This window comes from Enoplosus armatus, chromosome 11 (genome assembly GCF_043641665.1).
Source record: "Enoplosus armatus isolate fEnoArm2 chromosome 11, fEnoArm2.hap1, whole genome shotgun sequence".
Taxonomy (NCBI): Eukaryota; Metazoa; Chordata; class Actinopteri; order Centrarchiformes; family Enoplosidae; genus Enoplosus; species Enoplosus armatus.
Genome location: NC_092190.1, coordinates 12,025,615 through 12,313,972, shown reverse-complemented (window position 1 = coordinate 12,313,972; position 288,358 = coordinate 12,025,615). Strand labels below are relative to the sequence as shown.

At 40.5% G+C, this 288,358-nt stretch overlaps 16 protein-coding genes across 19 annotated transcripts in view; 6 read left to right on the top strand and 10 right to left on the bottom strand.

The window, feature by feature from the left end:
- Positions 1-2,597, top strand: part of hnrnpa3 (heterogeneous nuclear ribonucleoprotein A3) — a 3,833-nt gene extending 1,236 nt beyond the window's left edge. The window contains exons 4-11 of the mRNA XM_070914106.1: positions 34-244; positions 336-425; positions 541-612; positions 1,088-1,135; positions 1,231-1,368; positions 1,467-1,583; positions 1,710-1,780; positions 1,882-2,597. Of these exons, the coding sequence (XP_070770207.1) occupies positions 34-244; positions 336-425; positions 541-612; positions 1,088-1,135; positions 1,231-1,368; positions 1,467-1,583; positions 1,710-1,765 (732 nt within the window). The 3' untranslated portion in view covers positions 1,766-1,780; positions 1,882-2,597. The remainder of the gene's footprint in view (positions 1-33; positions 245-335; positions 426-540; positions 613-1,087; positions 1,136-1,230; positions 1,369-1,466; positions 1,584-1,709; positions 1,781-1,881) is intronic.
- A 3,145-nt stretch (positions 2,598-5,742) lies between these two features.
- On the bottom strand, positions 5,743-12,386 carry nfe2l2a (nfe2 like bZIP transcription factor 2a). Its single transcript, XM_070914154.1, has 5 exons — positions 12,241-12,386; positions 9,010-9,276; positions 8,668-8,760; positions 8,395-8,562; positions 5,743-7,374 (listed from the first exon to the last, which is right to left on the bottom strand). Exons 1-5 carry the CDS (start codon positions 12,277-12,279, stop codon positions 6,136-6,138), a joined length of 1,806 nt encoding a protein of 601 aa, XP_070770255.1. The 5' UTR covers positions 12,280-12,386; the 3' UTR covers positions 5,743-6,135.
- A 5,807-nt stretch (positions 12,387-18,193) lies between these two features.
- Positions 18,194-46,039, top strand: agps (alkylglycerone phosphate synthase). Its single transcript, XM_070914954.1, has 20 exons — positions 18,194-18,396; positions 22,121-22,210; positions 23,434-23,524; positions 23,622-23,742; positions 23,902-23,976; positions 25,020-25,091; positions 25,900-25,979; positions 27,505-27,585; positions 28,820-28,945; positions 29,268-29,376; positions 32,890-33,017; positions 33,842-33,893; positions 35,443-35,519; positions 35,605-35,717; positions 38,160-38,229; positions 39,193-39,254; positions 40,121-40,210; positions 41,786-41,885; positions 42,043-42,100; positions 45,896-46,039. The coding sequence occupies exons 1-20, from the start codon at positions 18,209-18,211 to the stop codon at positions 46,015-46,017; spliced, it is 1,905 nt and encodes a 634-aa protein (XP_070771055.1). The 5' UTR covers positions 18,194-18,208; the 3' UTR covers positions 46,018-46,039.
- Positions 46,040-51,163: 5,124 nt separating this feature from the next.
- Positions 51,164-85,262, bottom strand: pde11a (phosphodiesterase 11a). The gene is made up of 20 exons (XM_070914168.1): positions 84,474-85,262; positions 83,576-83,734; positions 75,155-75,244; positions 74,387-74,527; positions 74,151-74,215; positions 72,366-72,498; positions 70,476-70,551; positions 67,545-67,612; positions 67,364-67,456; positions 66,269-66,319; positions 64,548-64,694; positions 64,286-64,393; positions 62,875-62,984; positions 60,921-61,011; positions 57,303-57,403; positions 57,015-57,092; positions 56,866-56,929; positions 56,364-56,438; positions 55,312-55,395; positions 51,164-51,394 (listed from the first exon to the last, which is right to left on the bottom strand). The coding sequence occupies exons 1-20, from the start codon at positions 85,260-85,262 to the stop codon at positions 51,164-51,166; spliced, it is 2,754 nt and encodes a 917-aa protein (XP_070770269.1).
- Positions 85,263-86,925: 1,663 nt separating this feature from the next.
- On the bottom strand, positions 86,926-89,336 carry LOC139292039 (cytochrome c-like). Its single transcript, XM_070914169.1, has 4 exons — positions 89,317-89,336; positions 88,324-88,507; positions 87,581-87,757; positions 86,926-87,489 (listed from the first exon to the last, which is right to left on the bottom strand). The coding sequence occupies exons 3-4, from the start codon at positions 87,750-87,752 to the stop codon at positions 87,344-87,346; spliced, it is 318 nt and encodes a 105-aa protein (XP_070770270.1). The 5' UTR covers positions 87,753-87,757; positions 88,324-88,507; positions 89,317-89,336; the 3' UTR covers positions 86,926-87,343.
- A 10,149-nt stretch (positions 89,337-99,485) lies between these two features.
- On the top strand, positions 99,486-124,418 carry osbpl6 (oxysterol binding protein-like 6). 3 transcript variants are annotated; one of them, XM_070914035.1, is made up of 22 exons: positions 99,486-99,587; positions 107,752-107,874; positions 108,293-108,346; positions 108,862-108,975; positions 109,060-109,230; positions 111,255-111,396; positions 111,575-111,678; positions 112,159-112,251; positions 113,256-113,424; positions 113,738-113,868; positions 116,043-116,150; positions 116,565-116,696; positions 117,552-117,639; positions 118,866-119,119; positions 119,597-119,734; positions 120,806-120,869; positions 121,070-121,148; positions 121,907-122,051; positions 122,194-122,338; positions 122,509-122,635; positions 122,838-122,960; positions 123,559-124,418. In XM_070914035.1, the coding sequence occupies exons 1-22, from the start codon at positions 99,486-99,488 to the stop codon at positions 123,668-123,670; spliced, it is 2,718 nt and encodes a 905-aa protein (XP_070770136.1). In that variant the 3' UTR covers positions 123,671-124,418. The 3 variants fall into 3 exon arrangements, with proteins under 3 accessions (XP_070770136.1, XP_070770137.1, XP_070770138.1); XM_070914036.1 differs by lacking the exon at positions 112,159-112,251; XM_070914037.1 differs by lacking the exon at positions 116,043-116,150.
- A 3,072-nt stretch (positions 124,419-127,490) lies between these two features.
- On the bottom strand, positions 127,491-135,358 carry prkra (protein kinase, interferon-inducible double stranded RNA dependent activator). The gene is made up of 8 exons (XM_070914810.1): positions 135,180-135,358; positions 133,166-133,341; positions 131,726-131,807; positions 131,567-131,645; positions 131,301-131,427; positions 131,081-131,204; positions 130,826-130,974; positions 127,491-128,580 (listed from the first exon to the last, which is right to left on the bottom strand). The coding sequence occupies exons 1-8, from the start codon at positions 135,230-135,232 to the stop codon at positions 128,423-128,425; spliced, it is 948 nt and encodes a 315-aa protein (XP_070770911.1). The 5' UTR covers positions 135,233-135,358; the 3' UTR covers positions 127,491-128,422.
- Positions 135,359-136,311: 953 nt separating this feature from the next.
- Positions 136,312-142,743, bottom strand: casp10 (caspase 10, apoptosis-related cysteine peptidase). Its single transcript, XM_070914175.1, has 11 exons — positions 142,592-142,743; positions 141,779-142,074; positions 140,834-140,939; positions 140,553-140,688; positions 139,781-139,854; positions 139,564-139,612; positions 138,762-138,860; positions 138,519-138,616; positions 138,245-138,365; positions 137,628-138,126; positions 136,312-137,040 (listed from the first exon to the last, which is right to left on the bottom strand). The coding sequence occupies exons 2-11, from the start codon at positions 142,057-142,059 to the stop codon at positions 136,878-136,880; spliced, it is 1,626 nt and encodes a 541-aa protein (XP_070770276.1). The 5' UTR covers positions 142,060-142,074; positions 142,592-142,743; the 3' UTR covers positions 136,312-136,877.
- Positions 142,744-144,386: 1,643 nt separating this feature from the next.
- On the bottom strand, positions 144,387-147,926 carry LOC139292650 (protein FAM237A-like). The gene is made up of 3 exons (XM_070915012.1): positions 147,873-147,926; positions 144,937-145,303; positions 144,387-144,409 (listed from the first exon to the last, which is right to left on the bottom strand). Exons 1-3 carry the CDS (start codon positions 147,924-147,926, stop codon positions 144,387-144,389), a joined length of 444 nt encoding a protein of 147 aa, XP_070771113.1.
- A 4,159-nt stretch (positions 147,927-152,085) lies between these two features.
- adam23b (ADAM metallopeptidase domain 23b) lies at positions 152,086-173,059 on the bottom strand. Its single transcript, XM_070914094.1, has 26 exons — positions 172,984-173,059; positions 172,081-172,298; positions 171,597-171,673; positions 167,672-167,735; positions 166,660-166,742; positions 166,470-166,533; positions 164,910-164,982; positions 164,314-164,381; positions 164,066-164,131; positions 163,811-163,879; positions 162,532-162,698; positions 162,062-162,146; positions 161,887-161,974; positions 160,420-160,471; positions 159,200-159,299; positions 159,036-159,107; positions 158,860-158,946; positions 158,688-158,768; positions 158,519-158,569; positions 158,366-158,429; positions 158,142-158,247; positions 157,155-157,274; positions 156,797-156,965; positions 155,654-155,765; positions 154,180-154,270; positions 152,086-152,131 (listed from the first exon to the last, which is right to left on the bottom strand). Exons 1-26 carry the CDS (start codon positions 173,057-173,059, stop codon positions 152,086-152,088), a joined length of 2,349 nt encoding a protein of 782 aa, XP_070770195.1.
- Positions 173,060-176,428: 3,369 nt separating this feature from the next.
- Positions 176,429-179,269, top strand: cmklr2 (chemerin chemokine-like receptor 2). The gene is made up of 3 exons (XM_070915215.1): positions 176,429-176,568; positions 177,703-177,796; positions 177,912-179,269. Exon 3 carries the CDS (start codon positions 177,946-177,948, stop codon positions 179,023-179,025), a length of 1,080 nt encoding a protein of 359 aa, XP_070771316.1. The 5' UTR covers positions 176,429-176,568; positions 177,703-177,796; positions 177,912-177,945; the 3' UTR covers positions 179,026-179,269.
- A 1,475-nt stretch (positions 179,270-180,744) lies between these two features.
- On the top strand, positions 180,745-188,135 carry LOC139292063 (NADH-ubiquinone oxidoreductase 75 kDa subunit, mitochondrial-like). Its single transcript, XM_070914206.1, has 19 exons — positions 180,745-180,795; positions 181,488-181,567; positions 181,963-182,057; positions 182,137-182,244; positions 182,386-182,462; positions 182,686-182,767; positions 182,867-182,997; positions 183,087-183,272; positions 183,364-183,498; positions 183,591-183,705; positions 183,824-183,969; positions 184,064-184,192; positions 184,309-184,438; positions 184,532-184,692; positions 184,792-184,946; positions 185,441-185,616; positions 185,703-185,837; positions 185,981-186,053; positions 187,597-188,135. The coding sequence occupies exons 2-19, from the start codon at positions 181,489-181,491 to the stop codon at positions 187,686-187,688; spliced, it is 2,205 nt and encodes a 734-aa protein (XP_070770307.1). The 5' UTR covers positions 180,745-180,795; position 181,488; the 3' UTR covers positions 187,689-188,135.
- A 572-nt stretch (positions 188,136-188,707) lies between these two features.
- Positions 188,708-195,963, top strand: ino80da (INO80 complex subunit Da). The gene is made up of 11 exons (XM_070915073.1): positions 188,708-188,846; positions 190,540-190,786; positions 190,883-191,694; positions 191,852-191,945; positions 192,031-192,255; positions 192,404-192,537; positions 192,715-192,848; positions 193,427-193,653; positions 193,816-193,973; positions 194,154-194,878; positions 194,921-195,963. The coding sequence occupies exons 2-11, from the start codon at positions 190,569-190,571 to the stop codon at positions 195,185-195,187; spliced, it is 2,994 nt and encodes a 997-aa protein (XP_070771174.1). The 5' UTR covers positions 188,708-188,846; positions 190,540-190,568; the 3' UTR covers positions 195,188-195,963.
- A 6,261-nt stretch (positions 195,964-202,224) lies between these two features.
- stk24a (serine/threonine kinase 24a (STE20 homolog, yeast)) lies at positions 202,225-214,342 on the bottom strand. The gene is made up of 11 exons (XM_070914225.1): positions 214,155-214,342; positions 209,686-209,916; positions 207,520-207,576; positions 207,268-207,376; positions 206,578-206,735; positions 204,741-204,926; positions 204,476-204,621; positions 204,245-204,377; positions 204,063-204,131; positions 203,708-203,844; positions 202,225-203,040 (listed from the first exon to the last, which is right to left on the bottom strand). Exons 1-11 carry the CDS (start codon positions 214,194-214,196, stop codon positions 203,007-203,009), a joined length of 1,302 nt encoding a protein of 433 aa, XP_070770326.1. The 5' UTR covers positions 214,197-214,342; the 3' UTR covers positions 202,225-203,006.
- Positions 214,343-216,414: 2,072 nt separating this feature from the next.
- Positions 216,415-223,381, bottom strand: slc15a1a (solute carrier family 15 member 1a). The gene is made up of 21 exons (XM_070914270.1): positions 223,360-223,381; positions 223,063-223,204; positions 222,633-222,752; positions 222,409-222,508; positions 221,280-221,370; positions 221,057-221,140; positions 220,867-220,949; positions 220,684-220,770; positions 220,499-220,588; positions 220,369-220,413; positions 220,247-220,279; positions 220,066-220,154; positions 219,486-219,567; positions 219,186-219,305; positions 218,892-219,035; positions 218,752-218,798; positions 218,366-218,473; positions 218,143-218,254; positions 217,083-217,220; positions 216,802-216,909; positions 216,415-216,654 (listed from the first exon to the last, which is right to left on the bottom strand). The coding sequence occupies exons 1-21, from the start codon at positions 223,364-223,366 to the stop codon at positions 216,415-216,417; spliced, it is 2,070 nt and encodes a 689-aa protein (XP_070770371.1). The 5' UTR covers positions 223,367-223,381.
- A 1,205-nt stretch (positions 223,382-224,586) lies between these two features.
- On the bottom strand, positions 224,587-269,112 carry LOC139292106 (dedicator of cytokinesis protein 9). Of its 2 annotated transcripts, XM_070914269.1 has the most exons (55): positions 268,999-269,112; positions 265,820-265,936; positions 259,949-260,038; positions 257,897-257,979; positions 256,647-256,716; positions 254,418-254,513; positions 254,147-254,281; positions 251,025-251,199; positions 249,811-249,863; positions 248,949-249,023; positions 248,715-248,855; positions 247,498-247,710; positions 247,228-247,350; positions 246,718-246,800; positions 246,088-246,210; positions 245,789-245,868; positions 245,474-245,661; positions 245,269-245,334; positions 245,073-245,165; positions 244,854-244,977; positions 244,658-244,776; positions 244,384-244,470; positions 244,164-244,253; positions 242,926-243,041; positions 242,371-242,440; positions 242,159-242,284; positions 241,985-242,056; positions 240,963-241,109; positions 240,757-240,840; positions 240,516-240,627; positions 239,269-239,447; positions 239,051-239,167; positions 238,146-238,257; positions 237,917-238,050; positions 236,195-236,309; positions 236,008-236,074; positions 235,873-235,920; positions 234,721-234,857; positions 233,912-233,918; positions 233,753-233,861; positions 233,408-233,545; positions 233,119-233,301; positions 232,474-232,587; positions 232,137-232,352; positions 231,943-232,000; positions 231,657-231,763; positions 230,999-231,121; positions 230,765-230,878; positions 230,486-230,491; positions 229,232-229,378; positions 228,906-229,116; positions 227,904-228,094; positions 227,682-227,782; positions 227,468-227,606; positions 224,587-225,740 (listed from the first exon to the last, which is right to left on the bottom strand). In XM_070914269.1, the coding sequence occupies exons 1-55, from the start codon at positions 269,110-269,112 to the stop codon at positions 225,615-225,617; spliced, it is 6,264 nt and encodes a 2,087-aa protein (XP_070770370.1). In that variant the 3' UTR covers positions 224,587-225,614. The 2 variants fall into 2 exon arrangements, with proteins under 2 accessions (XP_070770370.1, XP_070770369.1); XM_070914268.1 differs by lacking the exon at positions 233,912-233,918 and having other exon boundaries at positions 233,753-233,868.
- Positions 269,113-288,358: the final 19,246 nt, after the last annotated feature.

Below are 288,358 nucleotides of genomic sequence, written 5' to 3'. Positions count from 1 at the left end.
TGGTCTGTGCTCATCAATACACTCTTGTTTCAGGACTCCAATAAACCAGGTGCCCACCTGACAGTGAAGAAGATCTTTGTTGGCGGCATCAAGGAGGACACTGAAGAGTACCACATTCGGGAGCATTTTGAGAAGTATGGAAAGATTGAATGCATTGACATCATGGAAGAACGCTCCACTGGGAAGAAGAGAGGATTCTGCTTTGTGTCCTTCGATGACCATGACACTGTAGACAAAATTGTTGGTATGTGGTTGTTTAGACTTCAGAGTTAACAAGGCTGTTAGTAAACATCAAGCAATGGTATGAAAGTGTATTGTTTATTTCCCCGTCACAGCCCAGAAATTCCACACAATCAACTTCCATAATTGTGAGGTCAGGAAAGCGCTCTCAAAACAGGAAATGAGTGCTATATCCACTAACAGGGGTAAGCACACCATCAAATGCAGAATTAAGTTATACTTGCTGACCATTGTTGTATATACTGTATGCACAGTTTTGTGCTATACACATCTCTAAAATGACACCTTTCCTCATATCAGGCAGGAGTGGAGGATCTGGAAACTTCATGGGGAGAGGTAGTAATTATGGAGGTGGTGGCAACTTTGGCCGAGGTGAGTAGTATTAACATACCAGATGAAAGTGCCTCTGTCCTTATCCACACTACTGCAGGTACATTTGATAGTAGTGCTCACGTGTCAAAAGAGTTTTACAGATCAAAGTTTCGCATCCCCACTGAAACGCCCAAAAAATGGTTAAATGGTTGTACCTCTTCTTCCTGAATTTTTTTTTTTTTTTTTTTAAATAACAACAACTAAATGGTGCATGGCCATAATCTTTTGGTAAAACCGGTTACTCAGCTTGGTCTTGGCAACAGACAGATTTATATCTCAGTGACAGAACATGTAGGTGATAGGCCTTACTGACATGCAAAATATGTGGCTACACAAAGTTTTCTTAGTGTGGACAACAGGCCAATCAGAGAGAACTTATTTTTCAGATGAACCTACATTAGTGTGGACAGGCTGCAAGAATAAACACATTTTCCACAGTTTTGATGCATAAGACATTTTACCCTTATTTTTTTAGGTGGTTACGGTGGAGGAAGAGGAGGCTATGGCGATGATTTTGACAATGGTGAACAAACATTTTTCTATTAAGAAGTGTGTAATGTAATTCCATTCCATAAGACAGGTTACGTTTTAAGCTTGCTTTGTTTTTCACTATTATAGGGCCTGGAGGAAATTATGGTGGAGGACCAGGTTACGGAGGAGGCCGGGGGGGCTATGGAGGTGGTGGTCCAGGGTATGGCAACCAGGGTGGTGGATTTGGTGGTAGCTGCGATGGAGGTTACGGGGGTAATGATGGAGGTAAGACTGTTGAAGTGCTAGGTGTAATCCATTGAAAACGTGCACTTCTAGACACTTGAAGTCAAGACTTGCCTTAAACTTGACACTCACATCTTCAGGATATGGAGGGGGTGGAAATTACAACGACTTTGGAAATTATGGTGGACAGCAGTCCAGCTATGGGCCCATGAAGGGAAACAACTTTGGTGGCAGAAACTCAGGTGGACCCTATGGCGGTGAGTTTACCCTCCAACTCCACATGTCGCGACCAGACTTCAAAATGACCCATCCAGTGATATAACATCATCATTTCTCCTGAGGAGTATCTAACATATTTGGCGATGACCAATCCTTAACTGCAGGTGGCTACAGCTCTGGCGGCGGCGGCGGAGGTGGCTACGGCTCACGGCGATATTAATTATTTCATGCTTTGGTAAGTTGCCTTCAGTTTCACACCACCCTCGTAGCACAGTACAGAGTGAGCCCATGAAAGTGCAGAATAACTATTTGTTCTATCCTGTATCCATTCAACAGGCTTCAGTTCTTAGCAGGAGAGGCGAGGAGATGAGCAAAGGAATTGTCAGGAAAGCTGCAGGTTACTTTGAGGCAGTCATCTGAAAGCATTAGAGGAACACACAAGTCAGACATTACTGCAGCTAAATCGGAGAAGTTTATGGAAGAAGGACTGTATACACAAGACATGAGTGCAGATGATACCCTTCCCTAATTGTGATAGATGTTTCCCGAAGCAACTTTTCCTTTTATGCGTCTGAAGTGTGTGTATTGTGCCTATGGTATCAGGGGTAAAGAGTAAATTGTTTTTTATCTAAAGTCAGTTATTAATATCTTTATTTTTCCTTTTTTTATATGAGTTAGTTTTCTGCTGGTTATTTAAACCTTTGTCTTTTAACCTGGTTTCTGTCAAATAGCATAGTTATCAGGCCATCAGATGAGCTAGAATTACTCACATTTTTCTTTCTGAAGTTATGATTGCTCAAGTGTCAAGTGTATTTTTGATTTTGTATGTGAAGCACAGTATGTAAATCCTTCGTAGTACCAGTGTCAACAAATTATAAGCCGTCTGGATTAGAATTAAGGGAATCCCTCTCTCCTCTTGTTCCCAGAAAACCAAATTCTAGATTGTTTGAATATTTTGATTAGTAGAAAAAGACCGAATAAAATTGTGTAGTAAAGTAACATGAAGTTCAGTGCGTCATTGGTACAGAAAAAGATTAAAGGAGTTATTAATATATCTGTTGCCTGCTTATTGTGACTGAAGTTTAGCCTGTCCAGAACTTTTAGAGTGTTAAAAATAGTGTATATATATATATATATATATATATATATATATATATATGTATATATATATATATACTGTGTTTACTTGTACCAGAGTCAATGACAAGGGAGTTTTGGGTAGTCCTAGGGCAAGGGCCCATACACCACCTATGCCAGTGTTGAGCGAGTAGGATTATAACAGCCACAAGCACCTGCAGTTGGGCCCTCAGCATCGCTAGTGTGGAAGATTGCAGATGACTGTCAGACAGGACGTCTTCAGCCCCAGCACAGTGGACCAGTCAGCATTTTGAGAGAGAAGGGAGAAGGCAGCATCGAGCACAACGCCCATGGAGGAAGCTTGCAGTGTCGTTCCTGGTAGTGAGCATCTATCTCTCTTTCAAGGCTAGCTAAACCCTCCTGCAGCTGGTGCTAGCGAAGAAAGACTAGTTCCTGGACACATTGGAGATCCTGTTGAGTCAGAGATACTGCAGTTTTTACCCGCAAATGCTAGATTTCAGACATTTAACAAGAAAAGGGAGTGAGTATTTCACAAAAGCTGACTTAAGAAGATGGAGCAGGTAAGAGTAACTGCTTTGCTTGATTTGCAGATGTGGAAAGGGGAATTCTCTTCTTGCTGAAAATCTATAAAGACCTGATAACATGGAAGGTTCTGGATGGGTAAGACTTTTTCAAAATATTATCCAAGGCTGCTCATATTGTAATCTAACAGTGCACATGGTTATTATACAAGGTGCAAGGGTTGTTTTAAGGTAAACCGAGCAGGATGACATCCAGTATTTCTCCACTTTGACCCAAAACAGCTTGTGACCTTCACACTGCTTGGTATACCTTGAAGGCACGATATGTTGTTTCCATGTTTTATTACCTTTTACTATCAGTCAGATAGTTCTGATAAAGCTGATAGTGATGAAACACTCTTAGGAAACAATAAATTATCATGCTATCATGCTTAGTTACACCAGTACAATCTAGTGCAATTCAATACAACAGTTCTGCTGTAAATTCTGCCTTCACGAAGTTTATAATCATTTTTTGTTTACATTTAAGTTTGATTATATGTTTATCACCGAGGTCACAGGTAAAGGTGGTGTTGTACTGGACTAAAATATATTGAGAGGTGTTTCCATGTCCTCCCCCATTTACAAACATGAGGGGGGCAGAATATTAGAAACACCTCAATATAATGCAGTTCAGTACAACATCACCCCTGAGAATGACCTTAATGCTAAAACTTAATTTCTTTAAACAATCAATTAGGCATCATAAAAGTAGACTTTACAGCAGAACAGTTGTTCATTAGATTATACATGTGTACCCAATAAAGTTGCCACTGAGTGTGTATGAATAAAGAAATGTATACAAATCAGAAGGACCTTGTCGGTCCTCCTCACCAATCTGTGTAAATAAGCAGAGCAATCTAAACATAATAGAAAAGATTTTTAGCTCTTAAGTAACTTTATCATTACCGCAAAGGCTGATTTATAGCGGTATAATGCAAACGGTATTTAATTTATAAAAAGGGATTGCAATCAGCACTTTGAGGCCAGTTTTAAAGCAAGGAGGTCAATTCTGCATAAATCACAAAACATTTTAAAAGATATATTTTACATGACAGGCTGTCAAATGAACATATGGAAAACATGGACGAACTGTATAAACAGGAGCGGTGATCACAAGTTGAAACTAACCTACAGGTATAAAGAATACAACGTACAGACTATTCACAAATACTAGTAATTGGCATGTTGCCCCAGAGGTGTAAGCATAGAGGACTTCAAAAACATGTTCATGAAGTGCTGACAATTTGTTTACCCCCCGAAGTTCAAAAAAGTTTGTCATGGGAAATTCTTTAAGGTTTCCCTAAAAAATGTGAACTCCAGACCTTCTGCTTGTAATTACTGTTCTTGAGGATGTAGCAATTGTAGTTATTTAACATGAGCAAGTTTAAAACATGCATTTCAATTACAAATCTTGATTATAAATACATTTACATTTTTAATATCTATGCATATCAAACATATATATTTAAATTAGGTGGGGATGTCCCTGTCAAACATGTCTCACGCACTATCGATGGTAGAACTATTACCTGCGACATACTTAGGTTTTATACATTTTAATTGCGTTTGAAAGAATTCATTCATGCACTTTTAGGATTCCACGCAGGTCAGGTCAGCTCAGTCTGAAAATGGAAAAACAATACCTGCTTACATGTTTCTCAGTGTTTCTCAATCAATTGAAGGATCGTGTTTCTACACAGGAATTACACAGAATAAAGCTGTGCTTGGGGGAGGGGGGGGGGGCACGCCAGCGTCAATGAACTATGGCTCTACAGTAAGATGTGTAAAATGTGAATTGTGAGTTGTGCTCTTAAATAAAAACATTTTTCATGACTTGAGTGTTTTATTTCTGAAAAGCACTTTATTCTGAGCCATAAGAGTTTATTGTGCAATACAACTGTTCTCAATGTCAAGGTTTCACTGTTTGATTTACTTGATTCACAGACGTCCTTGAGTCTGTTACCCTGTTCACCAGGTTAGTTTTCCACACACCCTCTGAAGTTTGCCATGAGAGCAGAAAATGGGCTTGGTGATCAAAGGTGGTGTTTGAGGGTGAAAGTGCACGTAGAGCAGATACTGATTGTGCAGGGCTTTACCTTTGAATATGCTTGCACCGGTGGACCATTGTGAAGTTGTCATGCATGGTTCACACTGAGCACACTCCTCTGTGGCTCAACAATTGTACTCTTTGTTGTGTAACATAATGAATGCAGTGGGTGTGATTTCTTTTGCGACAGGAGTTTCGCAGTATTAAAAGATTTAGGTTACTGTACAAACAAGCTTGCTCTAATAAAAGGCCGGCAGATTGTGAAAGTGGTTTAAGCCAGTCACTTTTGTTTTAGTACAATATTTCTTTTTTGCTGCTTTGTACGCGCTTTGGTAGCACCTTCAAGTCAAGAACTGACTTGAACATGTGGTAAGTTATGTAATCTATCCATAGAATATATACATCTGGCATCAATCTGTTGTTGGGGCCCCAACACGCCACACAATGTTCTGTTTTCAGAAAATAGGAGGCCGTATAGCTATATGAACAGTTTATTGAAAAGCACAGAAGTCAAGATTTTTACAAAAAGAACCTGGGCAGCAAATATAAAGGGACAGTTATATAAAATATAAGTAACAATGATTGAAGCAATCATTAGAATACAGAAATGATATGTACAATATATATATATATACACATACAGTAACAGTTTTATTAATCTCAAAAGCAAGTAATGTATATATTTACAAATAATATTGGCTAAAGAATCTGTGGGTATCGGGAGTAGAAAAGAAGTAAAATATCAAAAATATTACAACATTCAAGAGAAGTGAGCAAAAACTATACAATAGTTCTGCCGAGCTACAAGGCTTTAAAGCTGAGCAACTACAAAGTTATTGCATAGTAGTACTATGATAATGCAGTACCATACTACAAAGGAGATCAGCGTTTGTCTTCGCTCTTGATGAAAGTCTTTTTAATGCGAGGGACGAGGAAGATGCTGCCATCAGTCGACTGCTGAAGGGAGTAGTCGGATGGGGAGTAAGAATTCCCCTCCTCATCTCTCAACATGCTGAAGACCTCCAGGTACAAGCTGTTGAGTTGCTGCTTCATTTCCTTCATGTTTGTGATGTTCTGGCTCTTCTCACTCAGCAGACGCTCCTTCTCGTCCCTCAGCGAGTCCAGTTCGCCCTCCAGACCAACTATGTTCTCCATCTTGCGTTTGCGGCAGTTCTGGGCAGCTACCTTGTTCTTGCCGCGGCGGCGTATGTCTCGGACCAGGGCCAGCTGGGCCTCATTCAGTTGGTGCTTTGACATCATCTCGTTGAAATCATCGACAGGCAGATTGATAATCATGGCTACAGTGAAAGGGATTTTGAGGGCCTTGGCCCTCTGCTCGTCTCTGGAGAGACGCACTTCAGAGCGCTTCTTCCGCTTGTCTTTGGTGAAGGGAGCGCTGTTGTGGGCAATCTCCTCTGCAGGATCCGTCTTGTGTTTTTTGGGTTTCTTTTCCTGCTGCTGCGGCTGCCCTATTAGAACTGAAACTGCTGCTGACTGAAAATCATCAGGTTGGAAATTGATCGAGAACATCTCTGAGTAGTCAGATTCTGCACTTCCAGGGTTCTGGTCCATCTCCTCCATGTCTGAATCGCTGTAAAGGAAGGATCCATCTCCATATACAGACTTCCCAGGTGAACTAGCATTTGGACTTGTGTTTGAAGAGATTCCTGAATCTGAGTCTGGCAATTCTGCTGTCAGATTTTGTTTGCCTCTGTCAAATGCATCTCCAGGTGAGAGGCTATAAAGGTCCACTGGTGTGAAGGGAGGCTTATTTGGGATATCAGACATTGTGTTACTCTCATTTACTTCAAGGCCACCGCTCTCTTCCAGAATGGCGTTGGGATAGAATATATCACAGTAACTTTCTGCACTGAAGTTAGTATTTAACTGAGGAGCTTTCACTTTCATCTGGCTGAGATTGTCTGGTGGGGCCATACTGGGAACAGAGCCATCAAACGTATTCATGAACTCTGCAGGACAAACATTTACGTTGTTTGTTTCCCCATCTGTTAGGTTGGTCATGGGGTAAAAAGTGTAGTTTGGATTCTGTACTTCTGGGCTGTTTGGAAGAGGATATGTTGTGGTCTCCAGTGTGTCCTCCATTTGCATGCTCAGACATTGCTAGAAAAGAAAGAGAAAAATTATTAAATAAATGCAATAAACATATTGCAGTACCAGTTCCAAACTCTGCTTTGTTTTGTGTGAAATGAAAAGGTTTCAAAAGTTTAAATCCAATATGAGAGTGAATAAAAAATGGCAACATTTATTGTATGTGTATTGGATGCATGTGCTGTTGTTCCAACAATCTCTATAAAATGACGTCCACTTGACACACTTTCAAAGTGATATTATCCTCTTTACAAGACCTAAACATTGAAATCTGGGATAAATAAGATGAAATTGGTTTGCCTTATTCCATTTCAAACATAAAAAAGAAACGTGCTTAATCTGTTATCTGCCCTAAACAACAAGGTAACCTTCTGTCATTTCCAAGACTAACTAAATATCCAGTTGTAGCGCAGAAATCACCAACACCAATCTCCCAGCTTGCTGTTGCTGAGAAGTTAGCAGACAAAAGTTATCTTCAAACAGCAGCTTACAAGAACCAAATTATCTGTCTTATCAGCAGCTTCCCAGAGCAACTAATGCAGTGCTGCTTGATGGTAAGCTATATGGTTAGGGTTGTCCAGTCCACTCTGACACACAGTGACAGGTCAACAAATGGCACACTGCTCCACCCTTCAGCTAATGCAAATATGAGCTGCCTTGAAACAAAACTGATAAGGCAGTGACTGAAAATAGTGCACAAATATTCACATTGTTGCCAGTAAGTAAATGCTTTACAACTGCAACACCCTCTTTGAACAAGATATCTTGTTCTGCTATAAGAAGCTCATATAAACTGCATCACATCTTGAACACCCACCTCCCCAATTCTTTAAAAAGTCTCGACAATGAAACCTAATCCCAGTGGAATGAGCCGGGTGCACCTGTCTCACATATGAGATCCCATTCTCATAGAGCAAACAAAACAGTGTTTGTCCTCTAATGCCGCGCTCCTGCCGTTGATGCATTCTTTGGGTATTTGTTCCACAACGCAAAACTACGCGCCATTGAGGCAGTAGAATCCATGTATTATACCTGCAGCTCAGGGAGGGACAAAAGCTCCATCCAGGCCTGCTCCAAATCTGGGGACATCCTCTGTGGTGGTAGTGGACCTGGGGAGAGGGTGGCCGACAGCAGAGCTGGCAGCTCCGGGGACATCATGGGTGCTGAAACAGCAGCTGTGTCCAGGCAAACTGAGGTGCTCTGTCAGACAAACACAAGAATATGAGCGTTTTTATACAGCTAAAAGTAATGTCAAAGGCTGCAAGCTATGTTGACACATGTGTGGTAATAATTGAATGTTCTTACCTCAGTTTCCTCTACAGGAAATGTCTCTGCCAGTAGCTGCAAACATTCATCAAATGACATGGCATCACCAGTCTCTTCTGTGAAGCTGACATTCTGCAAGACAGGTTAAAATACACACGATTAAATTTACCACCTAGCAAAAACAGCACATGGTTTCCAGAGCTTAGGTCTCTGTAGAGAAGTTTCTAGAGCAAAATACACAGATGCAAAACTACAGACCCACCTGTGTTTCTGTAATTACACAGGATGAGGTGGTTACCTAGCTACGACATAGCTGCAGCCTATCAAATGAGTGGGAGTGGTCTACCTCTGACATGAGTAATGATGGCCATGTGCATGTACCTGTGTAACCTCCAGAGGTGTGACAGCCGACTGCAGTGGGGCGCTGGTCGGGGGGCGGGGTATGTACTCTCCTGTTTCCTCATCGAGCTGTAGCTGTGCCAGCAGGGCCTTCTCCTGCTCCCGGACCAGATGCTGCCTCTTCTCTTCTTCCAGCTCCCGCTGCCTCTGCAGCTCATGTTCTTTCTGACGGTGGTTGTAGTCAAACACCTCACGCCTGGCGCCGAGATCAATGTCCTGCTTCCACAGTATGTCAATCAGGTTCATGTCCTGGAAAGAGAGGCGCAGATCAGTTTAGAGAGTTGCGAGCCGTAGCCATGCTTTCCTGCAGTGAGAGTGCGAGCAGCATTGGAGCCAGGATGAGTGTCCCTGCTGTGAAGCGTGGCTGCTGCACCCGCCACACCCTGTCCCTCAGTGTCTGCTCACTGACAACAACACTGGCACTAATGTCAAGGGGGAGAAGCCGCATGAATAATGGATGTACTTCTCTCTTTCCCCTGTTGCAACCACACACCAGCAGAAGACAAGTATCCTCACTTGATCATCTTTCCAAGGGAAGTGATCATTACCCATCCAATTACATTGAGGTGTGAATTCATTTGTCACGTTCAGACTCACAAATAGGGCACACTCAAGTTTTTGCATACGTGACTTCATGTTACAGTTTAGTTCTCGAAATGAAGTAAAACCCAAATATTTGATCATATTTCATAGCATTTATAAAATCAGGAAGTTAAAGGTACAGTATGTCTGTAGTTGGTTTAAAAAAATATGGTACTACGGTGCTTAGATGTGAGTTTTTTTTCAAATGACATAACAGTAATATTCCTAAAAGGTTGGTATAACATAACATACTTATACTCCCATATTTAGTATTTACACATTACGTTGAGTGCTGCCGACACAGCATACTAACAACTGTGAGGATATTTTAATACTGTTTCCTGTAGATTTCCACTCACGGGCTGAATGTTATTTGCCTTTTCAAACAAGAATGTCTAAAGATAAACTGTGCTGCTCCCCTCCTCTGGTCTTTTACCAGAACTCTTTTAGAGAAGGAAACCATGTCGCAAGGCCCAGGGATGTTGCATAAACCCAAGATACTGGGTTCACAAGAAAATGTCTGGGCATGTGACTTGTTTGTTCCCCTGATTTGCGTGTAAACACAACTTATGGGTTAGGCTTCAAAATGCTTGCAGTCAGTCATATGGCCAGAACAGACATAGACAGGAGGAAGCCAAGAGGGAGCTGAAGGGAAATAAAGCACAAAGCAGAAGAATTCACAATAAAGAAGATGTGAAACTGAGAAAATATTGTGTAATGACGTTGTCTACTTTGTTTTATTTGACTTAAGGAAATGGGGTGTGTGATAGACCTTCATAAAGTAATAATAATAATAATAATAATAATAATAATAACAATAATAATAATAATAGCAAACACGCACCTGTACATATTTTAAGACATTGTTGACAGTCTTTCTGACTACAACTCTGGCACTGCAAAATAACAACCCACTAACCCTCTTTGCCTCAGTGTTGCATCAGAAGCATGACCGCAGAAGGATTACACATTACTAAGGCTGCCTACTATAAGTCATACTCTCCGACTGAGAGGTGAGCGCACAACCGGGAATTATGGCTTCTGCAGGAACGAGGAAGTGCCCTAAAATATCCAAGTGGGATGCCTGAACACACATTTTGAGGTCATCCATGTTTTCCAAACTAAAAAACCCACACCATTGTCTGTTGGTCACACCTTATAAACTCATCAGACAAGTCATACGAGTCCCTTAAAAAATAATCCCATGTCTAACACAGTTCTGTCGCCTGAGCAGCAGGGAAAGTTCAGTCAGCCCTTTTACTGTCACTGATTAATTGTGCTGTTATATAATGTCACAGAACCAACAAATCATAGCACATATTCAGTTTTAATGCCAAATTGATTGTGTAAATGCGTTGGTGGTAAGATCAAGTTATCAGTGTAGTATCAGTAACATGGCTGTCACAAGACCTGGGACTGGCACCAGAACAAGGAAACTGGCTCATAAAAAGACCCAGACCTGTCTGCCACACAATACACAGCTTCACAGCTATCCAAGCCAAACAATGTGCCTTCAGTTTAAAACAGAGACAAAATATGCAGCACAGACACACGTCTCCCAATTACCAGAAAACACTTGCTAAACACCAACAGACATATTTTGACAACAAGCCAAAGTAATAGCTAATGGTTCCTCTGGCTACCAAACTGGGGGATAGAGGAGTGACATAAAGTGTGTGTGCTTTATAAGTATGGGTTGTTCATTTACCTCTCTTCAGCCAAACACAAGGGCCTCAAAGGGGACCTGACTCCAGTGGTTTATTACACTTTCTTTCATCACATTTCAGTGGACATCCACCCTTGACCAAGGATGATGAAACACACATGTTCCAAAACAGCCCTTTAGACCCTCATCAGTCAACTGTGTACTTCCACTGACCCTGACTCATGGCATGTTTATCCAAACACTAAAGATGTACAGCCATATCACATGAATGATACTCCAAGTTCACCATATAATTCAATGTGTAGGAACATAACTGGGAAAACAAGTCTAGAGTTTATGAGGTTCTTTAACATGTCAGAACACACTGAAAACAGCAAAGACAGGGGCAACAGTATAGCCTTTAAAGAAGTCATCCACAATGAGCGTGTCTCTTATCAGATATGGTATCACATGCTTGGAGGGGGCGGGGGAGGGAGGAGGGAGACGGTTACGGGAAAAAAGCCCGTGAGAGTCTTGGTTGTCTGTTTACCAAACTTGTCAGGATGAAGGGAATAATGTCATTTTAGTCAAAGTAACAGCTCGAACACTAAGATATCGGCCGGGGATTTTAATACGATTCGTTTTATTTTATTTCCTGTCGAGGTAAAACGTCACAAGTGAATGACTTGCAGAACTGAAAGCGGTACAGAGGGCAGCCTTAATATCTCAGCCAGGCTCACGGTGTATTATGTGTCGTCTATTCCACATTGGAGCTGTCATTCCCACATTATAATCTCTTAACTGCGCCATGACCAGCTTGTCACCATATATTGATTACTTATTTTTGTATAACAGACATTAAAAAGTTCACCTGAACTTTAAACACGCCCCTGTCTGCCTATCATATCGTATAAAAAGGCAGTTAACAGTCAATGTCAGCCGGTTTGTCTCATCTTGTGATCACTTTTTAGAAATACTCTATTTACCTGTTGACTGGAATGCATCACCTCCGTTTCCATCATCATGGAGATCTGTCTCGCCGTAAAGAAACGCCTTCTGATTGATCAATTGTGTGTGTTATTCCTCAAAATTGGCAGATTAAAAATGGCGAGCGGTCCGAAGGCGGTAGAGTCCGTCGTAGCAGCTGAGCTGTGGGAAACATTGCTTCCTTTAAATCTAATGAACATTACGGAAATGCTGGCCCTGCCTACCGAGCTGCGGCGCCGGGATCGTCCCCCTCACGTCGGCCTATGAGGCGTGTGCGTGCATGCGTGTGAGCAGCGAGGAAACATCCGGTCAATATTACACAACGTAATCGTGTGCGTTTGAAAGTTGTAATAATCTATTAAAATGACCGTACACGCTGTTGTAAATAAATAATAATAATACATTGATCATTGAACAAACAAACATTGGTTGTCACTCTGTCTGAAAACCATTTAAGAGACTAAAAGATAAGACCCCAATCTTGCAGAGCATACATTTTAAATGTATGGCTTCTTATAAGCCAGTTGATGCCATATTATAAAACCAAAAGAAACACGTTACTGTTTCTATTTCAACTCCGTCATCAGAAGAGTTTTGATTGGTGCATAGCGCCCCCTGCTGGTTACCGTGCCCGGTGTGGAGCTGGAGGCCCTGGGGCCCTAATGTCCCGTGGACAGAGGTGGAGGGAGTATTCAGGTCTTTTACTTACTACTAAGTACTACTACCCCTCAGTAAAACACTAATACAAGTAATGGTCCTACATTGAAAATGTTACTTAAGTATGTTAAAAAGTGTGGAAGTATGTTAAAAAAGTATGTCAATATGTAAAGTATAATCAGAAAATATACTTAAAGTATTAAAAATGAAAGTACTCAATCCAGAAAAATAGCCCCTGTGACGATTATGCTAATATATATAATATTATTACTCATACATTAATGTAAAAGCAGGATTTTACATTTGATTTGTAGTTGGTTGAGGTGGAGCTATTTTATATAGGGCTACAACAATAATAATTAATCTTCTGATTATTTTTTTCCATTAATCAATTGATTGTTTGGTTTGTAAAAATTCAGAAAATATTGATAAATGCCCATCACACGACCCCAGAGCAACCATGAAATGTTTTTGCATGAAAAATGACTCAAAATAGTTGTCAATTAATTTTTCTGTCAATCAACTAATTGATTAATTGACTAATCATTTCAGCTGTACTTGAATATACTGTCGGGTAGTTTAATTTACAACAAGACATCTTATTATATAAGCTATTTGTTTGCAAAAATCATAATTTGTAAAGTAATTAGTAACTAAAACTGTCAAATAATTGTAATGAAGTAAAAAGTACAATATGAGATGTAGTGGAGTAGAAGTAGAAAGTAGTATGAAAAGAGAAGACTCAAGTAAAGTACAAGAAGCTCAAATTTGTACTTAAGTTGTACTTAGTTATAGTCCACCACTGCCCCTGGAAACACTGAAGACCTCCACTGACAACTGAGAGATCATCACAAAGCTGTGAGGAGACAAATGGGCTTCGATCAGTGGAGGAAGAAGCATTTAGATCATTTATTTAAGAAAACTAGTAGCACTCAATTACAAAGTAAAGTAAAAGTACAAAAGTATTAGGAACAAAATGTAGTTAAGGTATCTTTGGTGAAAGTAATCATTATGCATAGTGGTCCCTGTCAGTGCGGATTATTATATTTTTTGATCATTATTATTGATGCATTGACATGTAAGCATGTACTTTTATGTTGTAGCTGGTCAAGGCGGAGCTCATTTTAACTGCTTCTTATTACTTTTTTGGTAGTTTAATCTATAAAGATGCATGATGTTTTATTTTCTGATCATATGTTTTAGATGTGAAACCTAGATCTGAGAAGTAACTAATAACTTTAGCTGTTAAATAAATGTTCCCTTTTGAAGTGCAGTCGAGTAGAAGTATAAAGCAGCATACAATGGAAATACTCAAGTAAAGAACTACATACCAGTACAGTATGTGAGTAAATGTAATGACCTACCACCACTGGCTTTGATACAAGCTTATGTTAATTGGCTTATATTGACATAGTGACGATAATGAACTGTTATAACGCTATATATTAAAGAACAGCCTACAAGAGACTTAACCAAATAAACAACATAAACATACATGCTACAGCATACATAATAAAGAGTAGCGTAACATAAAGTGATTATAAACTTACTACCGAGTAGGGTGTACAACAGTGGTGGAAAGTAACTTTTTACATTTACATTTTGCTCAAGTACTTTACTTAAGTGTAGTGTTGAGGTACTTGTACTATCCTTGTACATTTCCATTTGATGCTACTTATACTTCTACTACATTTCATATGGAAATATTCTCCTTTTTCCCCACTAGCCTACATTTATGTGACAGCTGTAGTTACTATACTTCAGATTAAGATTTTACATACAAATCACGTGATAAGTCTATAAAGTACGTTGCAATTTTATAGATTAAACTAAACTGTGGTATTACTATTTTAGTAGTGTCTGAATACTTCTTCTACCACTGCTACAGATTAAACAACCCAACAATAAATGACTCCACTACTATAACAATATAGACTGAAAGAAGGCATTCTCCACAATGAGTACTTTTACTTTTGATGATTTAAGTATATTGGTCATACTTTTGTACTTTCACTAAAGTAACATTTGGACTGCAGCGTATTTTTGCATTGTTGTATTTACTTCTCTCATTACTGGTGCACAGACGTGCAAGTATTTTGTACCCTCAAAAAAAAAAAAATACTGACTGTCTTCCAATCGAAGGCTACTACTCTTTAAGAAAGTTGTTAAGGCTTTTAAACTCATCAAAGTTAATTATATTTGAACCATTCTGACACCTCAGCGTAAGTCAGAAGTCGGATCGAGATCTAATTAAGTGACTTTTGAAATGCGTCAGGGTAATAATAAGACAGACTTAGTCCTGGCTGTAGCACCTATCTGTGAAGAACCTCACACTAGAGTGCAGCTCACTGTGCCACTGCGTGAAATTACACTAAAAAAGCCTGTTTTTTTTTTCTCCCCCTCGTGCGCGCTCATGAACACGCGTTCACGTTTGGCAGCTCCACGTCGACATTCTTCCAGCTGCATATAGTGAACTGCACAGGACTGGGGGAAGAAAAGGTAAAAGCGGCGGCAGCCACCTTTCGATCAGAGCGCTGCAAGTCCGCAGACGGACACCAACCGCAGTGAAAACAGGCGTTTGCACTACGAATCCAGCCATGGCCTGCAATGTCCTGAGATCGCTTTCTGCTTTTGCATTTTATGATCTAGACTGCTTGCCCCTCGTGTTGGATTGCAGCTGGTCCCTTTACCTACATCAGGTACAGTATGACTTGCATAACTTACTTTAGAATATTACTTCTTTTGTAAATCGTTGTCAAGATAATGATTGAGCCGTGACACTATTTGTTTTGTTATTATTTTGCACTTCTAAAGTTGCTGTCACTTCATTGCTGTTGAAGAGGCAAGTGCCCTAACTACCTTCAAACTGACAGAACTTAATACCCCTGGAGCTCAGCTGGCCTTCTGCTATCATATCTACCTACATTGTGTAGTGAATAGCTCATTATTAAGGACGTGTTCAATTCAGAAAGTTGTTAAAGCTCAACAGGTAGAATCAATGACACACCAGCACAGGAGAGAACTAATCCTAATGAAGTTAAAGATATCACCAAAACTGGAAACTTCATACAGCTAACATAGAGACTGGTCAATGTTAACTTTGCAAACAGATGGTCAAGCTTTAAGAGGTGAGAAAGTACATTTTAGGGTCATTTTTGGTGTGGTGTGTTACAGGATAAACTATTTCACATGCCCAAATGATATTTATCCATTTAACAATTTCTGTAGAGAGCTGACAATGTGTAAAAAGACTCCATCTGGCCTGTTTTACCTGTGTGACTCTAGGGAGGTCCCACCACACAGCAAGCCTTTCTGTAGGCCCAGTCCTTGAAGCACTCAAGTCTTAGCTACTTCTTGATTTCTAGTCTTTTCTCTCTTGTAGTTAGTTGTTTTGCATTGAAGTCTGTACGGTGGAAAATGAGATAATCAATGTGGATGTCCTGTTTTCCTTGCTTTTTGTGCTTTACAACAGGTTAAAGGAGCACCCAGCCATGAGGAGGATAAGGCTCTGCACAAGGACAAACCTATGAGGTGGCACTGTGGCTTTCCAAATAAAGTTCTGTGATACACTTAGACTCTTAATTGCTCGCAGTCAGTGCATTACAGAACTTTGTTTTGGGAGTTAATACTTGTGGGAAATAAATCCTCAAACATCTGGATTTTTACGTTTACAGCATGATGCAATATTCCTGTTGACAAAAGACTGTTTTCTCAAATAAAATCTCTCTCTGTTTTAAGTGTTTTTCACAGACTCTGTCTTTTTTTGAGAATTTAACCAACATTCATTTGTATTATAAAGTAGCAATACTGTTGCTACATTTACATTCTGCAACTTTGTGTTAAATCATTATTTAAAGAGCACTGTTGTGTGCCATATGGAAACAGTAGTCACGCTGGTCAGATGACTGAGTGGAGGTGAGGCAGAGAGGTAAACAGTGAAGTCACATTTTTTCAGGTTACTCTCAATCTTTTAAAACCATGACACAAACCTTACACATGAGGAAGTTTGACACTATGATGATGCTGCTTTAATAAGTGCAAATAGTTATTTAAATGTTGCAGACAATGCAATTAAAAACTATAGCTTTATCATCTCATGTTTAAGTTGCCAGTTTTACTCGAATAAACAATATATAGGAGTAAACAACTAGCAAAAATAAAAATCTGATATCTAACTCACAAGTTTGATTAATTGTGTTTTTCGACTTTTGGTTCACTTCCTTGCATTATTCTGAGCCAAGATGGTGTTGATTTCCATTGCCCAATTTTGCCCATGCATTACTTTTTATTATTTATTATCGTTTTTTGCACGACTTCCTGTCCTCGTGAATATTTCAAGTAGCCTAGTAATAGTAGAAGAACTGAACTCATTTTGTTATCTCGCAACAGCTATGCAAATTGCCTGTAAATTCCACTCTCAACAGTCAATGGAGCATAACGCAACCAGTCGTATATTGCAGGGCATGCTGGGAAATACGTAAAATGGTGCATTCAGGTGCTACTCGTTAGCTCCTATTTCAGACACATGTCAGTTGTGTAACTAATTCTCTGGTTTTAAAAGTTAAACAAAGAAAGAGAATAAAATCTTACAATAATAACACTTTTATTATGAAGCCTACAATGATTACAGTAAGCAAATTCCTCATATTTGCCCTGACCTAAAACCATGCACACCAAACAAATACCTAAACTTAAGTATATTTGACCTAGGGTTGCAACTTTGTTTTATTTATGGATACATCTAACGATAATTTTCTTGGGTCCTAAGGTGCTATATTCCTGTTGCTTGTTTTGTTCGACCTACAGTCCATAAATCCAAACATATACAGTTTACCATGTTGTAAGACAAAGAAAAGTAGCAAATTCTCACATTTAAGAAGCTAAAACCAGCATGTTTGGCATTTCTAATGGTAAAATTACTTAAATGATTATCCGATTACTAATGCAATAGTTGCAGATAAATTTTCTGTTGATCTCCTAATCGATTAATTGCCTCATTGTTACACCTCTAATCTGAACCAATGCCAAATAACCATTGACCATACCACAAAGTAACCGTCTATAAGATTTATCATATTGTATTATCTTACAATTATGTTTCAGTGTCTTATTATGGTCTCTCTCAAACTCCCAAACGTGGCAAGAGGCATTTTTCCCAGTTGCTTGGCATTCAACGATATTCGGGTCATTCATGTCGACTGACTATGATATTTCCGATGGACGGTGAACGCAGCGCACTTTCCCTGTGCTGACCTCTGACAGCCGCTCGCTCATGGATCCGCTCCCTCCCTTCACAAACACGGAAGCAGCATGGCGTCCAACAGCATCGGCGGCGGCAGCTCCGACAGGCAACGGATTGCACAGCAAAGATTGAGTGTAATTGCCGGGCATTTACAGAGACCGGTGGAGGGTGACTCGAACATCCTAGCAGCGGAGTGCAAAGCCCAGGAGAGCAAGACAGACGTCTCCAGTGAGGGGAAGACGGTGCCGAGGAGGAGGTACAAGGCTGTGATGGAGCGGTGGACAAGGGTCCATCCTCTTTGGCTTTAGCTAGTTTTTAAGTCATACATCAGTGGACTAACATCTCAGTAAGAACCAATAGGGTGACATTCACTGATATACTGGCTTCCCTCTCTGTTCTATGCACCAATAACGTAGGGAAACATGGCTAAAGCTGTTTTAATTAGCCTGCTAGCTAACGTTACTTGGCATTTCCTACGGAGTGGGTGCGGTTAACGCTAGGTTTATTCTCAGGAGTTTAGTGTTTGTGTCGTCGACTTTCTCAAAGTTGGTCAGCTGCAGATTCTTCTGTAACTTTATAATAGATTTTATTTTGTCACATGACAATTTTACTGGTGTCAATGAGGTTGTAGAAGCTTAAGAGAAGTGTTCACGTTATGGCTAATGTTCTGGCATTTTCTGACGCCTCACATAACAAGGTTGAATCGAATGGGCGACATTTTTAAGTACCGGTTGTCGAACAGCCGTTACTGTACCTGATACTGTAACCGTTATGTACTATTTGATTCGTCAGCTTTGTCAGTAACTGTACATGAGTTGTGTGGTTTATTTCAGCTGATACAGGCACTTCTTATTTGATTACCATGTCAACATGTAGGTAGGGGACTCCGTGAGATCTGGTCCTAGATGTTTATGGTTTTTCTTAGCTGGATTTTTATATATGGGACAAAATTTAGTAATGTAATTTGTAACAACAGACGGAGGCGACAGTGGAACTTCTCTGTTGATCTGATTGGCTAGAGCAAGTGGTGGCCTGACTTTCAACCTATTGGCAGCTCGGTTCCTTTTGAGGAAACACCACCACACTGTGCTGACATCTAGTGTCAGTCTGAGATAAAAACTATCAGTATTTGGCCTTGTGAAACTCATCATGTCCTGTTCTGGTCAATATGACACAGTGGTGATATGATAAAATGTTATGTCTTGCTGCTGCTTGTTATGCTGAGCTTGAGTCTGGGTTTTTAGTGTCTACAGTGTATGAAGTTTGATAGTTACAGAAAAGTACAACGGACATCAGTATAGGGCATTAAAAAGGAAAAAATTATCTAACAGGAACAGGGGAAATCCAACAGTGTGGTAAAGTCCCTGCCTTTTGTATAATTTTGATTAACCACATACCATGCTATAATAATAAGATAACAAATAGTCACTGCTTGTTTGGAGAAGTACTGAGAGACTTCCTCAATTTTGCAGACGTTCTCACCACTACCTTTCTTGTATGATTAGTTAAGTGGTTTCATGCAAACATCCTGATTTGCAGGTTTTGTTGGATTCCAGTATTAACAACATTTGAATTAAAAGCATGCGTCAGCCACTGCAACCCTAGCTAAACCTAGCTAAAACTAATGCAGTCTAATACAACAGCCCTGCCATGAATCCTGTTGAAACTGTTTTATAGAGGTGTTGATTCATTTTGGTAATGTTTAAGGTGCTGTTGAATCATATTGCATTATACTGAGAGATATTTCTAATATTTGCCCTGTGTGGTCGTACATATGCCCATTTAATTAAATGTGTACCTCCACTTATCCCATAACCTCATATTAGCTCATAGTCTAAGACTGACTGACATTATCCACAACTTGTTTTTTCTGTCCAAAGAAGCATCATTATAATGTAGAAACATCATTCCACATGCAAAATAGTGTCAAATGCACAATGTCATGCAATTTTATCTTACAATATACAAAATAATCCAGTTACTAATCCAGTGTATTGACATTGATAGAATTAGCAATTTTAGTTGAGGATTTCAAGCTGCTCCAACATCATTCACACATAGATTTCTTTCATCGCAAATTATCTTTCCTTTTTCTTATATCCAATATAGTGTAGGTCTAGTTAAGTCATGTCAATTTTATATAGCCCAAAATTACAAATCACAAATTTGCCTCAAAGAGCTTCACTATCTGCACAGCATATGACATCCTCTGTCCTTAGACCCTCCATTTGGATAAGGAAAAACCTTTAAGGGGAGAGAAATGGAGGAGGGATCCCTCTTCCAGGACAGACAGTGTCAAGATGCACGCAGGCAGGAAAAAGCTCAGTTTATCAAAAAAGATCACTAAAACCTACTGTTACCTATGGCTTTAAAAAGTGATGGCCTGAATCGTCTGTAAAAGCACTGTGTACTCACTGACCCTGCCACACACTTGCCACACTTATTGATACATTTTTATTCAGTATGTTCAGCAGCTATGACAGCATATCAATGGTGGCATGAGGATTCATTAGAGTATGACTCAGTGTGTCACTCTCATTTCTACTCTCACTCATGATTTATAGGAAACTCAATTTTGGCAGGTATTAATCTTAATTATGGCTTTTTCTCCACTGTGTTAGCATCCCATCCCAAGTGACACATGAGTTATGGTTGCTCTGTGAGTGGTGAGCTGTGTTTCTGCAAAGTGTAAGTACACACGAGCTCTGCACAGTATTGGAGCACAGACAATGAAGCATCATCTTTGGTTGTGATTATAATGGAGTATACCTCAACAGTAATGGCATAGTAGCATTTCTGTTCTGCTATGCACACTTGGTCTCTTTATTACTCTCTGGATTACTGTCTCTGTGGATTGCAATCATTACAACTCTCTGATTTACTGGACATAATTGGACATGACGTGCAATATCATGGGCATAATTATTGAACATTTTGAATTCACCACATACTTGAGATTTGGTATTGTACATACATAACCATATGCCACTTCTCGTACATATATACATGCAACTTGCCAAGAAGCAACCTTACTGTTAACCTAGTTTATATTTTTGGCATTGTGTATTTTTGGATATCTGTTTATTGATATTTTTATACTTGCACTCTGTATTGGCACTCTTTCCTACTTTGTACTTCAACTGCTGCACAACAATTTCCCTTGGAATACATAAAGTTATATTTTATTTGAGCTTATGATTTCTTTGAAAAATTCCACATCTTTAGTTCTATGGCAGTACTCCAATATGGTTGTATGTATGGTGATTCTACAACAAAGAACACAAAGTATGGCTGGTGCTTGTGTGCTATATAAGTGGAGACATGTGCTAAATAATTAGCTGAAGCTTGTTAGTTCAGCACACATGTTTGGACCTAATCGTAAAAACAAAGCAGCATTGAAACTAGCCATGGATACCAGGTGCCATGAATGTAAAATATTTGTTGGATGGGAAATGGCTGACAGCACAGGGAGAGTCTGCTAGCTTTCTCTGTTGGTGGATATGTTATATGAATGTGTCGCTTCTGCCTCTGCGTTGCAATGTCAATAAGCTGTGGGTTTGCGAGCCTGTGTGCAGAGCGTTGTGTAGTCACTCAGGGAGTATTGTGGGTGTGCCTGTGTGGACCTTCCCATATTGTAAATTTGCCAACTGATAGCCAGCCCCATCCTGAATTAATGCAAAAGGCTCTGAATGACTGAATAAAGAAGACTTTGACATTTTCTCTCAGTGAAATCCTATATGTCTGGGTTCAGTGTCATATTATCAGCAATGACTTTCCCTATTCCTCTTTGTCTTGGTGAAATTGCCCAAGCTAGTGCCAGTCCAGAGGGACTGTGGTGGCAAATTAAGAATATACCCCCCAGGAATCACCTTCACACTTGTTTTATTTAACTTGCTCTGATGATATTTAATGTCATGTCTTAACTTCAGTGTAAGGTGTATGAGTTGATTCAACCTCTGCCAATATTTGTTTTTCCACAGGCAGGAGATTATGAAATGGAACGGCTGGGGATACAGCGATTCAAGATTCCTCTTCAATAAGAAAGGTCAAGCAGAATTTACAGGCAAAAGGTACTGTATAATATCACATCACCGCGCTTATATTGCTCCATATATTGTTTATGCTTATCTGTTGATGATTTCGAGAAATCAGTCAGTACTAGGTCTCATTCACAGCCTCTAATTTAGTTTTGGCACAGCCATTGTGTCTAGCTTCAGCATTCATACGTTTGGGTGACTTGAGGCTGGAGTTATGCATTGATCATTTTCACGGCCCACACTGTAGACCCAGCTTTTGCTATCAGTTGTCTCCCCCTTCCTACACTCACAGCAATGTAGTGCTACTGCCACCTAGTGGTTGGCATTTGAACTGTGCATTGTCATTTGAGAAGGTCACTGTTTGTGATTTTCAGCTTTCCCAAACTCTGTTGCTCGTTAACAGAGACCAATCTTTCCAATCTGTTAAAAAATGTAACATATTATGTTAGTAATTACTGATGTGTGTCTGGGGAGTTGTGGGTAAACACAGTTATTCACTGACTGTTGGAGAAAAAAGATTTAGTTTTAATGTGTGAGCGTGTCCAGAAACAAAGCCAGTTGTCCTCAATCTCACTGAATATGGCCTCATTTTACAACAGGGAGAATGTCTCTTTCTGTGCCTTTATCCCTGTCTCCCAATTACAAGAGCAGAGGTATAGATGAGCCTTGTTATGGTAATCATGACATATGACTTTGGAAGAGACAGCCCTGCATGTCCGATTGAGAACTGGCGCAGTGTGCATGAGGATGTATTTTGAGTAATGAGTCGAGCAGAACAGGATGTTGCGCAGCAAATGGTTTCCTCCTGTGCAAGCAGTTGCCACAAATCGCTCTGTGCCCTCTTGACCGTAAAGCTACCTGGGCCGGCGTACAGTAACCGTGGCTGGGGCACAGTTGAATTGAAATTTTCATTATAGAGTGTGCTTCATGGTCTCTTGGACAAAGGGACACCACAGTCCCCTGATGGGCTGGCCCAGGCTGTGCCAGTAGCTCAATTATGCAAGGGATGGCGAGGGCGATCACATGGACAGCACTGTCACTGCTGCTCTGCTTGCCGAATAACCTCATTGGACTCAAACCTTACGCTCTATTCTTATTAGACACAGGCCTGGTTTTCTGAATGAATAAGCCCAGTCAAGCATTCAGATGTTTTAAATTGAGAGCTTTTACTGCCACCACTGGAAATCACTAATACTTACTCTTTTTTTTTTTTAAATTGGTTGTTCACACTATCTGTCTTCTTTTACACAATCCAGGTATAGACTAAGTGGTATGATCATCCCAGGTCTGAAAGATTGGTTTGAAAACACATTTGGAGCCAGCCTGCAGCATAAAACTCCAGCAACAGTGAGTTTAATTCATATTTATTGGTTGCATCTTCAATGAATGGGAAAGAAGAGAACAGTCACAGTTACCAAAACCACAATGGCTTGTTTTGTTCCAGCCCATTCTGTCTAGCAGTGCTGTACAGGCTCCCACTCTTAATGAGGCCTTCGTGGAGGAACTGAAATCCACAGGTATTCCCTTCTCTCATGACGCAGAGGACCGGGTTTTTCGCGCCCATGGTAAGGCACTTTCAGTGTTTGTAAACCACAATCGGCATATAATCTGTCTGTCTGATTGTTTAGCATGATTTTTAATTTAGCAACAGTGTTTTTATTCGTGATGGTCATATTAAAATGTTCCGTGGGCTTGTGTCATCTCATTGCTGTGTTTTCTTCCAGGCCATTGCTTACACGAGATCTTCGCCCTGCGAGAAGGGAAAGTTGGTCGTGTTCCAGATATGGTGGTATGGCCAAGTGAGTTCAGAAGCTGTGTCATCTCTGTGTTTTTATCGGCCTGTTTTTCTCCTCCCACGTAGCCTCACTGATCCCCCTACTGGTTTAGGTGATTTAAAGGGTTAATCTCTGCAGAGGCAGGGATATTAATATGTATGAGTGGAGGCTTAATAGGAAGCGTCAGGGGGAGGACGGTTGACACCCAATACTCCACGGTCTGGCCCTGCACAGTACACCCATGAATTATGATTCCGAGATTGGTTTTCTGTTGTTATGGCTGGCACTATTTTATCATGCAAATGAGTGTTGACTGATGGTTGAAACTTGATTAGCAGCCTCCCAAATGGGCAGCAAATCACCAGGCAACTGTAGGCATCGTTTCATCCACACCAGCACCAAATTTTAATTTTACCGACCCTGCAAATACACTCTCATTTGCTTCGTATCTAATAGATATTTTGACCTGTAATTTGCCTTCCTCAAAAGTCCCTCCATGTCAAGCTGTGTTTTTTAAGTGGAGGTTTAGTTTGTTGAACAGTAATCCGTAGGTAGAAGCTGTGTGTCTAATTGGATGGCAAAATATACTAGAATGCAGGCTTCTCTCACTGCCTCTAAAAGCACTTGAGGCCAGTCAAGCACATCCATGTAGGTGGGTATTGCTACTCTTCCCACTCGCTCACCACTCCAGTGTGAATGGATGTGAGCTCCATGATTGGCTAAAGCACATTTATATTGATCCAGCACATCCCACCCCAGAGAGCGCAGCTTCATGAAGTCTGACTCCGCCCGAGGAAAGCCCCGGGCAAATCACAACTATCAGACAAATCAAAATGCACCCTGCCTCTCTGCCGCTCCCCAAGCTCTAATGGCTCAGGCCATATACATTTATTTATTGTCTCCTGTATATACATAGTGTTATCTGACATATTTCATGTCCTTTACAATGCGTCTACTCTGGTTATTATGTGACCACTTAATTTATGAATGCAATAGAGGAGAGTAAATGAAAACATTTTCTTTATGATGGCCACTAATTTCTAAAATGATATTCTGTGTCTTTACAGATTGCCACAATGATGTAGTGAAAATTGTGGAACTTGCGTGCAAACATAATGTTTGTTTGATGCCATATGGAGGTGAGTCATGAAATCAGTGGCTCCAATCAGCTTAATTAGCTGTCACATACTGTATATACAGGCCACTAGATATGTATTTACATTCAATGTACTTTATATTTATTCCCATGTTTTGGGATGTATTCCAATTCATTTATTTATTAATGAAGCCACATAATCTATGAATGAACCTGGTACATAAAATACTGCTGACAGTGCAGTGGACGTGATGCAGAATTTTATTTCTTTAGTTCTAGAGAATGATGCAATCAATAAAAGTCAGTGACACATTTATGCAATTAAATCCTTCAACCTCCAGTCATTTTAGAGAAGTGTTTGCACTGAAACAAACATTTCTGTAAAATGTTACTTGTGTTAATACGATACCCAAGTTTGCTACTTTTACCAATTATTTTTTGATACCTTTCTTTGTGAAATATAAACATGTTTTATTTTTTTTTATCAAAACCAAACAAGCCAAACTTATCAAACACAGCAGTGTTTAACATAAGAAGCCACAAAAATTGTGCTGAAATGAAATGTAGGTAAAAAAGGTTACAGGAACTAGGAACTATCTGATGAAAGAACATGTAAACAAGACCTGACAAAGTATTCAATGCTAACTTTCACTACTAGATAGCTTTCACTACTCAATGCTACAGACACATTTCAGACTGAACTCAATAATTATTGAGGTTTGATACCTTGCCCTCGATTCCTGAGTGTGTGTATTTGTGTTTTAAAACGAGGAAAGTGTCCAGTATAGTCACAGGGTCCATTTGAAGGCTTCTCTACTGTAACTCCTGTTGTAACCGTTTTTCTCTCTCAGGAGGGACCAGTGTCTCCAGTGCCCTAGAGTGCCCCCCAGAGGAAACTCGCTCCATTGTATCCCTGGATACCTCACAGATGGTACGTAAACACATGTTTCTTTACAGTGTCAGAAGAGAAAAACTGAAACCAAATCAAATGCAGTACAGTCGAATAAATACTATCATTGTGAAACTTAAAATGTCAAGTTTCTGAGACTGGAATGCTGGCTTACATTAAAGAGTGTTTCTAAATGTTTGCATGTATGTAAATGGTAATTGACACAACATGAAATATGCCATTAACATAATGTGTAAAACCATCACAATCTGCAGCCTCTAAAATGACCGTAGAGGTAATTCAGCACACTTTGACACCATCTTAACTTCAATTGAATTATATGTTTTTCAAAGCTAGTAAATTGCATTGGTTTCTGTTACATTACATTGTTTTGGTGTAACTATTTATCTGGTTATTGAGGTAGGAATGATGGTCTGAAGGGCAAGACTATTGTACATTATTGGCAACATCCTTTTTTGATAGGCATAGCACAGGGAACTTATACTGGCGGCGGTGATCACTCAGCACTCTTAACATGTTCCACCAATTCAAAAGACATGCTATTGCTAATATTATGGGACAATAGCGTTTATCAACACCACACTGAAAAATTGAGCAATTTTTTCTCTTTTATATTAATGTAAATTGAATACATTTGGATTTTAGACTATTAGTTGGGTAAAACAAATAATTTAAAGACATCGGATCAGCTTCCTGAAAAACTGTGATGCACATTTTTCACTAATGAAAATAAGCATTAATTGTAGCCATAGTTAGAATTAGCATATGTGTTCTTTTAGATGTTGTTTTTAAGATGATAAATGTGACGCATCTCACCATGGACATGTTGATGTTTCATATGGATATGATATGAAATAGTGAATATTGTCGCCAGGACAGTACAGCCCTTTGATCCAGGCTCACGTAGAGGTGATATATAAGCTGTCTGGATGCTGCGAGCCCACCAGTCATTGAGTTTGGTGCCACGGACACCAGTGACCAGTGTTCTGTGTCAGGGGTCAGAGGTGAGGTGGCTCCAATGGAAGCACATGAAAGGAGCAGTGTGGTTGGAACATAAAGTTTATTACCTCAGGAGAATAATTGATGGCAGGTGTGAAATGACCTCCTGAAGGTAGGGGTAGGCCATGTGCCCAGCGGCCCAAATAAGAGGCATATATTTGGAATTAGATGTTAAATTGAGTTTAACCTTGAGGAAATTGTCTCCATCCTGAAGCCCCTCTGCACACATTTATCCTCAGACATGTGACCGTCAGGCTAGAAGGACATGCTGGTAAAAAAAAACAACTTCCAGTATTGTAAACTTTCAAGGGACTGTCTCTATGGACTGCTGCTGAAAGCAGATATTTCAAGTCAACATAACAGATGTAGGCAGGTTTAGAGTTCAGATGACAGACATGGTGATACACAACATTCTTATTAAGATGTTGTGTTTTCATTTGAGACAAACAAAAACAGCATTAGAGAGTATTTATACCGTATGGCATAAAACATTTATACAGAATGTTTTATGACCTCCTCTGTCATGTTGCTTGTTTTTCATTCACAGAACCGCATTCTGTGGATTGACGAGAAAAACTTAACTGCCCACGTGGAAGCTGGCATCGTCGGTCAGGATTTGGAGAGATTGGTAAGTACTGCTCATCCATCCATATTCATCCACTGAAAGAGCTTTACATGACTGTAAAATGTTGTGCCAACAGACGAGCTGTGTGACCGGTCACATGCAGGCTGCCATGCTCAGTCACCTTGGTGCTCTTTGATCAGTCGATCTAACAGTGTTTAGAAAGGAGTTTGAGACGGGAGCAGAGTGCTGAAGGGGACAGATTAGAGAGTGAGGCGGCGGTCATGAGCAGATGGCACCATCAACCTAATTCAGAAAAATGGAGAAGGAGTGGGCATTTGATGTAGAGGAATGCGTGAGCTGCATCTAAAGCAGACTCCACCTCTGCATTTAGACTGGGCCATTTTGATGGAGCAGATGGGTCTGCATTATAAACTGCCTTCCAGGGGAGTGCTGTGATAAAACAAGGCCTGACTTAACCCTCGTCTTGTGCTTTTGGTGGTGGTGGTGGTTGTTGTTGTTGTACTTTAAGGTCCTTATTACTATTACTATTGAATTTTCTGCCTAAAGATGCAATCTCTTAGGGATGGGCTGCCATGAGGAGAATGTGTGGGTTCCTGATGACTTATACATTCTCCTCAAAGCCGTAGGGATGATGCATCTGATAAAGGTTGCTTGGTTGCTCAAAGTTTTTTTTTGGTCACACTCCAAAACAACCCCAAAGTACATTGTCACATTGTTACGGCGACGTGGCAAGTAACTAAGAAGTCACTCAAATATTTTGTGGATTGGGTGGGGCTATGGAAGCTGACTGCAATCTTCTGAGAATGTCTGAGACATGGCCTGTATACCTCCCAGATTACATAAACATGTAGGAGTGCAGTTTCTGTAATTGTAATTTTACCAGTGTTCATAAAAGACAGAAACATGTTACATGGCAGAATACAGCTATTATTTTATACATAACATCAGTGATCCAGTCAAGCAGTGGAATTTGGCACCACCCAAATAATGCACTGATCTCTCTTTTAGTCTTTTCAAGCTCTTTCCACTTGGTTTATTTTAGGCCGTTGTAAAAAATCTATGATGCCATAAAGCCTGAGTTTTAGCATTGCAGCAAAACGAGAGCAGTGAAATTCAGCAGCAGAGCTGCAATTATTTTTTTCCCCCTTTGCTTGCTCATTCTTTTTGCTTGTTATTAAAACATTCTTGTGGGTTTACAACCTCAATGTTTTCCAAACATTTTTAGCTTGCTTCTAATTGCAGCAACAAATGCATATTTTCTTTCATTTTTTCACAGCTCAATCAGAGTGGCTACTGTACAGGGCATGAGCCTGACTCCATGGAGTTCAGCTCCCTGGGGGGCTGGGTAGCAACCAGAGCGTCAGGCATGAAGAAGAACATCTACGGCAACATTGAGGACCTGGTGAGTCACACGCTCTCCCCTTTACCTTCCTGCTCATGTTTGCTCCAAACAGAAACAGATGACAGTCAGGACACAGCAGTTACTCACACAGTAATTAGAAAGGAAATTATTAGCAAAAGGTTTGTGGACTTTACCTTCACCTCTAACAATGCAATGGTCACAGTGTCAGTTTTGAAATGTGCTCACACATGTGGCACACATGGCGATATCCAAATCATAATTTTTTGCCACATTTGTAACTCTGTGAAAGAAAAGTATATTACTGTTTGCACATTTTGTTTCTAAAAAGTGTTTATTGTGTTGCTGTTTTCTGACTGAATAGGTCGTCCATGTAAAGATGGTGACCCCACAAGGGGTGATTGAAAAGGGCTGTCAGGGCCCACGCATGTCCACGGGGCCGGACATTCACCACCTCATCATGGGCTCAGAAGGTTTGCTACCTTTTTCATGTGACTTCAGTACACCAGAGCATGTGGGCACATGTGTGAGTTTGTGTGTTAATGTGGGTTTGTGTGCATGTCTGCAAGTCTGCAAGTCTTTGTGATAAAACCTTAACATCAGGACGGTTCTCATGCTCTGGGCTTCTTACACATTAACCAGCTTTGGTGGAAAAGTGATCTGGAGGGTGTTAGTTAGAAACCAGCAAGTGTCCTCCCCACCCCATCTGCGGTGCCCTGTCCTTGTGAATGCCCACAGAGAATACTGCCATATGCCAGGTTCCCCCTACATAATGAGGGGGTTCAGAGACTCTTGGCATCGCTATGTTAAACAGCTGTGGATGGAAACTTTATATTCGCCCTACAAAGCTCAGCAATCTGCTCCCTGACTGGACTCGGATCACTGCAGAAATCTCTATTTGTACTCTTAGAAATTATTTCATTATGAAGACTACCAGCAGTATGTAAGATCAAAATCAAATGTGTTAAAAAAAAAAAGAGAGAGATGTATATATATATATAATGAATGTGATTTACAATTAAACATGTTTCAGCATTATGAAAGCATTATTTCTAGTTGATATAATGGTTAACAGTTTTCAGTCTGAGCGATTAATGCGCGTCAGTCATGCACAACTGCTTTTTAAGATTTAGAATTTTGGTATTCATTTCTAATTACCAGTAATACATTTGCATAAATACACATTTTTAAAAGCTGCATCTTGGCTGTGCAGGTTAACTTTGACTTATACAGTATAAACCTCTGTGATTAGTCAATCTAAACCTGTATAAACTGTTCACAATCAGTGTGTGAACAGTGTGAAGTGTGAACAACAACTTTGATAACAGCAATTTGATTCAACCTAAAAATCTGAAAATAATTGTTTGAGAAATGAAACTTGATTGGATCAGTCTAATATCAGAACACTCAAGAGTATAATCTTAAAGGACAGCATTTTTGGCATGTACAAAATAAGAAAACATACATTGCACTGTGGGTGTGTATCTCTAGTCCATGACAGCTGATTGAATGGTTTAAAAGGCCCAATTTATTTTTGGTAAATAGCTACATTTATATAGCGCTTTTATACAAATGCTTTACATGGTTTTTGCTGCTACCGTGCAGGGTGTTAACTTAACTTTATAAATTAATGCTAAGATTAATAGTTATGTAGTGTAAAACATCTGAAGGTGAGCTTGCTGCTGGGGTTTGGGGCAGTAACAGAGATGGGACAGGACCACACGTCTCTGGGAGTACATGTACTTCTGGGAGGCCGAACACTGGAACTAAGAGGTCATACCACAGCACAGTCTCATTAAAATTATCTAGCTCCTCACCCTAGAAGCTGCATCCTGCAGTCTGACAGCAGGCCACAACAACAACAACAACAACAAAGCACCGCACTAAAACCCTCAAATATGCTCTGTATGTTAAGTGGAGCGCATCCATTTTATCAGAAATTACTGTGAAACCTCGAGTTTCTCATTCACTGCACAACAACCGGGTTGCTCTATCTCTCTGACCTTGAAGTAGCCTGAATGCAAAGTACTTTCTTTTCTCTTGCTTCAACCAGTGTAAAGAATAATTGGAATAATCAATGATAATCCGTTTATCTTTTGAACTCCTCTCAACTGTGGAGGATGTGATGTAGGTGTGTGAAATCAGCCAGTGCCAAGTTAATGTACAGAGTCAATTGATGCTAAAGTCCCGAAATCTTTGATGCAGTGGGACCTCGCAAATTGTCCCTCTTCCCAAATACTAATCCTGTAAGATGAGTTTAGTTTAATAGAGACGGTTGCAGTAAAAATGGTTTAAACTGCACTCCAGCATTTCATTTCATTCGTCCCCAAGAGAGTGTTTTTCTGACCTTGCTGTTCTTATTACCTCCCTTTACTCCTCACTCACTCACCCTCCTTTACTCCATTCCACTCTAGCTCCTCCTTAGCTCTCTCTCTCTCTCTCTCTCTCTCTCTCTCTCTCTCTCTCTCTCTCTCTCTCTCTCTCTCTCTCTCTCTCTCTCTGACTCCTCCTCCTCGCTTGCTCTGTGGCTCCTCCTGTACTGTCAGGAGGGAGGGGCCTTTCTTGTCTGAGGCCTAATGGAGTCACATGTTTTCCACTGGGCCACTAGGGAGCAGAGTGTGGCATGTAGTGTCACGTTAGAGGGCTCATTAACAGCCATAACAGGCTGAGGAAGCCTCCTAATGGAACAGGCTATGTTCAGGAGAGGCACATCTCTAAATGGACATCGTCTATAGTAACACAGAACATTCAGGCTCGGGGGGGGGGGGGGGGTGGTAATAGGTTTGGTTCACACCGATGATTTGTTGTCTATTTGATTGATTAATTGTTGAATCAGTTAAATGTCAGAAAATAGTCATAAATGTCCATCATAAGATACAAGAAGCCATTGTGACTAATCTTGTTTTGTTCGACCAATGGTCCAAAACCAAAATATATTTAATTTGCAACGATGTAAAGCAAAAGACAAACAAGTCCTCATATCTGAGGTGCTGGAACCAGCTAATCTTTGGTAGTCTGCTTGATAAATGATTTAAACAATTAAAGATTATCAAAATGGTAATTGGCAATTATTTTTCTGTCAATCGACAAATAATTTCAGCACTACATGAAATGTCTGTAGTGCAGTGTTAACTCATTATACAGTGTAATCTCAGATCACAGTCTCCAGCCCTCATTATGCGTTATGCAGCCAGTTAACTTCCAATAACTGTTGACAGTGTCAGAAACAATAAAATATTCCACAAAGGTAGTGTTTATTACAGGACTGTTGCATTGGATTGCATCAGATTTTACAGGGGTTTCTGTTTTTCTGGTCACTCCTTGAAGAAGAGAAGAGAGGGAGATCTTATTTAGTAAGTGAATGTTTAAGTGAACAATCTTGTATCTTAGACTTTTCCCTCGAAAGTCAGGAAGATGTCCAAATATTGTCAAAGCCTATGAAACTGTGGGTGCTGGAAGATGATTTTCAACACAGTCTCTCTTTTTTGGGGGTTACCTGTGAGTACCTGCAGTTTACTCTGAACTCAGATATTTGGATGACAGCAGTTCTTTTTTTAAGTATTATTCCCAGACATATTTGCTGTGCAACGTAGACTAGACTCTGGTTTTTAAACATGCAATGTGACTCCTTCAGCAGCAGCAGCTAATGGTTGACAGTTTTCAGGGTCATAAGGGCAGCCAGAAGTTTCAGTATACCTGTATATGTGTTGCTGCTGTTGGCCTCGCTGCCTTTGATAGAGCCCTGCTTTATTTCCTCATGCTCTTAAGTTGATAAATCTTAGGTGTCCCCCAGTGTGTGGTAGAAAACCAGATCTACTAGGTGAAATGTGAGACAAAGGTCACCCAAAGGACCCTTGGGACGTGTACCAGAACCCTGTAAAACAGTCTTAAGTTCCGCTCTAAGGGGGGGTTAGGTCATATAAATTGTGGGAACTGATTTACTTATTTTTGTTCTGCTCAAAATCTCTCGCTGTGATATTCCACAGGAACCCTGGGTGTGGTTACTGAGGTAACGATGAAGATTCGTCCCATGCCGGAGTATCAGAAATACGGCTCAGTGGTATTCCCTAATTTTGAGCAGGGAGTTGCCTGTCTTCGAGAGGTTGCCAAACAGGTAACATGTCAATCTATCCTTAAACATGTTGCGCTTTGTCACTGCTTCCTCTGCCAGCCTCAACATGAAGCTGAGTCTAAAAACTTTTTGAATATAATGCAATAAGCACTTTCAGGTCTTCACTTATTTAAAGCTGATGCGCAGACAAAAAGCAGCAAAAAACGTATACTCTGCGTTATAACCTTACTAGTCCAAGCTAAGCTGTCCCCCGTAACAAAAACGAGTAAAACCTTTAATCAGACCTTTATGTTGAGATTCTTTACTGCTGACACAGCAGAAAGTGCTGAGTTTGTATTCACACCATCCTAAATGTGCAAAAGCAACTGTTGTGTGCTACTCTCATTTTGGCTTCTACTTTAACTTTGTGCTTTGTGTTTTTACCACTGTCACCTAAAGGCTCTGACACACAAAGCCCACAGTCTTTTGTCAGCTGCTGTTGAGCTTCTGTGGCCAACTATTGCCCATCATTTTTGTGGCATGTCCGTCATCATTGGTTCTACTCGTCCTTTATCAGTACTCTGTGGTTAATTCCTAATATTGAAACAGTAAATGTATGCATTTAGTGGAGTTTTCACCTTCCGCTATTGCTGTTCTTTGGCTACAACCAAGCTACAGGAAATGACTTGAAGTCTATAGACTGGACATTTTGGACATAAAACAAATGACCAAAAGCCTTAAAGCCAAAGCTCAACCAGTTGCAGTGAATGTTGACAATAATAAATATTGGTGGAATTTGGTCTGATCTCATTTAGAAGCTTTATTTTGGCCATTTTGTATGAATTGTGATTCAAACAAACTAATATAGACCAACCTTTATTTTTCAGAGGTGTGCCCCGGCATCTATACGACTCATGGATAATGAACAGTTTCAGTTTGGTAAGTTTAGTTTGATCATTCACGATATAGGCTAGCCTAGATTTACAGCATTACACATCACTGCTGTCATTATCTCTTGTATGTGAACATCCCTCTTATTTAAGCTTTCTGAGTGCTTAGTGGTGAACCTTCAGTGTACAAGTAGGACTTTATTTGACCAGTTTTTTATTTTCAGGGAATGTTTTTTCCTGTAAGGCCCCAGTGTAACCGTTGGCTTTGTTCACAGAGCTACATGAGGCACATGGCAGGCTTTTAACCAGCAGCATGATAATAATCATATTTGTTTTGAGTTGAAATTTGTTTCGCACACAATTTTTTTGTCAATATGTGGGTTGGTGTTTCATTGATGCACTGTATACCTCTGAGAGAAGAACAATGAATGGCAATGGTACTGCATGTGATGATTTTACCTTCTACAGCACTGAATTGTTAAATTGATTATCATTTCTGCAGCAGAATAGCTGCACACAGACCGACAAAGAATTGAAGCAAGATGAAAAATTACCCTGGCCAAAATTAAGTAGTTGTTACATTGAAATTTTATGATGTTGTTTCTTAAGGTCTAGTGGAATGCATCTGGCATTGCCAGAGATCTCTGTAAAGTTCCCCAGTCTCCAGGGATCTCATTATCTCCCCTATATTCCCACTTTTCACAGAGTAGGCACTTCTTAGCATTAAGTAGGGAAGATGAAGCGACCAGGTTTTTCAGTAATAACTAAAACTCATGGCTCTATGATACCTTCTTGGGCTTATTAGTGGCTTGTCCTCACTTTTAATCATGTTGGCTGTTGAGTAAGGAGAGTTGATGTATTCACAGGTCTTTTTCAGATTGGGACTACAAGTACAATTTAGCACTGCCTGTCTTGATACACAAGATGAAAAATGAGAACGTTGTAGTAAGTAGCAGCATGGGTTGAAAAAAAAACCCAACCAAACCACAGAGGGGAGAGTTTAAAGTGAAATTATGCACAATGTAGGTGTAATTTTCTCTCTCTGGATGTTGAGTATTTAATTAACGGGTATGATGGCTGCAAGAGACCTAAAGACCTGCAATCAAATTTTGGAATGGAAACAATTAGGACACTAAGTGATGAAGAGACTTGAGCATGGGGGGAAATAAATGAACTGTTAAGTCTCGGCGACATCACCCGTGACTTCCCCGCTGTGATTGATAACCATCCCATTGGCCCCAGCCTCTCATTTTCGCTTGTCCACAGGCGCTTTTGTGCGTCCGATCAGGAATAAATCAAAAAGTGTGGGTGAGGAAGACGGATATCGCTGTGTCAACCCCACTTCCCTTCGGAAACCCTCTGATTTATAGTTGCTGTCGCTTGCAGCCACTGGCCAGTTGTAAAGTTATTCAAATGTTACCATTTATTTTTCCTCCTTTTGTTTGAAACCCCAAATAAATCTGACTCGCTTTCCCTCTCAGAGCACTGTAGGATGCAAGCAGAAGCAGGGCTATGACTAATGTGTGAAAAAAATTATTTTTTTCAGGCCCACTTTTTTGTGAGTAGATGGAGCTGACTCTTATCTGATATTTTCACAGGTCATGCCCTGAAGCCTCAAGTATCTTCAATTTTCACATCCTTTGTGGACGGGTTGAAGACATTTTACATCACCAAGGTAAAAAATAATTAGAAGCAAACATCACGAGTTGCTTGCCCCAAGTGTTTTTCATGGAAGATAAATCCGCCTCTTTAATCACCAGTTCAAAGGGTTCGACCCCAACCGCTTGTGTGTGGCCACCCTACTGTTTGAGGGAGGCCGTGAGAAGGTTCTGCAGCATGAGAAGCAAGTTTATGACATTGCTGCTAAATTTGGGTAAGTAGTCGTTTTCTGTCCTTCTCCCTGTCTTAGAGCAATGCACGTCACAAAGATCATTTGCAGATCTCAGCCACATAAAGCACAGAAATGACAAAGCACCTTTGGTGTGACTTTGAACATGATGGGGAACTGCCTGAGGCCCCGATGTCACTTTATTTAACCAGCCATTATGTAGTAGCAGTGAAAAGGATGGAGAAGCACAGTTACACACTTCAGACATGGCCTTCTACTCAGTAGTTGGTCTCGATGTGGATTGATGGATCACATGTGGACGTCCTCCTGTCAGGCCAGCTTTTATGTTAAAGTAGGTGTGGTGTGTGCGGTGATAGTGGGGCACAGCTCCCCTCAGGACAGCACAGGGCGAGAGGACACAGCCTCGGAGTGCTTCGCTGTTGTGATTGATCATGAAACGGATCAATGAGGACTTTGGTGGAAACAGTTACCTGTCATCCTGAGAGGGATGCTCTCTCTATCCTGAGCCTCTTTTAAACCCCTAACAATAGTTTCATAGACAAGTTCATCCCAACATAAATGAAGCTTTGTGCTGTCCAGTGATCAAGAATTATTGTTTGTTGGTGATTCTGAGGTGACTGTGAACTCAAATGTCTCAACACATTGTTCCAGTAGTGTGTTCATTGTTTAAAACTTAAAACTGTGCATGTTTATGCATGTGAATGCTGTCCATTCTTTATTTTAAGTGAAATTGTTTATTTTGAGTTTTTTTTTTTTTTTTTTTTCAAAAAAGCAAGAAGAATCTGAAACTGTGATTTTAAAGATACCAATTGCAACAGTTCTGCTTTTTGTTTTTTTTCCAACTCACTTTAAGGGACACATGTACTAAATTAGCCGCTAGTTAGCATTTTCCTGTATTCTTTTCTTTATATCCTATTATTAGGGTTGGGTATCAATTTTATCAATTACGGTTCTTATCGACTCTTGATTCCGATTCTAACATTTTTCAGCTGCTTCAAAGAAGCCTAAAGTCAATGGATATTGCTGTGAATAATCAGACATCAATAATGTATTTTGCATACCTAAACAGAGGAGACTCAAACACATCAAAGGGATGTAACCCCTTTACCACAAATCATCCACTTTCTCTTTACTCATCTTAACCTTCATTGCTAAAGTGAAAGGAGTTTCTGTACTAAAAGGGGTCTCCGGGGAAGAACCTGAGGTGGAGGGGTGCTCTTTGACTCGTATTTATGAAAAATATATATTAGAACAATTTGTAGACATCATTTGTTTACCTTCTATATAAAAGGCAAATTGACGTACTGCAAGTCACGTGAGGTTAGGTCCGCGTTGCAGTTCCTGACAGATAAATACAACTTTTATGGTCTGTAAAAGCTCACTGTCGCTCACTCGGGAGCGCAACTGAAATATTATATAGTTAGGAACTGATAAGCAGCATCGAAATGCACACATCTTATCGAATCCACGGTTCTTGGAAATTTGGAATTTTGGTTCTTGATACCCAACCCTACCTATTACCAGAACATTTTCCGATTTTCTGTTTTTATCACAACAGGATTTTACTTCACTGTAAATTATATGGTCAACACAACAGCTTTTGGGTACACAGAGACAGAAAAGTCTGGGTGGCTGATCGATGACTGTTGGTTCAAACCAAATTTGTTCATTTTTACTAGAAAGTCAGTAAAAAGAAAAATTAGTGAGCCTTGCAAAATTATTAAATATATATATATATATATATATATAAAACTGTGCACACAAATATAAGTGAAGTTTTTTTTAGGGGAAACTTGCCAACAAAAAGACTTCCTAAAATACAACAATATTGATGCAAAAGTGTATGTAATTTAGTACCAGCTAGTCAGAAACCAACAGCTCATTACAGCACAAGTTTAAATAGGGGACAAACCAAGGATCTTCAATGCAGCTCTCTGGGCGATCTCAGTGATTTCTTCCTGGGTGAAGCTCATTGATTATATATTACTGTTAGTGTTACTGTTTGGCCCAGTGCCCAGATTTGCAGGTAGCTGGAGCACTGCCCTGGTAATAGCCAGCAATTAAATCATAAGAAACGTGTCAGTTACATGCAGCATCCTCTGCTTTATGGCGTTATTTCAAATAAATCGTGATCACCCATCAGATCAAGTGCCAGTGATGGATGGGTGCGGTTCCGTGAGGAATATTTTCTTGTGGTTTTGGGGAAACGGGAAGCAGGGTGAAAATCAATATAGTGATTTTCTAATGAGCTTGGCCTGATTAGTTTGGGCGGTAGATGAAAATTTGATTACCCACTGCAGGTGATGGATGTGTGGCTGACCTGTGGCGATGCACAGAGCATAGCTTCATTGATCTGTACATTGTTGGATTGACAGACTCCCGGGCAGCTGTTGTGAGGGGAGCAGTCTGACCAACAAAGCTAAAAGAAAAGAGCTGTTAAATATTAACCCTGTTATCTGCTTCCAGGGGCCTGGCAGCTGGAGAGGACAATGGGCAGAGGGGCTACATGTTGACCTTCGTCATCGCTTACCTCCGGGTGGGTCACTCCTCTGGCTATTTTTCTGCCTGAGCTGATGGGCAGGTGGGGCGGGGCAGGGAGGATTCAGTCTGACAGCAGATAGGATAGTGAGCAGCACAGAAAGGCTGCAGAATGTGACCTCGGGAGGTCTCTGATTTGATCTGGTCACAGTTGTTGTCAGGGTGTCTAACACTTGGGTATCTGCAGCATGAGGAGAGCACAGTGGTTGCAGTCAAAATGACAATGGAGAGTTGTCTAAGGTCAGTTCTGCCAGAGGCCTTTTATTATCGTCACACAGAAACATATAAACAAGTAACAAGTTTATATGCACTTAAATAAAATGGTTACTCCAGGCTTTCTGCAGTAATATGCTTTCGTTAGAGGAAGCCAATTTCTTGGACATACAGCTAATCGGGTTTTACATTTACTCATTTGTGCGACAAAGACTTCAAACATGAAAAATGGAAAACTTTCTACACAAATTATGCCTTGAAAGTTAGACAGACCCGGCCTCTCTCATAAAATGTAACCATCTAAGCAACCAGATTTACTCATCTGAGATATGACAATTTGCTGTGAGCTTAAATGTTATGAAGAAAACAGAAACTTTGGAGTTTTAAAATTGCTTCATATCCCACATTGCACACATATTTCACATGTTTGCACTGCGGGGGAAAACTGGACTCTCACTACGAAGCCTGTCCACCCATTGCATTGTCAATCCAAATGCGCCAACAAAACAAAACAAAAAATGCAGAAAACTAAGGAAAATCAGTAAGCCATGGTTCCAAAATGAGGTTGGGGGTAGTGGGGAAATCTGATTTCTGACCAGTACAGTACAGTAACCAGGTTGCTACTGTACATGTAAACCTGTTGTCACCCGTGTAACCTGATTTCCTCCTGGTTTCTTGTGTGCATGTAAATATAATGAATGACCATTAACCTATCAGCCTACTAATGCTAATATTGTCTTCTGAGCAGGACTTGGGGATGGACTACTATGTGATCGGGGAGTCCTTTGAAACCTCTGTGCCTTGGGACAGGTAAATACACTGATATGAGCTGTAGGCTCTTCACCGGTTAATTTAAATAGCTGTTAACATTTTTCTTTACTCCCCTCCCACACAGTCGGCCCTGAGAGAGTCCTCTTTCTTCTTTCTGCTCCGGTTTCCCCTCCTTTCTTTTATTTCTCTTTGTCTCTGTCTTTGACATTCACCTTCATGCCTGCCTTCTCCCCCCCATTAACCGGCTCTGCGTTGGCGGAAGCGTTGCCTCCTCAGCCTACAAACACGCCATTACTGACACACACACACACACACACACACACACACACACCAGGAGAGACCTACCTGTGTGTGTTCTGTGTGAGGCTGTGTGAGTGCATTGTGAGCCACATATTCATCTCACATCCACATGTGGTGTGTTCTGCATTTTCTACATGGTTTCATCATCGTTTTCTCTCACACACACGACAACCAGGAGCACACACAGCACCGTGTTGTGTAACATGCCTGACGGGAGAGACCAAGAGATCAGGCACTGAGGCGAGCATATGTGCCTGGCTCATTACCCATCCTCCTCCCCATCCTCCACACACAGCTGCACATGCTTAGGACTGGCGGCCATTTCCACACCAGTGGGAACCTCTCCCACAATGGTCGTCATCTTAGTCAGTCTCTCCTCCTCCTCGTCCTCCTCCTCTTCTTTTCTGGCCTTGTGTCTTTTTCTGAATTTTAATAATTTTGCATTGCTAATTAATTCAGTTTATTGTAAGGTCCCTATACATATGAGTATTATGATGAAAAATAACAAATATCACAGTTTAGATTATTTTGTTGTGAAATTCCAAAGTCATTTTTGCAATTCTGTTTTTTTTTTTTTTTAATTCTACCATTGATTTGATTTCCAGGGTGTTGGACATTTGCCGGAATGTAAAGGCACGCATCAATCGAGAGTGTAAAGACAAAGGAGTGCAGTTTTCACCGTTATCCACTTGCAGGTAATCTCAGTTTTAATGCAAATTGAGGCTGATGGAAGAGAACTCTCCCACAATCCCCCGATTAGGGCTAGATGTCATTTAAAAATCTTTAGAGACAAGTGCAGATACAGTGCACTGAGTTTCGGTACCAATACCAAAACAGTGAATGCAGCATCCTCTGCTTTATGGTGTTATTTCAAATGTGATCACCCACCAGATCAAGTGCCAGTGATGGATGGGTGCAGTTCTGTGAGGAATTTTTTCTTGTGGTTTTGGGGAAAGGGGAAACATAAAAAAAAATTCTACAAACATTTTTTCTTTCAACAAAAGAAGCCAAAGTTCTCAAATAACAAAGGATAAGGGTCACATTGTATTTAACAAATCCCATGAACAGACCAAAACCAACAACATCTTTCCTACTTCCCCACCGCGTCTGTGTCCCAATAGTTAATACATAAATCTCTAAAAACAAGTCACTAATTTGTACTTTCATTATTGAAAGAGGCTACGTAACTTCATAAACCAGCTGGGCGCTGTCGATTTTTGGAAACTTTACTCAAACAGGAGCAAATAGTGCATTTGTTGGAGACTACTTTCAGCAGCGGATTAATACACATTTGGTGCTCCAGTGCAGGAGGGTGTATGTAAGACTGACTCAAAATAAACTACAGTGACCAGTTCATCGTAATCAACTGATCAAAAAATGAAGAACCTGACCAGGCATCGACACACATTTTGTTCAGTATCAAAAAAGTATTGAGGTCACATACCCAGTCCTTCCCCCTGACCCCTGGTGAGTTAGCAAGAGCCACACAGGCAGACAGACGGACAATCTGACAAACAGACGGCGGGCTGGTGGAGGAGCACCAGGCTTCTGCTCGCCGATTGCGGACAGATTAGGCCTCAGCCTGATTATGCTGCAGCCATTCATTTCCCCGGCTGCAGTCTGTCACATGATTGATTTGTCCATTTAACCTCTAGAACAGTCAGTGTGCCAGGTGATGGGCCATGTCAAATGAACAAGGGCTCTGCACCCTGCTCCTCCACAGGGACACGAGGCCAGAGAGAGAGAGCATGCAAACTGGAGGAGCATTTATTCTAAACAAAACACTTTTTATGTTCATGATGGGTGAATTAAAGCAGCATTTTATCCTCATGAACAGTAAGGATATTCAGTTCTTTGTAAAACAACAAACTGATCGAATTTTCGCTTCCGCATCAAAGTGTCAGTTGAGTCATCCTGTTACTTGCAGTACAAATGTGGCTTCGACGATCCAGTAAAAGCATTTGGTGGCCATTTAAAGTCTGATAATGTTATGTTATTAAAGGTGACAGAGCTTCCACGCTGCCATCGCTTTCTGGAAACCGCGAATGGAATTGAGGTCAGGGGTTCACTGGGGGAAAGCCAAACCTCCCACTTTACTTTGTCGTCAAATTATGAAAGAAAAAAATTTACATTTATTGTATGAAAATGGAGTGCCTCGACAAAACACGGCTCTTTGTGTTCATGTAAATGAGATTTTCAGAGCTGGAGGGGAAACATTAAGGAGTCTTTTCTGTTTGTTTAAACATGATTCTTACCTGCTTTTCTTACAGGGTGACTCAGACGTACGACGCTGGTGCCTGTGTCTACTTTTACTTTGCCTTCAACTACAGGGGACTCAGTGATCCAGTACACGTGTATGAACAAGTGGAGGTACGATCAGGACATGATGGCGTGGTCCAGTCCTTTCATAGATCATAATTACATCTGATGTGATGATACGTTGAATCTCCAGCACCTCAGAGAGTGAATGTCCATATAAAGTATTATATAATATGACTGACTGTGGTTTTATGTTTGCATTCCCCAGCATGCAGCCAGAGAAGAGATCCTTGCCAATGGAGGGAGCTTGTCACATCACCATGGAGGTACTACAACCTGAAAAATTCATACAAAAACACTGGGTCTGTTTTTGGTTTTGCAAACATGCACTAAACAGGTGCACATAATTCATGATGTTTGCACCGTCTCCTAAATTATAATTTATGAGAAGTGAGCAGTGGGCATGGTGAGCCCTCCCAGTGTGCTCTTCCATGCTAGCGAGCAGGCGGCCAGTCGTGCCATAAATGTGCATTTGGTCTGAGATCTTTCATTGCTTCCTTCACATGTCCAAAATATTTTCCTGCGGCTCAGATGGATGGCTCTGACTCTGCTGTTTGTTCATTTCAGCAGTGACCAAATGAAACGTGAGCAGAAGAGGGCGGTGAAACAACTCTCTGGGCCCCATCAGGGCTAACCGAAATGGCTGCCTTATCTATATTGCCATCCGCCTCGCTGTTTTCATACATCACTTCAGGCTATTCATCACACCTGTCAAAAACAGTATGCAGTGAATCAGCTGCGATATTAAATCACAATTTTTCCTGAAGGCGGGGACGGGTTCAAAATTAAAAGATTGCTAATAAAAAGGAGGCGGTGGGCTGGGGTAAATGATGCCGCCGTTATCGCCGGCTGTATACTGACCTCCAAACGGTGGCCCAGCCACCCTGAGCAGCACGGGGAGGTGACAGGGGGGAGAGGAGGGGATATTGATGCAGCTCCCGCGTGCGAGGCCCACTCTGTAATTGTGATTAATAACAGTGGGGCTCGCTATCTGGGCGCAGACAGGCCGGTTTGTCTGCCCACAATCAGCGTTTGACAAATGGAGCTAGTTTCACTGGGTTTTGTGTATCAAACAAAACAGATGTAGTCAAGGATGGTGAGGTGGGAGGGCACCGCAGGAAATATACATTTTTGTGGCCCTGTATTTACAGCAGGTCAGTGTTGTGCTGCGTGGGCGTAGGTAAAGGAATCTGGGCGTGTAGAGCGCTGTACCTGTTTGTCTGCCGGACATAATACTCAGCTAACAGCACCATGTGTTGACTGCTATCCCCAAAAACGCTGACATTTTTAGCTTCAGGTGGAGATTTATCACACTTACTTAAAGGCAAAAAGCTCAGTTACATGTTTGATTCTTTGCTGGTTCTGAAAGCTAAAACATCGGGAGAAATGTCCTCTTTAACTAGGTCACCAGTGTCGCAGCGGTGAAGAGTTGTTGAACATCCATCACCAGGAGAATCATCCATCTATCAGCCCTGCACCGCGGCCTCTCAGCCAATACTCCGACTCGGCCATATCGCAGGAGCGCAGGGCCGCTACCTTACCCCGTCTTTCATGTCCTGACCCCCATTTGTCAGAGAGGTCTGGGGGGGATTGGGAGCAGCGTGTCGAGGGGTTGAGGCTCAGTCCTGGCCTCTACAGTCTCCTCTGTATGAGGGCCACCCCGGGGTGCCCAGCATCTTCACCTCACCTTGTGGCTCTGCAAAGCTCCAATCTCACTAACTCTGCCAACCGGATAGAAAATGGATAGAAAAATGACCTGATTTAGTGAAGTTCCCCTCTCACCTTTCGCCCTGTGCTTTTTCACACAAGAAAAATATGACACAAAAAATCTGTCATTTCTGAAATAACTACCTGCACTTCTTTGCATGTCTCAGCTGCACAGACTGAGCCTGGTGAGATTGATTGCAATAGCGAGCAAAAAAGAGAGAATATGACAAGATAGATGTGTAAATTATCACAGTGATGGAGGCAATGATGCAGTCCCAGCACCTTCTGTTTTCTCTCCTTTTCCTGAGAGGAGGGAGGGATGGAGGTGGAGCAAGGAGGAAGGACTGAAGAGGAGGAGGTTGTGGAGAGCAGGGTACTTTCTTAGTTATTGGGTAGCAGCTGATTGGTCCCTCTGTCACCATCTGGAGGTGCGTGTGGTATCAGAGTCCCTGGTGACCCTGTTGTCTGCCCTGTTTTGTCAGGAGACGGGCCTCACTAGCCTCACTGCCGATCCCCATCTGGGTTTTCCTGGCTGGACTCTGATAACAGGGCGCACAAGCCCCCTCTCTCAACATGGCCTATTAACACTGGAGCTCCCTCGCTAGTGATGCAAAGAGAGGCATGTAGAGAGGGAAGGCGTGTGAACACTCCCATCATACACCTTTCCTATTTTCAGGCTTCCATATCTTATCTCAAGTGATTACACTGCTGGTTTCAAGTGTTTACTCAGCGAGCAGCACCTGTTCGAAGCTGCTCTGTTCTCAGATTTATCTTCTTGAGTTTTGGAATATAGATATCATTTCTTTTAAGTTGATGTGACCGCCAAAAGTTTCTTTCAGTCATTGCATTTTCTTTAGTTTCTTTCTTAATATAGCCAACATGAAGTTCTTTGATTAAGGCCCTTTGCACAAACATTGAGCCCAAACTAAAACCCAAATATATTCAACGTACAATGATACAAAACTGAGAAAAGCAGCAAATCCTCACATTTGAGAAACTGGCATTTTTGTTTTAAATTGACAATTGATTTATTATTATTTTCTCTTGATTAATTGTCAAATCAATTTGACTCTTAGGGGGACCTGAGAAAAAATTTGCCATCTGTATCTCTGTTGTAATTTTATTAAACACCACTTTATTTAGGAATATGTACCATGTGAGCGCAGGGCCCCTGGACATAACAGGGCCACAAAATAAGCTAATACTGCAGAGTCGATGTCAGTTGATATTATACCTCAGTGGTTCAAATACCTTAACAAATGTGCAATTAATTAAATTACTAAAAACTAAATGACATGCGGTGAGTCTGGATCTTTTGGGGCCCCTGGGCAGTTGCCCGCTTAGCTCGGTCAGGATTTTTGTTGGATGTCACTCTCCTTGCCTAATATCAAATAAAAGCAAAATGCCAAAAGCATCTTTTTTTTTTAAAGAAATTATGCATTTAAATCCTCAGCATCTATAGAAAATGTGAAACCTCAATGTTGATCCTCATGGTTCAGATCGTGGCTGCGTTCACATTTGGTTGAAACAATTCTGCAGCTTTATTGGCTTGTAGAAGCCAATATTATTTGAAGTTCTTCAACAAGAGTTTGGCTCTCCAGTGAGGTTTTCCCCGTCCTCCGCCGTCACCAGACCTCTCGCTGGCTCTAGACTCTCCGCTAAGAACCTGTCGGGTACAGACGCTGTGGAGTATGTCGGACTGGACAGCTGGTGAAGCAATGGGCACCCTCGCTAGGCTTCGTGCCACAGCCGCTCTCGCTCCTCAGGTTGGGGGGTTTGGAGGAGGAGGAGGAGGAGGAGGGAGGGTGAAGAGCAGCTGAAAGCCAAAGTCCCGCTGACAGTGGCCCATTGTGTGGTGCTCCACGGTTGGCTTTGGCACCCTGTTGGTGATCAGGCCAATGTCAGAGGGCACAGAGCAGCATTCAGGACAAGCAAGCACAACAGCCTCGCGGGTCAGCTGGAGGAGCGCGCTCGTGTGCACAATGAGACAGAAACACACACAGAGAAAACGCTCCAGTGACTCTGGAGGGAGATGGAGGGGAGTGGTGGCTCAAAGAGTGAGGGAGCCGGGGACGGCCCGCTACAGCCGCCAGCCGGCCCCTCCTCTGGGAACACACAGAGCCTAATGAGTTTGATAGTCTGCTGAGCTCCATAAATCATGCCATGCAAAACATTTCTCCTCTCTGAATAAAAGCATTTATCACCCTCTGTTTATTCACTCACTCTCACAAGATTGATTGGCTCCCAGCAGCCTGCTGAGCAATCAGCCGTGCCGATTCCTCTATTTCTCCCCCTCGGTCCTCTTCCTTCAGTTTATTTATTTATTTATTTATTTTCTCTCCCCTGTCATTCAGTGGGGAAACTTCGGAAGGAGTGGATGAGAGAGACCGTCTCCAATGTCGGCATGGGGATGCTCAAGTCCGTCAAGAACTACGTGGACCCCAATAACATCTTCGGCAACAGGAACCTCCTCTAACTTCCCGCTCCTGCCCATCTTTATCTCACCACCTTTTTTTCTAAAAGCATCTTGTGCATTTTGGATTAATAGATACTAAATGTGAATTTAAAATGGACAGAGAATCTTGTCTTTTTCATCTAAAATGTCATTCGGTGCCATTTATTGATTCACCCAAACCTTTTCTTTTTACATTATGTTGCACTTAATATGCTGTTAACAATCATCGTTACACATGGTGAAGCTCATTTCTTTTTGGAGCCGCAGCCGACCTGACGTGATGCAACAAAACTTTGATTCTGTCATATTTGCTTATGTTTAACCATTTCCTAAATATCCTTGCCAACATGGTTAATTCATCAGTTTGTTTTTACTTTTCGTGTGTGTGTGTGTGTGTGTGTGTGTGTGTGTGTGTGTGTGTGTGTGTGTGTGTGTGTGTGTGTGTGTGTGTGTGTGTGTGTGTGTGTGTGTGTGTGTGTGTGTGTGTGTGTGTGTGTGTGTGTGTGTGTGTGTGGCACTTCTTTAGTGGTAAGTTCAACATGAATGCGCTTTCTAAAGCTCTGTGCCTTTCTAAAGCTTTTGTCTGCCGTCCCCTTCTCCTACTACTACACTGCTGGTGTACAGTGAGTCCCTTTGTGAAGCAAAATTAACTTGGACATGATGTTTTATGTGTCTCTAGTTCATCTTCCTCACCCTCATGCCTTTTGTTGTACTGACCTATTGCCATAAGAGACTTTTTCTGGACTGTGTGTGTGTGTATGTGTGTGCCTCTTGTTCGACTAAAGCCTCCCTCTGCCCCACCAAATTTTAACAATCCCCCTCCCTCCCTAGAAGTACAGTATGATTACAAAGAGAGATATTCCTTGTGTGTTTAGTTTTTTTTGTACTGAAAGCGTTAACCTTGCATGGTTTGTTACTGAGAAAGTGAAGTGGGGGAAAAAAAAGCCATTGTGTGTTTTTTCCGATCATGCCTCCTGCTTCAATGTGACCGCAAATTTTAAGGCCTCTGAATCCCGGTGCTCATGTCGTACCAAAGACTCAACGCATCAGATCACGCAAGCACACTGTAAACACACGTTTGACTACCTTCATGCACTGCTAAACTGTATCTTTATTTTTAATCTGCATATGCAACGATAACCCTTCTGAGAGCTGTAGATGTTTGTGACGGTTACATGTGCTTTCTATTAAACAGTAACGTCATGTTTCTTATGTTCGACACTATTGAATTATTTCTGCTACAAATTGGTGTCGCCCAAAAATTCTGAACTGAAATAGTTCCCCTCATTAGTGTATCTGTACCGTGTAAAGGTTTTTGGAACGGACACTGTAATGTACTACAATTTGATACCAGACTTGAACCATTTGTCACTGTTAACCATCGATTCTGAAGCAAAGTAGAGCTTTAAGAGAGCTGCTTGCTGAGGAGTCTTGTCTTTTTTTTCTTTTTTTTTTTTCTCCTGATCCGTGCGTCACATTTTCCTGGACCACCATGTCCTTTTTTAAAAAAAAATCATAATATTTCCCCAAACAAAAAGGACTCATTAGGGACCCGTCATGTAACATTTTACCTGTGTCAAAAATGTGCGAGAGCTTTTGAATGTTATGGATGTTTTTTGTTTTTTTTTGTTATTTTCCACTTCTCTTAACAACGTAGTAACATCCAAGTACATTTTGTCAATGCTGTTTGTGCAATAAATTGAACTAAAACATCCCAGTTGTTGATTTTTCTTTGAGCAAACACTGATCAGAGAGCAGAAATCATACATCATTTCCTGTTTGTTTATGTTGTCAGTGTTCGGAGGGTCACCAGGAGCAGGTTTTTGTTCTTCCTCTTCCTGCGCCACACTGAGCTCAAGGTAATCCAGCACAGAGGGGTTTAACAGAGTCTGCCTTTTGCTTCCTGACAGGAAAGACTTTTTTTTTTTCTACACACGGGCTCATTTGGGAGTCATCTTCACCCACACAGCCACCCACACACTGCCTGCTGACGTCACCGCCACCTATCAACAGCAATAGAGCTCAGCCTTGGACAATGAAATACACTGCAGCTATATCACACTCCTCACACTGTAGCTTAATACAGAGGATCGTGTGAATGAATACATCAGATATAAATAAGACACTAAGGATTTAGACTTCAACATTATTTCTGATTAATCACTAGTTGTGTAATGTTGATTACAGATTAATATACTTGCAGCTAATTCCTGTTTCTTGTAAATATTTTAATATCTGTCTAACCTGACAGCATCATGCCATTTCAATTCATGACTTCTATCTCAATGAAATGTGCATATATTTCATTGAGATATATTTAATGTGTAGAGATACATTTGTCCACATGAGGTCAGCACTGCACTGAGAGAAAGACTGAACTGTGAGGCAGAACCAGTAGTGGACGAAGTATTCATGTCCTTTACTGAAATACAAGTAGCAATACTGGAATATAGAAATACTCCATTACAAGTCCTGCATTCAAAGTGCCACTTAGGTAAAAGTATGTATGTATTATTAGGAAAATGTACTCGTGAAGTAGTACAAATGCAAGAAGTACTCGAAATGCAGAACAATGGCATCTTAGAGTGCTTAGATTATTACTGATGCATTTAAGTGAAAGTTGCATTTCACTGTTGTAGTCGGTCGAGGTAGAGCTAATTTTAACAACTTTATATAATGTTGGGAGGTTAAATCTATAACAATTCATATTTTATAAGATCATCATATGTTTTGTTTGTAAAACCAATCTGTAACTAAAGCTGTCAAATAAATGTAGTGGAGAACAATATTTTCCTCTGACGTGTAGTGAGGTAGAAGTGTAAACTAGCAAGAAATGGAAATACTCAAGTAAGGTACAAGTATCTCAAATTTGTATTTGAGTAAATGTACTTACATAAACCAGAAGAAGGTATAGCAGCATCTTTTTATTTAAACTCTGAACAGAAACATTGCACATTTGCCTTTTCATGCCTTGGGTTTCTTTCAGTTTAGCCCGCTGTAAATAAATCCAGAGTCCAAACTGGGAGAGGAAAGAAGAAAATACAAGAAGCACGTTACATTGCAAAAAAGACGAGTAGAAGATGGCCACATCTGGAGACCTAATAGAAAAATAGAACAGCGATATTCATAATTCACGTAACATGATGCAATAGAATTTAAATCATGCATTTCCGATGAGATAATGTGTTTACTGATGAAGTTCAAAATACGAGGTATTTGTTGGCTCACATGTTTGCTACATCCTTAGCAAGTGGTTGAATTTAATACTGCATAAAACATGCAATTCAAAATGTTTCCAGTCGATTTCAATTCAGCTCTTCATCTAAAATACAGTAGAGCACACAGATCCATGCCACACAATGTGCACAGTCACGTTTTAAACTCCAATTAACAAAGCTACAACACAAGTCATAAGGCATACCCCCACCCCCCCAAAAATAATACTAATACTAATAATAATAATATCAAAATAATAGTTTGTGACTACATGGGCACTTCAGTACTACAAGTTTCAGTGTCTCAGTCTTCTTTTGGAGATTATAAAAGCTGTTTAAGTAGCATTTGTGAGCTTTGAGAAAAGGCCCAAATTTAGGTGAAAGCAAAAGTTGGACAATTTAGGAAATACTTAGTTAGATGAGAGGATACCACTCTACTCTTAGCTTAGCTTAGCATAAGATTGGAAACAGGGAGAAACAGCTAGCCTAAGTTTGTCCAAACTTGACAAAATCCACCTACCAGCACCTCTAAAGTTCACAAATGCACATGTTATGTCCCATTTGGTTAATCCGTACAAAAACTGAAGAGTAAAAACGCCAATTTGCTATTTTACAGGTGGTTATGCATCTGACTATTTCAGCTGGCAACCAGCTGAGACTGCAGAAAGTTACTGGTCCTGGCCAAGAAATAGTCCGACACATAACCCTTTGTAAACAGTACACTTCTGTTTTTGTTCAGACACAAACTAAATATAAAGTTTTAATTAATGAGCCTTGGAGGCGCTGGTTTTTTATTACCTTTGGACAAACTCCGGCTAGCTGTTTCCCCCTGTTGCCAGTCTATGTGTAAGCTAAGCTAACCGTCGGCTGGCTGTAGCTTCACATTTAAGAACGAACTATTTAACTAACTAATCTAACTCCCCGCCAGAAAGCAAGTAAGTGTATTTCTTAAAAAGTCAAACTATTCCTTAAAATGTAGTTTAGTGAGGAGTTTATATGCGTTATGTTTCAGCTGTCAGTTTTAAGTCAGTAGATGAAAGGACCTTTTCTGCAGAAATTAATGTGATATCAGAACAACTTCATCAAGGCACATTGTGTGTGTTTGAGTGTGTGTGACAAGTGAGACCCTGCATTTATAAAACTGGGCAAAATAGATTTCTGTATGTAAATAATGTTAATGCTTTGTGGTTAACATGGGGTCAAGACAGAACTGCAGTCATTGGTTTTACAAATTATGGCAAAAAAAATGTAAGGGTTGAACATGGATTTCCATACTATCTAAGAATCTCAGTGAGGAGGCCATGCATTTTTCATTAGGATCTTAAAACAAGGCACAGGAAGGGAGGGAGCAGAGCACTCAATTTGCATTGCAAGCGCCATCACAGGTCCTGCTGTTCCTGCACCCCTTTATCCTCCAGAAACTCTACAGCCACATTACAATCCAGAGCTTACAGGTTTTTAAACAGCACTTATAAATAAACCCAATAGCCTATGTACAGATTTACAAAAAATATCTATGTTACCCCGGAGAAAATGTGAGCAACGAGGAGGTACCGAGAGCAAAACCAACCACAGCAAACATTCCTCTCCAATATTCTCCATGCCTTGTTGTGCCGAAAATCTGTGCAATGCCCAGAATAGTTAGTGTTGGCTCACTGGTTGACATGTTGACACAGTGGTTTAAGTTTCCTTTCTGACATGGTGTCATCAGCTGATTTGTAGCTGCTCTGACAAGCTTGCCAAGCACAGCTCTGTCAGCCTTCAGCACAGGGAGACTGAAGGGAGCAGAAAAACTTCTATGATAGCGCCGCACTCAAGTCTAAAGCTCATCTCTGGTAGCAAAAGCGAAGAGGAGCAGAGCCCAAGAACCTCTGCATGCACTGCACTGCCTCTGTTGCAGGCCGCATTTAAGAGGAGATAAGCCTAAGAGGTCAAGGAGGTGGCGTCAGAAGCTAACTAACAGGTTTGGACGGTGTGCCGCCAGCGTCGCCGCTACAGCAGGGCTGGCTGCCCGTTTTGGCCACAGTGCAGCCACTTTCTGTGCTGTCGCCACCACAGGGGCTCGCGGGTGGAGAAACACTCTGGCCACGTTGTCTCTTCCTGTTCAGTTCCTCCCATTTGGCCCTGTTAGCTTCGATCATGTCAAGCATCGGCTGAAGTTTGGGATTCAACTTGACCAGAGTCTAGAGAGAGAGAGAAGGGGGAGGGGGTGGAAAAATACGCAAGACATATAAAAACAAAAAACCATCAGCATGAAAAGCAGAGGCTCCAGTTTGTGCCCCTTTTTGTATTCCCATTACACTCGAGTCACAGAGCTCAGCATTTATTTTTCTTAAAAGTAAATATCTGGTGACGTTATACAAGACTAAGAGTCTAAAGCCATGCTAGCAGCTCTGTGAGGCCGTACTTTGAGCTAAATGCTAACAGCAGCATGCTAACATACTCATAGTGACAAGGCTTACATGCTGAGGCTAAGCAGGTATACTGTTTACCATGTCCACCATCTTAGTTTAGCAGTTAGCATGATAACATTTGCTAATTAGCACTAAAAACTATGAAAAGTTAAAGGATCACGAAAGTCAGAACGATTCTTCCTCTGAACACGACAGTTGTCTGTACAAAAAGTCATGGCCAGACATCTAATAGTTGTTGGGACATTTCAGTCTGGATCAAAGTGTCAGACCATGCAGCTAGCGTGGCTAAAAAACCCAGAAGGTTGTTTAAAAACACTTAGTGCTGCTCTGAAGATATATTCCATCTGCTACAATATTTTAAGCTGTTTCTCACATTTTTAAATCTAACCAAAGATGGTAGCCAGAAATGACATATCTCCTTGCGCAATGTATACTACGCGAGCAAAAATGGATGTTTTTTCCCCCCAACATTTTATACTTTCATACAAAATACTGTGTTAATATTTTGCCTGTGTTTTACATACGTCATGTCTAGCTACCTGGATTAGAAAGGGGGTTAAAAATCTTTATTGTGCAGCACACATCAGATTTTTTCATCCAGACGGACGAGTCATTGAGAGTTTTGTTAAAACGATCAACGGGTATTTATTCGTATGAAAATCGGACGCTTTGCTCTGTGACTAGAATGTAATGACAATACATGAGAGGCACCGACTGGGGCTAGAAAGGCAGCACATTCATCAAATGCAATATATGGGCAAAACAAATGAAGCAACAGAGAGAACACCCTGCTACAATAACAGCAACATGCAGTAGCTTGATAGTTTAAGGCAGAGAAATGGCTGCTCTTTGAAGATTAGGAGCACATGTATGACTGAGATAAGTTGCCTTTGTCATTTTTCTGTGTTGAACAGTAAGTGGCAGTGTGCTGTCGTCCGCCATTTTAATAAATTACCTGAGAGGGGGGGGGGTTGTTCCCTCTGTTCTCCTAACACTGAGTCTATTGGATTTCCGGGGAAGTCTGTAATTAGTTATTGTTTCCATAACCCCGTTTCATATGGAAATATAACTTGTGGGCACGGGTCCCACATACAAAACAATGAAAACGTTAATTTATTCACACATATATAGGAGTCGAATGGGTGGCCATTGTAAAAATGGATGAAATAAATAGGTTGGTGAGTAAGTACACCTACACTTGTGTATTGTGTGTATGAAAGGGAAATCAAATCTGTTGTTACACTCGGGGAAAACACAACTAATCATAGCTGCCAATTAACTGAACTTTAAATGCAGGCGGGCGATTGGAGATGCATTTATATTCAGAGGGTGTATTCACTAATTCATATGAACAATTAAAACACTTGTGTGGGTGGTCGACTAGAAAATAAAAGCCTCTATAATGTGGCCAAGTTCAGACATCAAGACTGTTTTCTTTGTTTAGAAAAAAAACGTCTGCCCACTTTTGTACATTAGGGATTCATAATTTGTCCTGAAAGGTGTTTTTAAAAGCTGCGTGCGACTCAATAATTCATAATATTGTAATTGCTGGAATATGTGCGCTGCTAATTATGAAGCTGCTCACCTGCAATGCCGAGGCTACATTAGAGCATGATATGGATTTTCATTTCCGTGATTTGAGATAAAGTCGATGTGTGTTTATGGAGCTGGACTGCCTCAGTTAGGCTCGTATTTGGTTTTATATATGTGTGTGTGTGTGTGTGTGTACTGTATGGTGACGTGAGCCAAACATTCACTGGTTCCAGCTTCTCAAACGGGAGGATTTACTGCATTTTTTCTTCTTCTGTGATTATAAATTTATAATTTGGGGTTTTTGGACTGTAGATCGGACAAAACAAGCTATTTAAAGGCATCAGCTTTGGCTTTAGGAAATTAGCATTTTTCACAGTTCTGTTGTTTTGTTAACTGCCCAATAAGATCAAATGACACAACAGTGATGTCTGTGTTTGTTAACCTCTATGTTTTATGTGACCAGAAAGCTCCTATAAAAGAGGTTTTTGAATCTCAGTGAGGCCCTTTTCTGGTTATATAAAGTTCTATTTATATTTTATGGACCAAACGATCAATCGAGAAAATGATCTGCTGATTAACTGACAATGAAAACAATTTGTTGCAGAGCGTAATGAGCTAAATAAGAGTGTGCTGTAATGAAGATGTTTAATCTTTGAAACCATCATCACACTGTGACGGCATGTGGCCCACATACAGCTGTAATTTTCAAAAACTACAAAAAGCGAGTGCATTGATTGTCTTAATCTTTATGGATCTGTGGTTTAAAAGAAGAGAATTTTCTAAAGGAGAATAATTTCCCTCTTTCTGCGCAGTATATATCCACTGTGGGACTTTGTCATCATTATTCCACTGAGGTAGGAAGAAGAAGAAGAGAGAGGCTGTCGTGTGGTGGGGTGGAAAGATGGAAGGTTATATAATGGGGGATTAATATTCCACAAAGTAGCGAGCCACCACCAGGAGAAGGAGATCAGCGAGATCAAGAACGAGATCTCTTCCGCCCACGGACAAAAAACCCTGCCGCCTCTGAACTTCCTCTGTTCTCCCCCTTGCAAATTTAATTGGCAGCAGCATGATCGCGAGCTCCATATCTGCATTCTCCAAACATCAGCCTTTACATGAGGCAGTGTGGAGACAAAAACCCCCCACGCAGACAACACACGCCACTTTGATGCTTTTTATCTACACTACACAGACAGTAACAATGGCTGCAACCAGAGCCCGGCAAAGATTAGTCCGCTCTAACTTTTGACACTGATGCTGGGATAACTCAATAGATGTGAAGTTGATCCATTGTTTGTTTTCTTCCCATGATGACTAAGAGTAATGTGTTTAATATGACAGTAAAAAAAGGAAGGAGGTCTTGCTCTGTGGTTTAAAATCACCCAGAGCTGTAAGAATGAATGAACTATTTTACCCTTGACTTCCTTTCACAACTCTCATCCGTCTGATTTGTTTGCTTTCGTGAGTTTACCCTCCACACGCCTCATCTCTTAACAGACCTGATCTCTTCAGTAAGGCAGCCTGCGTCTTTCTCCCACACAGCCTCTGCAGCCGGCAGTGGGAGGGGCAGGTGAGTCTCTCTTGACGTCATTCAGAAACACACGCACATTACTATACTGGCGAGGACACAGTATAGATTTCCATTAATTCCCTGAAAGATAACCACTAGCTCTAATTCCGACCGTAACGTTTGCTCAGCCGGGATCCTACAATAAAATCAGCCTCTCTATCTGCGTGTTAGCCAAAATGTCAGGAGTCAGCCCTTGCTTATTTCATTACTGTGCAGTAAAGCCCAAAGCACACTGTCTTACTGAGGGGGATCTAACTCGACTAACATCACAGCTCTATTCACACACTCCACTGCCTCTGAGCTTTCTTGTAGTCAGAAAGTGCACACTCATTCTGCTATTCTCAAAAGAACAGGATGCAACCTTGAAGCTGTTTCAGAGCTTTCAATGAGAAAAAAAGAAGGAAAAAAGCATTTCTTTTATCAGTGAGAAATCTGTGGCTGCAAAGAAAGTTGAATAGTTGTTGGTGACAGTTTCATTGCTGGCGTCAGTGAGGGGGACAATAGCTGAGGAAGGACAGCGACTACTGATGTCAGAGGCGGATGTGTGACAAGAGCGACACAATGAAGGCCAGAGATGCGTTACCTCGTACAGCGGCGCACAAATTCCATCAATCCACTCCAGCTGAAGCCCCGGCAACTCATCCTTCCTGTTTCGATCAAAGATGGCCTGAAACACAGAAGTTAGGAGTTCATTCACACCTGCGTTTGTGCGCGAGAAACAAAGAAGAAATGTGATTCTGCTTACTATAAGGCTACTATAAGTCAGGCCCACGGTCCCTAAAGTGCTGCTTTGGTTAAAGATAATTCTCCCTCCACTCTCAGAGTTTATTTAACGTTTATTATTTCACAAGTATATTTTCCTGCTCTACCTCATTCTTCTGCAGCCTGAACTTAAGAGGCTCCAGCGAGGCTCTGCTTCAGAGATAGTTACTGGGCTACGACTTAGAAGTTAATATTTAATTTCCAACACCCACACACAGAGCGGTAAAGGTTTGACACAAGCGGCAGACCCGAGGCTACTGCATTAGTTATTTCAGAGGGGAGGCAATGTGGCCTGGCTCGATTAGTCAACAGCCATTAATTGCACACAGAAAGCTGTTGGTTTTTCCCCGTTAAGAACTCGCAACACAGTTCAGCCTTCAAAGCTCCTCAATCAAACACACAGCACTCCTCTGTTGTGGTGCTGAGGCTTTGAGGACTGTATGAATACATTATGAGTTAAGACAACATCTTCATTAGGACTGAAGTCTTTCCCTGCCATTGTTATTGTTTTTTAGGAAAATAAAGACAATTTATGATCTCGGCTATCAGCAAGTCGAGCTCCAATACACCAGGATGCCTTGTGTGTTTCCAGCTGAATGAATAGAAAGGTCAGTGTTTGCTTTAAATCCTGTGTAGGAGGATTTCTTTTTAAGAATGATTGTTACACGGTCCACAGTTTGCTCTTGGCACAGCAGCGAGGCAGCGGAGCGGTCGAGCTGACAATTCACTTTTTCCCACACCACAAGAGTCGAGCTCTCGTGTTTCCTACACAGCCAGTATGTTTTAGAACTGCGGAGAAAAAATGTATCTTCAGCATCATCAGCTCGGGGAGGTCACGGAGGTGAAACAGAAGAGATGCTGCGATGTACTCACGGAGGGCGTGAGCTTCAGCTCCGATCTCTCTCTGTCGCCCTGCTCGAAGAACTCGCTGGTCACCAACTCTGCCACCTGGAATGAGAGAAAAGATGGATTTATACATGTTTATGTACAAGATGTTTATGTACATGTTTTTATTTCGTGTCTGTTTCCCATGACAATAAACCCCCTTTGAATTGAACTGAATGTTTTCGCAATTAATCATTTAATTGTTTGGTCTATAAAATGTAAGAAAATTAGGACAAAATGCCTGTCACAATTGTCTAAATCCGAAGGTGATGATATCAAATTGCTTGATTTGACCAACACCCCAAAACCTGAATATATTCCCTTTAAAACAAGGAAAAGCAGCAAATTCCTACAATTCACGCTGGAGCTAGGAATGTTTGGCATTTTACCTTGAAAAATGACTTAAACTATCAAATATTTTCAGCTGTAGATGAATGCTTTAGAAATATATAAATTTCATCTATGAGACAGTTCACCCTGTATTTCTCACCTTGCGTGATATTTCCCAAGGTTTTGTGACGGCACCGAGATCACACGCTGTCATCATCATGGATCTGAGAGGAATCAGGCAAATTTATTTCATGTAGTATTTATGATGTTAAAGACTTAATCAATGCAGTTTCGGGGACTCCATGTTACCTGCACATGTCTCTGTGAGCCTTCACGTTCCAGTTGTACTCTCCTTTGCTGACCAGCTCAAAGAAAGTGTTTCTGTTCCTAAAAGGAAACAAAGCATCTGTTTATGCAGGTGTAAACGACGTACAATCCACAAGGGGGCGGTATTACCTAACAGAAGTACTACAGTCAACAGCTGTACAGAGACGGACTCAGTTTGCTTCATTGTAAATGAGTTAGTACACTGGAGTCAGCCAGGCTCTGTAGAGATTCAACAGCTTAATAAGCAGCGTGATGTTCAGCAGGACATACTCAAAGTAAAGTGTGAGGTCTGTGGCCAGGATGGACTGTTTCAGCAGCTGCATGAGGTCACTGTACTCTGTGGACGACAGGTTGGAGAAGATGTTGTGACCCTGTGGAGACACATACAGGGAAAACATGATATAGAGTTTCTAAACGTGCGTCACTTTTCTAAAAGCACACAAAGAGCTGAAACTGTTGACTGTTGGATTTGTCATATATGTTGACAAATAAAAACACAGATGAAAAGATGTTGTGTGGAATCTGTTAAGAAATTCATTGTTTAATCGTATTATTAATATGATAATGATTATTATTATTATTTGATTTGATTTTTACTTCAAAATATCAGTATAAGCCTCAAATAATGCAGTCTCACGGGACACACTCACTGTTAGTTTTACATAGAAAATTGGGACTAACAGATAAATGACTCCTCTCTTGTTAAGGTATTCCATACTCTTATCTTTGGACACAAAAATAACCATGTATCATGAAAATAACCAGTAGATGTATCATAGAGATAAAGACACCTATCGTCTTTGTTGAATGTTGTTAAAGGGTTTGTATATATACAGTGTAAAAACAGTGTAGCCTGATTCGAGATCTCTGAATTGCCGCTCACATCTCCATTTTTTTCAGTGATTCAAATACTCAAAAAGAAGACAAATCTAAATAGTAATGAATGAACAAAATGGAAATTAAATCAGATGAGCAGGTAATGTAAATTAGGGATCCATTACGAAAGGAAAATCAAAAATAAGTTGTAAATTCTGCTTGCCTTTTATCTTTATGTTGTAATAAACAATTTTTGGGCCAAATACATCCATATAGGACTGTGTAATAGCAAGTTTACCAACTTGAGTCCCCCCACTATCACTTGGGGGAAGTCATCGTATGTCTGAGTGGAGGTATTACTTGAGTGGGACCAAAGGCAACTCTGCCCTTGGCTCGATAAGATGAGCAGCTTTAATTTTAGTTTATAGGCCCTTTTCATGGCAGACATTTTCACTTGTCATAGCAGGAAAAACACAGATGTCACTCATAACATTAACGATGGCTCCGTTGTATTCAAGTGTCCCAGTGAGCCATGACAGTGTGACAGTGAGCCAGCAAGCACAATAGCAGGACTGTGTCTGTAATCACTCCCTATTTACTACACGTTATAGAACACGATATTTACCGTCCGCCATTTTATTTGACTGTCCGAATTCTGAATTTTATGCGCTACATGGAACACACACAATGGAACAAAAAAAAAAGTTCATGGCAAGTACACTATCTGTTAACAATCCCACAATGCAATGCCAAAATGAAGATGATAAGTGATTATAAGTGTATGAAATCTCGGTTTACTGCTCACTGTAGAGTAAACTACAGAGTATCTGTAATATAGGGTGCAGTGAATGAGTGAAGAAGGTAGTTATGAAGGCCTGTTTGCACAACTTAATGGTAAAAAACACACAATAATAAAACTGAATGGATCTGTACAGGGGAGGAGAGAAGCCAGCACCTCTCACTTGAGGCTCTCTATCATTAAAACAGGCCTCTCCCCATAATGTATTATACATTCATTCACCACTTAGGCACCCTCCTCTAGAGGATGGTTTGTACAGATGAAGAGGTCTGTCTGTGGAGAAAATAGAAGACGTTGGACCAGAGTGAGGGGATGATAATGACCTGCAGAAATTAGCCGAGATCCTCAAAACTGGATGGCCACTGTTTTCCTTTTAAACGCTGAGAATCCAGGTGTAAACATGGTCTCAGTGTGCCCCGTGATTCCCTTCATGAGCTCACATGCTCCCATGAAATATTGAAGTACGTAACGACAGAGACACAAAGCGCTTCTCTCATTCTGCCACAATTGGAGCGGATGAAGGAGGGAGGCGAATAAAACAGGAAGTGAGAATGACGAGTGGGAAATTGAGAGATACAAAGGGAGTGAGTGACGTTTAAAAGTTTACATTTTAAATGAATGGTGCGTGTGGGCTGGCGCGTTGAATCGTGAGCTTTCTCTTCTACTTGAATTAGCCACACTATTCATTTATATGCTAATAGGACAGCGGCAGTTCAACCCCAGTATCTACAGAAACCATTATGATATTCCAAGCAAACATTTGTCAGCTTACTGTGTTGTCAGCACCATGATAATGAAGCCACTGGAACATACCCTACTAAGCCTCGTCTCAGCTGCTCCCTCAAAACGTCTTTAATTACAACTTCATCCAAACCCAGTCACCTGGTAAAATGTCTCTCTCAACCAATTACCACCAAATCTATCGCCTCTGTAATTACATTGATTTGAGGGCAGCATGAGCTATTTGTTTACTCGCTCACATACAGTAGACACTGAGGCACCACATGGTTGCCTTCAGACGCAGTGGGTACGCCCTTCATTTTTTTTTTAAGGGAAAGTGGGCTTTAGTATTTTTTTTATTAATTAAGATGGCTAGAGAGTAAAGAGAGAGATATATAGTAGGTAAGACACAGGAGTGTAAAGTTTGATTTCTGGACACCAGTGACACTCATGACTTCACAGGTGAGTAACTGTACCCGTTTTACCCAGTCAAGTGTATCGTCATGGTACAAGCGTAGTTACATTACTTCAAAGGAATGTTTTAACATTTTGAAAAATATGCGTATTTGCTTTCTTGCTGAGAGTTAGATGAAGCGGATGAAACAAACAAGATAGAGCTCATTAATTAGCAAGCTTTAGAGGTGTTGGCAGGCGAAATATATTATAATTCCCTTTTTTTTTTGATTCTGGCTGCAGCTTCATATTTAGGGTACAGACATGAAAGTGGTATCAATATTCTCATCAAACTCTCGGCAAGAAAGCGAACAAATGTGTTTCCCAAAATGTGGAACAATTCGTTTAAGTAAAAACAACTGCATCCCATATAGGTGACCTAATTCAAGACTCCTGGTATTGCTCACTGTCATGGCTGACTGGGACACGGAACGGAGCCATCATCTCACATGTGCTTCTCCTGCTATGACAAGTCAAGATGTTTGCCATGAAAAAAAAGTCTATGGTACCATGTAGCTTGTTCACAGACTGCTAGTCCTCTGAGGATCATATAGCAGGACAGGTTGTCGAGCCTCCGCAACAGCTAGTGCTATGAAAAGTTACGTTAATATGTAATCTACACTCAGTTGCCAGATTATTAGGTACATCTAGCTGAAAGGAATGCAGTCTAATACAACAGTTTTTGGAGGCTGCAGTTTGTGGTGCTGTTCCATTATACTTTCTATTATTTTGTCCACCCCTTTTATATCAATGAGGGTAGCCTAAATAACAGAGACACCTTCTCTGTATAATGCTGTTGTTGTATTAGACTGCATTAGTTTTGAATCTGTACTGATAAATTGCACTCTCGTCTTTTTGGTCATTGCAGTCATTATAAAAAAAAGGACGCCTTGTTGTAAAAACAATCTAAGTACAAGACACCGCAGAGTAAACAACTTAAAACTTAAAAATCTGGCTTTATAGAGATAAGAACTGAGCTGTAGATGGTGTTTGAAATGGCCTCACATGTAATTGAATGTGTTGAATACTACATGCAGCGTTAGACATTAGCAGAAGATTCATGGTAACTGCATTGCAGCAGATATTGGAACATAGTGCACCTCGCTCTGCAGGATCATAACAGCATGGTTGAAGTGGTGGTGCTCCAGTGTAGCAGAGGTCCCATAAAGCAGAGCAAGGGCTGAGCCCGTCCTGACACACACACATAAAAAAAACACACGCAAACACATATAGGGATCAAGAAGAGGGATAACATAATCAGCATTCACATACTGAGAAACAAAGTCTGCTGTTGAGTCTGTTGTAATTCCCTCACCAATTCACTGTCGCCAACTTATGGCTCAATAATAAAAGAAGCTGGAGAGCCATAACCTAAAGTGCAGCTGAAATTCTGTTCAACATTCAATATGATCATCATTTGATGTGGAGAAAAAATACTCATGAGAACTGAGCCTGGAGTACTGAAGGTGAAGCATCTGCGTTTTATAGTTTATAGTTTTTAGAAGATTTCATCACTGTTTTCAATTTTTTTTGTTAAACTTACATTTAGTTAATTCTAAGTTTGTCTGTCATTTCCACAGTAAAAATATATGTATGTGGTAGTTTTAGTGTGCTGATTTGTCTGGGTTTTTACAAATGTTCAGTTTTAGTTCAGTTTTTATCTAGTGTCCGTTCTACTTTTAGTGTTACAGCGTGGATGGAACAATGACTATGAGGTTAAAGTGCTGGCTTTTAGCTGTAGACCCACTACAGACCCTCTCTTTGAGGGTGTTCACATCACATGTTGGTTGAGCATTATAGGACTGTTGCCCTCTTCAGACATACATACAGTTTTTGGACAATGTTCCTAAGTATACAGGTGGACCGAAGGCAAACAAACCGAAACAATCAAGAGGTGAAGCAGTGAAGCAGTTCAGGTTGAACAGAACAATAGCAGGAAAAATAATACCAAGTGCCTGCTCATGTCTGTGGGTTGTAGACTTCAAACAGCCAGTGATCACAAGGATTTTACACCACTTAATAAATATGATGACTTCATTCAAGCTTATGTTATTTAATATATTTTCATGTCCTATTTCAAATTGGGGGACTATGTACAAAAAAAATATATAATTCCTTTACTACGGACATAAACACCCTAAAATAAAAGCATAGAGTTCGTATTTTAACTTCATAGTCATGGAAATTCTTATTTTTTATCTAAATAACTGTTTAAGGCTCAAACTGGTAAATAAGTAGGTATGACAGAATTCCAGAAAAAGTATTTCACATGTGTTTGCAGCAAATGTTGCTGTTTAAAACGTATTTGTTTCTCTAATACACCTTCAGCTACAGAAATATTACACCCTCTGATGAAGACAAAACACACTGATATGGCCCATAAGCTAAAGGCTCTCCAATTTTGATGTCTTCCTTCAAATCTGCCTTATTGGCTACAAGAGCTTCATTGCCTCCTTTGTCGTCTGTCACCCTAAACTAATTTAGCACTAGCCGAGTCAACAGTCATTTAAATTTAGACCATTTAGCTCAAAATAACGAACAACTATAAACAAAATATTTTTTGACAGTAGATGTGATGAGACTGGCAACACTGGCATTCAATAACTTAAAATAGCTTAAAAGTCATTCAAGCCAGCAGATGAAACAAGATTGTTTTTGTTTAGCATTTATTTCTTCTAGTGAAGATTTTTTAAAAAATTATAAATTATTATTATTATCTACGAGTATGGCTTTCTTAGACATAGTTTCCATCTTGGTTTCAGATTCACTTCACTATAATAATCTTTGTCAAGACAGAGAACACGAAGTTTAAGCAATTTAATATCAGCTTTACCTACTGATCTAAATGTGGTCAGAGTCAGCAGTGTTTACAGTCTCTTCATTGAGCAGACCCTTATATAAGCCTTATACAAGTTGCCACTTGACTCTTGCTGATCAGGGCTGGACTACTGCAGACTGCTGCAGGTGGGAAAACGCACTATAAACAGTGTGTAGGAGGGAGTGTGTTTATGTGTGTGTACGGCAGAGACAGAGACATAAAGCGGGAACACTTACTTGGCTTGAAAAGCATTGTTGGTGCCCCTGTGGTCCAAGTCATGGCACACACAACCTACAATAAGAGCGAATATCTCCACCTCTGTCAGAGTCTCCTGGAAGCCCGCCGTCTGATTGGCACAGGAGAGAGGAGGCCAATGGTAAAACAAACACACACACCAGCGCTGCATCTCTTATTCTCTTATTCTATGAAACTGTGAGTACATTGAATAAAAATGAAAAACACCATAACAGCAGCATCATCCTAAAAAAAACAGTATCTCCCTAGATAGCCAGTGGGACTGCAGTAACACAGTCACACGGGGAGCTTTATGGCTTGGATGAATGAGTTCTGGAGGCCATGTGCTGAGTGAGTCACTATAGGTCAATGTGGGGATAGCGGCAAAGATAGCACGGCCCTCAGCCCACTCATTAAAACACATGGCAGGAGAGTGGAGGGGCCCAGAACAGCTTACACTCTACTATTTCATTTCCCTCCGCCCATAATCAATTCAGATGGGACACCATGCATTAATGCTGTGCTTGATTAAATGGACTACACGGTGGTGTTTGTATAAGAGTCTATGTGTGTGTGTGTGTGTGTGTTGCCCCAAGGACCTGGTAAAGTAAAGGCCTGCTGGAACCTCATGAAGTAATTCTCTAGGGGTCTCTATTCAAACAAACATCTTTGGTTTGGTTCTGCACAGAATTGGCTGTTTGTATAGTCAGTAGTACTGTGAAGTCAAACAGAAATGTGTCATGTATGATCTACCTTTAATAATAAAAAATCATATTTATGCAGGTGTAAAACGCTGTCATTATAATCTGACACTTCTCACTTTTACTCTGATACCTTCATGCCAGCGTTTGCTGCTGCAGCCCCCTCCACCACCCCAACCTCCAGCGGTAAAAAGTACCAATACAACAACGTCAAAGTACTCTATTATAAATAAAAGTCCTACATTCACAATCTTACTTTAATTATCAGCAAAAAGTGGTTTAAGTTTAAAATGCAAAAGTTCTGATTCTACAAAAAAAATGGCCCCTAAGACTGATCTGAGGGGTCCTGAGATGGTCAATGTGGTAGGAAAAAGGTATTTGTAAAATACTAAATGGTTTTACCTGATTTTGAGACATTTAGGTGGAACTACTAACAACCTCTAAATTGTACTTGACTAAATCTACTATCTAAAATCTACTTAGCTAAGCTTAGGCTTTTGGTATTGATTTAATTAAAATCTAATGTTGATGTATGTGTTCAGTTAAGGGGGAAGAATCCTCATTGCCGTTCAGATCATTTAAGAGCTTCCTCAACAGCAGAGCTTTTCCTGCCAAATCTAACGTGTATGAACATTTGCTATAAATGGTGAATTCCTTAAGACAAGTGTCTCTGACTGAAATTGATCTACAGTTATAGTAGCATGATCTTTACCGTTAGCATGGCAAACATGCACTGGCAGACGTTGAAGGCATGTCTCCAGTTGTGATAGAGAACCATTCTGTAGTTTTTCCTGACAGTCAGCAGCCATCTGCACAGTGTCTGGAGGGGACGACAGACAGAGAGAGAGAGATGAGCACATGGGTCAGCAGTTGTCATGAGGATACATTAGGATTTGGCTACCGGAGGGAACAGCGTTCTGGTCAAATTCAGTCAAGTATTTAAGGAAATGGATAAATAAAGTCAGTGGCCTCACCTCATAGTCTATCTTAAATTTCTGCACCATTCCCAACTCCATAAACATCCTCAGAGCGGCCGTTATCATGGCGTCAACGTCCAGAGAGAAATCATCAAAGGAGAGCTTATCAATGCCCAGCTCGCAGACCAGGGGAATGTTAGCAGCCTGAGGAAACATTAAGGAGGACGGAGAATATGAGAATGAGTTCACAGAGAGCAGAAGAGGATGGAGAGGTCAGAGGATGCTGTGCCGTTTTCAGATGATACATGGAAATATGGAGACATGCTAATTAAGACTCTGAGGACTCGTTTGGAGAGGGTTAAGATTAATGAGGGTGCTTTCCCGAAGGATTTTGCTGTTGTTTACTTTCAGAGCTCATTGACAAATGTAGTTGTGCAGTAGTAATCATCAACTGCTGTTTTTTCAATTATTATTATTCAAACAAAAACAAAAACGCAAAGCACATATGTGATTCCAATTCATATTCATACTGAAGCGTCCATGTCTTCTATCGTCAGTGTGGTCTAATGAGCACAATGAGCAGATATGGCTTATCTGCCTCTAGTCAGCATTTATAATATAACTATTTTATGCTTTCTAACCTGCATCTCTTAACAATAAGTCAACGCTCTCTTGTAAATCTGTGTTTTAGTTCCAGTGCGGCAATGTTTCTCTTTTCTCTCTTCCTCTCTAACAGCCACCAGAGCACCATGTTCCCCTCACAAATGTTTGCCTGTCAGGTCAGCAGGTATTCTCCTCTCTCTTATTTCACAGCCCCGGGTTACGAAATGTCAGCCAGGTTTGTTTGTCGCTGCCATTTGCACTCCGGTGGAATCCCAGTCAAGTGAGCTCCATAAGGCTCCATATGTAGAGCAGTTATGAAAGAAAGTGGGGGAAAGGCAGGAAGCAGAGCGCGGCACTGGAGGATGAGGAGGGGTGGGGGGGGGTGATCACACAAGCACACTGGAAAGCGGGGTTCCGACTTTGCAGTAATGGCCACAGGGGAAAATCCTACACATGAAAGTGCAGGAAAATAGGTCATATCTATATTTCAGAAATGTCATGCCAATTAAAAATATATATATTTAATATATTTTCATTTTTTCATCTTAATAAATAATGCATTGAGAATGATTGCCTATTGATTGGAGTAATCCATTTCAAATACCACAATTAGTTATTTTCATTGGGGAATTCTCGGCCCATATCTATGCTTGGGTACTATCGCAGTCCTTTGAAAGAACTGGAAAATGAAGTCGAGAAGACAGGCTGCCAATAATTCCTCTCTGCTGCCATGGATTTATTTTCTTTCCCATTAAATTGAGAATAAATAGAGATTGTTGTTTAATTAGAAAAAGATATCTTAATCAAAAGGCCCATGAGCAAAACAAATGCATTATGAGCTAAATTTCCAAGATTTTACCTTCCCATAAACAACATTAGGCATCAGAGAAATCTAAGTCTGTTTCACTGACATTGCCTTTCATCATACTTTTGTTAAATTGAGGGGTTTAGCAGAACGATAATGGGCCTTTAATATTGTTAATATGTCTTACTGGAACTCAATATAAAGCCTAGACATTAAGGAACGCATCTACAGAAGTAGGAAAACAATTAAATTATATTATGGCAATTAGCAGGACCACCAGAGCAAACCTGATGAACACACACACACACACACACACAGAAATGGGCCCGCTGATACAAATGTAATGATGACAATGGTGAATATCTGTTACCTTGAATTTGTCAACTTCAGTCTTGGAGCAAGTGGCATGGTAAGAAAGAACCTGCAAAATAATGACACAGTGTCACTCAGTGTATTTCTCAAATCATTAAAATAACCAGTAGGGCTCTAAGAGAGGCACAACTGTGGCTACGGCTTGAAAATACTTCACACTGGTGTTACAGCATTTCAGTGGATCTTCCAGGTGAGGAAGTTAACACTCACCTCTAGAACAATCTACAAGAGAAGCAATGTCAGCCCTGATTCCATCGCCAGGCTCCCTTCATTTCCTGAGAGAAATACCTCGCACAGACCTGCAGTTGCTTATTTGATCATAAACGCTCATGTTTATTCAGTGCCGCCAAAAGCAATGCATCTACATATTAGTTAATTCTGTGCCTCTCCTTTAAATGCTCTCTCTCTCTCTCTCTGTTCTCTGCTTCTGCTAGCTTGAAACAGAGCGGTGCTAACTACTATAATGCACCTGAAAGCTCCCTATTGTAATCTAAGGACATACTGTAAAGGCTGACTAGTGCCAAATGGCTACATACTGCAGGGCAGATGAGGGATTGCTTTTCTCTGCCTCTCATTAATTTTCAATAAAAGCTTTGTGAGAAGGTTATCTACACAGAGAGATCAGCACTTTTTTCATGTGTACATTCTTGTGGAAATATGAGACTAAAACATGAGCCAAGCACAAAGACCCCTGAGAGAATAAGTAATAAGAGGTTTTATATTAGCCATGCAGCAGCCTTTGTTTACACTGACTTATGGGTAAATGTTTCAGCACAGAGCATATGTTGACTGGATAAGGAAAATAAAGATACAATTATGGCTAATGGAATAGAAGAACAGATAGGATGCACAGGGAAAAATCATCTGAGGGAGGGCATGAAGCTAACATAAACACAATGGGCATACTGGCATGACTAAAGGAGCAGTGAAGAATTAACTTAAGTCAACACTCTGAAGCAGCATTACAGTTTGCATAGTAATGTTTCTTCAAATCTAAGCGGATAAAAAAGACTTATTGTTCAAAACATGGAAGAAATCACATATTTTCGATGTGATATGAGGCAGGAATTCGAATGGGATGTTGTGTTCTTACATCCAAAGCCACAGACTGCTTGGCCCAGGACTTCTTCACCTGGTCGTACATGATGGTGTTGTTGATGCCCAGTCCACAAAAGATCACAAACGCCTAAGAACAGAATAAAAAAGCAGACATACTCAACTGCAGCAGGCACAGGCTACTGTGTGTTGAAAAGATATAGAAGCAAGTGTGATACCTCAAAGAGACGCTGGTCTGCGTCATCGAATGGTTGCCCATCGAGCCTGTTCAGCACTTGGGCGACACCTGTTACACAAAGTCAGTTTACCCACACAATGAGATGTTTTAAGCTTGATATTGGCAAGGCTCCAGTGCTTATAACCTGCCTCCAATTAAAAGAGGATCAAACCCACACCATGTTATTGACTAACATGCATTATTAATGGAAATTAAGCAGAGACACAACATCCTATCACATAAACAGCAATATATTCAGATATTCTACAACAAACTATATTAAAAACGCCAGCAGACTTGATGAAAACTGTTGTGTGAACCATAAAACACATTGCTATGTTTATTATAAAGACTTGTGGTTATACAAAATGAAAATAAATGTAGCACTGGTGAAATTGTCATTCAATTAATGTTATCTTTGACAGGGTATCCAGATATTGTCCACAATGCTGCAGTGGGATTGAAGCCTTTCTATTTGACAGCGGTATTCCCTCCTTAGATGGCTTCTCTCATCATCTAATTAAAAACAAAGGAAGGCTTTGTTGATAAAGCATAAACATTTAATTGACAGAGACTGACTTTTATTGACACTGAGAAATTATGCTAAAAAGCAATTATACAATGCATTACCATTTTTATTTATCTCTAGGAGGTCAAACAAACCTGCCAAAGTGACATTTTAATTTCAATGTATAGCTGGAGATCAATAGAGGTGAAAGAGGATTAATACTGTAGCTAAGAACAATTTTCATTATGGTGTCATTGTATTTAAAATGCAGAGCTGATGTCCTCTCAGATCTATTATTGCTCCCTCTGTAATGAGCTTGTAATTTGCAATGAGTTGCAGCATAGGTGGCCCCAAGCATAAGCGAACCAAATGACTTCTTATTGCCCTGTGGCCACCACATAATCTTTAACTACAACACATTCCTAATGTCACAAGTGTTATTTTTCAAAATCACAAAAATCACAATATGACAATAATAATTTACTGCTCCATTTTAAGTTTTTACATAGATGTAACCGATGTGTCTGTACAAGGTACAGTTTATTCACTAGGGGGGCGTCAACTTCTGCTGAGGGCCTCACAAAGACCAACCAGCTCAGTACTACATTAACTCACTATATCAAACAAGTACGCTAAACTCAAAGACGTCGTCATACGGTAGCTGTTAATCATAATATTTGTCCTGTCTTTAAGGGACACTCATAAAGTCAAAACTACACAGGAATGTCTTAAAACACCAGTGCTAATATCCTGGTACACCCTGGACAGGTTGCTATAGTCATTAACCAGCCGCAAAACGCAAAAATGAAATATGTTTAATAAAATCATAATACTGGCTCCTCAGGCAGCAGGTGAGAAATCTGAATCTTGACCCTACACGCTACTAGATAAACTATGACAAATGTCCATGGCAACCTGCCCTAGTTTGAGTGGCCAGTGCAGGCTGAACATGAGCATGAAAATCAGCCGTCACAACCAAACTGTGGTATAATCGTGCTTCAGTTGTGTGTTCCTGGCCTGAGGCAGTTCAGTTAAACTATTCATTTATTCATTTGGAAGTTACCCACTAGTGATGTAATGGATTTTTGGACTAGTCTGGCTCTCTCTCCGAATCTCCACCAACATCTCCAATTTTTTGCAGTTCAAATAGAATCAAAAACAAAATGGCAATTAAGGCTAGCAAAAATAACTTGTATTACCAGCTACCTTTAGTAAAGTAACTTTCATGGCATGTTGCTAAAGGAAGTGCTAATATGATTTTACTCTCATTTGATATGTAACATTAAACCTCATTACTGTTAAAGTCACAACAGTATTTCTTGTGGTTATTTTGAAGGAGCTGGTTGTAACCTTGGCAAATGACACTAGGACATAATAACTTAATGTATCCTTGACATGAGAATTTCATCTCCTGCTGCTTTGTTTGTTTAATGGTTTTTCACTCCACATCCTCAGGTGCCACCCACACACCATTTCTTTCTCCCCTCACTCTTTCTGTTCTTCTTCCTCTCCCCTTCCTGACAAATGCACTTACACCTACGCAAAGAAAAAACAAACACAAGTACACACGGATACACATGGGTCTTAACCAACCATCAGGGGCGGATATACTGATCACTTTGCACTCAAATAAAACTAATGACTTCCTGCGTCAGATCTCAGTGGACCAAGTGGAGCTGCTATCATCGCTCCTCCCTGAACCAGATGAGAGATCAATGATTTATCAGAGTGTCAGTGTGGTGTTGGCCTGGGGGCTGATTCACAAACACAAAGCACAAAGCCAGAAGAAGGGAACTCCACCTCCAAGTGTGGAGCGATGGTGCAGCATGGATCTAAACACATACATGCAGCCTCAGCTGAACACATGCTTCCACTCCCCTCTCCCCTATTATCTAGTATGCAGCAAAAATGAAAAAAAAAAAGAAAAGAAATTTCAAACCAACATTATGTGTGTGCTACATGATGTTATTGCTGAATATATATCTACATCATAGATACACTATGTGGCCAGAAGTATGTGGACACCTCTGTCTTTTAGTTTGGGGCAGTTTTTCGTGGTTTGAGCTAGTACCATTAGTTCCAATGAAGGTGAGTCTTAATGCTACTTCATACAACGATCTTTTAGATCATCGTGTGCGTCGAATTCTGTGGCAACAGTTTGGGAAAGGCACCTTCTGTTTGTTCACAAAGAGAGGTCCATAAAGAAAGTGTTTTCTGAGATTGGTGTGGAAGAACTTGACTGACCTCGACATCCAACACCTTTGGCACAAACTGCTCTTGTGGCTGAATGGGATCAAATCCCTGTAGCAAGGTTCCCAAAAATTGTGGGAAGCCATCCCATGTTTTATATTTGATACATAAAAATCTTCAAGTACATATGTCAAATAAGTTTAAGAGAAAAGGAAGCTCCATTTGTTAACTTACCAATGATTTGGTGGTTGCTGTTCCATATGGGAACACAAAGCACGGAGCGGATGTGGAAGTCCGAGAACTGGTCTGCCTAAATAGAGGGGGAGTGTAAATACCGTATAAAATGACAATTACCATCCATCTGCATAAAACATTTCCTTGCACTGTACATTAAGTATAAATATGACTGGGTATTGAAATTCAAAACTTTATCAAGCAAAAGTTTTTCGTATTACAAAACAGGCAATTTGAAGACGTCCCCTTGGGCTTCAGGAAATTGTCATTGACTTTTTGTGGACCAAACCCAATTCATTGATTCATCAAGAAATAGGCAAATGAATCAATTACGATTTGTATTACTACAGTATTAAGTACTGATGCATTTGAGACATATTTAGAAAAATATGTTTATATTCATAAGGTATTGAAAGAAGAAGTATTAGCACTAGTATTGAAAGATTTAAACGATACCCAGCTCTCTAGTATTAAATTACACTTTCACCAGTATTAACTATGCATACATGCCTCACTTCTGAAGGAAAAGCAAGACTACATGGAGATATAGGAACTGCGTACAGTAAGAATCCATAAGGCCCTTTGAAAGCAAGAAGCAGCAAGTTGCCTCCTCTATTCATTTCAGTGAGAGTCTGTTGGTAGCTTTTCCGCCGAGTACATTTTCCATTTTTCTGTCACTGCTGCTTAAGGTTGACCATGTCAACTTTTGCTGCTTGTAGCTGGATGCAGAGCGGACTGCTGTGCTAGCCACTGTGGGATTCTGTTTCTATGCAGCATCAGCTCCGGCTGCTGCGGTTGTCTGTTCCTGGTTTGAAAGGAACTTTACCCTACAGAGATCAATTAACAGCTGACAAAATGGAAAAATGGGCAGTACGTAATTTCTAAAGAATTAATGTTGGTTATAAAAAAAAAGAAAGAACAAAAGCAACTGGACTTTATGTTTGGTCTTGAAGACATTTCCAAGTGGCTTCATCAGTTCTACTGACTGGTAGCCATTTTAATCTGTGTGCACTTTTCACACCTGGGGCCAAATTTCTAAAACTGTGTGGATTCACAACTCAAACTGTGTGTCCGCACAAAGACAGAAATATGCGTTCTTTTCGTCAGATTTATAAAGCAGTGTGTACACCTGATTTTGTTTTATAAATCTCAATCATTGTGGAACTGGACGCACAAGCACGAGCGTCATTTACACTCCCACAGTTTGCCATAAATGCAGATGCATAAACGCCCTTAAACATATGTTTACATATCAATACGCATGGCTGTGGCTGCCAGTGGTGGGATATAACTAAGTACATTTACATTTTTTGCGTGAAGTACACAAATACACACCATACATTCATCTTTTATAAATACCAGTTTATGTGGGGGAAATGGCCTATGCATGTTTTTGTGCATATGTATTGTTCATACATCTGGCCCCTGGATGAGTCCACAAGGTCATGTGTGAGTCATTAAAGTCACATGACAATCACGTGAGAGATCAGAGTCCAGTTCAAAGGTGTGAATTGTTATGAAACCATCTTGAACGGAAAGTCAAGACAGCAACTTGAACATGAACAGCTCAGGGATAAATGTTACGGTTTGACATCGATGGCCTCTTACATTTCTTTTTCAAACCATCTGTCGACTCATCAAAATGCGGACTTGCAATGCCATCCTGACATCGCTCCCCGGGCGGTTTCACAGCCATTAATGAATCCCATGTGACCTCGTTGGCTCGCATGTGACATCAATGTATGAACGCTTCTAGAAATACTATGACCTGAATGATAATCGCCACAGGCATATTTCATTCTGCTCCTTCTGTAATGCTGTGTGAGATCGTTTCACTTGGATAAAATCCCAATGATGTCAAATTTGAAAGGAATGTTATTGTGTGTTTACCTCAGCATCAAAGCGAGGATCCTGATAGGCATCGCTAATGTTCACGGGTAGTCCTGTGGATGCTACCAGCTCTGCAATACTGTTGTTGATGAGCCAGTCTGAGTAAGACGATTTCTCCATACTGTCTTTGAAACTAGGGTCAGAAAATGAGAGGGGAAAATGTCAAAAGGAGCAGAACGGAAGAAACACTACTGGGCCAAAACTGTCCACTTGCCTTTTTCTCAGGAGAGGTTTGATTCTAAAAAGAAATTCTCAAACACACTCATTTAGCTGATAAATTTGTTATCATGAAAATAAAAGAAAAATACCTTTTTTTATTGTATTCAAGTAAAAAAGGTTTTATTCTCTTTCACACCTGAACTGCAAGCTTGCAAAAGGCCACTCTTGTTTTTCCTTGTGGACGCTCTTTTAAGTTGACTTGTATTTAATGAACTTCTTATACGGTAGATATCAGTAAGCTTCTCTTGCAGCTTATGAAGTAATGAAAAGTTAATTGTGTGATTGTCTTCCTCATTGCCAAACGCCCCCACACTCTGCCATAGAAACACGTGCATCCCTGCACAGACTTCCCATTCACATTAATTGCAGTGGGCTCTTGCTGACTTTTTACCTTCAAACGCAACAAGGTAAATGTTCAGTGTGGCTCATTTTGTCTTTCAAGATTAGAATAAAAATGGAGAGACACTGATGTCAGATCTTTTGGATCCCTTTGATCTAGTGACACAGCTGTGTGTGGATGTGAAACCCACAGTGCGGCAGGGAATAAACCTCAAGGGTGTGATGGCAAGATGCCTTACCTCCTTTTTCTTTCTTGCTCTCTTCATTCTCTCTGTCTCTTCCCTGTCTCATGTCTGTCATTTAGCTGCCACAGACGCACTAGCAGCACTGTACACTCGCTCAACATTATCCTCCCCATGGGGGCGGCTGGGGATTGTAAGGCACATTAGAAATCCTACAGGGCTCTTGCCTTTTGACACCAAATGTATTCACTTAATTACACACATAAATCTTGCACAGCAGCCCTTGTTATTCAGATGTGAACCTTTAGGAAGACTAGTGTCATCACAGAGATACTGTATTTTTGTCATTTCAACTTGGTTTGAAATGTGCAGTTTTATTACTTGTAATCACAAACTGGCTGTTTATTGAATATGTGACACCAGAAACACAGATCAATAGGGAGTTTGTTTGAGTAAGAACGATTCAATTGGCCAGTCAAACAGTCTGACATTTCTTTGATTACTACTAATTTCATACTATTGGTATTTCTTGTGTTATGATATATTTTTTAAATTACTGCTGCAGTTATCACTACTGCCTTCAAGTGACCATATCAGTTATGGCAAGTGCAGGAGTTGGGGGATAATGTGTCTTCCTTTCAACGTTGGCTTTCATCCATAAACATCCCACACAATATTAAGCCTCTCTTTCTCCATTCAGCCATGCCTAGCAGTGGAGAGAAGCAGCAAAACCCAATTAAGTAGGGCTCCTACAGTATGCCTTCTATTCAGAATCGGCATATTACTCCCACAGCACTACAGAACATTCAATTTTTATACTTCCCTTATTTTCTGTCCTTGATGGAAGCTTTACAGATTCAAACAAGGCTCTGCAGAATTTACAGGTGCCATGGTGCCAAAGACAAACCAAGGTGGAGATATGACTATTTAGTGAAAAGGTTACACGTATGAAAAGTGGGGAAATGGAAGGCAAAGCTATGTTTTTCATCAGATCAGATGTTACTGAGGAGCAGAGTAGATTTTAACACTGCAACACCATACATACCTGCTTTCAGTGTCTGCACTACACTTAGGGGACAGTAGCTCAAACGACTTGGTGAACTTCACCACCTGAAAGATTTGAAATGAAAGAAATCACTAAAGCTCTTGGAAAAATTGCACGGAGGTACACAGTATTCACTGATCAAAATCGAGGCAGACAGGAAGAACAGACATGCACATGCACAAATGTACAGACAGATAGACACATACACAGCAGGACAGCAGAAAAAGAAACAGTACCGGTGACTCAATGTCCTCCAGCAACTGAACAGAGCAGCGCTCGCACTTTAGCAATGTCTGGGCACGGTGCATGATCTTCCTGACAATCTTCTCCAGGTCAGTCTGCTCTTCAAACAGGTCATTGACTACCTCCAAGAGTGCCTGAACACCAGCGACAGAAAAAGATACCACTGGCATTATTCCCAACAATCTGAACCACACGCTGCTGTAAAAGCCACTAAATAAGAAATCTGTCAACAGGTAATAGTGAAGACCATTTAAATGAAGATGTTTTGCCTCGCTCAGCTGTTAGAGCACAATTATTATTATTATCCTTAAACCATAAACCAACAGGATGTTATAACATGATTAGTTTCCCCAATAAAAGTAAATTAGGCCCTTTATCTAAGGCAGTGCCAATCCAATCTAATCCAGAAGCACATAAAAATCATATGGTGTAAAGGGAGCTCCCCTCATTTCTCTCCTCTATTCACTGAGCTGTGTTCTCATTATGTTCTCTTCCATCACAGATCAATGTGTGACATAAATTAGTGCATCTCTTAACATTCCCTAGGAAATTTAGATCTGGATGCAGCCCCATCCCCCACTACAGATCCAGAGAAAATGTCCATGCAGGGCTGCATGCTGCTCTGTGATCCCCACTGCAGTGGCAGCAAGTGGGCTGCTGCTGATCAATACTCAGCCTCAATGTCAGCATCAGGGGGGAGGAAGTAATGCTGATCCTAGGGATGGGGGGGTTATTATACTGGTTGAACTTGTAGCCCTTACCCGGCTCCTGTCATATTCCTTCCTTGAGGCCGCGAAGAGCTGGGCATTGGAGATCGCAATACCACAGAAAGGCAGGTACATCTGCAGCACCTGTGGACATAATGAACACTCACTTAGATGATGGTCTAAATAAGATGGTTCACGTTATTCCACTCATCTACAGATGGCGGTAAAACACAAAGAAGCAAAGAAATTAATGAGCCAAGAAAAGGCAGTGAAGAAGAAGACTGCTGGCTGGTAAACATGACTGTAAACAATGTAGGATTTTCTTTTAAAAATGTCCAACACATTTGTTAGAGCTCAAGTATACACACAATGTGTTTTGGTGAAGTTGGTTGGCTTTTGTTTTTGTTCGAAAACTCTGCAGGGCATCTTTAATGTTGCCAATTTTAGAACCGGCTGTAAAATTAAAGCCATTTGGAAAATAAAGCAAACAAAAAGTTAGTGAGTAATATTTTCATCCAAGAAAAACTTAGCTTTTGAATTGGAACAAATAAGAAATTGCCTTCCATTGGCAACATTACTTGCTAGGACAAATAAATCAATTCAACTGACATTTTACCATTTGACTGAATAGTCTGACTTACTGTGCCTTGGGCTGATAACATAAACTCCTTATTTCATTCATATTTTCTTCACATAAATAATGTAATCACTTGATGTGGCTTAATGACTGTAGTTAATATGTATCCTGAAATTGAATCAACGTCTTACTAGTTTGGAATCGAACTACATTTCTTTCTTCCTCACCGCTGTTGATTCATAATAAACATCAATATGCGAGCACACTCTACAACTGCAACTGCACGCTATTAAGACAGCTGTGATGTGAATACACGGGCTGAGTTCTATACGATTACCATTACCCCACAATGCAGCCTTATCTGAGAGACACTCACCCCCCCGTAACATGGAATCAATAGAATTTAGGTTGTGTGCTTCCTTACTCCGCCTCTTTGTTTAGCTATCTATCTTTAGCATCTGGCTGCTGTGTAAACAATACAATCAGTACAACAAACCCACTAATATTTACCAGCCTTCAGCGCAACCTGAGGGTAGGGACACTACAACAATACATGAATGGGAAGTTACTCAGCTGTGGCTGCTGATACAGGGATGCCTCTTTCACCTTTTAGAAAACATAATGCATCAGTTACTCATCAGCCTCAAATGAACATGTAAAAAACAGAATCCTATAGCATTGTGTTGATAACTGGGAAGCTTGTACCTACACAAAAATTTTTTTTTTAGGTTCGGTCCACAACCTTGAGTTAGGGACTTGAACATACAGGAAATAAATAAATTAATATTGGCTATTTATATTTGTTTGATATGCTTTCGTAGAATATATATAACAAGTGTTTAAAATATTTTCATATTTCAGTATAATACATTTGGAGCTTCTTCCGCTGCTCTTACAATTGATTCATAACTTCACATGACAACTTGACAACTCTAATTGCTGGGGTCATGATAATTGTAGACCTAAAAACGGCATCAGAGACTGGAAAAGGTTGAGAAATCCTTCTCTAATTGCTATAATTTATCTTTACAATCAAACAGGTCTCCTGGGTTAGATATGCATCTTTAATTTCTCAGTCCATATTTCAATGGTAGTACAACTATCTGAATTTAAAGAGCATGTTGACTATAGCAAGAATGGATTGTTTATACTCGAGAGAGACTCCAGAGACAAAGGAGCAAAAGAATGAGGGAACATATACATACAATTGTGGAGTGTGAAAGCATACATATTTGTACATATAAACCAGATTTTGTAAAGAGAACTTGAAGCATATAAGCTTTGTCACTCTTCTGTTGAACGTATGTGTGTTTGACTGGTTTGATGTGTATTTTGGAGGACCACAAGAATGGAAACATGCAATTTGGCTTTAGAGTGTTTTTATCCTCAATGGCTGCAACTACTGATGTACAGAGTTATAGTTTTGTGCTTTTAGTAGAGCATCATCAAATAAAATCAATCAGTGAACACCATGAAAAACAGAATTCTTCTGCTCTGGCATGTTGTGCTGAAGTGCATATTATGATACTGTTATGCAAAGTACAAATTAAATCACTAAATTAAAAACATTTCTAATCGTAATGTGATATGAAATATGACTCTGTCATGCTAATGAGTAGATTAACTTTACGCACTTCATTCAGTCATTATACATTGTCAAGCGCCTTGTGCAATTGTTTTCAGACACGGAAAACAGATGATGCTGAGCAACAAGCTCATACATAATGCTATTTCAGCTGTCCTATGGAATTCTCTAATAATGAGCTTCCAGAAAGGCAGTGGCCATCAATAGCCCCAGCAGGAGCAGATTCATTAGTGAGCAGGACTTTGAGGATCTGGCTATGGATCTGCCTGTGGAACCGGCAAACCCAAGAAAAGCACTGCTCTCTCTAATTACATTCTGTCAGGCAGGCCATTATACAAGGTTGCATCACAAACAAGACGTTTTCGCCTAAAGACCCGTGGCCTGACCAGTAAAGAGTGGTTTAATAACAAAACTAACTGGCCAAGGCCTCAGGGACAGTCAGTTCCTCCAACCTCAATGACTTCCTTTTCCACAACTGGAATTTCATATGAGGCAAGCCAAGGGAAATTACATAGCTAACACTTTCTTTCTCCACTAACCACATGAATAACAACTACTAGTTGATTTAAAAAGCTGTGTTCTTCTGCATGTGTGGTATGGCGAAGCCAGCGCTGTTTTGCCAAGAATTGTTCTCAGGAATAAAAATTAAGCTCTCCATTTTCTCTGATCTCATGTGGGACTCCCTAGCTTGTGTCAGCAAAGCGCATAGCAGTTTTGCAAATACACTTAGCAATGATTGCTTCTTTTGAAGGTGACATCAAATATTTATGCAACAGGAATGTACACCTCAACAAATGTTACAAAGCAAGTCACTGTTGTATATCATTATTATCTACTTAAATAGTAAAATGACTACCATGAAATAAAAGACACTTACAACATAAATAAGGTGAAAATGAAGGATCGTTTCCTCCCTTTCTGCCACCATAAGATTTACAAATCAAAGTTTCATATAACCAAATTTTGCATTTAATATATACTGAATTGACTGGCTGTAATTTATGGGCACTAATACAACACAGCTAATAAAACACACCAGGAGTGCTGCTCAATAGCTATTATCCGTAAATAATTAAATTGTTCTACACATCACAGGTACATGGAAAAAAGCCAGGAGCAAAGGGAGGTCTCAGCAACTAAGCATCAGTGTCATCATAAGACAGATAAAGTCTTTGTAAACATTTATTGCTTCTCATACAGATATTCTTGAGGCCATTATAAATACTTGAAATTTAATTCCACTGTATTTATGAAACCTTTCAAGCTATAGTGACTCTTTTGAGGTTTTCTTGTACTTTATAAACAAGTTCACACAAAAACTAAAAAGAAATATGTTGTTTCTTTCAAAAGATGAACTGTAATTGGTGATATGGGACAAGAGCATAAAAACAAAGACCGACGTTTTGCATGTCATGTCAATAATTTACAACAAAGTCTTCAGTATAATCTAAACGGCTACAGATGTGACAACTGCAGTTACTTAACTTGAAATAACAGCACAATGTCACAAAGCAGCACAGAGCAGCATTCAGAGCTAAGACAATAGTTTAAATTCAGTCCTTTCAATTATAGACTAAACATGTAATGTGAAAGACTATACAAAATTTGTTCATATGAATTACTTAAGTGACAGATAACTAATTAAGAATATAACACAATTTAGGGTGAAGATTTTCTTTATCTTGTGTGACTAGACTTTGCCTTCCCAAACAGTAAGGTTCATTTAGCCATTGAATTTACACACAAGAGCATCAGCAGTACCCTATTAACATCAAAGTACTGCCACCATGTTTGGCAGCCACACAAGCTTGTTTACACATGCTAATTTCACGTCTAAGAAAATTAGTGTAATCAATTAGCATCAATAATTAAGAATTACGTAATTAATGAATTTACTAATCAACAGTGGAGTGGAGCGTCATCGTGCTTATTGTGATAGTTATGGGTTTATTTGCATGTTAAAGACATGGAAATGTAATTAATGAGGGTAATTTTGCATCTCACTCAGAAATGTGAGAAGCTAAATCTGGTCTGTGTCTGATATAACCAAGACTTTAATTTATATTGCGTTTCCTTTCAGCTGATTTCATAATTTTTCTGAAGGGTGGAACTCGCTAAAAACAAACAGGGTGTAGGGTACGCACATCCAAAAAAACTTCTACAGGTGCTGGATCAAAAAGCAAACTGAAGGCCCTTGTTAAAAGCAATGTGTGCATTAAACTGTGATTGTGGGAGGTAGAGATGGTATATTTTTTGCACGGCCATATATACAGTACCTAATTAATTAGCATTTTGTATATACAATGTAAAGGTCTGTGCTTCCTTCTCTTTCATTATACATTTACACTGTGATTCACATTTCATCTGACACACACACTTCCTTAATTCAAATTACCCCTCATCTATGCCATCCTACATGCTATCAAGGCAATCAATAATCATTATCTGCCAGATATCTGGCTGTGTTTTCGTTCTGCATTGGCTCATGTTTGCTTGTTTTGAGAGTTGTACACTCAAATATCACAATTTGTGGGAGTAATAGGAGTGAATCTCCTACTTTGGCATCCCCCAAGGTACAGTTTTAGGTCCTATTCTTTTTCTACTTTGAAGCAAAATGTCCTCTTTCTCTTATTTGCAAATTAATTAATAATATGCATTGCAACAAAAAAACCCAAGTAAAATTGTGCAATTAAATGCATACTGGTTACGCAAAATCAAAAAATCCCAATCATCATAGAAGCACCCCACTAAAAAAACAGTATAACAGACAAGGACTCAATGTTGAAGTTTAAGACTCAATACCCACTTAGTCAGCATAGAGTTCAAGCAAATCAGCCCATCATCCCCACTATCTATTCCCCTTTGAGCGGTGAAGGAACTAGGTCTGCCTTTATTGTGTGGGGTCCACACAGTATGTCATCCACGTGTTTTCTTTACCAACATATTATAAAATGCCTCATATTACAAAAGCCGTTGTTCTTTTTTAAAATTTTCTCTTGATTTATGTGGATTTTCGTGACAATTTGCTGTTATATAAAAAACTTTGTAGAAGAACCAGTATGGTATGATGCACTGTAGACATTTGATTTGATCTGATATCCTGCAGGAAAACATGTGGCTCCAAGCAGAAATTGTGTTCTCTCTTAGTTGTAGATTTACATTGGGAATTTGTGTGAAAGTGGTTATTACAGTATTGCTTCGAGCCAATTTGACAGGGAGTTTGGCAGCCAGAGGGAGCACAGTGCTGAGGGGAGAATGCTATTTGACAATCGACTCACACAGGTGTTAAACTATATTGGCAAAAGGAACCTATATGGAGGAACTTGTCTTATTTCATTATGAGGAAATTCATGAAAATGTCTACCTGAATAATACATTTCATCTAAAATGTATTGAAATATATTAAAAGACATGCAAAGTGAAAGAAAAGCGAAATCAAGATAATAACACAAGATGTAAAGACAGCAGGATGAGGTCAGCTTATACAGTTAAATTAAGTCAATAGCCATATTCCTCTACGGAAGACAATGAGAAGATGCAATTAGACATGGGTAGAACCATTATCCAAGCTCCCCAAAGGACTCCTGCAGGGTAGCAATACAACACAATTAAGGCAGTGAGGGACTTAAAACCAGCCATATAATGTGTTTAAATACCCTATAAGGTAAAAAGCACACTGAAGTCTCTAGTGACATGTGCTATTACAGTATTATTTAATGCTTTGAAAAGTGTGATATGTTTTATTATCACAAGGTCTTCCATAAAAGCAGAGCTACAGCTGTGCTGTGCAGGGAGCTTACTGTGTTCTCTGATGCTAGCATTGCATTTCATTACTAATTCAGCTGTAGCCTTCCCAAGCATTAGTGTGATGTTAATGCAATGTGAAACGCACTAAAAACAAGGGAAAGAAAAAAAACATTCCTAATCTGCATCTATTATGAAGAGTCTAGAGATGTAATTTTGACAGTAGAGCTCCAATGGAGAAAAACATACTACAAATAAAAAAATACATCATTTGTTACAGTGAAACCTAACTCTAACATAATAGCAATAGCTTTGTGCTTTCATGTTTCATCTTTTCTCCCTTTTAGGGGCTCACAGCTGCAATAAGAGAGCAAGTCAGTGTGTCGGCTTGTCACCGCCTCTCTGCTACGTCTAGTCAAGTGCGTCGATGGACAAAACACATGCTCTCTGATGATAAGTCGAATAAAAAAATCATTCAGAAACAGAAGACTATCTGGATCAGTGAGAGACGTAACACCACCACCTACTGCTTTGATATATTATATTCATATTTATATTAATTCCCTACCATCTCTGTCTTTGTGTTTGTTGCAACTGCCAACTTGACTGATCTATTTACAGACTGAGCCGATTCACAACGGGGTAAAATACTACATAGTAGTCATCAAGAGCAAGCTTCAGTCCTCTTGGATCATATGTCTGATCAAAAACAGAATATCAGTGGACAAATCATAGCAACTTCTCTCCATTTTTGTCCTGTACACACAGGTGAACACATTCACACCTAATACCAGTCTGAACTGTTGGCCATTGAGCAACTCCACTGGAACAGTTGGGGTACCCCAAACTCTGCCACAAGTCCTATTTTGCTAACTCTTTGGCAACCATTCAAATTCGCATTGATGGTGAAATCTAAATTAAAGACTGACACTCTGTCCCACTAAGCACACAAGTAAAGCGCTAACCAACCAGATTCTGAACAACTTATATAAAGTTGTTATTCTTGGTGGCATTACAACAGGGACAGGGCCCTTTGGAAGACACTGCCTTAAGAAAGTTTGAGGATACTAAGAGCTGACCTGGCAAGAAAATGAGCACCGAGACTCAGACTCAGGGCAGATATGTTACACGTCAGACTGAGCTGGGTGAATTCTTTAAATAAATATTAGTTACATTCAGTTTGGACAAAGGAACAAACAGAAAGAGTAAAGATTAGCCGCTATTTATCAGACAACAGATATGCAGTTGCTCGTGAAATTTTCTATTTGAAAAGAAAGCATGCAAGAGGAAAAGACAGATGTAAAAGCGTAGCACAAGCTACATTAAAACTCTGAAGACAATATGTGATGTGGAAAGCAGCCCAGGTAAGAGTGCTTATCCATTCTGACGACGGCATTGCTTTTTCACCAAAAAATATAAAATGAAACAACAACCAAAGGCCAATGCACCTGACAAAACTCAAAAAATCTCTGATTTGTTCAGCAATTCAAGCACAGAAGTAAAAGCAAAATGGCTACTGAGTCTGAATACCAGGCCACAAAAAGGTTCCCTCAAATGAAGAATCACCCAACAATGACTGGAGTGGTCCATAGCAATATGACAAACATCAATCTTGGATCACTACAGCCCTGCTATGCTTGTGTACCGCTAACACCCCATAACAGTATTTATCCTCAAAAAACAGAGTAACATCCCTGAAATGAATCACAAATCCACACATGAATCATGAAGCCTGAGCATTTTCCTTCAGGCCTAGTCTTTCCTCTGCATTATACTTCACTGTGCTGCAATAATAACAAGAGAGTCTAAAGCCACGCTAGCCCTGTAAAGCTTAACGTGCTAACGTCAGCATGCTTACAATGACAATGTTAACATGCTGATGTTAGCAGATAATGTTTACCATGTTCGCAATCTTAGTTTAGAGTGTTCACAAGCAAACACTTGCAAATTAGGCTGATGGGAATGCCATTTGTTTTGCAGGTATTTGTTCATAAACCAAAACATTGGATAACTTGAGATTTTGACCTGATGATGGCACCAAAGGAAAAGGTTATCACCAAAGATATTACACGTCATCCAGGGGGGGAAACTAATGTCCAAATGTCATTGCAATTCATCCAACAGTTTCTGGAAACATTTTACTCTCACTGGATTATTGAAAACAGACATTCCACATGAACTCAAAAATGTCCACCTGGTGGTGGCACTAGAGGAAAAGTCACAGGATCATCAGTCATTACGATTCATCCTTTAGACCGCATATCTTCAAAATGTCTTTGCTCTGTGGACCAAAGGGCCGGAACAATGTGACTCATGACTAATGTGACTGTCCCTTTACCCATAAGCAGCAATTCTATTTAAACACAAACGAGAGCATCCTGAACTAAGACTGCCCTAAATATCATTTTTATGTTTTGTGCTTGATTCCGACATACCAATCACACAAAGAAAAACAAACATAATTGATCTATTCTGCACATGCGAAGCAGGCAGCGGGATCCATATTGTATTATGGTAGCATGTGATCATCACCCAGCGTTTATACTCACAACTATAATAATGAAATTACCTTTTCATCATCTTCAGTGAAGAGTTCCCCACTTGAAGACTTGTTGATGGCCTGAGCAACTCCAATGATCTCTCCATCACTGTTGCAAATGGGCATGCACAAGAGAGACTTGGTTTTGTACCCTGTCAGCTTGTCAATTTCATCACTGAACCGACGATCCTGCAATCCACAGGGACAGTATGAAGACACAATGTAAGCACTTATTGCAAGAAATCAGTTTTCCTTTTTTACTTTCAGATGACAGTGCAGTAAAATGTACAACTCATCAGGACGCTCAGGCGTCTTACAAACAAAATAAGTCTACAATAAAGCAATATGATGGACAACAGCAGAATTTCAGGAATGTTCTGTAAATTTAAATCTGGACAAATGTCTGACTTGAAGAAGGGGCACTCAGATGACCGCTGTGTTTGGATATTAAAGCAATGTAACTCCTTATTTCTACTGTAAATGTTTGAACAACCAAGAAGAAAAAGTCTGCTTAGACTTTTCTTCTCCACACTGAAAAGGGGCCACTGGCATCATTAAGCCATTTGGAGTCCTTGCTGCTTTAACGTAGTTTAGCATTGCCTTACTTTCTTAACATCAATGTAAACACAGTGGAATTGCAAAAAAACAACAGCGAGAGAATGATACTTCTCCTTTATTGTCTTAATTTTAAAACTCAGTGATGTTTTGTGTGAATCTGTGGTTTGACACAAGCTTTGGTCCAGCTGACTGTTGGTGTTGGCGCCCATGCTCGCAGCTCTGTTACACAGTTTGATTGATGATCAATTAACTGTGTCAGATAAAATGACAGGCTGAAAGAAAACGATCGGGCTCCCTGTCTGAGCCTCTCTCCCTTTCTGTGACTCATGCAAATGCACACACGCATGCACGCACAAAGAGGAGCGGGCACCTGATAAGCGTCAGGAATGTTCACTGTCTCTCCGTGTTCAGCCACATATCCAATGATTCCTTTCCCCCACGGCACTTGAACTTCATCTGAATTCATTGAGGGTAAAACTGTGGTACCTGCGTGCACATCAAAGAATTTGGACACTAGTGTCTTCTTGTTGCCCGTCCCCTCCACTAAAAACAAGGAGCACCGGTCTGCATCGACCATAATACAAACAAACACAAGGATTTTGTAGCTCAGACTCGTTAGATCCAAGTCGTTAGATATGTCTTTTACAAGCTCCAGGAAGAACTCTCTTTCGTTGTGTTCTTTGAGGTAATATTTAAAATCCACGGCTGTGGACGGGTACTGGGGGATGTTGACTCTGGACTCCAGCAGTGCGCTCAGTATGTGCGCAGTGGTCGGGGGCAGAGAGCTCGCCTTCCTCAGCAGAGCTCTCCTCCTCATGCTCGTCAGGGGCTCCTGAGCCCTGGAATTAACGTGTTCGTCGTATGTCCTGTTGACATTGATGGCCTTTGATCTGGCAAAAGTTTTGCGCAGCTCCTTCTGCGAGGCTCTCCTTTGCAGACCATCACATTTGCTCGCCCAGCTGTCCTTGCACGCGTTGCTCTTCTCCTCTCTCGGCTCGGCGGGAGCTGCAGCCGCCGGACTTTTGCTCGCCTGGTGATTCTTGAGCCATTTCTCCACCATGCTATAATTCCCCTTTCGGTTCAGGTAGTCCTCGAATAACTCGGGATGCGAGTCCAGAAAACTTTCCACGTCAGAGAACACCATATTTGGCACTGCCATGTCTGTTCTTCAGATGGTCCTCAGTGAACCAAATCCATGAAGTCGCGCAGAGAAATATCATCTATGAGGCTTTACTGAGGGCTCAAGTTGAGAATCATTTGAAAACCATAACTTCCAAGATGGGTTAGGCTGGAGACACCCCTGGAGCACTGGCTACATATCCAGTTTCCACTCTGTGGGGAGAAGGATGGAGACCCCCTTTGCGCACCTGCATATTCCTCCCCAGCATCTCCACACCGTTCAATTAACGTAAGAACACTGAAGCAGATCTACGCAAAGCAGTGTGGAAGCAAATTGAGGCTCGCGTAGACCATCACACGTACAGGGAATCTCTGAGAGCCACCACCGAGCATCACCGTCGTATGGGTCTTCTTGTGTGCAAATGACACTGGCTGTGGTTGGCTCGGTCCCGCTGACGCTCGCTTCGTCACACAGACGGGGAGCTCAGGGTTGCTTCAGCAGTCAGCCCTCTGGCCATTTGAACCGTTTGCCCTCCTTAGAGAGGCGCTCTAAGTATGACGATGATGATGATGATGAGGATAATGATAATTAGGGTAAATTCATCTATCATCTTCTCAGCGTGCATAATATTATACATATTGTAAACTCCACAGCATATTAAGATTCAGGACTACATTACTATGGTGGATGTTTGCCTATTAATGATCATTACTTTCCGCAATAATTCAGTGTTATTCTAGATTTATAAGGCTTCTTAAGAGCAAAAAGACCCCCATGTGGGTGGATTATAAATTAATGAAATTGTGCTTCAGTAGCGTTACACCTAATGTATTCCTATGCATTCACTGACATGGCTTTGGTGACGGTACTGCTGTGCTGACAAGAGTAATCAGAGTGAATGACTGTTGCCTTTAGAAAAATGCAACTCGACAACACATCTATTTCACAAACCCCCAAACTTGGACAAATGTGGAATCTGCATAGGTTGGTCTATGACATTGAATTATGTAACAGCGACTTTTATTGGCAGGAAGATGTCAGAAAATCAAATTCCTTTATAGCCGACAATATTATTAGTGAATCTGTGTGCAGATGTGACATTTGAACGCTAGAGGGAGTTATACTCCACAGCTTGGACTGGGAATGTAGATATACAGCCCAACTCTGATGGATCAGTCTTAGGTGTTGCCTCCACCAATCCAAAGCCATATTGTGAACCTGCAAGTGCACACAGTAACTGTCAGCCAGTCGGCATCTGTACCCCATCATGGAGTCTGCTCCAACTTTAACTGAGACCAAACAACCATGAAGTATAACCAACAGTCATGCAGCACTTGTGACTCACATATCAGCTTTCAAATTCAAATAGACTATACTCTATGTATACATATGTATGTCAGATGACACGCATAAAACCAGCTCTAGGTCACACATGCAGTCTTCCAATGGTGAGGCACTGGTTGTATGAGTGACCCATTATAAAATGCAGAAGACAGACCAAGTAATATTTATCTGCTTCCTCTTGGTGGGGAAAATTTAAGACTTATCACTCTAATTTGGTTCACAAATATACAACTGTTAAAAAAATATAGTATTATAACCTGACATGGTCATCCACACCCTGTATTTAGTCACAATTTTATAAGGAACCTAATGGCCACATATATTCACTTCAAGGAACATGGAGTCAAATTGCAAAAAATGTTTAGTGTCAGTTTTATTCAACTTGCAAATTCAAAATTGACATGCTAAAAGACTGTTGAGGTATCATCAAATTGGAAGCAGAACAGGCGTACTCCTTCTTGGAACGAACAATTTTGAAGACAACTTGCAATCAATTAGCAAACATAACACACGACTTTCAGTTCCTACATTCCGAATACACAGTATATGATTTAATAATTTATGTTAGAAAAGTAACCTGTTAAAACCAGGGGATATCATATACTCCATCATAAAGGAGGATCATATCAGAAACAGAGGTACAGCTTTGACAAACAAATCATGCCAACACATTCAGATTGCTTGCCATTCTGCCTAATTTTGAATGTGGAGTCCTGGCTTCTTGAGCAGCTTGTAAGGACACAAAAATTGGCAAAGCTGCCCAGATGAAGAGTTCCTTATGAAGTCGCAGACTTAAGATATGCAATAAGGTCAGCTCGTTCATTCTTCTTTTTGATGCCAGCAAAGATCATCTTTGTTCCTGGAATGTATTTCTTGGGGTTCTCCAAATAAATCATCAGAGTATCGTCATCCCAGGTAATACCTGGAATTAAAGTGAGAAGAAACAGTGGTTAAGCCATACAGCATGACTCTTTGGACTGTCCAAACACTGTTAACACACATGCAGTGTTTACCTTTGCTTTTGTTGGCATCAGTATAGGAGTAGCCCTCTGCCTGGCCTGTTTTACGTCCGAACAGACCCCAAAGGTTGGGTCCAACCTTGTGCTTTCCACCATTCTCCACAGTGTGGCACTGGGCACACTTCTGGACAAATGCCTTCTTTCCTTTGGCAATGTCTGCAGGCATGGTTTCTGTTAAGAAAAACAATACACAAATGAGACAATTGGACTTAACTGCTTTACATTATGTGGCTGCTTTTGATTAATAAAATAATAAACGATGTCTTCATTCAGCCACAAGGGGGAGTTCACTCAAAGTTGCGCAACTGGAGAGGCCCCGGCATTGTTACAAAACCGACTTAGGTAACTTTTCTTAAATAACATAGTTTTCATGATAAAACACAAGCAGTACCTATACACGTTTATCTCCGTGATGTGATGAATTCCAACAAATAACTGGTCATAGACGGCGTGCTAGACGAGCATATTGTCAATATTAGATACCAACTTTAGGCAAAACATGTGTGTGATATTTAAAAAGTATCGAATGAAAGTTAGATGGGGACATTTTTACAGGTAACATGTGACTCAGTTTATCAGATAAAAAAATAACTATTCTCCGGAAACAGGGGAACACCGGCAGTAGACCACGTTGCACAAGCAAGGAACCGGCAAACACAGAGTTCAGCCGCATGGAAAAATACAACACAGAGAAACACTAACAGGAAAGCTTGGTATTGTGATGATAAATCTCTTACCTTTCCTCGATATGTGTTCAACTGATTTATCAAGACTTAGTTCCTCGGATTTTGTCCTCCGACTGGCTCAGTCACTGGAGATTCACAAATGTGCTTCTTTTCAGTGAAGTTACTCCCTTGAAACGTCATCGGTCAGCTGACCTGTTTCATCATCCTCGTTACGACGGACAGTTGTTCAGTGAGTCTGTTATCAAATTGCGCAAAGTGAAACATTCACATTTCACCGACCACCTCCAGGACATGCTATACTCTGGATAGAAACCTGAGCATAGCATATCCTGTTTTTTTCTTGTTATCAGACACATACAATTATCTTAAAAAATATCCTTTTATTCAAATTACAGTGGCTGGGATTAGCAATCTGCATTTCCATGGCCAAGCATAACAGCAAACAGCTGTGTTACAGCTGTAATAGGCTGCAGAAAAGATAATGTCAATGTGGATTGTTTTTGGATTTCCCACACATTTTCCCATTAGGATTCATACAATTCCTTAATTCTTGTACAACAACAAGCCTTAAAATGAACATGTTCAATCATCACATGGTCTATTCTGGCAGTGACAAGTTGTGAGACAGAGGAAACGCTTAAATTGGAGCATGTCGGAGCCCAGGTTGGGTAAGCCACCCATGAAATCTGATATCCAGCCATTTTTGAGACGGACAACGACAGATGAGAAGAGTTTATGACTACCCTTGCCCATATACTGCCGCTCAAGTTACTTTTGCACATAAAATGCCTTCCATAAACCTCACTGAGTGTGAAAAGCCCAGGAGTGCACCAGTTTCCAAGATACCACAATACTGGCGCACCACACACTAATGAGCACCAAACCATCACATACACACAAGTCACGTATTATAGGTCACTTTGCCCATTCAAGCATTAAATGAAACTGAATCTCTTAATACCGCTCTGCCTGCTTCTCTACATTCATTTGACGGTTAAGTATGCGTTTGATGCTTTCACTGACACTGAGGTCACCTTGACTCACCTCTTACATAACCAGGAGGCATGGGCTTGCTGCGCTTCTCTCTGTGGTTGACAGATAATCTATTCTCATTAAACTCAAATATTTACCTTAATGATTCATTCACCATCCCTCTGTTGTATTCACATTTGTCCAAATAACTGCTCTAACTTAACTTAATTGGTACCGTAGTTCAATGAATGCATATAACCAAACGTCTGTAGCCTTTGTGATGTAACGTTAAAGGTTACCGAATATAGCTAGCTAGCTATAGCTTGCTCACAGTAGCTAGCTTACTTGAATTTTTAATCCACAAGCAAGCTTTTTTGAAACCCATTTCCTCCCGCAGGAATGCCCTTAGTTGTTTTCCATCACTTAACTAACTTCCTCTTTACTTTCTTTGTATTGTTTTAGGTAACTTTGACACCAACTGTACACACTTACCGACTTATCGCGGGAGCTGGATGAAGGGAAGTCTCACCCCGTGACGTGTATTACCAGCTAGCATCTTTTCCACTAGCTTTTGTAGCGACACCTTACTGATGAGTTTTCTCATTGAGTTTTTTGTCATCGGTCAATTTGAAAAGCCTACCGGTGTTCCCGGTGATAAGCTAAATGTGACTGCTGCCGTACTGGATAGTACAATTCTTATGTTTCTGTTGTTTTTACTAGCTATATACCAGAACAATTGTTTTGTTAGCATGCAAAAACTATCTAAAGCTCCCACGAGAGGTTTCTTATCCATATCCTGAGTTAATTGACCTGTTACTGTTCTGAATAGTAAACAATGAGCGCCTTATTTCTTTAACTAAGATGCAATAACTAGCTAAACCTCCCATGGGAGGTTTGGTATCCATATCCTAAACTTAATGTGTCTGCTACTGTAATGGATAGTACAATCTGAGCGCCTTATTATTGTAACTAAGATGCAACAACTAGCTAAAGCACCCATGAGACTCATGGAAATATGTTGCCAGAGGAATGCCAATCAAACTCACAGCATCAACACTGCCCTGTAGGCTCATCATTGGCGTTACAAAGTTTTCATACCTTACTTGCAGAACTCTGGCGCAGGCTGCAGACAGAAAGCAGCATGGGTATCACACTAAAGTCATTTTACTAATTGATGCGGTGTTGGTTAGTTTAATCTATAATAATGCATCATATTTTATAAACTAAGAATGTTTTAGATGTAAAATCTTAAACTACAAGGTTAAGGGTTAAGGTTCTTAAACTACTTACAAGGGGAATCCTGCACTCTTACTAAAAGTACAAAAGTATTAGCACCAACATATACTTAAAGTACCAAAAGAAAAAGCATTCATTATGCAGAATGGCCCATTTCTGAATCATATATGTTATGTTCATTTAAATTTTCAATTTTGGACTACTGGACAAAACAACAAGCATTGTAAAGGTGTCACTTTGGGCTCTGGGTAATTGCGACGGCATTTCTCACTCTTTTCCGAATTTTTACAAACCAAACAATCAATCGATTAATGGAGAAAATAATCAGCAGATTTATCTATAATGAAGTTATGTATATATAATACCTTACCTAAATACATTTTCCTGATTATACTTACATTCATAACATTTTCAGTGCGGGACTTTTACAACTTGCAACAGAGTGTTTTTACAGCGGTCTGAATACTTACTCCATCACTGGTACTTAGTTGCAGGCCACCACTGCATAATACCTGGAGGTGTTAGTGAGATGTAGGGCTGTTTCCGGGCGCTCATGTAATTGGCTGCTCCGACTCCGAGGCTCGGGTGAATCCAGTGCCGTGTTTTGTGATGCGCCCACTGCCCGCCAGTGTCTGATCCATTCCAGCGATTTCTTCCCGCTCAAAGCCAATCTTGCTGCAGGGAGGAGCGAGCGGAGTGCAGTTGAGCTGAGCCGAGCATCACAACCCCGCATTCAAGGAAACGGGCAAACACAGCACTTTTTTTTCCTTTTGACTTTCCATAATGTTCTAGCCTCCGTACAGCACACGTCTTTATTGAGAGGAAATATATTTATTCGATGTGAACCCTCATGGAAGCCGTTCGTCTTTGAGAAGCTGGGAATCTCTGCCCAGTGAAGGGAGACCCCCCCAATTGTTTCCTGCGCAAAGAGCTGTAAAGACATGGTCATTACAGCGCATCTGTGGTAAGACTAAACGCTTTTCTCTCTCTCTTTCAATGCCAGTCTTTTGTGTACAGAGGAAACTACCGTGTCATAACAATGTTATGTTGAAATAAGGTGCACAGACCCTGTTTTGGTGCTCTGTTCGGCCGCTCAGACTGACAGACCCCCAGCATCTCATCCTTTTGTATTTGCATCCTGAGTGAATCACCGAGGACCAGTCAGACATTACCACCTAGCCACCGCTGACTTAGCTAGCTGCTGCTAGGCTGACACAGGGATGAGATGACCCTCCGACCGTGCATGCGAGCATGCATGTCCCAACATCACATCGGCATGATGATGATCGAGGACCTCTAAAACATGGACGCTGTAGCGGAGTAATAAAACAACCAGGTAGTCAACTCTGTAACTGACTTTGACGATGTAAACGTAATGCGTCACTGACATTTTCACCTTCTTTTAACTGAGCTTCACGGCTTCTCCTACCTTCCCAATAGACAGCTGTCTCTTCATATTATGAGATCATTATTGGTGGACACGATCTCCACTCATAATCGTTGGTATTCCTCTCATTATGTCGTCAGTGTTGAGATGCCAACTAATTGAAAGTTAGCCAACTTCTGTCACTTAAGAGGATTGCTCCTCAATATCACTGTGCCTCCTATTTTTCGACTGAAGGTCAGCCAGTGACTTTGCAGTTGTTTAAAATACTCCCGAATCACATAAATGAAAGAGTAGCAGAGGGGACTGGAAGGCTCGATGCTTTTGTAGTTTGTCACTGGCATGCTCTCTTGAATAGATGCTGCTTTGATCAGCAGTGATGATTGATTTCCTGATATATTTCTTGGCCCGGCCTGAAGAATCCTCCTGCTGAAGGTGTCCCCATTTAGATGAAATCTTTGCATAGCTTATGTGCCTTATACTTTGAGAGATGGAGAGGGGATAAAGCAGAGGCCGACCCCCACTTTGATGCTCAAAATGTTGGATTCAGATTGCCTTTTTGGCCACATGTCATTAATATTGACAGTATGGAGTAAAGCCGATAATTACTCTTTTAATTAGCTGAAACATTCAAGCAGAGAGTGCATTACAAATTGAAGCAGTTGCCAGGCTAATAGATGGTTTTAAGGCCTATGACTCATGCATAATTTTAATTATTGGTTCTTGATAATCACCAGCATGTCACTTGTTCATTCTCTGTTATTAGCCCCATTAGTTTATGGTTCTTTTATTTTATTTTCTGGGAGTATAGAGCTTGGTACAAGTGTCAACATGTTACATAACTTTTAGTTCAAATATCAAAATTATGCTTTCTGTTATACCTTAATATAAACAGGTTTTCTTCAAAAAGTAAGCCAAACATCTAAAATGCATCAGTGTTGTCTTGACACTAAAACTGTAGGACTTTATATAAAAAAGATTCAGTATGAAGTCAACAAACTATGGTTTACACCAGGCAACAACTGACAGGATCTGAACAGGAATTCACTGCTAACTTCCAACTCTTGACAGTTCCCAATATGGGCACAAGTCAGTCAGTACTTAAAAAGTATTGCAGCGTGATACCCGGCTCTACCTAGATGATGTAATGTGTGCAGCGCAGGATAAACTGGCTCTGTCCAGTTAGTGTTGTTTAAAAAAAAAAAAAAGACAGGCCTACTTTAAAGAGACGTGCTGCTCACTGCTTCCAGATGTCACAGAAGATCTACATCCATTTATCCTGCTGCACACCCAGGTAAATGGTCAAAACACTGCTGTGCTGATCGATATGCATTATTAGCCAGTTGTAAATTCAGACTATAGTTGTCCTTGAAGACCCTGTAATATAATCTTGGGACATGAGTCTGCTTTTGTTGGCGCATTTAAATTATGCAACAGAGAGGGGAGATCAGCAAACTTGGTGTTGGTCGATAATGTGATGTTGTGGGTGGCTCGGATGTGGTGACAACACAAACATGAATGTCTTTCCAACCCTATTAAGGCACAGTTACCATCATGCTTCATCGTATTACATGTTTGTGATGAGTGATGCCATTAACATTTGTGTGGCTGCAATGTGCACTAACAGCAGCAAACACTCTTCTTATTTGTTTGGCTCTGGGTCTTACAATGCTGCTTGGCATATTGGGTGTCTAAATCTCAAATTTATTTTCTTCATCCCTCTCAGATCTCACGGAGCAGGGCACACAGATAGTTGGATTACTGCGGCCCTCTAAACCTCTCTCTAGACAGCTCTGCATTGCTCTTCCTGGCTTGACCTACGTCAGGACAGATGATAGTCACTGCTTTATCCGTGATACTCGTATTGATCCCTGAAGGAGAAATTGGACTTAAGGTCACACCACATATTCTGCTACAAAAAGCCCCCAAGCCTGTTAGAATTTAGCATCTTGGTCAAAGACATTTCAGCAGAGCAGTTTGTTGTTATTGCAGGTGACTGAACCCAAAGCTTGTGGTTGTCACAATGCCACCCTGCTCAAACTACGTAAACGTCCTCACAACTTTATATTCCAAAAGTGACAGGGAATCATGAAAGTTGAATAATTCACTAATATTACTCATATGATCACATGCACTGCAACTGTGTTTGTAACTGTATTTTTTGGACAATAAAAAGTGCTAAACCCAAATTAAAAGAACTACATTTCTCAAAAAATGGACCCCAACATCCTGTGAGTCCCTAGGTTTTGTGTGCAAACAACAAAAATATTATGAACTACTAAAGCTTTAACTCACATTACAATGTATTAATATACAACCAGGATTTTTGGTGTTTATCTAACATTCCTGATTACAGTAGTATGTAATAATGCTACAAAGCTTTCCATTTGCTCAGTTGATGCTCTGAAACAGAGGGAGACATGGACATTTATAACTATTTACTCAACTGCAGAATCAAGGACCAAATTAATGGGAGCTTATTTTGTTGATTAATCACTTTATCTGTGAAGTGACAGAAAATAGTGATAATGCCCATTATAATTGCCCACAGCTCAAGGTGATGTATTTAAATTGCTTGTTTTATCCGACCATCAGTCCAAAACACAAACACTTTCAGTTTACTATCATATATGACCAAGAAAAGCTTAAAGTCCTCACATATTAGAAACTGGAACCAGCAAAGGTTAGGCATTTTTACTTGAAAAAGGGGATAGGGTTAGGGGTTAGTGACTAATCGTCGCAGCTCTAATCCACTGACTACAACCACATGATCTTCAGTGATATGAGCAAATGACTGTAATTTATATATGCCAGTAATTTAGCTCTAGAAAACTGTAAATTTCTAGTCAAAGTAATAATGATGTCCCTAAACTGGGCATAGGTTGCAAATGTGCTGCTACTGTAGACAACAGGAAACAGAGCCTTGTCTCCTGTTAATGCCCAATCAGAGTTGTTTACTTGGTTTAATAAAGTGTCTAGTTTAATGAACTTTCTGTGAACACGTGGCCTTGAATCTTTGAATTTAGCCAGAAATTCATTTTAAAGTCTGTAATCAGTTGATGGCACTGGTCAGAGGCAAACTTTTTCTTCTCCCCAGAACATCGGTCTGACAGTTTTCATCATTACTTTTGATTAAGGAAAAAACCTTTTCCCAAATACTGATGCTTTTCTGGAGCATGAAATGAGATAGACAGAACTTATTTTATGTGTGTGATTGAGCTGAGAGTGCATTTTGGGGTGAACGCAGGAGATGGGAAAGGGAAGTGAAAGTGTTTTCTTGCTCATCTAGACATTTCATGGACATGGTGCCATACAACTGTGTATGGAAATAAAGCAGAGGATAAGCTAATTTCCATAAATAATTCTTTGTAGTGTGTAGTGCATCAGCACAAACAAAAAGACTGCATGTTGCAGAAATGAAGTTTTGTGAATTAATCTGCAGTATTTTGTGTAGCTCTTTTTCCACACCCCTTCTCCCTCTATTTGATATATATGTAGCATGAAATTATATTATTTTGTACATCTTTATTACATCACCACACACCAAAACATATGTAGTTGTGTATTGTGTAATGATGTGCCATAACATTATTGTCTAGATTAAACAGACAAAAATGTACCATGCAGGCTATCTGCATTTGAGATGCATGTACTGTATGTGGTACATATATTTATTACAATGTTTTTTTTACCACACTTCCCCATGCTTTCTCAGTAGGTGTTGCAACACTAACCCAGGGTTGAACCCAGAGATAGAGAGGTGATGAAGATATTCAATAATTACGAGAGCTGCTGATCTACTGAATTATTAGCAGATTTAATTTATAGATTTAATCTCATTTTTATTCAGTTGATGTAGGAGGTGTGATCAGTTGAATCTGGTCGAAACAGTGTGGATCTTCATGTCATATATATTGTTTCTGTGCTCTGATGAGTAAACTAAAGTAGACGGCGATGGCATGGTGAGACAAGACAGCTAAGCCTCATAGTAACGGTGAATGTCGTTAAAGTTTGGTGACATTTTTACACCAACTTGAGGCATTAAAAGAATGTCGACAGAAGGGTTGTTTCTCCAGACCTTTACATACTAGTGTCTTTGTTGCTTTATGCAAGTGAAGGCTCCTCTTTGCCCTGTAGGATCTTGAAACATCCCAACCACATTCAATTATCCAACTCTCAGACTTTTGAATCTGACTCTCAGAAAAGAAGTTTGTGCATAAAGTGCGTCAATAGAAAATATCACATTCATTATGTGAATGACGCTGGGTAATATTGGAAAATATATGTTTCATACATATCATTGTGTATCATGTTTTGAATATATATATTCTCTGGACTGGAATTTGAGTGTTTAGATTTCCAGTATATACTTTATTCCTCCTGTATAAAGATTTTTTACATACAAACTGACTCAGAACAGTTCCCCACGGAGTCCTTTTCTGTCTTCATTGTCCCGCTTTGGGAAATTTTGCTTGCAATATAGCAAAAGATCAAAACAGACTCACCCATCAGAGGTTTTTAAAGATAACTATACATTTAACCTTAAAGTGTGTGATCCTAAAAGTAGCTCAGACCTTGCTGCACAAATCATCATTTATCAATCACAGGTGTGTGAGGTCAGTAGTGTTTGTTTTGACATTGTTCTTGAGGCCCTCACCACGTGTTTGAGACGTGTTGGTGTAGCATCCACATGACAGGGCCTGCCCTGTCCTCCCGCTAAAAGGACCATAATCGTGGTGACTGGATTTAGAAGATTAAGCTCATGACTAATCAGGTCCTGATCGGACGTTCCCCAACATGGTAAGTGGCTTCGTAGCAACACTACTGTCCACCTAAACAGGAGTCAAACAGACACCTACGTGTTGCTGCAGGGGTCCTCAAATGTACGAATCTGGCACTGCTTTGAAAGTTTACTATGGATGCCTATGCTTGGCACTACTGGTTTACACTACAAAACGTATGGGCAAACAAAAAGAGATCAATTGAGTCAGTAAATTAGAGCTGCAATGATTAGTTGATTGATGGAAAATCTATTGGCAAGTAATTTTTCAAGAAAAAATATTGTTTTGGACTGTTGGTCGGGCCCTTGATGAAGTCAGTGATGGGCTTTAAAGTTTTTTATACCAAATGATTCATCAAGAAATTAAGCAGCAGATTAAATGATAACTAAAATCAATGTTAGTTGCTGCCCTATACTAAATAATGGAAGTGTTTTGAATCCGTTTTAATATATGTACAGTGTAACAACATGTCATTTGTGTTGCCAGTGGTGAAGTTAAATATTATGCGAAATTGAACAGTCTTGGTTACCAGTTTTAACTTGTACTTACAGCAGCTTTATATCTGTTTTTGGCATTTTTCCATCCTTTTCATTTGCTGATAGCTGGCTGCGCATGCCTTTTAATTTACAGTAAATGTCACTGAAAGGCCTCTATCTTACAAACTAGACTGAACTGTGTCTTAAAACAGTAAAGTTTACACTAAAAAGTACTCCTCCCTTCTGCTTCCTTATTAGGTCAAGGAGAGTGGATCTATTAAATGGGCTAAGTGGAATACACTATCTAAATGGACTTAGCGCCTTGTCTTACAGTAGCTTAGATCCCAGGTGGCTTAAGACAGGGCAGGGATGATGACGTTGTTAAAGGACCTGAATTATAGATTATAGTGTGTGAGTGTACTGCACTGTTGCATGTGAGAGTGCGTACTGTACTGCTGAAGTGTGCAGAGCTGCTCAGTGGACTCGGGGAGTTTCCCTGACACATGGGAGAGCCTAACACATACATCCTGTAGTTAAAACCACAGGGTGCTTCAGAGTGGTATACAATGCATGTGAACTCAAACAGCCTCTGGCACAACATATTCATCACTGCCTGTTGATAATCCTGCACTGTCCACCACACAGTTTTCTCTGTCAGTCTTTTAGATTTTGTCTTTGGCTTCATCTAGTCGTCTAGTATAATAATAAAATGTCAAAAGATGTACAATCTACAGTAGATGTGGACAATTTAGCAATATAACATTGTGTCATGACATGAGACTTGATATTGTCTGTAAATGTGGTTACTAAAACTAGGGCTGCAACTAACAATTATTTTATTTATTGATGAATTGATTTGTCAATATAAAATGTCCATCGAAATTCCCTGAAGCCTAAGTTAATGTCATCAAATTGCAATTTGTTTCCAGACAAACAATCCAAATCCCAAAGATACTCAGTTTACTATATCCAAAAAAAAGAAAAAGGAGTAAATCCTAATAATTAAGAAGCTGGAACCAGCGTATGCTCAGCAGTTTTGCCTTAAAAAAGGATTTGTGTCGATCAACTAATCAATTTGTAAATAAACCAGAATATTGTATCATGGAGTAACTACACACAGGCTTGTAAAGACTTTTTTAATATTTTATAATATTGTGATATTTGTCCTTGTTTATCGGTTTGTTTTCTACTATCTTGCAATCTTTTTTATCAGCGCTGAGACCTCCTGAGAGCTCAGACAATTACACAGCACCACTGCAGGCAGTATTATGGGTCTTGGCATTGAGCAACACGGTGCCATGACTAATGATGGAAACGGGCACTCCCCGCTGCTATCTGAACATAAGGTTAACCAGACATTTTGAATCTAGTGCATTTAATCAAGTAGTGCCAATACTGGCTGAGGTTTCATAGTTTAAACCGGTGGATGTTGTTATTCTGGGAGCTTTGGCTCGTGTGTATAAGCTGGTATGAGCTGGTTATTACTGGTTTGTGAGCATACAGTAGAGCAGTAAATGCCCTTTTATATTGATTTGGTATCCTTGTCTAATTGCCATCATTATCATAGTGGTCTAATTACCACTATGATGTTTAAGGATTTATGTTACAAACACAGCCCTGTGAGATGATCTCAATCTTCTGCAGTGATGTTTACGGGGTCATCCACCACAGTTTTACAAAGATGTAGGGGTTGTAACCAAGGATTATTATTTTCATCATGAACAATGCTTGTGAATGCCAGTTCACTTTAAGACAAAGAAAAGTAGCCAATTCTCCCATTTGAGAAGCTGGAACCGACAAATTTGGGGTATTTTTGCTTGAAAAATCGCTTGTCGATAATCTAAATGGCTGCCGGTTATTGTGCTGTCGATCAACTAATCGTTTGTTTGAGCTCCTCAAATGGGAGGATTTCCTGCACCAATCTCATAACAAACATAATCTACATGTAATGTCAAGAATCTTAAAAAACATGCTTCAAAAAAAAGCTCACAGCGGCTCGACTAAGCATCTGTGAGTTAGATTAGCATATTGAAATTGATGGAGGAGACTTCTGAAAGCCTAGGAGAGGCCCAGACGCACATTTCTTTAAGGACTAAACTAGACCAAGCGTTGTTTGATGTGTGTGACTTTGTGTCTGGTACAAACAACAGCACTGGGATAGAATGAGGAAGGCAAAGTAGATAGATGCCTGTAACTTCCTGAATTTTTTTCTTTTTCAGATGAACAGCAAGCAGTGAGTGTGAGAGCGTGTCAGAGGATGTTCCTGATCTGTGGGGCCCAGTGCTGAGGGAGGTCCACGCAGCCAACCAGGTGCCCACCATGTCTCACCACCAACACTACCATCGAGGCCCCCACGGCCGCACCATGAGCTCTGAGGAGAGGAGCTCCACGCCAGTCAACAAGACCTCCACACCGGTTCACAAGAGCGCCTCCTCCTCTTCTTCTTCCCAGCGCGACAGCCGGCAGGTAATTGCCAGGCCACAGGAGGAATCCACGTAGAAATATAGTTTGTAGGGATAGCAGCACTTGAGCCGAGGTGATATAGAGAGGAGTGAGTATTATTTTGGGTTGCTGCAGTCTTCTGTCAGTGCCATCCTCTTGTGAGACAGTTTATGCAACAGAAAAACTGGCAGATAGAAGGAAACGGGGCCTGCCAGGAAATATTAAATCATGAAATATGAAATCAGCAGTTTTAGCGTGTGAAACAAAAGCAGTCAAAACCCTTATGTGATGACCTAGTCAGTTTTTATAAAATCAGCTGCCATCATCCAGCGTCACCGTTTGAAATAAAACAAATGGAGCCCCAAATGTTCTCTGCAAACCCTGCTTATGTTCTGTGTGTGCAGTTAGTGTATTCCTTGTAGGGCTGTCCTTGAATTAAGACTTGATTTGTTGACTAAAGCTGAGCAGACACTGAACGTATTACCTCTACGCTCACACTGTACAGATCAATCGACCGGTCACAACGTGAGTGCTCGCACTGAACTTAAACATGGTTTTGTCCATTGACAATTCCAATAAAATTTATCCAAACAAGATGACCTCATCCTCAAAAATGTTGCTAAAAGCAGAAAGCCAGCATTACATCATGGATTCTACTGTTAAAGACAAATATTGACAGATGGCTGAGAAGATTCAGACTGTATCTTTTGCCAGTTCTGTAGTGAAGTTCAGTTTGTATTTCTATCACAGCACAGTTTCAGTCAAGATCACGGTAGCCACACCAGTAGTGATCCAAAATGTCATGCCAGAAATCCATCCAGTCATCCAACAGCCAGATTATTGATCATTTGGGCAATTAATCAGGCGTCCTGACTCCTCTCAAGTTGAACGACCAACGATCTGGCAGAAATTCAGCCCGATTCAAATTTGGGTGAGCTAATTCTGGGTTAAAATCTAGTTTAATCAGTTTAATAGGATTCCTGCAACTAATTGATAAATGAAATTTATCAAATTGTTTTTCTATTTTCCCTCACACAGAACAACCACCTCTGATCGTGACTGATGATTAATAGTTTACTCCCTGTGAAAAGTCCATTATAAAAAAGGCTAATCGACTATCAGCCCTACAAGACCTTATCAACTGATTAGATGACTAATCAGCCGAGACAGAGCAGCCCTAATTCCCTGGTTAGTAAGTAAAAACCTTGCAGAGGCATGGTAAACAATGAGATACACTCTTATTTCACAGTTTAACTTAAACTTAACCCCGGCAGTAAGCCACCTGAAGCCCCCAGCCTTCTTTACCTCACCGTGCTGCTGTGTCACAGTGGCCACGCAGAAACAGGACACCGAAACTGGAATCTCTGACATCACAGCTTTTCCGTCGGCACTGGCTGATGAATATTTCATGAGGGACAGGCGGAGGCTTGGTGCTCCACTGAACATGTGGCGCGCTCTGGTATGCTGTGTGGGAGCCCAGCTTGTGTCTGCGGGAGAGAGACGGCTCTGTGAGCAGAAAAGGGAGTTGGTTTGAGAAATGGGGCCTGTTTGAAAGCGCACAGTCGATGTCCTGCTGCGTGATGAGGCAGACAGTTAACCCTTACAACTCCTCTGTTCATTGTTTCTGTCTTTAATGTCGCCTACTTGCTTTTGATAACAAGGGTGAAAGGGTGCAGCATTTCATTTCCCATAATCTGAAAGCCAGCTTAGTCTGAGAGCAAGGTTATCTGTTGCCACTCTTATTCATCTTTTTTTAATGTGTTTTTAATGAAGTCAGGTACCAGCCAACGAGGCTGCCACTAAGATAGCAACAGCTGAAGTCTTTGTCCAGAAGAACCCCTTAATTTTGTACACCTGCTCGATCAAGACCTCCATATAGTCAGCAGCGTATTGAAGGAATCAGCAGCACAAGAATTTAATCAGGAATTAGTTCTTTATTGTTGCAGCTGTTTTGTGTTATGACTTAGCAGTGTTTGCTAAATGATGTAGTGATGTACCTGTGGGCAATCCAGACACCTCAATTACAGAAGCAGGTGTGTCATCCAAGATCCTCTTCTGTTCGATTCAGCTGTCTCAGGGTTTTAGCCCGCAGTCGTTATAGAAAAGGAACAAATAAAGAAAGGACTAATGTCTCCTGCATGGTTATAAGTGCATTTTAAGAGACACTGACTTTAAAGTCACAGTAAAACTGAAGTGAAAATGTCTTTAGCCTCGATAATGTGACATATTTCAGAGTGAAACTGTGGCGGAGTTTAGTTTTGATTCTTCCGATTTGATTCGATCGCTCAAAAGTTGGCATAGCTGAATGAATACGGCGTGATATGGAGCTGTAGAGGACTGTTGCCCTCCACCCACACCACCCTCACCTTTGTTGTTAGATCAGGACAAGGGAGAAATGAATAAATTACACCTCAAGCACATCCTTTGGAAACGCAAACAAAGTTTCTGCTGACTGATATCCAAAAATACACCTCTGACACATGATCTCATGGTACTACTACCCACAAGCTAACAGTCAAGTGCAGTTTTATTATAATGGCAGGGTTAGCTAGTCGCCCCAAATTGTATTTGATTGGAAAATGTATGTATACGGTCAAGTTCAAGATGAGTCATCTAAAAACGGAACTACTGTTCCCAAGGTCAAGAATGGACTTTTCTGAATTATTATTATTAAATCGATTCTTTGTGACTGTGAAAAGATCACTGACTGATCTGCGAGGACATTTCCAGCATAGATAAATGTCTCTGAACTTTACTGACAGTTATACCTCCACTTTCATTGTGTGTTAACCTTAATAATAGAGTTCTCCTGCACCGCTTAGTGTATTTTTCTGCAGGGTGTTTTCAGTGATATTATGTCGGTGGTGGAAGGCTGTAGAGAATATGCAGTACAGTACATCTTCCCCTGGGACATCCTGAGGAAGCAGAGTAGACGCTGAGGAAAGACCTTAGCTAGCTTGGCTGGGCTTCAGTTTTTTGAGGAAAAATGAGAGTGGGGCATTTTGTTGGGGGGAAAGCCTTAATGAGATCCAGCCCCCATTTTCAAATCAATACATGTCACTTTCCCCTCTGCTGACGACTACTATTCACTTTGGAGACCCTCGTGAGAGCAATTAGAGGCACCACCTGCAGTAAGCATAGACTCACACACATACACACACACACACACACACACACACACACACACACACACACACTTACAGTTTGATTCAGGATGTCGCTGCAACTATCATTTTTTTTCTCTTGCTGCTTGTCACTTCCTGGTTAGATAAGATGTTTTCAGCCTTGAGATAGTGGGAGGAATAGGTGAAATCTCACGCTGTGTACGTGGCAAATATTTAAGAAAGGTCCTTTTTGATTTATGAGAGTGGAGAAATCAATCATACGATTATCAGTTGCTGTAAGATCAGATAGTTACTTGTTTTCGTGGTAATGAGCAGAACATAGTGATGTTACTGTAGATAAAAAATATGATGGAGTACTTGCACCGACAGCTGTATAAATCAGTATCTTGTCTTTTCCTGTATAGACGTCTTGATGAAAAATGTAATTTAAGTAATTAAATGTATTTATTCTAAGGCCAGGTTATCAAAGTGTGACATGTCTGATAATATCATTTTCTATGATCTTGATAGAGAAGTGGAAAATGTGTAAAAAAAAACACAGAGAGGTGGTTTTAATCTAAGATAGGTTTGGTACAGTCTCTGCAAGTGTCCAATCTTTCCATGAATATGTCTGATTTTAACTAAAGCCATTATCTTCTCCATGAAATAAACCACCTTAACCCCATTTCTATATTGCTTAATATGAAGAGATTGTGATTATTTATCATTTATTGTGGTTCATAAAAAAGTCCTGGATTCAGAGTAAGATTGAAACCCAAGTGATCACTATTTATTGGTCCAAAATCTGGACTGAAAAGAAGACGAGGTCGGGCCCGTCTCTCCTCACAATTTATAGGTGTTGGAACCACCTGCTAAAAAAGTCTGGCTATATTAACGTTTTCTTTTTAATCACTTTTTGAAAATACATCTTTTTTATTGTACTTTGAGTGTGTTTTAGAGAAACTACATAAAAATACAGATTAGAAATATTATTGCTGGTCTGTAAACAGTTAAGTCAGCAGGTCACACGTGAACTGTAGGTCTGTAACTGACTGTGCTTATACGCAGTCTCTCAGGGTGTTAACTTCTCATCCATGTGGCAGCCCACCCTCCTACTCTAAGCTCTACTGCAGAGCCAGCCGGACACTGCAGTGAAATCCATCCTCACAACTATTCCTCTGTGGTTATTAGTTGCTGGAATATCATTGTTCTGTGGTTATTGTGGGAGACGAGGTGGGAACATGCTACAGTTATTCTATCGAGGAGTAGAGTTTCATACTACAGTATATTCTTACGCAACAGGAGACCAAACACTGTAAGTTGCTATTTTAATTATTTAGTATGTATAGAGATCACACAGCTACATCGTGATAAGGCTAGTTCAAGTATTAAAAGGTTATTTAGAGGTTTTTCAGATTGCCATAGACATCTACCACCTCCACATTTCCACTACCTTCACCTCCTGTCCCTCACCCCACCAACCCACCATCCCCCCTTTATTTATATATAACCTTTATTTCATCAGGTAATCTCATTGAGATCAAGTTCTCTTTTGCAACAGAGACCTGAGTACAACAGAGAGAAAGAAAAACAAACATAGCCAGACATAACAGAAGCCCATACAGCACCGTTAGAGAGGACCAGCCTAGTACACAGTGATGAGTACGACATTCATCTCCTGTAATGAAGTCTAAAGCAGAATGATGTTTGACCGTACAATCATGTTCACATGCTTCATTCTGCTAAAAGAAACCAATTTTACCCTCATATAGCCACTTGAGTCAGTCTACTAATATCACACTCACACTAAGTTTGGCAGACAGTTTAGTCGTTTATATAGAACAAAAAAAAATGATGTGATGAAACTGATAATAGTTACTTTCGGATGCCGTTTAAAGAGCCACTGAAAAAATAATTAAGGGCTCTTGAAAGGTTGTATTCTTTTCGTTGGTGTTGTGGTTAGTTGTTGCTGAAACTTGAGCCGCTCAGGTTTCAGCCTCATATGAATAAAAACTGTCGACTGGTGAGTCTCTGCCAGCTGCAGATGCAGAGAATGACCATGGTTGCAATAGTTGTATTTTAATTGCATCTCAAGATCACGAGTTAATTGTCTCATTATCTCAAGATAAGAAAGTTGTTTTCTTGTAACTAGGGCTGTAGCTAACATGCAGCTAAAATTATTTTCACCGTCAGTTAGTTAGTAGTTACTGATTATTTTCTTGATTAATTGATGCATCTTTTGGTCTATAAAATGTCAGAAAATAGTGAAAAATGCCTAATGAATTTCTCCAGATTCCAAGTTGTCTTGGCAACTATTCAAACGTCTTGTTTTGTCTGACCAACTGTCCAAAACATGAAGATATTCAATTTAATAACACAATAATGTAAAACAGAGAAAAGCAAAAAATCCTCACATTTGAGAAGCTTGAACCAACAAATGTCCGACTGTTTTGCTTAAAAAAAGATACTTTCAATGGGGATAATTGATGAATCATTGCAGCTCTAATCATATTGAGATACTGATCTTGAAGATATTCCAGATCATGAGATAATTAACTTGTTATCACAGGAAAAAAACAACCTTTTTCTTGTGAAATCAAGAAAACAACCTGTTGCAACATAAGAACATGAGCTGTTATCCTGAGCTAACGAGATAATTAACCCGTTATCTTGAAATGAACGATTGCAGTTACAGCCGTTCTTGGCTTCCGTAGCTGACGTCTCTAAACTCAGCACCACAGTCCTCTCGCCTTTTGTTTCTTTTGGGTAATCAATGATTATATAAGCCCTAGATTTAGAACTGCCATGAAAGATCAAAGGGATTCGTCTGTTTTGTTATTTTTATCCCTCTTTTCATTACATCATTGTGTTTTATTGCACTAGTCTGTGAATGCACTATGGGTAAAGTAGGAAATGAACTGAAATTGGCTGTGTTGTGTCTATACCGTGCAGCACCGTAGAAAAGTTAGTGCTAGAGTATCTCAGCAGTACAGGCTGTTAGTCTAAACGTAGATCAGTGTCTGTGGGAGAAGAAGATGTGTAAGAGAAACTTGTCATCAGAAGTGTACTGATATTTATAGCGCTGATTTAGCCTAAGGTGTCCCCAAGGAGTGTTTGTCCTTTCTCCTGCTCAGGAAGACCTTAAGTGTAATAGTTTGATTCATTGCAGCATTAAAAGCTCTACTGTGCTACAGTGCTGACTGTCACTGCAGGTGGTGGAAGACTTGACCTATGAAGCTGACACAGGTAGACTGTCACGTTGACTTGAGGTGATGATTGGGGTTATACAAGTCATTTTATTGTCTAGCGTCATGCGTCTTTTTCAAGGGAGACATGGAAAAGGGTTATCCGTTATCAAACGAACAAGCTCATGGAACAAAGCTTTTTAAATCTTGACATAGAAAAAGCAGACAGCCTCCAGAGTGAGTAAACCTGCCGCACAGATCCTTCATTAAAGGCGTAAACTCACCAAGAGGGACTGGCTCATTCAGCTTTAAATTATTCTGCAGTGAGATCAATGAATGTGAGCTGAGTGCAGGAAATCACTTTGGCTTAATTCAGTCCTGTTTTTAGGGTCAAATAACAAACACAAATTATCTGACTCTAGCAGTAATTTCCATATAAACCGATTGTTGGCATAGACTTGGGTATTTACGTGGAGCCAGAGGTTGTGTGGACGGTTCCCCATGAGGAATTTGTTGATTTATATCGTTGATGGTTCCGATCTTAAAACGATCCCCAGGAAAGTGCAATGAATTGCAATATTTGCAGCACGAGTCATTCTTTATTTAGTGTAGTATTGATTTATCAATTTAGAGCCAGTTGAAAGTTTTATAATGCTGTGGATAACGCACAGGAAGTTTGATGTCTGATGGTTTCTCGCAGGCTGCTGCTTGTTATTGCCTGTCAGAGAGTGTTATGTTCTTTATACAGATCATCATCTCACAAGCAGCATTATACAGTTGAGTTGTTCAACCGATAATGACCTAATCGCTTTGAGCATAATGAGTGGACCGCTACCTTTTACAATATGATTTTTGTTTTGAATGGTGCTGTACATTTTGCTAATGAAGTTGAGTTCCTCCACTTCGCCAGTTGCACGAGGCCACAGAAAGGAGGGGCGACGGAGAAACATGACCTCATTACCAGACAGATCTGTTCGCCTGGTCATTAGATTAAACAAGCTGTTGTCTCCTTTTGTTAAGTGTCCTGCAATCCAAGGTCGGGTGTTGTAACGCACACCCAGCGAGCTGTCTTGAAGGTCGCAACATCACACCGTGCAGTCAGTTAGCTACTGATTCAAGTATGAAATAGAAAATCCGACCTCATTTTAACAAATGAATACTATAAAAAAAAACATTTTTGAGAATTGGTACCATGGAAAACAAATTGCAAATTAATACAAAACAAAATCAATTTTTAGTAAATGAATACCAAAGAAAACAAAAATTTGGTTAACCAAGAACCCTAAAAACCAGATAGTCGACTAACTGATCATGGTGTGGCAGCCCTGCTAACATAGAAGTAGATGAGGTATGGTAGGGAAAGTAAGCATGTGAGTTGAAAAGTTTCAAACTTGCACACAAAATTCAAAATAAGCTCTGACGACGCTGAGTGGCTCATGTCAGACCAGTACAGTACAATGGTGATGATCCTTACCTGTTCCTAGACACTTTGCTATGATCCCATGATTCCTAGTGCCCCCCTCCCAAGTGGGAGGACGGTGTGATGTCTTACCTGTCCCTGCCTAACCCCGCCGCCCCCCTACTCCAGAGGCGTCACTTTGATTTACAGACCCACAAGCAGCAGGAAGAGCACAGTCAGGAGAAAGCTAATGGGGTGGAAATGCTGAGGGAGCAGGAGGAATTTGAATCTGGGCAGTATTTCTGTAAATGTGTAGCACGGGGGAAAAGAATAAAGATGTGGAAGTGTTAGTAAGTGTATTCCTGTTGTTTTCTTCTGTGGATATGACAGAAGCATCTTTTCTTTTTATTACAGCAAGTGTGTCTCCTGTTTTTCTTCTTATTCCAGAGGATGTGAGTGCATTTGTTCTGACACTGCTCTGTATTCTTATTCCTCTCCAGGAGGCAGACAGCTGGGAAATCATTGAGGGGCTGAAAATCGGCCAGAGCAACGTCCAGAGGCCTGATAAACACGAGGGTTTTATGTTGAAGAAGCGGAAATGGCCCCTGAAAGGCTGGCACAAGGTAAGAGCCACAGGCGAAGCGAGACACAAAAGCTTTTGTTGCTGGAAAAACTCTTTCAAACACAGCCGCTCCAAGAATGCTAAACAGTTTGCTGTCTAGTAAAGTGCTTTTCCCCTTTTCATGCACCTTACTTTACCCTCTCTGGGCCTCTTCCGCAAGCATACATATTTCCTTTCAAGTCTGTACCTTCAGCTTAACAGCCGTTTTCTCTCCGGTGGAAACCCGTCCCTGTCGTTAGCATGTTTGAACACCACAGAACACACAGAGCCAAAGTCCTACAGCTAATTATGAGAGAATAAACAGGAGATTGCAATTGTATTGAATCCACAATATAAACAGTCCAATGTGATCTATATTCAATGCCTTCCCTTCCTGTTGTTTAATCAACACACTATGTTTGTGCTTATTCTCTCCGCAGCGTTTTTTTGTTCTGGACAATGGTATCCTGAAGTACTCCAAGTCCCCCATTGATGTAAGTAACCCTGACTACAACCCACAGGCAGAAACAGGGCAGCCTGGCCTGACATCAGCTTGGCTTGGCAATGAGTCAGCAGAAACATCTGCAACACGGATCGCCATGTCCGATGTGTTTCAGCACGACATGTCACTGTGCGGGAAAAAGCTAGAATTTTAAAATGGAAATGCAACACGCGACTGTGAAGAAAGCAAAGAATCAGGAACACTGTGGATCACCTGTACTCACTTTGTTAACAATGTGTGCTCATCAAGTTCATACGAGCCAGTTTGTTTGTAGGGCTGCAACTAACAAGTCTTTTACATGGATTAAATGTGCTGATTATTTTTATTTGAATAGTTGATTGGATGGTTAAGGTTCATACCTCAATTCCACCTAAGGGTTAGGGTTAGGAGCGTCTGTCGTAAATATAATTACGAATAAAAATGATGTGTACACAACATTTACAAGTGATTTGACCAAATGTAAACTTGCTTTGTGCTTTGAGTAAACTGAAAAAATGTGTCCATCAGATCCAAAAAGGCAAACTTCATGGCAGCATCGACGTTGGCCTCTCAGTCATGTCCATCAAGAAGAGGGCCCGTCGCATCGACCTGGACACTGAGGAGCACATCTATCACCTGAAGGTAACACTGACGGGAACAGTCAATATTGTCATTTCAACGTTGATCAGCAGGAGGTTTAAAGCTGTTTGTCCTCTTCCTCGTTAGGTCAAATCTCAAGACATCTTTGACGCCTGGGTGTCCAAGTTGCGTCATCATCGGCTTTACAGACAGAACGAGATTGTGCGATCTCCTCGGGAGCCCACCATGCGAACGTTTCCTCCCCCAGCTGCCGTTGAGTCCCCCCAACCTGCCTCGAGTGTTGTACGTGAAGCCAAGGTGAGACCCCCCCCACCCCCCCCCTGCCGCCGTTAGCTCTACAAATTGTGCTCATAAGTAGGGACGTAACTAATGACTATTTTCATTATCAATTAATTCAAATTAATTAAGTTGGGTGAAAAAATGACGACGTCCTCAACTGTCTTGTTTTGTCCAACCAGCTGTCCAAAGCCCAGATATTCAATTTACAAAGATATAAAACAGAGAAAAGCAACAAATCCTCACATTTGAGAAGCAGAAACCAGACGCTATTTGACATTTTTGCTTGAAAAAATATCAGAATTATTGCTGATTAATTCTCTTTACAGAAATTGGCTGGAAGCGCCTGAACATTTTTCATACTTGTATTGAGCTTAAAAGTAGACACTCTGTGCTCAGAGCAGAATGCAATTACTTACTCAGGAAGGGTTTGTCAACGGGGAATGAGGGATCACCTGGTTCTGTTTTTATTGGAATCCGGGATAGTGGACCAAAATATCATCCAGAAGAGAGGAAGTAAAAGTCATAGTAACAACAGGAAGACGTCATTAAGATCGTGTCTGCCTCTGTGCTGTTGTGACCACGCACACCTGATTACTTTATACTTTGTGGTGTTTTCCTTTCAGTTACTCCAATTTAACAGTTGTGCTTCCATACAAGCAATGTAGATGTTAATCTATGTTCATTTAGTGTGAAACTTGGAAGTTCCACGTTGTTGTTGTAACCGTGGCCCTGATGTGTCCCCTGCATTATGTGGCTAATTGCTGGACTAATGGTTGTGAATGAGTAGACAGATATCTGCCCAATGCAGTAACGCCGATTGGATCGCTAATTGTATAAAGATCATTAGGATAACAAAAAGGGTTGTTTGTCCCGACTGTTTTCAGTTTAGTGTGAACCCGCTTGTTGTCTGAACTGAGTGTGAATGTGAGGATGCAGCCAGAGCAGGTTCTCCTGGGACTGTGGCTCTGTGGCTCTGTGCCTTATGTGCGCCATTAGAGGTGATCAGTAGGATCTGGATTCAGAGCAGCTGGCTGCAGCATGATGAGCTCTCCCAGAAGAACAGCTTAAATGAGGGACTCCAGTCCTAGAGTCAGAATCAACTGCTACATCAAAAGACTTGGCTTTGGAAGGAGGACCGTCAAGGTCTCCTGCAGATACTTAAGAAAGCTTCGGCTTTTTGACATTTATTTTAAAGTTGTCAAAGAGCATATTATTTTCCAGCTAAGCACATTCATAGAGTTACACATTACCTGAGAGCCTCAGAGATCAGAGAGGCTCCTGAACAGATTCACTGCAGCTGTTGCAGGTGGGTCAAGTGACTTGGTCGTGGGCACAGACGATCCATACAGTATCAGTAATATTTGCTACTTCCAGCTGTTTCTCAAATGTGACGATCCATTCTTTTTCCCTGTTTTTTATTATTGCAACTTGAATATATTTGGGTTTTGGAACTTTAAATCAAGGAATTTAAAGACATCTTCTGGCATCTTTTAGACCAGAGGTTTTCAAACTTTTCCCTCCCCACCCCCCTTTTTTTGATAAAAGGAGCTAACATGAGCTTACTTGAAATAACAATATCTAGAACATGACCTTCATGTTTTGCACATGTTAGTTTTTATAAAAAGCTAACACATAAAGCTCACCTGCTACACTGACAGTGACCAAAGCACAAAGTTGACCTCATAATATTTCTTACTTGACGTATTTGCACAATTAGCTTCACCTGCTTTTCTTTTCTTCATCATCAATCATCTTGTAATTTAAACATGCCATATTGCAGTCTGAAAAAAACCTGACCTAACCTTGCTAGCATCATACATATATCTTGTTTGGTTATTGTTTCCACATGAATCAGATTCATGTTACTTTATATGTGCTCCCCTTTTTTCCTGTGGTTCCTTTTTGTCTGCCACCACAGAACACTCCTTCTTCCACGATGTCAGTGCCACTTGAATAACTTAAGTATGATCAGTTGAATCACTCCTAAGTTTCAGACGAAACAACCAAACCTCTGTGTCTGTTCCCGTATCACACAACAGCAGGCCAAGCCGAGTAGCTTGCCTTGGCAGCCGGTGGCCCCCAGTAGCAGCAGCAACAGCAGCCTGCCTGCCTCCTATAGTAACGGCCAGAGCAAGGTGGTTGCTTGGCTGCAGGAATCAGAGGAGATGGACAAGTGCGCAGAGGGTAAGTGCAATTTACTTCCATATGCTGGGAACAAATCTGATTTGACAAAGAAGTAGATTAAATCATGACTCGGGCCTTTTACGATAAGATGAACCCTGAGAGGAAGATTGATGACCATTTCATGACACATAACGCTGAATGTGTTTTGTGCGCACGTGGGTGTGAATTTTATTTTCAGAGCTCGCACGGTGCCAGTCCAACCTGACTGAGCTGAGCCGGTTATTGCAGAGTCTGGAGATTCTGCAGAGGACTCAGTCAGCGCCCAACTTCACAGATATGCAGGTAAATGAAGATGCACACACACAGACGTGCATGGACATACAGAAACACACACACACATGCACAGGCACCGAGAGCAGGGGAAACAATTTAGTTAGTTTTTCATTTTCATTTAGAGGTGTGTGTGGAGGTGTTCAGGAGCCTGTAAATCTCAGGTAATGATGGAGGTGTGTCTATGAAAGGTGAAGTCTTTTATAACCTCGGCAGTCATCTTCATCGTCTAAACCCTCAGGCTCACAGAACACCTGCCAGCTTCTCTAACTCATCAGTATCTATTCAATTTAAACATTTTTGGATTATATCTTGGCTGAAATAATTTTTTTTTCACACCGCACATTCCATTTGCCTCAATATTTGTTTGCAACTCATTTGAATGTTGTGGTGTTTTTTTTGCCATTTCACTGCGATCAATGTGTTGGCTTTTGTGATGTGTTTGTCCTATTAACCACACTTTGCATATTTTGATCCACGTGTGCCACAAAGACCAGTTGTGTAGAATTGTCAAAGAAAGAAAAGCGCTTGAACAGAAGATGGAGAACAAAAAGTGTCGGCAAAGATGCAAAATTCCAACTTCAGGTATCTGTCTTTTGATTTTTGAAAGACTCTTTTTCTTTGTCTCATTCAGATATACAGTCTACCTTAATGCTATAGTTCAGGTCACAATGAAAAACAATTCATTCAGTTAATTAGGACAAAAAGTTTTTTACCATGTGTTTTTCATTGATTTATGAAACAATAGATACATATATTAAAAGGAAATATTTATAATGGATTTTAATTTGAATAGACTTATTTTCCATATAATATACAGTAACGTTTTGATGTACGAATGATTCGCAGTGTTTGTTCCTTGATGTAACTGAGAAGTTGCAGGTTTGATTCCTGTACGGAAAGTGTACTCCGACCGCTCGCTTTACTGTTTTTTAAAGGGGAGATTGTGACAGCACACATACACAGCAGAGACAAAGTTGTTTTTTCTTTTTCTGTCTTCTTGATCTGTTTTTGTTCTTTAATCTACGCTGCAGCTGGCACTTAGTAGTGTGGTGTGTCATGACCTGAGTAATGATTTTTCCATCTTTGCTCATTTTCCCTCATTTTGCACACTGTATACTAATCTGTGCTTACTGAAAAGACTGAATGTGCTTTCATTTGCTGTTTGCTTTTGTTTTAACCAACCCTTTTTAGACATTTTTCTCGCATGAATAGATGAATTATCACTGAATCTAAAGGCTCCTCTGTAGTCCACCTTAGAGATTTCTAGATGTAGCAAGTCAAAGACTGGCTGGTCTTATGTAATTCAACATCTCCAGGACCAAACAGCACGTCCAGGCGACTTTGATACTAGTACTAGTTGTTGATATCTTATGACCTTGATGACTAACAATCTTGAGGATGCAGTTGTTTTGTATTTTCTTTCAAAATAATTTCAAGGAAAGTAATACGTTACTGCTATACTGAGTTAACTCTGCCTGACTGGAGGTTCTTGCTCTTCACGGTTAGCTCTGGCTGTCAGATACACGTTATTATTGTGCCTCTCAGCTGATCGACAGTGGTCCTTTGTGGTCGTCATCTCTCTCCAGGTCCCTCTTTCTGCCAGCATGTCCCCCATCCGCCTCCATTCATCCAACCCCAACCTGTGTGCCGAGCTGGTGGACTTTCAGCCCCCTGTCTCCCGGCTGACAGACAGCGTAGAGTGTGCCAGTGACTACATTAAACTTCAGGAGGAATTCTGCACCATCGCCCAGAAAGGTAGGCAGGCGGCATGCATGGTTGCAGCACCAGAGGTTATTAGGCGAGACATGTCCATGTCTTTTTCATTTCATATGTAAATCTTAGAGGATAATTCTGGTTTGTTCAAACCTGGATCTTATTTTCATACGGCAGTGTTGCCAATTATTTCTATTGGATATGATATCATTGCACTTATAAAACTAACTGCTGAGATCTTGGAACAAGACGACATTGCTAAAAATAAGGGAGATGGTCCAAGAAACACAGGTTTTGAATATAGGTGAGCAATAAAATAATGAAACTGTCCTGATGTCCTTTTGTCTCGGTGCAGTCCACACTCTGCTGAAGTCGGCCTTTAACACAGTGGCCATAGAGAAAGAAAAGATCAAACAGATCCTGTCTGACCAGGAGCAGTCAGACCAGTCCGCCCAGATCAACTCTCTCAGGAAGTCTCTGTCACAGGTAATGAGCCGTCTTCAACCAATACCCATGATGCCTCTTTCTTTCTACTGTTAGTTAGGGTTAGTTAATCTGTTAGACATATTTGGCTACTTCACATTCGTAATGCTGCTAAGTATGATGCTGTTTTAACATATAATTACAGGGAGTGATGAGGACATTACCGGGGAAATTACTGCAGTAATTTGAGCGACGCGCCTTTGGTGTCTTTCAACTCAAACCTATTTTGTAGTTGTCATGTTGTAAAATATGCTCATGATGACGGGCTGTGAGATGAAACACACAAGCTGCAGTTTGTTCCAAGCAGTCACAGTAAAAAAGATGATGTGCGGAGATGAGAGCATAGGCAAGTGAGTGGTGAAACTCCAGTCATCTTTTCCCATATTAATTGGAGAGAGAGAGAGAAATGAGCTGTGCAGTTCATTAACTCCACTCCTCAGGGCTGTCTCTCTACCCCAGTCATTTAAATGGACTGTTCCTCTGCTAACAGTTGACATCATTTCGGCGAAATGCTTCTGCTACTTTATCTCCGCTTTGTTACTAATTGGATGCTTGTGTGACAATGTTGTCGTAGGCTGGAGGTCAGGTTTTTATGGCAAAGCACTGTGGGAAGTTGATAGTTAGGAGTCATGGTTGTTATCGCTGCAGCTGCTGATGTCAACTTTTTTCATCTCTGCAGGGAATTGCTGACTGTTTTGTAAAACAAATTCTCTTAATTTTGTGCTTTTGATATTTTATATTGTTTTTCACCTTTACTTAAAGTGGCTATAATCAATATTTTTATATTGAAAATGGATCACATGACTACTTGCATGTGAAAGGGGTCGTTCATAGTGATGAACCTGCAGTTCCCATCAGCTCTGCAGAGCGTTTTAGTGTCTTTCAGCTTGTTGTTTTGGTTTTGGTTGGGGTTTTTTTTTGTCAGCAGCAGGCAGCTGTTTTAAGAAAACAAAAGGCTCAGATGAACCCACTGTATGCTACCTGCCCAGCGCCAAACAACAGATGAAGTTACTGTAACAGCTAGCTGATGAACATTGAAGCTTTTTAGCAACTTAAGAGCCAGATATTTCCTTCAGGAGTTGGTTGAGACCAAAAACAGAGCTTACAGGAGCCTGAATATTGGACTTCGTCAGGTGGCCAGAAACACGACTAATGCTAAATAAATGTTGCTCCCCATCTGCTGGGTGTGTAAATAGGCAACTGTTTGCTAACAAGTTTACTAACATATTTCAGCTTGTTTCTGCTATCCCCCAAAGTGACCAAAAAATCAGTTAATGCTAAAGAATAGCTTCAGATGTTTTCAAGTCTATCTTATTACAGTACACAAATGATGCCTGTATGCATGTTGACAGAGTTATTGTTTGTTGTAATCATTCCTCCAAGCTGGCCCTGAGGAGATACCCTCTAAAAGTTGGCGACAAAATCCCCGGTCTGAAGTTTGAGTGAGTCAAAGGAGTGGTATCTTCATCCTGGCACTCGGCACACCAAGAAAACACTGTCCATGGGATCACAAAGAGGGAATTTCATATTAGAATGACCATAACCTTGGAAGATTCTCACTTGATGCATTCTGCTCATTTTGTTAACTCAGACTTCTGATACTTCCACTCACAGAATGAGGACTGTAGCTTTTGACCCCCGTCTTTTACAGTGTCATTTCTTTAGTGAGGGATCTCTTCACTGCCAGTATGGAGAGGAGGAATGACAGCAACTAACAATGTGAGAGTATTAAGATAAGCCCTGAAAAAGACCCAAACCAATCCACTTTTTGTTTACAATATTATTTAAAGACTTTCAAAGTGTCAGTCCAGTGCATCAAATACTTCCCTCCACTCCTGCCCAACAAAAAGAAAAACAACAAAAAAAATCAACGAGCAAATTAATAACATATTTGTCACAATCAAACATAAAAAAAGTACTTCCACAGTCCTTATTGGGATTTAGATATCTATGTCCAGACAACATGCAGTACAAATGGCCCCCAAATCTTGTTTTTCCGCAGAGCCAGTTCTATCATAGTGAATGCTCTCCAGGTGCAGTGAAGGAGCCAATTCGTCAAATTCGTGAAAAGTAGCACAAACCTGCCTTTCAAATTAAGCAATCAACAGTTGAACCTACTATGTTTAGATATGAACATATAATTTCATGTGGAAAATACCACATTTGTCATTATTTAGGCCCTGTCCCAAAACGCAGAACTTCGAACCCGACTCAACCGCATCCACTCTGAATCTGTCCTGACTGAACAAGTTGTCAGTGTGAACATCATCTCCACGCCTGATGAGGTAGGTCACTGTGGTCAGCGTGTCACTGACAGAGCTAATTTCTGACTCTTACATTGATAAAACAACAAGGCTTCCAAGGCTGGCCAGGTAGTTGTAGTGTTTGCCTCCTGCGTTTGTCAATTGCATTATTGATTCCTGTCCTTATGTATTGACGGTCTTTCCTGTACGCCCTGGTAGGTGAGCTTAAAGGATCATTATTCTATGCAGAACCTGACATCAAGGTTAATGGAAAAAATGACTAATTAGAAACGGTTGGGAGCTTTGCCCTCTGGCAAGGATACACATGCTGCAAAATGAACTCCGTGTTGTCTTGTGATGGTGTTCGTGTTTGCTCAAGTCTGTTTTGGTTCTTCAACCTGTCATCATAGCAAGGAACAGTGAACATCTCGTGTGTTTGCATGTGTTTGCCTGCAGGCAGGGGAACAGATGGGGATCCCTCTGACTCAGCAGGCCTCTAATGAGAGCCGACTCTCCATGTCAGAGTCTGTCTCCGAGTTCTTTGATGCCCAGGAAGTGCTTCTGTCAGCCAGCTCGTCGGAGAATGAGGTACAACAGATGAGAAACAGCTTTCAGAAAAGACGGCAGTTTGGACCATGAGGAGCTGGGTTGTAGAGGAAGTGGATCAAGGAGGGGGTTAAACTAGCCCTGCTGCTGGGTAGCCAGATAAAAACGTCACTGCGATGGCTGTGTATGGAGTTAGTCAGCAATTAATGAGGGCAGCATGAAAAGCAGAGATAGTGTATAACGGAAACTCAAACAAAAGTCAGGCTCCTTTTCAATCTGCCCAGCGGCTTAATCCCTCAGTTGTGTCTCAGAATCATAACACTCCTCCTCTGTCTGTTCCTCTTGATTTGTAGCTTCCAGTTTTGTTAAAAAGGCAGTTTGTACCGACACGTGAAACGATCATTTCTGCCTCCTCTCCTTTTAATGCCTGTGAACACCCTGCTCCAAATATATGTGGTCTCTGAAGAGCCATTAAGCATTGTAGCTCCCCCGGCATGCATTGAGCCGGGTTGAAGGATTACTCACCAAGGAAATTCATCACCCCCCCCCGTCCTGTAGCTCAGACCTGTGTTACACTGTTGGCTAAACCTTCACCAGCAGCGGCTGCAATAGAGGCCATCACAGCAAGTTGCTTCAATATGCTCCTCTTTGGCGGCGTCAATGGCCTCATTGTGTTTGCTATATATAAAGTATGAAAATGCTGCAGTGTCTCATCTTATGATCACTGCAGTGGGACAGCTAGCCGCCGACTGCTGCAGTTTGTTAGCCACTGGCAAACTGCAGTAGCTGTGTGTGTGTGTATGTGTGTGTGTGTGTGTGTGTGTGAGGTTCTGATCAGAGTTTGTGTTGTACTCTACTGCACTGACTCACTCTACTCTGTACCTGTTCCCCTCACAGGGCTCAGACGATGAGTCATATGTCAGCGATGTGAGCGATAACATTTCAGAGGACAACGCCAGCGTGACTGATAACGTCTCCAGACAAAGTAGGTCCGACCCTCCACCATCGTGAGCCTGCACCAAGCATCCATAGTTCCCTGTTAGAGAAGGGGAACAAATTAGGAGGGGATCCCACTCATTAGATCAACCGTGCTATGTGTGGAGGGATGGGATCTCCCTCCTCCATCTTTGTCACGTATCTCATGATGATGAAAACACTCTGGGTTCCTGTAGTCTGAACGTTTGGAAAAGAACTGGGATTGGTGATATTATTTCAAGGTGATTGAAATATAGGATGGCATAAAAAGTAAATGAAAGAAAGTACAACAATGTTTAGTCTTGATGATCATGTACCACAGATTAGACTGTAGACACACTGTCATTTCAATGTATTTGAACCCTACAGCAAGGAAGTGAAGTGATAGAGTGTCCTAGTTAGTTTACATGGTTGTGATATTACCAAGCCAACGCCAGCATACATTATACAAACTCACAAAATAAGATCAAATCCAATCAATAAAGGCCAATCTGCTATAAAATAATCCAGGCTTCTAATCAGAACTAAGAGGCATGACTACATCACACCTGAGGCTTAAGATCCTCGGGCAGAAGTATTTCATCTGTTCCAGAGACTTTACTCCACCGGACTAATAACCGGAAGGGACAGAGCGTTTGCAGTGATTGCCCCGAGGCGATGCAACAACCTGCCTGTGGGAATGAGGCTGACTGAATCAAAATCTTCTTAAAACGTAGTTTTATCGGAGAGCTCGTTCTGATTTTACTTGTTTCTCTTATCTGATATTACTTGTACTGGCTTCACCTGTTTCATTCTGGTTCAGTTCATGTCTACTGTTTAAGGCTGCAACTAATTTAAGGCTGTTTTTTTTTTATTGCTTAACCTGATGATTATTTTCTCAATTAGCTGATTTGGCCTACAAAATATTCACGTCTTGTTTTATCCAATCAACAGTTTGATATATTCCGTTTACTGTACATAAGAAATAAAAACCTCACAATATATAAGTTGAAATTAGACATTTTGGGGTATTTTTGCTTGAAAAGTGACAATCGATTATTAAAATAGTTGTTGGTTAATTTTCTGCCAATCAGTAATTCAACTCATTATTGCAGCTTTCCTAGTAAACTGGTGTGTTTACTGCTTTAAGTGCTCTATAAATAAAGAATATTATTATTATATTAAGAAGAGCAGTGGTTGCCACAGATCATGTTGTACCTTGTGTAGATGGTTAACGAGGTGCTTTTCTCTTCCCAGTGGCCAACGGGGATTTTGCTGGCAGTGCCTTCCGTAACGGGCGGCGCAGCTGCCTGTCGGCGCCATGTCCCGACACCAGCAACATCAACCTCTGGAACATCCTGAGAAACAACATCGGCAAGGATCTGTCCAAAGTGTCCATGCCTGTGGAGCTCAACGAGCCCCTCAACACCCTGCAGCGCATGTGTGAGGAGCTGGAGTACAGCGAGCTGCTGGACAAGGCTGCCGAGACAGAGGATCCCTTCGAACGCATGGTAATGAAGCCGTCAGTCGCAAGCGCTCTGTCAAATCAGATGTTCATCAGGTTAGGTGTTGCGTCTAAAGGATGAGGGGACCCTTCATGGCTGTTAATAAGTAAAGCAATTTAATGTTTAATGCTTTTGTACAGTAGATGTTTCGAGAGTGAATTCTGCAACGGAGGACTCTCAAGTTAACTTTTAGACGATTCAAATCCCTGCTGCATTTTTGTGTCTATCATACCTGTATTTGTTTATATATGAGGTGACATTGCCAGTCACAAGACAACATAAATAGTCTCACTCAGAGGCATGTCTGTGAGGCGGTAGTACGCTCCAATGCAGCCGTTGACCTTGGATCCTCCTATTTTTATCTGTCTTCTGTCCTTTAGATAGTGCCCAATGCATGCTAATGTTCTGCTTATTCGTGACAGAGCCTGCTAATATTAATCCCCTCTTGTTTATGTCGGCTGTGGTGTCTTCACTCTCTGACAGGTTCTCGTCGCTGCTTTTGCCGTCTCAGGCTACTCATCCACTTACTACAGAGCAGGAAGTAAGCCATTCAACCCGCTACTCGGAGAGACATATGAATGTATTCGGGAAGACAAGGGCTTCTGTTTTTTCTCGGAGCAGGTCAGTTTTGTTCGATGAAAGACTTATTTAATGCATTTTAAACACAAGTATCGTCTTGGATATAAAGCCATTTCCTTGGTATCTGAAATAATTTAAGTTCCTCTGCAGCTTTTTTGTTGAACTGGACCATATTGGTGGAATAAAACAGTGGTTCTCGATCTTTTTGGCTTGTGAACGCATGGAACAAATCAATCTACTACTTGTAATCCCTCGAAGTCTACCAGTTCAACCAAAGACGATTGAACGCCTCAGGAACGTCTTCAGGGAATTTCTTCAAATTTGGCACAAATGTCCACTTGGACTCAAGGATGAACTGAAAGGTCATTGTGACCTCACAAGACACGTTTTTGGCCGTAACTCAAGAATTGACGACCATATTTCACTGTTGGTCGGACAATGAATTGGTGACACTTTTGACTCAAAAGTCAAAGGTCATTGTGACCTCAAAATATATATATTTGATTAAAAAAAAAATGTCTAACCACTTTAAGGACTTATAGTCAATGTCGGCTTAAAAGTTGATCCTCACCGTTCACTCTTGACCTTGTTATTATTTATAAATATTTGTTTTGTTTTATGCAGGAATAACTGCAGTATTGTATTTGGTTAGACTAAGTGACTACTCACATACAAACCAGTGCATTTATCTACTGCGGCAGGAGCTCCATCACTTGGATTTACCCACACAAATCATGACGCACACACTCTAATTTGCATTAAATTTGTATGCTTGTTTGCTTACATTTAACTGAACTTGAGGGTGCAAGGGTGTTGCTAACTTTAGTATACAGCAAACTTGGGCTGTAAATAATGATTCTTTATATTGTTGATTAGTCTGCTGATTACTTTCTTGACTAGTAATTGTTATTTTAATTGGTGGATAAAAGTCCCAAATTGTTCTGTCTACTATCAGACAGACAGAGAAAAAATAAGAAAATCTTCACATTTCAGGAGCTGTAACAATGAAGTCACAATATGTGCTCGTCATCATGTGTCTGACAGAGATGTATATGATGTTTAATCTCAACAACAACAGCTGTCCAACTGTTTTTATCTGATCTCGTCTCAAAGGTGAGCCACCACCCTCCCATCTCCGCCTGCCACTGTGAATCTAAGAACTTCACCTTCTGGCAAGGTAGGTTACATACCTAATTAGTGAGGGGATTTCCTCAGGGGGGGCAGATGAGCCTGCCAGTCTCGTGTAGCCAGCTGAAATTTTACTGTTAAGAAATAGGTTTTTATTTATCTTATCTTTTCAGAAGAAATGCAAATATTTGAGTGGTCGGTGCATTGTTTTTGATTTCTGTTTTTGTTTTTCACTAATTTGCTTTTCAGATGTGAGATGGAAAAACAAGTTCTGGGGAAAATCAATGGAGATTTTACCAATCGGGACCGTGAATCTCATGCTTCCCAGGTAACTTTGCTCCAGCTGCTTTGTGTAGTGATTAAACCTAAAGCCACAGATTTCATCCCAACAATCAAGGCATTAAATTATCTCAGCTGGCAAGTGGTACTGATGCTGCGTTCAGGTCATATCAGAGATATCGTAATTGTCAATATGCAAGTCATAACTACCACTGGGAAACAGATTTTTCTGAAAGCTGCAATATAAATCCCAAACATGCAGGCTTCACGTCCATTGTTCAAGATAATTTAATGGATGTAGTGTTATATTGTCAATGCACAGTAGTTTCAACCCTTACACTTGACTTGTCCAGTGACATGAAAGCTCCGTGTATCTCTCAAACATGGGAATCTTTCTTATTTCCATTACTATCTATCCCATGTGACATGAACGTGGTGTGAGAAGCAGATTTTCAGTATCCCACACATAAATATATTTACTTGTGTATACACATACATTCTTGCGTATACTGTCATTATGTCCTGTATAAAGACACCAAGGTCTTGCCTGTGAAGTCATGTGTAACCCGTCTATGTGCTCATGTGGGCCAGATGAGGTGAGATGGAGGTTTGGGGAGGAGTGCAGCGCTATTTTTACCACACATAATCATTTAGACATGAATTCTGAAAATCTTGGGCTTTTGAATTTGCTGCTCAGTCACACTCGTAGTTGACAGAAAAAGAATATAGTTGTACATTCATCACTCGCTTTTATCATCTGGGCTCAGCAGCACATCGAGCCGATCAGCTGTTATTGTGTATTTCTAGGTTTGGAGATCACTATGAATGGAACAAAGTCACCACCTGTGTACACAACATCCTCAGTGGACGACGGTGGATCGAACACTACGGGGAGATCACCATCAGAAACACAAAGAGCAGCGCCTGCCTCTGCAAACTCACCTTCGTTAAGGTAACAACAGTGTTTACATGTGTTTTTAAATGCACTGCCATCGCTGCCTTGCTATGATTACAAGGTTTTAATGTGAAATTTGCCTCCTAACTATAATTGCATCTTAAATGTGGTAAACAACAACATGGTATTTGTTTTTCAGGGAAACTACTGGAGTTCTAATGTGAATGAGGTTCAAGGATTTGTGATGGATCAAGAAGGGAAAGTGATCCACAGGCTTTTTGGAAAATGGCACGAGGGCCTTTACTGCGGTGTCCCACCTTCTGCCAAATGCATCTGGAGGCCAGGTAGGCTCTGGTTCAAGGGACTTTGGGGATGGTTCTCAATGTAAAATAGAGGACATTTTTGACAATATATTTTGCTCCCTGGCACATTTCAGTAGACTATTTATGGCGGGAAAGTTAACAATGTTGATGAATTGATTTTGAGATTTCATGTTGTTTCCCCTCCTTGTCAGGCTCCATGCCCACAGACTATGAGCTGTACTATGGCTTCACCAGGTTCGCCATTGAACTGAATGAGCTTTGCCCCGAGTTGAAAGATGTTCTGCCCCGGACAGATGCCCGTTTCAGGCCCGATCAAAGGTACGGCAACAGATCCTCAGCTAGCAAGTATGCTGCTGCCATCCAATGTGAAAAAATACAACTGATTCCCCACAAACAAGAGTGTGTGTTTGTCTGATGAGGGCAGACTGAGGGAATATTTGAGCACATGTTGTTGCTGTGTTTGCATGACCATCTGATTTCCTGTATGTGTTAACTGAAAAGTGATGTTTGGGTCACACAGGCATCTGGAGGAGGGAAACTTGGAGATGGCCTCCTCAGAGAAGCAGCGTATTGAGGACCTGCAGAGAACCAGGAGGAAGTGGAAAGAGGAGAACGACGTCAAACAGGAGCCACGCTTCTTCAAGTAAGCACAGAGACCAGTGACCAGTATAAACCTGTAAAGAAAATCTACAGAAATATATATATGCACATTATGTTTATCTGATTTATAAAGCTGTGTGTTCTCATGGTTCGGGTTTTTCCAAATGTGTCCAGATGACAAAATAGTTGGGATAACATTTGAATTGGCGTTGGATCACAATGTCAAATCACATGGTGACTTGTGCGCATACTGGCTGACAACAGCACCTGGTGTTTAGTGTAAGGACACAGTGCAACAGTTGCTGCATCAATCACAATAAAGGATAAAATGAAAAAAGCATAACCAGGCAAATAAAATTTTCCCTCCAGTGTAAATTAAAAAGACAGATAAAAGTGATCACACTAAATTAACCTCATCATATCACCCCCTGATCGCTCACACACAGTAAGCATGTGCTGAGCAAATCCTCAATGCTCGCAATGTTTTTTTAAATACCAGTTTATCTGTAGAAAATGCATTTTATTTATTTATTTTAGCAGATGCATCGTTTATACATCTGACTCCAGGCGTGTTTACCAGTCTAGATAATATCCACCCGATTTATCAGTCACAACTGTTACTTCTCCGTCCTTTCTTCCAGGAAAGTGGTCGACGCCCACCACAGGGAGCGGTGGGTCTCCAACAACACGTACTGGGAGCTCCGCAAAAACCCCGGCTTCATCAATATGGAATCTACAGTGAACCTGTGGTAGCACATGGACTGCCACGTCCATCGTATCGTCATGTCAGACAGGAAGGCCGTTACCTATGCACAATAAGGTGTTAAGAGAAACATGTTAATGATAAAACGTCCGTGTGCATGGACCGCAGAGCTGAGGGATGGCCTGATGCCCAGCAACCCTGTCCAGGTTTCTGTGGCACTGCCACATGGTCATCCATCCATGGAAACATCCCGTAGGATCACCTTCATTGTGCTTGTGGAAGCTGGGTTGTCAGGGCAACAATCGTACCACTCCTATGTAGATCTTTCCTCAGCTCCTCTGACTTCTGAGTATGTCCTTGCCTTAAAAAGACACCCAAACAAGTCACACGATTTAGCGCTTTTTAGTTGAAGCCATTTGATTTCTGACAGCAGTTTGGGTTAGACTAGTCTATGAAGTAGACCTTTTGATTACCTACAATACCGTGCATGTTTAGAGAGCAGCTTTCACTGGCATAAAGCCGTATTTACTATATCATCAATTATTGTAGAAAAAAAGAGGTATTTTTATAAAATATCTTGGACTGGAGTGAAATAGCATTATGTGAATTGGCAGATTTGATTTATTTTCGCCTTTTTAATACTGTTGAATCTGTGTGATAGCAGTACTCCATCTGGGGAAACTACTCATTTAAAAATAATTTGGACTGCAGTAGAGGAAGTGCGGCGTCCATAGATGCAATTTTTAATGAATATTTTCAAATGGCGGCTCTCAAAGCCGATCATGTGGTGGAAGGAGAATCAGGATTAAAAATGTAAATTCTTTCTGGTGTTTTGGACATGTGATGCAGGACACACCTACAACCCTTTACAGATGTTTTCTTTTTTTAAACCGTCAACACAGATCTGTCGAGTCAGATCAGAATCAGAATCAGAATCACAGTGGACAACCTCCACCTCACCACCTCACCAGACCTCCCCTGCTCCACTATCTAATTTTAAACATGAAACCAACTCCTCTGAATCACATGGTTACATAAATACACACATAACTCCCTCCATATATAGTGGGCATACAGTCAGTCTGCCCCCCTCTCTGAATGTGGTGCAGAAGACTCTCTTCAGTGAACAAATGGACTCTCAAACATTATCTTATACACTCATACACTTATCTGAACCAAAGGTCTAAGAAAAGAAGATGTAGTAGGCTGTAAAGCCCTCTTTTATAAATAGACTTGACAGTGAAACATGAGGAAAACAGTCACATATTTCCAGTACGAGGCTAAACACTCGCCTACATCCAGCTGCACAAGTCTAGAGCTCCAGTGTGATCAAAAACGATTTAATTAGCATTTAAATTAACATTAAATTATTCAGTTTCTCTCAAAAGTAATGACAAATTATTATTATTTTTTGGACAAAAGCACTGTCTTGAAAAAACATCCTTCTGACGTAACAACAAAAAATGTTAATTTAAAATTATATGAATCAAAGAAAAGTAGTAACTTTTCACATTTGTGAAACTATTAACCAGCAACTGTTTGGTCTTCTTTCTTCATAAATGACCTGCATTATTAATCAATCATCAACACAGGAATACATTTTCTTTTTATTCATTAATTAATCAGTTAATTATGTCAGCACCCCATGACTCATATATAGTTTGTCCATTATGAAACACCAGAGCCACCTATAGGTTGTCCCATGAAAATGCAGTTTCAGGTCAACAATAATAATAACAGAATCTACTCATTTTTTCCTTAAACGTTTTAGATGTTGAAGCCAAACACGTTTGCACAGAAACAAGAATCAAAGCTGATTTTTTAATGTGTCTGATTCCCCGGAGACTTTACTGCTATGATCTGGGCTTCTGCAAAGCTCCAGTTACTTATTTGCAGTTTGTGTATTTATTGCAAAGCAGATTAGCTTTAATGTTTCAACTAGTGTCCCCCCACCCCCCACCCCCTTTTGTGTTACAGAGTAAGAAAATATAACACACAAGTAGTCACACATTGTCCTCGTGTACGAACACATTCAAGTTCTTCTCGTTCAGGACTGCAGGGTGAGGACACCAAAGGAGAGAAAAAGAGTTAATATAAATATGTAGAATGAAAACTATGTGATGCAAATCCATCCTGTGTGCACTGTTCATATGGTACTGTAGATTACAAACCAAAAAGGTAGTACTGCTTTGCATCCATATCCTTTTTTTTTTGTTCTTTTTTAACTGTACGTATGTGCTTTTAATTTTATCCCCGATCACAAACTCAATGCTACAACTCGTCAGCATCAGTTTCACTTGCTGTGCCTTAATGCATTTATTAATGCCTCACAAACACACTACTGATAAGAATCCCCCTGCCAAGAAGGTATGCCATGAACCAGTCCACACATTCTCCAGTCTCCACCTGCCTACAGATGATAAATTATACTGACAGACAGCGTTTAGGATTTAGCTGCAGACAACATGTCTTGGCTTAAGTTTTTAAGGGCGATGTCTTTGACATTAGATGAGATTTAAAAAAAAAAAAAAGGTTTATTTGACTGTAAAAAGCTTGCAGTGTTAAAAGATGTTCTGCACTGCTCTGCTACTCCAACATGTAACCAATACGTTTCTGGTGATCACTGTAAATACAGCACATTTAGAAGATGGGTCACTACTGCAAAAGCTGATTCCTTTTTTTCCTCCTACATCGGTGATTTATTTTGTGTGTGTGGAGGGAGGAGCAATGCTTTGCGTAGTGTTTGGTATCATAGAGTCAAGACTGTAGTGAAAAAAAAAAATCATGAAGACCTCCTCATGCTTTCGTCATCCATCGTTCTACCTGCATGTCTAGACGACTTAGCCTGCCAATGAATGTTGCAGATGCCTTATAAAAAAAAAAAAAGAAAAAGGTTTTGTTTTCACAATTGGACGTCTCTCATGTGTTTTTGTTTTGGACTGACATGTATCACGAAGCACTGTGTCAGCTCAGTTTCTTTCAAATCTATTCCCTAATGGGTACCTTCTAAAGTGCAATTTTAACAAAAGTACATATCTTTCCATGAACACTGTACACTGCTGCTACATAGTGCTTGTTCTAATAAAACTGTAAAACTCAGCTGAGGAGTGTGTGGTTTATATGTAACAGACAAAGCCATTAGTTAGTGTTGTCCACATGAGATGTCATTGTAAATAGGGCTGTCCGTTAATTATTCAAGCAGCTGTTATTCAAAAATGGTGTTACATTCTGATTGATGTCAAGTACACCACTAACGTAATATAATAAAAGTGGGCTAAATAGGAATCTGACTTGAATCTGAAAAACGGACTTCAACAACAATTATCTGCATCATTTTATCCGATTCTATGAGTAGAAGGAAAAATGTATGATTATACCATAAATACAGGCGTGTAGTTAATTTATAGAAAATTATCCTGATGTAAAATCGCAATCACAATATTGGTCACAAAAATCTCAATTAGACATTTCCCTTAAATTCTTCAGTCCTAAATTGAGACTTGATTGGAAAAACCTTTCCCAAATCACAAAACCAAGTATTTGGCTCTAGAAATAATTAAAATCAATGAATTACAGATATTCTTTGAAGATAATTTAACATCCTTTTGTACGATCAACGTGCTTGCTTGTCTCTGTGCTACTAAACCACACAAATCAATCAGTGAATGAACCAGTGCACAGGCGCTGATGTAATTGCCTTTGTACTAATAACAGCAGGATGTGCAGCCTCATAAATTGATGGCTGTCAAGCGGTCAGTGGCCCTGAGAGATGTTTCATTCAATAACGCTGCAACAGCTCCTGGAGGCACCGCAGCAATCTGTTCTCTCAGCACCGGCTGTTGTATGAGCATTAACAGAAACAAACACTCATTAACATTTAGTGTGTGGGTTTATTTTCTGGATTCATACACATGTTGTTGCGGCTCTCCACCAGGGTTCAGTTCGTACAGCAGAGGACACCAGTCAGTACGTTTATTAAATATATCACATTGGTATTATGAGGCACACAGCAAAAGAAATGGCAACAGTCCAGCAGAATGGGAATATAAAGCAATGTGTTCTATTTTGAGAGTCAACCAGATAGAGGCGGCAGGGGTTGTACTGTAGATTGCACACTGACAGATCAAGGAGTGGAAGTAGGAAAATAATAAATAGACAAAATAATCGCTCTTTTTCAATTCACTTTCAGGTGACTTCTGTTCATTAAAGTTTAAAAGAAAGGCAAGTACCTCTGAAGTAAATTAAAAGTTTAAGATCTTCTATTGGCTGTCAACAACATACTGCTGCAGGGGGAAAACTATGTGGATTAAAAAATTAAATTAAGTCAGCTGGAACCTAAAAATATCCCCACTAAAAAAAAAAAAAGAGGCAAAGAATTTCCACCACACCGACAAAATTGTGGACAAATAATACTCAAACAATGCATGTAAAAAAGGTCATATAATTCACTGTTACTACTTCATTTACACATGTACATTTGATTAAATACATGTATGATAGACATTTCAAGTAAAACATGACAACAATAATACAACCTGGAGACAAAATGTCATTTAGATTTGATCCTTAATATGAGAATTTGTCTCCTCACAAATACACTAAAGTTGCCTGATTCAAGTCAGTGTACCTTGAAATATTGTGGAGCGTGAGCTACTTTGTGATATACATAATTATAAAAATATACCTTCACCTCATATCGTCCAGGAAGACTAGTGGGAAGAACAATCTACAGCCTCATCGTGACTGGACATCAGCTTATATGAGTGACAGTAAAGGTGAAGCAGATGTTGCCTATGGTGGTTTTACTTGATGGTGGCCATGATCTTGATGTACTGGAGGGCGCTGTGTGCTGCGTCGTTGTGCGCGTTGCTACAGGAAATGCCCGTGCCGTGGCACACGGTGACCGGGGAGGTGGACAGCTCTGCCAGGCACTGGTACTGGCCGTTCACCGTCAACTCATCTGCAAAATACAGGCGCACACTTCACAACATGACAGGAGCAGCTAAAATGAATAATGCAAGTCTTTGGGTGCTTTCCATTCAGCTAATTCAAACCCAGTTTTTATACTATTTACAGTGCATCCGGAAAGTATTCACAGCACTTCACTTTTTCCACATTTTGTTATGTTGCAGCCTTATACCAAAATGGATTAAATTCATTTTTTTCCTCAAAATTCTACACACAACACCCCATAATGACAACGTAAAAAAAGTTTGAGATTTTTGCAAATTTATTAAAAATAAAAAAACCTGAGAAATCACATGTACATAAGTATTCACAGCCTTTGCTCAATACTTTGTTGATGCACCTTTGGCAGCAATTACAGCCTCAAGTCTTTTTGAATATGATGCCACAAGCTTGGCACACCTATCTTTGGGCAGTTTCACCCATTCCTCTTTGCAGCACCTCTCAAGCTCCATCAGGTTGGATGGGAAGCGTCGGTGCACAGCCATTTTCAGATCTCTCCAGAGATGTTCAATCGGATTCAAGTCTGGGCTCTGGCTGGGCCACTCAAGGACATTCACAGAGTTGTCCTGAAGCCACTCCTTTGATATCTTGGCTGTGTGCTTAGGGTCGTTGTCCTGCTGAAAGATAAACCGTCGCCCCAGTCTGAGGTCAAGAGCGCTCTGGAGCAGGTTTTCATCCAGGATGTCTCTGTACTTTGCTGCATTCATCTTTCCCTCTATCCTGACTAGTCTCCCAGTTCCTGCCGCTGAAAAACATCCCCACAGCATGATGCTGCCACCACCATGCTTCACTGTAGGGATGGTATTGGCCTGGTGATGAGCGGTGCCTGGTTTCCTCCAAACGTGACGCCTGGCATTCACACCAAAGAGTTCAATCTTTGTCTCATCAGACCAGAGAATTTTGTTTCTCATGGTCTGAGAGTCCTTCAGGTGCCTTTTGGCAAACTCGCGGCGGGCTGCTATGTGCCTTTTACTAAGGAGTGGCTTCCGTCTGGCCACTCTACCATACAGGCCTGATTGGTGGATTGCTGCAGAGATGGTTGTCCTTCTGGAAGGTTCTCCTCTCTCCACAGAGGAACTCTGGAGCTCTGACAGAGTGACCATCGGGTTCTTGGTCACCTCCCTGACTAAGGCCCTTCTCCCCCGATTACTCAGTTTAGATGGCCGGCCAGCTCTAGGAAGAGTCCTGGTGGTTCCGAACTTCTTCCACTTACGGATGATGGAGGCCACTGTGCTCATTGGGACCTTCAAAGCAGCAGAAATTTTTCTGTAACCTTCCCCAGATTTGTGCCTCGAGACAATCCTGTCTCGGAGGTCTACAGACAATTCCTTTGACTTCATGCTTGGTTTGTGCTCTGACATGCACTGTCAACTGTGGGACCTTATATAGACAGGTGTGTGCCTTTCCAAATCATGTCCAATCAACTGAATTTACCACAGGTGGACTCCAATTAAGCTGCAGAAACATCTCAAGGATGATCAGTGGAAACAGGATGCACCTGAGCTCAATTTTGAGCTTCATGGCAAAGGCTGTGAATACTTATGTACATGTGATTTCTTAGTTTTTTATTTTTAATAAATTTGCAAAAATTTCAAAAAAACTTTTTTCACATTGTCATTATGGGGTGTTGTGTGTAGAATTTTGAGGAAAAAAATTAATTTAATCCATTTTGGAATAAGGGTGTAACATAACAAAATGTGGAAAAAGTGAAGCGCCGTGAATACTTTCCGGATGCACTGTATGTTCAGCAACATTTCTGCAATACTCATTAAATATATTTTTATTCTATCTATCTCTCTCTGTATAGTCGTTTTCATTGTTAGTGGCGGGGTCCGCCATTTTCGCGCTGGATTCAAATTGCCTACCTACGCAGGAGGGATTCACAGCAAACACATGTATGTAATCCAGCGTTACCATTTGTTCTCCCACAGCCGCTGTGTACCTGCAGCCTTTTAAAAACAAATTATAAATACTATACTATTTACTATACTATAGATGATTTTAATACTTCATCATGTCTGTTTTTATGTTTTCTAATAAACTAATTTCAATTGTTTGTTTGTTCAATTTTTTCTTTCACACCGTAATAGATCTATAATCACTATTGGAGCTGCAGTCATCAGGCGATTTCCTTTTCAACTAAAGCAAGTGAGGAAAGTGAGAAGCCACATTAGTGAATGGAAAGCGCCCTGTATCTTAGCAACCGAGCAACACTAATGTAGTATGTTTTTTTTTACCAATGTCGAAGTATATGACCTCAAAGCCCTGCTCCTTGGACAGCTCCAACATCATCTGAATGTAATCTGTGTTGGGAATACTCAGCGGGTTTCTTCTCAGTAAAGATATCTTCTCCGCTGACGAGTTCCTTAAGTTCTCAAATCGGACACTTGGTTTAGGAGTCTGAAAAATGTAAAATTGAATGTAACACACAAAACTTGACACAATTTAAAGACTTTTAACTCAGAAATGTTGCAACTGCCTCCAGTGGTCACTTTGCAAAGGCGAAAAGTATTTGACGTACCCATGTGATTTCAGAACAGCCTGACAGACTTTGAAGCTTTGCCACCATTTTCTCAGCAGCTGACTTTTTTGCTGCCTTTTTTGAATTTCCTACAGCTGTCAAAACACAAGACAGAGATCAAGAACAGCATGAATAACACAAAATTGCAGTCACTTTAAAAGATTTTACACAAATGTCTTCAAAAGAAAAACCTCCCATACCCTTCTCTGACAGGGACTCCATTCGACAAGTCACAGTGAATTCTCTCTTGTGTGGCGGACCAGCCTCCATTAACACTGTGTATTCAGGAAGACGCCATCCCCTCTGCAATGCTAACTCCTGAAATGAAAGGACAAATAAGAGGAAATAATAAGACAAAAACTGAGTATTTTATTTCAGAATACTTAAAACACAGACATCTGCGCGCGCACACACACACACAGAAAAAACAAAAACAGCACAGCCGTGACTTACACACCTGCAGTTTCCCCACTGAGTTGGGATGGTTGTTTGTTTCTGCTACAACACCGTTACTCTCAGACTTCACAGGAACGTTCCTGTTGGGAATTACATCAAAGCAGTTATTATAATTGTTACCAATTAGTTGTATTTCAATAATAATTTCAGCTCTACTCACACTGTTCCAGCGTCTATCTGCAGAATATTCAGAGCAGCCTCTGCAGCCTGGTGTTTAGCAGCCTTTTTACTAGGACCTTGACCTGAAACAAAATGCAATATATTATATTAATATTACAATATGTAATACATTACAAAATTATTTCACAGTCACATGAAAAAAGCACCATAACCTCAAATCACTTTGTTAGCCAACCATAATGGCTAACAAAGAAATATGCCTGTAAGACAAATTTAAATTTCTGTTTTAAAATCTGTCGGAAAGATGCCAAATGTAGAGAGCTGCACTGTTCTATCCTTGACGTGAGATACCTTGGTTAAAAGAATAACTTAGAAGCCTCTCTATGAGCTGTAGGTGAAACTCACTCACGATCACGATTAGCTAGGTGCACTCCAGTACTTTGTTTGCAGTCACACGATTCTGATGACGCTCGAAATTTAGAATGAGGCAGGAAGTGAAAGGCAGAATGGACAAGATGGAGGAAAGCCCGTACTGTGCTAGTTTTTGTTTACTCATTGTGTCCTCCCAGTTAACATGTGGGTGAAATCTGGAATCCCCCAATTCATTCTTAAATTATGGCTAAAAACCTATTTTGAAGTCACAATGACCTTTGACCTTTGAGTCAAAAGTGTCACCTATTCAGTGTCCGACCAATTGTGAAATATGGTAATGATCTGCCTTCCTGTTCCTGAGTTATGGTGTTGAATAATGGCCAAAAAAGGACCTTATGATGTCACAGTGAAGTTGACCTTTGACCTGTCGGGTAAAAAATGTCATCCCATTAAACAACTGTGAGAAATTTTGTCATAATGGCCCCATCAATTCTTGGGTTATGGCCAAAAATGTGTTTGTTAAGGTCATTTTGAATTACAGTGACCTTTGAGTCAAAAGTGTCACCAATTCAGTGTCCGACCAACTGTGAAATATGCTCATCAATTCTTCACTTATGGTGAGAAACATGTGTGTTTCGTGAGGTCACAGTGACCTTGACCTTTGACCCCCAAATTCTAATCAGTTCATACTTGAGTCTAAGTGAACATTTGTGCCAAATTTGAAGAAATTCCCTGTCGTTGGCATGGAGGAATAAAAATATGGGGAAAAATTTGAAAGATGTTTAAAAATGTCAAATGTAGAGTCTGGATTATTTCTCATCACCTCAACACTGACAGCTTTGCAAATGCTCCTCATCCTCTTCTCTGGACATGCACTGTTCTATCTCTGAAGTCAGAAACCTTGGTTAAAAACAGGCATATAGAGGATATATTTAAGAGTATACTGCAGCAACAGACACAACTGACATCAAAGCAGAAGTGACAAATTATACGTTGCAGGCTGGAGTGCTCTTTCTGAATTATCAGTGTATAATTTTCAACTAAAATAAAAGGCTTCGTCCAGTGACAGGCGGCCATCAACACAGCAGGGGTGGGACTGTAAACTTACCTGTGCAGCTAACATCTTCGATTTTCACGCTGAAGACAAAGCTGGGCTGGTGAGCCTCTCCTTCAGCCTTCTCCATCACATACACAGGAAGGTTGCCACTTTTGGTGCCATATTCATGCAGGATTTGTATAGGCGTCTTCCCGGGGTTGGTCCTCTGCAAATCATGTGCATTCAAGCTGCGTGTATTAAACAAGCAAACACAAACAGTTAACCAGGGCCACAGTTAACTGGGCTGTGGCCATTCGATGGCTGTAGTATACATCTGAGCTGCAAAACAGGACAGCTTACAGACCAGAAATAATGAATGCAAACAGTAGAACCAATTCACAGCAGGGAAACAAGACTGCAGAGTAAAACTGGTATGTCAACACTTGTATTGTTAAGAATATTTAGACGCGAAATAATTCATAATTCATTTTTGATATTGGCAGCTTACTAGCATATAAACATATGAACCACCAAAAGTGTGTTTATAGATCCTTATTGATAAATCCAAAGATAGTGATGCTTTATTAAGTACCTTCCTATAAAGGCTCACTGACAAATACAGCATCAAAGTCACTGATCACCTGTGACATTACCAGCTAATGAAACTATAGCAATACCCAAGAAAAGTCCTAGTTCATTGTCAATATACACTAAGTGACCAGAAAAAAGACCCATTAATAAAACAAACCCATTAATGAATTTGAAAATACCATCTTCATGTAACATCTTTTAATATAGTAAAGTCCAATACAATCTTACCAAACACTGCCATTTACCACAATTTATAGTACTCTAATGTTAAAAACAGGGATGACATGAGAAGTAGAAGCATTAAAAAACAAGTTAACATGTACATACTGTAGTGTCTCTGATATACAGGCTATTACTGTAAATGTGAGCCTCTCACTGTACTAACCACAGAAATGCCCCTGCACACACCACAAAGCTGAAGTTAACTGAGGTCTGTGTGAGGTCGCTGTGTGGTACAAAAGGAAACAAAAAGGGATACAAAACAAGTAAATATTAGAGAAAGAAAAGGGGAGAGGAAAGTACAAAACAACTCATGCTATGATGCTTGAGGGCTGAACTTACTATACATACACATATATGATGCCTTGCGATTCAGGTTATCCGCAAAGACAATAAAAATTACATTAAATACTCTGAAGTGCGGTTTTAGGGTTGAGATGAGAATTGGCTGATAACACTGACGCTGTATGAGATATCGTAGTAATCATGGTTTCCTACACCAAACAGCAGAAATGTGTTTTTTTTAAATAATAAAATATGTACTGTAGGTGCAGTCTCTCAGCCAGAGTGACGACTTTAACTGTAACGTTAGCTAGATGACATATGATAGCTAACCGCTGTAACGTTGTGCCGTTTGATAACGTTTTCGGCTTTATCTGACATTAACTACACATGGGAGATATTTGACTATTAGTCTGCACATTTAACTGGATAATTAACTATAACGTTGTGACACAAATAGACAAGGAGGTGTGTCCATCAAACCTAAAATACTGAACGTTAACCAGCTAAGCTAATCAGGATAGCTCACTGACGTTACCGCTGTCATTCAATTAACAGTACATTTTCTCTAATGCTAAGAGGGGGCCTCTGTAGGATAACTTTCTAGGGTTTAATACTAACAATATAAGTTCACAAGGCTGATAAACACAATAACATTAAGACCCAGCTCAGCAAAATATGTCAAGTCAACCATTAAGCTAGTTAGCTAACAAAAAAAGAACTATAAGACCTGTCAAACTGCAGTTTACACTTCTTGCTAAAAACAATAAGACAGCCAGTTATAGCATTTTCTTTCGGTTTCAGTTCTCTGAAATTCACGTTCAATATTCAACTGTACTTGAGAAACTTCACAACCTTGAATTTACCATAACTAGTTAACCTTTATATATCATAACACTTAAGCGTTACAACAACCTGTTAAACACTGTCAACATTTTATTGTTAATTGTTAGCAAACGTTAAACATGTTTTAATTAGTAATAAAACAACTAACCTCGTGTCGGCGGTGGTTTTCACTGCTGGTGGATGAAATCCCTCTTGAGACATGTTTATAATTTTCAGTCTGTTTGCGGGCTGATTAAAGACTATTCTGGGTAAATGAAAAAAACACCACTTTGAGATATTTTTCTCTGCATCTACTTATGTTATCATGAAGAATATGAAGTGGCCTAAAACATGCTAACAAGTCTTCATTGTATCCTGACCGGGGAAATTACCGAATTTAACATCATATCAACATCCGGGTCACCAGCAGGTCAAATGATGCTAGTGTGCGGAGCTACACTGTTTACCGCCACCTACAGGTGAAGATATGCAAGTGTCTGTTCGGGGCTTTAAGGTGCTAAATTAAAGTAAATTCACTCGTTCATGGTTGGATATCATTTATTCAGAACAAGGGCCAACTAGAAAAATGCTTGAACTTGAAATTTGGTCTGAAGTGGTGGGGAAAAAAATGTTTTGCATACATCCTTTATGAAATGTGTGGATATACTATGTACACATGTCTATGTATGAGAAGGTGTATGTGTTTGTATATGCATATACCGTAGGCACTGTGGAGGAGGACAGAGGGAGGGAGCTTGTTTTCAGTCTTTATGTGTACTCTTGTGTTGTGTTTTTAAATCATTGTGTATTAAATGTTTTGTTAAAATTTTGAAAAATGCCCATCACAATTTCTAAGATTTCGAGGTGACACCTTCAAATAGCTTGTTTTGCTCAGTCAACAGTCCAGGACCCAAAGATACAGGTCTTTTTCACAGTGTTAAAATGTCTATTAGGGTCTATTGAATTTACAGTGACAAACACAAAGAACAGCTGGAAATCCTCACATTTGAGTGGCTGAAACTGCAAATATTTGGCATTTTGGTTTGATTGCTGGAGATTAATTTTCTGCTGATTGACTTCTCAATTAATCAACTAATTTTTTCGGCACAATTTGGTAGATGCACATTTTCAACTTCAATGCAAATAGTGGCATTAATAGTAAATTATTAAGGTACATAAACACAAGCTATAAGTTACATTATAAGTTGTATAGAAGACTTGTGAATGTAATGAAGGGTGAGGTTACATGCATATAAAGAAACAGAATGAATAGAAGTCCAAATTACAAAATATTTTCACAATGACAGTGCGTAAAAACATTTATTGTTTCACTGATGGAAAATGTCTGTACTTGAAGTTGACAACTACATGTATACAGCCACATTATATGACAATGGCAACAATAATATAATCACATTTGGGAGAATATAAAGTAGTTGAACTAGGAATACTAGAAATACTAGGAATACTAGAAAACAAAAGAGCCAGATATTGCATTTTGCTCGTCAATGTCAGCATGATTAGCTCATAGAAATTCAACATTAAAAATCACGTAAAAAAAAATATGTTTTTATATTTTTTTTAGACAAAATCATCTCAACTGAAGGTCCACTTACAAGCTTTTTCTGATCTTTTAGCCCAATCTCATGATCTTCATCAGCAAATGGAGCTCGCACAAAATATTGTTAAAAGTTGTACCCAGCAGACTTAAAAATTGTAAACAGTGAATGTTTTCCCCCCCGGGGATCAATAATGTATTTCCGATTCTGATTCAAAATGAAGTCAAAATCACAAAATCACTTGTCTCTCAGAGATCATATGATGTGTGAGTCGATCACACAGGTGGCAGATTATTAGATTATTCTCGTCAGAGTGACAGGCTGGGAGGAGGGCCTCTGGGGACCGGGAAGACCACTTTCTTCCTGAGTGAGAAGGCTGGTTGAGGCATCTGCTTTTTTACACCGTAGAAATCAGTCTTCTGGCTAACATCTGCATTCACTTTTGTCAGGATCGACACAAGGTCACAACCACTGGGAAAAAACAAGATACTGTGAGGTAGTGAACTAAAAAAAACTACAAAAGCAGTGTATTATTGGTTATTCTCCAATTTCCAAACTATCACATATCATAACAGTAACTAAAATTAGAGGTGGAACAAGCATTCAAATCAGTTACTTGAGTAAAAGTATCAATAACACAATAAAAAATACTACATTACAAGAAAACATTTATTTAACTATTTAACTAAGTATTAGCAACTAAATGAACTTAAAATATCAAAGTAAATGTCATTATGCATCAGTGTATATTATTATATTATTGGGTTAAATTTATAAAAATGCATCATATTTTATAAACTAATTGTAAAAATCTAAAAAGGAACTAGAAACTATGGCTGTCAAATTAATGAAGTAAAGTAAAAAGTACAATATTTCCCTCCCAAATGTTGTGTAGTAGAAGTATAAAGTAGCATAAAATGGAAATACTCAACTAATACCTATCTTAATACTCAGTACCTTAAAATTAAATATAGCACTGAAGTAAATGTACGCAGTTGCCTTCCACCACTGAAAAACTTCACTTCATCCAACAATATCTGATCTTTTGTTTCACTAACCTGGGCACCATCTTGACGAGGTTTTGGCACAATGACTGAATAAACCACGTGCCATTTGTCTTCTCTCTGAAAGAGACAAAAGAAGGAACGGTGGCCAATCCCAGCAGGAAGTCTGCATCAGATGGGATGGAGTCTCTAGCATTAATAGCATCTCTGCAAATAATACGGTGTGAGGGGCCATCTGCCTCAATGTACACAGCCTTCTGCTCTTTGTTGCCCTGGCAGGCCTGGATGAAAAACAGCTTGGGTTTGTTTGCCAAAGAGGAGCACTTTGATCCATTGACAGGTTCCATCAGCTCCTTAAGCTGGACGGTGTTGCCGTCCACGCCGTACACACTTCCCTCCAGGCCGTGGCTGAGAACACAGCATACCAGGCAGTCCATCTGACTGTGGTCTTTTCTGCCGAGCTCCCGCAACAAGGTCAGCATCTTCTCCCTCTCACAGTCCCTCTGTATCACTACCTCAAAGCCAAGCCACTGAAACACTTTGTGCAGACAGTCTGGAAGTCACACAGATAAATATAAATGCAATATGCCCACATACAGACAGAGCAGGATGGGAAAACATGCACCAGTCTTCATTTGAGATTTCCAAAAATCAATTAATCATAAGCTTACCTTCGTCAACCATGGTCCCCTCCCGCTTCTGGAGGCCTTTCTTGGAATTAGTGAAGTCGTAGTTGTTTACTATCAAGCAGGTCCCTCTCTTTGGAGCAGTCATCGGATATGTTCCCAAAGCCTACAGAGATAAATGAGTTTCAGTTTCAATGAGGAGTGTAATAAATGCACTTGTAATACTTGCCCTAAGTTAAAGTCAAATAGCACATGCAGGGCCACAATACTAATTACTTGGCATATGTACACGATTACAGAGAAATAATAAATAACACACCTCGGTGTCCTCGGTTTTTGTAGTCTGAGACTTCTGTGTTCCAGAGGAAGTCTCGTTTTCTTGAGACAGCAACTCAGTTTTCACAGCATCACAACTCACTATGGGACAGACGATCGTAGGGTGGAAGGGCAATAATTGAAGGTAAAATTGAAGAGACAGAAATTATATTAGATTAAATTAAATTATATTAGGTCTGACATATCATTTGAAAAATAGCTCAATACAGAAAATACTTCTAATGACCTTTCGAGGAGGCACAGCTGCTTGTTTCAGTGCTTAAACCACTCAGTCCATGTGACAGGGACTCACATTCATCTCCACCACGAAACCCATTTGGAAAATCTAGGAAATTGATACAAGAAGAAGATTCAGAATATAATACTTAAACAAATGTAAAAATACTCACCCACAGATGTGTTGGAATATGTCATGGAAGACTTTGTGGGACACAAACGAAATGACCATTAAAGACACAAAGAAATGTCCCGGTTTATTTATCATATAACTGTGTTTTAAAGAGATTCTCACCTCGGCCAATGGTTCTTCAGAGAAGAAGGCAAAAGATAATTAGGATGAGCGCCTTGACATGTGAATCCAAGTTGCATTTTTAGCTTTATTATTACATGTGTTTGTAGAAATTATGATATCTAAATTAAGTGTAGACGTTTTTGTTTGTTTGTTTGTTTTAAAATGTAGTATAATAATAATAAGTATTATTATTATTATTATTATTATTGTTATTGTTACTATTATTATTATTACACTTTATGATGAAAAGACACCCTCACACCCACTCTTACAGAATGATTGCTGTCATAAAAGCAAAGCACGTTCTCTGTAATTTATTTAACTATGTAAGATAAAGACAACATGACAACATCACCCAGAGTTTGTGTTTGAAATATCCTCTAAGAAATCTCAGGCAGAAATCTTTTCTGCATACACAGTGTAATCGACTGAAAACCTCTCATATTAACCAGTTACGGGCAGTTCTCAACATGTAAATACACTTAAGATACAGACATGAAGTTATTACTTAGTTTACCTGATGTATCATATGCAAGAGACCTCTGAGCATCTGAAGAGTGACGGGCCTGATAAAAAACACAGACAAAACAGACACTGCGGCAAATGGCGATTAAGGAGAGAATAAAGTGTGAGTGACATGGCGTGTGGCACTGCAGAGATGTGACGATAACATCATGATAGAAATCTTTCACAGCAACTCAGAGGGATGCAGAAGAAATATCAAAGCAACACACCTGGTTTGGTTCCAAAGGGTAAGTCATAGACCTGGGTCGACCCGTTTCTTGAGCTATAAGGCCGCTGTGACGTTCTGCAGTTTAAAATGACACAAACCAGGAGCCATGCGATTTACTGTTACAGCAAAGAAATCAATGAAATTAAAAAATGGTGCCAGTGAGGTCTTAGGGGTGGAGAATAAAACAATAATCCCAGCCTCTGATCCAAAGGTATATAATGATGTGGTCTCCCCTCCAGGATGTGATCAGGGTCAAACCTGTTTTGCTTTTTCACAAGTTTTGCTCATTTATTTGTGAGCTACTGGGCCTGGGAAACAGGGGTTGGAAGCAGGCAAGGAATTGGGGGTGAGGTTAGATTGAAGCACAGGGGTAGGGGTGTGGTTAAGGTTAGGGTAGTTGATATAGAATAGGTTAAAGAAGGTAGGGCAAAGGGCAGCAGGAAGGTCAGGCCAGGAAAATGTCATGGAGCCCAGCAGGTAAGGGTGGGGGTTAGGCGCGTAGTGGCTATGGTTAAGGTGAGAGTAAGTCTCCAGGGAAAGTCAATGCAATGTCCCCTCACGAGACTTCTTGGAGGCCCTGCTGTTTCCCGTGCTGCTGTCTTTACCTCACCATTCCCTGTCAGCACATTTTCATTCCTGCTTCAACTTACCAGTCCCGTGGAAGTAAACTCTTTGAAAGTAAACCTGCAGTCTCCAACATCTGCCTTTGTGTCCTTCTTCCTACATTTGTCATTATAAGTTAACATCTGCGATGAGACTTTTCTGCAGCTTACCCTGCTGTGCTTTAAACTTGTTGATCTTTTCGATCAACATGGGACAGACATGCTGAAATATGGTCTGCAATAAGTTTAGATTAGTGTCGCTGATGAGGTCCATGTGCTCCATCTCCAGGAAGACCTCCAGTGTAGTCTGAAAAGTTAAGCACATTTACAGTTACCCTTCATTTTACCATAAAGAGAAGGTAATATGCTGCATACTTCATAGCAGGAGCAGAATTCTAATTTAGGTGCACATCAGATATAATTCACTTCATAAATGAAACCTCGACACTCACAACATTTTCCTCCAGTTTTTTACGCGGAAGCTCCTTGGTTAGTAAGAACTTCACATCTTTCAAGTCTTGACAAGTAATCTCCTCAGACAGGTTGTAGAGCAGCTTCCTGGAATCACAGAAAAATAATTAAAAGTAAAACTGTTCAGTGTGGTCAAAGGAGGCCTGGTGTTTGACTTCACTGGTCAGTACAGTATGTCGCTATTCTGAGGATACATTTAGCAATAAAGAGGCACCACTTATATCTAAACGCAGGGTTCTGGTTGATCCAATACAAATCTATACACTTCACTGAATGCCTCTAACTGGGATCTCTTTCTACTGTGTGTAGAGCTGAAACACTACTTCGATGAATATTACTGTAAATAAATCAACTGTTTTATCATTAAAGTCATATTCTAAGCAAAAATTCCCCCAAAAATCTGCTGTTCCAGCTTCTCAAATGTAAATATTAGCTGGTTTTCATAATATTTGTAATAGTAAACAGAACATCTTTCGGTTTTGGACTGTTGGTTGAACAAAAAACATAAATACATTTGAAGATGGGCATTTTTTGCAATTTTCTGACATTGCACAAACCACCTGCTTTGAATTTGAATTTGAGTCTTTGTGTAACATCACCATTTGTATAATTTGTTCACATATTGTTTCCCCACATTGTCTTTTTTTTTTCAATTCACTCACAAACTTGAGTTTCTCATGCAAACTGAGTTTTTTCACCACATCATTTCACAAGCTCAAGATTTTATGACGCCTCCCGGACTCCACATAGTCCACATAGGTCTACCTGATCCATTTAATAAGTTCTGTATTGGTTCTGATGCTGCTCCTTTGCTGTATATTAGGTGGATGCATCACCATTGAGCAATATCTTTTCAAAGTTTGTTTTCTGTAAACTAAATCACAGTTAATGATTGACTTTAAAGCAGTGAAACGTAGGCAGTCCACCTGTAAGGAGAGATGAGGCTCCCGGTTTCAGACGCTTGGTCGGGGAGCTTGAGGTCACGAACCAGACGGGTGCGCTTGATGATGAGGAGGAGCTCAGTCAGCAGGTGTGGTCGCTCAGCAGAGAGGTGGTCTTGATCCTCCAGGCGAGAGAAGAGGTCACTGGCAGACTCCACTGAGGTCGGGCTTCGGTGCAGGAAGTCAGTGCAAAGAAATGCTAAAGCCTTTACCTCGGTCTGGCACAGGCCCTTCCCTGCAGCTAACAGCAGCTTCTGGAAATCCATTTTGTGTACTGAAAACTAACATAAGATACAAGATAGATTCACTCAGATGTCTGGTTTATCTGGTTTATAACAGTAGGCCTATGTGGCACATAATCCCAGCTGTTGCTTCCTCATTTATTTCCACAATTTGATTTAGTGAAATTGATCACAGATAACAATGTTAATAATAGTGGATGGCATTCTGGAGGAACTTTTATGATTTTCTTTTTCGCCCTGCTAGCCAGTGTGTCAACTGGTTTGGCCTATAGTTTTGGTATTTTTATGTGTGCTTGTATGTGAGAGAGAGAGAGAGAGAGAGAGAGAGAGAGCATGTAAAGAAGTTACAGGAGGAAGAAGAAAATCGTTTTTAGAGCCTACAGGAAAACAAATCTCATGAACAATAAGTGTCTAGCATAAACTACAACAGCCTGACATAACCGTCATATGGTCCTATTATCACTTACAGCTTCCCCGCAGTCATTATCCAACAGCCAAAAACTTTGACCAAATGTATCAACTTTGAAACCGTGTTGCGCAGAGTTGCCTGTTTTACCTGTTTGTTTGAGACGAGTTTTCAGCAGGTCTGACGGAAACTTGTTGTCCACTTCGACATACTGAACTCTCGGCGATTGTTGACCACTTTTACATACAGATTGATTTTTTTTTTTTTGTCGCGCACACGAACTTTGCGGAGACCTCGCAGTTCCTTTCAAAACCAGGAAGTAGAAATCGAAAGTAAAAGAGAGAGGGTTCACGGCTTGAAAACCAGGAGCTCGAAACTCCCACCGGATCACGTGGGATGTCTACCTGTGTGACAAAACCTGACTTGTATTTAGACATTGTATGTTGTTGGTCATTGTTGCTTTATACATATTTACATTATACACCCATTTTTTCACCTATCTATATGTAGATAATAGTTCTATTTTTATTTGTATCCATCTTTGCTCAGCTTTGTTGTCCTTGTTTTTAGCTGTACGTCCTTGTATGTGTGCACATACTTGGCCAATAAAGGGGAGAAATTTGCAGACCAATAGTGTATTTGTATAGTCAATGATGTACAACTTACAGCCATGATACATGAATTTATTAAAATGAACAAACAAACAGGTAACTCTGCAATTATTTTGACAAGAATCATCACATAAAAACATTACTTTTGATTGGCACATGTCACATGGGGACATATGATAGCAAAAATATAATGTAAAGGCACGCCAAACATAGTTCAAATGTTTGAACACCACATTGAATCAGTGTGTAAGGTGTATTAAACTGCAGGTAACCATGGTAACAATACAGTTCTGTCATGTAATGTTGCCTGTTAACACTTGGGGGTGAAAAGAGGAAATAAACTACAAATAAACTTTTAAAAATGGATAACAATTTCCTGTTTGTGTTTGGGCAGTGGTTGTGATATAAAGTGATAATACACTTCAAGGTGTCTTGATATAGATAATATAATAATGGCATCCATTATTACCTTTTATCAGCACACCTATCACTAATAAAGTATATCAATGATAAGGTTGGCCAAACGTACTACTGCGTTTTTCAGTGGGGAAGAAAACATAGATAAAAGCTGTCAGCTTGTAAATATTATGAATCATTTGTGTTAGTGTGTGTTTGATTTGGGTTTGGTCTTCAGGGTCTTGATGTGTCCTCTGCGTCTCACCCTGACACTGAGCCACGCCCGGGAGTTGGCTCCTGAGCTGTTGAATCTGAAGGACCCTATAAAGGACACACACACACACACACACACACACACACACACACACACACACGCACACAGGCTGAGCATGGTACAATATTTATGACATGTTTATCTATTCATCCATCATCTTCTACAAAATAAATCTTCTACAGTCTTCTTTTGTGTGACTAACGTTTTAATGCACCAGAGTGAAACAGTACTCAGTAACTGTACTGAGTTACTATCCAACAATACAGCAGCAACACGAGGCACTATAATTTCACTGGCTCTGATTCAAAATTGAACTGAAACTCATACACACATATTCTTGAAAGGCCACAAAGACTGGAGTGCAATCGATGCCAGTCCTGCTGTGGGTTGATGAGGCGTATAATATGTTGTGGGGTGATTCACCCTTCTAAGTTTAGGTTCATTTAGATGCACCGCTTGTGGTTTTTCTCTTCATATTTCTGAAAAAGACCTGCAGTGAATCCATGTCTACACCAGAGGTGGATGAAGAACTCAGACCTTGTAAGTATGTAAAAGTAGCAATACTAGAGTAAAATACTCTGACACAAGTAAAAGCACAAGAGTATTAGCATCGAACTATACTTAAAGTACCTTTAATAAAATTAGAAAACATTCATAGATAGTGTTACCCTGTGTCGAAAGAGTTCCCTTTTTGGATCACAAATTGTTCAATAAAACGTTTAAGTTACACACAGTATGTCAATTTACCCCGAAAAATGTTTTGTCCAAAAATTCCTTATTGTGCCTTTAAAGACTTGGTGTTAATGAAGCTACTCTTGACTAACCAGACCAGTCCTCTCTCCGCTGCCAGTGGTGACAAAAGTGTCCAAATCCTTTACATAAGTTAAGATGCAACACCAGAAGTACTATCAAAATTATAAAGGAGGCTAAAATTATTATCTAAGTGTAGCTTAGTACCTAAAAGTCGTTCTTAAGTACAGTATTTGAGTAAATGGGCTTGGTTATGGCCATTTAGCTGACACCTGCATGATACTCAGTATCAGTTAACTTTGAGTGACTAAAACGTGTAAACAATAACAACAACAACAACAACAACAACAACAATACTAATAATAATGATAATAATAATAGTGATACATGAGCTATAAGTCGTCCCACATTAACATGAGTACCCTCCTCCTGTCTGAAAGATGTGTGTGTGGTTGGACACTTACTGTCAGTGATGAGGGAGTGTACTGCGGTGATGTGTCTCCGCCCCAGGCCGTGACTCCTGGACAGCACGCAGTCCAGGTAGATGTCCCAGAAGACCCGGGCCAGGTCCCAGAACAGCGCCGTGTGTTTGCTGTTGTCTGACGACCTGAGGAACACCATCAGGTCCCAGAAGGCGGGCACCGTGTCAGCGATCCTCGGGGAGCGCATCTCCAGCAGCAGAGCCGAGGAGGAGTCCCAGCACTGCGGGTTCGCCCGGTGGGCCGTCAGGGGGTCCTCGTGACCCGGCTTCTGGCCCTGCGGCGGCACGGCACACATGCAGCTCAGCACAAACACTGTGGCCACAGGTATGTTCAGGAGCACTGGGACCATCTGCAGAGGACACAGCACAGGTCAGCTCTTTCTACTATTGATCTATCAGTAAGGATATTGATTAAGCCTCATTACTAATTCAACTAATAGCTCAGTGAACACCTTAACACACACACATTCCTCTCAAAACAACTGTGGGTTTTTTTTAGGTATTGTGGATTATTTAAGCTTAACGTATTTCAGAAGAATACACCTGCAAACATATAACACTGACCTACATCTTAGTCTGTCTTATAAGGTTTAATTTCTGGCTGATAATAATCATCATCATCTGTTCTGCATATCCAAATATGCCGATTAGGCCTGTAATTAACAAGGAAACGGAATACAGGATCAAATATAAATGATAATAATAAACGTAGCCTAAATAAAGAGCAGTTAAAATATTTTGCTATGAAAAAATGTACTTACCACTAAAGCTGGGCCGACTAAAAAGACTATAGTGTTGATTTGGACTTTTGTCAATATCTGTTGGGTCTTAATTGACGTCAGTGCCTCCCTCCTTTGCGAGCTGTGTTAGCCTACTGCTTGTCACGTTTATTATTATGTGTTTTTATGGGCTTTATCTGTAGCCTAAGTCTTAACTTTAAGAAAATATTGCTGCCATTATCAATATTGCCCGAGACTCCTGATCACGTTTAGGGAATCAGGTCAATTACAGTCACGGATATTCATCTTTCCAGTGCTGCATTCCTGTCAAAACTGACTGCTGAATCGTCCCTTGAAACGGTACAAATTATTATCATTAAATAAGGAATAGTTCCAGTTTCGTGAGCCTGTGTTACAAAGGAAAGTTTGAGGTTTGTTCTGAACACACTGATCAACCTGGACACTGGCTCTTCCAACTCATAAATGATCAATATTCTTGTGTAAAGTATTTCTCTCTCGCTATCATACTATTTAAAAATAAGAACATTTGAGAAAAGGGATTTCTTAGTACTGCCTTGTACAGATTAGGATCCAGCTGCTTAGACTCTGACCATATCATTGGTTGACTTGATTAAAGAACAAAAGAAATGATAAAATAAGGCTGCAAATAAAGATTATTTTTACTTTTCATTTTCATTTTTTAAGTGCTGGATATTTTCCCAATAAATCAGTTGATAATTAGTTGTATAAAACGTGAGAAAATAGTGACAAATGCCGATCACAAGTCCCTAAAATTACTAAAATTATTAAGATATACAATTTCCTATAATGTAAGACAAGGAAAAGCAGCAAGTCCTGACTTTTCATAAGTTGGAGCATCCAAATATTTGGCATTTGTGCTTGAAAAATGTCTTAAACAGTCATTTATTATAAAAATATTTTCAGTTAATTGACTTATCGATTAATTGACTAATTGTTTCAGATCTACATGCCCATATGTACATTAAACATGGAATTGCTGCATTAATCATTCCCCCTCTCCGTACTGGCCGTGAAGAAACCACAGTTCTTGTTCTATGCAAAATGTTTTCCAAAGTTCAACTGAAGCTGCTTTAAGGCTTCTGCAGTCTGAGGTATCCAAAAGGTGGCTTCTGATTCCTTTGCGTTAAGAAAATCAAATTTTTTCGTGTGTCTCAAATGAAGAACAAATGTCATTTTTGTGACCATACCTTCAATTGACATGTGTTTCTTTTAAGGATTACAGACTCTGCCTTCAGAGCTTTAAGACACTATGGCACATTGTTCTTAATGTATATCCAGGACACAAGTTTTCAGTTCAAGATAAAAAGCTGACAGAAAACATAAGCAATCTGTCCTCAGATACTTGGGTGGTGCTGCTTTCTATTACAACAAGGTTAGTCATGAATGGTGTTCCAGAGAGTGGTGCACGAGTTACGTTTCTAGGCTTTTACTGAAATGTCACATGCATACCTGATCTCAAATGTAATTACCTTCGCAGTGAGAGGCCAATGCTAAATGTACTGGGTGGGTTTCTCACTCAGTCATTCGTTCTTCTGATGATGCAAATAAGCAGACTTTACGACAATTTCCGCTGCAAGGCCTAAATTATAACTTTTAAATGAATACCATTTTCATATTCATATTGAAACACAGAATGTAATGTTAGGGTGTTTCTAGACAGGAAGAGTGGCTGGAAGCTACAAATTATTATTATTACATGAGAATTATTGTTTAGTGCTATGAAGAAGGGACATTTCTATAACAGGTCTGCAAAGATCTTTTTCTCCACAAGCTGATCATCCTGGTCATATACAGATCACTACTTCCCAACCAAGGGTACTTCTGCAGTTGCCAGGGGGTACATGGAAAGACCGTGGAGTGGCTTGATTAACTTGAAAAAATATAGATTATATTATTATTGTTGAGCAATCCACCTGTGTTGTGTCCGAGTCATACCCTCCCCCCCCTCTCTCTTCAAAGTAACAGTTCAAATTAAGTTAACAGTTCAAGTCAAGTTCAAGTTGTCAACAAGATGTACTTTAGGTGACCTGTTTCCCCAATACGGAGCCAGACTCTATGCCTTTATGCAACTGCTAAGACGACAGTTAAAGGTACAATAACACGCCTGTGGTTTCTGCATCTGCCAGACACCCTGTGCTTGCAGTGAAAAAACACATACGCGCTGCAGCTTCGGTGCCTGCAGGCGCCTCGCAAAACACGGAAGTTGAAGCATGCTTAGGCATGGAAAATTTACTTTGTGGTCTCACATGTTGTTACCCAATAGCTAAGATGTTTTTATGGATCTCCGACCCCCGAGAACAGGGCAAGGGTTATAAAAGGAAGAGCAGAACAAAGGCTCGGTGCTCTTCTCTTTGGTTGCCTTTTTTGGTCCCTTGGGGTTCTTGTTTGTTTGTGAGACTTTGTTACTTGGTTTTTGCTTAATTGCTTTTGTTCCTTTAAGTTTTATATTTTCTTCTTTTTAAACATTTTGTATTAATTTACTCTTTTGATAAAACTCCAATAAAACTGGGTTGTATTTTGTACATTCCAACCAAAATCCTGTGTTGCTCCTCTCTGAGATCATCTAAGTAGCCACCCTCAGGTAAGAAGACTCCTCTCCTTGAGATATGCCGACAGTAGATAATAATTTGACTTTGATTGGTGAATTCTAATGAAAGCTGCTATGTATATATTATGATGTACAACATGGAAGGACATGTTGAATAGGTTCAGTTTAGTTGTCTGATGTTTTGCCGCTGTTGTGTTAAAATTGGTGTTGAGGTTAAAGTTCTCTGAATATTTGGGACACAGGGTGGGATTTCTTAAATTTATCTCTAAATTATAAATTAGGGATTAGGGTCTTCGACGCGGCCCAGTGTAAAACCAGGCGAGTGTCCTCAAACCGTCAGAGTGGACCACCTCAGTATTGATTTTTTCCTTCAGGGTCTTACTGGAGTACCACCAATCTCCAAATACCTACCACACACAGATATTCTTGCTAATATCCGGTCGTCGGCACGGAGTCGACTATATAGGCCCGAGAGACGTGGTATTCTGGAAACGTGACTAGACTCCCTAAGCAGACTGAGACGGTCTTGCGTGTAGATTTTGGGGGTCCGTTCGAAAACCTTAGTGTTAGGTCGTAGAACAGCTGTCACTCAATGTAATATCCGCGTTGGGTGGGGGTATCGGTTATAACATCTAAGAACCTCTTCAATATCATAATTTGATTTATGTGCAAATAAGAATTTCTGCTTTTTAAATATTTTTGTATACAAGCCCACATTCAAAAGTTATTTCTTTTCTAATATTTATTTGTCGTATAAATAAAAGTTAGCTATAATCAAAGTTACAGGTTGCCATCACTTCCTTCAGTTTTGTAGAGCAACATATCACCTCCGCACACAGAATTTAACTCCACATTTCAAGTGTTGAATTAATTAATTTAAGGTCCATCAGAACAAAAGACATCATAGGTTAACACAGTAACTGTAGGAGCCCCAGCAGAACAGGCTTTAATCCTTCATCCCTTATGGAAAAGATACAAATTGAACCTTATTAACATATTTAGAGTATGTTTTAAAGTTGTAAAGCCACACTGAGAAGACAAAAAATAAAATTCAGTAGTAACAAAAAACACACAAGTCCCTGTAGAATAATGGTACTATCGGAGATACAACACAATGTGCAATTCAGTCACTACAAAGGGTGAGTAATACCACTTAATAAAGTTCTATAAGAATATATTATAATGACTTTTTATGAGGAAAAGAAAGGCAAAAAGTGCCTAGTTCAGTGTGGATTATTTTTATTTATAGATAATCTTTTGGCTTTAGCAATCTTTTCCCGTATAAACATCCTGTAGTAAATTTTAGTAGTGAATTTTCCAATTTGCTTTTTTGTTGAGAGTTAAGTGAGAAGATCAATATCACTCAATTTCACGCTGTCCACTCATCCTCAACGTAACAGCCAGGAGCCAGTGGGCTGACCATTAGCTTTGAAACGGCTAGCCTGGCTCTGTACAAAGGTAACCTTTAAAGCTTTAATTAACTTTACATCTTGTTTAAACAGCACAAAAACTTAAGTGTAAAAATTTAAATTTGTGGTTCTACCAGGGGGTTATGTGCCAAACAATTTTTTGCAGTGACCTTCTGGAGTCTTGTCATGACTGAGCTAAGCTAAGCTAACCGTGTAACCGGCTGTAACTTCATATTTAATGGACAAATATGAGAGTGGTATCAATCTTCTCATCTAACTCTCAGCAAGAGAGTAAATTAGCATATATCCCCAAATGTCAAACTATTTCCTAAAGCAGTACATCATCTAATACATTGAAATTAGTTCATTAAATTTTCTGTGCTTTATAAAATATCTATTTGTGAAAATTGAATTGTTAAGGCTTCCAAGTAATTACCTTAAGACCTTGACCAATGTGAAGTGCAGTAATATCAGCAGTGGTGTTGTCTACACTCATTCATAAAGTTAAGATGTAACCTTATGTTTGAATATTAAAGCTCATATTGCAGTGATGCTCCAGGAGAACACAGGAAACGCTCAGATAAAATTTGTCAGTACTTTATTCATCGGTCCAACTGTACATGATGCAGTGAGAGAGGGACACCAGACGATGAGTTAACATGGAGGATTACAACGATGCCAGTGCTATGGCAGCACCTGGAACACACCAACTATCAGCTGGACTGGAAATAATAGCCCTGCACAAGGAAACTGTTCAGGCCTCAATATGCACAGGCACCATACAGTGTGTTTGTGTTCGTGTGTGTGTGTGTGCATGTGTGTGATTAAAAATATCAGATCGGATGAAAAACACACAAAAATGATTTTCAGTTCCACAAATGTAAAAGGGTGCTCTCTCGCTTTTTCATTGGAAATATTACTTCAGTTATTTTAATTTTTTTTTATTTATTTGTCCATTCATAGTTTGAGTATGTCGAAGCGAAGTGAAACGAGACGTGGGAGTGGCCAAATACAAAAGATTAGCTGATTAGCAGAGGTTTTTGTAATTCCATGTCTACATTGATATCATTATTACCCATACTTTTTGTGCAATATCTCTCTTTGCATAGTAAATAAAAGTTAAATGTTTTCGTTGTTGACATGCACCTATCTTTTGTAGCATATTTTTCTTGCAGATTTTGGGGACTCCCATATAGAATTATAAGCCCACTATAGTGATTGCATGCAGCGTTTCCAGTAGATCTGAACTTGATTTCTACTAAGAGTTTATGAGAGCAAAAGGTTAAGCCAGTATAGTGGGTGTTGATGAGGACTGTTACGTGAGACCTGGCTGGACAGGTGAGCGCCTGCATGGACAGACTTCATGCCTTCAGCAGTAGGAGAGGCACCACTGGCTGCAGACAGAGGGGAAAGTGCTCTGTGTGCAACAACATCCATATGTTCATGTGATTGGTTCTTTGGCTTTTGAGTCACTGTTGAAGATACTTCGGGGGAAGGAGGGGGACGGGGAAATCTTGAGACGTTAATCTGACGTGACATCAGTCTGAATCCCTCTAGAACCGACAAGCTTCTCCTCGACACCACAGCTGCTCGGACTGCTGTCGTGATTCTAACCTTTGACCTCCCGTCCGGACAATTGCAGGAGGCTGTGCAGCGTGCGATTACAATTTTGGCCCCAATCACTATTGCAGTTTTGTTTTCAATAACATTGCCAAAAACACCCGCTATACAACATGCTAAGATAAAAAAAAACAAAAGCAATTGATGTCCTTGTAAAATATGCTGTTAATTCCAAACCTGAACTTCTTATTTATGTACAATTTTGTGCGTGTGCATTCACTACGTGGTCTGCACTGCCCTCATGGGTCCACACATGCAGCTTCCTTAATCATGTACAAACGTGAACTGTAGGAGCTTTAACCGGCTTTCCACTGGGTTTGGTTTTTAACGAGGCTTTCTCCTGCATTAGATAATTCCGTTTTTTTTTTCTCTTTGTATGTTTTTTATGCGGTATATTCATAGCTTTCGTAGCCATGCAGAGCCCTGCAGAGAGGGCTCTTCATGCCAGGGGGCCAGCAAGCAGCACGCTTTGTGCGGATAGTCATGCCAGGTGAGAGAGTGGTGTGGATTCCGCCTGAACGCCTGTGCACTGGCACTAAAGGATGGAAGAGGAGCTCTGTCACTCTAGAGATCAGGGTGGGAGTGGGGTGTGGGTTTTGTTACATGGGTGAGGTGGAGTTGAAAAGGCTGCATTTCTAATGTCACTACGATGGAATTTGTTAAAATGTCCACTATGTCTTTTTTCAAGTAAATCTAATGCCAAAGATCAGCAGCAATAAGTGCAGTCCAGCTGTCAGGTAGCCAACTAAGGAAGCCTTGGAGGAGTCCGTCTGTGATTGCCATCTCTCCTTGGGTTAAATGGCTGAGGCGTTGGGGTCGTATCGCCGTTTCTTCACATTTCTTATGAGGAGACAAGGAACAGGAGTCAGTGTGTGTTATAATCACATCTGTAACACAGCCACTACAACCTGGACAAGCAACCACACTCATCTCTTCAGTTTACAATAGTAGACTTATGTAGTAAAAATGCCATGTTCAAGAGCTGAAAATAAAAATGTGGTAATCCATTTGTGAGCATGTCAAGATCAAAATGCTGAAGACATTAAAGTGAGGAAAGGCTGGTCCATGTTGGCCGGTTTGGCCTTGACTGCAAAGAGGTAGTCAGAGGTATTTATATTCACAAATCCCAATTCATGATGATTCATGATGACAGTCTGGTAAACATACTGAAGAAAAGAGTTCCACTAGAGTTTTTATATTTTAGTACTTTTATACGTCACTATATAATGCGTTATACGTTATAATGCCACTGAGCATTGGATAGAAGTGACCTAAATGAAAACTTTCACCCAGTTTACTGAGCAAAAGAACAATAAAGGCTTCTTTCAAATAAGCTAATAACTGAGCTTTGATGGTCTATGAATATAAATATCCTCCGTTGCCTTCTTGCAGACAAACGCCGTCCGGCTTGTGCGTGCAACATCAGTTTACAAGGTGAAGAAGTGTAGGAGACATGTCTCATTACCAGTTTTGATGAGAAAGACATTAGTTCCACTCAAAACATAACCATCTGGGAGGAAAGAGCTAACGTAAAATATACTCTATAGAGGAGGGAGAGAGGAAACAACCACATAAACAACAACCACAGCAGCAGCAGCAGCAACAATACCTACTACCACAACAGTGGGACAACAACGAATACGACAACAGGAGTGATGCATAACCTCCCCGTACTGTGGCTTGTTGTGGGGCTTCTATCACTCTGTCATGCACCTGCTCCAATAGTACGCCAGTTGAAGGTGGCACTATTGCTGTGCGTGGTTCATGCAGTGCAATGCGCCGTGTCTGTACCAGGTCTGTGAAGCAGGCAGCAATGGCAGCTGGTGTGGGCGGGGTCCGAGAAGTCCTGCTCTGCTCTAGTGCGGAGCCTGGCCATCAAGGTGGGTGTGGCCAGCCATGGCACAAAGGCTGCGGCCAACAATAAGGTCCTGGCTTCTGTCTTGTGTGTCTCTGTCGCTCTCACCACTCCATTTAAAGTCTCACCCTCAAACAGTAACGGATTGAGAAAAAGATCATGGAGGTGATGAGAGCACGACAACCCTGGATCAAATCACTCGGGGGGGGGGGGGGGGGTCTGGCTCAGCCTTTGTGCAATGAACTGACCTCCTCCAAATCAACAAGTCAACATGCAGAAATGTTTCGTTTCTTATTCTGTTTTCTTTCTTTCTTTTTTTTTGTTTGTTTGTTTTGGTGACAACCATGATGCTTTGCTACCTGGCATGCTTTGGTGACTGCAGGATTGTATTTCTCAGTTACTCCTTAGGCCTATTTAGATTAAGATGTGTAACACCCCTGTTGCTCAAGACAGCAGGCTAATCAGCGGTAGATTGAACTTATTAAACATTATCTATTGTACAATAAAGTACATTTCCTGGCTACACAGAGATATGTCAAAGGCCTATCTTTGGATTTCAGAGGGGAAATAAGATTTAAACGTATCAATACAAGCTTTTTTTTTATTTTTTATTTTTTTATTTTAGCTGTTAAAAGTATTCGATCCCCTCTGTTATCAGGTCCTTCACTGAACATGCATGTCAAGCGTTGAGCTCTGCCCGTCCAATCAGTTTGAGGTTCTGCTACAGATCCACAGATGACCCCCACATGGAGCCCAGTGTCTCTCCAAATCACCTTTTACACTATATCTATACCCTTAAAATCATCCACATCCTCTTCTTTAAAACAACCAGGACTGCACACTGAATGAAGTTCAGTTCAGATACGTGTTACGCATGATGTTTTCCATGTGCACCTCAGCTGTAAAATGTTTTTACGTTTGTATATTGTCCACCCTGGGGTCCATATTCTGTAGCAGGAGCTCAAACCCTGGTGTCTAGAAGCAGCAGGGATGCTAGAGTAACAGCAGGAGAGGCATGCGGCGTGTTGCTTACTTAAAGCCCCATCCAGTCCCCCCCAGCACTATGGCAGCCACAAGGATGGCTCCGGCGATGGAGCCTATTATTAGATTGGTGGCACTAGGACCTGTAAAGGGTTATGGGGAAAAAGACATGAGTTTCTATACTCACTTACTGTATAAATAACATGTAACTATACAATGACGATTTCACATGGAACAGAAAACATAACCATAAGTATACTATTACAGTAAAATGACTGAATCTGAGAATGTCTTTTGCATGCTTTTCAGCCCCCCGTTAGTGTGTAACATGAAGATACTGAGGTAGAGGCCCTGGGAATTTTTACATTTATCTGGTGTCAGTTGAGGTAGTGATTATCAGTGGTTTGTCTATTAAGGTTGTGCAGAAGACTAGACCCTGGGTATCCGTCACTCTAAAGATTTAATTGAACAGAGATTGACAGGTGATGTGTATATGTGGCCTGCAGTATGAGCAGTAGAAAATGTTTTTAGGGGTCCCAGTCACCACACAGCCTACCACTGACTGACAAGCCAGGTCACTAACTGGGCACTTCTCAGGACTGTTTTCCATCTAAATGCCCCACATGCCCCAGAAAGGAGAGGATCACAGGAGCAACCACATAACGACTAAGAATAAGAGAAAGAAAAGGGACAAGAAGAAGAAGAAGAGGGAGGATGAAGAAAGAGGCTCGTCGTAATGGGGAACAACAGGAAGTGGCAGGAGAGGAGGAGGAGGGGCAGGAGGAGGAGAGGGAATCCATCAATCAATCACACAACACTGAAAACATCCAATCACATGACAATTATATGGTCATCACCAACACACAAGAAAACACAAAGCCACCGGGACGCACACACGGGCTCAGGCCGGCTCACGAGACCGCCCGCACACTGAGGCACCACTATGAGAGGAAGAGCTGTGAAAGGGTTAAAGATGCTTACTCTATTCCCCACCCTGTGCCTCCAAAAATCACCCCCAGGGCCAGAATGGTCCCTGCTACTGCCCCTATCAGCCTGTTAGTGGCCACGCTCACTGTGCAGAGGGAAAAGGAGCATTATTACCACCCTGTCAAAAACAAACAGCAGGCTTCTGCTTCAGAGTCATGGATGAAGTGACACGCTTCCCTCTGTGACGCTTCCCGCCCCCGTCCCCACCTCCCCCGTCCCCCTGTGGTCAAAGTATCAGGTGTACAGCTGAACTGTGTGTTCATTTCATCTTCTGAATCAAACTAAACAAATGTAACACTGCTTTTCTTTTATTCTCCATGGAAAGTCTTTACGACCCCAGTACACCTGTGAAACTCCCGTCTACGAATCTGTGCTGACTCAGATCTAACAGTGTGACCGAGAATGACATTGCAATATTGCAGAACAACATGTACAGTATATAAGTCAGTGTGAATCTCGGCTACATTAAATGAGTGCACATGAACGTGTGTGCTATTCGTTCTATCAGATGCCAGAGGTTGAAAGAGGTGGAAACCGACCCTTGGGTCCTTCGTCCTGAGTGGCCTCAGGCTCTTTTGGCGGGTCAGGCATGCTACAGTCTGTCCCCGCCCAGGTGGTGTCACAGGTGCATGTGGCTTCATTGTTGCACACCTGTACAGATGAGACAGAAATAGATGAGGTGACGAGGGGAACGTAAGAGCTGGAAATAAAGGTGCTGACACACTGAGTCACTTTTTGGGAACTATCCACATTGGGCATTTATATAAGGTTATTACTCATCCACAGTTAATACAGGCTCCCACATAGACACTTACCTCAGTGTAAAGATGACCATACACCATGAAAGGTTGAAACTGTGTGGAAACTGATCTTAATTAATTCTATCACAGCTCTACGATGGCTTTTTTTTTTTGCCAGGTCAGGTTTGTAAAGACGGATATAATTATGCAAACATTTCTAACAGCCGAGCCGCTCTGAAGGCAGAACTTAATCTAATTGGTTGAATTACACAACAATGGGCTGGAGCCCAATAGGCCTTTCTCACAGCAGACATTTTGACTTGTGACGTAGGAAAAGCACAGATGTTACTAATAACATAAATGATGGCTCTGTTCTGTTCAAGTGTCCCAGTAAGTCATGACAGTGAGCCAGCTTGCACAATACCAGGAGCTGAAACTGAAGCAGCTTAATGGAATTCAGCCTTAAGCCCTATTACTTACACCTGTGTTTTTCCTACTGTGACATGTCAGAAAAGGTTATGAGAACTGTAGTAGCACTATGTCCACACATTAATATTAGCCCAGCCAGATACTTACTTGTACATGTTGGACCAAACTGTGGTGAGTGTGAGTGTTTGGTGGATTATGAGACTGTCACAATCCACAAAACTGAACCAACTTTTAAACAAGCATTATTCAGTAACTTCTTTCCCTAAAATCTAATTGGAAGCTGATTTGTTGGCTGATATCATTTCCAGAACAGCCACCATGTTTTTTTTAGTTTGAAAATCAGACACAAAAAACAATTACATTACAGTGAGTGTTGATGTCTGAATGGAGGACATGTCTATCATTTACTGCACTGCCTTACCTAAGTGATGTCTGTCCCAAGCAGATTAAGCATTGCTAGACCACAAAGAGCATTAAGCGTAAAATTGTGGGTTAGTTTACACCCAGACTCACCCCATGGGCAGAGCACACCTGTCCATTAGGTCCACTAGGGCAGGTGCTCATGTTGAGTGACTGGATGGGCAGACACTTGCGGTCAAGGCACATCATTGACGGCCCACAGGGAGTCCCATCCTCCACGTAGCCTAAATCAGTCTCATCATCCAAAAGGACGTGGCCACCACTGTGAGGTTAGGGAGGAGGGAAGGAAAGGGGGAGAAAGATAAGGACAGAGGAGAGCGAGGAGAGGAGGAGGGAATAAAAACTCACACAAGGAAGATTAAAGCAAAAGTGACAAGAACTCCGGCCTATACTAAGTAGTAGTAAGTTTCCAGGACATGAACAGGTCTTCTTATATAGTACACGTATTTACCTGCAGTCTACCAGCATGCCTTGATGGTTGAAGGAGGCTGGGGTAATGTCTCCTTTCATTATTCCGATGCGAGGGTTGCGGCCAATGTTGGTACACAGAAGGTATCCACAGAACACATCACTGAAAAAGACAACAGAGAGAAATCTGTGTTGATGCCAATCTTCCATTTTATACACATTTTGACTCCCCAACTATCAGTACTTTTAAATAAATGCTTGTGAGGCCTCTTAATAATTAATATGACTAGATGATGCATGCTCTGTTATAGTTACTTACTTATTCATTTTCGTTTTAATTATTTAATTGTATTTTCAAATTTCTCTGTAAAGCACTTTTGTTATTTTTTAACGTGCTCTATAAATAAAATGACTTGACTCGACTCGACAGTCCTGCCATAGTAAGCTATTAAATATGCTTTCAGATGTGGAAAGTAATGTTAAAAAATCAGCACTACATACTACTATTAAGAGAGCTGGAATCGTCATGACAAGTCAACCTTGCAAAACTGTAAAGCTCCAACTGAAAACAAAGTCAATTATTACTCTAAAACTTCTCCAGAACCTAGAACAGTGTTTTATGTGTCATCTCAATGCAAAGTCTATGGGCTGGGACTGCATGCTCAGGGAGAGAGGCCCTAATGTGAAGTGGGCCACATAAAAATATAGCAAATCTGGAGGAGCAAATACTTTTTAGGCATGTGAGCAAGGTGAACAACTTCCATTGGAATTAATAGTTCCAATCCAGTATTCTTAAAATACACAACATGCTTTTAAGGACAATGTTCCTGTACATGATTTGCCCTCTGTTGCCCTCTATTGGTTGGCTTCAAAAGAACTTGAATCCTCTCCCTTGTCATTAATAAAAGATAATAAGGAAGGACCAAAGCTCAGCCTCTGTGTAGAAGTAGAAAGGACTGTCACGCTAGCGTGTTTACAGGACACGACCATGGACCATGGTTCATTTAATTTATCTTCCTTTGAAACTCACTGTTTGCTACACTGGATCCATTTATCTCCATCCTTCCCACAGTTGCCCTTCTCTGTGCCCTCCGTGTTCAGCTTCTCATAGCAGAACTTCTCAGAGCCTCCAGACTCTGAGGGGAAGAAAGGAGGGGTGAACTGCACAGCGCTGACTACAAACAGTCTCTTTTCACGCAGTGTCTCTGTATGATGATGCTCTGATGAGGTGAACTAAAGGGATATTAGTCTTACTTGACCCCCAGATGTATTTACACTGGTTCTCTCTGGTCTTGCACTCTCCGTTGTAGCAGCGTCCCTTCAGACAGATAGAATAAGATGGTAAATACATTCTCAGACTGCAACTTTTTGGACCAATATAGTTTCTCATGTCATCAGTCTGCGTACCTGGTTTACCTGGCAGAAGTAACCGTCTTGTTTATGAAGGTTGGGAGGGCACTGCAAACAGTCAGAAACATAAGACTTCCTCTTAACCATACACATTATCTTCAACATGCAAAGAGTGAACAGTTTGAAACCAGAAAAATAAACTTCAAACAGTGCAACACAAGAACACCTGTCCAGAGTCCCCAGAGCAGGTCTCTGAGATATCACAGTCGTTCACAGCGTAGCGGCAACTGTAACCTCGTGGATAAAACTGGCGAGAAAAGGAGAGAAGAAATGAAGGTTTCAGAGGAATAAATTAACATGTTGTGCTGTAAAACATCAAGAAAAGACCAAACTCATACCAGACATGTGTTATTGCAGCATGGGCCATCACTGCAGTGTGCCCCATTGGCGAGGGAACACTTTTTGCAGCATTCCTTGTAGCACTCCTGAAAATCAGCAGGGAAAGAGCTTCATCCATCTGAACAACGACGGCAACGACAAACTGACTTGACTTACTGAAGTAAAAGAAACTCACTGCTCTCGCTCCGCAGTCACACTCCTCTCCCACTTCCACAAATCCATTACCGCATTCTGTTGCCTCGAACAGCTGCCAGGAGAAGACGGGACAGCATGAAGGATGTGTGATTCATGACAGGTGTGACATGTAAAAGAGAGAGGCAAGAGCTGGGGGCATCTAACCTTGGTCGGCCTGTTAAACAGACACGAGCCTCCGCCTTTCAGAAGGAACTCCTTGTAGTCTGTGATGCTGCATTTGGAGAATCTCCGTGGGTGTTGGACCCTGAAGAGAGGGATTACCAGGCGATAATTAAGTGTGATGAGCACGACGTTAGAGCATCCACAATCTTTGTTTTTCACTTCTGCATCGTGTTATCACACCTTTTGTATTTTTTAAGCTATTTATTACTGGCTACTGTCACAGCTCTCATTAGCGCAGTGTTTACTGTATATGTTCACAAATTCTTCACACTGACGGGTTAATTAAGTTAAATATAAGACTTTTTAAGACCTTTTTCATACCACAGAGAATGTAATTTAATACCCTAATAATCTTACTGCTATAGATCTGACGGCAGCCTGAAACTCCACAAAAAAGGATTAAACAGCCTCCTGCAGCACAATCCACTGTCAAAACAATCCCACCTTAACGTAACAAGTGTATGACGTCTCCTGAGAGCCCACAATCTGATACAAAAACATTTTATAACTAACATTACTGCCTACGATGGACAAGAGAAAATGAAATATAAGACTTTTTAAGACCTTCTAAGGCCTTTTTGTGAGGAAAACTTTTAAAGACCTGCAGATACCCTGTGAGAATACTGTCAGAGTATTATGAGAACAAGGTCAAAGCATGGATCAGCCTACATTGAAATTATTTCAAATTAAGATCTTGGTTCATATATTATCTGAAATGCAGCAGGCAAGAAGTATTGGTTGAATTGCAATACACGTATACACAGCAAAATAAACACAATAGTTTTATTTCTGACATTGTAGATGAAGTATAACCTTGTCTAGTGTTACATGCCTCCAATTCAGCAAAGCCCAACATGGTATATGTGAACACAACAATTTAAAAAAGCAGCAATGAAATGCCTTCATGTGTGGGGACTGGGAAGGAGTTACTGGTGGTCTTTTGATGTTGTTGTGTCCCATAACAATTGTTGATGAAAGCACATTGACTCCATTTATACCTGTTATTAACATTCATTCTGTATCCACCAGGTATAGCTGGGGTCACTGATTAGTATGTTCTTTTACTGACTGGATATTTGGTACATTTATCTACCAGTCTGATAACATCAGACAGTTAAATTGCTGTAATTGTTCCACTATCCCTTTCTCTTGTGTGTGTGTGTGTGTGTGTGTGTGTGTGTCAGGGGTATGTTGGACATTACCCAGTGTCCTCCATTATGCAGCCAGTCCACGTCTCAACACAACCACATTCCTCTGCAAACAGGAAAGAGAGAGCAGAAAAACCACAGAAAGAGACGGGAAGGGAAAGAGAGAGAGAGATGAAATGCACAGAAAGAAGACAATTAAAGTGCTCAAATAAAATGTGTTATGCATGATTGTGTTTCCACTTTATCGTCTCAAAGAGAATCAGCATTGATCAGTGGATTAAGCACCTGATTTCCAAAGCTTTCAGCTGAATAGCGAATAATTCCTTCACTTTATTTTTCCCTGACATACTCACAATCTCCCATCAAGCTCGTTCTGGGGACCATAAAAAGAATCTCTCTGATGGTTGAGCTTCCAGGCTTCAAACATGGCAGCTATTAAGACTCTGACTTTGCCTCATTAAGCACTGTGATAAAAAATATGATCTTAAAACAAATGGCATAAATCCCTCTCAAGCATGACTCAACTAAGTCTACTTTTGGACCACTTCTTCCAAGACAATCAGTGCATTTCTCCATCTGTCACTCCTGGCACAAATAAGAGTTGAAAAGAGACAGTTTGGTCCAGTCAAAAGGCACTTTTTTTTTGTTTTATTGGAGCCATCTGCTGTTTTTAAAATCCCTAAAGACATTTAAGATCTCAAATCTAAGACAACCACATTTTTCCAAATGTAATTTACAGAAAATAGGAAAATGTTCCGTCTCTGGTCTTCCGGCCATTAAAATACTTGAGATGTTCAGCCCTGTGAGATTTGAAGGGTCGGTTAACACATAACAACATATTATCCTACTTACGATATCTAGCCATGACAACAGTTTTGGTTTATTTGCTGAAGTTGTAAGGTACCTGCTGTCACGCCAATGCAATGGAGGGTAAATTCATTTCTGATGCTCAAACCACTAAAAAATGACATTCAAAAGAAACGTGCCTTTTAAACAACCATGTTTCTGATTAATCAGGTCAAACCACAGACCTCTCTGCAGACAGTTTAGTTCTGAGAACTATTTTCTAGCAATCATAAAAAATTAGAGGGAAAAAGAACAGCAGAAGTCTGCATGATATCTCAAAACCTCAGCAAATTACAGACACGTAAAATAAGTGCTTTCAACTTTGGTAATACAAGAGCTAGATGTCATTAAGAATTGGATGGAGTCTCCTGGACTGAATCCCTCCCAGACCAACAACTGAACAACAAAGTGTGTTTAGAGCTCTTATGAAAGAGAAGGGCTAGCACAGATTGCTGAGGTGGGTTTTCAGTCTGGGCAGTGACTCTGCTGTCCTCACTTTAATGGGGCGAGAAGAGATGAGTGACCACAGGGTCCTCAATGAAACTGAAACTGTCTGAACACAACTATGGGTAAGTGGAAAAAACATCTGATCATTGTGGTTTTGGCTCTGAACAGCCTGCCCTCCGTAGTTCTCCTAAACTAGCTGTGAGATAACAACGTGTGTTTCATGTATACTTCTCTTGGACGCCGGGTCCCACTGGATGCCCAGGTTCTGAGCCAGGCTCTGGGATAGAGACGCTGCCATGGACAAGCTGGTGCCGTACTGTGGACACAGCAGAGATCGGGGATTATTCACCTGCTGTCACGCGCACTGTGTACATAGCGAAGCATGTTAGACAGCAGATCTGACCTCATTGACCCCTACTCCACGGATCGCAGAACACATGCCTCCAAAGTACGCTGCGCTGCTTCTGCGGTAGTGGAAGGTCACATTTCTACAAGAATGATGGAAGACAAAGAGGCAGACATGAACAACAGACGACAGATAAAAACATCACAGAGGATCAGATGAGTCAAAAAGAGTCTTCTAGAAGGTATATAACTTTTGGGTTATGTGACTGTAATAACAGCATCAAGTTAAACATAGATAGACGGTTTAAATATTACTTTGACATGGATTTTTCCATATTATTCATCATGCTTGATTTTTTTTATATTCAAACAAAATACACGTCCATCAGAGTCCAAAATCTGACAAATTCAATAGAATACTTAAATATTGCAAATAAAGCTTTAATCTTGACTAAAAATTAAACATTTTTCATATCAATAAAGAAGACGCACCAAAGGACGATGGAAACAGATTTTGTAAGAACTTACGAGATGAGGTGCACAGCATCAGCGTGGTGCTTGATGCTCTGCTGCCGGTACTTGGAGAAGTCCCGCAGCATTTCCAGCGGCCTCACGCTGATGGGGATCTGATCCTTGTCTGTCCAGATCTCCACAGCAACGAGCACCACACGCGTATGTAGTTGCTCTTTGAAGATCTGCCATTGAAGCGTGCAGTGAACGGGAGGAATAAAGAAAGACAGAGTGAGAGAGAGAGAGAGAGAGAGAGAGAGAGAGAGAGAGAGAGAGAGAGAAGCAACAGCACAGGGAGAGGAGAACAACACTGGGTGTGAATTTGAATCTGTACTGTCTGAGGAGGACGGACGAGGGGATACGGCACACTGGGAAAAAGGAGGAACAAGGGAGTGTTAATGCATATGGCGAGAGCACAGAGAAAACACCAGCACAATACAAAAACAATAAGACAACTACAGGGCCAACTCAGGGTTAGAGAGATGTACTCCATTATGACACATGAGACGGAGATTCAGCTGTGCCACAGTGAATAATATATAAATGGGCGCACACTGTAAGGATATATTTGGAAGTTACCATTGTCTCAATGCTTCTGTGTTGTACTGTATGCTACATGTGGGCGAATTACCATGGGTGAAATGTTATATTCTGCTGTACTGAATCTTCAAACAACAAGAAACAAGAGTCTACAGCCATGCTAGCAGCTCTGTGAGGCTGTATATAAACACAGTGGAGCTTTGGGCTAAATGCTAACATCGGCAAGCTAACATTCTCATCAACACAATAACAATGCAAACATGCTGATGTTCAGGAGGTATAACGTTTACTATGTTTACCATCTTAATTTAGTATATTAGCATGCTAATGTTTGATAATTAGCACTAAACAAGCCAAACAAACTCAATTGTTGTCTTGTTGCTGCTGGCAGTGCTAGAGGAAAAGTCAGTCATTGGGATACTTTGGGGAAAATTAATGTCCGTACCAACATTTGTGTCAATCCATGTTGTGGAGCGAGAAGTGAGAAATTTGACCCACTGGTGGCGTCACGTGAAAAGTCATTAGGATTCATCCTCTGGGAACCATGAATGTCTGTACCAAATTTCATGGCAATCAGTCCCATAGTTGAGAGATTTCAGTCTGGACCAAAGTGGTGGACCAACCGACCAACATTGCCATTCCTAGAGCCACGCAGCTGGAGTGGCTAATAATAAAAGAACTAACTGTATGTATGTAAATTCTGAAATGGATCTATAAAGCACACGTTTCTTAAAGGGAAACCAAAGGGTTTACTCACAGCATCCACAAGATTCACCACTGATTTGGCAAAATTCCTTGTGTGCTGCTTGGTCTTGTGTCGTTTATACTGCAGGCACAGAGAAACAAAGACAAAGATAAATAAGCTGTAGTGATTTGATGGTGCTACATTCAGTGGTACCGCTCCCTCTTGTGGGGAAAAAGCGGAGTAGGTCTGTTTTCTGAAAATACAGCATGAACAGATAAAATAAAGTCAAAGCAGGCACTTATTACTGCTTTCAGTGACAACACATACCATACTGTGGTCACTGACAATCATGATCTCCAAATACTTCATCTCCTCAAATATACTTCGAGGCATCTGCAAAATAAAAACCATCAGCAATTATCAGGTAGTGGAGTGTTTTCTTTCAACTGTATATTTTCAAGACTTTGACCATGTACACTATTGCAAAGTTATTAAACTCAATGTATAGCAATTCAAGGGTGGGTGAACTAAAGTTTGTTGCATTACTTCAGAGGGAGGTGCGATCAGAGACTTACTGCTCGCTTTTTCCTGCGCTTCAGCCAGGACAAGTCATCCAGCTCTGAGAAAAGCTGCTCCTCCTCAACTGGGAACACACACAAGGAACCAGTGACACTTCAACACACATATTAAGGATTTACAACTGGGTATGCCTCTTTCACAAGCTCCAGCCCACAGGGATGTGTTTTTCTTTTTATTCCCAGAATATCCAAAATTGTTTCCCGTAATTTCCCATGAAGTACTGTGTTAAATTATCTATGCTAGACTAGAGTAGAGACATTAAACCTGGCAAAATGGTAGAAGTGGGATCAACACAACATTTCATGATTTATGACAATAAAGTAAATGTCATTTGGTCCGTTTGACAACATTCATTTCTAACACTGTAAAATGTAATCCAGTTAATTCCTCAGGTGTTAATGTTAAGCTGTAACAGCCATTAATATTGTCTTTTCTTGACCACTGACAGGTTAAAGCTCCATTGTAATGGTGGTGAACAACACACGTGAGGGGAAGCTCATGTCAGGGTCAGATTTGTGGTGATGGGCAGAGGTGGAGGACTCATGGAGGAGGTTATGCAAGATGATGGATGACAGTGGTGGAAAACACTCACCCTGTTCCTCTGAATCATTGTTCCAGTTAAGGGAGGCTGTTCGTCTTAGTTTGTGAGGTCTTGCAGCTGTATCCTGCAGGCGAGAAGCAAACAAGTGTTAAAAGATTGAACAGGAACTGGGACAGACAGGCACTAGTGCTGGTGAGGGAAAGTGTTTACTACGGAAACTTTTAAGATTAAACTTTCATGTAAAATAGAACATTAAAACTTAGTGTAGTGAGTGTAAAGCAAATGTGGACAAATAATATTGAACTGAGAGCCATAAATGGTGCGTGATAAATCAATATGATTTTTTCCAGAAATACTTTGATATTTTGAGAAATATGCTTGTTTGCTTTCTTGCCGAGAGAGATGAGAAGATTGATACCACTCATATCTGTCCACTAAATATGAAGGTAGAGCCAGCAATGCAAGTTCACTGTATCTCATTTATTTAATCCATATTTAAAAGGGAAGGGGGTTATGGGCCTGATTATTTCTTGGCCTGGCGCACTGACTTCCTTGAATTGCAGCTGGTTTCCTGGCAATCAACAAGACTCCAGGAAGTCACTGCTCCAGACCAAGAAATAGTTCCACACATAACGACCCCGTAAAACAGCAAACTGTTGTTTTTACACACAAACAAGATATAATGTGTTCATTTGTGAGCTTTAGAGATGCTGGCAGGGAATGTTTTTATTCTTTCGACAGATTTAGGCTAGCTGTTTCCCTCTGCTTTCAGTGTTTATGCTAAGCTAAACAGCTGCTGGCTTCATACCGTACAGACACGAGAGTAGTATCGATCTCCTCATCTGACTCTCGGCAGGAAAGCGGACCGCATGTTTCCCAAAACGTTGATTGATGATTTTTAGCAGAATAGTATCGTGATGACATGATCATATGATGTCGTACGAATGTCTGTGGTCCAAATAAATGATTTTGAGAAAGTTGAAACTAATAACATAAACAATGTATTACAGAGGTTTTTGTTTTACACATATGAGGAGTTTGGTGTCATGTAAAGCACAACAGTGCACCGCTTTGGACATCAGTATGAAGTGATTTTGCATACATTTTTCATGATCATGATGCATACTGAAATCATAGCTATCCTTTTTAAATATCCTGATATTGATTTCAACCATATCACCCAGCCCTACTACTAAGACTATTAACAAATAACAATTAAAAAAAACAATAAAAAATACAAAACTAATATAGCTGGAATTAGCATGATTGAAGTTGAAGTTGCATAAAAATACTGAATGTTCGTCCGTGACATGACTGGTATATTCAGTTTTAAAATCAAGTGAACCTTTAAACAATGTCCAAATTGAGTATATTACATCATAAGGTAATGTACAATTTCATGTTCACTTTGGCCCAAAAAATGCTTCATTGTCTCAACGCCATTCTTCCTTTAAAAACAGGAATGTCCTTGGAGTGATTAGGATATCCCCCACTCACAATGTAAATAGCAGTAACAGCAGAGGGTGGAACGCATGTGTGATGCGACACGAGTAGCGGGTCAAAACCTGTGTGTGATACGTGTTTTGGTTCTCTGCGACAGGAATAACTTACGATTGAATGAGTCTGTTGTAAGGGCTCAATTAGGTACATATAGAGTCCATCGTCAAACATCCCGCTGCCAGGCAGAGAGAAGAAAAGGGAGAGAAGGCAGTCGATACTGAGTCAATAGGAGCAGAGATGAGTGTATCCAGAGATATTCTGAACACGACGAGGGTTACACACAACTCTGCTGTTCACTTACTGCAGCCCGTTGCAGGTAGATAAGGCCACATGGGAGTTATCGTTCCCTCTCACCTGGCCGTGGTAGTAACAGTGCTCACCGCCCTGAGGGAAGAAAACACAGTGCTAATGCAGCAACACAGCAAACCCCAGCCAAAACTTAAAGCAACATTACTGGCAACGCAACACACAACAAACTGTGTATACATTGAATGTGTCATATTTCTTTTACTTAATTATCATGTGTTAGAGTTTTCTAACGTCTCCGAGGAGGTAACAGCTTGTCTCACAGATGCTGGTTTGGTATATTTGCAATGCATTTCTGCAGGGGGTCTGTGCTTGTTAAGATGTGCAGTTAATACATAGCAAGGCACTATCTGTGACTCAGCTGTCAGATACAGGGTGAGCAGAGGACATTCTCCCCCTTCTCTCCTTCTCTCCCTCTCTCTCTCTCTCTCTCTCACTTCACCCACGCTGCACTGATACTGCAGAGGGCTTTCTCTCCCTCGTCATGTGACCAGAGCTCCAGCAGGAGGCTGCAGGAGAGCAAAACCCTGCTGATTCAGCTACAGTGTGCCCAGCCCAGCCCTCTGCCTGAATCAGCAGCAGCAGCAGCAGCAGCAGCAGCAGCAGCAGCAGAAACCATCCCTCATTCCTAACCTGTTTTCTTGCCCCTCTCGCTATCTCCTCTTTCCTTCTGTTCTATAAAAATCACATTTTAATCTACCTATGAAAGTCTATCTATCTATCTATCTATGTCCTGGACATTTTGTTCCTTTTCTTAGTCTGCAAAGAAGATTTCCTGGATGTTAACCGATTTACAGGATATCAACACTCACATCTGTTCGTGTCTGGCCTATTTCCTTAAGTTGAAACAAAACATATTTGTGCCGTTTGCTTCAGCGACAATGCGCATGACTGTACAAAATGAAAACAGCAGAACACATTGTACCAGCTGGAGGAAACACAGAACCAGACTCAGACCAAAACAAGAAAGATGTGTATTGTAACAGACACAAGTAGAGAAGATGTACCTTTGACAGAACAGGTTTTCCTCCCTCAAAGTGGATCTCAACATAATCTGAAGACAGCAAGTCACTGTAAAAACAGAGATTGCAGTTGGTCAGGGTGGACGGATGTGATGCAGTGACAATAAAAACACACACAAGAGTCTGTCTGTCTTTGCTTTCTCTGACTCACATATTGTGGTTTCAAACTAGCAGTGAGTATAGCTTTGGTTGGCGTTTAAACAAGAACACTCATCACCACTGTGCCTGGATTAGTCTGCACAGACTCCCACGGCATCTCAGAAGTGCAGCGGGAAAATTATGATGCATTCACTCCTGAGGATAATTAATTATCAGAGGCCAAGGCTGCACAAACAAAACTGTATTAAATATATAAATAAAAAAATCTTAAAAATCATGCAAATAAATACAGCCATAACAAGAAAAGTAGTGCAAAGTGGCCTTATGTTATCAAAGTGACATTGAAAGTACATTTTACATGAGTGGTTCTTCCTCAAAATCTCCCGGAATGGCACACTGGTTGAGAAACAGCACACATGACAGGTAACAAGTAATTTTGTCTAAAAGCTGCCAATGAAGCCTAATGTGATAAATGATTGTGAGGCCTCGGCTTCACCTTGAACACAACAGTCCTCCCGGCACTTCCCACTATCTGAGTCAGCGTCCCTCACCATTACACACACTCAATCTGTTAGCTGACAGCTGACTTCAAGAGACTGCGATTTCTGCCACAATGGCGCTTTTTTTTTTTTTTTTGAGTAACCTTGCAAATCAAAAACACCCTCCTCTCTGAGGACATGTTGTAGCGTCGCAGCACAAAAAAAGAAGAATGGAAGCGATGGATCTGTCTTGTGACACCGGCAGTGTGACATTTCTGAGTGATGCTCGGCAGCATGTGAGCAGGAAGTGCAGCATTATGAGAGGAGAGTCAAGGCATGTGCGGCGTCTGTGAGAGATTCCTGAGTGAGGGGCTATTTATAGCTTGACAGATGAGGCAGGGCGAGGAGAGTGGGGCCACTTAGGAGTGTACTGGTGTTTGTATGAGTGTGTGTGAGTGGTGGGCAACACTGTGCAGCATGGAGGGGTAAAGCACTGGAATGTATCGAGATGTGTGCTTCAATGTCTGTGAGAGCTGTGAAAGTGTGTAAAGACCGCGAGAAGGGAGTCCTGCCCCGAGGTCTCTCAGTCCACAGGAGTGTCACATTGCAGCAGCAGCAGCAGCAGCAGCAGCAGCAGCAGCAAAGGGAAGCGAGACAGAGGCGAGGCAGAGAGGGAGGACCAAAAAACTGCAGGAGGTTCTCACGTCTGGCGCCAGATCAAATGCAGCTCTGAATCTTGTAGCAACACATGGCGTTGTCATGACGGTTCATACCTCTAACAGATGGACATAATCTGCGCTGAGTCTAAATAAATGGAGATGCTCTGAAGAAAGGTCAGCAGCACTAAAGACATCCACTTTTCTCATTCACGTATCTCAATAGATGATTCATATCAACTAAAAAAACATCTTTTCAGTGGTGAAAAGACTTCCTTGCTTTGTACAGTCCAAGGTACAGAAAGAGGTGAGCAGATAAAGTAGCATCCATTGGCAGGTTGCAGACCTATCTATATTTAGATCAGTACTGTCGCAGCTACAACACCAAGCAGAATTCAAACCCCTGTTCTCACACACACAAAAAAAGGTACACACTGAAGTTAGCTCATGTATCTCACAGATAATCTGTGCTACGAGCAAACAGCTGGGAATCAAGGTCACACTCTGTGTTGTAAAAGAGTTGCTGTTGTATAATGTGGCGATTCCTGAATGTCTCATGATGTACAGGATGACATCTGTTCAACATGATGTACTAACATATGCGTGTACATATACACAAAACACATAAGAGGTGCTTATTTTCATTTCCACAAAACCTCACTGAGTATGTTACATTTAAAACAGAGTGAAGAAAGACAGAAACATTGAAGATGTCATGACTCTACTGTTGGCCTTCCTGATACATGAGCATCAACTCTTCACTAGTCAGATATGTGGTCTCCTAACAACATAGAGCTCAATAGCCTTGTACATTTGTACAATAAGACACAAACTGTTCACTGCAGATAGCTGCTGAAATCTGCACATTGTAAGTTTCTACAGTGGCATTGAAATGATGCTCAAGGTACTACAAAGATCACCCAGAGTTTTTTCACTTGACTACTGAGTGTCAATTAGAAAGACAGAAAACCAGCAGGCTGCTAACCAGAGACTGAATACCTGCACGTAGACTAAAAATCCAACCTTGAAAATGTGCGAGTCTTAACATCTAACAGCACTCAGCCATGCAGACAATATAAAATTACAATATTTTATTATAGAATCCAGCTTTAAATCACATTAAGGGACCTGAGATTCAATCAGCATTTTAAAGTCCTTGTACACGTACCCATTAAGCCATCACATATGTAGACGGGCTACTTTGTGAAGGAGTAAATCAATATCATTGAGTGTCCGGAGTCTCCGAATGTGAGGGTGATAGCAGACCAGAGAACAACTGTCTCTCTGCTAATTTTGATGCAAACCAATTAATCCTGATTAAAGATGGAGACGTTTTTTCCCCCAAATCACTTTGTAAAACAGTTTGTCCTTGTCTGTATTCTGGCAGCTGAGCAAAGATTGCTCTTAGTACTTAGGAGATTCTGGAAACCGGCGCGCTGACCTATTCAATTACAGTTTCCCTGATTACATTATCGTCAACTGACGCTGCATTAATCACTGCATATAATAGTACAGATCATTTACAAACAGCAGTCATCTACAGATGAGAATCAGAAGTGTTGTCATTTTGGGTTTCAGCTATGACACTGATATTGCTCGCTCATGGAGTCGGTATCTTGCACAGATACATTCAAGGCCACTTCCGGTCATTTTGACGCAGGACTTCCACTGTCTCCTCTGAGCGCTTTGACAGTCATAATCAAAAAAACTTCATGATGTTTTCATCTTTGTTCAGCCTCACTCAAAAACATGTAGTCCATGAATGAGTACAATAGTACAACGTTTTTGAGTTGCACACTGGTTTTGATCATGTTGTTGTTGTTATGATAACTACAACAAGGTATCTTGGAACAAAGAGCAATCTGGTTATTTAGCTCTATTTATACATGACTCCAATATTATCAAGAATATCACGTGGATCAGATCAGAGCTTTACTTGCTCACCATGTTTTTTGTGTCTCTCTCCAGTCCCATGTTTGTTTTAATTCTATTATTGTTCAACTGTTCAGCGTACAGTGCACATTTAGCTTACATTAGTCAAACTGACTAGCCCTGCATTAAGAAATAAAACCCTAAATCACAGCTTTCCTCTGATGGTTTCCTACAGTTGTATTGCACAGCCTGCTACAGTAATGTCTATAATATCCATAGAGTGAGCATCAGTGTGGATTTGTTTGGACAAGGTTTACACATCTTCTTTACACATTAAATCCCAGGATGAATACAGATACTGATGTTCTTAAATGTTCAACTACCTGCACATTACTATCAGAGCATGACCTTGACAGCAGGTACTGCTGTCAGAGACAAACAAATAACTCTCACTGGAAATTCAACCACACATCTAGAAGTTTAACATGATTACTCATAAATGTGGCTATTGTGTGACTCTAAGGGTCGCGCTAACTTTGCACTTGCCACTTCTGTTGAAGAGATTCAGAGAAATGAGGACTCACACGTTCAAAATAAACGTGATTTTTGCATGAGTCATTTCAAAATCTTGTCTCTGAGTCTGACCAAAAGTAAACACAGAAAGCAGCCCCCTGTTGCCCATTACAGCTAACTGCTTCTACATCTGGAACGTTCCTTTAATGACCACAGTGGCTGACTATGTATAAAATCAATCGTTTCAGCTCAAATGAATTACTGTAGTTACATGAGATGAGAGGGACTTACTTGTTCAATGCTAGATCGAGAACAAATCTGGAACCAAATGCCTCCAACTGGAAACTGGCTTGGGCGAGGTGGACCGCCTGTGAGGGACAAAAAGAGTAGTCACTGCAGATGATGGCGAGCATAAGATAGATTATAGCCATGCACAAGCAAAAATCCTCTAGAGTCCACTTTCAACATCATCTACACCACAGTGCACAAATAACAGATGTGGTGGATAGATGGCAGATGGTAATGCACAGCGGGTATACTGGAGGAGAGGCTTCCTTTAGAACGGTCGCTCTGGCATCTTTCTAGTTAATGTGATGGGTATCTTTGCTTTGTATGACACTGTGCAGTAAAATGCCATTAAACACAGGGTTAAGGGTTAACACAAGCCATAATATGGACTCCAAACTTCCAAGCATTGATCACACATGCTATTATAACTTCTCACCACATCCCAGCATCAATCTCCCTCATCCCTCCCTCCTCAATGCTGGCTTACCTGGCCCTCTGTGGCTTGGTTCTTGGCCCGGGTGTCCAGGTCATGGTAGGTACTCTCCGAGTCCTCGTTTAGGTAATAGATCAACCGCGAGGGGTAGGTGATCACATGCTCTACTGCATGGTGTGTACTGTTGTCTGTGGCAGGTGCTGCAGTTGCCTGTTGCTTCAGCAGTGCTGGCACTGCGTCCCTCTCAACCTTGTCCCCTACTCCTTGAGAAACTGCAAGAGAATTCCCACCGCACAGACATGAAAACCTGACCGGTCTAGATACACACACACACACACTCACACACACACAGCTGTCATCCTTTATTCATGAAAGGCATTGATAATACTGAGGCAAGTGGCCACGGCTTCATTGCAATTCTTCAGGACGCAGTTGGGATACACAGATTGGTTACATGCCGTAGTGAACTGACAACCACATATGGCAGTTAGGCTGATTTAGAATACAGAATATAAATTGCTTCATTTCATTGAGAGGTACTTTTGATATGCTTACTGCCAAAGTGAAAAACTCTGCACCAGACAGATAAATGCAGTGTGCATTATGCAATACTAATCCAAATAGCCTCAGACAACAACAGCACATAATATCATGTAAAAGAGTGAAAAGAGTCCCAGTGCCTGTTAATCCAAATGTGGTAATCAAACATGATAAAGAGAACTATTTTTTATATGCTGAACAAAAGATGCAGAGATGCTGTAGTCTGCTTCATGCAGCATCACGCTGAAGACGCCGCATATTAAAGGAAATAAAATGTTTTTTTTGGAGGGGGGCGCGATGCTGTGCACCTGCATTACATCTTCAGGTATCATTTTAGCCAAACACAGAAAGTGAAAGGTGTATTTTACTGGACGAAAGTGACCAAAAAAAAAGCCAGCAGGCGATTGCAATACGTACCGGATGACGCTAGTGATGGATGAAGCCAAGGCGAAAGGATGCTGACGAGCAAAGTGGCCAGAAATATCAAATGCATGATTCATATTTGATAACTGAAATATCTCAATATCAATACATCAACGCAGTAAATAGCTCGCGGCCCATCGTGGCGTGCCGTGTAGTGGGGCTTTCTTCATGGATCCAGGAGGCACCGGGATGCTGCTGCAGTAGCGGCTGAGGAGGAGGAGGAGGAGGAGGGAAGGGAGGGGAGGGGGGAGCAGAAAGAAGGCGGTGGCCAGGCAGATACTGGAAGTCAACCGGCAGACTCCTCCTCGGTGAGGACAAACATGTCCTGCATCCTCCCCCCTGGACCACAGGAAGCCTGTGCAGGTGCCTTCAAAGGCATGGCTGCAAGATCGCATTAAAACAGGAAATGACCCGGCGACACTGACACTGATGGTCACACACGACACAAATATATTATCATATATTTAATTAACTCAGCACATAACACCGGGATTTTTGTTACGACTATGAGGCAAACACACGAAAATATAAAATTAACAAACGAAACCAAAGTGTATGGCTTAATGTATATAACTGCTCTGCTCCTCACTGGTAGAAAAACTACTGAGATCTATGAGCTATACTACATTGTAAAACTATTCCACGAGTACAAGTATTGCACTGCATTCATAATTTGAGTGTTTAAGTGTTACAATGCAAAGACAGGATGCAAAAACACAAAAAAGTGAAAAGCACAAGAAAACAAACATAAAATAGAAATACTGAAATGAATGAATAAATGAAATACAAGTAGTAAATGTAGTTACATTTCATTACTGCAACTCTTGGTACAAAATGTCATAGTATATACAGTATATACTACATAGTACAGTAGCTAAGTGCCTTTTTCACAGCAGACATTATTGTCATAGTAAGAAAAGCACAGATGTTACTAATAACATTAACGATGGCTCTGTTCTATTCAAGTAAGTGTCCCAGTAAGCCATGACAGTGTGACAGTGAGCCAGCATGCACAATACCAGGACCCTGAAACTGAAGCAGCTAAATGGAATTCAGCCATCATTCATTTTATTATCTATTCTTAGAAGTCTTAATAACACATCAGGCCAATTTTGACCTATTGAGCGTAATCTTTTAGGAGGTCGTCATCTACCTCAGACACAGTATGAAGGAGAAATCACAGCAACATAAAAGCAGAACTAATTCTACATATAGCCACATATATATTTGTATAATACATATAAAGTAATAATGTGTTTCCTCAAAATGAACAGTAAGGTGACATCAAAAATTAATAAATCTTACATGTGCACAGGTTCTTTGTTGTATGTAGGATTTTAGTGATTATTTGGGCTTTTCTGCACTGACGAGAACAAATTTGTAAAGGAAACACTGGATAGAGCTTTTCCCAACAACAAACATTTTCACTGGTCAAACACAAATGTAGCTAATGATCTTAACAATGACTTCATTGCATTTACAATGTGTGTTATGGTGAATATTAATGTAATTGTTAATGTTATTAGTTGCACCTGTGCTTTTCCTGCCATTGTTTCAGCTGTGAAAAAGTTCTATCCATGTAACTTGGCATGAGATATTTAGTCAGTCTCAGCATCAGTGGTGACCTATTAAAATTTAATTCAAACTTTTGGTACCATGTATGTTTGAGTTATCTCTACCAAATGGGTAGGACGTGTTTTAGTGCCTCAACTGAGCAAATAAATGAATGTAAAATGAAATGAGTGATTTGTGGATCTGAACACCGTGAGGAAAAGCATGAACACTGGTGTTCAAATGATGAGGATTAAGTTTCCTTAAAAGTCCAAGTGGGGACACAATGTGCCCTCTCCAGTTAGTCTCTATCTGACATAGCAGAATATCTGCAAGGAAGACTGTGTGACATGGGCCGTGGTCGGCATGACTTGTAGGTTTGATAGTAAGGCTACAAAGATCACATACACACACACACACACAGCTATTTGACGATGAGACAGCTCCCCCCTCAGGGCTGAATCGTCCACAGAGGGACGAGATGGTCATTTTGGGTCGTTGGAGATGGAGGCAACTGAGACATGGCAATCTGATGAAAGGGAAAGGGATGAGTAAGCAGCAGAGTCCACATGAACGCTCCATGTCTTAAGTCTTTGTTAGTTCATCTTGCATCAGTTTGGAAAAGTTGCTATTAAATTTGACTCATTTAACTATAACTATAATCTCTTCTACAAAGATCAGCAGTAATTTACTGCTGCTTTACCTGTAGTATCTGACCCGTGGAAAGTAACTCCACTGATTTTCAGTGTGATTTCCTTCTTGTTTAGGATATAAAGGGTACATCCACAATTCATTGCACAGGACAGGAAGTTAAAACATTAAAAAGAAGTTCTGGCTATGTGTTGCAGCACTGATGTAGACATTTGTCTCTGTGTTTCCCTTTAATTTGTGATTTAGGTAGAAAAGACAGCTGCATTTCCTTGGAGACTGAGTTTGGGCATTAGACTTCTACTAGTTAATTTTTAACAGAAAGCCTATGTTACAAACTGGGGCATTACTTTTTAAAGAGGGGGGGCTTTAACCAGGCAGAGAGGGTCTAATAAAGGAAGCTAGTGCGTTGCATCATGGGAAGGGTAGGTTCAAATATTTTGGATCTGAACTCTGAATATCTCTCTCTCCACATTATATCTCAGCCACTGGCACTAACTTGGACCATTCTTTCTTTCTTTTTTGTCTCACACATCCCCCAACTTTATGAAGTGTCATAGTAAATCACTGTAACCATAGGCTACTTTAACCATGCTGCAGCTGCCATGCACTGATATTGTAGAAATAAATAATTTAAAAAGCGTTGGCAAAGAACATAGTCTGGTGTTTGCAGAATCAACATCAGAGTTATGTCTGGAGACAAGACTGAAATAACACTGGATTTACCAAGTTGTTTTAGCAAACATTTCACAGTGCAATAAGCCTGCACATGCAGATACAAAGCGTGAAGCATGACCACTAAGTTTCTTTAGGAGCACTAATCCTCAGGGTGCTAAATGAAGGACTTAAATGCCTTGTTATAGGAAAGAAAATGCAGAAGTAAAAGGCAGAAGTCAGCCCAGAATAAACTTTCCCTTAGTTGGCCCTTCCCACTGACTGAAATAAAAATGTGCATTTTAGGAGAAAATCTACAGTGTGTCGAGCAAAAAAATCTGCAACTTTCAAAACTTTTCCGTTTATTCACTGAGAGTATTCAAAGCGTGCGCTGAGGGGCTTTCACCCTGCTGTTATGAAAAGCAGCCGCAGCTCCTCTGAATGAAAGCATTCTTCATTCCGTGCGGGTGACCAATAACTTTTCTTCATCCTGTGGTCCATGTTTGACGCGTCAGCCGGGCGCGCCCACTGCACATCTCCACTCCTCTGAACCAAGAGCTCCAGTTTGGATGCACCCACGGAAAGACTACACATGCTGCAGAAAGGAGTTCAGGCCCCAGCAAAAAGACGGAGCTAAGAAAGGCTACAAGTTAGCAGTCACTTTCATCCGGGAGCTGTCGGGGTTTTGACCCAAATACTCGTAAAAGGGAGAGCTCCACTTTTTAGGTGAGCGATGCACTCACTTCTTCAAATCCGAGCAGCACTTCATGTTTATGCCATTAGTATGCCAATCGTGTGTATGTGGCACTTATACGATACCGTGGACTGTTATGTCCTATTCGACAGGCTAGATATTTGTTGTATTTAATGTTTCTGCTTTGTTTACTGAGGTTTTTATGTAGATATAGTAGCCTTCTTATTTTCACAGGACAGGTTTGTCATTTGTTGAATGCACTGATTCTGCATCCAGTATTGTGTCCATTTAGTTTCTAGTAGTAGTCTTTTTTATTTTATTTTTTACAGTTACTGTCCAGTTTAATGGTAGTCTGTTCAATACATTTACATTGTTTACCCTTTTCTCATCGAGATTCAGGTTCAAGAAATATTCTTTATATACTGTTGTTCTATTGGTTTGAGAGACGTTTATAATCAGATTTCTCTATTGTTTACTGAGATATTAATATCTGCATTAGCTTTCTAATACTTAATTTGTTGTTTGCACTGATTCTGCATACAGCGTGTTGTCCCTGTAGTCTTTAACAGTTTGTCTAGTCTGATGGCACTCCGTTAAACAAACCTTTAATGGAAAAGTTACAGATCTGTCTTCTTTTTAAACCATGTTTCCTTTTTTTCTCTTCACGATAGAGATTAAATTAATGTGCTTAATGTTGTTCTGGTAGTGTAAGACATCCTTTATATTGTTTACTTAAACTTTTGTTTTTCAGAGTTTATTAATAGGCTATATATGAATTTTACTAGTCACTCATGTTAGACCACAAAGTCGGTAATTTGGTCTTAATCTGGCCTGAGTAAAAATTGTAGTGGCCATGAGCCCCATCCTGGCCTGGATGATGATTCAAATACTTATATGTGAAAAAATGTAACCTCTCACCCAGTTGCTTCGTCAGTAACAACCTTGGAAAAGATTAACAAAGTGTTTTTTTTTATCATCCAGACATAACATAACATTGTGCCTATTTCTATATAGATTGTGTAACAACACAGTATTTGCCAGTTCTTCCATGTTTACTTACAGAACAAATAATATGAATCATACAATGAGGGCTCTTTCTGCTTCATCTGTGGGGCATCTCACTGTCCGCATTGTTGATCCAAATGGATGTTGACACTATGTTCCAGGGTTACTCAGGACACACCCAGTCCTAACTTAAACACAGGAACTGAATGATCGGAAAGAGGGACAGGACAGGCTACTACATACTAACAGTGTGAGGTGAGAGAACATGTGTTATACGTTGATTAGTGCATGGAGTTTTGTTTTGTTTTTTACTGTGTTTACAAAACATCTTAAAGGAATGCATCTTATCTTGAGCTTTTCCTTCCCACAGATAACTTCACCACTGAGGCTACATACTTGCAACAATGGGTGAGTCCAGTGAGGACTATGGAAACTACACCTATGACTACTACCTGGAGTACGGTGACTTGGAGGAACTTAAAGTAGACCACAGGCAGAAGGAAACTATGCACATTATCTCAGTGGTCATCTACATTGTCTCCTTTGTGCTTGGTCTGATTGGAAATGGAACTGTTATTTGGGTGACAGCGTTTAAAAGCAAAAAGACTGTCAACAGTGTTTGGTTGCTCAATCTAGCCATGGCAGACTTTGTGTTTGTGCTTTTTCTACCCTTCTACATTGACTACATACTGCGGGACTTCCACTGGGACTTTGGCGTGGTCATGTGTAAGCTTAACTCATTTGTCTCCGTAATGAACATGTATGCCAGTGTGCTCTTTCTCACAGTGCTCAGTATAGACAGATATGTTTCTCTCGTCCACCTCAACTGGTCTCAGAGGTATCGCACTGTGGAGAGAGCCTGGGTTGTGTGTGGTTGCATATGGGTGCTGGCTGCCGCCATGAGCTGCCCTGCGCTGATTTTTCGTGACATTATACGCTTACATGACAAGGTGGTGTGCTTCAACAACTTCCACGCACAGGACGGACACACAGCGGCCATGAGACATATTATAATAGTGGCCATTCGTACCACTGTGGGCTTCCTTTTGCCTTTTACTGCTATATGTGTGACAGGCATACTTCTGACAATCAAAGTGAATCGATCTGGGGGCTCGGTCCGGCTGTCCGGCTTCTCCAAAACAGTCTCTGCAGTAATTCTGGCCTTCTTTTTATGCTGGGCACCTTTTCATACTTTTAGCTTGATGGAGTTATCCATACATTCTTCATTATACCTGCACAACATACTGAAAGCTGGCTTTCCTCTGGCCACCAGCTTAGGCTTTTTTAACAGCTGCATTAACCCCCTGCTATATATGCTCCTGGGCAAAAAGGTGCGTCATATCCTGAAGCATGCATGCCTGGACATAACTAAGAGTTCACTGAGAGAGCTCAGCCAGTCAATCTCTGCCACTGAGATGGAGTCGGTGCCCGGAGTTCACCAGGACAGTGTCCCAGAGGAGCCTGTGGAGTCATCAACTCTATGATTACAACCACCCTCAGAGTGTAGTAGTTGTCCATGAAAAACATGAGGTTAAGACTGGCAATTACTTTAGCGTCAATGTGGGGGCTGTAGTGTTAAGATTTTCCTATTTTGTTTCATTTGGACTGAGTTATGTGTAATTCCTCGCAATGGAAAAGCTGAGTAAGAACTGTGTATAACTGTGCTTATGGAGTTAGTATCTTTCCAGTTATTTTACATTTGCATAACCCAAGTGATTTGCAGAGAAAAAAGGCAGGATAAAATTAAAGCTGTAACAGCTGATTAGTTGATCAACTGAAAATTAATTGGCAACTATTTTGATGATCAATGAATTGTTGAAATCATTTTAAAAATAAAAATCCTAAGCACTGTCTGGTTCCAGCTTCTCAATTGTGAGAATTTGCTGCTTGAATTTCTTTGTCTTCTATGATCGTAAACTGAATATCTTTGGGTTTTGGACAGTTGCTTGGACAAAACAAGCAATTTGAAGATGTCACCTTGGGCTCTCGAAAATTGTGACGGACATTGTTCATTATTTTCAGTAATTTTATTGAACTAGAAAAACATGGACAGATTACTCAATAATGAAAGTAATCGGTAGTTGCAGCCTTATTTCAAATGCATCTTATGTATTCACTGAATATTTTTATTGTACTCTTGAAGCACCACATCTTTGGTTCTTAGAGATATGTTGCATATTATTCTGTTTTTATAGATTTATACTGGCTGCTAGTCACCTATTAATGTATTGTATGTTTTTTTTTTTAACTAGTTGAGAGTTGTATAAATGTTTTATTCTAATATATTCCAAGTAAATAGCATATATCTTAATAAATGTCTTATTCTGAACTACTGTACTTTGTTTGAAGATCTTTACATTGTTTGCGTGATGTTAGAAGAGTCTGTCATCCTCATTAGAAAGTAGGCTTTGATGTTTTATGTACACACAGACTAGACTTCCCAGAGGATTTATAAAGGGCTCGTAAGTATACACTTGCCTGACGTAAATCCAGATGTGAATATAATTCCACTTCCTGAATGTACGTTTACAAATTCAGCTATTTCCTGTTATTTCTTTCTGGTAAACTCTGACATGTAAGAATTACATCAGGAGTGCCATCCTGTGACTGGAAGGTTGCTGGGATGAATCCAGGGGTGGAAAGTAACTAACAACATTGACTATTTTACTTAAGTACAATTGTGAGGTACTTGTACTTTCCTTGAGTATTTCCATTTTATGCTTATTTATACTTCGAGTTCACTAAGACTTTAAAGTAATGTCAATGTATATGCATCAATAATTATAATACAATAATATAATATACATTATTCTGAATTGGGTCATTCTGCATAATGAGTACTTTTACTTTTTGTACTTTGTATTTCTACTTTTACTTAAGTAAACATTTTACCCTCCTTGACAACTTCAATCAGCATGCCTTCATGGCACTTTATGGGCAACTCAAGTGGACCTGTGGACCTCCATCTTTTGAATTTTGTGCTCTTTAAAGTGGCTGAAAAACTGCTGTAAGTATGGTGCCACATCACTACAGCCTGTCACAGATAGGATGAGATGAGTATCTGCTAAAGGAGAGGTTTTGCATTACTGTTATGGTTGGTGTCGAATTAGATTAGTCAGTATTTACAGAAAAGTAGTCTTCCTATTAGGATTATGGTACACACGGGATTACTTAATCTGTGACGCAGCACAATAACAAGACAGTGCGCAATCTGAGTCGCAGGCAGTCTCATGAGGAGGACAAACACTGGCAAGGTAAGTAACTGGTCACCGTAGTGTTTAGAAAATAATAGTAAATATATAGACAATTTATAGTGCGCACACAAGTGCTGAACGAACATTAGAAATTGCTCCTTAGATGTAAAATAAACTGGTAAAGTTAGCCGTTTGGATCTCGGTTGACGTTAAATGTTACGTTAGCTTGTTTGTAGCATGGTATGCTAAATCTGTGGGTTTATTAGATTTAACGTTACGAACGTTGAAATACTACTTCACGCGCTAGCATTTGATGTTTGTCTTGCAGTGACGTTAGAATATGACGGTGCCACTAACGAACACAGCCAGCTAACGATAAATTACATCAAGCCCTTGCTAACGTTAACGTTAGCTTGGCACATTATTTGTAACGTTAGTTTGGTATTTCGTCATATTTGCAACGTTATGCGGGGTGTCAAAACATGCCATGTTATTCATACCTGTTATATTGTGCACCATGAATGCTATAGACATGTTTTTTTTTAAATACGTCACAGCATAAATTGGCTGCTCTTAGCCCCGGCGTTAACCATCTAGCCACTTCTGTTATTGTTTGGGTTGTAGAATGGAGGCTTTACGGTTCTCCAGGTTTAAAATTACGCACAAACTTTGAACATTTCAAAGCCTTGTCGACACTTGAAAAAATATGTCATCCACATACACATGATGTGGCCTCTCTGCCTCTCCTCCAGCATGTTGCGTTTGCCTGTTGTGAGCCGGAGTCTCTTCCCAGCAGCTATTACTAGAGGAGGTGGGGCTGCAACTAACAATGGTAACAATATGCCTCTTCATCAACTGATTAATTGATCATGTCTTCGTTACGAACAATGTGTGTCTTGTATTAATGCAGAACGCCCTTTTAGTTTGTTATTTGTTGAGTGCAAGCACCAGAGCCCTTGTCACTTTGTCCCACTGATGGATTATAGGCAGGATTACAGATTTGCCAGCTACCAAATGTGGTGCCAGGCTGTTGCTGGCTCAATTTAGCCACTTGCAGTCAGTGGAAATAATTTCTTATTACTTTGGAATACCAGGAATTCACTTATAATATAATGTGATAGGAATGATGATAAATCATGTTACTGTTGTCTTTATTAAAAGTAACAGTCCTTTGATGTAGAGAAAAGGGACGATTTGCCTAAAAATGCTTTCTGTCTGTGCTTGTAGCTCGCACCACAGCAACAGCTGCCGCCAGTAACCTTCTGGAGGTGTTTGTGGATGGGGAGCCTGTCATGGTGGAGCCAGGAACCACTGTGTTGCAGGTAACATGCTAAATTCATGCATAGATACATAAAATATTATCAGATCTGGATTTAACACTGTGACTCACTGTTGTCGCAGGCATGTGAGAAGGTAGGAATGCAGATTCCTCGCTTCTGCTACCACGAGCGCCTGTCAGTAGCTGGAAACTGTCGCATGTGTCTTGTGGAGATAGAGAAAGTTCCTAAGGTATGTTGTAGGGTGTATATGTGTGTGTTTTGTTTCTATTTTGGAGGCTGCTGGTATTTCAGTATTTCTTTGCCTAGTATGACAGTGACAGGGCTATGCCTACTTAAAATAATCAGTAATCATTTTTCATTCATCTTGTAGCCAGTGGCAGCCTGTGCTATGCCCGTCATGAAGGGCTGGAACATTTTAACCAACTCTGACAAAACAAGAAAGGCCAGGTAGGATCCAACTCAAAACACATTGTACACTTGGTGTGGTTCTCTGATAATATTACATATTTCTGTCATAGAGTTAATGTTCTGTAACTATACCCAATTGTCTGTGTCATTTTTAACTGAGGTGAAGTGATAACCCACATCTCTCCCAAGCAAAAAGTTAACATTCCCTTGTATAAAAGTAACCTGAAATGATGTTATTCAAGTGTTGTTTACTTTTACACAGAGAGGGTGTGATGGAGTTCCTACTGGCTAACCACCCATTAGATTGTCCAATCTGTGATCAGGGAGGAGAATGTGATCTGCAGGTAAAGACAATCACCAGAGTGTGTGTATGACAAACATTGTTTTCTTTATAATTTATCATTTAATTTGACTAATAAGACTGAACACCATTTTGTTTGAAGGACCAGTCCATGCAGTTTGGCAGTGACAGGAGCCGCTTCACAGAGGGCAAAAGAGCTGTGGAGGACAAGAACATTGGCCCTCTCATCAAAACCATTATGACTCGCTGTATCCAGTGCACTCGCTGTGTGCGGTGAGTCACACGTCAATATCTAGATTGAATTGCTGCGTACATTTAGAAGATGAAAACTTTTACTACTTTGCTTTTTTTTGCTCCTACAGCTTTGCCAGTGAAATTGCAGGTGTGGAGGACCTGGGCACCACTGGCAGAGGCAATGACCTGCAGATTGGGACCTATGTGGAGAAGATGTTCATGTCGGAGCTATCTGGGAATGTTATTGATATATGCCCAGTGGGGGCCCTGACCTCTAAACCATATGCATTCACTGCTCGCCCTTGGGAGACAAGGTTCTTTGATTGTGCTCTATATTTTGTTGAACTTTTTAGGGTGAAAGGTTAGTTTTTACACTCACACTCACTCATCTTTGGTTTTCTGCAGGAAGACTGAGTCTATTGACGTTCTGGATGCTGTGGGTAGTAACATTGTGGTGACCACTCGTGGGGGTGAGGTGATGAGGATCCTGCCTCGTCTTAATGAGGATATTAACGAGGAGTGGATCTCAGACAAAACCAGGTTCCTTTCTTATCACACAAAGTTTGCTTCAGACAGATTTATGTGTGATGTGTGCATCATTGCTGAACTCTTCCTGGCTTCCATACTGACAGGTTTGCTTATGATGGACTCAAGAGGCAGAGGCTTACTCAGCCAATGGTGAAAAATGAGTCTGGGCAGTTGGTTCCCACAACCTGGGAGGATGTGCTGACTCGAGCAGCTGGAGCAGTATGTAATTTATGATGAAATAACCATCTATAACAGTGTATGATCATTTGCAACTTGTGGTTTCTAGCCACAGTAGGCTTCCCTAAGCCCTGTCCAAAGCATCTGTTTTATTTGACAGTTGCAAGGAGTTGAAGGAAACGATGTTGCTGCTGTTGTCGGAGGCTTGGTGGATGCAGAGGCTCTCATTTCCCTGAAAGACTTGCTGAATCATTTGAATAGTGACAACCTGTGCACTGAGGAGGTGTTCCCAATGGCTGGAGCTGGGTAAGACCGTAGAAAAAGCAAAACTGAAGATGGGAAAAAGCCAGCTGAACTAGAGCTAATGTTAGGTTTCTGTTTTTACTGTGGCTCCTTTTAGATCTGACCTGCGTTCAAACTATCTTCTAAACACTGGGATCGCTGGTATTGAAGAAGCTGACCTGCTGCTTCTGGTTGGCACAAACCCACGCTATGAGGCTCCTCTGTTCAATGCGCGTATCAGAAAAAGGTATGTTAAATGCCATAAATACAGAATCTGGTTGTTGAACAATGTCAAACTAGTACATCTGAGTTCTGTAAAAATGCATATTCTTGTTCAATATGATCTTGGTATCTCTGACTCAGCTGGCTTCACAATGAGTTGCAAGTGGCTCTTTTGGGAAAGGAAGTGGACTTAAGTTACACATACGACCATCTTGGGGAGTCTGCCAAGGTTCTTCAAGACATTGCGTCAGGAACTCATCCGTTTTCCCAGGTAACACTCTGAGCACTCTCAGTAATGCAATGAATGTTATCAGTCAACTTGAGTGTCTCTTCCTAATTTTGTGTCTTTTATCTCCTCTTGCAGGTCTTGGCTAAAGCAAAGCATCCTGTTGTTGTGGTTGGAAGCAGTTGCCTGCAGAGAGAGGATGGGGCGGCAATAATGGCTGCTGTGTCAACCATTGCTCAGAACGCTCGCGTCAGCAGTGGCGTGGAGGAAACCTGGAAGGTTCTCAATGTGCTTCACAGGTCATAGTCATGGAAAATTGGAGGGGAAGCTTTTGGTAAGAGGACAGTGTTCAAGAGGGATTTTTACTGTAATGTGTGCTGTTTTGCCTGTGTCTTCAGGGTTGCCAGTCAAGTGGCTGCACTTGATCTTGGGTACAAGCCAGGAGTGGAGGCTATCAGAAAGAACCCACCCAAAGTTCTGTTCCTACTAGGAGCTGATGCTGGCTGCATTACTCGCCAAGACCTCCCTAAGGATAGCTTCATAATTTATCAAGGTCAGCTGTTTTACTGCACAGCAGCAGAAGCTCTTTCATTTACAATAATTTATGCATGACATCTGAGAGAGGCAGTTTAATTCCTGACTTATATTTCTATGCATGTACAGAAGTTGATTCGTTAATTTAGTACACAGTATGCAGTACATACTGATTGAGTATGCCATTACCAGCAGATTGTTCACACTGAAGTACTCAAACAATATGCCTTCTTTGCATCACATGACTGTATCGATCACATGACCAGTCCCAGCTACTGTTAAATGAAAATTGTTTATGACAAATGTAAATCTGCATTACCTCGTCCACTAAATTTGATATTTTCCAGTATCATTTTAAGGCAAAATAATAATTATTTATTTTAGTGTTAAATATTTTTTCTATGGTACATTTACATCCTGTTTCGCATTCACTCTCCATCATTCGTAAATATTTTACCGAAGCATTAAACATTTCCTTGCTCAATTTCAATGCTCTGTGCCATAACTGCCCAGGTCACCATGGCGATGTCGGTGCACCAATGGCTGATATCATACTTCCTGGAGCTGCATATACTGAAAAATGTGGCACCTATGTGAACACTGAGGGCCGTGCTCAGCAGACCAAAGTGGCCGTGACTTCTCCAGGCATGGCTAGGGAGGACTGGAAGATCATCAGAGCCATATCTGAGGTGAACTACCATAAAAGAAAATCATGTTATATTAAATGATAAGAAGTAAGGCTAAATGCTGTTTATTTTTTCCATTCTTCTTTAAGCTTGCTGGAGTGACTCTGCCATATGACACCCTTGATGAAGTGCGTGATAGACTGGCAGAGGTTTCCCCGAATCTGGTGCGATATGACAACGTTGAGGAGGCCAACTACTTTAAGCAGGCTAATGAACTGTCTAAGGTCAGCTTCCTCCAGCATGTGTTTAGTTGCTTACAGAAAAGCGACTTAAGCTTTATTTAATGTTGCTTGTTCAGTTGGTTTATCTTAGTTTGCTTCACACTGTTCTCCATGATGATGGTGATATCTGGCCTTATCTCTTTCAGGCAGTGAACCAGGCTGTCCTCAATGAACCTTTAGTCCCGACACAGCTTACTGTGAAGGACTTCTATATGACAGGTGGGTCACTCTGGTATTCCTCACTAAACCTAGTCTAACTGTTAGGAAACCCAGCAGTGTTGTTTCAATTCCTTAATTTCAGTATAATCACAGTAATGTTTATTATTAATTTAAATTATTAATTTAGAAATATTAATATAGTAATACTAATATTACTGCTACATATTATAGCTTTTATAGATTAAGCTAATTTGCATGCCATATTAACCAAGCCATGTGCCATGTTTTGCCCTCATTTGACTGCTATGACATGAGCAATTTTTTTCTTTCCAAATGAAATATATCCAAATGACAATTCCCACAAAAGTGTTACATTGTCACTGAATAAAGTAATCCTTTAAGGTGTCAGTCATCAGAGGAGGGTTTCTTTCAAGAACAAAATCAAATCCAGCTCTCCAAGCTAAGCAAACATTTGGCAAAGATTTAGCGGTGCTAAATATTACTGCTGCGCTTTCTGTTGAAGAAAGTGTTTTGTTATTTCTGCAGTTGTTAAGAAGGCAAGCCACTTGATTTTGAACCTCTTGGAAAATACTTAATATTATGTAAGTGTACATAAAAAGTAGTTGGTCTGTTTATATGACATTTTTTATTTGTCATGGTGGAGTTTACAACCAGTTTTTAAATTAAATGAAACTTTAATTATCTGTATTCTGTATAACATGCTTATTAATTCATTTTAAATGCAGCTATTGTGATACCATAGACCCAGATTGTATTGCCCTTATTTAAGAAGGGCATGGATATTTGGAGAGCTTATGGTTATTGTATAGTTGGAGAGAACACAAACTTACTGACAATTTTTATTAAAATCAAACGTTTATCTCATTGGGATCATAATATTTGATAGGCAAGGCATTTCTGTTCCTCTGTAATTATTTTATGATCAACTTATTGTAGTGCCATGGAAAAAGAAAAATTCCAATATATACATTACATTAACAGATGGCATAACATCTTGTAGCCGCATATTACATTTTCTTTGCCTCACTGCTTTTGATACCGCTCCTGAACGTCTGCTTTACATACCTCCAGAAAAGGTTTTTGTTTTAGCTTTAGAATTTTTAATTAACATGTTACAGCCAAATATGACAGTCTTTAATTTGTAGCACTACTTCTATGAATTTGGGGTGGCATGACCAAAAGCTGGTAGTCTAGGTTGAGTTCCATTCTTTTAATGATTAATTTAATTGAGTCTGCAAAACAAAAAATATGTAGAATACTGTCCCTAATATTGTCGTGTTTTTCTGTATGTGTTTTTACACACCGGCATGATACAGACATTTTCATCTTTAAAAGTTTAATAATGCTGTTGCAACACCATACTTTACTGTAGCGCCATCGTTTCACTTACAACATAGGGTTTTAAATGCATATCTTCATGCAAATTAAGAATTACATTTGTAAATAATACTCTTTTTTTTTTATTCATAGGATCAGATAGACCCATTGATTTTCTAGTTAGACCCATTACTGTGTTGAATTTTGGTCTTCACAGTAGTTTAGGTGTGCAGACTATTAATCTGCTCTCAATCTTTACCCACAGATCCGATAAGCAGAGCCTCCCAGACAATGGCGAAGTGTGTGAAAGCTGTCACAGAGGGCGCACAAGCTGTGGACGAGCCAGCCATATGCTAAAGCACAATGAATAGCCATCCAAACCTTGAAAACCAAATTATACGCACAACTCTGCTTATTTGCACAGTCCTAGAAACTTATTTATTTGCATTTGTGTTTTACTATAGTAGATGTTTTACTATAGTGGATGCCTCCTCATCTATACACATTATGGAACGAACATATTTTACTAACCTGCAGAAACGTGTATGTGCTACTGGCAGAGTGAAGATGTAAGCCTAGGTTTAAATCTGACAATTATGTTTTCACCTGTTAGGACATTCACATTTTAGTAGGTGTGACCAAAGGTTTTAAATCTCTATCCTTCAAAGGTAAATTTAGATTCTTGTCTTCCTGTAAACTTACCAACATTAAAAGTGTTAAGATTATATTTTCCTAAAGGTATATGGAGTATATAGTATTACAAATGTAGCTATTTGTCTGATATTTAATAAAACAGTTTTCTGTAGCAAGCCTAATGAATCTTTGCAAACCCGCTATTTAAGTTTGTGCTCTTATATTTTTTTAAAGTATCAAAATATGTGCGGGTGCTATGCGTGATACTGTCCTGTTTTGGTGTGATACCGGTCTCGAGCTCCTGTATCTGCTTGGCACGCGGTCCATCATCAGTGAGCAGCCGGCAACAGTGTGGCAGCACGGCTGGTAATTCATTCATATGGAAGACGATAGCCGTGGTCCAGGTGGATTTTACACTCAAACACTTCGCTGGACGTCTCAGTACATGTGATTTAACTCAATTGCTTTAAATGTGCAAAATGTCAACCGCACTGTCCTCCACACAAACTAATATGTTTCACGAAGATTAACATGACATCTCAACACTGTAAGGGCTTTTAACAAAGTTGAATTTCCAATATGGTAGGAGAGGTTGTTGTTGTTGAGCGGATTGTTGTCATGTCCCCGCAGTGCCTGTAGTGGTGCTGTGAGGAGTCTGCTGTGGATCCAACAAAAATCCTCAGCAGCCTACCTACTGCTTGTAATTTGCTCTGGATAGCCTATATTTACATGCATCCTTAATTCAAGATATACCGAGCTCGATGAAGATCACTGTTACTATCCTATCTCGAATATCGATGCACGAATAGCCTAGCTGATTCTAATAGACATTTCGGCCGTCTATCTGGAGCGAATACCTTACACAGCCCATACCAATTCAAGGTAAGCGAAATCGTATACAGCCTCGGTCTCGACTTCTCAGTGTACCGTTTTGCACAGATTTCAGTCGGCCAGGCGTCCAACGAGGGGCCGCTGTGCCATCAAAGCTAAGAGGCCTCTTGTTAATGAGTCATTTATTTTATAACTTGTGATCCGACCAAATCACTTACTGCCTTGCATAGGTGTGGGGAGTTATGCATTGTTGACAATTTGAAGTCCCGTAGCCTGCTAATGTAACATTATGTAACGATAGTGGCTATAATTCAAATCGATTATTACGGAGGCCTTCGGGGACAGGCCTTAAGCCTCGTATGTAGACCCTTTGTTTGAGATTATTTGGCCATAAATACATCATATTTGAATGCACTAAAATACCACGACTGGGGCCGATCAATTATGACTTGTGTTTATGATTACTCACATTTTTCTAAATAAAACTAAACTGAAATAAACCTTTTTATAGTGTTGCCATTTGCTTATGTTTCCGTTTCCTGGTTAGCTACCGCCTACTAATTTGTGTTTTTAGCTTTGATAGCTTGTTAGCTAAGTAGCAAATTTGACTTTTCGTGTCTTGTCTATGTTGATAATATGTATTTCTACCTGAAGATTGATACAGTTATGTCTTATGGATCAGGACACGGGTGTATGTTACACGTAGATACGTTTGTATTTTCATAGAGTAAAGTTTCACATCTGTCCATCTGCTCCAAGCTAATGTTGGCAAGCTAGCTGCCCGAGCTCTAACGGTAGTTACGTTAGCTAACGTTAGTCACCGTTTGCTGCCTGCCTGGTTCTCCGTCTTCAACTGAAGTTGTTAATGTTAACCCAGGCGGATATAAATGACACTTGACCAACCTATCCTTATGTGTCAAACATGTACCTCAGTTGTCAGGACCGTATCGTTCTCAGGACCAAGTTGAAAACACACAAAGTAAAATGTAGCAGTTAAGCTGCTGCTGAAACTGGGCAGCTAACGTTAGAATTAGCGATACAATGTATTGTGATATATCTGTAGCATCTTACGTGAATGCTTGGTTATGTTGTGTGTGTGTGTTACATTTCTAAAAAGCAGTGTTCGTGTTTCTTGGCAAATCGAGAAAGGCGACTCATTGATGGAGTTATTTGAGTGTTCAGCTGGTCTTGTAATGATGCCTACACACTGGCAAGTGACTGTTCTCTAGCTTTTAACATTGTCATGCAGACTGCTGTCACGCAATAGACTGTTTTACCACCATCATATTACCTGTTACGTGCTGGCTTGAAGGATAATTGAATGGACTGACATGTTCTCTGTTTACCACCAGTTTCTCAATGAGAGATTTTGACAGTGAAAATTAGAGGCTGAGAAAGCAACTAGTCAGTATTCATATTTCAGTAAATATTTATTATTTACAGCATACACTCATATAGTAGTTTGATGAACAAGCAATGATGAATGAAATTGGTCGTAAGTCTTTGAATGTTATTTAACTTAGACACCAAAGATATATTAAGCAGTAAACTATTTTGCATACTTATGTTTGCTTCCTTAATATTTATTCTCATTAAATACATATATTAGTTAAGGGTGAACAGTCACTTGTTGTAGAGATGACTTTTCCTTGCCACTCAACCTTGCGTGTTCATGCATGGTTACCTCCTCAGTATGAAGTGTTAGTGATGTAATTCTTGGTTTTCCCTGGCTTTATCCCATCAGCTGATGTTGTCAAGAACAAGAGTCACGTGATGTATGAAGGCAAACACATACACTTCTCAGAGGTGGACAATAAGCCATTGTGCTCGTACAGCCCAAAGCTCTGCAAGCAGCGCAGACTAAATGGCTATGCTTTCTGTATCCGGCACGTTCTGGAGGATAAGACGGCCCCCTTCAAGCAATGTGAATATGTGGCCAAGTACAACAGCCAGCGATGTACCAACCCCATCCCCAAGTCTGAGGACCGCAGGTGTGTATGTTTGTGTGGCATATTCCACTATGCTGTGCAGTAAACATTATGTTATAGATGTGCATACTATGCTGAGGATGTGTTCTTGTTTTCCAGATACTGTAACAGCCACCTGCAGGTTCTGGGCTTCATCCCCAAGAAGGAACGGAAAAAGAAACACGATGCTTTGGAGGAAATGCGCTCACGGGCTCACCTGGAGTCAGTGGCTCTCAACATAACGGTGCCCTCTTTAGCTCTGAAAGCTCCCAATGGTCTAGATGAACTTCCACCATCGCCCCCATGTACACGCCTGTTGCCCCTCCCTGATGGGGAACTTCTGGACCCTTTTGCCTTTTATGAGGATGACACAGATGGGGAGGAGGTGGGTACTCCTCGGAAGGGCAACGCCATCAAGAAGAAACTACAGAGTCGGCTGGTGCTCAACCAGAAACTCTGCCATGACACAGACCTCTTCCAGACACCTCCTGAGCACTTTAGTCCCTCGCCTGTCGCCCGTGTCCACCCCTCCTCGCCGCTCAACACTCATCTCCCACGGCAGCAGTCAGGTCTTCTTCAGCCACCCCAGCACTCCAGCGTGACTTCCTTCATCTTCCCAGGACAGCAGCAGGGTTTATTATGCAATCCATCACCACCTCAGACGGTCAACTTTCTGCCTCCAGGGATGCCCGCTAATGCAGCACCCAGTCCCGTGCAACCTTCTGGGCCATCACTCAGCAGGAAAATGCCTTTCACTGCTACTCACTTGCCTGTCAGTTGCAAGGACAGTGGCAGCAACAATCAGCGGCATGTGGTTGTCATGCGTCCCGCAGCCTTCTCACCTTCTGCCAGCTGCTTGGCCAGGTTGCAACATCTGGTGCAGCTCTGTGCCAAGAGACACCGGGAGCATGGAGACCTCTTTCCTCATCTAGGTGCTTAATTTAAATGCATTTACCAACAGTTTTCAAACTCAATTTGTTTTTCATTACTTATAATTTCATTTGCAAGTTAGATACTTCAGATGTAGTGTAGCGAATGAGACTTGAACCTACTGAGATAGATGAGCTGCTCTAACAAGTTTTCTTCCAGGATTGGACTGGTCTGAAGACAGTGCTGATGATGATGATGAAGAGGAGGCAGAGACATTTGTTCCTTTCCAGAGTTCTTGGAGACCACAGAATGGGTTGGTATCCTAATACTTACCCCCACAGTGTAAACGTTGACCAGACACGTCTCGTCACGTCTGCTGTTAATTGTTTTCTAATTAGGTTGGAAGACGACAGTGGTTCCTCACGGAGAACACGGCTACTTAGGATTTGCTCGTACCTCCAGGAGAAATACAAGCACATGTGCAGGGAGGAGAGGGCGAGTATCCGCCAGAAGAGATACCGCTATGCCTTCCGCAAAGCCTTGTTGCACGCTGCCAGTAACAGCCCCGACTGTGCTGGGCAGCTGATCCAGGAGTTTCGTGGTGCCTCTCGAAGCTCCTCAAGGTAGTCTTACGAATGTCATATGAAGTCATTTTGTTTGTGCTGCCTCTATGACTGACTTGTTGGTCTGCTGATCTTACAATCTCTTCCTTTGAAATGTATGAAACATAACAAACGTGGAGTGTTGTCAGTGTTGTTGCTGTTTGCTCAGTCCCTGGTCTGTATGTCTCTACAGTGTGGCTCCAGCAAGGCAGCAGAACACAGATATGGGGACTTGCACTGGCAGCACAAAGGGCCAGGCCTGCAACAACAGGGCTCTGCCCTTCACTCGACACTGCTTTCAGCGTATCCTTTCCACCACGTCACTGAATGTAGAATGGCTGTGATTCTGTTTTCTAATTGAGATTCTGTTTTCATCAATTCAGTTGTATATGTTTTTTTTTAATCAATACAGTATCCCTTACTATGATCAAATGCCCTCTGTCTAGTGTATTGTGTTATTTCCTTTATTGTTTTCTGTAGACATTCTGTTGAATCGTTCCCAGCAGCTCTTTGCTAGTTGCACAGCCAAATTTGCAGACGGTCAGCAGTGCTCCATCCCTGTGTTTGACATCACGCACCAGACACCACTCTGTGAAGAGCATGCCAAAAAAATGGTGAGTTCAGTATTTAAAGGGAAAGTGACACATTTTGGGAAATAACCTTTTTTTTTGCAGAAAGTTAGATGATAAGATCAATACCACTAACATGTCTGTACGATAAATATGTGCTAACTTAAGCTTAGCACAAAGACTGGAAAAATGACAAGGACAGAGTCAGGCTAGCTGTTTCCAGCACCTCTAAAGTTGTGGCTTGTATCCAGTTGTGTTGCAACCAGTGGAGAGGTTACTGGTCTAGACCAAGAAAAAGTCTGGCACATAACACCCCCCCCCCCCCCTAAAATGGTGATTTGTCATTTTTACATGTAGTTTTAATGAGCTTTACAAGTGTTGTTAGTTTGATTTTTTATTTTTTATTTTTTACATTTTAGACAGAACAAGGCCAGCTGTTTCCACCTGTTTTCCAGTCTATGTGCTAAGCTAAGTTAGCCAGCTGCTGGCAGTAGCTTCATATTTAGTGAACAGACATGAGAGTGGTATCAATCACTTCAAAGCGTATTTCCCGTAATGTAACGAACTGTTCAACTCTTCATTCATTGTGATTGACTCAATGCTCCTCCGTGCATTCCACACAGGATAACTTCCTGCGAGGGGACGGTAACCGACGAGTGCAGCACCAGCAGCAGCAGCAACAACGTAAGCCACGTAAAAAGACCAAACCACCGGCGCTCACCAAAAAACACAAGAAGAAGAGGAGGAGAGGGCCGCGGAGGCCTCAGAAACCCATCCCTCCAGCGTTGCCACAGGGGAACCTGGGAATGCCTTCTACAAGCCTAGCGATGCCCTCACAGGCCAGCATCAGGTCTGCGTCTATACACTGATGAGTTAAAAATTTAGTGTGCAGAGATCCAGTGTCAGGGAGCACACCCTCATCCACAGGCTCTCATGTCACACATGTTTGAACGCTACAGTAGCATGATGTATTTCTTCTCTAAGCATTTTGTATCTCTCGTCTTTGTGGCAGGAGCCCTTCAACTCCAGACCTGAGTACAGAGGAGCTTCCTGACGATATCACCAATGAAATGGCAGACATTCCAAATGACCTTGAGCTAAACCAGGAGGATTTCTCCGACGTGTTACCCAGACTACCTGATGACCTGCAGGACTTTGACTTGTTCGAAGGTTGTCATACAGCTCTTTCTTTCATGTGGAAGCTAATAATGTCCTCCTGGTCTGTGGTTTTGTAATACTAAATGTTACCTGCGTGTGTGTGTGTGTGTGTGTGTGTGTGTGTGTGTGTGTGTGTGTGTGTGTGTGTGTGTGTGTGTGTGTGTGTGTGTGTGTGTGTGTGTGTGTGTGTAGGTAAGAATGGGGAGTTATTGCCCACCACGGAGGAGGCTGAGGAGCTGGTGCGTGCGCTGCAGGCTATGGGGTCCTACCCAGACTCTTTGGTGTGCCTGACTTCTATGGGAGACCTGGCCCCCTCTGAAGGAGTGGACCACCGAGCCATGACTGTGTTCCCTGGTCCGGTCCAGCCGGGGGGCATGGGGGACCTGCTCAACAGCCGCATCCCTACGGAGAACTTCACCAGCCTCGAGCTGGAGGACAATCTACTGCAGTCCGCTGGGGGTCACTTCCCCCCCTCACCGACATCTCAGCCCGCTAACCAGCCCCCGACGTCGTGCTCCAACCTGACCTCTTCTTCTTCTACAGTAGCCCCCTCCACCACCTCCCTGCTCACTCAGACCTCCATAACAGAGCGAACGTTCTCCCGGTCACACACATCCCATGTCCTGGCCAAATCGGATGCACCCACATCATCTCCCCAAGGCAGCCACTACAGCAGTGAGCACGTGCCATCCCCATACAGTGACCACATATCTTCTCCCCATGCCGGCTCCTTCCAGACAGACACCCCTCTGCTGCTGGAAGTCCCTCTCAACAGTGGGGTACCAGGACCCCCGCGCTCATCATGGAACAACCTCCCTCTCCCTCTCACCGACCCCACACAATTTGGCAATCTCATAGGATCAGAAAGTCATCTCATATCCACGTCCCTGTCCACTCCCCCGGCCACGACCCACTCAGTGACGCTGCAACCCATGGCTGCGCTCTCAGCGATGCCCCAGAGTGGCCTGACAGGTTTAACGACTCCCCCTGCCCCCTCATCCTCCCTCCCATCCTCTTCACACGATCTTCTGACCTCCACACAGCCCAAGCAACAGCTCCCTCAGTTCAGCGCGGCCTTTGGCCATCAATTGGCCTCCCACAGTGGCATCCCGAAAGACGTACAGCCCAGCCACAGCTCCACAGCTCCCCCCGCTGGCTTTTCCATAGTTAGTGCCACCGCTGCAAGTGCCAACAGCGCCACACCACCCTTCACGCAAAGCAAATGAGAGCAGGCGGCCTGCAGCGGCTGCATGATGGTTTGTGGACTCACAGTCACTTACAATCCAGTCGACCGGCTTCTGACTGACCACCCCTTTTCATCTGCTACATGTGTGCAATGTGGTAATAGTGCACTATTTGATAATGAATTTGCACAACCTCAGATTTTCCTCAATAATTTCGTTCTTTTATTCTGCAGCTGGACGGTCTCTGGGATTTTAAGTCGATGTGAGTCCACTTGTCTGATGCCTTGAGGTTTTCGTCAGCAGGGGGTAACAGTCAGATTTGGTGATGAAATATAAACGGGTGAAAATTGGCAGAAGGACCTTTAGCAGAGATTATGTGTCACAGTGCTCAGAATTCATTGACGTAGAAGCCTCAATCAGTGGTTGCTTTGTTTGCTTTGCCAGTTAAAGTCCTGTCTTTAATTGATCAACTGTACCCTGCCTTGCTCAGATGGCCATTGCATTTTTTTTATTTTTTATTTTTCCACCTGTTTCATACACTGCTTCTGTCACCCTCTGAAAAACAAGAGTATAGGTTGTGATATTTGTGACCCATTATGTTTCAAGCTATTTAACTGTTATCATGAAATAGAATCTTACTGAGTCAGATTTCGCAGTCATATGAATTTACCAAAATACTTTTAAACAGCTGTTTTTATATTGTGTATACTGTATATGTACTCATTTATTGGTTTGCTCAGACGTCAAAATCTCTGACCTCGCCATTGGTTGTGGGACTCTGAGTGGCCTAGTAGACACTTGAAGGTAAATATAGTTTCTTAAAGCAATAAACACATTAACATAACTCTAGCGTCGTAAGGTATTTTATTGGTCTCATTACATGTAGCTTCACTTGCTGAATCCAGGCTGGATCAGGAATATGTCTTGGCCTCTTTAACTGTTTCACTCAGAACGAGAGCCTATCGAGACCAGAGATCAGGTCAGCCTAACTTCTTCTCTCGGGTCACACTGAGTGGATTTTTAAGGCTAATAAACGAGTTTCAGTGTTAATGGTAGGGGTGATGTCGTAATCCAGGGACTTTAAGTGTCTACTCTCAAAGGTGCTCTCTGGTCCACATTTACAATGGTCATTAGTGACTTTCATGTCTCATTAAAGGCAGTTTCAGGACTCCAAGGAAACCCACTATAAGACGTCAAGGCCGGATTACCCAGAGAAGGTGTAGGTGGTGATTTTAAATGGTATTAATCGATGTGTTGGGCATGTCTGAGGTGAAGCAAAGTCTGTTTAACTCTAAACTGAAGTGATTTTAAGCTAAATGATGCAAACCTGGGGTCTAATTTTAATTTTAGAAAAACGAGATCTCCCCTGTCTGTTAACGACTCATACAGCAGTACAACCATGACTTTTGGTAGATATTATATTAGACATTTGACAGATTGTCAGACATTGTTGAGTATTAGGTATATAGAGTAGCAGTCTCTATCTTGGGGTTTGTTGGTGAATTATTGAGTAGCAATGGATTGAAATTGTTATTTGCAATGTATTCAGTGGAACCTGTGTTGTAGAATGAGTCTCCTGTTTTTAATGGCTATCAAAATGGTTGTACGTTGTCTTTGAAGTTGGAGGGATCAATGTTTGTATGCCATGTATGCTGTCACTTTGTTTTTAATAATAATATTCTGATGGAGAGTATTTTTTTGATAGCTATTAAACTCCAGGAAGAAGTCTTGAGATTGCATGGGACAGCGACCTTTTGTGTGAGAGCATTATAATATCAATATTAGATTATGGTCACTGGCTTGATTCTTGGTGGTATGAAACATAGAAATATATGCATCGCCATTTCATTTCATTTTGTGGAGAAAAACAGATCAACGTACAGTATGTTGTTTTTTTTCAACATAGATTTGCACAGGAGTGGATGAGGCCGGTGGTGTTTCACGTGTCCGTCTTGCCTTTTTTTTTTTTTTTTGCTTGGACGCTCATTAAAAGAACAGCTGCCATCATTACCAGCTCTGAGTCTGCACCAGACCCCCGTTTCCAGCTGTGAGAAGGCCCAGTTCTGTCTCTCCCTTCCAAAGAGAAAACACATTATTAAGTGTAAACCTGTAGCTCCACCAGAGACGACTGGGCTTCTCAGCGACTGCAGTGTTTTCACTAACAAAGTCCTAAACACAATGCCCCCGAAAAGAAAAGAGAGAAAAAAATGAAAATGTTTGCAAGGCACTACTGCTGTATCCACATAGCATGAGATTAGTCACTGCACCAGTTTACTCTCCCAAAAACCACGTAGAACAAAATTAACAGGGCTCGTACTGTAGGCACATTTAACTGCTTGAATTCAGAGATGGCTGACAAATTCCTATACTCATTGAATGTACTGTATTACTGTTTTTAAAGATAGGATGAGCTAATCTAGTCACCTTTTGTTATTGGTCCTTGTTTAATTTGTCTAAGGTATTTTTTGTATACAAAGGTTTACATTTTTATGTATATTTTTCTTGTGTACAAATTATGTAATATGTGTACAAACACTGTATGTAATATCTGTATATAGTGTGAGAAATTCGATCTTTTGTTTTTGGATGTATAAATAAAACTTGCTGTGAGGTATTTGCTGACATAGTTTGTTGTGGGTTTTTTTTGTTTGTTTGTTTTACTGGTCACAATAACTTCCACTTAACACGGTGGTGAGGTGTTGGGGAGCACATGCAGGCCGCAGGGCATTGTATTTAATAAGCAGCCGAACATCTAATTGTGAAATATAACTACTACTGAATAGTTAGTTGAAATTAATTTATAGTATTGAAATATTTTACTTTTATTTTTTCTTCTATTTTTTTTTTTTTAAATGTGTGTGGTTTGGACTCCCCTCTTTAAAATTCCCATTCAGGTAAGTTGTGCAGTTTCCAAAACCTGATTTTAAGTTGACTAAATCTCACCACGAGGTCTACTAAGTAGCTGTTCTGGAGCCTTTGATCGTAATCATATGCTCTTCATCATCAGATGGATTTACTTTAAATTCACAAATGAAGACAAAAAAAATGAAAGTGTCCAATAAGCATATGTTTAAGAAGCTCAAATTCAGTTTTAGAAATTCAAGTCAAGTAAAAAGACCAAGCTGCTCAAATTGAACTGGTGAAATTCAGACACCAAAAGTTCAACATGAAATTTTTAAACGTAACGGATAAGCAAGGATAAGTAAGTCCTGGACACTTGATTTTCTATCTGGATTTGAGAAGCTGTACAAAAACACATGTAGTAGCTGTTCTGAAGCTTTCGATCATATGACATGCTCTTCAGCAACAGATGGAGTTAGCATAGTTGTCATGGAGTTGTAGATGGACAAGTTGAAGAGCAATTCTACAATTCTACAACAACTGGGCAAACTCCATCTGCAGACGAAGATCATGCGATACGATCGAAAGGTCCAGAACAGCTATGAAATAGAACTTCAAGGTCTATAATTAATAACTTTGAACCTCAACAGTAAATAAATGAATACATTTTAAAGTTGTAGCTGTAGTTTTAAAAGGAGAAGTCAAACCACATAAATTCAGGTAGTTTTCAAAGTAAAGTAAATTCTGTGATATTTAAATTTCAACATTAAGCTGCCTGTTCAGGAGAGGTCAAATTTCACATTTATGTCTTAAGTTGCTCTTATAATTCAAATGGTTTTGACCTTTCCTTGGTACCATATATCTTATCCAACTAACAAAATACAACTGTTTTGGTGTAAAGTGTTACTGCTTCCAGTGTGCACTCACCCAAACTCTCCCTGTAATCCGACTACTAAATTCTGATGGGGTTCCTTGACTAAATCTTGTGTTGTAATGTGTATGTTTTGGAGCATTTGAAATATAGTAAAACTTCACATTTTAGCTGGTCATTCACATTTTGGAGCATTGCAGTCTTTTTAAAAGTCAAAACTTCTGAGTCTGATTCAATACTTCACAGAAGTACCTTTGACAGCAATTAACGCTTTGTTTATCGGTTTGGAGTTTTTGGCATTTGTCAGCTCTACTTGGCTATAAGCTCCTTTGTTGTTATACTTGAAGATGAATCATAGCCTCAGTTAAAGCACTCTGATGCTCCTGCAATGACTGTACTGTATTTGGCTCTATTAATTCTTATCACTATCCTTAAAACTCAAGCAGAAGAGAACTCACACATTCAAAACCGTCTGGATGCATCTGCAGCATTCAATTTGTGCATGTCACAGCAAAAGGGTTGAACACTTAACTCAGTAATTCATATATTTAATCTCTTGATTTTGAATTAACTTATGCAGTTAAACCTACTATTATCATGGCTTACTGTGTGCACGTTAATCTAAATTAAGACTGTAATACAGTACCACAACAGGCAAGAAGGGTGATATTTTCTAGAAGCACTGTAGGTTGATATATGCAGGAAATGTAAAAAGCTGCTGCAGGCAAACTTCAAATAAGGTCATGTTAAGACGTATGGGGTCAAACAATGGCAAAACTGTTCATCAAATTTGTACGGGGTTTTTATTTTTTCCTTAATCATTTGACAACTTTCAATAAATCCAACAGCACTGTCCTGAATTAGCAAACATGTATACTGGACTATAAACTGTCAGCAAAGCCACACGAAATGAAATGCACATTTTAAGTGATTGCTATCCAGTGTTTACTGAAACTTTAACACATCACAGAACCAAACTTTACTCCCTCTATTACATAATACTGCTCTTCTGGGTTATAAAAATAGTTTAATAGAATATATGCCTACTTGTGCTAAGAAATGACTCCTGGCGATCACACTGCTTTATTGCCATACGACACACAAAGGGGGGGAAAATAAAATAAAACTGGTGTAATTGCACCATAATATTGTAGCCTTTTTAAGTACCATTTAAAAAAAAACAAACCAAAATAAATCTGCAAAGTGCAAAACATAAGATAAAGAATCATAACAGACCATGTAAAAGGTGCAGATTGTATTGAATTTGTCTCAGTTTGGGGTGGAGGGCTTACATGGCACATTTCACATGAGAAGTTTAAATGGAGAGCAGAGTCATGTTTCGAGAAGAGCAAAACAACACAAAATAGAGTGAAAATGGAAATCTTTGAGTCTGGTACCTTTTCTTGATTTGGTTAACCGGTTTCTAATTTACTTATTCATTTGAACAACATACTTGACTTTTACTCTTTCAACTGTGTATTCCAATACAAATAGCAAGCAGAAAAGAAAACGTTTTATGTATTTGGGGAGAAATGGAAAGCACATTTTAGCAAATAGGCTTATTTGCTTTCTGGTGGAGAGTTAGCTAACATAGCTAACATTAACTATAGCTAGATGAGAGGATCGATACCGCTCTCATATCTGTAGGGAAATAAGAAGCTATAGCTAGCAGGCGGTTAGCTTAGCTTAGCACAAAGCTGGGAAACTGGGAAACAGCTAGACTGGCTTTGTCAAGAGAAAACAAAATCCGCCTTTCTGCACCTCTTTCTGCTCATTAATTAATATGTTATATGTCATCAGTTTAATCCTACAAAAACCAAAGTGTAAAAGCAACAAGTTGGCATTTCTTGGCCGGGACCAGTTGCCAGACAACCGTCCAGCAGAGACTCTAGGTTCCAGCCAAGAAATAGTCCGACACTTAACTGTAACTCCTGTAAAAAGCAGACCTGTTGTTTTACACTTTGATTTTCATACAGATCAAACAAACGACATACAACGTTCTCACTGGTGAGTTTAGAGGTGCTGGTAGGCGGATTTTGTTACCTCTGAACATAGCCAGGCTACCCCGGTTTCCAGTCTTTGTGCTAAGTTAACCGTCTGTAGCCTTATACTTAACGGACAAATATGAGAGAAGATCAATCTTCTTACCAAACCCTCCAACGCCAATAATTGTATTTCCCAAAATGTTGAACTATCTTTTTTAACTTGCCTTGTGTTTTGTGTACCGTGTATTGCCCCGTGACACAAACAATATATCATCTGACCCCATAAGATTTATGAAAATTCCTCTTGTCTGATAAGAAAAATGTATCCATTTGTTCATGCATACATTATCCTGGCAAGGAATATTATTTTTGATCTTTCATCATTTGTCTTTTAAAGTATTGCTGCATATGCATTTTAATGCTGTGGGGGGGGGGGGGGGGGGATCACAACACAAACATTTGATCTAACATTTTAAAGCTGATACTATTCATCCCATTCATCACAAATACTCTAAGGCTGATTCAACTCAGTTGAGGACTCAACAGTCCTCCAGTCCTGCAGCAGTATGCTACAACACATACTGCTCAGGCCAACCAATAGGCTTTATACTGTTATACTATCATGCACATTCCTTTTAAACTAAACTCAGAAGTAGTAGCAGTGCCGCTGGTCTCTGAACACCTCCTGGCTTCACGTTAATATGTACATCTGAGAGCAGTGTCGTCTACTATGTGAGAAGTCTACATCTATATGCATTTACTGTACAACTGAAAAACCTCTCACAAGTCCAAATGGAAAGATACAGCCAGGCAAATATTACACTGCATGACCAACCCCAGAGTCCAAGCTGTGAGACTTCAGGGGGACTTATTTTGTCCCAGATAGCATACCTGCAAAATACTGTAAGTCTCTTGCTACTGTTTTATGGCTACTTTGTTTATAGTCAAAGGCATTTATACTTGAAGTGCAATTAAAGCTGTAGGTACGCTGAGGAGATAGATAGTACCACTGCAGCTCCTAGGAAGACTAACAGAGTCTGCTGATTTATAAACTAGATGATGGCACTGCCCTGTTAATGGAATGAATGGACGAAACCTCAGTTTATCTAAATCAGTCAAGAACACACGGCAAAAAAATAAAAAATAAAAAAGGGATGAGGCAAAGTCCAACAAACCAACACCACTCGAGGCCTTGTGGAATCGGGGCTGGCAACAGAGCATCCAGTGTTTGAAACTGGTGGAGGCTTCAACGATGCAGCCTTTTTTTTTTTTTTTTTTTTTTTAAACATTCTCCAACATTATTACAGCCACAGCATAGAGTGTGAAACCAAAAAGATAAGAAATATATAATAAATCAATAGTAAAACATGATAGAGGGCAGCCATTTTCATTCACTGGATGAGTACTTAAAACGTTTTACAACTGGAGAAATCAAAGATATACAAAAGAACAAGTAGAAAGGCAAGGCAATCTCATGTATGGCCATTTAGTCTCTCAAAATATTTACCTCACAACCATTATCTACAGTTTGCATTTGGCCATTTGTACACAGTGGTTCCATTACAAACGCTCCATTATTTTTTCATGAATCTGTAGAAATTAGCTTATTTACAAGTCTGTACAACCACCCTATAGAGCTCTTTCCATCTCCCAGAGGACCCAATCCACTTAAAGCAGGATACCTGAGTTTTCAATAGAATGCTTCAACCCACTCGTCACTCTTCACCGCACGTTTCACAGGATATCTCGCACAGCCACACACACATGCACACAATTAATTAAGCAAGGTACTTTCTCCAAAAGGATGCTGAGTGTAAACCTTTGTGAAAAAGCCACAAACTCACCAAAACCAATAACTCAAAGAGTCCTTGCTGAAACAGAGCTAACTCCACCCTTAAAAGTAAAACAGTTGTGAAGGAGGTATTGAGAAGGGACATCTTACAGCAGGTGGCAGCTGAGTGGCTGGCCACTGACTGTCCTGAATAGGACCCTCTGGTGGTGTGCTAGCGTATAAACAGACATTAAGTAGGCCAGGATTTGCTTCAGGCAAATGAGTGATGGAGACCTTCCTGGGAGACTTCATCCCGGCTGTGGAGGTCAGAGGAAAAGATCTGACTGCTGTCACCAGGGTGGGAAATTAGAGCAGAGCTGGATGGAGCTCCCCTCACTGAGTGGCAGCTGCATGTGGCACAGAAAACCTGACAAACATCAGAAAAAAAGGTTAATATATGACCTTCTGAACTTAAAGGTTAAAACAAGAAAGTCTTGAGTCACACCAGTGACTGTAATGCTCATTACACACCAGCAAACTGTTGGATGGATGAAAAATGGATAGCCACTTTACTATTCCTATATCCTTGTTATTACAGGGGCATAACATATTATGCCTGTCCTGAGAGAGGCACCAGAGTAAAGCCCACGTTGTTACCTAAATCAGGAGGGTTTACCGTCTGAACAGCAGCCAACTTCTAGGACTCAGTTTGTCAGGCTCAGACTGTACTCTCTGCTCTACATGGTCAGACTCTCCTAATTCTATATCAGTCTAAGCTGTACTTTAAGCTAAATGCCAACATTAGCATGCTAACATGCTTACAGTTAACGTCCTAATGTTGGCTACTTGTTTCAGAGGTATATTGTCCCAACCTGAAGTGTTGGATGAGGGGAAATTTTGACCTGCTGGTGGTGCTACATGGAAAGTTGGGGATCACTTACCTCAACCACCCTCTCTCTCCATAACTGAAGGCTGATTTGTTTGTAATTATGAAAAATGGATCCTATCTGTCTTATGTCCCACCCCAACAACGTGTTACAACAAGAAAAAACATGTAATATGAAGTGAGAAGTGAGAATATGAACCCGTGTTACCTCTGAAGTCTCTGCACTAGCTCAGCTACCAGGGAGTCACAGATCCCTGGGTGTGTTTCTTCTGCCAGGAAAATGGCCTCTCGCAGCCCCTCTGCAGCCTCTGGTTTGCCATTACGCGTCTCACCCTTTTCTTTTAACTGCAACGATGTAAGATGACGATAGGATGTGAACTTCCTAAATATTTCATTTGTAGTCTCTGACAAAATAAATGCATCTGAACATACAGAAGATTTCATTCTGTGTAATCAGCATTCAGCTTTTCTTTTTTTTTCTCTACAGTTTGACGATGGTTAAAAAATCATCCATTCAGTGACGATGATTGTTTTGATTTGTGGTAACTTGGTAATGCCATTACCTCTGTAAACAATGGAGAAAAGATTGTTGATAAGCTTTGTGACAAAGGCCTCTTTGGACTCTCCTGCACCTGGAAAAAAAAGATGATTTTAAGGTTAAAAGGGAACATTGGCTTTTCTAACGAGAGGTGCTCAACTGCCATTTTATCACTTTTTCCCCCTCTACAATGGCGTATGGTCTCACCTGTTTCCTCTCGAGCTCTGCAGGCTGTGCTGCCCCATTTTGAAACTTTTTTAGGTCCTTCTCCCGGATGGTGTTGAAGATCCAGTCATCATTGCCAGCGTCATCTCCTCCAGATGCCTGGCCATCTTGCTCCCTGCAGTGACACAAGAATTCAGGAACATTATCAGTGTACATAATATTGATAGATTTTGCTTCAGAGTGAACTGTATGATGAAGGTGCAGACAACTTACTCCTCGGATTCATCAGAGCTGGATTCATCCCGAGACTGCTCTGATTTCCACCTCTTGTATCTGTCAATCAGCTCTGTCAGATAGGATGTCTTTTTGGCATGCCTTACAATATACTTGTGTTTTAACAGCTCTTTGGCAGTTGGCCTCTAAGAAAAACACACAAAACAAACTTAACAGTGAATATTTGAAGGATAGCTTTCTTTCTTTATGTACTGCACACATTTACTCAGAACAGTGTGAACAAGAGTCCTCCAAGAGTACTTACAAAGCTAGGCTCCTTATTTAAACAGGCTTCAACAAATTCTTTAAGTGGTTTACTGTAGTTTCCTTCCAGAGTTGGTGGATTGTTCTTTGGGATGAGGAATAAGACCTTCATAGGATGCAGCTCAGAGTGGGGCGGCTCTCCTTTAGCCAGTTCTATTGCTGTTATTCCTAATGACCAGATGTCTGCCTATAAAACAAAGACATTTGGGACAGAAATATCCTCTTATGAAAGCAGCAGAATCTCACACATTTCGCGACAAATACACACACTGGCACAATGCTCTGTGAAATGACATTTAAACTGGCTGACTTAAGCAGGATGGGTGTATTTGAGGAAGCTCTGCAAACTGAAGAGTGACATAGTGGCTGTGTTGATGAGCTACACTGACTCATGTTGTGGTTATTCCAAAAATATGTTCTCAGTAATTTCTAGTCTAGAAAACCAGTCTTACAAAGTGTTTAAAAACTCAAAAACAAGCACACAACCGTCAGCAGAGCAATAAAAAGAAAGACAAAAAGGGTACAGATCATTTGGGAGCAATTTCACACAAACATTTTTCTTTGGACAATGTTCTTCACCACTATTTAATTTGTTAACTCATTATATTGATGCCAACTGTCGGCACAGCATGGAATAAGGCCTGAGGGCCTTGAGTCAATAATACCCCTTTTCATACAGGAAACACTATGACAACAGGTATGACGACCTGCGCTTGACCTATTCATATGAAACTGTTACATAATTTACTTCGCCCAACCATCTTTCACTGTTAAAGCATACTTTATGCAAACTTGTGCTTTAGCCTGTATTATTATATGTATTTTTGTCTTCTCTACAGACTACAAGACCAATTATTTTAAATTCCAGTTGGGCACTTTTAGGAGCTGTAATGGACTTGGAGTGGCTGTAATTTACCATCCCACCCCCATTGTTTTTTTATTTACTCTTTGTCTTTAACAATGAAAACTGGATAATCATTATTATACACTAAACCCATCCTTATCATATATGAACTTACAGTATGTATTGACCCTGGTGACCTCGTCTGTCCTGTTATCTTTTCATTTTGTTCTTGATGTTCTATTCATGTTCTTTTTCAACTGTCACAGGTTAAACATGATTTCAAATGTTCTCTCCTTCTCTCTATAAGCTCACACTCGCTCACCTGCCCATTCACTTTCTGTTTTTCTTTCTCTTTCACCACAGGAAGTTGGTCAAATTATTCTTATGCATCAGCAACATTGCATTTCCCATACATACACATAGACACCGGTTCACCAAAGCGGGGCTGACAAGCGTCACTGTGCCGGTCTGAACAGAATGTAACACTCATGACTAATTTTGAGGCCACTGCCAAAAGTCTTTCTGGTCTTTCTTTGTCTCACCCAATAATACGCCTGTTATATTTTCCTTTATGCTCTCACTGTTCCCTCTCTCCTTATTGTACAGGTGTTACTGCTGGCTCACAGGTCAACTAGCCCAATAGGAAAACTCCCACCACTCCAGATGTTCAGTCCAACCCAGCTGATGTAAGCTTTTCAGATCAAGCTGAACACAAAGTGATCCAGCTGTCAAACTCATTGACACTTTGCTGCTGTGTCTTGCGATGGCACATGTGCAGTGAAGTTTTCTTACTGTTTTGGTATAAAATGACAGACAGATGACCTTATACATTTTCAAAAGTTAGACTTTACGGCCATAAGCAATTTTTGTTGTCAGTTAGAGCATTTTCCTCCCAAAAACGACACATTTCTTTGTGATTCTACAGCACAACACAAAGCTGCTTTCCAACACTACACTTGACTGTGATAATAATAAAAGTTGGGATAATTCTGACCTTTGAATCGTAGGCAGATTGCTTTATGACTTCAGGTGCCATCCAGAAAGGAGTACCAACAAATGTGTTCCTTTTTATCTGGGTGTCTGTCAGCTGGCCCGCCACTCCAAAGTCTGCCAGCTTCACATCGCCTTGTTCTGACAGCAACACGTTGGCAGCTGAGAGCAAGAGGGACAAAAAATGAGATGCATGCATGCATAATAAAGACAGAGTGACCTGGTGTTTTCCAGGACAGGGAAAGTGGCAAGACAACTCAGATCAGTCACAAAGAAAATGGCTGTATAGAGCTCCTGCTTGCACCGCTCTCTGCACAGCAACTTATGCCAAATTTAGTGCTTTGAATGTCAACAAATAAAATGGGATCCACTATTAGTGATCACCATTTTAACACAAAGATTATTTACAATATTGTAAAGGACAGAGATGTCACAGATTACAGATGTGAACAGAATTTACATTCAAGAGTGAAATGTGACAGATTCAAGTGATCTGACTTGTATTTGGGTCTCAATTACAGCTGATGCACTGAAAAGAAATAACATTTTCAGAACCTGGAAGTTGTGGAATTTGGAAAACATTTCCTCAACAGCTAGTGAACACAGATGCCAGTATATCAAAGCCTCGCTTCAGCATTATTAACAAGACGATGGAGAACATGTTGTCAAGATTAAACCATTTACATGTTCTCACCTTTTATATCTCTGTGGATTTTCTTTTCAGAGTGCAGGTACTCGAGCCCTTTCAGGATCTCTCTCAGAATTGTGGCAATTTGTGTTTCATCCAGGGCACCTGGCTCCAACTAGAATAACGGATAAATTAGAGGACACAGATGACTTTGGGCTTTTACACATCAGAGAACTGTTATAATGGCCTGCAAATCAAATTGTTTAAGGTAGGATAATCTTCTAATTGGTCATTTAATTTATTTTGATGTAGACTTACCAAATCCAGGGCTGATCCTCCACCCAAATATTCCATAATGATCCATAATTTTGTACCCTGAAAAACAAATCAGCAATTCAGTCAGATAGTGTTCAAAGATGCACAATTTATACACAATCTGTCCACTTTCAAAGAATTTTTACTATGTGACATATACAATATACATGTAGCAACAATCAGAGCTGTTCAATAAGTGTTAAATTAGTTAATTAACTCTTTAAAAAGTCATTTCCATTGTTCAGATCACATTATCAATAGACAATGTAGACAGTGGCAGATTTAAATCTTAGGAACAGGAGATTGCATAGCTACATGTTTTCAAGTAGGCACAGCCTTTGCACATTCACTCTTCTACAGACAGAGTGAATCCTGAAACATCTCAGCTGTCTGATCCAGTTGTGCTCAGAAAACTTTGGGTAGCAGCTGTTTCCTGCACGAGTGCAATATTTTCATATGAATAAATGAAGGGCTGTGTGTAAATGAAGATAGTTTGGCTGGACAACGAGAGTGTCACTATAACTTCAGATCTGTGGATGTGTCATCTGAGTTTGTGTGTTGTGGTTTCCAGGTGCACACAGACTACTTAAGATGTCAAACTAACTCACAGTATCTGCTGCCTGCGAACACAACAATGTTACCCGGCCCCCCAACCCAGCCCAGCACCCACCTGTGGAGTAACTTCTGATTACTCTCACTTTTTTGATGATTTTAAATTTCCTTTCGCAGAGTGTGATACAATACAAAACTTGACACCAAAAGGAAGTCTATACTTGCATTTATTCTTGGAGATCTCGGAGCATGGAGTTTGTATGGTTGAAATGTAGGTTTACAGATAACGGAGTGTCTATCAAGATACTTTATCACTTCAGTGCAAAAATCCTAGTGCAACAGAGTCCAAGTTTTAATGGCATATTTAGTCGTCATCACCCTAGTTTCAACCTACATATTTGATTTAAGTTTTAATATGTTGTTCTTAACACACACACACTGTAGGAAGGTCCTATGTGGTACAGACTTATTGATGCATTTTCTGTTTCCAGCAGCAGCACCAGCAGCAGCTTGTGTGGAATAAAGGAAACATTAGCAGGATCAATGGTTGCCACCATTACTGACCAGACAGGAAAAATCTAAAATAAATTGACAAAAAATTAATTAATGGAAAAAAACATTCCCAGTACTGGTGACACATTGATTCCTTAGTGATCTTTAGAAAAGGCAGTGTGTTGCCGAACTAGAAAACTGTGGATCTTGTGGATCACCCTGCCACTTTAAAGTTTTACAACGCACACGTAAATACATACATGCACACAGCACAAATACCATGCTTACATAATACACACAAATAAGCCTTAATTCTCTCCTTCAGCCAGCAGCATAACTTGAGCTAATGGACCACCACTTCTCTCCTTACTGCTGTTAAGTACCATAGTAAATGCAGTGAGAGGCACTCTAAGCACCATCACATGCAGCGTGACTGAAAATCTACTATAGTTACAAGATATGGTTTGCAACTGAGTGATGCTGTCAATATAGCCATTACAGATGACTAAAAACGGCAGAAACTTTGCATTTTTCTTTTTTTTGTCCGAGGTTTGCTTTGATTATATACAGAGCAGGCTGTTGTTTTGGCTCTGTACTTCAGCACATTGAATCTGACGTGACACAGTGACTCACTGTGGTGTTAAAAAACTAACTTTCAGCTTTAACGGTGTTTACACTCACATCAGATGAATGTCGCAGGACCTGCACTGCTATAACTGTCATAGTGCACTACAAATACAAACGGCTATGATTCCTACACTGCTTACCAATATGCAAGAGACCCTAATAGTCGGCACATTGACCTCATTGTCATTGTTTTATTTCAAATTCAGTCGGCTGAAGTGCAGAGCAAAAAGAACAAATCATATATCCAAATACTTGCACATTGCACTGTTAAAAGCCCACAAGCTATATAGTACTGCAATGTCAGCCTATTTCTGGTTGTTCAACAGCAATCTGTGCAATATTACACAGACAACACTTGTTCCATTGCTCATATGCATTATTTATTGACCTACATTTCGAACACTTGCTTGCAGGAACACGCTACCGACATATGCATTATGTTCAGCATGGACTATTACAAACTGGCTTAATGATCTTCTTCCTGAGGTTAAAGCTTACCTTGAGATAGGATCCGTAATACTTGGTGATAAAGGGACTGTCACACTGGCTGAGAACTGTGATTTCCTGTTGAATGTCTTCAATGTCATCTTCCGCTTCTTCCAGATCAATAATTTTAATGGCCACAACTTTCTGAGTTCGACTGTCGATGCCTTTAAAAACTTCACCAAAAGAGCCTTTCCCTATCCTGTCCAGCTTGGTAAAAAACTCCTCTGGATCGGCTCTGAAATTCTGTGTGACAGAGAGAGAGTGCATTTTAAGTAACGTTGAACCACAGGCAACTGACAAGCTAAATTCTGATGTACAAATACAGATCACAAAAAAAAAAGAAAAATCACATTTAACAGGCACAGGAGGTAAAATGGCAGGTATTTTAGCTGTTGTTACACAGACACAGCTCAATATACAAGCAACACAGCTCCCTCTGGCAGTCTTCATAATGTCTTACAAACTGTGATGCATCGTCATTTTTTAAATGTGGACTTAAACCCTGTGAATTTGATTCACAATCATTTTAAAACAAGTTTCTGTTTTGAAAAATCTTGCAACCTGAGCCTCATTATTAGGGCATAGCTGCAAATAATTACCATTTCATAATCAATTAACAATCACAGTTTCACCGAGCCCATAGTGAATTCTAAACATGTCTTGTTGGGTACTATCATATTAGACAACGAAAAGCAGCAAATGACATGTTTGTAATTTTGCTTGAAAAATGACTCAAGCAATTACTCTATTATCAAAATGGTAGCAGATTAATTTTCTGCTGACTGACTAATCGATATATCGGCTAATCGTATCAGCTCTACCCACAATAGAGGTCTGTGTAGCAAAATATTATATACTTTAAACCTGGCAGCACCTGACCAACCATTTTCACTTTGCACACTTAAAATACATTACTTAGTGAGGCCAATTCTATTCCACTTAAAATATGCTTGACAACTGAATAGCATTAAAGAGTCACTACTAGTCACAAGAGACTGATTAAATTAAAGAAGAATGGTCACAATCAAAAGACCAAGATGTCCTGACTTTCAGTCTCTAATATAGGTCAAGCTAAAAAAAAAATTCAAAACTCTGAACTCTGAATTCTCCGGTTTCCACGATGCAACCTACATGACCTTTTTCGTTAGACCTTCCCTAAATGTTTTTCAAACTCAACTCCCTTAGTTTATAATGTAAGCTTTCTGTCTTAAAGTCTCCAAGCCCATGTTGGGAAATACCCCGATGACATCATCAGGGTTATTTTCTCACACTTCAGGAAACTCCTCCAGAGCCACAGACAACCTTACACAGCAGTTTCCATTGGGCGAATGGTGCCAACTATGACTAGTAGACTGATCTTTATGTGTAAAATCGGCAGAGAAGATAAAATAGCTCACAGTTGTCTTTGAATGGTTTCCTTCAGTGATTCATAGTGTCTGCAGAGGAAGGGTGTCAAACTGGAACTGTTATGGGTTAAAATGATCTCTCTTCAAAATAAAATGCAAATGTCAGTGTGGATATTATTATCAAAACTGCAGGCTGCTAATTTGTTTGAGCCACTTCACGGTTCACTCGATCTTGAGGGTAGGCATGGGACAGCTCAGCTGCTTAAGATAGATGTTATCTGTCCTCTGCCGTTTCTCTAGAATAACCAATCATTTTTCATCGTCAATTTCTGAGTAACTTAAGTCAAGCAATGTGTGGAATTCAAGACCAAAATTTACAGCAGCCACAGACTACATACAGTAGCACAGAAGTTAAGCTAATCCAAGACTTTCATTTCATCCTTGGCTGTGAGTAACACTTAAATTATTGAGACAGAGTAACACAGATGTATATACCTGAGGCTTAATGACCTCCACCACAAAAGGCTACACAGAAACTGAAGGACTACACCCTGACTTATTGACTGGACTAAATGGCTCATTTCCCCAAGGACCACCAGAGAAGGAATAATGGTCTTCAAGTTGCACGGCAATCATTAGCCTAAACGGCCTGAGTAGTGTTTGGAGTGCTATCATTTCCATGGCAAAAATTGTACAAAAATACTGAAAATATACAGATATTTTTTATTAAGTCATCATCACACTGTATATTATGATAATTGGAAAAATTTAAATCAACCCATTATATTTTTGCATTAGCTTTAATAATAAAGAACAAAAGCAATTAAGCCCAATGCTTAATTTACCAGGTAACTCAGCCCTAAAAACGATGATCTGTTGGCTCACACAGCATATTGCTTCACAGTGCCCCCAGAGAATAGTTTCCTGTAAAAGTGCTAATGCATGGTGGTCAAACCTATATGGAAGGGGAGATGAGCAGCTGCACTTTTAGAAATTGGCAAAGAGGGGGCTGCTGAATTTGATAGCAAAGGGACTTCACAACAAAGACAAAGAGACAGAGCGGTGCAGAATAAAGCAGAGTAGAAACAACACAACCAAAATACTATCATAACACTGGTGTGGTCAGTCATCCAGGTGAAAATTATAATGTCGAGGCTGACCTCTGTAAAAACAAAGGGAAAAACAACAAGGGCGCTGCGACCACAGACTACACATGATGGGAATGCACTTGCCATATCCACAGTCAGCAGGTTTACTGCGACAACTAAAGCTGCCTGAACCTCGCTCTAAAAGCATGTGTTTGATGCCCTCCCATCTGCACCACACAACTGTGTAGTCTAGTGTCAGCCACGCACCACACCCTCAGGGTGGAAGGCTCGCTGCCAGCCTCCCAACTGCTAACAATCCTCTACACAGTAACCTGTGGGCTCAGGTCCGTTTTTTCCCCTCTAAACCTGTATTTGTCTGTGTATATGCTACTGAAGCATTCATAATTCAAGAGTAAGAGTAGTATTGTGTGCTATCGATGGAATAATATTGCATGTCTTGGTTATGTCATCCCAGGTGGTTGTCATTCTTACACGGACTGTAGTGTGGCCTACTTTACACGAGTTGTTAAAACAAGACATGCACTGACTGCTAGCTAGTGGCTGGTTCAACTCCAAAAATAATTCAAGCAGAACATAAGACTGTTATTATTCAAGCTACTATTGGTGGCCCATAAAAATACAACTACAAATTAACTACAGTCAAAAATCTGTGAAGCTGAAATTGTCAATTAATAGATTAGTCAATAAACAGAAAATGAATGAGCAGCAATTTTCTTTCTAATGGTAAACTGTTGAAGTGTAGATGGGCAGAAACTAGCAATTTGATGTCATAAGTACTGAAACAATTTGTCACCTAATCGTTTAGTGGATGGAAAAATTATTAAAAAGACAACTATTTCATGATTAATGAATTGCTAAATGAATTGCTTAATTCATTAATCGTGCAAAAATTCCAAATATTCTGGTTAAATACTCTGGTTACAGCTTCTCAAATCTGAAGACTGGCTGCTTTTCTCTGTTTTATATAATTGTAAACTGAATATCTTGAGGTTCTTTGCTGATTGGTGGAAAAAATGAACAATTTAAGATAAAATAAGATAATCCTTTATTAATCCCTCAGCAGGGGAAAAGACATCACCTTGGGCTTTAGTAAATTCTCACATTTTATAGACCCACAGAATTGCCAGAATAATCAGTAATGAAGGTAATCATTAACTGACAGCCTTGAATGACAAGGCCTTCACTATTATCTGACTTTTAATACACCACACAAATAATTAATTGATCAACAAGATAATCACCAGATTAATCAATTACGAAAATGAGCGTTAGCTCTGTTAGAGTACAAATGGCAAACAGGACTCATGACATAATATAAATATATCACCAACTGAAAAAAGTAAATACACAGATTAAGTATTGAATGTGGAGCATCAGTTCAGGTCTTGGAAATGATTAAAGCTAAAACGATTACTCACAGAAAAATTGGGCAACTATTTTTATAATTGTTTGTCATTTTTCAAGCTGAAATGCCAAACATTTGATGTTTCCTGGTTCCTACATGTGAAATTTTGCTGCTTTGCCTTCCCTTACATTACAATAAACTGAATATCTTCTGGTTTTGCATTGTTGGTCAAAAATACATCATGGACAAAATAGCAACTTGTATACGTCAGCTCTAAGAAATTGTGATGGGCATTTTAGTCAACAATGAATGCTGTTAGGAGCAAGCTCGGCCAGAATAAAGAGTGTGTCTGGGATTTGACAGCACGTCAGTCATTTAGTGACTAAATGTACCGTTACACGTTAGACTTGACAACAAAAAGACACGGATAACTCGCATCACATACTGTCAACCTGGACTTTGACAAAATGGTGCATTTATCATTGTAAATCAAAGGTGATAGTGTTGAACGCGATAACGATGCAGTCTTCCTGTAGATAAAGTTATTTACAGGCGTGTAGTTTAACTTCCGATGAGAAGGTAACGTTAAGAGGAAACGTGAGGTAAAATGTCGGGTGGCTCTGAACCAAATGAACATGCCTCTGAAAGTTAGCTAATAATACAATAAAATATTATATTTACCTGGACCCCTGGCAGTCCACTCTGAATAGGGGAATGAGCCATGGCGTCAGATCAGCAAAGATGACGCCTTTCCTCGTCTTTTTCTGCTGTCCTTATCAGAGGTGTAACGTTAGTTTCCTGGCCGACCGCCTGGTTTTGATGACCTGGTCCGTGCTGCAAACTCTGTAAGAGCAACGTTAGTCAATATATCAAACGGAGAGGTCGCTTGATTTTAAAAGATCTGTTTGACTTATCGTCACTCGCCTTCCGCAGTTAGCGAACGTTAGCCCTGCTAGCTACTTTAGCAGCTAGTTAGCAAACAGTTAGCTGAATAATAATATCTCTGTAGACCAATGCGGTCTCGCAGCACGTGCTTGACAGCTTCCCGATGATAACACCGAGGCCTGGTTTGAAATAGTCGCACAAGGTAAATACATGCACACTGTTATATAGTTGTGTCGCTTGTTGTTCTATTCTCTCATCACTTTTCTCTGTCGCCCAGCGCCATCTTGGTTAATGTCATTTTCATTTTCCGGAGGACCAATCAGAATGAGGAAGAGTAGACAGTGCATATGTCGTCATTCGAAAATCAAAACGCGTCACAGAGGATGAAGGAAGTTAACACAGGTGCACGTTTGTGGTTTGATGGACAGGTAACGAGGCTTAATTACCAACTGGGCAAAGCAAGCAACTACCCAAGGTCCCAGACCCCAGGAGCCCCAAAAGCCCCAAGTTCCCTGCGTGTCAATGCGGCTTAGGTAACTTGCTCGCACCACTAAAGCGCTAAATCAATCATAAGATCCTTTCCCCACATGATTCCAGCGTAATAGATGCGGTGTCAAAATCCCCAGTCCTCGTTCAGTGTAAAAATACATTCAGCTGAAGCAAATATGACTCAGACAAATCAAGTGCACATCTTCCAATGTTACAGTCTTTTTAGTATGAATTTCCTTCTTTGTGTTAAATCAGTCTTTCCTTACCAAGCTGCAGCAGAGGAACAGTGAGAAACAGAGTGCATTTTGCATTAAAAAGACTGTGACTATGAAACACACCCACTTGTTCTGACTAACTGCAACTGCTGAAGCCTTACACTATCTTTGGTTAAACTTTGGGGTGCATTGTTGCACAGAAAAACAAGTGTCAATGTTGTCCCCTGTCACTTACATTAGAATAGCATTAACATTCACCGCAAGTATGGACAGGAGGAATGCTTACAGTGACCAAGATCTGTTTACTCTATTTTTGTTTTAATAGAAAAACTTTAAAAAAAAAAAAAAGTCAACCTATCTTTTAACATCCTTTTATCCTTTATATATATTTTTTAATTATGCTCACATTATGCTCAAATAAAGCTGTGTTTAATCAGAAAACCATGGGGCCAGTCAGTATTATTCCAGCACTGGAGTCATCAGCATCAACATCGAAAACTGGCAATTGGCATAGCTGATTCTGAGGTTCACTGTTGACTATAAGCCTTTTTCACAGAAGACATTTTGACATGTCTCGGTAGGAAAAGCTCAGGTGTAAATAATAAAATTGATGTTGGCTGAATTACATTTGGCTGCTTCAGTTTCAGGGTCCTGGTATTGTGCATGCTGGCTCACTGGCTTACTGAGACATTTGAAGGAAATGAGCTATTGTTAAAGAAATTAGCTTCACCTTTGCTTTTCCTGCTAAGACAAGATTCAAAATGTTTTAGTTTTTTTCCCAGCAGACATTTTGACATGGCATAGTAGGAAAAGCACAGGTGAGGCAAGAAAGAAGAAATTTATTTTATTATTTACACCGCTAAATGGAATTCAGCCATTATTACTAGATATTATTTGATATTTTTAGTACACCAATGATAAAATCAAGTAGTCAACATAAACTCTCAAGTTTATAGTTAGTCCCACTAAGTTTTTGGAAACTGCAACTCCCTTGATTGCATGTTTTTTTTTGTTGACAAAAGATCTCAAGACAAGAACTTTTAATGAAAAACACATAAACAGGATTTATTTTTATTGCTTACTTGAACATAACTTACACATAAATAAAAAAGAGCAATTACATGTGGTATGTAATGTTAGGGAATAATAGCATTCATCTGTTGTAGTAATACTATAGCTAAAATTGTATGAATTTGTTGTACTGAATATAATGTTACTATATAATGAACTTTATACAGTATGTTGTTTATATAAAATATTCAAACACACACAATACGACAATTCTACCTCGCATCGATGTTAAACATCAAATATAATGACATTATGGAAATGTAATCTGCATTTTAAGCTGTTCACATTTTGGTCTGTTTGGCTGCATCATCTTCATCGTTACATTTAATTGAGTCTTTCTTGACCATCTCGACCTCCGTCTTCCGTAGCTGGCTTTTATCGTCCTCATCATCTTCATTGACCTTCGTCTTGAACTGGGCCTCAATTTCTGTAGGGTCGATGTAGGTGTAGAAGTGCGCCATAATGGAGAAGATGATACACACTGCAACCAAGAGAGAGGCAAACAGGACGAACTCTGCCCACTTTGAAAGAGGAGGAGAGGGACAAACATGGCATTAATGCATCATCATGTGTCACCATCAATGTCTGACATGTCCACTAGAAATATTTTGTAACTTTTAGTCCTTTAGGATTAGTTTTTAATAAAAAAAAAAAGTTATATATAGTACCCGTTGGGGAATCTTTGCAAGCTCAGCCACAATCAGGACAATGAAGTTGCCAATAGCGACGGTAAACAACCAGCCTGCTTGCAGCACTGCTTTCATGTTACTGGGTGCCTTGAAGATACAAAAGATGGACACAAAACGAATAAAGACAAAAACAAAGAACACCATACAGAACGATTATATATTTCAGGGACATATAAAATCAAATATTCTTATGTAGCGTGTCCTATAGCTTCTTCTTTGGTGGTACAGCACTAAAATAAGGTGTCTTCTAACAATCTTACCTGTGAGTAGGAGAACTCCAGACCAGTAACAGAAAACATCACTTCACCAGCAGTAATGAAGAAGTACTGTGGGATCTGGAGAGCCATGTGAACCGAGTTGGGCTTGATGTTTTCTGTCACAGTAATAGACTCCTGACACTAAAACAAACAGGAAGCATTACAATAGTTCAGCTTGGGGCAGTGTTTCTCAACCAGTGTGACTCAAAAGAAAGTGGCTGGACAGACTTTGACAGAGCAAACAAATGACAATATTTTCATACATTGCCTATTTGTACATAAAAGTATAAGGCTGGTCCATTCTTTTTTTTTCTCAAAAAAATTGCATGAAAAGAGCAAAACCAACAATGCATTAATCCACACTTCCCAACCATGTCTGCGACACTTACCCCGAGCCCATTTGTGCCTTTTTCAGATGTAAATCTTTAAAAACGCATCACAAAAATGTAGTTTCATTTTTTATAAAGGCTTGACATTTTCCTACAACAGTTGGGCACTGTATTTTTTAACAAACATTACTCAAACAGAAGTAAATAGTGCATTTGCAATAAATAGTACTATTTCAGCTACGGATTAATACACATTAGTGAATATTTATGGCACTAGGACAGTATGTGGGTTGGACTCAGAATAAACTACAGTGTCCATGTTCATTTTAGTGAAGGAACACGTGGAACATGTCACCCTGTGCAACAATGTGGCTCACTGAAGCATTTCTTAATAGTTTTTGGACAACAATGGAACTAATATTAAGAAAATTATAGAATATCACAAGCCTTAAACGTCAAGCATTCATTTGTTTTCACCTAGGTCAAATCTGAGTTTTCCGAGATGTCCCGAAAGAAAGAAAATGTGATACAATACAGTCACAAATAATATAAATTACACACACAAATAAACCTACTATATAATCTGTTTACCACATACAGAATGATCCAGCATGATTTCCCTCTGAAAGGTTCAACACACTTGTGTGGCAATGACATTTAACACAGTTGGACGTCACATTAGATAAGATCAAAGTTTGCACTTCATGATAGTAAAAAGAATATGTGAAACTTACATTTGTTCCAAAGACCAAAGTGCTGGGGATAAAGAAGGTATATGAACTTCCAAATCCAAATTCCCTGCTGTATTCACATGACTGTGAACCACTGCGTATGGTGAAGGTGGCCCTGATCATTAGAAAAGATAATCAGTTTAATAAACTGTGTTGTTGTTTGCATAAATTAATGATTTTTGTGCAAAAAAACTGTAAATTCATCAGGATAAAAAAAAATCCTTACTTTCCATTTTTTATCTGGGAGAAGTTGGAATAATAAAAGGGCTCAATTAGTCCAAAGTCCGCTGCAGGAGTTGATATGTTCACTGCTGTTTTCATTCCATTTATAAATCTGAAATGGATCCATATTGAGCAAAAACATTACATCCAGAACATTTAAAAAACTGTCAATAAAACCAACACAGTACAGTTATCCCTTCATTTTCAACAATGTACTCTGCAGATAATCAGACCAGGGTTGCAACTATATGATTTTCAGTATTTTTACCTGATAAGTGACTAAAACAATTAGTTGATTGTCAAAATAGTCAATGATTCATTTTCTGTTGGTCAACTGATGAATTAATTGTATACCTGTTGTTGTTGTGTAATGTTTGTAATTCAACTTACCGGATTTCATTGTTGCCTTGTTCTGGCTTGGAAATCAAATCATCAGCCTGAGGAAATAAGACAATTGACGTTGATTAATTTAACCATTAAAAGGCCTTTTGTGTGTCTTTCTTTTAATTATTTTTGTGCTTCTAACTCACCTGCAGCCATTCTGCAGTGAGGTTTGAGGGAATGAGAAGCGTTTGTCGCTGTCCCTTGGCCAAGAAAATGTCTTTCGTCACGCTAGTGCTGACTATTGAAACAAGGATTCTTTCTTCTTCAAATGTGAAGAATTGATCACTGGCCTGCAAAACAAAGAAAATGTTGAAACTGTGCAATCATTGGGGTAAGAATGTACAATGTTTATTTGGATTGCTTACAACTGATTTTCAAAGAATTTTAAACGCGTATGTCCTAGTTTTGTAAAAGTGTTGTGTTGTTGTATAAGGACATACCTGAGCTGCAGAAAGCACCAGAGGATCATTGCCAGGCAGATTAACCGTCACTGGATTACTGCCCATGTTAAGTAATTTCAACTGACTCTGGGAGGCTGATGGGAAGATGGGCAATGTTTTCTGAAAATTAGTCAAAGTAGAAATGAGCACTTGTCCTTGTTATGAACTCCAAGTACTTTTTTATACTTGTACCATAGTTAGTTTTAACCTCAACTGTAAATTTGAAATAGATTAATCCCTGAACTGATGTGCATTTTACAGTATATAAGGAGATGAACACAATAATTGTTTTCTACTTACATCAATTTGAATCTCAACCACGGCAGCGCAGACAAAAGCTATAGCTGCCATAAGCATCCCCACTGTCATTCTTTTCAGAGGTCTGTTGAATTAACATTAAGTTCTGTTACTGATTTGTACAAAATTATAGAGGATTACAGCATCAAATGTCTCAAGTTGTTTAACATCATCATAGTTATTATGGGCCTGATTCAGAATGTGTACAGTTACACTGATCTTGTATTGAGATGTGCAAGTTTGAGCTCTGCATTATTTTGTACATCGGGCTGCTTTGTAGCTGAACTGTCTTATGACGCTGCTTGTTCACTCACAGGACTATCCTCCATTGTTGAGCAGTTAAAGGAATAGTATGACATTTTGGGAACTACGCCTATTTGCTCTCTTGCTGCGATTTAGATGAGACGCCGGATGCTAAATATGAAGCTACAGCCAGCAGCCAGTTTGCTTAATTTAGCATAAAGACTGGAAACAGCAACCCTAGGTCTGTTCAAAGATAAGAAAATCTCACTAAAGCTCACTAATTAACACATTATATATCATAAGCTCCAAAGTTGTCTCACTGAGTTCCAGCAGTACTTACGTAAAGTTCAGGCCACATTTTGAGAACAGAGGGTAGATTACGCTGTCCATGATGGGCACCAGAGTCAGGATCAGGATGGGGTTGACAGTCTTTCAAAAACATAAATTGCACTGTGAGAATTTCCTCAAATAAAGTGTAGTACATCAGTCCAAGCTAACATGATGCAATTCTTTAAACTTACCTGCATCTGATCAGGCTGTATCACAAGTAGCCCCTGCAGACACAAAGACATTATTAGAACATGAACAACATTGCTTTAGTTAATTAAAATATATTCATAGTTTGTTTTATCACCAAACCTACAAAGTTTCCATCCATGGTGGTGGCTTGCAGGGTCCATCTGGAACCCTTTAACAGAGATGCAGAGTTTAGCACAGTATCCACTAGCAACAAGTGATATTGCCTTTTAAAAGAAAGAGTAACTTTAAGATACCTTTTGGTCAAATAGGGTCCAGAACATCGGAAGTGGGATGTACAAAAAGAGGACCTTCAGCACCATTTTGATTTGAGCAATGAGGAGTTTCTATAGCACAGACAAACATAATACTGAGTTGCTGTTATTCCACTGACAAAGCAGCTTGTTAGAGACTTTAGAGAATTAAATGAAGTAAAACTTACATCATATTTTTCATCTGCCCAGTCCATCCAGTGCTGCCTCTTTGGGTATTGTTTGCTTCTGTGCTTGTAGCGGTTTCTAATGGCAAACTGATTGACAGAAGAGCAAAGTGAGGGAGAAATGTGTTAGAAAAACTAGAGCAACTCATTAATGCAGAATGTGTTGATGGTGTAAACCAGACTCACCCCAATGCATTTACACACATCCAGCATGATGTTTCCCTGTGGTTCAGCTTTGTAGTACATACCACTTCCAACGATAAACACCACTGTCAGGGACATCACAGGCACAACATCATTATCACAGTATATGTACCAAACCTTTACATTTCTGCTTTATGTACACAATCACAGTCTACAAATTCTTTAGACTTACAAAGTGCAACCACCATTAGTACTGCAGGGACACCGAAGGCTAGAGAATAACACTTCTGCTGAGTGTAGATGCCACAGTCCTGAGCTGCAGATGGAGACAAACAACTGTCATGAAACTAGATTTTAAATTTCACTCACACTCATGGACTCTTATTAGTTATTACCACATGCACTTATGTTTATGGCACAGTTCATCATAAACTGTGTGTCCTACTCATATCTACCTCTCAGGATTGGAGTGATAATGGTTGACAGGAGACTCCCACCATTGATGCACAGGTAGAAAACAGAGAAGAAAGTTCTCCTTTGCTTTTCCTGCACAGAGAAATACATCAGTGACCTTTTGTCATGTCATGCATGCATGTTGTGCAATGTTTGATTTGGGCATTGGACGGTTTGCCATGAAATTTTGTACAGACATTCGTGGTCTCCAGAGGATGTGTCCTAATGACTTTGATGATGTGCTGACTTGTCCTCTAGTACCATAAAGAGGTTGAGATTTGTGATCTTTAGTGAAATGTCTCGACAACTATTGGATGGATTGGGACACACATTCATGTCCCCCTCAGGATGAATTGTAGTAACTTTGATTACTTTAAAGAATAGCCCACAGATTTAGCATTGCACGCCCACATTGCAGGACTCAAGATGGATAGTTCAAGTTTTTCATTCAATTTCAATTTTGATTCTTAAAAAAGCATCAAAACTTCCTTGTCAAAACATGACGCCTACATTACCCACAATGCACCTTGACTACTGGCTGTTCAGTCAGGGATTTGGGTGTGTTGTGCCAGCTGATGTAGCCTCAAGCTGCTAGCCTCATGCAGAGGAGCGGGCTACAGAGGTCTGGCAGGCTCACTTCTTTCTATCTCCACACCACCTGATGTTTTTCATTTTAAAATTTGTAGTTTCAACCCCAACTGATGCTGACTCAAGTGGCATTACTTTAGGTACTTTATCAGATTTCACGCAGCTCCCTCTGGAGCCACAAAGGGCTTTGAACTACTTTTTTCACATCTATCGCCATCATCAGATCAAAACATTAACTGAAGTCCAATACTTTGGGTTGTGACTAAATACCTTCAAAACTCTCAGCTGTAGTTTGTGTTTGACATGTTAGCACGTTAACATGCTAAACTAAGATGGTGAACATGGAAAACATTAAATCTGCTAAACATCTGTATGTTAGCATTGTCATTGTGAGCATGTTAGTACACTAATGTTAGCATTTAGCTCAAAGCACTGCTGTGCCTAATGGCTTGGCTGTAGACTCTTACTCTCACTGCCAGAGGTTAAACATTAGAGGACAAGACTCAGCCTAAGGTAGCAGCAGAAGTGAGGTAATGTTCTAACCTGATTGTCACTAAACTGGTCTCCGCCAAAGGCAGCAACACAAGGTTTGATGCCGCCAGTGCCCAGAGCGATGAGGAAGAGGCCCACCATTGACAACGCACTGAATGTGAAGAGGAACATGTGCATGAGCAGAGAGCGCAGTAGAAATATGTGATGAAAGCCTGCTAAAAGCTCACACCCTCACTGTTTGATTCAATTATTTCTGTAGTGGAATAGAAACCCACACATGAAAAGTCATGTTGTTTGGTGTCCCGTCTCTGTCGGTGTCAGTGATGTCATGGATTGCACTGACAGCCATTGCAACCTGTCCAATCGCATAGACAATGGACAAGTAGATGATAGTCCTGTAAGGGGAATAGGGAGAGAGATAGTAGTGTTGAAAGAAGTACTCAGAGCCTTTAATGAAGTAACAGCACCAGTAGAAGACTGTAGAAGTACGTTGTTACAAGTAGAAGTTCTGCATTCAAAATCCCAAAGTATTATCAGCAAAATGTTCTTAAAGTATCAAAAAATGGAAATACTTAAGTACAAGTACCCCACTAACATTCCACCTCTGTAAGGTAGCCATCTTTTAAAAAGACTTGTGTATGTTGGATGACAAAATAGTTCAAGCCTTCATGTATTAAATCAATGGAACTTGAGGCAGCCACTCACTTAAACTTTCCCAGCCAGGAGTCGGCCACAACGGCCCCAAGGATAGGGGTCAGGTAGCAGAGGGCCACAAAGGTGTGATAGATGGAGGTGGCCATGTCATCGTCCCAGCGCAAGAAGTACTTAAAGTACAGCACCAGGACAGCTGTGGACAGACAGGGAAAATGAAGGCAATGCTATGATGTGGCAACTTGGTCATTAGGGTGGTTTGGGTTAAAATGTTTGTTTGTTTAGGAGAGCTTTCGTAGCCATGGTTACAAAAAATAATCAGGTTGAGGTTCTAGAACGCAATATTCTCACCTCGCATGCCATAGTAGGAGAACCTCTCGCAGAACTCATTCACAACAATGAAGAAGATGCTGAGCGGGTAGCCACACACCTCTTTGCTCTGATGGATCAAAGAAACAGCAGCACAGTGTTCAGCAGTGGTGGAGGAAGTATTTAGACCATTTACCACGTGAAAAGTAGCAACACTACAATGCAAAACAAAATACTCTAGTCCTGCAGCAAGTGTTGGCAATAAAATGTACTTTATTTTGTATCAAAAGTAAAATTACTCATTATGCAGAATGGTCTATGTCAGTGTTACAGTATAAAATCTTAATCTGAAAGGTAACTATAGCTGTGAAATAAATGTAGTGGAGAGTAAAAAGTACAATATTTGAGGTTATTGAGGTATAAAGTAGCATAAATGTAAATACTCAAGTAAAATACAAGTACCTAAAAATCTTCCTTTAGTGGTGCTTGGTATTCAGTTACTTACAGCAGTAATACAGTGAATGGCATGTTGAGATAGATGCTTTGTTCCCATGGATTATCATTTAGTCTGACTTAGCAATTAAAAACAAAAAATACTTGAATATCCAATAAATTAAAGGATATAAGTACTTTACCTTCCCTTTGCTCTTCTTCCCTTTCTTGGGATCCTCGTTATCTGTGCAAAAGATGACACTAGTTTAAATAACTGGCTGTATTTCATGAAAAGAGAGAAATACAGTAGCCTGTTAACTGCCTCCATGTGTAAATCTTTGTCTCAATGTTTCAGTATGGAATTAAGAAATAATATGGCAGAATTTTAAGAGTGAATGTAAAGTTTCCTTTGTGTGTTCTGACTTGTCCCTCAGGTGTCTGCACCTTATGCTCTGGAATATTGACTTTCTAGTGGATTAGAATGAAAACATACGAAAGCAAATGTTTGCAGACTCACCTGTCATGATGTTTAAGTGAAGCTGCTGCCTGCTTTCCCTCTGTAGTTTGATATTCCTTTGAGATTCCTGCACAGAGGAGTTGATAATAGATCTGTCACTGTTCACTAGTGGGAGTGTTTTTGTAATATTGCTTCTTATTATCCCTTGATCTGTCTTCCACACTGCTGACTGTGTTGCTTTTATGGATGGGTGTGAACATGAGATACAGGAGATAGGGAGTCAGCTATGTTCAGTCCCTCATAAAAAGTATTAATTCCCAACTCTACAACTCAACTAAATGTAAGAATAAAAACAGGAATAAACTATTGGAATTCACAAGTGCAGAGAAATGAGTGTATTTTATTTAAAAGAAAAGCATTAAGGAACATCTCTGTTTACAGCAGAACAGTGACTTTGTGTTAAATAAAAATAAAAAAACCCATTGCTGCCCAAATATAAAACAATTTATTTCAATGAACACTAAAATGGTAAAAGCTTCATATTACTTCCACAGTAGGTGTAGTGTCTGGTTCCACACCTCATCGCTTTGGCAAGAAGGTGAACATCATCTTTACAGTGTATGAGCCCCACACAGCAAGATACTTTGCAAATATTGCACACACTCCTTTTCTTATATACATTAATAAACAACTTGGAATATACTTTTTGTATGCAACAGCTTTGAATATTTAAAAATGCTCTCCATTCTAAGACATTGAAGTGATTTAAGGTTGAATGCTAACATGAGTCATAGGAGGCCCTTTTGCAAATTTGCAAATTTTATAGAAATATAACTTCATGTACAGGGAGATGCAGTATATACTGTTCATCAAGACATAATGCAGTGGCTTATAAAAGTGGAATACAGTACATACAAAAACACAATGTGAAACATTATCAAAATAAACACAAATGAGCTGTTGGAGGGTGGTGGGTGTAATGTAATGACATGCATATTAAAAAGATCCCAACAGGAATGTCTGCCCAGTCTTTTCAGGTAGAAACACAGGTTATGTCTCGTCACACATGTCTGGCCATGAAGCAGGAACAAAGTCTGTCGCCTCTCCTGCACGATCCTCTCTCTTGTTGCTCAGGTCTCAGGCTTCACCTCAATACTGTCAGGGGAACATTTAAATTGGCCACCTCCAACACAGTTACCATGCCGTGTGTACACATTAAATAGGTCCAGTGCCTTGGTCATGGTTCAACGAGAAAGGTGAGAGGTGGTCAGAGTTGTCCGTGCTCAGTTTCTCTTTAAACCGACTGAAGAGAAGCAGGATTGGGTTTAGAAGTGACGATATGGCATCACTGGCATGCCTGGTTGGCGAGTACAGAGGGCGCTGAGTTCAAGGCTGACCCAGGCAAGCATCATACCACAGAAGAAGAGCTGGGGATGCCCTGGATGATGGCACTGGTTGGCGTGCCGCTGATGGCATTAAAGATGTGAAGCGAGTCTGGAAGAACGCTCTTCATGCCATCTTCCACAGGACTGATCTGGAAGGAAGGAAGAAGGAGATATTCACAAATATTTACAAAACCATCTTAGATACTTTAGCACCTTAATTATTGCCAAGTGAAGCCCTTAATTCAAGGAATAGTTTGACATTTTGGGAAATACGCTTTCTTGCTGATCGTTAAATGAGAAAATTGATACCACTCACATGTCTGTATGGTAAATATGAAGCTACAGCCAGCAGCCGGCTAGCTTAGCTTAGCATAACATCTGGAAAGCATGGCTCTGTCTGGTGAATTGTTGTGTTTGTACTTCAGGTTTTGTACAAATTACGAGTTAACAAATGCATTATAATGTGTTAATTAGGGAGCTAGGCAGATGTTTTTGGACCTTTGGACAGAGCCATGCTAGCTGTTTCCCACTGTTTCCAATCTTTGTGCCTAGCTAAGCTAACCAGCTGCTAGCTGTAGCCATTTAGTCACCGTACAGAGATGGCAGTGGTTTCAATCTTTATATCTAACTCTCCGCAAGAAAGCGAATATTTCTTTATCCCAAAATGTCAAACTATTCCTTTACAGTCTCAGCACCCCTTTCATGAAGATTAATAGATACAGAAAACAAATAAGTAAAAACAACCAACAGAAAATCATTAAAAGTATGAGATATATATGTGTATGTATGCATATACAAAAAGAAATGTAAATGCATAATCACACACATTCAGATGCATGTACATACATATACAGATACTGCTCATACACATGCAAATGTATATTTACATAAATATACACACATGCATACATACATACTGTACACACATGCAGAAAAAATACACGTCAGCAATCCAAAAGAGATAAGTCCATAAGTGATTGTTGCTCTAGCCAGCTGCTGCATCAGGGGTGTTTATAGTAGAAGGAGAATAGGTGGGTGTTAAGTTTAAATTTTTGAAATATCAGGAGTAGAGCTCAAAACAATGAGACAATTTATCGATCGACATAAAATTAATCTGCAACATTTTTTTAATTAATCGTTTAAATGCCCTTTTCCTTATCTTATATTATAGTAAATTGAATATCCCTGGTTTTAGACTGTTGGTCAGACAAAACAAGACTTTTGACAACGTCACCTTGGGAAATTGTGGCAATTAACAACAATTAATGATTAATCAAGAGCATAATCAACAGATTAATCGGTAGCGAAAATAACTGCTAGTTGCAGCCCCAATAAGGAGGATTTGCCAGTCTGATGGACAGTGGACGTGTGTTCAGTGTGTGAGAATACATGTTTAGCTGATTTCTTATTTACTGCAGGGATATAAAGATAAGGCCTGCCCTAGCAGTTTTCTTTTTAAAATAATTGCTAGTACAAGTGTGTATTGAGGTTTCTATTGCAGCCAATCACAAAATAAGAAAAATGTTACAGTGGTCCAAAAAAACGTTGTTTATATGATTTATAGGATTTCTAATGATTTGAACATTTAGAGTAATATCCGAGAACAGATGCTCGTGTCTGGCTGGACCAACAATTTACAACTCTCTTTATTGCATACTGGTGCTTCTTGCATTACCATCCAATCTGTTCATGTCAGCACAAGGGAAAAACAGAGAATGATGTTAACAAAGAGCGTGTTATCAATCACATTATCCAACATTTAATGACTGGCACTCTGTTTACTTCACTTGGCAAAGCCCTCTCAGAGGCAGATTACAGGTGGAACATTAGTAATGCAGAAAGGAATTACACTGATATTTTAGTTACTGATACATACTTGCTCATGCATGATGATGGACAGCTCTCTGGCCAGGTCTCTATAGTTGGCCTTCATCTCATCGTGATACTCCTGCTGGTCCTCTTTGATCAACCGCTCATTAATGCCTAGGCCGTGGCCACATGCCTCCACAAAATGCCTGCTCAAAAAAATGTTGTTACACGAAGTAGTAAAACCTGTGCACACATGATAAGCTATTGACATCTCATCTCACCTGAAGACCTCTTTCAGCTGTTTGACCTTGTTATCAGGATACTTCTTGGCGCTCGCATCGTCCAGAAAAGCTCTGGCATATGCAAGCGGTCCTGCATTTACCTGTAGGAGGATGTAGGAGCAATGTCATCTTTTTTCATGATCAATTCATCATATATGTCCAGTGTGTGTGTGTGTGTGTGTGTGTGTGTGTTTATATGTTTACAAAATTCAAAGCAGGCACCTGAACACTGATGCTGCCCTGCAGTTTGAGCTGCAGGCGGATCATGTCCACCTCACTGGAGGAGCAGAGCTGTTTTATCTCGGCCACCTTCTTGCTCATCTCATCGATGGCCACCTCGATGGGGCTCAGATCAGTGTGGTGTTGATACATCACCGCAATCCGTTTCTTTACGTAGGGGAAACAATGTGTGGCTGGGGGACAGAAACACAATGGGGGGTGAACAGCTGGCCTCTTAGTTCATAAATCTTTTCTTCTTGCATGTGCTGAGTTTTACAGCTCAGGGTCCACTCATATGTGTCCTCTCAGATAATAAAGATAAGAATATAAGGTTGAACTTTTGGTCCTTTTTTACCATAAAACAATATAACTGAGATTAGGTTTAGGAAAGGTCCTTGACAAACTGCTGACACGTTCAGAATCTAATCAAGATCTTCCATTCATGCACAGGACCTTTCAGCTGAGTAATGTAATGCCTCAACAACGGATACCCACGTGACAGCCTTCCACATAGTGTGTATTTGAAGCCTGTTTTCCTACTATGTGTCAATATATAGAGAATAGGAGGAGGCTGTCTGTAGTTTGGAAGGAAAGTGTGAGGATCCCATCTCACTTTTTAAATTACTTTTCATTTGATGCAGAAGACACCAACATCTTGTTTATTTACAGCTAGATTTCACTACATAATACTATCTTAAAGGGAAACCACACAGATTTTATACATCAAGATCAGTTAACTAGAGATGAGGAGATCTACTCAGCCTGTGATAACAGTTGCAGATTGTCTTCTGATCCCTGTTAACAGCATCAGCTAGCTACTAGAGGCTAAAAGTCAGGATATTCTGCATCTGTTGCACCTGCATTGACATTGACATATTTTTTAAATTTGTCCCTTGCAATTCTCCATTTTTATGGGGATACAATAAAATGCTAGAGTACCCCTTTAAGAGCTTATTTTATGTCAGATGTGTTATCTTACCACATACAGTATCTAGGGTTACCTACTGGTTAGTATAGTCCTGCGTTTGCACTGCTCCTCCACCCCGCCTTGCTTTTTGCCTGATATGGTGAAAGGCATCTCAAACACAAAGCGACGGATGTTGTGGCTCTTCTCGAAGTCTGTCTTCCGGTCCACCAGCTCCTTCTCCTCTAGGTAAGGGGTCACATGTGTCACTTGGATATACGCATACTTAGAGTCCAGGTCTTTAGGGTTAATCTGTGGAGAATACATTAAATTACAATTCATTACAACAGATCAGTACCATGTTTTATAAATCTTATGGGCCTCTGAAAAAAACAGTGTCATCACAAGTGAATATCAACAGTCTTACCCTTCCAGAGTCCTGGATCATCTTCACGTTCTCCTGTCCAAACTTGTCAGAGTAGAGCTTGAGGAGCCTCTGGGATATCTCAGACAAAGGGGTGAATTTGGGTTCTTTGTAGATGTACTCCTTACCATCTTCATCTTCAAAGAAGCCCTAAAAAAGATAAACACGGTCAGAATGAATAAAAAACAGTGCATGTTTATCTAATAAGATATAAAGAAGCATACGTGGGCTGTGAGTGGGAGTCGCTCCAACAGTTTGTTCAAATGAAATGGTAAAATACTCTTTAAGTCTCAGCTCTGGGCTGAAAGGTTTGGCAGACTCCACAAATACACAACCCTCTATCTAATGTCCAAGCACAGAGACTCAAAAAAAAGAAAAACTCCACTGCAAGACATCAACTAGTGTCAGTTCAATGGTGTGAGACAGACTAAAGGACAGAGGTGGGGGCACAGATTTCACACTGTCAGTGGGAGCACTTAGATTAGTCAGTTGTATCATGTAAATGGTAAAACGTCCCATGGACAGATGGGTGCAGCCATGCATTTATCCAGTGAGAGATGAATCCTGCTATTAGCCCTTCAAGGGCTTCCTACAAAGATTAGGATAACACGGAGGCTGGAGTAGAGGAGGAGTTAAAGGGCTAAAAGATAAGCAATGCACGTGAAACAGCACTGACTGCATTAGCAAATGCATTAGCACAACACAGCCTAAAACAACACTGCAGTCCAACTGCAATGTTGGCTTTCATATTAATTTACCTCAGCCTCTGAGTCAGTAAACTGGTACTGCTACAGGGGTGTGGACAGCAGAAGATAAAACCATTGTTATTCCATGAGAACTACCTATATACCATCAATACATTTAACACACTCTAATTCAAACTACTGCATCACCAATTAGACCACCATGTCAAGAGGGACATGGATCTCTAGCAAAGCACACAGGCAGAGGTAACCACACCCGACAAATTAATTATAAAACATCACAAGATAAGACAAAAAATGAGGGTCAGTACTAAAATCTTACAAACTTAGATCTGTAACACAAAAGCAGAAACACTGGAATGAGTGCAGACGTGAAGAGCGCCATGCAACACAGCTCCAAAAAACAGAAAGCAACAGTGGTGACTGATTGTTACTGTAACGTGAAGCAGCGAACTATGACTGAGAAGTGCAATGGATTACAACAGCAGCACCAACACCACACACAAGACTTAGGCTGCTCAGTGAGGCTAGCAAGGTCTACCGCACAACTTACCGCTGCCTTCAAAGAGGATAAAAAGCAGAAAAGGCTATTAGAGTGGATCATAAAATGCCATGGCATGTGGTCATGCTCATAAAAAGAAAAACATCAGCTTCAGCAGCCTCCATGCTCAATGTGAATTACTTTGCAACACCAGCAACCAAATTAATACTCTTTTGTGAAATCAAGAATAATATTAAATACATTAAGTGTAGAAATCAAATAAACAATATGTCTCAAAATAACACCCCAGTGGACAGAATATGCAGCGATTGTTTAAGGAGTTAAACTCACCTGCCCAAAGAAAGCCACTCTGAAGTAGGTGCCGAGCAGTCTTTTGCCTGTGTGCATGACCTCTGTCACTTTGCTGTATGCACGATGCAGCGTGTCATACAGGTGGGCCAGTTTCTGTAAAAAAAAAAGGAATAAACATCACATTAAAAATCTGATTTGAATTTGTAGATACTAATGGCACAACCAAAATGAAATTAGAGGGGAAATAAAATTCCTAACAAAGCAGCGTTGTACCTCAAAGTCCCTGCGCTTCTCATAAATGGGGATTATGAGCTTGTAGATGTCAGAGATGAGCTCGTAACGCTCAGCTTTCCACAGTCCATCTGCACACTCCTCCAAAAGCTCCATTAGGACATCCTGAGGGAACAAGAGAAGGGGAAAATAGAAATATAGCTTAAATAAAAAGTGTTTGATGACTTTTCTATCATGACCAAATGTGATGACTATTAGGAAGTGAAGAAAAACAGGCAGGTTGCGTTCTTCAAGATAATCTTTATTTTGAAGAGAGCAATATGTGCGGAAACATTGATTCAATTTTTGTGTTAGACTCTTGAAATCATATGACATGTCCCTTCCAAAAAGAATAAATATATTAATTATTACAAGAAATATACATTAATTATGTCTCATTTCAAATTGTGTTTCATGCTCATGTGATTTGTCTATTGTTTGATACCTTGGAAGTCTATATCTGATGATGAAATACTGAGAGAGCCAGCCAGTTATTACTTGAATGAGGAAGATGCTTTTGTCCACAGCAACTCACACAAAGTACACTCAACCTCAGCGGGTGAAGCGAGTCTTTATTCAATATAACATTCTGAAAATGTAATGTAATCAAATAAATTATAATCTTTTATTTATCACTGTTGTTTGCATTAGTAAAACATACTTCATTGAAATGGACGTCCTGCATGCCGACGTCCTCCATCATTGCTCCTTCTTCATCAATGTTGGGAGTCACGACACGGAACGCTGAGCAGCCCTGCTTGATCATGCCTGCACACAGCATGAGACCATGTTTTAACAATCAGCACAGTCTTTCTTACAACAACATGAAGAAAGAGAGATGCTAACGTAACTATAAATATTTTTCAGATGATGATAATTCTTGTGAGCTACACAGAATATGCACAACAGAGCAGCTGTGTGGAAGTGAATGTAGATTATTAAAGCACCTTTTCTCCGCAGGTATTCTGCCACAAGTGCTGCAACGTGCACATAGCACATGGCCGCCTGTAAACAACAATAACGGCAACTCAGGTCAGATAAGCAAAGAGGTGTTGATATTTGTATAGACACAACACCAGACACAGACCTAAAGTGAGTCTATCAAATGTTGAATTCAGCCACACAGTCTCTTATCACAGACCTCCGACAGGTCTCCGTTCTTCACATGGATTCGGGCCATGCTGTCCAGCCAGGTCTTGCGTAGTTCGGGAGTGCTGGCGTAAGATTTGGCGAGGCTGTACTGCAGGTCCACCAGCATCTCTGGATCTCTCTCGTGCTCCTTCATCTGAGCCGTGGCCATCAAAACTGTCCTGATACGTTTGGTCAGGTCCTTCACATCTGATGGGAAAGCTGTGTTCTGGTAAGGAGGATGCAGACATTACATCGGTCAGCTGTGTTATTGCTAGTTGAGGCATACATATTTTTTAACTGTTAAAGTAGAACCAGAACATAATTATGCACATAAATGAATTTCTGACCTTTATAGTTTTGTCACTGTTGGCGCATGTGTTGATTATTGACAGAGACTGCTGGAAGCGGGTACTTCCGATACCAATCACATCAGCTATCAACTGACTGACAGCGATCACCACCTAAAGAAAGGGAAAGATAAAGAATTATCAAATATTGTTTAATCCTTGTGCTTTGCTTTACTGCGTCATTGTTTGAAGTTCCACAGAACCTAATGCATGTAAATACAGAAATAATAATAATTGCAAAATAAACAAACTCTTTTCAATTAAATATTGTTTTCTTTTCTTCTTTTATTATTTGGGAGGGGTAGTGTTGCATAAAAACTGCTGTTAACATTAACCACGGATATAGAATAATATAAAAATGCATTGTATTTAACCATGTTTCACACAGCTGGGGTCTCTAAGACCCCAAATAGTAAGAAGTAATGCGTCATTTTCTGTAATAGACTGTAACATGTCATCACTTCAAAATCCTGTTTGAAGCAATTCTCATAAATTTAAGTCATGAAGTATCAAGCTGATGTGAGCTGTTAAACAGGTCCAGGGTCTCCAGGATCCCAGAACATTAGGGTTAAATAATGTAAACATGAAAGCTTCATTCTTTTTATTCTCTGGATACAAGTCAGATCCACAGAAGGACTATCCCACCTGTAAGTGTGTCCGGACAAAAGACTTGCGACCTGTGTAGTCAAAGTTGCTCTTCATGAGGAAGTAGAGCAGGTGGGCTGCGTCGCTGCGAATGGAGCTCAGCTTGGAGTTACAACACTTCAAGATCTCATAGCAGAAGGCAGCACACATGTCAGCACGCCCTTCAAAAAATGTGCAGGGAAACTAGAGGGTGAAGAAGACAGATAGGTCATCAGCTAAGGTGAACGCCCAAGGCCAGAACAAACAACAAAAGAACATTGTTTGGCAGGGAAACCACCGTCCTTCTCACCTTGTAGATGAAGGTGCGCAGTGAAGTGAAGACCTGCTTGAGGGCCGTCTCTGACTGATTGATCCTTAGGAAACAGAGGTGGACTTCAAACACCTTCTTCATTAGTGGACTGTGGCCGTGGTCAGAGCACAGCTGGGTCTGTGGGGAAAGAGAGTACCATCTTAGAAAGAATATAATTTAAAAAACTACTGACTTAAAAAACAGAAACAAGAATTCACAAGTTTTTTATGAATTAATCAGGCCTGACATAATGATTAGATAACCTAAATACTGTTCCTGGTACAAAGTATGTTTACAAGTAGAGTAAATGTGGGAGAAGTAATATGTTATGTTATGTTATGTTACCTTGAATCCCATGATGAAGATACTTAGCGTGTCCAGGACAGTCAGGCACACTTCAGTAGCAATGTTAGCCTCCAGCAGTGACTGATTCAACACGTCTGCATCCGAGTGACTGTAGGCTAAAGAGAACACAACAGAAAGCTGTAGCTATTTCACCCTCACCAGTACACTTGAAATAAAGACTCTCCAGAAAGGCCATTTAAATGTCATATCATATCTTTTAAAACATGAGACTTCAGTGTTAAAGGCAAAGCTGTTGCTCGAAAGATGGAAAATTGAATTATGATGAAAAGAAGTTTCATTCCAAACTGAAACAAAATCAATACCTTTTATCAAATGGACGCGTTGGTGAGGCACACAACAATTGTAGTAATGATTTTATTTGGGTGCCAAACATTTGACTTTTTTTATATTTAGGAATGAATTTCAAGCAGCATTTGTCTGAAATACACAGGTGGTATTTTGGAATGAAACCCTTCATATTTTGAATGAAATGTAAAATTAAGCTCAGAGCAGATGAGCTGGTCAGAGGGATGAGAAGATCTTGAAAGCTACTGTTCAGTTAAAATAGGCATGCTCTTAATTTTAACCAAATGAACAGTCTGCAAACTGCCTGCCAACCCGATACATTCTTACCATGGTCTACAGATATTCCAAGAATACTTGAAATCTTTCTTACACTGAAAACACAAAGAAACTGTATTAAATGATGTAATTTAACAGACTGAGCCTTTTAGATAAAATCAGTCTATGCTACACACAGATACCTCAACCCCAATTTAATTGAATTTACTGATGATGCACCCATGTACTCTGAGGTATTTCCTGCTCGACTTGCTTGCTTGGGCTGGGTTTAAACAGAGGATGAGGAGGAGGTTGATGAAGATGATGTTGAAAAGCATGAGGCGGAAGAGGGCGGGGTTCCTCTGGTAGAGGATGTTTGGATGAAAATTATAGTATGGAGCACTTACTGTGGTTAAAAGTGTATGAGTTATCCAGGCTGCTGAGCTGCTGTAAGCGGGCATGCATCATTCCCGCCCTGTTACGGGACACAGGCAGAGTCTGAGACTTCCGCTCATGTGCTACAGGTCCTGCCCCATCCTGGTTCCTGATGAGGAAACAGGACAATGTTAGACAGATGGCTCACTAGTAGCAGAGCCAGGGTTAGTGAAGCAGGTTAGGGTTAAGAATACACCATTTTACACACTTAAGTTGTGTAAATATCACTCAGATGTGGTTGTTTTCAAACCTTGGGTCATGCTATCAAGTAGAATATTTAGCTTATGGGATTTTAAAGGTATTAAAGGGATTTAAAACAATCAGACTGGAAAAAATGAGTTGAACATTTTGGGTGACTTTTATACATATACCCACTGTGGCACTTATGCAGTTAAGTTGTGCCATATATATTGTTTGGCATGCAGTTTAATGAAATGATTATCAAAACAGCAGAAGCAGCATTAAAGCAGTGAGTTACAGCAAATGCCATGCATATAAGAATGAGAGAAACTATATATAAATTTAGAGCCAGTCGTTATGTCACAGCACTGCAACTCTTATAGAATATATATATATATATATATAATATCTGGGTATGATATCATGCATTTAGTTGAAGAGAGTCAGTTCCAGCTTTAGTCTTACCCAAGCAGGAGGGGGCAGGAGCCAGGTTTTATTTCATTATGTTAAACTTGCCAGCATTTAAGTGAATGGAGATAGAAACAGTGGTGGGAGGTTAGAGAAAAGGAACACCCGAAGCCCTTTGGGAGTCAAAGCCAGAGCTCCCAAATAGTGGAGAGAGGACAGAATGTGTGTTTGGATAACTTCTGAGCACTCAACATACCGACACACCCTTCATTGTTCAAATACATTAGCAATTATGTTTTACACTGGATGATCTAAAATGAAGGCAGTAAGTAGGTACATCATTGTCACATATAGTATTAAGTTTAATAGGCAATAAGATACTGCAGAAAAAGTGAATTTGTCTTCTCATAATAGAAAGTTGGGAACCACTGTACTAAAAGCCTGAAATCTTTCGCCAAGAATAAAATCTCAATCATGTTTTAAGTTATAAAGCTTTAAAAAAAAAATGGCATTCATGCACCTAACAACAACATTACCTTGCGATGTATCTCTTTCCCATGTATTTGAACTGATGAAGGCACACTCTGAGAGGAAAAACAAGTGAAAAATCAGACCCAGTAAAATTTTAAGCTTTACTTATAATGTCAGGGTTGTCATGAAAGACGCCTTACTCGACTAGAGTGAAGAAGTCCATTAACTCAGCAGACGAAGCCTTGTTCCAGTATGTGAACAGAGCATCTGGAGAAGACAGAGATTGACATTGGAGAGACAATTTGTTTTTTTTGGTTTGTAGACATGTAAGTGAGCTCAGTGTTTAAGCATCAGACAGAAAGGGCAGGAGCAGGAGAGAGATGTTACCCTCGGACATGCTTTTCAGCACATGTAAGAAGCACATGAGGAGACTCTTGATCTCTGCCTGGTCCAGTTTATCACATCGCAACAGGGTACTTCCCAGGGTTGAAGCAGGCTGGTTCTGCGGGACAAAGAATCCGATCAGGCACAGACAGACAAATGTGTTATCCTGTTAGGGCTCTTTGCTCTGTCTAGCTCAAGATAAACCAAAGTACCATCTACAGAAACTATTGTCAGTTTTAATTTTGTCATTCCAAAAGACAAAGGGCATTTATTTACCATTACAATTTCAAAATCTTTTAAGATGTTTTCGTTTACATCTAGTTTTGTGGTCATGATTCAACATCTAGACAACTGTGTTTGTGTCCTGGACACTGTATTGCATTAAAAAAAGTAGTAAAAGCTATACGCAGGGACTTTTAGAGTGGTTATAGCATCATCAATAAGAGTTTTCTGAAGGCCTGGGATTGAAGCTACACTAGTGGAGTCATTCACTCAGATGTTGCAGGGCTCTACGCATTGGGGAAAACCTGCTGGTGGAAAGCAATCACCGTTTCTCCCAGCAGAGGCAGAGAGCAGGGAGAAAACAGAAGCAAAGCAGTGGAGCAACAGCTCTACCATAGCAAGGGGTTGGCAATATACCAAGCACGTTCCTTTGCCAGCACTTAGTCTAGACCATGGAACTGGCTGGGGATGACTTAATGGAAAGCATGAAGCTGTGGCTTTGGCTTCTTAACGGGTGTTTTGGAAAGTGGATAACTTCAAGGCTGAAGTTAGTTTGCCTGAAAAGGAGGACAAAAACTGAGAAGGTGTGGTGCACTTACTTTCATGTGCTTATTTTAAGAGTTTGAGCTAAAACAGTTTGGGCTGAAAATAATTGCAGTGTCCTCCCTTTCCCCCTCATGCTGTTACACACATTGTGATAAAAGCTTCCACAAATCACAAATAAAAACAGCTTCAACAGAAGAAACACACAACAGCACACACAGTGAAAATTCAGTCTTTGTGTTTAATAGGCTTCTTCATAGATTTAGCTTGGGGCCAAAAGCAAAAGTGACACAGCACACGTGAGTGGAACTCAAAAGTGACAAATCCCTTAAGCGTGCATGCATTTCAACATCTGGAAAAAGAGCAGAGACAAACCCTGTGAGGCCCTGCGGTACAGCAGGTCTGCTTTATGGCACCAGAGAACAAACAGGCCAAAGCCTGAGAATCATCTGGCAAAGAAAGGGCTTAAGGTTTAGGACACTAGGACACTCTCACACACACTCTAACATTCCCAGATGGGACACTCCTATGGGGGGCAGGATGACTGTGTGAAAGAAGGAGGCGTTTTATACTTGAAGTGAAATGCTGGGCTGCAGGGCGCTCTCTGGCACACAGGGGACAGAGAGCAGGGAGAAGTCCATGGTGACACGCTTGGTGCACACGGAGAGCATGGACTCCTCAGTCTCCGTAAAGAAGCGCAGGACATTGACAGAGTGTCTCCGTACAAACTTCTCCGTCTGCCACGGCCAGCCGTACAGGTAGGGTGGGGGAGTTAATGGTACAAGTTAACAAGGGGTGACTTTCTGAGGTTCTTTTGTCATAACAAGGGGACCTCTGATTTGCCTGAGGCACACTGAAATGTGTGTTATATATATATGCATGTCACAGGAAGCCTACATTTCTAATAAATGTTGCATGAAATTACTTTACAAGCATCTTGCAGCACTTTCTGAGATGTACCTTGTCCAGAGAGTTGCCCTTGTCGTTGTTCTTCTCAGGCAGGCTGTTGCCAGAATCAGTGCTGATGAGTGAGCCGCGAGAGTCTGCGTGGCGCACAGAGTTAATGTTGGGGGTTGACGACGTGTGAGGTGAGGCTGACGAAAAAAAAAAGGGAGCAGTTTTATATTAATGTAAAAACAAAATCTTCTTTTTCTCATTTTTCATTTTTCAGCATCGTCTTTCCACTCACAGGTGCCAGAGATGACTCCAAAAACATCTTTGTGCAAGCTGGTGTCCAGAAAGGTGCTGGACCTGGGAGGTGTCATCAACGTGTTGGTAAGAAGTGAATCTTCTCTTCCATTCTGAGGAAAAACAGTGCAACACGTTAATGGACACAAACCCACATACTGTACAGAGCTGTGTGAACTTATGAAAAGCGGTGGAGGTCTTATGAAACTCCAAAAATTTTGGTCAGTGGTGCTCCAGTCCTATATATGATATGGAATTCATCCCAGATACAGATATCGCAATCTCAGGTTGGTCATTTAAAATTAGCAGATTGTAATAGCGAAGAAATTCAGTTTTATGTTTTCCAATAAAGAATCCATACCATAGTTTTAAGTCCTGGCCGAAAGAATTGGAAAAAACTACAAATGACGTAGCTGGGAAACATTTTTTTCTTTAGATATATGGAGTCCATGTCTTGCCTACTTGAGAGGACAGCCTGGTACCACTTCAGTGTTTAATACAGTTTGTTAATATTTGTTTCTTGAAAAGAGCTGAACATACTGTATCACATTAAATGCATATATGTATGGATGCATATTACTTTTCTCAATATTTACATTGTCATTTTTGTATCAGCCCATGTGAGAAATCAAAAAGATATATAGGTCAACGACATTTAATAACTTATCATCTACAACTGCTGTGGCACCCTTTCCTTTTCTTTCCTTTTCCTTCACTTTTTATCTCATTACTATGTGTTTCCTTCTCTTTTTATAGTGTAGTATTAGTTTTTGTTAAGGTGGATATGGTATAGATGTCAGGAAGTAGGGTTACGTTATGTTTTGATGTTATTCTTGGTTCACGATATGAATGAAAGCTGTATGGTAGAGAGAATATTAAAAAGAAGCCACTAGGTGGCTCCCTTACATTGTTGCAGTGGTTGATGGCGAATGGGGATACTTCCTTCACATTCAGCCTGTTGACGTTCTCTTGGAGCAGACCAAACAAGGGCAAGTAGAGGGTGGCCAACCTGGCCTGCTGGCTCTGAAGAACAAATAAATCTCTCAACAGAATTTCTCAAGATCACATCAGATACTGCAGTACGGTGGAAATGCAAGAGACAGAGGTAAGAAGGCACTGCTTACTTTGGAGGTGTAGCGGTCGTCAAACGTGTGCTTTACCATCAGACTCTTCAGCACCTGTATGGCTATCTGACGAATCTCCCTGAACTCCTGCAGAGCTGCACTGACCTCCCTAAGCAGCAGCCCGACCAGGAAGTGGTTCTTACAGAAGTCATCGGTCAGCGAGTAATCCAGCTGGAGGTCTGAGGGGAGGAAGAGGAGGGTGAAGAGATTAGGACTGGCTGACAGAGAGGTAAGTGAAGGATGTGAAAGGAGATGAAGTCACAAACAGCACCGAACAATGAGAGTAAATTTCAAGGAAAGCTTGGACAGCATACAGATTGGTGACGGCATTAAAAACCTGGTGAACAAAGATTCGTGTTGATGTACAACAATCTATATGAGGCAAAAACAGATTTACAGAAAAGCTGGAAATTTATGTTTGACAGATTCAGGCCGTGTGACTGAGCGGCTGTTCCACATCAGCAGTGATCATTGTGTAAACAGACAAACTGGATTAAGGCTTATGATTGAACAGTGGCAGATGTTCACAGATGGTTCCCAACATCATTTAAGACAAAAAATATCCCCAAATGACTGTAATCAAATCAAACACATTCATCTGTTTACTTTTATATTTTTAAAACCTGCATTTCAAGCATGCAAGCATTAAAAAGATCTGATTTTTTAGGAATGACAGAGAATAATGTGTCTTTTGGAATTATTCTCATCACTAGTCACAAACTCCAAACCACTTCCAGAGAGAAAAACATAATCACCCACATCTGCACAAAGAGCCCATCTCAGCCTCTATACACATACTGTAAATTATCAACAGTATAATCTTTCAGCACAACGTCTTGAGGAGGATAGATAAATCATGCCACATCAGCCAGAGTGCTGGAAGATAACTGATTGAGTTCAGATTTTGGAGTGGATGATTTCACCCATTCTGGTCATGGCCGAATAATTAGATTCAAAGTCTGCTCTTTTAGGAGATGACATGCAAGCAGCACACCCTTGGACCTACCTACTAGAGCATCGCATGACTCCACCGTATCATGTGGAGATAATAAAGCTAATTGAGGAACACACAAAAGAAACAAAGTATGTTCTATAAAATCAAAGACTGCTACAACATCAGATAACATATTTAATTACTTTGACAGCAATTTGGTTTGATTTCAATATTCTACTCAAACACAGGTACTTAAGCAAGTTACCGTCAGGCTTGGTATTTGATCAAGAGACACATTGGATGATCTTCTCACCTTGAAATCTCAGTATCCTTCCCTTCCCAAATGGCATGGGCAAGTTTAAGGGGACGTAGTGCTCGTGGTTGCACACAACACGCAGGAACTCAAACCTGAACTCAAACAGCGTCTGCATGTAGAAACAGAAACAGAAACCAGTGAGGCAGCTTTAATACGCTCAAACACATCCGTGTGTGAAACATATTTATATCCTTTATTGTTTGTGTAAATGCTGTTAATGTTTGTATTGTCAGAGTACCTTAGGGTCTCCAGGCATAAAACAGTTGATATAGTTGTTGATCTGCTTGAACACAAAGCCTCTGTCCATCAGGTTGAAACAGCGCTACAAAAAAATGGGGAAAAGCAATTCTGTCATTATTTATAGCAAATAAGAAATGATATATATTATATACACTTTAAACACTCTCAAAACCGTGTGAGACACAGTCACTGTGACCTCCTGACCTTGATGAAGACTGCCAGACTGTGGTTGGCGTTCCTGGCAGCATCCAGGTTGTCTTTGTATTTCTGAGTGATGTGTGGCATCATCATGTTGACCAGAGTCTCCACAGTGTGATGGAAGGATGCTGAGAAGCGCTGATTCCTGGACAGCTGTAGGGCATAGCATGGATGTTTTGTTTACATGTTATTATACAGCACAATACACCCCAGTTTAAAAGATAAGTATTTTTCTTCTGTTCAAAAAACCCCCACGAAAAGACCAAAATCAACAATGAATAAATAACAAGTATTGACTGTGTAGCCAAAGCCTGATATAGTTTATTCCTCTGTGCCATAGAGCTGCATTGCTGTCCAATAACTATTACAAACACATGAATGAGCCACACTGTTGCACTGAGACCATGCTCCTTCATTACGATGAACATGGGCACTGAAAATACTACATATTATCACCAGGACATGAATCCGTGAGCTGAAAATAGTCCTCAACAAAAGTACTATATACTCCTGTTTGAAGGTATATATTTAATATTTAATGATTATTAATTTATATTTGATATAGGTATATATGAAAGTATATATTTGTGCCCCATTTTTAAAGATTTGCATCTTCAGTAGAAACAAAAAGGCTTGGAGCTGAGAGCTATAGACAGTGTGGAGAAGTTGGGAGGTACTGACACACGGACTAACATATTGTTGGTTCTGGTCACAGGATTTGTTGACGGTAACAATAATATAGAGCATCGTCAGCCTTGTACTGTAACTGAAACTTTTCCAGACTGGTATGACCTACTCTTGTGGAGCATTTACTTGATTTCACTGTGGCCTCCACATTATGCCAGTGGAGGTTAAACACAGGGATGTGGTAGCAGCCAATTAGACTGCACAGCAGTGTGGGACAGACTGTGGATACATAATACTTTGACTGTGGTACTGTGGCTGTCCACAAGACTTGGCATGTCGTAAGCTCCAGTGAAGAACCTAAGCTGTAATAAAGCAGACACCCCTGAGTCAAACACACTTACCTTCACTTTACAGCTCTCAATCAAGTACTGAGCCATGGACTTGACTAAGGCTTCAAAGAAATACCAGGAGTACTGCAGGGCAGACAAACATCAATCAGAGAACAATAAAGAGGAAATTCATGTCAGTTACAATCATACGCCGTGTAATCCTTTAAAAAAGTATAAATATGTTACCTTGAGGAGCTTGTTACTCGTGAGGAAGTCAGTGGAAGGCTTCAAGATGGCAGTCATGGCTTTGGCCAACTCCTCATGCACTGATCGGGTGGTGGAGGACGTGTATGGCTCGGCCTTGAACACAAACTGCATGCAGAGAGAACTATGAGAATCCCTTAGTACAAACACAAAGTATAGATAGCGAGTTGTGATAAGTGGAATGTGAATTTTACCTTCACATATGATCTCAGGTAGTGCTCCAGCCCCTCCTCGTGGCACTGAGCAACAATGTGAATCATGACTCTAAAAAGGAAACAGTGGAAAAGGAAAACAAGTGAGGAAAAGGATCTGGAGGCAGCTGGAGGTCTCATTTATTAAGAGCTCTTAAACACAAATTCTTCACTGGCAACACCATCCACGTAATATCATTTTCAATAATAATTACTACAAAGTTCTTGCACACCAGAAAGGATCAAAAACTCTTTACGACAGGGAAATAACCAAAACATCCTGCTCACTGTTGGTCACATGTACTCAATAAATGATGTTTCAGGCCTCAGACCTTCCATCAGGTAAAATATATAAATCATCATTTGTTGGGTTTTCACAGTCAAGGATTTTAAAATAGTTGTAATTTATGGAAACAATCATTGAAAATAATCTAATTTTGAATCAAAAGCAGCAACAGAGCAGCATACATGCTGAAAATGTGATATTGCCGATTCTATGCAATTTGTTTATCACAATTACTTGAATTTTAAGCTGCTGTTAAGTCCGGGGAAACTTGCCTGGTGACGTTGACTGCCACGTCCTCTTGGGTGGCACTGGTAAGCACCCTAAACAGCTGATTGAGGGTGGTGGGCAGGAACTTGATCATCACATGACTCTCCATGGCATGCAGACTCTGAGGGCGAAAGCACCACAGAGATATGTTTATGTAGAGTTGGACTGCATACATTATAATGTGTGAAGAAACTAATCTAATCCCAACAACAGCAGGACATGAACAACATGGTGCTAATCACCCGCACCTTATGCTTCAGTTGCCTGGAACATGGCAGAGTGGAGGTACTGGTGCATCATTGCATGTGTACAGGAAACTAACACAAGCCCTGCCAAGTCATTTGGCGAGCTGCCAGTCAGCACGGCTGACCTGCTGTTTGACCCTCGGGCCATTGTTCGTGTTCACTGATGTGTTTACATTAGAACCCAAGAGATGAATTGGACCAAGCGTTGCTCTCCATGTCAATGTCGACCAGGGGAAGAGTAAACTGAGATTCCCATGGACTGGAACAAGAGAGCGAGTGATGGAAAAAGTGATAACTGAGCTACCAGAACCACAGAAAAAAATGGAAAAAGAATCATGGGGTAGCTAAACATGTAGACATTTGATAGATTTACTGGTACCGGCCTGATCTTTGCAGGTAAGGAACAATTAAATTCTGTATAAACAGCAATAGAAAAGTGCACAAACTGTCCAGAAGAATGCGCTGTTGGCAAGCTACAGCACAAAGTACAACATTAATCTCCATATGATTCAGCCCCAACCAAGTGTGACTGTCTGCGGTTTCACAGTGAGCATGAGCTACGGTCAGCTTACGAGTTAATACAGAAAGTTAAAGTGTGAAAACTTGTCTGACCTTTCCCTTTACGTATCAAAAAAATAAGTATCAAATGTCATTCTGTACAGACTTAATTCCCAATCCTGGATTTATGCATCCTTGCAGAGCATGTGCACTCAGTTATACAGTATATGCCAACACTGAAATGCATACTGAATGTCAACATTGTGATTTAAATATGACTCAGTGTAGCATTAACAGTCTCTTTTAAGTTTCTCTCAAGCATGTACAGCCATTACTAGCCAATTAATTAACCTACACGACAGCATCAAATGCCTGTAATTAAGACATAAGGTCTACACATTGTTAGAAATAAACAATATCAAGCAAAAGTATATCCTTCATCATCAATATCTAAGTCAGTATTTGTATTAAATCCCTAGTTTTTCTACACTTTGTTTTACCTTCAGGTATTTGACCAGTTCTCCTCCTGACACCTGGGGAGCAGACGCAACGTTCTGACAGTGATGAAAGAAATTGTGCAAATGTTGATCCTACGAGAGACACAAAGAAGATCAGAATACAGACGTTTATTCCATGAAGCTGTATTTTAATGAAATCACAACACAAATTCAGATGTGACCAAAAAACTACAATCACAGTTTGTTAAGAATAAAAACTAACCTGAGTGTAGACAGTGGACACGAGGTGAGCGGAAACCTTAAATAAAGGCTTGCCTCCATCCACCCATTTGACTTCAGGGCCTGAATGCTGTAATACAAACAAGAAGCAACAATAATTCAGCAAATATTCTGCACTATTTTCATGTCATTATCTCTACAGAAGTGCCCTTTTGTTGCAGATCTTCATGTCCCACTATACACATTTGATTTTATATCGTGGGTTGTGACTTTTGGCTTGGCGTCTCCAAAAACTCCAAATTGAGGATCCACTCTACCTTGCTGGCGCCCTCCTGACAGTTGAGGTATCCAGCAGGCAGGTTGGCAGCCACAGGGATCTGACTCTCGTTCATGATCACCCGGCCATCCTTCAGCAGGGGGAGCCAGGCGTAACCCACTGAGAGGAGAAGCAAAGATAGTCAGCTAACAGACAATACAGATATTTTAAATGATGTGATTGTTGCAGTGTGTTACCTTGAATCTCAACCAGGTCTCTCTTCTTGGTGCTGGCCTTGCTGTTGCTATCACAGCTGACGTGGTAGAAGGTGAAGAGCAGATGGTGTTTCTCGTGGAGCTGAGTTGGCAGCTCAATCTTAAACTAGGAATAAGAGCACAAACACACATCCAGTCATTGATTGCATTGACACATGACATTGCCTTATGCATATCTTTTAAGACAGTAGCGTGTCTTACCTCATCGTAGAATTCGGGGTTGTGCTGGTGATGTAATACTGCAGCAAAGGCATTTTTGGTAAACAAGGGTCCTCCAGGTCGGCCATGGATGCACTGTGGAATGAAAACAATAGTTAAGTTAGTTCCTGCGACGGGAGGGGCTGTCCTTTGGGTTAGGGTTAGGGTTAGGATTTGGAGGCACTTCCAGAGAGTTTACCTTCAGTGAAACAGCCTCTTCCTCGTCTGAGTCCTTGAACTCAATGCAGACAGCTATGTTTCTAGCCTGAGGACAGACACAACGAGCAAAATTGACCCAGTCAGCCACACTATGAGAGAAAAGTGCTGTAGCTTCAGATCACAAGCAGAGCATCTTTGCTGAAAAAAAGCTGTACAATCTGTCCAGTTACAATATTTTGTGATACCTTTGTGAATGACTTTTGGCTGTCGTACTTCAAGTGCTTGGGGTAGACATAGAGGTGATTGTTGTAGATGGTGAAAGGCTGAGAACATTTGGCTAAGCACGGCACAAACTCCTCCACTTCAAAGAAGATGTTGGTCTTCTCACTGACATCAAACTGCTTCACAGGAATGTAGGATGAGGTAACGCAATCTATATACAGAAGCAGGAGGGAGGGAGACCAAATAAACAGCCTGCAGGCAACGTGACCAATCTGGTCTGAGCAGGAACAGCTTTCATCTCTCACGTTGGCTGCATGGAGCGAATTTAGAGGCCTTACTTGTCAAGTCGGGGGCTACATTGTCGATGGTAACATCGAGGTTTCCTAGGATTACAGGCAGCTTGGCCATCTTCTCTGGCCTGAGGAAAGGAAAATAAACTCCAGTTAAGCCTTTGCTATCATCTAGCAAAGACTAGAATGAGCAGAGACAAATGGTACATTCACAGACGTGAGCAAACATCTTATTTTCAAATCTGACCAGCATTTACAACCTATAGGACCATATTTTCCTTTCCAAAACATCTGCAAGACTACTCAGTCCATTTATAATACAGAGTGCTCGTAGAAGCATTACTCACTTTCTGAAGTCAGCCAGCAGTTTGAGCATATCGTCATTGGACAGCTTGTTGCTGTCCTGTCGGTACAGAGCTGAGAAACGGGCACTTTTGTCAAGCGTCCCTGAAGCATCTTTGAACAAAGGCCTGCAAGAAGGAAAAGAAGAGTCAGGGACATTTCTCGTGTCCTGAACACGCCTACATCCCTGTTTGAATGAGCTAAAATACTTGGATGATAATATTTCATCGGAAAAAGGATTTACAGTCTAGGGCTGCAATTATTTCCATAACTGATTAATCTATTTTTTTTTTGATCAAATGATATTCAATTTACACTGATATAACACAGAGAAAGCAGCAAATCTTGGCATTTTTGCTTGATAAATGACTTAAATTGATTATCAAATATAATAATCAAGTTAATCATATTGAAAAGAACCCCAAAAAATAGAATTATAAAGGATAAATTGACGTTGGCTTGTATACACAAAATGATAAATGTGGACTGATGAAGAGAACGAAAAGAAATGTAATTTCTTCATTCTCAGGTTTAATTGTATGTAATTATGTGATTTAGGTTTTGTATTTAAATCCCTATTGTGTCCTTCCTGAAAGACTGCACCATGTCCTGCTGGTAAAAGAGGGATAAAGTACCTTGCTGCCCAGGCAAAAGGCATCCTGTACTGGCCCAACCGGCCACATGCCAGCTTGGCATTTTTCAGGACCTTCTGTGCCACCTAGTGGAAAACAGGAACACAGTGTGATTTGAGCTTCATCACTTAGACACACAAATTGGTCTCAGCCCTGCAGCACTGTGACATATTCAGCATGCTGCCAGTCTCAACACAGATACACACACACACACACACACACACACACACACACACTTATAATATAACACACAGATATGCCAACAGGTTTTCAGATACACACACATAAAACACATTTCACATGCTTTCTCGGCTGAATCACATTACTACCCGCCGCGGTCCCTTCAGGGTGCACAACCACATTTGTACAGCCAAAGTCAATGCCTCTGTTGAGTGTCTGTGCAATCGGTCAGCACTCAAAAACAAGGATGATTATCTGTGTATAATGTGGAATAATGTGGTGGAATCTGCTGAGTCCGGGGGAAACATACTGGCGGTGATAAAAGTTCACTACCTTGGTGGAGTCTGAGCTCTTCATGTACGGCTCGGCACAGTGGTTGATTCCCCCCTGAAGAACTTTCTCTACCCGAGCCACCAAGAAGATATCTGGGTGGGGGCATGTTACCGAGAACACTCCCTGCGGAGACAATGAAAATGTTTCCTCAATGTTAAATATGTATTTTATTTTATTTTATTTTATTTTTTATTTATTTAGATAGGGGAGTTGTTGGAACAAGCATTATGTTTTTTTAGCCATGCTAGAGAAGGCTTTTACATGACTTACCTGTCTTGGATACTGCATGGCTGTCTCTGGGACCCCATGGACCAACCGCTGCCCCTCAGGGTGGGTGTCCCCTCCCCCGTTTATATACTGACTGGTGCTATTGGGCACCATGCCCCTTACGGACGGGTGGTTTAAGTCCACATGGAAGTCAGAGGAGATCTTCCTGCTGTTCTGGATGTCGAACAGTGACAGGGTGACATAAAATGGCTCCACCTGGAGAAGGAGAAGAGGAACAATTCTGTATTAGACAGATGAAGCTGATGATTATTTGGACATTTTGTCAACCAGTCTGCATAATCCAGTCTCCATACAGTTAACACCAAACTGTAGCTAATTACTGCATTACAACTACTTCTGGACTGGGGATAAAGTAAAAGTCCACTTTAATGGCTGCTTTAACAGCAAATACATCACTTAACTGTCTTACTTGTAACATGTCACTCAGCCAACCTAAACAATTCATAACTCTACAGGCAATGTGCACAGCATTATAGAGTTCCACATCTAAACAACAATAATAAGGACTAACCCATTTTAAACTATAAAAATATACTCAAATAAAATAATGTCAAGGAATGTCATTAAAATAATTGTAAAAACAAAAATCTATCTAATCGTATCTAATGCTAGGCACGCACCGATCGAATACACTGGATCTGGCGTCACGTTGCCTCACATAAAAATAATTCTCATGATTTTCCTCTATAATGCAGACTTCAATTTTGGGAGCACTGGTATTGTATTGGTACTCTACATCGGCAGATACCCTGAGCTGAGGTGTCAGAATCACCATCAGGACAGAAAAAGTTGGATTGGTGTACACATATATAATGAACAGCTAGTAGCTATTCCATTAAGATTTTGGAGGAGGGAGCTGGTTGAACACGCTTCAGAGTAACTGCTCTGCATGTGTGTGTGTGTGTGTGTGTGTGTGTGTGTCAGTGTCTTCATGGAGACACCGTCATGACATGTTGGGTCTTTACTAGACAGTTTCTGTTGGGAGGGACAGCAGGACATCAGACTCCATTATACAGATTGTTCGCCATGACTGAGCCTGTAGCCTGGTTGCCATGCCAACAGGAGTCCTTCAGCAGCTCTAATAATGAGGGGAGTCCATCCGGCCGCTCTAACAAACCATCTCATCCGTCTTTAGTCAGGCGGGTAATGATATTTCTGTTATTTAGGGCCCATTGTGACCAGAAAAAGATCAGCCTTACATTTGTTGTCGGTCCTTCCTCGTTCTCGGCCACACAGCTTTGCAGATTGAACGAGAGGTCATTGCAGTTCACCAGAACCCGCTTGCCAAACTTCTCCTCAAACTGCTTCACATCCGGCTCTATTCCTGAGAAATCTAGTTTCTAAAAGACCGTACAATGGAAGGTATTACATGTGTTAGGATCTTATTACCACATGGGATTAAGTGACCTTAAACAGGCTTTACACTTAATTACCTGTGTATCAGGGTCCAGGGTGAACAGCTTCAATCTGGTCTCGCTTCTCATCCTAGACTCTATATCTCTTGTGCTCTGAGGAGAAGAAAGGCATTTCCTAAATCGATTTGAACCACAAACTGTCTTAAAGTCTGAGAGATTTCCAGTCAGTTGGTTTTATCATTAGAACATTTTTTTTATCATTTGCTCCCATCTGGAAATGAAGCTTCATATTTTACAGGCTGATCGCACCGGGCAGAAAGCCTCAGTGGTGAGAGTCAGGTGGTACCAGCATACATTTCAGTGCAGCACTGTAACCTGTCAAGCTGTTTCCCAATTAACTGTTACCGCCAGTTTCCATACACATATGGCTTTACTATTGCGAACTTCTCAGCCCTGTAACAGCATGAAGAGATTTCTTCTGAAACACTAAATATCTATTTTGGAGAAGAAAAAAAACACAGATGTTTCCATCCTCAAAAACCTTTAAACCTCTTGATGCAGGTGTCATTATTTCAAAGCAAGTGTCAGCTTTTTCCTCTACTGGATATCTCATGTTGAATGTTGTTGGATGCATGTTTAAAGGCCTGACGTTTAATATGCAGTGTAACTTTTTGGATGAAACCCAAAAAATATTCTGAAAGGAAGAGTTATACTGTGGAGTTTTAGTTCCTCACATGACAAGAGGTCTGTGTTTAATGTCAGATCAGATCTACAAAAACAAATGAATGACTGAGAAATTAGGTGTGTAACCAGTAACTCTTAAATCTAAATTCAAGCCACATGTTTGCGGCAAAATAGGCCGTCTAACTTACAACTTCAATGAAGCACAGAGATTTAATGCTGCAACTCCATGCGATGATGTACCGAATGCATGACCTACCTGAAAGCTGTCCATACTGCCAGAGGAACTGTCGGACTTTCCAAGATCATCATCTAGAGGAAAATACAAGAAATCATTGGGTCTGGGCCAAAGATTGCAGAGCATAAACAGAAACCTCCTTGTGTTGTAAAACCTCCTTAATCGCTTACTGACTTGTCAAAGTTCAGTAAACAATAATTCGACTGTACAGGATTGAGATGGAGATGCTGCCGGTCTCAATGGAATATTTAAAGCACAGCGTGATTAATAAAAGCTGAGTTAGAGAAGATTAGTGGAGCGTTTTGTGCAGAGGCATTCAGGGTCTTTGCTCCATGGCTAAGCCTCCTATGAGACAGGAGGTGAGTATTAAAAGCCTGGGTGGTCTGGTATCACATCGCCACAGACTACACTGCACTTCACGGCCAGGAAGAAGTACGAGAAGTGAGTGGATGTTGGTGTGAATGAACAATGTGAATGTCTAAAAACATCCTCCGGAGTAAATAAGATGATGATGATGAGTAGATTTACTGCATCTTCAAGTATGCTTGATTATCATCTTGGATGTAATAACTGAGGGCATTTTGTCATCTTAGGAACTTAAAAAATATATAACCATTATAGCTTCTATAGTCAACTACATTAATTAGGGCTGCAACAAATGATGACTTTTATTATTGCTTATTCTTTCAATAATTTTCTCGATTCATTAATTAATATCTGAAAATAGTGAAAAATGTCCATCACAATATCTAAGGGTGACGTCTTCACATCCAACCAAAAGTCCAAAACCCAAAGATATTCAGTTTATAATCAGAAAACTAAGGAAACCAGAAAATAGTCACATTTAAGAAGCTGGAACAAGACATTTTTTCTTAAAAACTGACTCAAAATGATTATCAAAATAGTTGCAGACTCATTTTCTGTCTCTACAAATTTTAAACAGCAAGTACAGTATAGATCATATTGTCTGGTCTATCACGGATAACTTTAAGAAGCCAAACACTTTCTGTCCAGTTTGACCACACAAAAGCTGCTTTTGTCTGACATATTTCAGTCTGCAACAAAAATATTTCCTAATTAAACCATGGGTGTTTTTACAAGACTATGAAAAACATTAATCATTCTCATCAAGAAGTCGGACAATGTTTTCACAAGCTAACACTAAATAATATTTCATTTCATATTTGTGTTCCTTCAGGTGCTGGAAAAATATGGACAGACAGACAAACACACACCATCATGAATGTCTCCATTCCGCTTCTCCTGCATGGCGATCTCAAAGCTGCTGTGCAGGATCTTGTTGAGCGTGTTGATCCAGTCCTCCATCTCTCCTTCACTGTCGGAGGCCAGCAGGTAGGTGCTCTTATCCTGCATCTTCAGCTCGAAAGCAAACCGCCGAACCTTGTTGTTCTGCCGCCACGACCGCAGGAGGAGATTAGATAAGATCAGGAAAGAAGAGAAAAGGGGGAGAAAAATACACATATGATTTATATAAAAGAGTCAAACTCGGAACATAACAAATAAATCAAGAGTACGAAACAAAAAATCAGAACAAAGACTTTTTGTTATTGGAAAGAGGGGAGGTTTCATGTTTGCCAAGTGTTGGTTTCTGATATTGAAGGATTGATTGACTAAGTTTAGTTTTTCACATTTAAAAATCAAATACCCAACTGTGGACGAGGAATGTTTCATCTGACTATCCAAAGCTAACATCCAACAACTGCCAGCTCACCAGAAGGCAGCAGATTCTTAGTTTTATGATCTAAATCACGGCCTGCTTCACTTTAATTCTACCTTCACCCTCACTTACAGACATATAGCTAAAAACAAGCACAACAAAGCTGAGCAAAGATAAAAACATAAACATTTAGCTATAATCTGCATATATATTATATATATAAATATATATAAAAGGCAACAATGAACAACATACAGTGTCTATATATAAGTCAAACTGTTTCTGTAAATTGTAAAGAACAATCCAATAATGCAAAGAGTGCTGGAATACATATTGAATGATTAATGTAATAGGTTACTTTATATACATGAAGTAGGTGGTTATGTACAATATATGCATGTATACATGTCTATATAAAGTTTATACAGCATGCATATGCAAAGTAAGTATTTAATCACAATCTAATGGACTAAAAATGACACCATTCAGCTCCAAAAACCAACAAAATGTGAGTCACTGTTTTGGAAAGAGATGGGAAGCTAAACCCAGATTTAATTTAACTGCCACAGAAAGCAAATGGACAATGGGAGTTAGGGAGGGACAGAGTATTTCCATCTGTGTAACAAAGCCTCCAGCTCTGCCAGGACCACAGCAGAGACTCTCTGAAGTGAGATGGAGCTGCTGCGTGAAGTCAACAGAAAATGAAGCTGGATCTGCAGAGCCGAACTATGGTCTCCAAACTGTCTCATTTGGGCTTAATAATTCCTCTATTACAGCCCATTCAGAACCTATAACTGCTGGTTCAGCCATGACACAGCAACTCTGCTCTTTAACAATTTAATAAAGCATTCAAGCAGTTTTTCTTTAGTGGAATAAGGAAGTCATCTCACTATTGTCAGCAGTGAGAGGATTGTTGTGCGGTGTTATCACTGTAGCTTGCCTACAATGTTGAAACAGCAGAGTGGGAGTGATTGGGAGGGAGACTCATTATCTGCAAACTGGCTCGGTAAACATGGAGAGGGGAAATAAAACTGGAGTCTTGATAAACAGAATAATCATCTGATAGGTGGGAGGACTGGCTCTCAGTTTTCTAGACAACACAGCTGCGCACATCCTTTGGGGAAATGAGCGAACAACCCAGTCAGAATTATTTGTATAATATTGTTAGTATCTGTGTTCTTATTACAGTGAATGAGTAAAAAAGAGAAAATAAAACCTCAAACCACAATTATTAGTTTATATTTTTGAGCCCTTTTGCTCCCTGTTAACCCACAGGGACCGCCATTCACCTCATTAATTAGTGGAAAATGCTTTGTGTGTTTGAGCATGTTGTTGGCATATTAACAAAGCGCAGGAGCAGCTTGAGGCTCAGTATGATGTCACTCCACATGCCATTACAGCTGCAGAGTTAAACATCTGCAGTCCCACTTATGGAGCCGTTTCTGCTGGCTGAGTTTTAGTCACATGATCTTGAGCAGAAAACCCATCAACTACATATGGTATACAAGGGGCTGTGCAATGCTACTGAGTTACTGTAGTGCCCATTAGTGACAGTAGGTTAACCACCAACAGAATGCTTTATAGATTACAGTAACATAATCAGTGTGCAACAAACTAAAGCACATCATATTTCTTTTTTTTTGGCTTATTATTTATTTTTGTTTATTCATTCTATTTTTAGTTTCGATTAGTAAATCCACCTTGTTTTGCTGTAATGAGGTTAAGTAATGGTCTTGTGATATATAATATAGAGGGACATAAACTTTCAGTATTTTGTGGCATTTTCTTAAAAATGTATATTATGGCACAGAAAACAATGCAATCTGCTCATGTTTCTCACCAGACTGGACTAGGTGCAGTCTTGCTTCACTTCTTCCACCACTGAGGAATGTAACAGAGAGTCTGTGGTTGAAGAGTGGGTGGGGTGGAGGTTCGAGGAACTCGGGAGGGACGGCATGGACACCATAACCTGCACTGATAAACCCTCCACATATCTTGTCAAATATCTCTACCATTAAAATACCTTGTGTACCCCTCTCCTCCTTCTACATTTGGGGATGATAATGCTCCCCGTCCACGCGATAGGAATCCGACGGTCCTGGAAAAACCCTTCACCTTCCTTCTTATTCCACATACATCTCTGATTAATGCCAGCTGGGTGCCTCATCAGTAAACTCAGGTTCTTTCCATCCATTGAGATGATAGACAGATGATAATGTACCCAGTGAGTCTTGGCCTACACTCAGATGTTTGCACGTGGCATTGATTGCACAGCCGATGGAAAGTGCACAGAAGTGAGACCTCAGCATTCACCTTGTTTCACCAGCTGAGAGTCAGCAGTAAAGCCTGACCTTGGGGAGGAGGAGAGCTCGGGTTTCAGGGAAATGGACAAGAGAGGGACTCACAGATACTTTTCAACAGCAGTCCATCATTGTTAGAGAAATTTGTGACTGTTACAGTTTACGTTTTACCCTGCATGTTGGAAAAAACACTTTGTATTGTGAAAAGAATTGTGAAGAGGAAGTTGCTAAATCTGTATTCTCAGTTTCTTCCCAGTAAATGGCCTTTTAATTTCCACGAGGGACCAGGCCACGGGATATCCCGTTTGGCAAAACAGGTAATGGGTCATCGCAGTTTACCAGCCGCTGCCTTCATGACAGAGATTACTGGAATATTTACCTGAACCACACCCATACAGGAGTCCAAGAAAATGGTTCCTTTGGGCTCTTTGGAGATCTTCTCATCCTTGTAGAAGTTCAGATTATAAGAGCCGTCACCAAGCTGAGTTAGATGGAAGTACCTCCTCTTGAACGACTGATACAAAAAGAAGAAATAACACGCTTTTCAAGCAAACAATTCATCCATCAATCCAACAGTTGCCATTTAATTTTCTGTCGATCAACTAATCGATTAATTGACTAATAGTTTCAGTTCATAACCGCTGTCTCACCCTCATGGTAACGCTGATGGCACTGTTCATGTTGCCTTTATACAGCCAGCCATGTTTGGAAATCCCACCTTTCTGGGATCCTAGGGAGGCCGTATCCTGCAGGAGACAAAGACATGAGATCAGATAATCTAATAGACACTGATGCTCTACACAGTGCAAGGGAAAAACATCTCTGCAAGCCACGTATCATTGCTTTTTAAAATCTTGTTTTCCATATACACAAATGTACCCATGGACTGAAATTATTTCACTTTTTTCCATGTTTAAACATGTTGCACATGGGGCAAATTATTCCATACATCAAAATAAACAGATTTGCAGATAAAACACATCTATATATTAAAAAGCATTAGCAGATTTTGCTTAAAGACTCAACGTGACTTAATTTGGATATTCTTGCAGTGGATCATCATTGTTTTTAACACACCCTGCCAAAGTCTTGCCTCACTGTGCGAAAGCCTTTGATGTTGTGGTTTGAGATGACACAGAGCCCAACATGATGTAGGTCTGTCTCAGTCCAAACAAGCAGGCAGAAGAACATTAAACAAACTATGGCTGTTAAACAAAACAAACATCTAGATCTTCACAGCAGATCCACGACACATGGACCAGATCATCCCACACATAAAAAGGTGGGTAACCATGAGATCACGACCAAACACAAAGCTACCATGATCCACCGGCTATCATCATCATCTGTAAAAATAAACCAATTAGGGGAGTAATGAAGGAAGAAGAGATGGGGACAAAGTCTACAGCCCGGTCCTGGTTTGGATCACGAACAGAAGACGTGTCATTTACAGTTACAATTCCCGACTTTGAAAGACTACAGTGAGGAAGCGAATCCCTGACGATTTCACACAATGAGAAGAGTGAATGGCCTTTCAAGACGGCTCCATCCTGGTCCAGCCCTACTTCTTCTTCTCTAATAAAGCAAAAGGGGAATTTTAAAAGTGCTGGCAGGAATTGTAGTATTTTCAGTGTGCCTTGTGGAGGGATCTGAAAAGCATCTGGAAAGGTTCAGTGCCCGTTTCTCCTCGTCAATGTCTAGACAACATTCATTCACCAGTCCCTAAAGAGGCAGAGAAATAACTGGGTTCATTCTCTCTGAACTCCAATTTGATCCGGAAAACTTTGTCAAGGGAGGCATAATAAAATCCACAAACCAAACACTTGCATTACTAAACTACAGTCAGACAAAGAGAAGATGAAGCGAATCACACAACCAATGTGATTGTGAGGTCCAAAACACACAATCATAGAAAAACTATGTGATTTATTCAGGGGATTTTAGAGGAAAAGTTCAAATCCTTTTCTTTCATCTGCACAAGCAACCTCCATGTTTAAAGGAGGCCAGAGAGAGAGAGAGAGAGAGAGAGAGAGAGAGGCAGGAGATGAATGAAGGGTGATATGGATCTTGTCATGCGTTGTGTTGAAGTCCTCGTCCTCCTGTCCTGTCAGAGATAAGGGTGACTGTGAGGCTGAGCAGGACAGACTCTGACCCCTGACGACCTGACACAGCTATCCTCAATCACAACTGCATTAACGAACACGCAGTTAAAGGGAAAAGAGACACTTTGTAGTGTTTTTCTGTGCGTAAACAGTATATTTCAGCTCATACTGAAGGACATCTTGTTGCCTGTAGGAGGCGCAGTTTGACACATCATGTGAGGAGAGAAGGTCAGGATCATCTTCATACATCTTGTGAGGCAGCGTGACCTTATAGCATGTGAGATAACATTTCAGCCACAGCTTTGTGTCATCTTTGAAGTCAAATCTGAGCGTCTGTCGGGTGACTTATGATCCTCTGTGTTGTGCACCCCAAAGACAACAAACACGCATTTAATCTGTGCAAAAACACACACCCACTCCGTCATACATGAATCATAAGAGGATGAAAAGATCCAAATGCTGCTTGGAAATTTCATTGTGTGTTCTGAGACATGGTGTGCCAGCAAAAGTCTTTAAGTCTAATTACACTTAATTCTTTCCATTAAATTCAGCTATTAGACACAAAAATGCCTTTTTTTCTCTTTAACAGCTATAATGAAAACAGGAAAGGCAAAAGTGAAGACTGGAATTAGACGCATTTAGCGGCATGCAGTCTTTTCTGGGCCAGGTTTCTAATAAAGTAAATAATCCGGAGTAAAAATGCAGTCCAGAAACAGGATAAATGCCGATGTGCTGTAAACACTGCAAAAAAAAAAACAGAAGCAAACATAGACTCACCTCATCTTTGTCAACATCCTCATCCACTTCAAATACATGGACAGCCAGTTTATCAGGCCTGGACACTTTGCTGTAAAATAATTAAATATCATTAACAGGCATTTATAGTATGTATTAACAAGAACGGCAAAAGACACATAACATCATCACAACAAATTACTACGGGGCAAGGTAAGTGCATACTCGGGTACTGCACCGGTGCTGTACTATTTTGAGATACTGGTAACTTTACTTAAGTATCTGCATTTCTCTGAGATTTTGGCTACTAAGTTACTTAGCTGATTAACTTTAATGTTAAAACATTCAAGCTCATACAATATTACCTTCATTTACAACTTTGGAAATGGACACTCTTCTCAATGGACACATTTACTTTTGATGTTTAGGTATATTTTACTGCTAGCACTTGAAATTTTAGCACTTCACGTTTAACAGCTCTGGCTGTCCAGGATATCCATGGACATCCATATTTGTTTTCATTTCTTTTCACTCTGCAGATCTTTCTAGCACATGTGGTCTGAGGTGGTGTGACTGAGATTATGTGATTTTTTGTCATAGTTGCAGCTGTTTCGAGAGAGTCTGAAAAAAGGCAACATCATGGCAAATGAAAGTGTTGAAAAGCAACACTTGACGGTTCATGGAAACATGTTAAAGCTGTATAGTGCCAGCTGGAAAATGAAATTGTGCCAAAAGGTAACTGAAAATAGTGTGAGGATTTTAACCGACAGTCCACGTCAGGGTGTATTGTTTTAACTTCCCCAGATACAGTAAAGTGACAGAACATTTGGCAGCAGTGACAGTGTCAAGGTCATTGTCAACTCATATTCTAACATCTTGGCAGTAAAATCGATATTCTTTAGGGACGAGGCTGGAGCTGATGACACAATCTCCCGACAATGAGGGTGGTTTCCACACTGGCTACAGTCAGGAATTATCCAGTGCATCGTAAAAAGGAAACACTCTTTTGTTGCGTGGAAATGAGAATGATTTGTGTGCTGCATTTCCTTGTAATTAAGTCACGGCAACATTTTGTCAGAAGCAGGAAACAAAAAGGTGACGGTTTGTCTAGGTGACCTGAAAACCCTCCAAAACAGTTTGACTGTGTCTTTTAGCTTAAAACCTCTGGCATCCATATATTATATGCTGTAGTTGTTCTTACTTGCCCATCATAAGAATGTCTTGGCACACTACCACATTACCTCTGTGAATACAGTGTACAGTAGTGTTGAGGTTTTTAACTATAAACTTACTTTGGAAGCTGTCGAAAGTCTCCAGAATAGTCCTCATACTTGTAGTTGACGACATGCCAGTCAGACTTGTAGGTCTTAATGCACTGAGAAGACAATGGTAACACATTACAATGTAAAATACACAGTATAGTAGTGCTTCAGGGCTGTGTTAGGGTGTCAGTGTGCTTGAAAAAAACTATTTTGTAAGATGTGTTGGCCAATCATATCTAAAGGCAGAAGTTTTTATAGATGTTCAGAGCGGTCAAACTCGAAGGTGAAAATCTTACGGTCATTGAGAGAGACAAGATGCAATAATCTTAATTAATTATCTTAATCTTAATCCTCTCTAATTTAAATATGGGGATAACGATGCACACTTTCAGACAATCTTTCCTTGAAGGCATTCATGGTTTTGCACTCTGTTGTGCACTTCAAAATTCAAAATCTGCTTACTATCTTACAACTGGAAGAAGCAGGCGTAACAGTCAAATTGTTGGTTTGAGAAAGTCACCGACATTGTCAGAAGCAGCCGTCCCAATTCCAATGTCGGAAAGTTGTGGTGGGAGGTTTCAGATGCTGTTTGACCATCTGACTGTCACTTCGGTCGAAGCACACTGACACCTTTAAAAGAGTTTTGCACTAGCATTGCACTTTTGTAACATTGTCACACACACACAAGGGACAGTTTAGAAAATCGAAAACAATGCAGCAGAACCAGAGATATCACCTTGTTTTTGTTCTTCCTTGTCAAAACCAGCAGCTTGACCACCGACAGTTCGAGGTATATTAGTAGCAGCTAATGTAGCAGAGATGAGGAGCGGGCTACTGAAGTCTAGTAAGCTCACTTCTGTCTAACTCTACAGCCCCAGTTTAAATTGATCAGATTTTGCTCAGCTCCCTCTGGAGCCACAGAAGGCTTCATACAACTTTTTTCTCAATAGGTAATAGTAGTTATGTAAGTACTAACTACAATGGTTGTTTCAAGCTACAATTAAAACCTCTATGCGGTGAAACCCGTAAGGGGAAATGAGTGTATAGTGAATGTTCACACTCCATCCATTAGCACAAACTGGGAGGGAGTGTTTCTCTATCTGCCTTTACTTGGAAAGGAGACATCTGTTCATTGTTAGAGGCAGTGATAGGGTGCAGCTCACTGGTATCTCTTCTGCAGAAATATGTGCCGTTTATGAGAAGTGCTCCGACAGGGAGACGAAACGCAACCTGATCAGGAGAGCAATCGGAAACAGAGAGGCTCTTGCTGGGTTGATCCGCACAGCTGTCCTGGTGATGTCACACAACACTCGACCGGGAGTTTCAGTATCTTTATGACTGTAGACAAGGCTCCCTAAACGCTGACCTTTGACCTGGAAGGTGAACTGTCGGCAGCCAGTTGGTCTCTGGCTTAAAAAGACAGTAAGAGCAGTGTGCCTGGGCCGGATGCTAAACCACTGATGATGGTTGGAGGAAAATACATTTCCCCTCCTGTAGCTATAATTCATCAGCACCAACTGGAACAGCATTTTTTTTATTCCCACTGCAATTAAATGACTAACCAAACACATCTTAGAAAAAATGTTTACAACATGTTCTGTCTTTTTCTGCTGAAAAAAGATTGAAATGAACTGAATAGCTGAACCGTTTGATAGCAGACATGTACAGACAGACAGCAGTATAAACCAACACTGACAGAAAATAACCAGAAGTTTGATAAACTTGTGGATTGTACAAATTAATTGCACTTTATCATTCTTATGTCCCCTCGCATAAACAGATATTACTGAGGAAATGCAGCAGTAACGATTTGTAATGAGCCCAGATACCAAAAGTTTCTACAGGCTACTTCCTGATCTGCTGTGATGTGCTATGTACATTGCTGCTAATATTAGATCACAAATTGGGTAATGACTCACATTAGTGTCACTAACTAGTGACGAGAAAAACCTGGACAAAAACACATATTCATATAAAACAAAAACTAAATTTGGCAGAAAATTGTCTTTATGTAGGACTCCATTACTCATGCTAAGAAGTTCATTAAGAAAAGCTGTTTTCAGGGCCTTTAAATCAGCTTACCTCTTGGACAAACAGACTCTGGGCCTCCCTCTCTGCATTTTCAGGCACTGTAGGGTAGAGTGTTCTCCCTTGCCGCCTCAAAGTTGAAATCTGCAAAACAAAGCAATACTTTATTCAACAAGAGAAACAGAAGAGGGAACATAACAACAAACACGACTACATCGTAAAAGTGAAATTGAAACAAAATGTGGAAGACATTGCTCAAGCTGGACACCTTTACCCAGTATTACAGTTTGTGGTCTCAGCTGGACACAGTTGCTCTGGGGTGTTCTTTTAAATATTATTCTATGTTTGAGAAAGGACTGATGTCTTTCTGAAGGATCAAAGGGGCAGTGTGTGAGGGAGGCAGGATGCTTGTCCACACTGTTCAGCTCCAGGACCCACAGACACGCCCTGAGTCTGGCTCTCTGCCACTGTTGTACAGGCGCACTCTGAGTAATCAGCACCTCTAATGCCTCGTTCAAGCCTTCCACTAATGACCAACAGGTTCAGCGTGCACTGCAGCCGAACGGCGGTTTCACAGCGGAACAGAAATCAAGGCTCTGATGTCGAAGTAAAAACCTCAAATCATATTTAAACAAGACTAAGTGTCGACAGCCATGCTAGCTGCTCTGTACGGCTGTACTTGCTAATGCCAGCATGCTAACATGCTCAAAATGACAATGCTAACAAGCTGATGTTTAGAAGGTATAATGTTCACCATGTTCACCATTGTTGTTTAGCTTGTTAGCATGCGAGCATTTGCCTCTCATCAGTACACACAAAATACAGCTGAGGCGGATGTGGATGGCATTACCTTTGCAGGTATTTGAACAGATAAAATGTTAAAACTTTGACCCGCAACTCACTTTTCAACTTCACTTTCAGAGTTGTGTTTCAACAATATCTAATTTATTTGATTTCCTTATGATAGTAACTGTTAAGAGACATGTTTTGGTTCTCTTTTTTGACCTCTTGATTTAGAGAAGAAGAAACAGAACACAAGAGAACTTGTCTCACATAGCTGATAGAGAAAAAAATTGTGGCAAAATAAAATATATATCCACATTTCCTCCCTCTACTCACATTCATGGGACTAGCTCTGGAGGGAAGTTGTGAAGGAGATGGTGTGATGGTATCTGACTCCCAAAAAAGTATATTTTAACATTAAACCAATGGTTCAACATGTATACGTATTATAAGTATATAAATAAGTATTTCAAGCTTGCAGACAACCAATCAGCTTGAAAGCTGGAGCTCTATTTAAACTTCAGTAAAATACTGCCATGTGCATCACCAGCAGGTCTCGGCAGGAGGATTAACTCTGAAATTTAAAAATAAAGTGCATTTGACCACACATAATCCCTGCAAGCAAGAGTGAAATATGAATACAACCATTAAGTGATAGCAGTTCAGCTGACTGAGCTGAGACGAAACAAGTGAACTCTGGCTTTGTGCAAGTCAAACGCTCGTCAGCTGTGTTTTCTACGATGTGGGAGATGAAGACAAAACCTTGATTATCTTTTCCAAACACATTTCATTGAAATGAAAAGTGCTTTGGGCAGAAATATGTTCCATGTCATTTGTTTACGGTCCAATTTGACCAGATCAAATAAAACTATTCTGACCACATAGTGTATCTGTTGAAGAAGAAGAAGTCAAGTTTTAATCACATGTGATAATCAGTCAAATGTGTTTATAATCCCAAAAATATAACATTATCCAATTTAATCCAATTATCCCTCGAAAACATCCAATTGATGGAATAATAAATAACTATTTTATCATGATATGCAGATAAAGACATTGTTGGATTAATATTTTTCCATGTTAACACACCACGAAAATAAAATGATTCCTCTTTACTGTAACAATGGTCATATAGTATACTAGAGCTGAAGCGATTGGTAGATTAATTGATAAGTCGATCGACAGAAAATTAATGACTAACTATTTTAATAATCGAATAATTGTTTCAGTAATTTTCCAAGCACAAATACCAAACACCCTCTTGTTTTTGCTTCTCAAAGGTGAGAATTTTCTGCTTTTCTCTGTTTATACCATTGTAAACTAAATTCTTTTGGGCTTCGGTCTCCTTTGGCTTTAGAAAATTGTAACAGTCATCTTTCTGATGATCATCACTGCAGTCATGTGTCTTTCTTGACCTTTCTTTGATTGTGAAATGACATGAGCTAAACTACCATCTTTCTCTCTTGCCTCACTGCTCCTCTGAATGACCTTGCATTTGACTGAGCGCTGGTCATGTCAACTACGACATATTCCATACCGAGCTCGTATTTGTGAACCTGAAGTCTCCCTTTCCTCTCTGCTAGCCAGGTTTCCTGCAGGGGAGATGACAATCTTTGCAATCCAAGCAGCAGAAATAAACAGGCTTGGAGGTAAGAGGGAGCCAGGAAGTGGGCAACAGGAAGCATTTAATTGGACTACAAGTCGCCAGGGAGAACCACGGGATTCTCTGGTGAAATAAGCCCAAAATTAGCATGGGATATAGCTGCACTCAGCAGGACTCCATCAACATTTTATTCGGAAAAAATCTTCCTTCTTCAGCTTAACCTGAACCAAGAGTACTTCTAGACATTTCCACCTCAGCACTCTCATATTTCCTAAGTTCAAACTGATACTAAAGAATTGATATGTTTTTTGTTTTTTTTACAAAGTACAGCTGAGGCTGATGGGCTTTGCAGGTATTTGGTCATAAACCAAAGTACTGGAAAATGTTAATATTCACCACAAAGTCAGAGTGAGTCAGTATGATTCATCCTCTGGGGACCATGAATGTCTGCACAAAATTTCATGGCAATCTCTCAAAAAGTTGTTGAGATATTTCAGTCTGGACCAGAGTGGTGGACCATCCATGGAGCCAGGCCTCTAGCGTGGCTTTTAAAAATGAAACTATATATTTTTGTGACCTGCTTTTAAAAATGTACATTCACAGTAGGAACAAATGGATCTTAGGGCTGAGTGCCACAGGATGAGCAGGGAAGTTGGCAAGTATTGACAGCTAAACTAACGTGTTGGCTTTGGTGTTTTCATGGGATTTGTTGGCAATAACAAAAATATAGAACATGGCCAGCCTTATCCTTTAAAGACATACAGCATGTGGTGTTTGTGAAACCTTTTGGAAGTAGTTGAAGTAAAGGAAAAAGAACAACATCCTAATCAGTGGGCTTTACAGAAGGGATGAGCCTAGACCTAAAGTATACCTCAAATTGAGGAGAAGAGGGAAGGACGGGCCCCCTCCTGGTAACAAATTTCTCCAGAAAGCCTTGCTGAGAGACCTGCACAGAACTGCCCTGTGCCAACAGCTTCCAGATCAAAACCAGATGGAGATGAATATAAACATTGGCTCACAAAAGCCCAGTACCAACACATGACTTTTGATGTGCCAGTGGGGATAAGATAAGGCAGAGACCTGATAGTGGTTTCTATTACTGAGGAACAGCCCAAACCATGATTTATACAAAAATAACAACACAGAGGAGCTCTTTCTACCTGTTTTAGCTTTGATTTATCACCAACTAGCCCTGTATACTTAGCACTGTCTCTGTGCATATTGAGGTTTCTATATGAATGCACACTTGCCGTACCTCCTTTCACTAAAAGCACTGAAAGGGCCTTGACACAGAAGCTGATTAAAACCTTGCTTGAACAAGAGTCTGGGGAGGCCGAAACAGATGTTAGGTTCAATCACCGTGCCCGTGGTGTTTTTTTTTCTTTCCTCAGTTAGAATCACCTGTCAGTCCCTGACAACGTACTGTTTGTGTGTAAAGCTGGTATGTTATATTCATAGCAGCAGGCTGGAGGAGCATGATACAAGAGAAGACAAAGTCAAGGCTGCCCCGCTGTCACTGAGCACCCAGCTGCCAGGCCTTTGTAAACTGTAACAACCCCTGGCTTTATACAGAGAAGAGTTAGAAACACAGGCTTTTCTCTTTTATTCTATATTCATCATCAGTTATGAGAGTTTGTACAGTACAGTAACAGTGAATTATTTAGTTTCTTTGCTCTAAATACACTTAAGTCCCCATTACATATTTAAACAGCAACATAACCTGGTTTAGTGATCTGGGTCAGATGGTGGTTTTAGTGGTTCAGACTTCACACAAACATCCCTTTTACAGAAAAAGTTTGTGTAAAGTGTGTTCTCCCATGACAAGACCCTCCCGTATACTGTAGATCAAATAAGGCTCGGATGTATCTATAAAATTATGTTTTATTTTTGTCAAAAATAAATTGTTATGCATTTGAAAAGGACAGATTGATTTGAAAAGTCTTCCCATCTGGTGCACTCAAGTGCTACCATATAAACAACGTTTTTTTTTTTTTAAAGCCAAACAATGTGTTGCTGCTTGGTAGCTGACTCAAGGGTGAGAGTATGATTGGTGGTATTGGTTTCAAAAAAGTGGATTACAAACACGATTTCTATAATTTATGCTAAAACTGCTTTTTTAAAGTATTTTTGGGGGATTTTTTTTCTTTACTTGAGGGTGGACAGCAGTGAGATGACAGGAAATGAGAGGGCAGAGAAAGATGGGGAGTGACATACAACAAAGGTCCCCGGCCGGAGTAGATGTTGGGGACGTTGCGGTTCATGGTCCGCGCCTTATCCCCTCAACTGTATGAACATTTTAATTTAACATCCTATTTTGAAAGTGGTATGATGGTGCTACAAAAGACTATAATGATGCAGCGCAGTTGTCCTAATCTTTAAGGAACGCCTTTTCTTAACTCAGACTTGTGCACCGTCACATTTTCCTCCACCCTCCTATCTGAAAATGTTCAACATTTTGTGTACACTATCTGGGAATTTTACTCCCACTAGAGCTGTGGTGTCCTCAGTATCTTACATGGAAAATCAATTACAGCTCCTCCACCCTTATGACTAGGACATAGAGAATTGACCCAGATTTAGAGGTTAAGGTGCAGGTGGGAAAGGGGCTCGAGAGGAAGCACTTCAGAGTGTGTCAATAACTATTTTACGCTCACATAAAACAATAAATTGTAACAAACAACATTTGTTACAGTATATAAATCATCAAAATCACTCATTGAATCATTCTTATTCTCCAATGCATGCATTCAGACAAAAGATGTTAAAGTCATCATGGTTAGTGAAACAAAGACTTCTCTCACTGAGAGGAGACAGTTTTAACAATAAAAGCTCAGACTCTATAAAGTTTCCATTGGACCGTGAGACAGAGTGGCAGGGTCAGATTTGAGGATATACTATTGCTGCTGTTGGTAAGGACATCTTCCATAGAAGTCTCATTTCCTGAAGAATCAGCACTGGGACAGATTTCCATTTTAGATTTTCCATCCTCATTGTGGAAAGTGTGAGGAAGTGTACGTCCTGTACAATGTGGCTGGAGATAACACTTGCTCTGTCACAACACTGGAGGCAGAATGAGCCAATCAAACACATGGCCCCTGACCCCTCTCTCACTATAGCGTGGAAGGATGTAAACAAAAAGAAAGCCTCTGTGAACGACCCCACCCAGTTCTCGCAACACTGGCCACGCCTGGGCCAAAGCCAAACAAACACAACAAAGAAAACACGCAAGTGGGTGGGTAAATAATGATGTTGGACAGATAACAATGAATGGTGTGACCATGTTATGGAGCACTTAGTGGATACTTTCCACAGCAATGAGTCCTAACTCTGGCAGTGCTATTACCACTCCCTAAGCTACATACCACCACTACCTTTACATCACTTCCATAGTTGAAACCCAACTTGCTTTCTACCAATATAATCCCATTCACAATACCCAGAGGCAGATTTACTACAATGTGGCTTTTGCAGCAGTTTTTCAAGTGCGGATGTGACCCATTCGGCCCAGCAAACATGCATGAAACAGGTGTGAGACTTACCTCGAAGTCCTCCAGGGGGAACTGCAGCATGTCTCTGAGGACATCACTGAGGATCTGTGTCTTCTTCTGCACCAGCACATTCTCATAGTCCAGCGGCTCGATCACCTTGGGTTTCACCTGTAGAGCACAGACGAAGCACTAACTCTGTTACTGGGACATTTCATGTAAGTTCACTGGTAACAATAATATTAAGTGTAACATGCATGCAAAGACACGCAAGGCTTCATTTGCTAGATCCATTAGAGAGATGACAGGAAATTGGAGTTGGTGTATGGTACACATTTATTTCAAGGAAGATACTGATACCTTGTGAGCTGATGTCACTAAAATATAAACATTAACAATTTTTAGCTATTAATAATTATACTTTAAATTAGAGTAATAACAGAGTTATGTATTATGTACATGGAAAATGAAAACTACATTCAGTGAGAGCAAAGAAGAAGCCTTGAGTTAAAGCGATGGCAGAGCAATGCTCTCTTTGGTTGACCGTCTGATGCCTGAGCGCAGCATCAAATGCATTACATGTGTAATAACAGTGGAGTGCACGCTAAGCAAGGATTTTATCTCTGTGCATGTTAAATATTGTATATTATTATAGTCAGATGATCTGGCCAACTAAGCACTGAAAAAACAAAAAAGTTGATATGATATTTTTAGTCAAAGCTTACAGAGTTTCAAAGCCAAATCCAACAAGCATATAACTATGCACAGGAGCAGAGATGGTGTTGTGCATAGACAGACCTCTACATTGAGTTTGACTGATCTAGCTGTGCTGTCACACTGGGCTACACCAACACATGCTATCTGTTAGATGCACTGCGATAAGTCTATCAGGGCTCCATCTGCCCAGAGAAAAAGCATCCGCCTCCACAGCGGGAAAGGCCTTGATGAGCTTATCCCTCCATGAGAGAAAACACACTTGACGTGTCTGTCAAGGAAACAAGGACACAATCCCACTCCACTTCAATAATAGTCACTACATACAATACAATTATCCTCCATAGCATAAAACAAACAAACCCCCATCATCCTCATTATTTTTAGTGTACTTGATAGAAGTCAGTTTGAGCTTTATAGCTGGCTCTCAAGAGCAGATGCAGCTATGTCATCAAAAGGTGATTATGGATTTATGGTACATAATGTCATAGTGTCTGCATAATGTTGAAGTATTGACCCACTAAACTCCAGTAGCCGAGGCTGGAAAGAGCTTGCAGCTGCACTGCAAAGACACAGTAGCCATTAGATGAAGAGTAAGCTATCAACACTTCTACTCGATGGGACGGGAGGATAAATCTAACAGCCAGCGAGACAGCAGAGTGCAAAATTAGCAGTGACACATCGCCAGACTTCAGGGCTGAGCGACAGCTCAGCTCGCATGTTGCCTCCACATCTGGGACTGATCATGCTAGCATGATCTCAGAGGGAGAGTCGTGGATATTGACCTGCTTAAATACATGTTGCTAGCAACCTTGTTAATAACAGAGCACAGCTGACAGAGGACAGAGGGGGCAGGACTGTGTATCAGTTCCATGGACAAGGAGGGGACATCAGACCAGGGACGGTGCCACCATGTCTGCCAGCTAAATCAGGTTGTGACATTATCAAACATTTATTCACAGCTTTATCTGAATGTAACACATGTATGTAGTTACAAATGCATGTAGTCATACTTCAACTGGTTTTCTCTCTACCATGAGAGAGGAAAAAGCAGAGAGATTGAGGCAGAGATTTCTGCAGGCAGGGCAGGTAAGTCAGGAGGGAATTTAAAGACGTCGGAGAGATAAGATGTGTGCGGGTGGGTGTGTCTGTGTCTCGCTTGAACTGCCTAAAATCTCTGCATCTATATACACAAACCAGACAGCCTGTACCAGACAGTGAAACCTTAAGAAAACCAGGTACACACAGCTGCATTGTCATTATTATTAACCAATATCCTGGAAAAATAAGCCCCTGACAATGACACAGAAGTAGATAAACCAGGGGAGTTCGGGTCAGACATGAAAGCAGAGTCTTGCATTTTGTCACTTCACCAAAAAACCTTTTACTGTCCCAAATACCTGGTGAAGCCAAAGCTACTGCACTTCTGCAATTAAAAAGGGATTCTGATATTTAAAGTAGCTGCTAAAAGGTTTGACCCCATTAAAAAGGGATGGTGCCCTCTTCTCACCAGTGATGGATGCCTAACCCCACTCTGTTGTTGCTGACTTTCCCTCCACGCCCCTCTGGGCCTCTTCCACATTGCTTTGTCAGTGGCTGAAGGTGGTCAACCACACTGTACACTCAGCACTGAGTAAGAAAATGAACATAAATAAGTAAGAGCTCTGTCATTCCCTCACAACCCACAGTGCTGACCATGGTCAATGGACCTAGTCCCAACTTTATACTGTATTATTGTCATATCAGTCTATGGAAATGGCTTGTATTTTGTCTTGTAGATAGAAAATGTCTATTTCCTCAATTTCTAAAATACATTGTAAATAATTCTGAATAAAGAGTAAAAACAATCAGACCTGAACTATATAGGCTGCATGTTTCACATCTGTATAATTAAGTCATCCCTGGAAAGAGCATAAAACAGAAACGTATGAAGCCATCTCCTCCAATCCCTCTCCACAGTGATCTAACAGCTGTTTAGCTGCAGCACCCACTCCTCCCATCACTGCACCCTCTCACGGCAATGAACAATGGTGCTGTGTAGTGCCTCTCTACTGACTGAAACATTAAATCTTTTGCTACCGAACTTTCGGACGGCTCTGTAGAGATCCAACCACTGGACACCTTCATCACAGGGCGGGAAATTATCACTGCCATCAGGGTCGACTTTTGAGCCGAATAAAATGTTTTACAAGCCAAGTTCATCTTTAAGAGTAAACTTGAGGAAACTGCGTGCTGCTTGCCTACAGATAGTTAAGTGCGGGTAAAGTTCAACATTCCTCTATGTTGTTGCTTATGTTGCACATTTTGAATGTGGGCTGGCAACATTGTGTGTAAGGAAAGAGATGATAAAAGTGAACCAGCATATGACACCTGCTTCGGGACTTTATGACTGTGGTTAACCTTTACAGCACTGCATGCTGTAAGATGTACTTATAGGTCACAACAGCTTTGACAAACCAACAGAGATTTTTAACATAAAATAAAAAGTCTCACGTCTTTATATAAAGTCCTTGACTTACCACCACCTGTGGCACCGTGTCTACCTCAGCCTCAGCTGCAGCCAAGCTCTTGTACTGCTGCGGACTCTCAATGACCAACTCCTTCTTTGGAGCCTTACTAGCCCTTCCTTGCATTGTCAACAGCTGTGGTAAGATATCTCCGAGCTAGATCCCAAAGAGAAGCGGACAGCCAGCATATCCGATGGAGGAAAATCCTTGTGCTGGAAAAAGTTTGGGAAGTTTCTCCTCACAGACTCGTGCTTACTCCCTCCCCTCTCAGACTGCTCTGTCTGTCTGAAAGCCGTGGCCTCACACCCAGGCTGAGGCGATGGCCCCTCCTACACTCAGCTGTGCTGCCTGGGGGAGTTAAACACCCTCACACACACATACACATACACACACACACACACACACACACACACACACACACATATATATATATATACACAATGAAGCTATCTGACCCCACACTATCCACCTGCACAGTGACACAGGGTTGACAAACGCAAACAAAAGACACACATTCCTCAAGTATTACAGTCTGGTCAGGGACGGTCCACGCCTTGTGTGGGACAGCTGAAACAAGAGCTGGCTTAAATTCACTCAAGAAGAACAAGCTAGGAGAGAATGAGACAACAATGGGGCACTTCAATCGCTTGCGTGCAGCAGTATTCAAAGAAACCACTCAAGCATATGAGATTACATACAGTTTGAGGGCACCAACTAACAGCAGTGAGTTTCCCCGTCAACATCACAGATAAACTGCCAGACTGAGCTCATCACTTCAGAACATCTTGGCCCACATTAACTGCTAAAGACCAAGACTGAAGAGCAGATCATTCAACTCTTTCTCAATAAGTAGTGCAGTATATCAAACGAGTCACCACAAACTGTGACAGACAAACATTAGTCACTCAAGTTTTTATTGCTGGCCCGGTTCTGCTGCCTGACTGCAGCTGAGATAGTAACTGTTAGTAATCACAGAGTTGAGATCAGGCCCAGCTTCTGTCTCGCTGCTTGTTGACGCAACTGCCTGAGGGGCATTCCAACACGACGCAGCCCCAGTCAACCCACCTACGAGTGGGCTCGACCTACAGATTCCTCAGTGGGCCACAGCAGGGGAGGATGTTATCTTTTCACGCCGGAGTCTGAGCTTAAGGCGAGAGGGAGGTCAGCTCTCCAGCTGCTCCCCTCCCACTGTCACATGCCCCTATGGGCCCCACACAGGGATTGCTATTATAGTCCAAATCAATATCATAACATCATATATATTGTCTGGCTTTTCAAATATATAATTGTAAACTGAATATTTTTGGGGTTTGGACTGTTGATCAGGCAAAACAAGATATTTGAAGATGTCATCTTAGGCTCTGGGAAATTGTGATGGGCATTTTTTCACTCATTTTTTGACATTTCATAGATTAAATGAAACGGATGAATCAAAAAAGAATCGGCATATTAAATCAATAATGAAAATATTTGTCAGTTACAGCCCTAATTACAGTCCAGCCTTAGTCCAACATATTCATAACACCTCAACCAGCCCTCCATGCTTCCATTTCATGCTACTTTGTACTTCTAATCCACTACAATTCAAAGGAAACCCCCAAAGGAAGAGTGGCTTGTTAACTAACAAGATACAACATTTAACTAAATAAGATGGAGATGGAGGCTAACTGTCTGCTCCCGCTTCCAGTATTTGAACTTACGATCACTGTACTTGACAGTGAGATGCACGCAAAAAGGTGTGTGAAATTCTCTTTCCTCATCAATTTTGTTTGCCCTAACCTTTTAAAAATCAATTCATTAATACTTTTTAAATCCATTTTATTTTTTGGCATTTGGCTTTTGTTGGAAAGTGACGGTAGAGACAAGAAACATGGGGAGAGAAAGGCATAAGGCGTAAGGTCTCCAGCTGGAACCAAACCTGAGACATTTACTGTATGATATACATCTTAAACACGGAGCCAGGATGCCCCCAAAGTTTCACCTTCCCCTAATGTGAACCCAACCTAAGCCCTCACCCCAACCACTGAAGGCAACTCTTCGTCGTCAACTTTGACACAAGATCCAGTCACTCCTGTCTGGCACATCACAATGCACATACTGACAACAGCATAAGAAAAGCTGACTATGGTGTGAACAGACCTCTGGCATAGATCCAGATCAGCATACCTTGATATAAGCAATATAAGCTAATCCTCCGCATCAGGTGGAAGCAGGTTTCATTGTGGAGTGCGAGACAAATCACTGTCATCCTGGGGGCATATCAGCTCACTAAGGGGGGTTTAAGGGCAGCAGATTGAGTCATCAAACACTTCCTGTCTCAGATAACTATGGAACAACACTGTTGAACTGAAACGCTTCAAATGTAAATTTTGTAAATAGCAAGCACATGCTTTCCAGAGAACTACAAATTAAGTAAGATAAGGAAACATGCTTCAGGGTTACATTTGTTATTTCAACTTTTCTACAAACTTTATATCACTTCATGTTTATCATAACCAGAATTCCAGCTTGGATGCTCACTGCAGATAGTGCAGTGTACACCTCCCCCTCCTCTAACCACAATCCTAGGGGCAATTTTATCAGACGTCTTTGTAAAACACATGCCTCTTTACTGTATCACACTCTCTGAATTACACGTTGTTTCACTGACACACAATGAAGTCATTTGGCATTCTGACCAGCCAGACTCTGCAGAAACAACAGCAGATGCATTTTGGTGGACTATCCATTCAGCTACGTAATAATAACCCACTAGCATCGTTGGACATTTCCTTTAATGTAGTTACTGATGCATTAAGTGATGCTACATTACAAGCACTAGATGTTTGACTTTGATCTCTGAGCTTGTACAAAGGCAGGCTTCCTCTCCCAGACATCTCATATCTGCAGCAATAAAAGATAACTAACTTCAGAGAAACTTCCTCTTTACACTGCAGCCCTGGTGCATGATTCCCATGAGACTGACAACTCCACATTGGTGAGGCACAGAGCTCACATTTTTCGACTTGGTGCTTAAATCAATATCAGACCTTGCAATGTTATGCAGATTTATCCATGGAAACCAATACAAATGTATTTCTTTGGGGCAAGTTGGCATTTGGGTCTGAGCAGGAAGGCCCACTGAGCCCTTTTAGTGGCAGAACAAACAGTTGTGTTGAGCAATAAAATGTTCCAATGGCACGAAGCAGAAAGACAGGATGTTTTTGGACAAACTGTATTCTGCTCAAATGCAGATGAATATCCCCTGTACTCAGTGTAAATGAGTTGGTAGTACGTATGTACAAAAAGCGATTGTTTCATCGATGGCTGCACACTGTAATTATGTGCCTGTGATTCTGAGAAGAATATACCGGGATGAAAACCAACATAGGCTGATCATCGCACTGAATTGCCATTTTGTTTAATTTCACTCCATTCATACAGAGATAGTGATTCAGAGATCTGGAACTGGACTAAAACCAAACAGGCAGAATGAATAATAATTCATTAAAAGACCATTTAAGACTTTTGCTGGCTTTAATTATGTGTCATCTATGAGTAATTTTATGACAGAACTGAGAGGAAAGACTAACAAAGGAATTAATTTAAGTTCACTATGCCGCATCATCTTGCACAATAATCAAATGATTGAGTGTATCTTTATATAATTATACATAATACAAATTATATTCAATTACAGTGTTGTTGCATGGGCACATTTGGTTAGCGCGACATATTTCACAGTGTAATAAAGTGGCTTTAACATCAGCTCTGATGCATTGCTGACCAGACTCACTGCGGGAAGGCATTTGACAAAACTGTGTACTGCTGCAGCGAGTACATTACAGTACTTTAGTGCCTATAGTGCCACCCAGATTTGGGTGGTTGGTGAATTTCTTGCTCTTTTTTTCTTTTTTTACTCTCATTTCATTGAGTTTGTTGTCATCGTTGTGTAATTTTTACACACATTTCTCAAGTTGTATTTCTCAGCTTGGACAGCAATACAGCTGGGCTTCTTGATTACATAACAAGGGCTTGATGCAATCACTGGGCCTTCCCAGTATCAGCCAAAGCAAAACAGGGTGTAACCTGGAATGTGACAAAAACATGGCCCACCCCTGGCTGCCCCGCTACAGCAGCAGCACCAGGACCCACCATCCTGCAGCCTGTTTTCAGTCCATCCCCCAAGAGGGTACTGAACTGTGAGCTGAGAATGAGATTTTAACATGGAGGTAATAATGACACTATACTGTCTACATACTCTGTTAATAACATTACTTTAGTAGGATGTAGGATACAATAGCATCAAAAATAACAGGATGTAATCATGAGGTAAAGACAGTCGTCTCACGCAGCAGAGCTAGAAAATAGATAAATAAATAATCTAATAATAATAATAATAAATAATAAATACAGCTGTACGCACGGTAATACAATTTAAATGTATCATTGTTACAAAACGTCAGGCTAATACAGACAGAGAGATGAGAATTTAGGACAGCTTTATTGATCAGTACATGCCTTAAATGTAACTAATAGTATTGGAATAATGAATGAATAATGATGAATAATGCTGCTGCCGAATCAGTGGGAAAATCAAACTGCTGTTACCAGAATGTCTTTTAAGTACACAAGCCTGAGTGCTGGAGATAATGGTCCCGTATATCAGTCAGCAAGTGAACAACACAAACACACACACACACACAAACACATCAATGCTGTGACATCTGAAGCCCTCGTTAGAGCAACGTCAGGGTGGCTCTCAGAAGTAGGAAGCAATCACCAGAAAAACAACCCTGCCGCCAAGCAAAGTGTGCTGTTTTACTGTTAATCCATGAAGCCAAGATGTGAAACCTGTAAGGAGAGCGATCTGATCGACTGTCAATGTCCTCAGGGACGTGCTGGTGAACACCATGTGTATGTAATGCTGGTTATCTGTCAAATGTTCCACATTTAGACAGAAAACATCAGCATAGCGGACTAGATGTTTATGTAGAGATGTGGACTGTACTGTACTTGCAGAGTATACGGAAAATTATTATATGGAGGACAAAAAGTGACTTATTCATCAACAAATAAAACATAAATATAAATAAATACAGACATAGATAATTAAATGCATACTTGAATCAATACATGCATAATTGAATCAATAAATGCATACATAATTAATTGGTAATTAATTGGGACAAAGTCAGCTATAGTGAGGTTAGGACCACCTGCCTCATTGACACAGAAATACGGAAATAAATAAATTAAGAAAAAGTAAAAATGTATTAATACCCCCCCCACAAATGTAGATAAGCTTGTAGAAATGTAAAAATGAATTTAAGACATTTATTTATTAACAGCTGAATTACAAAAGTTTTTTATTTAGGATTTTAATTATTTGTTTAATATTTCTTTAATAAGTTTAATATGAATTTATTTATTTACTTCAGCATTTATTTATTTATTTATTAACAAGAAATAATTTTTGTCCTCTATATTATGAGAATAGGCTCACTGGTGAACATAAATTTCACAATCCCATATTAAATGCACATGTTTGAATCAAGAACATGACGCATCAAGTAATTTCTTCTATTAAATGGATTTAATCTGTATATAGTTTCTGGTTGATGACATGCAGACCCAGTTAGATATTTCATCAACTCCCCAAAACAAGGGACTTATAAACATAACATAATTGACTCATTAGGGTTCAAGCAAAAGGGTGAAAGTAAAATAATCACGGGTCTAAGTTAGAGGCATTACTCCCAAAACATCATCAGATAAAAGATGCTTTCATCTGTGACCAAGCTGACGTCACTACTTTCTCTTTCTTTCCCTGCAACAACATTCCTCTGATAAAACTAGCAGACACTTCAGTGCATCTGTTACAGCATTACTGTTGGCTTCAAACAGTTCATAGAAATAAAGGAAGGAAATCGAACCTTTGTGAAAGCAAAGAATGACTGAAAGGCATTCTTGATAGCTTTCTCGAGAACAAGAACGAAACATGACACTATTAAATTACAACAGCATACACATTGCATTATCTCAAACCAGTGACTTTTATTTCTGGAGGCAGCTCACCTCCTGAGGAGAATGAGATGCAAGTTTCCATGAGGAAGGAAAAGGCAGAGCTGTTGTAATCAGCGAGTGAAATAACAGAGCAGTAAAAAAGCCAAAACAGGTCATTTAATTACACTCGATGCCTGGAGAGTAGTCTGCAGATCAGCTTCCCACAGACAAAGCTGTCTGTGGGAAACTGTGCATGTATTCGAGAGTGCGCCTGGCCTTTAACCCCATCATCTCTGTTTTAAATTCCCAGAAATAATGACCTGCTGCAATCAGAGGGAATTAAATGGCCAAACATAATGGTTTATTTATAACCAGGCCTAATGGATTAAAGAGGTGCAAATAGTGATGAGAAGCAACATCACATACAGAGAGGACTGTGTGTGATGCTGCTCAAAACACAGAAAGGTTATCAGATGAGTAAAAAGAAATAAGAAAAAAAGGAACACAATAACATATAACATACATACAATAAGTTAAGTTAGTTACATGATAGGTCACATCATCATTAGTTAAATTTGCCTGTGTTATTTATTCATGTACACATTTAGTTCTATTTTTGACTCATCTGATAATCTTTTACTGCCTTTTGTCGGTTTCATAGCTCCATACACCTCACCCCCTGCACGCATTTAACTATTGATTTAAGACTGCTCAATGCTGACAGAGGATTAATTGACCCCGTCTGGATGATAAGACCATCCCTGAGCCAAGAGAAGCAACCATGCCCTTGACCTAATTCCCTGCTCTCGGCCGGGACCACTGTCACTCAGCCCTCTGCTGTGAATCTGATGAACCAGCGACGGGAAGGAGACATCACACACACACACAGTAGTAAGTAAACACAAACAAGAAGGGCAAGCTGGTACGGAGCAGCAGAAGCTCTGCCAAGCCCGCCGGTTCACAGATGAAGAGCGGTGATTGATTTCCAGCAGACACAGAGCTCACTGTCCCCCCCTCAACCCCCTCACCCACATCCCTGCCCACAGAGGCTTTAACCCATGCAACGCTTAGTGAGAGGCAAGATCCAGCCCTCCTACTGCCCTACATTTCATACTGTAACACTCACGGACACTCACATATTCATAGAGCTGAGATGAGGAGGATGATGATTACTATTGCCGTAGTTGCATCTATAATCTGTCAAATATGAAATGCACTAGTACCCGTGCCCAGAAAAATGAAACTACGCCAGCAGGTGTTTCATTGATGGAGGAAAAGGTTGCACTTTACAAACCTGCACATACATATTCTAATATTATTACTGTCTGAATCATTTATCATATTCATGTCCTGCATTTTGCCGACTTAATAGAAGAAATCAGTGAAGGAATGCAGCATAAATAATTTGCAAACATGTCAAAGAAAACGACCCACTTAGAAGCAGTTCTACAGTTTAATGTGTATGTTTTAGACATTTAAAGAACTCCATACACAGCACTATATATACTGTATAATATGCTAGTGCTGAAACAATTTTTCCAGTAATGGATTATGAGAGCCTAAGGAGCCTTTATACAAAATGAACTGTCATTTGCCATTGCACTAAAAGGAGAAGGGGTCTCACTGAGGTACTGTTTTACAATGTGTAGTTGTTGGGGCTGAAACAATTAGCCGATTAATCGATTAATGGATAGACAGAAAACTTTAGTAATTTAGGCAAAGTGCTAAACATTCCCTGCTTTCCTGTTTATCAAAACATATATATGAGGATTTGCTGCTTTTCTGTGTTTTATATTGAAGAAAATGTTGAACATGTTTGGGTTTTGGACTGATGGTCAGATAAAACAAGAAATTTAAAGATGTTAACTTGGGCTCTGGGTGATAGAAAATAGTTTTTGAAGCCTGATATTTTATAGACAAAACAAATTTCACAAATATGAGAAGCATTCATTTCAGCCCTAATTTCTATGGATTTATATAATTTTGTCAATTTGAATGACCAGCACAATACTACACATATTGTGTCAGCACACATACAGACACACACACCTTAAGTACTCTTGGTGTTGGCAGTGCACGCGACTCTCTCCGACTCAGCGCTCGCTCAGCCTCAGATGGCCCAATGGGCTCAGCTGCTCCCTTACAGATGTAGCCACTACAGTTCCTCTCTAAGACCGTGCGCAGCCCATCAAACACAACAGTGCTGGTGGTGCACCCCATTCCTCCAGGTCCAAACAGGCATCAGTCAGGAGAGCCTGCCAGTGACCCAGTTTCCTTGATCGTCCCCTGTTCCTCCCTGGTCCATGATCCAACTCTGACCTGCAAATCCACAGCTTCTGACCCGGGGAGAGAGCGCTGGTGTCCAGGCAAAAAGGATCCAGAGGGGAGAGCCAGGAAGACGTCCCAGAGAGTGAATTTATGCACACACAGAGAAGAGTCTCACTGTAATTCCTTGCTGCCCCAGTCTGTGCTCGTAGGAATACCTCAGTCAGCAGATGAGATACAGTGAGTGAGTGAGGGAGCGAACGAGGTAGAGCAGGGAGCGAGGGATGGGGGGGATGAAGGATGCTGTGTGAGCTCTGCTGCAGCTTCAACCAATGCTGAGCTTCGGTGCAACGCGAGCTTGTGCATGTGTATCTGTCTCACTCTCACACAAGTCACTCGCTCGTTCTCCTCTGAGCCACAACTGTGCATTTTTCAAATTATTTTCCATCTCCATTCTTTTCATTTCCACATTTGCATATTGTAGATTTGACACACGCATGAAATGAATTAATCCCTTTTATTTCTACTCCACACAATGAGACTCCTTTTGGGAGCCAGATGAATAATTGTGAAATAAATGGGTTACACTAAATGCAGTCTTATATCCAGAGGGAGAGTCTGATTCCATGGTCAGGCAAACAGCAATATGGCTGAATGCTTATTTAGTTCAGTTGAGAAAACCAGGGCCAAGTGGATGAATCACATTGAATCGATGGCACATAATATGCAGCGTATGTTGAAATAAAAAAAATACAATATGAATAGAGAAAATCTGTTAGGACCACATGGAGAGCAGTCCATTAAATACCTCATAAAATAAATGAAATATCAAAAAAAGGCATCACATATTTACTGAGATGAAATGAAATGTACAAACCTGGTGGGAAACCCAGTGACCTGACTCGAGCCTAAAAGAAATCCCTGTTTACAAAACATACCAAGGACATGGGAGGATTTAAACCTTTTAAGCCAAGACATCAAATAGGGGAGTTTTTTTTAAAGATTAGCTGCTGCTTGATCACAAGCCGGCCGTTCTGCCAAGTACACAGATATATTGGGAGTGAAACGACAAAAATGTGATCATACACTGGCTTTTGAAATGCCAGGGAATGATTCATCTGCTAGCATGGCTTTATATTAAAATGTCTCAGGACTGCAACCAGGAAGACAAAAGATAAAAGCAGGAAAGCAGTGAATGTGTTGAAAAAAGCAGCAGCTGGAAAAATCACTTTCCTGCCTCTACAGTTTGTCTTTCTGCAGGTTATTGTTAAAATGTGCTGCTTTTTCATTTGCAAAGACCCTCACTTTCAGTCCTAATTACAAAACCCAACATATAAATCCACCCGTTGGTTACAACTGTGTTAAAGACATTTGACAAACCTACACAGATAGACAGATAGACTGTCTACCTGCTGTGGTTGCCCATGTTTCACCTTCTTATTATGAGGAAAAGGAGGGGAAACAAGGAAACAGGACAGTGTTCATCTTTGTTTATTTGTCTCTGTCTCTTCCCTTCCTGCAGCTGCAAGTCGCACACTCAAAGACCTCAGTGGGAATTGTCAAAAAAAATCCTACTTGTCACAGTGGCACGCACATGCTGTAGCCACTGAAATACACAAGTCCCACTGGCAGCGGCTGTGCTAACCTCCATTACGCTTAATTCTGTAACAAAAGCATGCCGGCATCTATATGGAAAACTCCTTTAGCGATCGACCATGTAAGAAACTCTCACCTTTCATTGAGTTAAAGGTGCTGACGCACCTGCATGTGTGCAGACACACCCGGACAAACACATCAACACACAAACACACACGAGCACGTTTGGAGAAAGTGAAGTGCTCCCTTACATCATGATGGTGCACTAAGCCATAAACGCTTGCACGCATTCCTGCCTGCTGCTGTGTTAATATTTCAGTAGTGCTTGACACACTGAACTACATTCGAGTGTACGATGAGATGAGCTGTGGAGGAAAGCAGCTGAGCCCGTGGATGAGGGGATTCAGAAAGAGAGAGAGAAAGAAAGGAAGAGAGACACTGGGGGAGGGAGGGAGGGACACAACTTTGATTATGCCCATTGATCTGTTAGGAAATACATCTCCTCTTTGGTTTATCCCTTTTCTCACACCTCTGGATCCAGTCTCCATCCCCCTGTCGCTGCTAAGAGGGATTTTAGGCTTACTTCATAGAATAACAAGAAGCAATCTGGTGTAAAACTAGTAAAACTGCACAGTCATAAATCCCCTTTTTGAGGCTATGTAGGCGAAGATTTCCTTAACTTGAACTCTTTCTTTTTTGGACATTGAGGGCAGATTACAGTTTGATTATTATGGGCATAAAAAAAACAATTACCTATTTATACAACTTTGTCATCTGTAGCAAATTTAGCTTTTCACACAGTATTCTTCAGTAGAAAATATCCTTTCCTTAGATAGAAAATCAGAAAGTCCAGTTATTACTAAGTGGGTAGACAAAATGGACAATGATGCACGACTACAAGCAGACAGTGTTTGAAGTGTCACAGCTGGTGATCCAAATCTTTTGCCCTGAGGACACAGATCCTTCTTCTGCATGTAAGGACATGTCTGCAACAATGCGATGAGGCTCTGACAACCCTGTTGTGAGGGGATGGGAATTCCTAAACCTGGAAAACATTACGATGGAAATTTATGTTTGCAGCATTAGTTGCATCACAAATCCGGTTGTTATTGTTTTTAGTATTTTACCTTATTTTTCCTGACACCCCAATAAAAATTAAGCCCTCTGAGTCAAATTTGTGATTCATGACTTCGGGCTATATATTCACCATGAGGAGCTACAGCTGGTTATTTGCATTGTGAGGTACTAATCACAAGAGATGAATGAGCTAAAAAGCTAAAATGATGCAGTGGCATTGGCAGATCTTCAACACTCCAAAAAATGTAAAATCAGGAAGCGTCCTGTTGGATCAGTATATCATGTAACTACCAAGTCCTGGGTTTGAATCCGGCCCTGTCATTCCCATATTTCTTGTTACTCTCCATGCAAAATTATGTAGTGAAAAAAGGCAACAGAAAGTTTGATTTGCTTGTGTACTGTATTCTGCAACAGGCTTAGAGTATACTCTACTGGGGATGAATTATTAAGGTCAGACAGGGGATTGCTGAGTCATTAGGTGAAGCAGAGTTTCTTTCTACTGCCCTTGTCAACAAGCCTCTTCACAACAAATGCTGCTAGGAAAAATATCCTTTTCACTTCTCCAGTTGACTGTGACACACACACACTGCCTCAGTATAATCAATATATTACAGTATATATTACTGCCTGACATGGAACTCATTCCAGTGCCCCTGCACAGCTCGAGTACATCTACACTGTGCATGTCTGTACCAGACAAATGAAGTGGTACTGTAGCCTCCAGCAGTACACAGTACGGACTGTGTCAGCCATACTAAATTTTGAGTTGCAGCTCCAGGCAAGGCTCCAGTGAGAATGGTAGGGGGCTTTAAAGTGTGCTGAGGCACAGCGTGGGTCTATCTGTGGATGTTCAAGTGTGAATGTCCTCTGTGGGATGTGGAAGCTCTGCTGCACAGCTCTGCTCAAATCTGCAGCAGCTGCAGAGGAGATAAGCTCTGGTCTGAAGCACTGCTGGATGTGTGGAGCTGCGTGGATTAATGCTGCTGTTGTTAAGTATGACCCCCATGATGTATTTTATAACTGATCATTTTGCTGTGTGTTTACATCTTCAAATTAGAGAGAGAGACAGAGTCATAATGTGCAAGTTAAAAAGTTGTCCTCAATAAATGATTGAAGGTAGAGATTGATATTGAATTTTTCAGAAAACCTAAACAGATTTACATCATTTGAATATTGTTGACAGTCCTTATTGTGAATTTGTAACATTACATTATTCATAACATTATATTTATTAGATCTGCAAATATCAATTAATCTGCTGGTTGTTCTCTCAACCAATGAATTATTCGTTTAGTCTGAAAAGAACCCGAGGTGACATTTTCAAATGTCATGTTTTGTCCTACCAACAGTTCAAAAAACAATTCTATTAAAAATGGAAAAAAGCAGAAAATCCTCAAAATCCTGTGCCTCTTTACGATAATCAGCTGTCTCTCTTCTTCACTTGGAGTCACTGGCCACAACAACAACATCTGCTGCCTATGGACAGTATCACTGGCCAGCAGTAACCCCCCAAATAACACCACTTGTACTAATACAGTAATTTCAAGCTGTTAGCAGCAAGTGGTGGGTGGAGCCGAATTTACAACATCAAAGCCAGCACATGTGGACAGAAAAGGGTCAACTTGAGTTTCCCCTTTCACACTAAGGAGTGGACAATCCAACACAACAAAGACCGAAATGTCCCTGCATGGCACTGAGGAGTAGAAGGGAGTTTAGGAAGAGCTGGCATCTCATCTGAGGAGCCTCTCTAGGATGAAGGTCAAGTCCGCAGCTGGCCATGTTTCCATGCCCAGGGTCTGCTGTTGGGGCTCTGCAGGGAGAAGTGTGTGTTTGTCCAGAGAGGGGCCACAATGTGGTGGACCACAGTGACATCACCTACATATCCAGCAGTAGAGGGCAGATAAAACAGGCTGGCTCCCAGCTGGATCTCCCCAGGGACTCCAAAAAGGAAGTGGCTGTTTCCTGCTGATGTGTGTATGTGTGTGTGTGTGTGTGTGTGTGTGTGTGTGTGTGTGTGTGTGTGTGTGTGTGTGTGTGTAAACCCTGTCATAACAAAGCCGCCTCTCGCTGCCCACTGTCCTTCAAACTCAAATCAAAAACTCCCGAACACTGGAGAGTTGTGTGGATATTTCGTCAGAGTGATGCTGACCTCCAAAGTTCAACAACACAAATGGAAGAAGTAAAATTTTATTGAAGGAACACAAAGCCAGGAGCGCTGTTAACCCTCGAGAGGTTTTTAAAAATGTGGGTGTGCTGCTTCCTAGAGTAAAAATTTGAATTAGTTTGCTTGAGGGAAAAGTTTTTAGGGTACAGTTACACGTGTGGGTGGGCTACAAAGATAGGTCAGGAATTTCAATTAGCCAAATGCTTCACATTCTAGATGCCAAGTTTACATTACCACCTGAAAATACTTCTTACATAACACAACGCAACAGAGTGGACTGAACAGGCTGTTACTATCATGTAACTACTACATGGATTAAACTCAGGTCTCTCTTTGACCTGGAGTTGACACCAGGTTATCCTGTGCCTCTTTCAATGGTGCAAACCAAATACAACAGGGGCCACATCCTTTTCCTTTTACTTGGTATTTTGGGATAGTTTATTTATCTCTGGAGAAGAAAATGGCCCATTTTCCTGAGGGGCACCGCTTCCTTTTCTTTGTTGTGGTTACACCAGGCGCAGAATAAGTATATGTTGCACAAAGGACACAGGCACAAATCAAACACACACACACACACACACACACACACACACACATCACACACACATCACACATATCTGTGCTCCTAAGTGGCATGCAGCTCTTGGATCTGCAGTGAGGTTGCTGCAGTGGGTTCAGTTATCATTAATAGATGTTACTAATCAAGCGGTGCCTCTCCACAGCTTTTGCTGCAGCACCAGCAGAGATGGTCTGAAGCAGTGCCAAGCCCCCGAGGGCCTTCAGTCACCCTCTTACCCTTCTGCCAACTGTGTTTTGGCCTCACTATACACAACACAGAGTAATCTCATATAAAACCCACTTGCTTACTCAAGCTATCAGTGCATCACAACACTGATCAAATTGTATATATAAAATTACCTCTGGTAAATAAAATGCAGTTGCCATGACTTCCAAGTTTGTTTGTTTTTCTTATGAAATCGAATGATAAATTGCTGCACAGCACACAAGTAAACAGCCACAGGGGAGCACTAAAGACAATTATAGAAATACACACACACACACACACACACACACACACACACACACACACACACACACACACACACACCACTGAGAGGCTCTCTTCAGAGGTAAAAGGTACAAGTACATTGTATGAATGTGGTTACTGCCACCTACAGGCACAAGAAGATACTACACTGAAAAACTGTTACAGCATTTATTTATCATATTTTCATGAAAAAAGATCATTGAATGAAAGCAAAAAAAAAAAGAAAAAGAAAAAAAAGGTATGTTTGTGGGTTCTTTTTGCAAAGTGACAAAATTCTCTTTGACTGAAGACTGCAGGGATGGTCCTTTCTTCAGTGACTCCACTGCCACTGTGTGATATTATACTCTATAGAAACAGAAAGCAACACTTTCCTCCCTGCACTCGGATTGACTATATTACTATATAATGCAGCCATTGTTTGTCACATGCGTGTCATTTCCAGCAGATCAGCGTGAAAACAATCATTCCCAACACTAGAGTCACTATACAGGAAGAAGAGGTGACTGGATACAAACTGCACTGTACAGAAAGAGAGAGTTACAAGAAGCCTGCTAGCCGTATTTTCACAGCTCATTCAAATCACAAACAGAGGCAGAGCTGCTTCCTCCCAAGGTCAACACAGGCTTAGTGATAAAACTGTGATACATGGAGTGATGACTAAACTTGTAACTATTTTTTGTTCATGCTTTTTCAGTGCAAAGCAGGACACCAAAACATCCAGGTGTCATGTTTTGTATCAAATACAAAATGTCACTTTATTGTGGTGTGCGATTCGGTCTGAACAACCCTTAACAGGTCAGTGGCCAGTGCCCAGGTGTAAAGGAGACTTTGGAGGGAGTGCTGTCATCGTGGCCAAGCTCTGACATGCAGCACGAAAGCTGCGAGCTGAGAGATCCTGAAACAAGCCTGTACTTGCCTGACGTGAAGCGAAACAGCTACACTCTGTTAGTCAAGAGCAGGTCCAACATCGTTTTAAAGCTGTAACTAAACCGCTCACTTACAGCACTGTGTATTTTCTTTCTACACTTACATAGATCAGTCTGTGTGGTAATGAAACCTTTCCTGCAGTGAGGTTAAACTTCATAAATTGGACATAATTTAGGTGTAAAAGCACGTTTTACTTACTGAAATATAATAATATTTAGAGCCACTGATACATTAGACATCTGCTAAATCCATATACCGGTAATGGCAGGCTCCAGTTGACGTACTAAAATTACCCAAAGTCATTAACAGCTAGAACACACATTAAGTATGGCTACTTAATAATAAAATAGGAGCAATCAGCAGTTAATCATTAATCCAGGTGAATTCCTTCCTGTTTGGGAGCAGCTAATGTATAACAGCCTCAAACTGTCTTATGAAACAGGTCGTACGCACAAAGATTTCCTCAAATGTCCCATAATGAAAGCCAGTTAGACTGAGCAGATTAAATAACAGTTCCCTCACTTCCAACATAAAAGCATTTGCCACACAGGAGCACGATATAGAAGAGTGTGTAGAGGGAGTCAGGTGAGGGAAGAAAGGGAGAATAGTAGGAAGTTATCGCCATCTAACAAAGGGCATTCTGGGAGGAAGGCATATACATAGTCTGCCATGTAGTGAGGGGGGAGATTAATCTTTATAGCCTCTAAACTGCAAAACAGCATGAGACAGGATTTAATGTGAAAGTGGAACCAAAGACAAACAGGATGAGACATGAGAAGAGCACAAAATAACAGACAACAGATGTAATTAAATCAGGGGGAAAAATGCAAATGTAATGCAATCTTTAATCCATATTTATTTAAGACAATCCACACATTTGTTTTCTGGCTTGGTAGCGACTTAAAGACGCCGTGTGGCAGAGAGATGGGGTGGGGATAATGGGGGGGGGGGTGGTAGGAGTTTGGGAACCTGTAAGGATTAGCTAATCTCAGTTGGCTCTTTGTTTGTAATCAGTGGAAATCCTCTTGAGCCGCGTTCAACGACTGCTGCTGACAATCAAGGGAAACAGAAGATGGAGGAGGAGATGAACGCATGTCCGTGCACCTGCAACACTAAAGTGGCAGTGGATTTAACTGTAATACTGTGCCATGCAGCTCCCTGGGGAGACCATGAACAGCTACAAGAAGCTGTCATCCATGTTGGTGACTGCACAGAGGGCAAAGAACTTATTTGCATTGTGCAGATACAGGGAAATGTTTTGTAATCCAAACGGCTGTAGAGTTTGGCGATATGACGACATATATACAGTAAAGCGATATAAATATCGAGTTTATACTCCGATATCTTTCCATATCTCTGGGTGAATTGAACCATTTCAGGCAAAGCAAATCAATGAGCAAGACTATGTTATGTTATTTATACATTAAAAGAAATCAGCATTAACTTTGTCATTATTATGAAAAAGTCTGTGGTAATGAGTGCTTTATCAGCCGTGTGGTTATTTTTGATTGCCTCACACACATGGGATTGACTTTGAAATGGTTTTGAATCTAGAAGTGGCACAACGCCTTCTTCCTGTTGTAGCTACAGTTTGTTGGTCCTGCCTTAGCTAACCATGCTATGTCCCGACATCTCTCTCTCAGAAGCCCCCACCTTTCCTGACGGAGGAAACACATGTTATGGGATACATCCCTGTTTTAGAATAGCTTGGCTAGGACAGTCAATATTGAACTGCATATTTTGTCTCACAGCCACATTTTCACATTAGGAACAGTCCCTCATGCAGTAACACACAAAGTGCAGCAGAAATCTCTCATGACATGACAAAATCTCATTATTTGCTGCTGATCCCGTCTCTGTTGTTGCCGTTTTGTGAGATTTAACCTGCCTCACGGATCAGGCTAATACCACAATGAGCAGTTTGGGTGCTATAGCAACTAAGATGGATTTGACATTTTTGCGGGTCTCAAGTGAGTCACTTGAGAAAGTGCCAGTTAAGAAATGGAAAAATGGATAATAGCTGCAAAATAGAATCAACAAGTCAAAAACAGTCAAAGACTTTTGTTATAGTCATGTAGGACTTGAGAGTGACATATTAAGGAGAAAATGTCTAAGGAATTTAAAATGAGAAGCACAGAAGTTATCTAATCAGTGCTCCGTGAGTGGGGGATGGTGTCGTTGGCCTTTAAAGACTGAGTGGAGACACTGAAAGGAGATTAAGTCAAGTCAGGGCAACTGAGCTGTCTACCTGTACAGAGGTGTGCACAGTGAAGACCAGGGATGTGATACTGCGTGTTTATAATGCCCAACACCATGCAGGGTGTCATACAACATAACTCATGGCCGAATGTCAACAGTACACTGTCTGGGTTCCAGGATCACTTTGTTCACGAGTGTGACTATAAGCAGGCCTTCAGGCACACAGCCACACCACTGCTCCTCCATAAACACCACACAGCTAACTATTTATCCATCTAGGCAAGGGTCACTGCCACTGCATAGTGCACACTCAGTACAACCCTGCCTGCTAATGCTAAGTCCCTGAAAAACAAACGGGCAGCAAACAAAAACAAAGCCTCAAGGAGAGCTCAGTCTCTACTGTATGCACAGGCTTTGACAGAAAAACCAAACACTGATTACCAGGGTCACATGATTTCCTCCTGCGTAACACTTTCATTTATGTCTTCAAGCTATTGGAAATGTTTTTCTGAGTGTCAGCTAATATAACAGCAGAAGAAAGGCCCCAAATCTCAGTGAATTTGTCACTTTAAACAGAACTCATTTGTTTATTGTGGGCAGAGAGTGCACAATGGGCTTGTTTCAGCTTTCAAAGACAAAAAAAAAAAAAGAGCTCAGCGTTTCATGTAAATTTTTCTTGAATGGGCAACTACAGCAACTCATCAAGATTCCTTTTACATCGCACAGCTTGTCTAAACTTTGTATGTATACCAGTGGTACATTTACTCAAGTACTGTACTAACTACAGTCATGAGGTACTTCTACTTTACTTGAGTAATTCCATTTTATGCACTGTATACTTCTACTTCACTACATTTCAGAGGGAAATATTAGATCATTTATTTGACAGTAAAAGTTACTATTAACTTTTCAAATTAAAACATTTAAAGCATGAGCTTATAAAATACAAAGCATTGCTGAAGAACATCATCTCAGAAGTTTCTGCCTTTCCATAAGTTTACATAACACAATGATGCACATGAATTATGATGCAAACCCTGCATCTCACCACCCAGTTCCGGGCTCCTCCTCCCTGTAGGTTGTGCCCCTCCTCGTTCCCTCTCTGGCCTACAGTGTGTCAGAGTGAGGAATGCCAGCTATGCAGCCGGCCTGGTGAAAAGTCATTAGAGTTTATCCCCTCTGGCTGTGGCAGGTCCCATCCACATACAGATTGCACAAAGCCATAAGAACGACCGCTGAGGAGTGCAGAGATTTTTAGACTTTAATTAAGCTAACAGCATGCACTGTGGGAAAGAAGGGAACATCATAGGGAAGGGTGAACTCTGACTTATCTATTTATCTACATAATGGTGCACTTACCCGCCTCTGCTTTGGTGCTTTGGGTGGATTCAAATAAGTGCCCTAAACTTTCAGGGAAATCCCAGATGATCGATAACAATGTCAGTAGTAACTTTCACTTTCATCTCTGCAGTCTGATAGCAGTCAGGCAGCAGCACAGGGCAGGAATTTTAAGTAGATCCACTCCAGTTAAAAACACATCTAATATTTGCCTCTCCTCTGCCTCAAGTTATTCTTAAATTGTAAATGTTAACACACGCCTGTATTCTCTATTAGCTCTAAATCTCAATACAGGAAACTGCTTTTTGTATTGGCTAATTGTACACTAATCCACCCCTCTGTATTACACAACAGCCACTGATCCTGGTGTGATCTGCGTAGTGACTGTGAATGGGAGGTCAGTGACCACAACGAGGCAAAGTCAGAGGGGCCAGAGGGAGAGACGAGGCGTTCAAAGCAGATTAACCTACTGAGAATGGGCTGTTCGCTTGACACTAAATCCCGGGAATCCCATCAGTAACACAGAGGAGTGAGTGATATAAAACAAGCAGGTGCAAAAAGAACACAAGAAGTTGAGTTGTTTCCTTACAATTAGCCATATGCTAATGTTGATATACTGGGTAACTGGGTTCCTGTTAAAATTGTTCATTAAGCTAGGAAGAAGGACAAACGAGTATTCAAAATCTAACAAGAGTCTACAGCCACGCTAGCGGCACTGTGGAGTATATAAATGACTAAATGCTAACATCAGCATGCTAACATGCTCACAATAA

Bases quoted from the DNA above. Each gene is read 5' to 3' on its own strand.
- nfe2l2a (XM_070914154.1), bottom strand. From the start codon at position 12,279: ATGATGATGGAAACGGAGGTGATGCATTCCAGTCAACAG. The intron at 9,277-12,240 runs GTAAATAGAGTA...CTCTCTTTCCAG, and splicing joins TGATGCATTCCAGTCAACAG to GACATGAACCTGATTGACAT. The intron at 8,761-9,009 runs GTACATGCACAT...CCTGTCTTGCAG, and splicing joins CACCTCTGGAGGTTACACAG to AATGTCAGCTTCACAGAAGA.
- agps (XM_070914954.1), top strand. From the start codon at position 18,209: ATGGCGTCCAACAGCATCGGCGGCGGCAGCTCCGACAGGCAACGGATT. The intron at 39,255-40,120 runs GTAAATACACTG...TTTGATTTCCAG, and splicing joins ACCTCTGTGCCTTGGGACAG to GGTGTTGGACATTTGCCGGA. The intron at 40,211-41,785 runs GTAATCTCAGTT...CTTTTCTTACAG, and splicing joins TCACCGTTATCCACTTGCAG to GGTGACTCAGACGTACGACG.
- pde11a (XM_070914168.1), bottom strand. From the start codon at position 85,262: ATGGCAGTGCCAAATATGGTGTTCTCTGACGTGGAAAGTTTTCTGGAC. The intron at 75,245-83,575 runs GTAATTTCATTA...TTATGTCCACAG, and splicing joins TCACTGAAGATGATGAAAAG to GTGCTGCAGATGTACCTGCC. The intron at 57,093-57,302 runs GTATGTCCTGCT...GTTTCCTTTTAG, and splicing joins GACCTCACACTTTACTTTGA to GAACAGAAACACTTTCTTTG.
- LOC139292039 (XM_070914169.1), bottom strand. From the start codon at position 87,752: ATGCCTGCAGACATTGCCAAAGGAAAGAAGGCATTTGTCCAGAAGTGT. The intron at 87,490-87,580 runs GTAAACACTGCA...CTTTAATTCCAG, and splicing joins TGATGCCAACAAAAGCAAAG to GTATTACCTGGGATGACGAT.
- osbpl6 (XM_070914035.1), top strand. From the start codon at position 99,486: ATGAGCTCTGAGGAGAGGAGCTCCACGCCAGTCAACAAGACCTCCACA. The intron at 120,870-121,069 runs GTAGGTTACATA...TTTGCTTTTCAG, and splicing joins GAACTTCACCTTCTGGCAAG to ATGTGAGATGGAAAAACAAG. The intron at 122,339-122,508 runs GTAGGCTCTGGT...CCTCCTTGTCAG, and splicing joins CAAATGCATCTGGAGGCCAG to GCTCCATGCCCACAGACTAT.
- prkra (XM_070914810.1), bottom strand. From the start codon at position 135,232: ATGTCTCAAGAGGGATTTCATCCACCAGCAGTGAAAACCACCGCCGAC. The intron at 131,808-133,165 runs GTAAGTTTACAG...ATTTTGTTTCAG, and splicing joins CGAAGATGTTAGCTGCACAG to GTCAAGGTCCTAGTAAAAAG. The intron at 131,646-131,725 runs GTGAGTAGAGCT...AATTCCCAACAG, and splicing joins CAGATAGACGCTGGAACAGT to GAACGTTCCTGTGAAGTCTG.
- casp10 (XM_070914175.1), bottom strand. From the start codon at position 142,059: ATGGATTTCCAGAAGCTGCTGTTAGCTGCAGGGAAGGGCCTGTGCCAG. The intron at 138,366-138,518 runs GTGTGTTATTTA...TTATCTCTGTAG, and splicing joins CAAAAACCGAGGACACCGAG to GCTTTGGGAACATATCCGAT. The intron at 137,041-137,627 runs GTTAGTGAAACA...GTTTTTTCCCAG, and splicing joins CTCGTCAAGATGGTGCCCAG to TGGTTGTGACCTTGTGTCGA.
- LOC139292650 (XM_070915012.1), bottom strand. From the start codon at position 147,926: ATGCTTCAACTTCCGTGTTTTGCGAGGCGCCTGCAGGCACCGAAGCTG. The intron at 145,304-147,872 runs GTATGTGTTTTT...TGTCCTCTGCAG, and splicing joins AGGCACCGAAGCTGCAGCGC to ATGGTCCCAGTGCTCCTGAA. The intron at 144,410-144,936 runs GTAAGTGTCCAA...TGATCCAAAAAG, and splicing joins ACACTCCCTCATCACTGACA to GGAACTCTTTCGACACAGGG.
- adam23b (XM_070914094.1), bottom strand. From the start codon at position 173,059: ATGCATTTGATATTTCTGGCCACTTTGCTCGTCAGCATCCTTTCGCCT. The intron at 172,299-172,983 runs GTACGTATTGCA...ATTCTCTTGCAG, and splicing joins TCCATCACTAGCGTCATCCG to TTTCTCAAGGAGTAGGGGAC. The intron at 158,570-158,687 runs GTGTTCTTGTGT...GACTGTTTGCAG, and splicing joins GCTCTGGGGACTCTGGACAG to TGCCCTCCCAACCTTCATAA.
- cmklr2 (XM_070915215.1), top strand. From the start codon at position 177,946: ATGGGTGAGTCCAGTGAGGACTATGGAAACTACACCTATGACTACTAC.
- LOC139292063 (XM_070914206.1), top strand. From the start codon at position 181,489: ATGTTGCGTTTGCCTGTTGTGAGCCGGAGTCTCTTCCCAGCAGCTATT. The intron at 182,058-182,136 runs GTAACATGCTAA...CTGTTGTCGCAG, and splicing joins CAGGAACCACTGTGTTGCAG to GCATGTGAGAAGGTAGGAAT. The intron at 186,054-187,596 runs GTGGGTCACTCT...CTTTACCCACAG, and splicing joins GAAGGACTTCTATATGACAG to ATCCGATAAGCAGAGCCTCC.
- ino80da (XM_070915073.1), top strand. From the start codon at position 190,569: ATGTATGAAGGCAAACACATACACTTCTCAGAGGTGGACAATAAGCCA. The intron at 193,654-193,815 runs GTCTGCGTCTAT...TCTTTGTGGCAG, and splicing joins CCCTCACAGGCCAGCATCAG to GAGCCCTTCAACTCCAGACC. The intron at 194,879-194,920 runs GTGACGCTGCAA...GCGATGCCCCAG, and splicing joins CCCCGGCCACGACCCACTCA to AGTGGCCTGACAGGTTTAAC.
- stk24a (XM_070914225.1), bottom strand. From the start codon at position 214,196: ATGGCTCATTCCCCTATTCAGAGTGGACTGCCAGGGGTCCAG. The intron at 207,577-209,685 runs GTAAGCTTTAAC...TTTGTTTTTCAG, and splicing joins ATTACGGATCCTATCTCAAG to GGTACAAAATTATGGATCAT. The intron at 204,622-204,740 runs GTAAGTACTCTT...TGTTTTTCTTAG, and splicing joins TAAATAAGGAGCCTAGCTTT to AGGCCAACTGCCAAAGAGCT.
- slc15a1a (XM_070914270.1), bottom strand. The intron at 218,474-218,751 runs GTAAGTTGAATT...GATCCATTTCAG, and splicing joins CAAGGCAACAATGAAATCCG to ATTTATAAATGGAATGAAAA. The intron at 216,655-216,801 runs GTACTATATATA...CCTCTTTCAAAG, and splicing joins TTGCAAAGATTCCCCAACGG to TGGGCAGAGTTCGTCCTGTT.
- LOC139292106 (XM_070914269.1), bottom strand. From the start codon at position 269,112: ATGCAAGGAAGGGCTAGTAAGGCTCCAAAGAAGGAGTTGGTCATTGAG. The intron at 231,764-231,942 runs GTGCTTTAATAA...TGCTGTGTGCAG, and splicing joins AGAATACCTGCGGAGAAAAG to GCATGATCAAGCAGGGCTGC. The intron at 228,095-228,905 runs GTAGGTAACCCT...TCTGTCCCCCAG, and splicing joins ACGCAGGACTATACTAACCA to CCACACATTGTTTCCCCTAC.